The following is a 273,153-nucleotide window of genomic DNA, read 5'->3' as shown; positions in this document are numbered from 1 at the left end:
TGGATCGACCCAGGGCGCGTAATAGATAATGTGTCCACCTTTATGATGAACAAATAGTGTTCGTTATAGTTGGAATGTTAGTTAATTTGTTTGTATAAAAAGAAAGTAACAGAAAGAGCATGCACAAGAACGATTTCTCACTACACTCAAGCACTTCCGGCACAGAGCAAAAATCGTCTGCTTGTGTTACAACGTGCGCCATTTTGACGAGAGCTCCGTGGTCAGAGCACTGTGATTCGACTTGTTGCGTTGTGGACTGCAAACGTAGTAACTGGCAACATGTCAAGCTGCGACATCGTGTCCCTCTTCAAGGCAGCAGACGAGCGGACTGTCTGCAGCGCATCGGACAGCCGCTACCCGATCGGCGCCAGGATTTGTGCGTTTGCGGCCGTCACTTTACAGCGGAAGATAACTAACGCAAGGTATTAGGGTAAAAGCAAGCGCAATAGGACAGGGCCTGGCCGTTTGTCCGTGTCGTTTCACGGGATGAGCAGAAGCGCAAATGTGAATGGTCTGCACGGTGCAGCCACCTGGTGGCACAGAGCTCAACCACACACAGTAGCAGTAACGAAATGTATTCTTTGCAGCTGGTGTAAAATTTTCGCAGGAGTGTAATCGTTAACATGTTGTTTTTGCAAATGTTTAAAAGGTTGTACACTTGGTTAGAGCAATATTAGCTCTTTGTTTGGTTGATTAAGCTCTGCGCCAACGGGTCGCCGGACCGTGGAGACCGATCAGGCAGCTCACGTACGTCTACGCTAAAGTTCCTTCATCGGCTTGAGTTTACGCCTCCACCGTGCCCAGATCGCCTGTGGTTACCGGAATACCAGGCACATTCGACGCTGCGACAGAATGCTCACAACGCACGCTGCTTCGATAGCTCTCGCTTCGCATCGACTGCCAAGCAGCTGGCGGAGAGTTTCGAGAGGCTTCGCGCGCTCGCTCCTAGAGAACTGGAAGTCGACGACACGACCTGTCATCATGACGCAGAGCCAGTGAAGGCGGAGCTTAGCCCCGATCACTCGGCGAACGAGTTGAGGAGAAAATGCATGACTATGGAGGAGGGTAACTTGTAATCGTCCGTAGCTCTCTTAATATGGGACGCATAACACAAATTGTGGTGCGAATGATTACCTGTGCCCTAGCGTCTACAAAATTTGTCCGAACCGCTTCAGGGGTCCTTTAATGCCTGCTTCACCTCCGCCGCGGGTCGGCCACTAAGATATCCAGGTCGGCCCACGTATGGGGACCATGGGTTTTTTCGCTTACCACGCCAACAACGACACGAAAATTTCCTTGGACGGTAGAGGTATACAGCTTCGCTGCAGAAAAGAAAACATAGCGTCTGCACCTCGCATCGGCCACCCAAATAGAATCGACGCGCGACGGAAGCCACAAAGACGCTCTTTCCTAAGTTATCAGAGATGCCGAGGAGGTGCTGACACGCGTGCTCCCTTCCTGAGAAATACCAATGGCTTCCAGGATTTCCCGTTTTGGCTTGTTGCCGTCCTTTCTTTAAAACGGTGGCCTGATAAAAATGGGCTTGACACGCACAGCCTCCGCTGTCAGCCGCTAGGTATCTACAGTGGTCTGTTCCCTAGTCCGCTCATCGAGGCATCGTCCGGTTTATCAGGTATACATTATAGCGAAGTTTTTTTCTTTTTTTGCCTCTTCTACTTTCCTGCTTCTTTCTTGTCTTGAATTATTGTCGTCACGCCGTCATTGTCGTGTTATTGTCACATCCCTGCTGACCCTTGGCTGCAGTCTTGCGTAATTGGCTAGGGCGTTCCGCTGCTGAGCAAGAGGTCGCGGGATCAAATCCCGGCCACGGCGGCCGCATTTCTATGGGGGCTAAATGCCGAAACGCCCGTGTATCGTGCATTGGGTGCAGGTTAAAGAACCCCTGCAGGTGGTCAAACTTGATTCTTAGCCCTCCCCCCCTCCCCTCCTACAACGGCGGGCCTCAATCAGATTGTGATTGTGGCACGTAATTAAGACCCCAGAATTTAATCAATTAAATTTAGTTTTGCACAATTTTCCAATACCGGACACGGTGTAAACACCCGACATAGTTCGAATGGATGCGGCCCGCGGTGGCAGATGATACACTAACTACACTAACACGCGGTCCTTGTCATGCCATAATCGTCAATTCGTCGTCGTCATTACACAGTCATCAGTGCATTGTCGTCATTCCGTCGTTGTCGTGACATTGCCGTTATTGCGTCGTCCTAACACATTCTCTGTGATGCGTTCCATCGTCATGATCACGTTGTCGCTGTAATACCGTTGCCGTCCCTGCTAGCTCCTCTCTACAGTCTTGCACGATTAACCGGTACCAGACATAGTGGGAACATCACAATCTAGTAACGTTGGTGGGAACAAACACCAGAGATGATGAAGACGACGACGACGACGATGATGATGATGATGATGATGATTTACTGGCATCTCCTTCGAAATGGGGCGATGACAAATAGTCACCTATCCTGTTTGATTTAATTAGCTATGCTATATACACGTTTTTTATCTAGCATTTTTGTATACATCTTCTTAACCTTTCTTTCTTCCTCAAAATCTGCCTTGTACCGCTGACTGTAAGAGATCCGGTCGTGTCAATCTCTTCCCCACTTTTGCCACCGATACTCTAACACGTCTCTTTGCTTATCTCGACTGCTGACCGATTGATGCTTCCGTCCACTTTCGTCCGTCCACTTCCGTCCACAAAACCCAAGCGCTTCTGGAAGGGGTTCGACGGTCATCACTGGGTCAATCCCTTCGCATTCCATTAGGACGTGCCGGGAAGTCTGCGGATTTTTGCTTCAGCATATAGACATGCTTATCTAGTTCCGAGTATTTGTTCAGGTATGGTTTTTGTGGAGCCTAGGCGGCGAGTCGAGGCGGCCCGCGGTGGCAGGTGATGCACGTAATCGTGGACGTGAGCTGCAAGACTCCGTCGCCGTCATTCCTTCTTCGTCATGTAGTCGTGGTCGCTCCATCGTGTTCATTTTGCCGTAGTGATTCCAGCGTCGCCATTCCACTGTCGTCGCGTAGTCGCGTCGTCCCACATTCATCTTCACGTCGTCGTAGTTTTTTTTTTTATTGAAGGGAATGTTAGGAGAGGTTGGCGCCTTTATGGTGGCACCGGCTACTCCTTGTCACTTATTGGGCTATCATCTGTCCGTCATCTGTCTGTAATCTGTTCTGTCATCTGGCAAGCGAAACAAATTTGCGTAAAAAGGGAGAATAGCGACACAAAATATAACACTCAGTAGAACACTGGATGAATAAGAAATATACAGTCCAACAGTACATGAGTTGCAAAGTACACATATATAAAGTCAGATGTTTTGAACAGCCAAAACACACATGTAATACACTGCAAGTACAAAACAGAAGTATGCATATCGCGTAAAAGTTGCGATCACCACGTAAACCACTTATGAATTACTGACAACATTTATGCAACTAATTTAGCATATTCGAATCATCGGATACCCAATATTTTCCCAAAATGTTGGTGTCCTCTAAAAACTTTTTCAGAGCAAGAAGTGCTCTTTTTTGAAGGCCCGCAGTAGTTGTTCTGTCATCGTCATTCCTTCGTCGGGGTGGATGATGGAGAGCAACAATTTTATGTTGACTGAGGTGGTTCCCAATGAAAATGCGTCGCACTGGGTCACGTGGTGTCTAATTGAAAATGATCGCTAAGTAGGAACGTCGTTCTTAGCAAACCTCAATGAATGCGCCGCTTAAACCGATTCCCACAGGGCGTGGGATCCGCAGATTGCTTTCTTGCCGTGATCGGTCGATAAGATGGACGCCAATTTGAATATACCCCCTCGCTTCGCCGTGGATGACGAAAAGTAATCATAAAATGCGTTCCCAATGCCGCAAAATTACATGAAAATGTAGGATGCAGCGCATGCATGACCACCCACCACGTGACGTTGCCCCTTAATGTCTGTGTTCATGCAAAAAACAAGTCTTTGTCATTTAAAACTCGAAGAAGCGGTCAATTTGTCCGTGTACACGAATGAAGCTGCTTATGGGGCCTAGCCGGTATACTTAAACAAAAAAAGACTGCTCGTGGTATATAAAGGACAAAACTTTTTTTTTTTTTTATTCGGGGCGTACCAGTTAGGGTCTTTGAAGCGTATTGTGCGTGACGCACTTTGGCGCGGTGTTCTTGCCAAGGTGTTGCAGCTCGCACGGTAAAGGAGGCGGCAACACCGCTCAGGTCGTGCCAGCGACAATCATCACGCGCTGCGACCTAGATTTAAAGGAAAATGGTGCCGGATACGCTGTGGGCGTATTGGAAAGTGCCGTTTTTCTTTCTGTACTTTCTTTTTCGGTTTCCTACCCCCCTCCCCCCCCCCTCCGGTGCAGGGCATGCGATCGAAGGGAGGGGATGGAGGGGGGCTTTATTCGTAGCTCAATGGAAGTGGGGCAACGGGGGGCAAGCCGGGGATGTTACGGGGGAAGCGCGCTGATGCGAGGGGCAAGTCTATGGACCGAGCCAGGGCATGGGGGGGCACCATACATTTAGGACAGGAGGCATAGGGCGGGGGTGGGAAGGGGGGGGGGGGGCATAAGTAGGCCATTGTGATCTCGGTGCACACCAGGCGTGGGGCGTGGAGCTAAGCCTCCAGGAGGATGGTGGGAGGGGGAGGGGGCAAACTTGAGAGAAGGAGCGCATCCGCTGGAAGGATGTATGTGCGGCGAATCACCGGCGGTGCGGCAGCCGCATTACTCTCGTCCTTGGGAAGGCAATCAGCTCATGCAAAAATTAATAGCGAAAATTTTTAGGTTGTTTGTAAATGATGTTACCGCTTGCGGATGACCGGGTTGCCGTAGCCGCTGGCGGCAAATCACTCCTAATGGCATTCCCTTCGAAACGGGGCGGCTACAACCTGACGAAGCCTGCTTTAGCCAATCCGGCTTTACATTCACTGCAGTCTAGCATTTTGTCTAGCTCTCGTTGATCTTTTCTTTCATTAAAACCTCTATATCCATATTGTACAGCTACCTATGCATGTAACGATTCCGGCTCTGTCGATGTCTTTCCTGCTTTGTTTTTCATTTTTTTTTTCACCAATACTCTAACCGTATCACGCTTATCTCGACCGCTGTCCAGCATCAAAGCTTGTGGCGACATCTCGGGACACCGAGCAAGTACAGTGCGTTTGAATAATTTGTGTCGTGCGAGTGTTCTCGCGAAAGGAAAATCGTAAGACGACTGCATGTCATCGATTACGTTGGCATATCAACGCTTTGCACCATCATCCAAGTAGGATACGGCATTTCACCGCAGTATCAGGTTTGCGTGCGCTATGGTTAAACTCTGCGTAGCAAAATGTCAGTACGAGCATTGTACTTGCCGTAGCCCTCTCCACTAATAAGATATTTCGCAAACGGAAACAAGTTCACGAACAAGCCAAATAGAGTCGAACACCTCTACAACGAAATTACCTGTTTAACGAATGAATAACTATGTCCCGGTTCCATTGCGACCTTTACGGCCAAGTGGCCTGACATGCATAATGAATGATTTCGGAGCCCCTAAGCAAACTGTTATAAGTGCGTTCGACGGTACCTCTAACTTTCGGCTCGTCCGCGCAACGCATTATCGTTTACGGTATACCGGGGTTATCTATGACGTAGACGTGATCCAAAGCGTTGGGGGCGTCGACTGGCGGTCCACGCACGCACAAACCCCAGAAGCTGCGAAGCACTCATTAACGGGCGCAAGCTATAGCTGTGACGCCGCTCCGGCAGTATGCATACCTCCGCGCCCAAAAACGAAGCATAGAATCAAACGCGCAACGGCGCCGATGACGTGACTGAGTCAGCTTTACGTTGCCCCGCACATCTCGTTTTTAGCATTTTTTATTGGGCTCCCTGTTTAGGCTGATTCTATCTTTGCGCGATAATTTCATTTTTTTTCCGTTTTTTTTTTGCAAGCTACGTTCGGCCCCTCGCTACTCAGGTACCCATTGTATACTTCTCAGCTTGCGTAACGTGCGATGTGGGGCAGATCAAAGGACGTGCATACACACAAAAACACACACACAAAAAAAAAGCGCTTAAACTTTGCACGTAAATTCCTTTCCCAACTATCAGCGGTGGTTCTCTAAAGAAGCGGACCTGTATGCTGGGAAACGGAGGTGGGCGCACTTAGGGTGCGTGGCTCATCCCTCCTGTCCGCTTCGCCGAACGTTTGCATTGAACGTAGGAGAGAAGGTACAGCCGTTGAGGTGACGCACCAAGTAGGGCATCGGAAAGCGAAGAAGAGGAGAAAAATATAACGGCAAACGTGAAAGACAGTAATAACATTAAAAACGTGACGACGAAAGGTGGCGTGATAAAGCTTGTCCTGCCACCATTTTCGACGCCTCTACGTTGCTCGCGTGTCTGTAAGGATCTGTAAGGACCAATAAATGTAGGAGGGGGGGGGGGGGCTGAGACTTGCAGACTGGCTGTGTAGCGGCTTCTTTCAGGTAACTCTGTCACCATATACGTGCGCGGGTGTGTGTGTGTGCGTGCGTGCGTGCGCGTGTGTGTGTGTGTGTGTGTGTGTGTGTGTGTGTGTGTGTGTGTGTGTGTGTGTGTGTGTGTGTGTGTGTGTGTGTGTGTGTGTGTGTGTGTGTGTGTGTGTGTGTGTGTGTGTGTGTGTGTGTGTACATGGGTCAGATACTTGTGTATGTTATTCAGTAAGATACCCCACCTATCGCAAAAGAAGGTCAAAGCCTGGCCACCGTAAGCACGTATGTACGCTTGTGCGCGTGTGTGCGTATGTGCATACGTACGTCAGCGTGTGTGAGCTTGTGTGTGGAGCGAAGAATAGCGTACCGACTTGCAAGAGGAGGGCGGTGATATATATCTATGAACTTCTCCTTATATATCCCTTTTTTTTTTTTTTTGAAGGAAAGGTGCGAAGGTGCATTAAGGGGAGGAAAGAACGTCTTTGTGAAGTCGGGTTTCTAGCGTCTGTGGTCTTTCGGGGACCGAAGAGTCGGTTCTCCCTCGATACTGCCGGTACCCCGCCGCCATTCACGAGGCTTCGAGTGTGTGACAGACGTGTTGGCGAGCTGCACATTTCCTTTTAAACCTTTGTCCTTTTTTTGTTGCCTGTTTATCGATTTTAGAAAAGAGAACCCCGAAGCAAGTGCTGCTGTGAAGTCACACGCAGAAGAATCCATTCACGCTCTTGACGGGCGTAAATATCGGCCGCAGGTGATCAGTTCCGGACAAGAGAAAGAATGGCGAAGTCGCGGGTGAGGAGTACGGTGTGTTGGGGTTCGTTGCGCCTTGGGGGTCGGTGCCCGGTAGTTCTGACCGCGTGACTGACTCACTCATTTCTTCATTATTTATTTCTCCATACATATTTAAAGCTCAGGTACTGGGATTTCAGTAAGGTGGTTATCTCGGTATATTCTACGAATCATTCTTCAATCTCGAGCTCAGTGGCATCCGGTTAATAATTTTTGTAGTAAGATTTTACTCGGAGTTACTGTTCAACAATCGCCATTAAAGACAGTGTCTTGCCATCATTGTTACCGACTGCGCATGCGTAGACGGGGGAAAGTGCTAACACTAACGGTAAGAGAGAGAGAGAGAGAGGAAAGGGGAAAGGCAGGGAGGTTAACCAGAGGGGAAGATCCGGTTTGCTACCCTGCTTTAGGCAGTGAGGGGAGGGGGGGGTACAGTGATAACAAAGTAGAGATAAAGAAAGGAGCATAGACATACAATCACAGTCGGTCACTGTCGCCGCATACTGTCACCGCACGGCACAGTAGCACTTGCAGCAGTATAAACATCTGTTCAGGCTACAGCCACTTGTGCAATTAGGTTGCTTTTAAGAACTGCTACAGTGCCGGTAACACTAACGGTAAAATGGGTAGAACTATGCATATGCTAAAATACCAACTAGTCATGCGCCAACTAGCTGAGAAAAAGCTGTTAATGACGTTACCTCTTTGGCTGTCCCGTTAGCTATGCCGTCTGTGAACCCGAATAAAAATGAAGCAGCGTGACAAAGGGCTTGGTAACAACGGCCTACGACCTCCGCGATCCCTGCGCGGCGGTCTGGGAGTTTTCTTTCGCCACGTTGACATCCCTCCTCTCCCCTCTTCGCCGTGCCGTCGCCAAAGACCATTTAATCCGGTGTCTGGACACTGCGCCTGCAGGGTCGCGCAGCAGGCGCCCGGGCCAGCCGGTCGTTCCATCGGTCGCGGCCTTCACGAACGCACCACGCAGTCGCGCCCGCGGTGCAGACCCAGGGTTGCTGCCGCGCGAGAAAGACCCGTGTCACGCGACTCGGAAACACACCCGCAGCCATAAATACGGCGCTGCTGCCTTGCTGGCTCAGAGGGGAGCACGAGCGAAGGCGACCCCCACGGCCGCACGATAAAAACGCCGCGTTGTTCGGCCTCTCTCCCTTCCTATGCTCCCGTCCCTCTCTGACACACACACGCACGCTCTCTTTCCATACGGCTTTGCCGGCGTCTGTTCCTTCCTCCTCCCTCGATGAACTTTACACCGCCAGCCGGCTGCACAGACGCGAGCAGATGGTCGAACGCAAAGAGGCGTGCCTGGACCCCGACGGTTCGTGCTCGTGGAGCAGGGGTGGGACAGGCGAAGGTCGGACCCGGCAAAGACCGAACGCACGTGCGTCTATCCGCGGCTTCACGCGGTGACGACTGCTGGCCCAGAAGCTCTAAAGAAGGAGAAGAATAAAAAAAATGTTTATTCGTTCTGGTTACTCGTGACCACGTGCACTTCGGCGCCTGTTGCTGGTTTGCGTGTGAGAAAAACCCACTCTCCCTCACCCAGAGAGACTGACACAGCACCAATGACACCCAGTGTGTTCCAAAGGGTTCGCCCATACGGACGAAAAAGGAAGGCAAGTAGCAGTAGGCAACAAAGCAAAACAGAAGTTGCGGACATGTGAAGTTCCCAGAGTCAGCCACGGCTAGAGCGTCAGCTTGTCCGCAAACTTTTGAAAGATTAGGGATCGCCGGAAAGCTATGGACCATAGAGTTGAAGGCAGAGGACACCCTGATATCGACATCTTGGGGCGCTTTGTTCAACTACGATGTACTTGAAACACTTTACTGCGTGGCGTGAGTGTTCACGTCAGGAAAATGTCATTTAAAATATTGCGGATTAACGATTATGCCGTTACGGACACTTTGCAGTGGCAGTTAAGCATACGGTTTGGTAGCTCACTGAATGCTGCGGTGTGCGCTTTGTGCGCTATCTGGTTGAACCCGGTGCCACAAGATGTCACTACCGGCGTTCTTGTCGCATCCGACCGCTCCGGTAACCCGGCGTTCTCCAAAGGGTAGCACATTTACGCGGACAAGTTAAAAACTCTGATGACGTTTATATCACTCTCAACAACCTGTGAACTCAATACAATCTCCATGCGGTACACGCAGCGAAAGGCATGGGTTGTGTAAGGCAGCCGGAAAACAGCCTCCGGAATCTACACCCTTGCGAAAACGACTTAATTTAAGCTTTCACTGATGCACGAGCCTTCTTCCTTCCTTCTGTGGAAGAAAAAAAATAAGAAAGTACCCGGCTCTCGTTACTGGTTGGGTGGCAGAAGCCCTATAGCCTCCGTTGCACTGCACACAGTCTGCGAGATTGGAGCACATAGATTTAGAACCCCTTCTGGAGCGAGACTATAATCTAGAGCTGACCCGCTGGACGCCCCCCCGGCGCGCACACCACGACTCGCACCGCGCATTGCCACGCCACGGGTGGTACTGTTCCCGCAGAGGCAGCCGAGAAGGCGCCCCACGAAGTAACGCAAGCAAAGGCACTAACGTAACGGGGACGAACTCAAGGTCACTCACTGCATGCTTGCAATGGTTCTCGCTGGCTGGTGCGAGCAAGACCCCCCCCGCCTTTCTCCGTGATACAGGAAAACCAACAGCGGCCCAAAGTGCCGAACGGTTTGCCCCGGATAAACACAAAAGACACGGCGTCGAGCAGTATCGAAATAAGACTAACAAACGAAGAGAACCGAGCCTAGCCGAGACGGGGACAAGGTCATTGCGGGTTTCCGGTGCTTCTTGCTGGTTCGAGCAAAACAACCTTGGTGCTATATAGCTCCACGAGGTGTTGATTTGGGAAGTTTGAACTCCCACGAAACAATCGACCGCCACGGCGGCGGCAACAGCAACTGCGGCACAGAGTGCAGAGGCGATTGCACGACAGGGACCTCTGGCGAACCAGTAGAAAGCGCAGAACCGACATAAAACTAGCATTAGAAAGGAATGCGGTGGACTGATGATGAAAATTTTGCCTAAGAACGCAAGGAACCAAGTTCAGAGCACTCGTGTTTAAGAATTCATAACTACGTTGCTCTATTCCTCCCAACTGAACGTGGAGCTGAGACGAAAGCAAAAACGTAGAAATTTTTTTTTCAACGCTTGCTCAGGTTTCTTTACATTAGGGTAGGATAGACAAGGTTAGGCTAGTTTTCCTTTGGCACACGCCGAAGGCTGACTAGGGCTTCATCTATTGTTCATATTTCGTTTTAGGGTTTGCCCTTGTCCACAGACTGGGCATCTTCCTTGCTCTAAAAATACGTACTAACGTGATCGTGCTTGCAAGCGGCGATGTTCTTTTTTTTTTTTAATAATGGTCTTTCTTTTTCCCACATTTCAATTGAAGCATCTGAAAACTGACCTTTCCAGACTTTTTTCATCTCGTTTTGCAAGTTATAGTTTATCCCACCTCGACAGATATTACGCACCCTACTCTCCGCGAAAAAGACGAGTAGTTTCCCTAAAGCAAACCTGAAGACCTGGACTAAATATTAGCTTCGCTTGAGTCAGCATTGAGCACGAAACAGAAGCTTGCAAACAAGGGTTATGCGCACTCCGGCGTTCCAGGAGGACATAGACATCGTGTCACCGCACAGAATCGAACCGGAGGCAACGGCATCGCAAACAATGCAACAACTATCGCACACCGGGGCAACAACATCGATTTATTTCCTTTTGCGACCATGACCTTCTGTAGCCGCTGCAGCCACAAAAGCACTAGCCAGCGTCGTTCCGAAATGGAAAAGGCGCCTTTTATGTCTCCACCATTCTTCGACAGGAACAGTGTTCTTCACTTACAGTGCAACCATAGAACGCGGCACTTGGATAGTGAGGGAGAAGCGGCCTCCGGGACTTTCAGTGACGCCTGGTTGTTTTCAAGCCACTCTAGCTTTTTTACAGCCGAACGCTTTCTTTTTTATTTTTCCCTTTCTACCTCTATCTTTTTTTCGCGTCGTTAAAGCCCCATCTGAGCTCCACGTGGTGCGATCACAGGCGGCCGTGTAACGACCGAGGCGGCGCAGGATGCTGCGACAGACGCCGCGCCGCCATGTTTTTCTCGGAAACCGAGGAGAACACATCAAGCACTTCGCTTTTCTTCTTTTCCTTCCTGCCGTTTTTGTTGTTTCTTTCGGTTTTAGCTTTCTTACAGCGCTCCGAGGGAGATACGGGTCGCCTAGAAGGTGAAAGAGGCGAGCCGAAACCCCTCGTCTCTGGAGCTCTTCAACATGCAGCGGCAGAAGCCGAGCCGCTGCTGAACTTCTGTACAGCGGCGTGCTGTGAGCGTCCCAGAAGAAGCATGTCTCGGGGATTCTGCTGTCGTCTGCTCGCGTTGCCGCCACCTTATGTTGTCTGCTACCGCCAGACGGCGCCCATAGAATTTATGTAGCAGACGACGCAAGTGTGACGGTGCTCGGCCAAGTGGTTGTGTTCCTTTTTGACGTTGACCAAGAGCTTCCGAAAGTGAAACATCGCCGTAGTGACATCGGCTGAAGCAAGAGCATTATTTACGATACCAGTGTCTGTACTACGTCACCCGGCTGCTTCTTGGGCCGTTGTGATTGATCTCTAGCCTAGATGTGTGGGGAATGAACGTCGTATCTCTCTCCCAAGACGGTACAGAAGCACTCTGCCACCTGCCACTGAGACAATCAATCAGCTAATCACTTTATTCGAGCGCTAGCGATCCTGAATAATAGAACATCATTTGGAGGTTTGAAAGCGACTGTGCCCTATTTGTAAGACGTAGTTAGATATACAGTAGGTAGTGCTGAAAAAAAAGTGAGGGGCATAAACGTGATTCTCCATTATTGAAAGAAATATAGCTATATTGAAAAAAATAAGCAAGATTTTGCGTGCTGCTGTAGAAGATAACCATAATCAAATATGCGTAGCATTTCATGGAATACACAAAGAAACACAAGACATGCAATATCTCTTGGCCCTGCTTTTCGTTCGGAACACTGGAAATGCTGCCACAAATCGCGAGTAAGAATATGCAGCTTCGTCAGTGTTAGACGAGTGGCTTCGCTTCCATTTCTAAGGTAGCGCACAGCGTGACGTCAGAGTAGATTAGCAACACGGGTGCGAAGGTTACGACAAACCGTAGCACTCATCACTTGATCCGAACCACGCAGCCCGTTTGGAACTGCAAGCGGGCACGTTCGGGACATTCCAAAGGATTAGGGAGACCGCTTTCCCGTCTTCCCCATTAAGAGAGCGTTGCGTAAGTGCACTTTCCCGCACTTCCCGAGAACGGCTTAACGCTGCGTCTTACTCAGAAGCGTGCCAGCTTCATGCAGGCTCTCCGAGTGAGATCATTGCGGTGTGTCGCTTTTATTCTGGCGTTTCCGTCCTTTTGCAAAAAAGTGGGCTGAGTGGGATTCAGCGGGATGATGGAATCCAGAGTTTTTTATAGTGTGGAATGATACGTGCATCGTATATAAGAGTCACTCTTTATACAAGACTTTTCATTTCTTGTTTAACAAGTTGAACTGCAAGAAGCGTGGACTTAGCGCGCGCTGTTTTTTCCTCAAAATGGTACCTATACCGGACTGAACGTATGCTGACTGTGAATCTTTTTTTTAAGTTCGGTTTTTCTATACTCGCATTACTCGCTCAGCTATATTCGTTTGTTGCGACGTAAGAGGTACTTGAACTTTCTGTGTATAGTGCTCGAGTGCGGTCCAAGACTTACTTACATTATCTCTTTTTGCTCCTTATGTGAGCCTGCATAACTCTGATATAGGTAGCCCGACTAAGCAAGGGGGAGGGGGGGGGGGGGGTTAGTCGGCATAGCACATGATTTCAAACTTGATTCACACGCATTTTACTAAACAAGCGAATTAAGGACAATTACCCGTAGTAGATAGCACTATCGTTGGGCTGAATCGCTCGAAGAGGCGCAGATTATTTGCGCGTGAACTGGAGATGCATAATTAACTTACAGAATTTCAATAATCGACTATCTAATTCTGGACGCACAGTGTAATTGGCGAAGCCAGCGAGTTCTCGCAGAACATCCACTTCGTACTATTTTTGATATAATTGGATCCGGTTTGTAAGTAAGCGCTGTCAAACTTTCGGCAGAATCAACGCTTGTTGCGCTTTTGCGAACTAAAGGCCTTTTTATGCACTCATGAACAAATTTTGCCGCGACATCAATGCCCTTGCTCGCACAATTTCGGAATGCACATCTCGAAACACTTAATTTAATTTAATTTAATTTAATTTAATAAAAATTCGTGTCAAGTGCGCAATGTGCCCTGCGAGCTCGCCGGATACAATTCGTGAATCGGAATATGCGCCTTAAGATAATTAGCTATAGGGTTAATTTCTCAATTTTCCTAATTATTCACTTGTACGTTTCTTTTTGTTGGGCAAGTAATGTCGGCCCCTTCGAGTAGTCCAGCTCAAGGAGTATAATAACGCCATGTGCCGCAGGCGATTATTAAGATTTCTGTTAGCAATAAAATAAGACAGCGTGGCGAAAATTCAGAAAATTTCTCATAAAGTAGGATACTGAGAAAATATGTGATGGTTCGGGTGGTTGAACACTTTCCTCAATCTTCCTCTTATGTTCTTGAGCGAAGTGAGTTTGTGACTTAGTTAGCTTCTTTTTTTTTTCATAATTTCTTAGGTACAGTTGTCGATACCGCTTTGGATACGAACTACGATGAAATAAACAGGCATATCTCTCCACCTGGTATTTTATTTATTTATTTATTTATTCCAAATACCCGCAGCGCCCAAAGGCATTACTGCAAGGGGGGGGGGGGGGTATACATAACTAAGCAGTAGGCGAGTAAAGCAAAAAACTACAAGGCATGACAAGCAAGTACTAAATAAAGACAACTGCCCTCGTTGATAAATCTGATAACAAGGCCCGAAACATTGGTTCAGATCGGCACTCGACAATTTGTATGGGCAACCGGTTCCATACACGCATTGTAAGTGGAATAATTATGCTTTGATAAGCGTTAGTTTTACATTTAATTTCTCCTATTTTCCATCCGTGATCAAGTATATTCAACATGAAATGCGGTGGAAGCAAAGAAATATCTTTGTCTATTTTTATTTTACCGTGATAAATGTTATACAACATTTCTAACTGAACGCTCTTTCGGCGTGTACATAAAAGCTCCCATCCCAACCTTAGTTTAGTGTTAGTAACACTACTACGGTAGTTATAATCTATTGATACAAATCCGGCGGCACAGCTTCGTACACGTTCAAGCATGTCGGTTAAATATAAAGTTCGCGGGGGCTCCCAAGAACACAAGCCTACTCCAATATAGGCCGAAAATAAGTTAAATATAGAAGCTCATTACTTTTTAGCGGTGCTGTCTTAAAATTTCGTCTGAAAAAATTCAGCATTCCACAAGCTTTAGATGAAACATGCTCAACGGGAGCTTATTCCATGTGAGGACAGGGGAAAAGTAAACGCCAAGGTATTTGTAATCAGATACTCTTGATAGTTGGACAGAATCTTGTCCATATTCGGCCAGCAAAGGATGATGCCTGTCCGTGAAAGAGATAATCTGCCACTTTATGGGATTTAAGTGCATTTTCCACTTCAAACACCATTGTTTGATTTGGTCCAAGTTGCTCTGCAAATGAAATGAATCTGAATTATTGTTTACATTGCGCTAGACAACACAAGCATCTGCATATAAACGTATTTTACAAGTCACATCTTTCACAATGTCATTAATATACACTAGAAACAGCAGGGGCCCTAGAACTGACCCCTGATGCACTCCCGAAAATGCAGCAACATAATCCGACTGGGACCCATTAGTCGGCACACGTTGCTTACGTCCCTGCAGATAACATTGAAGCCAGTTTAGGAGAGAAGTAGGCATGCTAAGTAAAGACAGATTAAATGGTAGCAAGTCATGAGGTACCAAATCAAACGCTTTTTTTTAAATCCAAGAAAATACAATCCGTTTGTGACCCAAGGTCGAATGACGAAAAAAATATCATGGCTAAATTCTATGAGCTGCGTTGTACACGAGTAACCTTCTCTAAAACCACGCTGAGCATGAGTGAAGAAATTATTTTGTTCCGAATACTTCATCATTGCGCTATAGAAATCTAGTGATTCAGAATCCGGAACGCGCTAATAACGCGACACGAGAGCAGGCAATGCGGACAGATACAGAGCTTTTCGACCTTCGTAGGCTATCGAACAAGCTCACTTGAGCACCTGCACAGTGGCCGCTTGACCAAAATTATGATGATAATGACAAGGTGTATTTATTGAGGGATGGCTCGAAGGCCCATAACGTGGAACTAAAACGTTTTATTGTGCGGCCGTCGGATACTTGGGCGCACTCTTTTAATATAGGAGCAGCCCAACAAACGATATTGGGTAAGCTTCGCCTGTTAACGCATTTCTGCGCTTCTCCCATGATCTAACTGTTCTAAGCCTTCAGTGAAGATTTAGCAAATCATCCACATTTGCATTCCTTTAACTGGAATTCTGGGGATTTTGCTCCGTGCATTAAAAAAAAAAAAAAACGCGCGCTGTTGGTGTTTTCGTGTGACTTGCTTCCCTGTCCTCTTAAGCGAACGTTCTTGCGTTGAGCGTCGGCGTCCCTCGACGTAACCGCGCCAGCGCGCTCGTGAAGCCGGCACCGCCATCTTACTAAGGGAATCGATCATTTGGCGGGGAGCAGGACGGCTTTTTTTTTTTTTCTCACTTCCAACGGCATTCACAAGGCCAGTTTGACCGTACAGATACTTCTGGATGGGTCTGCATGTGTAGCTGGTATTAGGATGAAGCTTGAAAGTCTCGGCAACTTGTATAGGAGATCATGATGTCATTGCTCAGCCTATGGCAATATTTTAGAACGAAACAAGATTCTATTATTTTACATTGAGTCTAAAAGTTATATTAACAAATCAAGAGCAGTCGAACTGCGACTGTTCTCCATGACGCAAATCTACTCCATGCAGTTCAGCACGCTTTCAAGGGTGAAGTAGGGGGCAAACGCTGGCTTCACATCTGCTAGTAACAAAATTTTTTTTTTATAATCTCCTTTGATGCCGCTCATCCTGGCGGTGTTCTCATGCTGTCCTTCCCTCTGCGAAGGCGCTGACGGCACTGGCCTCACTGTAAGTCGGTGCGGTGATCTCGGTCTCAAATTCCTTGCGTCAATAGATAGCGAAGTGAAAACACGTGTCGAGCTGCGCTCAAATTTCGCATTAGGCACTATACGTCGCAATCATCGGACACTTCCTTCTTCTTCGTTTACTTTCCCATTTGCAAGCATGATTCAAACTCTAAGATGGTCATGGTCATCATGGTTTATACAACCAATGCATAATGTAGCTGAATTATCGCAACGCCAGAGTTCCCTGATGTAATTTTTGTACGAAACTGCTGGCACCTCGAGTTCGCATGCATTCGTTTGTGGCATTCATTACGCTTAGATTATTGTTTTGTTTATTTGTCTGTTCGTTTTTTATTCTTTTTTTTTTCAGCAGTGGCAGAAGGCACTGCGACCATTCCTCAATGTCGCGGGGAGTGGGGTTCGAAAATAGGAATGAGCCTCAGAGAGGGAAGGGGGGGGGGGGAAGGGGGGGCTGCTTTCAGGAAGCGAGGATGTCGGGCCTACGTGCATATTCTCGTCTGTTTACAGAGGTCACGTGGGAGGATTGCTCTGTGAGACTAGACTGAGGTTGCCAGAAAGGGGGTGGGAATGGTGGGGCGCGGGGGGGGGGGGGAGTTGCGTTTCTGAGGGTTGGGTGTTTTCGTCGGGGGTTCTTTAAAGAGCGAGGTCGTAGCACGACCCCCAGCCCGACCCCGGGTACGTGTGTGTAAGGAAACCGTTCACTATAACCTCGGTCCTATGTTTCTTTGCTTCCTTTTTTCTTTATTTCTTTTCCAAACTCAAAGCTTCTTTCATTTTCTCTCGTCGGCTTCTCGTTTTTCGTTCTCCCGAACCCTGATCGGTTCAACACCCTCGCCCCGAATACAAGCAGTGCGTCCATGAATGACGGCGCGTCAACCGCGCGAAAGTTCTGCTGTACGGAAGAGCCGAACGAAAGATGGAAAGCGGGTGGCACCGGAGAAAAAAGAAAGAAAAGAGAGAGAGAGAAACACCGTAAAACGTGATCTTTGTGGTGCAAGGTTTTCAAGAGGCCACAGGTCCTCTCCGATGTGTTTCTCTTTTTTTTTCTTTTTAAGTCTGTACGGGTACTTTTTTTTCGCTATCTCTGTGTTTTCGGCGTCTGAAATCTTCGGGCTTTCGGGAAGTTGCACTCCGGGTCCCTCCCGCCTGCCACCCGCTCCGCAGCTGTTCTGTCTGCGTGACTGGCATGTTTTTTTGGCCTAACAGGTCCACTTCCGGGTGGCCAGCCACTCTGTCGATTTTTCGTTAATTTCTTTCTTCTTTTTCCTCTCCTCTTTCGGAGCAGGAACCCACGCTGCCTCTCTGCCTTTCATTTCATTTTCTTTCTTTTTTCGTTTTTTGTCCTTGTCGGACTGACATTTTCCAACCTTTGTTTTCCCTACGTTTTTCTTTTTTCGTTATTTTCGTGTTGTAAGGGCCTTCATACTACTCTCTCTTCTCTCCTTTACTTATCGTCTAATGAGTTCCATCTGGAACTGCAGTGCCTGAAAGATGAATAACCTTTAAGCTTAAAATGCTGCCAGTCCTGCGAGTTTGTGCATGCATAATTAGGTGTCAGCTGACGATGACAGGCGGGAAACATGTGACACGCGGGCAAGCGAGGCGTATTCAGTGCCATGCTACATTTCTCTCTCTCCTTCTCTCTTCAGTGTAGTTACAAAAAAAAAATTAGTCTTTATTTCGCGCTGTCTTCATCATAGCGTTCTCAGACGTGATGTTTTATTCGGAGGCGTAGGAGCTGAGAGAATCCACGAAAGGTCATTACAAGGAATATAACTTATTCAACCCATCCACCACGCGCCAACGACACCCCTGGTTGGTGTGAGCGGTCTGCTTATAACTGTCTTGCTGCCTAAATTTTGACTTAAATATATAACGCGTGGGATTGAACTGACGCGAGACGTCATCATAAACGACATAAAAGACGAGAAAATTGGTAATGAACCATGGTTTGTGAAGTTAGGCGTCTGACTAAACAGGGCCAGAAGACGTGTATATGTCTTCTACGCTTAATTTTTCAAACCGTGACGTCACCACAACCACAATATTACATACCCCCGCTTGGTCCCGAATTCATACTGCCGCCTTTCCATCAATCTTAGCGTTGTGCCTATCATTGGAATATTTTAGTACAGTGTTATTTCGTGCCGGCTATCATTGCCGCTGTCACCTTCCCTCAACTGCGCATGCGTGGAATCCGAGGTTAGAACTCTGTGTTCCGGTCCCCCGTACCTTACTACTGGCAGAATACTAATAAGCATCTTACGACATATCAGTGTCACGATAATGGGGTCAACTCAGCTCGAATAGTGTGAATCACGCGGCATGACAAGTACGTTGAAACTTGGTTGCTGCGCGCCACTTTCTACAATAAATTTGACAATGTAACCGCGGGCTCTACACTGACAACTGATTTATTACACTGCCTTAAAATACAATATGTAAAAGCGACAAAATAGTGCGCATGCGCACACGTTCTTTCGTCTGTTCTTGGTATGTGTCTTATTTTCACTACAGTGGCTTCAAGCATCGACCAAATTTCCAAAAAACAAGCGGTTTTGAGTTATCTTGCAAAGGAACGTTTCAAAATTTGGCTACCCTCTGCATGCCGCGAAAATTGGCGCCAGTGGAGTTCGCGAAAGCATTTCCTTTACCGCACCGAATAGGATGGGCAGCGCCGCCACAACTTCGTGACGTCACGCCCTACGCGGCCCGTTTGCGGGAGTTGTGCACGTCCTTGACCGCACACGGTGTCGGGAGGGTTTTGAACCCTGCAGCCGGCCACAATAAGTGCGCGAGTTTCGCATGGATGCCGGACTCGTGTCATCAAGGCCTGCTTTGCGGGCTACCCGAGCGGTGGGAAAAAAATTCCCCTTCGCAGCGCGGACTGCGTCCTTTCCCTCTCCGAGACGCTATACCACCGGCACCCGTTTTCATAAAACGCTCATGGATGCAAGCGCACGCACACACACACACGCACGCACACGCACGCACATGAAGGTCCGGAGGATCTCACCTTAATGGTGCATTGTTTGCCAGCGGGAAGAATTTCGAACAAAACTCGTGAAAGGCAGCGCGATGATGCCTGAGCAGTGCCCCGCGGAGGTTAGCAGAGGGGTGCGGGGCTGTCAGTGACAGGACCATTCAACGTCGAGGCACAAGAAACTGTATCGTACATTTTGTTTTTTGTTTTGCTTTTCGTTCTTTATTTGCTACGCAAGAGTGCGGAGGGGATTGGCAAACTACTGAACACATACACATCCTTCGCCAACATCTGGAATGCGCGGCGCCGGTGGCAGAAGGGAATGCTTTTTTTTTTTCTCGTCATCACGCGGCTCCGGCATCGTGCAAGCGGCACGGAGCCACAGCGAAAGCGCGGGCAGAGGGGGGCGTTGTGCGCCAAAGCGGAGTGGAGTGCTGGGACGGTGGGCGAGACCATTGCCTCCGCGCGTACACTTCGCCGCTTGCGGCAACGTTATCTGTAGAGGAGACATGTGGCGCACATACGACGCGGCCCTTCGGTTGCAGTGCGCGTCGCGTCTGAAATGTGGATGTTGCGAACGTTGCGATTTTCCGCGTGAAATGGCAGGCGTCAAAATCGTCTGATCCATCGGACGAATGATCAGAATGATAGCTAGTAGTCTTGACGCTTCGAACCTGTTGGAAGCTTTTATTTGAAACCTCGTCATCGCATTTTCAATCGCACAAGCCACAGGAAGGCCGTCTACCCTCCCTCTGCCCGCACTTCTGCGCATCTGTCATCATTTTTCCTCCATACAGCAAGGGACTGGAATGACCTGCCAAACGCCATCGTTGATCAGATCGACTCATCGTCATTCAGATCGTCCATAGAAGCAATGTACTGCTGAAATTCCACCCCCTCATGTAATACCCCTTCAATGGGGCCTTTGACGTACTAATAAATAATAATAATTAATATTATTATTATTATTTATTCGCGTCAATGCCCCGTTGGCGGCCGCGCTGCTGCTTCCTCGGTCTCTCGTCGCCGAGGACGTCGGTGGCATGCGGCGTACTTGATTTCTCAGCAACATCGCCCGAATGATTCCGTTCCACAGCCAACAAGCTAAAGCAGAAACTGCATTAAAAAAAAAAAAGATAACTGTAACCCGCAACAACTTAAAAGCAAAACTTCATCACGTACCCCGCAGCAAAACTCGAAAACATTACTATGCGTTCAATTGGCGTTCAAGTGGACATCAATGCTTTCGCATTCACAACTCCCAAGAAGTGCTTGTACTCCGTTCTATACATAGCAGTGAACGCTGTGAAATCTACGCAAGAAGTTCGGTCAAAAAAAATGTTATCCCTCCGCGCGCCCCGTCCATGCTTCGCTGCGCGCCAACAGCATTCGCTGGTGCGACCATGCACATGAGTCTCCTCGCGACGGGTTGCAAATAATAATAATAACAAAAAACCGAAAAGAACAACAAAGAAATGATCTTAAAGAACGCATTAGCAGCTGTATATCACAGTGTGTTTCCTTCTAAAGATTGAAACTTGTTTCATTCACTACTGAGCCAATATAAATAAGTCACGCACAAGTGCAGTAAAAAAATATCGAACTATATCCAAATGCGAACGAATTGGAAGAAGTCTCTATAGCCTCCACAGCGTTGACTGCTATGTATGGAACGGAGTATAGGTGTCAAAGGTTTTTTTTCTTTTTGGGGGGGGAAGGGGGTGGAGGGGGGCTACTGCTTAAGGAGAAAGTTTAATTTGGTGCCAATCTTGATGTGCCTATTCAAATACATGTGTAAAATAGAACGGCTCTCTTAAGCCAACTGCTGAAACGGTTGGAAAGAAAATGCTCCTAAATCGAAGTTCCACACGCTGTTTGAAACTGAATTTGGACTGCAGGTCTCAATTTTCTCAATTAAACAATAAAAAAAACGAAAAGAAGCAACATAAAAGGCGCTAGCGCGCAGACATTGCTCGCTATGATTTAGTCAGTATCGTGTTTTTCTTACTCGTGCTCAAATTTTAACAATGCAAGCCGTCAGTCTTATGAATGGTCATCTAAAAGAAAAACGCTATTCCGTAGAGTGAAAAATAAATAATAGTCGAAATGAATAGGAGCAGTTACGAACACGTTCAACGACCGTGTTTCGCGACATTCCATTACCTCCCTTCTCGGCCGCGTGGCGGCGCCACCTGGAAGCTTCTCTAATTAGGCTTTCTTCTTCTTTGTGTTATCCCGGAACGTCCCTGCTCTAATGCGGGTCTAATGAATTCACCGGGAAAGGTACGGCCCGCTGCTGATGCAGAGACCGCTGTCCCCTCTTTTATCCTCTTCGAACCACCGCCTTTGCATGTACTTTATTGTTTTTATTTCCTTTTTTCTCTTAGTTCGCTTCGCTTTATACCTCCTTAACCCTCGGCGTCTTCAAACGCCTGCTCGTGCACAACTTCGTTCGTTATGTTTATTTCTCTAACGAACCTCCTTGCTCTTTCTTTTGAACCGCCATTCACCGAGACCCCTATCACGCTGCTGCTACAGCTCTTTTACTTAATTTCATGTATGGGGTACGCCTGTACTCCAGCTTACTTGTGTTTTTTTTTCCTTCTTTTCTTCTCTTTATTGCTTCGCATTGGAAGGATCGCACCGGTCATGTCCGTTTCTTTTTATCTGCCTAGCTCCCTACTCATACGCTTCATTATTACCTAGTGGATAAGTGTTTGTCTTTATTACGCGTCTCCTCGCGTCAAACTTCTTTATGGCGCCATTTCGATACGGCCAGCAAAACGCATCTCGTTAAAGAAGTGCTCTCAAGAAAACCAAGAAATGAGAAGAGGGAGGGGTCGATATGAGGGGAGTTAGGAGTTACTCTTAAGTCGCATCTTTTTGTTAGATAAGTATTTGTCGATTCTTTCGTTCAGGCGTGCGAGAGTTTCGTATACGAGAATGAACTTTGCCGACGCAGCCGTTGTGGCGTGAGAGGAGACTCCGTCAAAGAACGAAAAAAGAAAAGAACTAAATAAACTGGAAAATAAAGAGGAAATGAAAAGGGGCCTCTGCACCGCGGGCAGCCTGGTATAGTTAGGGAGGCAGAGAGAGAGAGAGAGAGAGAGAGAGAGAGAGGAGAATGGAGGGGAACAGCGGGCGTGAGATCGTGAGGGATTCGTGAGCCACCCCGCGCAGGCGTAGCTAATCCTCATTCATGAAATCCTGGTTCATGCCACGAGGTGGCGCTCCACTCGCTTCTGCGCCCCTTGCGTATTCGCACGCAACCACGCACGGGGCGGGGGCACCACGTGCGTGCAGCCTTGCCGCGGGCGCGTGGACTACGCTTCTCGGGAACTGCGGTAATTGCGTGCAGCGCAACCAAGGCCGTGTTGAACAAGGCGCGCGCGCGGGGGGGTCTTAACGCTTTGCAAAACGGTAGGGCTGTGGCGTTATCGCACTCTTCTTAAACATTTTGGCCCGTCATTCGTGATAGGCGAAACAGGATCGATCATCAAAACGTGGTGTTGGTAAAAGTGCGCGCGCCACTGTCGAGAGTGTTCGCTTCTCCCACTACGCACGCGTGCACTTGCACATAAGTAAAACGAAACTATAGCCAAAAAGCGCGATAATATGTTGTAGCACACTGATAAATGAGTGATCATGCTCTCCGAATCGCCGAGTTCAAACCCAAGTTAAGGACCTTTGATTGAGGGGAGAGAGGGAGTGAGAGCCGACCAATTTAATGAAAACTTTGTCCTTTGTCCAGGGCCTTTATATATGGTGCAACAGCTTGTACATCGTTTTCCGCGAGCTCAGCAGATGTCTTCTGTTGGTGTTGGCTCGAGAATCGTGTGGAATATCTTTATCGACAAACGAGGGGAGCAGCTGCCGGGCCGGTGGCAATCTTGTCATCCTACTCCAGATAAAGATCTGTTAGGGATGAGACAATGACGGTCTGTGTTAGGCTCACACTCACAACAGACGACCGCTTATGCCATGAGCACTCACAGCTGATTGAGAAATCTCATTAAGTCCTGCAATTATCGCGAACCCCAGTGGCTCTTTCGTAGCATGCCACTCACACACAGCGGCTGTCTGTGAGCCGAAAGTATACGTTGCAATCTGGCGAGACTGTGGCGTCATAGCGGCTGCTTGCGTAACGAACCTGACAAAACCCCTCCGGAACACAGCGTTCTAGCCACAGGCGCAACGCTTGCATAAAACCCGTTTTCTGTAGGAAAGAGCTCAATTTACATCACGAGATCACAGAACTATGCGTGCGGCGGCGGAGCGTTACGAAAGCTGGACCAATCTCTGAAATACTATAGGAACAGGTTTCTATTGAAACATGCAGCGCCCGGCAAAACCCTCAGCTTTCTTTATACTGCCTCAAAGGTATAGTCTCGTATACTGTCAACGAGGCGAGGCAGTCAATTAAATGGGGGATACGAAGACACATTGAGCGTCGCAATCACATATAAGCTGCTCCGAAAGCGTGAAATGAAGCCACCCTGCTCTGCACAAACTCTATAGGCTTGCGCACTTTGACAGCCTCGCGTGAATGTATAAAGAGGGTGACGTGCCGTCTGCTTTTCTGGCTACGCTCACGTGTTCATTTAGGATTTGAATAGTAGTAAACTTGCAGTGGGGTGGACGGTATAGTTTTCTGCTGCGTTGGTCAACCATCTCTTTCTGCTACAATTAAGAACGATCGCTTGTTGCTGGCTGTGGGTGGCGTGAAAGCTTTTATTTATTTTATTTATTTATTCATTTACTCAAAGGTCTCTGTTGAGACATTACATGAGGGAGTGGGGAGTTAGTGACAAAGAGATACTACAAATTACAAAGGGATATTTCCGATGAGTCGCTTGAATGCAAGTGGGTCAACGATAGTGGCAACTTTGGCGGGCAGGCCATTCCAGTCTCGTGTTGTGCGCAGAAAAAATGATTGCTGAAAAGTAACGGTATGGGCTTGTGGGGGATATACTGTATTAGAGTGACTGGTGCGGGCAATGCGATGTGCTCTTTTTATGTACGGGTTGTCAAAAGGCAAGGAGTGAAAGAATTTATGAAAAAGATTAAGACGGGCTATTCTACGGCGTGAGGCAAGAGAGGCGTGAGGCTGTCAGTGCCCGCGTCCGCTTTGTTTGTCTATTGACCCCCGATGAAACTTGTTTGTGCGCAATGTCGACTTCACGTCATAATCCTCGTGACATTTCGCGTCTATATGTTTCGGTACACTAGTTTGTATGTTGTGGGCACTGATTTTCGACAAGTTCATATCTGCCTTGTAGCCGTGCTTCTTTTTGCCATACCGCTATGTAGTAGCCATAGTTTTATCCTTTCTTTTTAGGTTCGTACGTTCTGTTAAACAGTCTGCTCTATGAACTTCTAAGCTTTACCGAGATGTAGCGAGTCCCGCTAAACTAGATCCACGTACAGCTACTACTCTCCTCCTCCTCCTCCTCCTCTATCGGGCGGGCAGCTTTACCTCCAGCAATGCTGCACGTAATTAAGGTTAGTGGCCGCACAATTGCGAGAACAGTGAGCGCGTGGTTGAGTGGGGGCGAATCAGAATAAAAAGCCACGGGCCCGCGCGGCACACGAAACAACAGAACAACGCGCCAGGCTGGCATATGCGTGGGCTCAGAGAGCAAATGCCCCCCGTGCTATCGCGGCGTGGGAATCGAGCGTGAGTCTCGACAGTTTCGCATATTTCATTTCTCGTCGTTTATTTTTTACTTTATTAATTTTTTATGTCGTCGTTACCGTCGATTTGATGCGTTGCGAAGAATTCGCAAGTGAGGCGGCTTAATCAATGCCGTGCCGACCAATATCCGGTCAGGTGCGCGCAGCGAGTGGTTGGTAGGGGAAGGCGTGTGGGGTGGGGGGGTGGGGGGGGGGAGGCTTCCGACAACACAGCAAAGTCACGATCTCGCTACGCGTCGGTAAGCTATGCCTGCAGAGACCAACGCCCTTGCCAGGAGGGGTGCGCTGCTTTTTCTTTCTGTTTTTTCCGATTACGTTTTCATTTTCTCTCGTCGTTGTCCCGTCGCTGTCATTGTCATTGCCGTACGGTCGTCGTACAGCCGTCATCAAGGCACCGTCATCGCCTTTGACGTCATGTTGTCGCTGCGTATACGCAGTTCTGAGTGTATGAGCACGACTGCAAGAGGGGGCTTTGCACAAGGGTGGCGGACGTTCGATGTAGTCTGAGCAGCAAATCCTGTCACGGTAGATGAGTTGAGAGCCACAGGAATGACTGAAGCACCACGGAGCTTGCTAACGTTGAGCATTTGGCGAGTTGGTGTAGCATAAGCTTACCGAGAGAGCAATAATGTATAGAACACAAGAAGGAGGTACAACAAACACACAACGATCTATCTATCTATCTATCTATCTATCTATCTATCTATCTATCTATCTATCTATCTATCTATCTATCTATCTATCTATCTATCTATCTATCTATATATCTATCTATCTATCTATCTATATATCTATCTATCTATCTATCTATCTATCTATCTATCTATCTATCTATCTATCTATCTATGCGTGCGTGCGTGTGCGTGCGTGCGTGTGTGTGTGTGTGTGTGTGTGTGTGTGTGTGTGTGTGTGTGTGTGGGTGTGTGTGTGTGTGTGTGTGTGCGTGCGTGCGTGCGTGCGTGCGTGCGTGCTTTGGAAATGCAACACGTTCAGCAAACTGGAAAATGGCGACCAAGAACTAAGGCAACAACAGCAACGTCCGTTCGACGGCAGTGTGGCTAGCTACCGTGCATTGAGCTTTTACTTTTGGAAGAGTCGGCTCTTGATTTCGAGTGGCGTTAGTTACTATTGCATAGCGCATGCAAATCTGAATGCACTTCTTGTCGAAAGAAGGTGCGCGTTAGAACCGTGCAAATACGGTACTATATAATATGTTACGTACTATAGCACAGCGTACCTTGTGCCTTTTCTGTGTGCGAAACTGACTCCACCACCAGGGCGCACGTTCACGCACACCGGCCCGAGCCGCTAATCTGAGCCCCCAGATGGCGGCTCGGTCGTTCTGTCTCACGACGGTGCACGGTGCTCGCGCATTATAGCGGCGCCGGAGCGTTGAGCCGGGGCGTAGCCGCCGGAATGGATTGGGAGAGGAGGGCAGTATTCCACGGCTCGGCGGCGAGACACAAAGCGAGCGACTGTGGAGCCGGCCACGCGCAGAGAGAGGGGGTGAACCCAGTACCCGGCTGTTATGTTTTCTTTTCTTCGGTAAAATGACGGAGTTTGTCGCATGGCAAAGCCGACATTATTGTGACGCTCGATAACTTCGCCCGACTCCCACTTTCAGTACAGTAGCCGTGGTACCCATCCTGCTTCAGCAACTGTCACGCGCGTTGGACCATGTCCTAGCGCATACTTTAGGTTCTTACTTTGGGCTTAGTTACTTCATTGCTGCGCTCAGGGCAGTCATTCCATTCTTCATTTCAGCTTAGCTGTTATGCTGCTGTCTTTAGTTCTCCATTATATTATCTTCGGACGAAGCCTCTATTCCCGAAAGCTTCCATCAGTTGGTATACTTCAGAACTTCCCCAACGAGGGCACATATATTGAGAAATGGAAAGAGAGGAAGAAATGTGAGGAACCTAATATTTTCTCCAGTTTGCTATCCTACATGAGGGAGAGTGATGGGGGAGGGAAAGAAAGAGAGGCGAAAGACAGGAATTAATCACTTGCGCTGAAGACAAGGAGCAGCGTGTCTACAGTCGAGCACTCAGGTCTTTGTTGCGTGCTGCACCTGATGCAGGGTGAATTCGAATTAACTTGAATTTAATCGAAGCTTATTTTCCTGAAAGTTTTCCATACTGAAACCTGAGTCTCAGTTGTGGTAGATCAGACCCTCTATCTGAACGGGCATGGATTTTATGGTACTTGAATTCGCATTCACTCAACCCTGATCTTGAAGAGCATAAAATGCCCTTATCATGATTGATTTGGCTATCATGCTTATCCTCTCAACACAAGGCGAATGATACTAAAACTGTTTGTCGATGCAGTGAGGCGTTTTCGTATTTCCTTTCTCTCTCTCTCTCCGCGCTTTGGAACAGTCATGCAATGACTCGCAGAGAAACGAAAGTGAACGTTGAGCGACGATTCATTCGCACGCATTTACACTCAGACGCCTCTCAGAGTGCAATCACAAACGCTTTCAATCGCAACCCATCGTTTCGCTCCGGCTCATTTCGCTATAACGAGGTTTCGCTGTACCGGGAAAAAAAAAGGGAACCTATGCGCACGCACGTCTCAAGGCGTGCCTCTGTCGATCGCGCGTCTTCAACTGCCCGCCGTACTACCCCCGGTGCCGCGTAAAGCTGCGCCATTAGGCACGCATGACAAAACAACAGGCACCCCCTCACCGTCATCAGCATGGATCGCGCTGCCATTTTAAGACTTCACGCCGGCCAAACCCCGGAATTATCGCCATTGCCATGCCAGCGGTGTGCGAACGCCCATCGCTTCGCCACTTCCCTGCTAGCAGAAACAGATAAGCTTGAAGATGATGATCGCCCTCCCGTGGTCGAAGCCTCGTGCAGCACGGACATCCTCCTCCGGTCCGGTCAAGCGGGGTGGTGGAGAGGGGGGAGGGGGGGGGGACTCCCACAGTCCTGTGTACACGACGCAGTTGCTCGCTAATTGAACGCAGATCACGGTTCGTGTGTTAGGCAAGGAGGTGGTCTTTTCGCTGTGTAATATACCATCCAGTGCGCGTACGCGCGGGCCCCCAAGCTGCGGAATGTAGACCGCATTCGACTTGAAAGCTCGTGGAGTAGGGGCGACGAGCTGGGAGCGTCCGTGCAGCTCCACCCATGCCCTAATGGTCGTTACCGTGAGCAACTTCCCCTCTGCCCCTGATTCCATTACAATCGATTCTTGGGAACGCTTTTCTGTGGGAGCTCCGTTTTGCTCCCGTCGTGGTGAACGAATGGGCGAGATCTCCTCAGTATCTTAATTCATCGTACAGCGGGCCGCGGTCCCCATGAGCTGTAACGGAAAGGTTGGCAGTGAACAACCGTTACTTATGCACAAGCCAAGTCACATGCACAAGCCTGGTGAAGACTGGTGAAGATAATTTCCCCACTCGCACGCACCATAGTTATGCTTATCATTATGGTGTAAGAAGCCTTGCGTATGCAAAAATTATCGGCTACCTAACCATGGGGCTTATATTGGAATGCTACGAACGGAAGCAATTTCATTATCCTTAAAACGCTAACTCCACAGAGGCGTCACGTTGGCCTTTCCGCGGGGATCATTCACTGAACCACGGCTTTTCCGGGGCAGTCGCTTAACCATCTGAGCCGACCAGGAGAAACCCGGTATTGGTCCATGGCAATTTTAGTGACAGATGCCAAGGTTGGTTTCGCCAGTTATCTGCGACTGGTGAAGTTAATTTCGCCACTCGCTCGTATCATAGCTATGCTTATCATTATGGTGTCCTGCATGAGCAACTTCCAAGAACGTCCTGTTTGATCCATCGCAGGATTTCAAAAAAAAAAATTTAGATTATGCGGATTTACGTGCCAGAACCACAATCTGATTATGAGGCACGCCATAGTGGGCTATTCCGAAAGAATTAAGACCACCTGAAGTTCTTTAACGTGCATCTAAATCTAAGTACACGGGTGCTTTCGCATTTCGCTCCCATCTAAATGCGGCCACCGTGGCCGGGATTCGATTCCGCGACCTCGTGCCTAGCAGCCCAACGCCACTAAGCAATCACGGCGGGTTCGCAGGATTTGATCCTGGGTTCGTGACGTGTCCGCGGCGTGCGAGGTGTCGCGCGTCATCTGCGTTGTTGTGTACGCCATCGCCGTGCTCTTCTCGGTGCGACGTCATCGACGTTGTCATGTCATCGTAATTGTCCTCCTCGGCCTCTTGACGTCATTGGCATTGTCGCGATGCCGTTGTCATCGCAGTGCAGTTGTCACTGTTGCCGTCCTCGTAACCTCCTCGGCGTTGTCGTGCCGTCGATATCACTGTCATCGTGCCGTCATCGTTGTGGCATCATCTGCGCGACGTCATCGACGTTGTCATGCCATCGTAATTGTCCTCCTCGGCCTCTTGACGTCATTGGCATTGTCGCGATGCCGTTGTCATCGCAGTGCAGTTGTCACTGTTGCCGTCCTCGTAACCTCCTCGGCGTTGTCGTGCCGTCGATATCACTGTCATCGTGCCGTCATCGTTGTGGCATCATCTGCGCGACGTCATCGACGTTGTCATGCCATCGTAATTGTCCTCCTCGGCCTCTTGACGTCATTGGCATTGTCGCGATGCCGTTGTCATCGCAGTGCAGTTGTCACTGTTGCCGTCCTCGTAACCTCCTCGGCGTTGTCGTGCCGTCGATATCACTGTCATCGTGCCGTCATCGTTGTGGCATCATCTGCGCGACGTCATCGACGTTGTCATGCCATCGTAATTGTCCTCCTCGGCCTCTTGACGTCATTGGCATTGTCGCGATGCTGTTGTCATCGCAGTGCAGTTGTCACTGTTGCCGTCCTCGTAACCTCCTCGGCGTTGTCGTGCCGTCGATTTCACTGTCATCGTGCCGTCATCGTTGTGGCATCATCTGCGCGACGTCATCGACGTTGTCATGCCATCGTAATTGTCCTCCTCGGCCTCTTGACGTCATTGGCATTGTCGCGATGCCGTTGTCATCGCAGTGCAGTTGTCACTGTTGCCGTCCTCGTAACCTCCTCGGCGTTGTCGTGCCGTCGATATCACTGTCATCGTGCCGTCATCGTTGTGGCATCATCTGCGCGACGTCATCGACGTTGTCATGCCATCGTAATTGTCCTCCTCGGCCTCTTGACGTCATTGGCATTGTCGCGATGCTGTTGTCATCGCAGTGCAGTTGTCACTGTTGCCGTCCTCGTAACCTCCTCGGCGTTGTCGTGCCGTCGATTTCACTGTCATCGTGCCGTCATCGTTGTGGCATCATCTGCGCGACGTCATCGACGTTGTCATGCCATCGTAACTGTCCCCCTCGGCCTCTTGACGTCATTGGCATTGTCGCGATGCCGTTGTTATCGCAGTGCAGCTGTAACTGTTGCCGTCCTCGTAACCTCCTCGGCGTTGTCGTGCCGTCGATGCCACTGTCATCGTGCCGTCATCGTTGCGGCATCATCTGTGCAAGTTGTCGGACCACCGGTGGCGTTTTCATCGTACCGTCGCCATTATCACTATCGCGCGGCCGTCGTCACTGTGAACGTTTTTTTTTTTTTTTTTGATCAGCAACAGATGGTTTGTGGGGCATGCAAATGTTTTGCTTTGAGTGGTCGGCAAAAATTGCATCCTTACATAAATTTTCGATGCAGTGAAGTTGCTTGCATCCTTTTCCTAACTTTCTTTTTAGCGTACCCAGGCCGGCAATAATTAGGAACACTTTACGCTTGGAAGTAGCCCAGGGCCTTCGACAAATGACTGCTGATCAGCGTGAGGCTCGGTAATTTCTCCCTTGTAGCCGCCGGCCTGTTCGTGGCGTCCCCGGAACTCCGCCATGGTTTAACGACAGCTCTTACGCTTACTGCCCTCCGGCCTCTATAATTCTATTACAATCGATCGCTTCGTATGCTTCTGGCGAGACGCGTTTCTCGTTCGCGTGAACTGCACGCTTGCAACGATCGATTCGTTCGGGTCGGACTACGAGCAGCAGCACGAAGATTCGCGCTTCGAAGTGCTCCATTCTTCCTGTGGTTTATCACTTTTGCTACTCACTGCCATGGACCCCTTGTTTCAATTTTTGTTTTTTTCGTGGCACGTGGGATAGAGTAAACCATTGACGCACGCCGCGGGTAACAGGATATGGTTGCACTATCACGTCCATCAAGAAACGATGTACTTCGGATATTTGTTCAGGCCTTCTCGAGAAACTCAACAAAATTTGGCATAGAAGTGAACACTGGCAGTGCACTATAATATGTAGCTATGCCAAAGGTGACCGAATGTCCTTTCTTGATATAGTGAAACTAAGAGGTTATTGTAACTATTGCGGAAAGGGGACGCAATGCTCTCACGAATAAGGAGAATAATTTATTTCGACATGGGTGCCAGCGCTTAAAAAGAAAAAAAATATGTCTCGTGACTGTAGGAGCAAACAAACATCCACGTGTAGTCGTTCCATATGGGCGACGAAACATCACAATGCGATAAAGGAACAAATGATTATCTGGATATGGACGCCCTAAAATTAAAACTTCTTTCTCGGTCATCGCATCGGATGGCTGGCTCATGCATTGACCTGACTGGTGAATGCTTCCATAATTTCTTTTGTGCCTTTATTTTCATTCCTAAACAGGATGCTAGTTTTTTTCAAATTTCACAGTGCACTTAAATGACCTTCGGCGCTAACATAAACGGGAATATTAGAAATGTGTCCTCGCCTCCTTTGCGCATTAGTTCCAACGAATTCATACCGAGTTGCCCAACTTGCCTTAATTCTAAAAGACCATCTGCGTATCTTGCTAGTGTGTAAGTCATAATCTCGCGCGTGACAAATGGAAGAGTATGTATCTCTCTGCCAGGGAACGAGCACGAGTGATGACGTCCTGTTAAGAAAGGTAGCAAGGCCCCTATAGGCGCCGAGTGGCAATATCTTTAAATGCTTTGTAGTCAACATTGAGTAACGCGATTGGTCTCCTTTCCTCTGGACAAACTGATGGTGAACCACGGATGGGCATCAACACAACAACGACCAGGTGAGGTGGGCTTCACCGCGTAACTCGGGAGACAACGACGAAGGCCGACGTCATGGTGACGCAAAACAAGGAAAATATGTTTGCATGTTTGGATGTTGGTGCAGAGTCGTTATCACCTAACTATTGGACCTTCATGATCCTAAATCAAGTCCCGTGCGAAGGGGAAACAATTCGCGGAGAGTTCCGACGAGAGGGTCATCAAGGGGCGGACGCGGTTTTTTGGTGGTCAGCGATGTCGATGGCCGGCTCTTCGTTGGTCATCTCTGTTCGGGCCATCTCATGGCTGTGGCTTGTTTACTACAATCACTGTTTACTACCCTGTGAGTGTCGTGCCGTTGTCCCAGAAGAGCTGCGGTATGATCACTCGTTATCGCTAGGGCCGGAAACACTCAGTCCGTCTTAGGTTCAACAACGGCTCCCAGTGAGTCTGTTTCCAAGACAAAGCTGGCCTTGTTGCTGCGTTGGTAGCTTCGCTGAAAACATTCTTGGAACGTGGCACGCTCCACCTGGCAGTAAGGGTGAGGAGGCTGTCTGGTGGTTTACGGCAATCAGCTTGGAAAGCGAGCTGGTCTCGTTGCACGGACTGGGCCCTGTTGAAATTTAGGCCGATCATAACAGTACGATGCGACCGTCCCGAAAAGAAACCGGAAAGCACAAATGTTTTCCAGCAGAACGTATACTGAAACAGGACCGAAAGGGACGACGACCAGCGTGTGTCATCGTCCCTTTCTGTTCGTGTCAGTACACGTTCTGGTGGAAACCATTTTTGATGTGTGCAACCAACGAGGTCGGGCAAACACTATTCTGAATTAACAGAGATGTCGTAGATTCCGAAGCAACGGCCAATTGCAGAAGGGAGAGTGGCACCAATATCTTCCCAGAATGTTAAATCCCTGGTTCAGCTCCGAATATGGTCCGTTTGGGATTCGACGCTCCGCATGTTCGCGGTGTCTCTTTGCATGTCTAGCACTTGCGCTTTCACTGTGGCACAACAGGCGTCACACCGTCGAACGATGTGTGTGTATACCCAAGCCTCATCACAGTCATGTCTAGCCACCGACCTAGGCACAGCCGTCATACCTGGCTTAACGATGATAGTATACCTAAGTATAATAATTACAGCTAAATCAAAGGTTGACTAAGTGAAACCAAGACTTAATCAGGCTAAACCAAGCTTTCGCTTGGCATAGCCAAGGCTGAGCTAAGCCACAGCCAATATATATATATATATCCTTTCTCTCCCTATTCATTGTTCCCCTTTCCCTTCCCCAAGTGTAGGGTAGCCAACCGGGCACGTTCTTGGTTAGCCTCCCTACCTGTCCCTCCTCGTTTCTCTCTCTATGTATATCATTGACTCACTTTGTCCTACGATACAAGACGTTGCATGGCGCTATCACTTAAACAAGGTGGAGTTTATTGTCCTGTATTCACGCTCCAATACACAGGCTTATACTGCTTGTTCGTATTTCGTTTTCTTTCGTTCTTTTTAAATTTTTGTCTTGAGAATCTTGCGACCGTCGACAGGTTTTGCGTCGTCTACAGTCGCTGCATCAGCTCCATAGCTCGCGTTGCCATGTACTTGTTTACGACTATACGCTGGCTTGTTTTCCTGTCGGAAAACGCTGTTACGCGTAAACTGTGCGGCAAGGCATATAAGTCACGGGAAGCCTCTGCCTGCGTAAGGTACATAGCTCCACTGCTCCAAGCATGTTACAAGAAACATTATTCGCTGTGGAGTCATTCCATAGCTGATACTTACACTGGAATCTTGCGTGGAACACTGCGTCGGTACGAGCTCTTTTTTACTGCTATATGTGTGCTTAATCGCTTTCTGATTTGGCTCCAGCTATATAAGTCGATAATTTCTGCGAATATTTTCCACTTAAATGGGACGACGTTCCACATGAAACCACAAAATAAAGGAAACGGCTTTCGAAATGTTCCAACTCTTTTATGCGAAGCATATTACGAGAGCCCAACCCAGCTCCTCAGGCGCGGCGGTGTCGCCTTGAAACCACGTGACACCGTGACGTCACGACAGAGGAGAAGTGGCTTTGGCTCAACTCTTGCAAGATGGGCTGGGTGGGAATCGAACCAGGGTCTCCGGAGTGTGAGACGGAGACGCTACCACTGAGCCACGAGTACGATGCTTCAAAGGGGTACAAAAGCGCCTCTAGTGAATGCGGTGTTGCCTTAGAAACGAGCTGTTTCTAAGGCTCAGGCGTGCGTCGCTTGCTCAGGCGCACATTTCGTTACCGCGCCGAACGCTGCATTGCTCGACGCTCACCGCGTCCAAGGCGAAGCAGAGTAACGCATGAGTTCTTTCTTCGTCTAGCCGAACCAAATATAGCCAAGCAACAGCAGTTCACCAAGCTAAACAGTGGTTCAACAACTAAAATAAAGGCTAGTATGCTTCGCATCCTGGGCTTAACCTTACCTAAGCCACAGCCATTTTTTTACTTTTCAAATTCACATAATAAATTCGTGCAACTATGTTCTACTGAAATAGCGACTGTTATGCGGAACAGTATTCCACATACCTGTAACTGGAACTGTGGCCAAATATGTGAGCCGATGTTTCCCGTTGGAAGAGGCGCTAGTTGACGAGAACATATTTCTAATATTTATTATGCGACTAAAGAAAAGTAGTAAGAAGTTCTAGGTAACGCCGTTCCTTATATTTTGTGATTTCATGTGGAACTCCGATCCATTTAAGCGAAAAGTATTTGCAAGGACTTACTTCTCCACTTATGTGTGAAACATAAGTGGAACGAGAGCAGAAGTGCACCGGCGAATAATTCGGACAGGTGCGTTAGCAAAACAGGGCGTACACACATAAAATAACTTTTAAAAACACATTATCATCCAGAACCGCGAACCGCAGAGGAGAGAATGAACAGATACAAATGGCATTGGAAGGGAAGAGGGGGAGGAGAATAAATAGAGGAAGGGGAATGAGGTATTGTTACTCTAGGGACGGGAGGGTGCATGCTTGCGATCTGGGCTGCATAACAACTGATTGCCCGTCGCTTGCCGACGGTCAATCACATAGCCTTCCCACATAGTAAATGCTACTGCACTTAAATGCACAAATACAGTGCTTATATCGAATACAGTTACGAATACGTAACTGCAACAAACCCTATGGCTTCAATCATGACGCTTATCAGCCTTGCTGCCTGCCTGCTCAGCCCACTTGCTTGCCCAAAAAGCTATTGCGTAAATCCCCCGATTTGGACATGGAGAATCACAAGATAAGTAAATGTTACCGTCCACTCGTGTGCTAAGTAGAGATGGACGCCGACTTTCTCTTTCCTTGATCTTCACCCATACCTCCTGCGGATTTCCACAGAGCTGATTTGCTTCATCCTGGCATTACCTGTTCGCCGGCATTATTATTTTATTTTACTTTATTTTATTTTATTTTATTCTTGCACAGTGCTCTGGACCTTGCTTTAGGTGCAGACAGGTACGGCAGAAGATATAATCATCAAAATCAACACAGACAGCCAAGCGTCATTAGAACAAACGTAAAACAAAGTTTGCCCAATATACGGAGTGCATTACCTAAAATACGTCACGAAGTGCCTTTTCGAAGTCCAGCTTCTGCCACTCCTCGGCCCTCTGTCATGCGGCGCACCCCTCGGGTGTAAAGCGCTCGCTTCGCGCATGCATCGACTCGGCTTTTGAGCAGTCCTCAGCCGTTCTCTGTCCCTTATCACAATAGAGAGTTTTAGGTTAGGGGACGCAATGTGGCTTGCGTACGCAAGAACTAGGGGCCACGGTACTGCGCATGCGCAGACCCCTACGTCTGGACCTGCGCAAGCGCAGTACCGTCGCGCCTAGTTCTTGCCTACGCAAGCCCCCCTTGCGTCCCCTGACCTAAAGCTGTCCAATACCTGCGGCAAGTCGTCGCGGCCGCCGAAGCTCTGCACCGAACTCTGCGCCGCGTGCCCTTCCCGTTTCCGGGAGTGCTATTACGTGAGCGCGCCAGCTGCCGGGTGAGAGGCCACTCTGTCCGTGCGCTCTGCAGATATAATCCTCCTCTTCGCCTCGTCGTCCTCGTCGGACGAGCGGTGTAATTGCTGCTTCGCTTAACGATCACGGCGCGCTTGAATGGGTCGCCCCGGGCGCGACATCTTCCCTCCCTCACTCCAATTCACCTCCCTCGCTCTCTTTCTCTACCCCGTGTAGCCGTGGCCTCGGAGATGGGGCGCGCACTCTTCTCGGAGGCCACGGTGCAGCTGAGCTAGTGCGCGAGATCCTGCGGAAAGAGAAGGGCGAGCGCAGACGACGGGTCATCAGTGCCTGTCCGTTGCCCCCCTGCTGGAAATCTTTATGAAGCGTCCGCCGGGGCGTGGCAAAGGGTGAAGGCGCGCCCTTGCTTGCGACTCCGAGACGCTGCCGCCGTCACGCTTAAACCAGACGACGGCAGCAAGATGATGAGATTCAGTGCCAGGGTCACCAGCGGTGCTTTAGCCGTCGCAGAGATTCGACGGGTGCACGGTTGTTGACGTGTGGAGGCCGCCCTGTACAGTGGCGACTCATCTTTGACGATGTTTTGCACGGCTACGAATTACAAGTTAGTGCGCCGCCTCTTCGCGTGTATTCGGGCCGTGTGTTCGCTCCGTGACACAATTTGTCGCTTGCACTAGCGTTTACAGAGGTCCGTGACCCTTGGACAATCATTGAATGCTGCTGATGTTCGGTCTGTCCCGCCGCATGGCCGCACTGCGCGCCGCATGAAGAATCATCGTGCTCCTAATGTGTTCTTTCATTTCTATAGTGTAGTTTCGTGTTGTGCACTGTCATCACGCAATGTACTCCCAGAGAAAGGTCCGCTGCAAACTGTGACATTATTTTCACTGATAATCAACCAGTCAATCATGAGGGTTGCTCAGGCATTGTAACTCACTTTTATTAAGTAAGTAAGTAAGTAAGTAAGTAAGTAAGTAAGTAAGTAAGTAAGTAAGTAAGTAAGTAAGTAAGTAAGTAAGTAAGTAAGTGAGTGAGTGAGTGAGTGAGTGAGTGAGTGAGTGAGTGAGTGAGTGAGTGGAGTGAGTGAGTGAGTGGAGTGAGTGGAGTGAGTGGAGTGAGTGAGTGAGTGAGTGAGTGAGTGAGTGAGTGAGTGAGTGAGTGAGTGAGTGAGTGAGTGAGTGAGTGAGTGAGTGAGTGAGTGAGTGAGTGAGTGAGTGAGTGAGTGAGTAAAAGCAAGTAAAGTAAGTAAGTAAGTAAGTAAGTAAGTGCTTTATTTCCCATAAATAAGACACATTTGAATATGGACAGGTCTTGAGGAAGAAGGCTGTGTCAGCAGCCTATGTCCTTTCATCATCGAGCAGGTTAATTCCGTTGAATGTTCTGGTACAAAACACTGTGGCTGTTATGAACATTGACAATAGCTTAAGGGTATCAATAAGTAAATAAATAAATGACATGAAGGTTCCCTGTTGGCCGAGTTCGTTCAAGATTTTAAGCTGAAGGATATCAGCAGACAGAGGCCGTAAGAGCCGAGAGCAAGTGGAAGAGGCCCAACGGCTTCAAGAAGTTCGTTTAAGTCCGGTCGGTCGGCCTGTCGGTAAATCAGTGAATCGATGATCTAATCAATCAATCAATCAATCAATCAATCAATCAATCAATCAATCGATCGATCGATCGATCAATCAATCAATCAATCAATCAATCAATTACTGACATAATCCATAGTGCGACGAAAGAAGCGGCGACACGTGCATATCAGGAAATTCAGAGTCGGCTTCTTTTAGCCGAGTGACAGACGACGTAAAAAAACATTAACGAGCCAACAAGAGCCTCATACGAAGCCATGCGTCCACGGCCATCCCAACTGCGGTGCACGCGCCGCAGCTAGCGACTCCGCGTCGCTCGCACGTTTCGCTTCTTTCGCGAACTGAGCGCGGAGGCGTGTTGTGCTCGACTGCTATGGATAGCGCCTGTCGTCGACAACGCGCCATAGCGTACTCGCACTAGCAGCTATTCTCGGATTGTTTTCGTCGGGAAGGCTAAATTCCGCCGTGCGCAAAACCCACGCGCACCTGGAAACGGCAATGACGTGCGCACGTGCGTACTATACGTATACGTACGTATAGTCTCGTCGCACTTGTTTCGTCGCTCGCGCTGCTTGTCAAAAGAAAAAAAGGAAGCGGGGCACCTGACCTGCATACGTATAAAAATAGCGGCGTTTCCCATAGTTGCGTACCCCTAGCGGACAATACGCGCATGACGTCACACAATGCTGAGGCAGGCCGGCTAAAGCTAGCCGCGCCTCTACGGCGCGGCTAATCTGATTTATTGGTTAAATTATCCAGTCTGTCGTCGTCGTTCTGGCCGTCCTAGTTCGGCGCGTGCGCTGTTCTGCAAGTGTGCGAGAGGTTCAACGCGCTCTGTGGTCGATTGTGGGAGCCGTGGAGCCAGACTGTTGTTGATGCGTGTCTCTCCTTCTTTTTTTTTTTCTTTTTTTTTGCGCCAGGCTTGACAAGTCGCAGAAACTGATGTCAACTGCAAATAAAGCTCACGGCAGTGTACTGAATCGAAAAAAGAAAGCACGCGCGGAGAAAGGAAATTGACATAGAGAGAGAGAGAATGGCAGGAATGAACGATCGGGACGAGAGAAAGGCATTCCAGCCCTAGCTCTCTCAGGCTCTCTTGGGCATTCAAGCAAGCAAGCAGCATAGGAGCAACTGCCGGCGCACGTAGGCGTGAAGCCGACGCCAGCTAGGCGTGACCAGCGGGCGGCCTAGGGCCTCCGCCGTCACACTGGCCTGCACTCTCCGCGGAGCGAATTTCCGATGGACGGGCGAGCGCCCGACGCGTCACGAATTCGCCGCGGCCAGTCATCTACCTTCCTTCCAAGCATCCACTGCGCGTCGGTCGCCGCAGTTCCCGGCTTCGTCTCCTCGTGGCTTCTTCTTCTACTACTATCCTCCCATCCTCGCTCGCCACGGGAGTCCGTCGATGCCTTTGGCCTCTTGGAAGAGAGCAGTTTGCGTTGTTTGCTGCTTTCGTGCTTATCGATTTTGTTTTTTTCTCTCTCGTGCTTTCGGACAGCGCCGACAGCAAACGGGACGATCACGTTGCCAGCGACGATGGCGCCCCGCAGTGGAGGGTACGAACGTGAACGGCATGCGCACGCTAATAAATGCGATCGTCTGCACCCGTGGTCGCACGCAGACGATTGAGGAGCGCATCGGCCGGTTTCGCTTGCGTTTTGGCGGCTCCTTCAGGGGCGTCGCCTTCGTCGTCTGCTACTGCTTCTGCTGTCGGATATTGCAGTCTGTTTGTTTGTTTGTTGTCGCTGCTACCCCGAGGTCTATATATAGCTGGTACCACCTCACCCCCCATCGCCGTCGTGTCGTTTTCCACGTGCATAAATCTGACTGCTAATGGGAGGTCGGTAGCACGTCTTGGCGTGCACGACGGCCGTTGTATACACGAACCTGATATCGGTATGCAAGCTGGCGGCGATCACTGATAGGAACTGGAACATTGCGATTTGACGATTCAGTAACAGCTGAAATATTTGCGCTTGCCGCATCGGCCCGCCAGGTGCGTCGACTTGAATGGACCGGAGGCGACGAAGCAGACGTACTTAGCTTGCGTACGAACTTATCTATGTTAAATTAGCTCGCATAGTTTCAAATGACCTGATAAAAATAGACAGGAGAGAACATACCGTAAAGATGAGCAAATGTCGAAGGTGGCATCGGCTGCGTTGAGGACTGGGGGCTTCTGACATGCAACTCCTGTATTCGCATATTGACCTCTCTACTTCGGAGTAAACGCAGTCACGTGTTTAAACACGCTTGGAGCTATGTCAGCCGTGCAAAATGGAACGGTATAAAAGCGTTTAGAAACAGGCGACGATTTTCGCACCACTTGGTGTTCCTGATGACCGCAACGCCTGATCAGTGAATTTCAGGCTTAATCAGCAGTGTGGTCTTCGATCTATTAATAAATAGATCGATGCACGACTGCCTATTAGACTAGACTTGAATTGCCAGTTTCGTCGTCAGAGGTGTCCACTGCATGTTTAACCAAACTTACGGTGTAGCATAGCTTTCCTCTCAATTCAATCACTACGCACTTTCTTACGTGTCACTGTGAGCATGTGACGCAAACTGCGCAAGATCTTTCGACGAATTAAAAGCGGGCGTAGCCTGAGACTTCTTAGGGCGGGTGCTATTGTGTAGCGTCAGCCACGAAATGAAGGAATATCAACGAACGCCCAACAAAAGCGTGCGATCGAAACAAACAAAATACCCAGTTGAAAATGACAACAGAGGTTGTGTTCAGTACTACAGACATTTCTGTTGTACAACAGGATTTTTCTGTAGTAACTACAGATTCCTGATGGAGCGATAGACTTTTCTGATGTACAACAGACATTTCTTGTTGTGACTACAGAAGTACAGTCAGTCGTATGTCTGTTGTTACAACAGAAAGCTGAAGCTCTACAACAGATTTTTGTAGTACTACAGAAAAATTTGTCATCACTACAGGCACCCTGTTGTCCCAACAGAAATGTTCCTGAAGTAACCCGAAAAACTTCTGTAGTGCTACAGAGAGCTGTTGAAATACTACAGAAACCTATTGTGGCAACAGGCCCCCAATTGTCACAACAGAAGTGTTCCTGAAGTAATGCGACCAACTTCTGTTGTACTACAGAAAAATGTTGTTGTACGACAGAAACCTATCATTGCAACAGGCCCCCAATTGTCATAACAGAAGTGTTCCTGAAGTAATGGACAAACGTCTGTTGTACTACAGAGAACTGTTCCACAACGGAAACCTATCGTCGCAACATGTACCCAATGATGACAACAGAAGTGCACTGAAATTGTGCGATGCGACAAGCTTCTCTAATAATCACATCGAAATACGTTGTCATGTGTGCACAACTTGTGACTGCGCTGTGTTCAAACAGCTCCTCCAACAAGTTGATCAAACGCTCTTGGATTCGTTTTCATGAGATTTCGTTGAATTCAGACGACGCCACGTTTTGTGCTTTTGCAAGAAGATTATAGAACCTGCCTCGTAAGCACGTTGCGCGTACGTATACGGTTTGCCCGAACCGATCGCTATCGATTCCTCGTCCGCGTGCGGCACGACACTTGATGCGACGTTATGAAAACCCAGCCATTACCAGCACCCACGTGCGTTTCGTAAGTTTTCTTCGATTTATAAACCGATACCGGATCTCACCGCTTTGTAACAAGGCCTAATTGCGAAGCTAAGTTTGGTCGTTGCGAAATGGAGTGCTCGGGGAGGCAGAATTTCTTTATTCTTATCATTATTCCCGTCGCATGCACCGATACATGGAAAGATCTCTTACAGGATGGACGACGGCGGATAATGCAGATCGCTGATATGGTTCGAAGACATCCCTTCACGATACATTCTACAGTGTCGCGAAAAGAGTAAGGACGGCAGAGTTCCACATTTTGTTAGCTTTAACAACATGAAGCCCACAGAGAACACGCGATTTGAATGAGGCTGAAGAAAAGACGTAGTAGATCTGCGTTATGCTGCTGCAACATCTTGCGTTTCTGGAAATATCTGCCACAGCCCACAAGGAAGCCCCACGCCTTCTACTCACATCTCTAAGAAGTGCTGAACTATTCGACAGATGGTGACTGTCCCAGACACAATGAGAGAGATGCTCAGGCGGAGCAATCGCCGGCCTCGATCACCAGGCTAGACCAGTCTATAACTACAACACACCACCACGCCACAACACAACTAAAACGCAGCAATAAAAAATATAGAAGGGGGGAGGGGGTGCTACAGAACTGAGTGAGAAGGCAAACTGGCTGACGGCGGGAAACGAACTCACAGTTTTCGCACGACGCCTGCTATGCTCGACCATTTGGGCTGCTGATTAAATAAATATACGTTTGGTTATAAACATAGGTTCACTATACGTCGCCCACTACTGAAGTTGCTTAAAACTGAGCCTTTGCAGCCTACTACAACGCTAATCGTGTCATAGACGTCAAAATAAGGCTATGGCTAAAGACCCACACGTTTCAGCCTCCGGAGATCTCTCGGTAGTTTCTTTATTTTTCTGTGTATGTGGTTGTTAAGAAGTGGTGCTAACAAATAAACGCTCCCCATTCTCCCAATAACAATCAGAAACATCCCTAGCGTAGGAAAAAAAAAAAACGTGGAGGATGCTTAATCTTCGCACCGATACATGAGCGCTTAAACTTCGCTCCTAACAGTGGAACGCAATAGCATTCAAAAATCCCTGACTGCTTCTCACGCTTCCCGGCAATTGCAGCTCTTGTAACCGTAACGTTTACCGGGAAACGCTGGCGGGGAACGCTACCGACGAAGGTGAGCTTTCTGGTAGAAACGCGATCATCTTGCCTGGGCCGATCCCGGAGGTAGCGCACAGCCAGCGCCAAGAAAATGACATCATTTTCAGGTTTCTGTTATTCTATCCCACTTTTATTATTTAAGTCTTAGAAGATTGAACATAAAAGACACGCGCTGTCGGTGTTTTGTTTCGTGACATTTGTTTGTGGGCTGTCATTCTCAATATTCCCAGGGATAACTTTGTCAAGAATGTAAGACAATTAAGGTATGAGCAACTTCAGTGATAGAATGGTGTGTCAATATAACCCGCATATACCGCATGCCATATAGCAGGGCGTGGGATATACGTATACCTAAATACACGCGGCAATTTTCGCTCACGGACAACTCCACCGACGACGCCACCGACACCAGATCTTCTACGCCACCGGCCCTTAACGTAGTCGCGTTAAAAAGAAAAGTAAACGTAACCACAGAGGCGTCGAATTTGCCCTGACATAGAGTACAGAAATTCGTTACACCACGCAACAATAACACTGGTGCCCACGTATATCGAATGCCACATTATTCGAGCAAATCCGAAGCTAACACTGAGCGCAGGACGTCGCTGACAAAGTTTGCTCGTAACAACGTCATGCCGTGTGAACGACCGGACGAGTGCAAAACGCAGCGGAGCGCATCGCGAGAAGTTGATGACATGTGCTTTTGTTTTGCGCGTCCGCCCTACACGACGACTGTAGGTCAGCCTTGGGACGCCGTCCACTTTCCCGTCTCGCGATGATCACGTAAATAGCTGGGTTACCGCGAAGCATATATGCGGGCGATGCACGTGGCCCCTCTGACAAATCGTCGAGGTCCGGCGAGCCGCCGCCGACGATGCCACGTAGGAAAAAAAGAGCGGTATTTAGTCTGGCGCGTATATGTCCCCTAGTCACGCGAACGACAGGCAGCCCAGACAAAAAAGGTACGGCCAGCCCTGCTTGTGGATAAGTATGATGATGCGCTTCAGTTGCCCGTGAGCCGTCTGGACAGTTCGCACGCCGACGTCCGTAGCTCTGTACGCGTGGAGGGTCGTTTTGCTCGCGAAGGCAAATTATACTTAAAAAATCGAATTGTGGGTTTAACGTCCCCAAATTGCACAGCGAGCTGTGAGGAACGCCGGCATGGAGGACGGCGAATCAACTTTGGCCGCCCGGTGTTCTTCAAGGTGCCCACAAAAGCACGGTACATGAGCGCATTTTCATGCCGCTTCTATCGGTAAGCGGCCGCCGGGGCCGGGTATCGAGCCCGCGACCTAGTGCGCGGCACTGCACCATAGCCACCACGGTGCGTAGAAAAACAGACGTAGATGGTTACACTGGTTCGTGAAGATTCCTCTTCCTATGTGAAGCGCGTGCGTCATACGTGCCTCCGAGATATCCGGCCAGCTAGCTTTTCACATGTGACGGCCATTTCTGCTTAGCATTCCCTCTGGTTCGTGTAATATTGTTTCAAGCCTCTTCTGTACCACATATATAATGAAGCGAAGCAAATAAACAAAATAAAAAAAAGCAATAGGTGAAAAGAAGGGAGTCAGACATTAGCGGAAATCTCGGAGGCAACAGCAGTCATTCCCCTAATTAACGCTAGACGGCGCCAGAATGCTGCGCTGCATAAAGCCCCTTGATAATTTGAAAGTAGCGACACTCTCCTCCTCACGGCGCTTTCCTCCTCGATTCTCCTCGCCCGCCGGCTGCGCACGGCACGCTATTCCTCCTGGGCTCCCGCGGACGGGCCGCAGGATTCTATGGAGGCGTGTTATGTTGGGCCTGTTGCGCGCCCCAGTGGGGCTGAAAATTTTGAGAAATGCTAATAACAGCATCGATAATGCTGGAGGCAACGTTTATGAGGAGGTTGGTTTTTTCTTAAAGCCGTATGAACGGGGTATACTGATTTAAAGGGAGCTTTGAGGCGAGTTCTATACTCCAGACAATTTTTCTGCCACATGATCAGATGCTTCACTTCGTGCGTCTGGTCTAGTATTGCTTGTGACACATCCCTTTGTGTGTGGCTTATTAAGCGAAAGCCTTAGACCTCTATTTCAAGGTCCCGTTGTGAGCTACAGAAAATATCACGTGACCGAAGGAAGGCGGGAAGCGAACCAAAGCATGTGCAGCCGCGTATAAGAGATGATTAATGATTACCAAAGTAATGATTGATTAGTGATTGGATTGTTGTTCATGCACCCTAATCCACCTCAATCGGTCTTAATACCCTTTCATCAACACTTCACCTTAATCCACCATAATCCGCCTTAATTCTCCTCCACGCACCTAAATCTTTATTCATGCATCTTAATCCTTCGTAATGCACTCTAATCCACCTTAATCTTCTTTAATACACCCTAATAAACCTTAATCCTCCCTAATCCACCTTATGTCAACCGCTAATGATTCATTAATTAACTTGGGTAATAATTCTCTCATACAGGGGTGGACATGCTTTGGGTCCCCTCTGGCCTTCCTTGGGTCACGTGATACTTCCAGATTAGAACGCGACCTTGAAACATAAAGATCTAAAGGCTTTCGCCTTAAAACTTAAAGAAAAGCTCAATTTTGACTAGTGAACGCTCATCACCTACAATACTACGGGGATACTTGCCACTAATTTTTTCAGGGCGCAAAGCAGAATCAATAATACTGCGCTTCCGACTGAATAACAACTGTTAGCGACGTGCGAAGTGATGGAGCCACCCCAGAAAATTAAGCATACTGAGGACAACCGCAACAAAAAGGCTGGTGAGCAGGCCGGAAGAATGATAAAAAAATGCAGCATTACGGGATACTTTGCTACGAGCTATAAGAAAGACTCCCCAGCTCGCAAACAACGCTGTTCTTTGTCAGAACAAAGTTGCTTCGGCCAATGTCATGCAGCCACTGCTTCCTACGCAAGCTGTTGCGTTTTCGTTGACGGCATAACCATCTTCAGGCTTCTTGCTGCAGTTATATGCACAACAGCCCGGCATAGCGCTAGCACATAGACCAGAAACACTGCGCACAACGTTCGCTACGCCGAGCTAAAGCACCGAGCCAGCCGTGCTCAGGAGGAAAATGGCGCGAACGAAAAAGAAAAACACAAGCAAAACTCAAGGTCCGCGCGTTTCCAAGGGCAACGGCAGGGAGACCAATCGTCGTGCAGAAAAATGGGGGCAAAACTGGTTGCCGCGGGGGAGACACGCAAGGGGAGAGGAGGAGGCGAGGAGGTCGCGCGGCGGCGGCAGAGTTCAAAGAGTGGCGGTACTTTCAAATTATCAAGGGACTTTAGCGCTGCATAGTGTCCCTAGCGCTGCAATGCAAAAGCAGATGTTTCATAGTAGGTTCATCAACGTTCACCTGAAGTGACGATTAAAGTGACGTATCGAGGTCAAGGCACGTAAGGGCGTCTATAACGCGCCCTTGACAGCCATTGCAGCGGCCGTGAGCATGGAGCTAACTGCAGGGCAAGAGGGGACGAAGCATCTCGCGGACGTAGCTGCGCATGGTCACATTCAGCCGGTTTCGTTTCACGTGCTGCCGCTAAAGTTGCCAGCGTGGTCTGGAGAAGGCGGCCCTAGCGTTCTTGACAGTGTCTTTATTTTCGTATACTTCAGCGGTACCGTGTGCAAGAGAGACCGTGAAGGATATATCGCAACTACTATTATTCACAGTGAAATATGAGAACATTTTATTTCCTTCGAAGCAGGTTTAACCCGTAATCTGGTTTTCCGCACGTGGCAAGCGCGTAGTTACTTTGGCCGCAGGGGCCTAGAACTTTCCGTTCTGACCAGGCACGTACACGGGATTTTTTTTTTTTTTTCGGGAGAAGATGGCAGCCCAAAGTAACTCTTCTGTGGAAAATAGGGGAAGGGGGGTTAAACGAAGGTCGAACTAACGAAGCAACAGCGATGCGCGTAACCGTTGGAATAGATGGTGACAATGGAACGCACCTCGAGATAATCGCCCTGGCACCGAATCGATGTGAAAACTGGACTTTACACCCCAGGAAATGCCGATGACTACCGCCATTCAAAAGGAGTGAAAAAGGCAGCAAAGTGTTGACCGCCGAATAGCTGTCAAGTCTCAAGATTGATTTGGCGGTACTTTAGCAATGTGTGTGAGGAGTGGTGGCCGGGTTGGAGGGGGAGGGTATGCTGCTAAGTTTCGGGGGGGGGGGGGATGGAGCCGAAATCCCCAACCCCTGGGCACTGCTTGGTTCTCACTGTGGACGACTGTCCAGTCTCTCAAGCCCCGAGAGCGCGATGGACAAACGGGGAACCATCGAGGCGATCAGGAGGCGCGATTTTTGCTTTGGCCTAACGTAACGTAACTTCCATTTACTATATCTTTCAGATCGCGACAGCGACTGGTGAAGTACGGCGACCCAGCACTTCTCCGAAACGTGCTTGTTGTACCCTGCCGTCGTATGCCTCTGAAAACACATCGCGCCCGAAGCGCTTTCCCAGGTAGCTAGCGAACTGGCACTCCGGTACAGGCTACAAGTTTACGACGTGTGAAGTTCTTCCGCCGTGTCGCATTAACGAATGCAGATAGGCGTCGGAAATGGCGATAGAAAGCAGTAAAGAAGCAGAAAGATAACCCACGCTAATAATAATAAAAAAAGTTTTAAAAAAAGAAAGGAGGAAAGAACGCAAGCTGAGAAACGGAAACTCGTGTCCCGCGTGACAAATTCGTGTTCCGTGGGCGCGCGATAACCCGCGGGGCACACCTTCAGTGCAGAGCGGAGTCCCTTTAATTGGCGTGGGAACCGCTGGGTGTCGCTTGCAGTGCCGCCGTCGACGGGGAGGAGGGCACCGCTCGTTTTGCACACGAAGCAAGGAATTGGGGGGAGGGCAGGAGGGGTTCATCGCCTTCCGTGCCGCTTCTCTTCCCCCTCCTCACAGCTCGCCGTACAGGGGGGCCCGATTGGGAGCGCGCTGCGGCCCTGTCCTTGAATGCAAAAAAAAAAAAAAAAACCAAAGTCAAATGAAAAGACGAACGAGTCATTAAAAAAAAAAAAAAGCGACGTAACCCTTTCCGACCACTTTCCGGTCGCGCGTGCGTGAGTGTGTGCGTGGCCGCGGCAGCAAACGAGATGATGGCGATGATGATGGTGCAGCAGCGGGCGGCCGGTCCGACGAGCGAAAGTCAATCGCCGCTCGGGTTGAACGGTCTGCCGCGTTTTCCGACTCGCAGTGTGCGATGACTTCTAATGTCCTCCAGGGATGCTCGTCTTAATGAAATATGGTGCAACTATACCGTCGCGTGGTCACTGCATTGTGTGCAAATGAGAGACAGACAGACAGACCGGTATCGCATAAAGTTTGCACGACCGTTCTTTCCCTCATTCCGGAGGATACTTTATCTGAAAAGAACTTGTGGGAATGACGTAAACGCAAACCATCGTTGGAGACCCATGGTTTGCTTTGTGTGTGCCTGTGTGTGTCACGTTCCTCATGCAACGCCTATTGCTGTTATTTATTTATACTTAACGAGCAGAAACGGAACTAGTCTCGCCTGTCAGCGTACACCTAGACACTCTCGCGACCAATAAAAGCAGAAAGAAAGCGGAGAACCACATTCAAGTAGGTGGAAAGCGAAGATACACTCAATAAAATAGACCAGCACAGCTCAGAAGCTTCAATCAGAATCCAGAACTGCTTTCACGTACTTTCACGCCGAATGGTACAATGGCATAATCGCTTTCTGAATGCTTAGGATTGTTTAAAATCAAGAGGGTGTGTGTGTGTGTGGGGGGGGGGGGGGGGGGGGAGGACGACAGATGAGATAGCACACTGCAATATAGAAGTTACATAAACAGGGATAAAGCGCCTCAGAAAGGCTGACCTACGTTTGGATAGGTGGACCTATCTTCATCACGAAAATAGGTCCATCTATCCAAACTATGGCCAACTTTTTCGAGGCAGATAGGTACACCTATCGAAACGCCGCCAGCCTTTCTGGCGCATTTTGTCTCTGTTTATATAATTTCAATACTATAGATGGGTTGTTTAAGCGCATTGACAGTCGTCCTTTATTTCCGATCAGTTTGCAAAAGGAAAACCGAAGGAAAACACTAATCCAGCTCAGACTGATAAACTGTTCTTTCAGAATTTCATTGTCATTAATTTCATAGTTTTCTCAGATTTTCTTTCACTGGTTCGAGCCGTTGTCACTTGGCGAAAATTCTCGAAACTTGCTAACTTCGGTCTTTTGGCTGCTGCAGACTGCGATATGTGGTTCGCATTTACGGATAAGCGATCTACCAAGCGTGAGGAGACGCTGTCGTAATCCATGACGTCATGACGGACTGATGCGGGAACTTCAAGACTGCAGAAACAGTAATACCTAGATTACGGCTTGGCACTGCCTTCACGAAGTGCTCCTTACACCCCAAAGGTGCAGGCTATAGTCCAATGTGTTCCTGCGCAGAATCCGATGAAGACAGAACCCCATCTCTTACACACAGTAACAGATGTCCAAGCTGCCGCCGAAAGCTGTCAAGAAGAACGAGCAGAAACTTGACCACCGGATGAATCCGGTGGTGGAGAACCCGGTGGTCAAGAATCCGGTGGTCAAGCCAACGTCGCTGCGCTAACGCTGCTCGCGCTGTTTCAACAGTCGCGTCGGTTGACATGAATCGCAATTAAGTTTGCAAATCATTGATAGAAAGATTGGGTTGGATGAACTCTTCAATGTGTGGCCAACTGCAGAAACATCACAAACACGGGCAGCGCGTGAGCACAGACTTTCTTGAAGAAACGAGAAGCTCGGAAATTTTTCTTTTAAATAATGCGTTCTTTAATAACATTTATTCTCACTTATTCGTACATGCGCCTCGTTGTGCATATGGTGTTTGTCGCGATCTCAATGTCTTTCTTTTTAATTTTAACTTTTTTAAAAATTTTCTTTGTTCGCATGTACCGCGTTGGGTTTGTGTTCTATTTTGTGAACATGGCATGCGAACTTGCGCATTGTGCGTCACGATTTGTGAACTGCTTCCCGGGAACTCGTCCTTGTGCGCGCCTTGTATACCCGCGACTTTATACTGACTGCAAAGCGTTTTCTCTTTATATCGCGAGTAAGGGCAAGAGCGGTGTAGCAGCTGGCACCTCCACGAGGTGTCAACATCACCTTATATAAAATAATTTTCTTTTTAAAGAATTTTAATACTTCCAAGTCGGCGTAACCGCTTGTCTCGTTCTTGCGCATTTTTTTTCTACCTTATATCAAGCGTCAATACTTCGTTTTGGGCGAGTTGGTTCATCTTGAAACATTCTTCATATTAATAAATGTTTTTACTGTGCACGTCATTAGTTCCTGCGTTTTATTCATGCCCTACCATTGTGCGTATTTTAAACGCTGCCAACTGTTGATGCGCCTCGATTCCGCACATTTGTCAGTCTATCTTTGGTTGTAGTTTCTTTTCTTGTTACTGTTGTCATTGTAATCGGTGTACGTTATAGTTCTTGTATCCAGTTTTACCGCATGTATAATGCCAGCCAATATTTTTTATTTTTTTCTCTCTTCGTGTTATCCTTTTTCCCGCCCAACCTTATATTTGCCGTCATACCACATTATCATCGATTCCTCTCTTTTATGTTAAACTGCAAATTTGAGCCGTACGTTGTACACTGACAAGTTACTTTGTACTTTTTATTACCCCCTTACTCGATGCCCTGTCAAGGGGCCTGTAAGGTATGTTCAATAAATAAATGAATATGGGTAACAGCGCGAACAGACGACCCCAAGAACAGACGACCCCAAGTCTGTTTGCGCTGTTACCCATATATATCAAGCGTGCTCTCGTTGCGCTTTTAGAATAAGGGAAGGGGGATTTACCGGCACAGTGCATGTTATTGTTATTTTCCATGTCCGTCTAACTTTACAGCCCTGTCGTTCTTGGTTCCGTCGCCACTCGTTACCCCGGTTTGTTATGATCGCGCAAACACGGTACTCCACTTCGTCTATTCCGGCCAAGCGCGAGGGGAGAGATGCGAGGGCGACACAGAGAGCGAGAGGCCGGTGAGCGAGAGAGAGAGAGGAAGTGAAACGGGAGGTGAATGAGACGAGGAGGAGGGGTACGAACGCAGGACAAGCAAGAAAAAAAACAAGAGAAGCGCGGTGATCGCCCCGCCGATCGTCGATCCCTCGCCGCACCGGGCTCGGCCATTGTTTTTCGGCGGTAGAGGACCGGGGAGAGAAAGAAAAAAATATATACGTGTACAACAACACAGAAACGGAAAGCGTGAATAAAGATGCCGTGATGAGGAAGAAGGTGCCCCGGCCGAAAACAGACTACACTGCCCGGGCTTTCTTTTTCCTTTTCCTTTGTTTCCCTTTATTACTATTATCATTAGTATTATGTCTTTTTTTTTTTCTCGTTGCCTGCCGGCCCTGCCTGACTGCTCGCACTGCTGGGGCGACCACATATTCCGGCGGGCCGCTGCCCTTTAGCATACGATCGCCCATGCTCGGACCGGCCGGTGCGGCCGGACTGCGAAGGTTCCCGTCCGGCGAGATTGGCCGGCCCAGACGATGGCCGAGAAGCGAGAACTTCGCACCGGATGGAGAGCTGGCTTATAAGAGAGCTGGTGAAGTAAGGGAGCGGGAAGGGGGAGGGAGTTGGCGGAGTGCGCCTGCGGTGGTGCTCATAACCAATTGCACCCGGCCCTTCCGTTCGCCCTATCCTTCATCTCGCTCAAGCAGAGTATACGCTGTCTGACCTTTCTCGGTCGTATTCTTATAGAACGGAACGAAGCGAAACTAAAATAACTTTATTTTGCCAGCACACATCTGAATGATGAAAGCTATCGCTAGTAACCTGACAAGCAGCTGGGAGACGTAGAAACACGGTGGCAGAAGCAGTAAAAATGTTATTACATCCATTACTTAGTTAATCATTGTCAGTTTTTCCTTGTTCTTTCAGTTAATTTTCTTCTACTTTTTTTTTCTTTTATGCATGCGTGTGTGTGTATGCGTGTGTGTGTATGCGTGTGCGGGTATGCGCGCAGATGAGGTACAGCGTTCCTGTGCTAACACACCAGACGTTTTTTGGCACACAAACCCCACCACACAGACAGGCACTGTATACAGACAGGCGCACACGCGCGCACGCTTGCACATACACACTCCAAACCATCCGCCGCCCGAGCTGCCGGCTCGTGCTGGATGCAGAGGATCGCTCCGTTGTTTTCCGTGGTTCGTCCTTGACCCCGTGTCAAAGGCGCCGCCGCCGCCGCCGCCGAAAGAGGGCCGTTCTCGCGGGGCCGAGAGGGAGAGCGCCGTATACGGGGGAGGAGGTGGAGCCGACGCTGCAGCTCCGTGTGCTCCGTGCGCCTAGGTTTCACGGCCGAGGCTGCGGACGAAGGCGCAGCACCGCCCTGGGGAGCACGCTTCTGCACTATCCGGCTGCACACGCGCAACACACACACTAGGCCGTGCATCACGTCCGCATCGCTCTTGGCACCGTGCACATTTGGGGAGGCCAGGATCCCGGGCATCTGCCGCCGATTGTATCTTGGCGCTCGACGTGGGGGCCACGGTGTTTGTGTGTGTGTGGTGCACGCTGGGCTCTTTAAACTTGACCCCCCCTCCCGCTCCTGATGATGAGCGCTCGATGCATACGCGCAACTGCTGTGCAGTTGCGCGCAGCGAGTATTCAAGCTCTCGGGGCTCCTCTATTAGTGCAGGAGTATACTTCACGTACTGAATGTATGGTAGGTCCAGGCACAGAGCTCAGTTAGAGTTCCATCCGCAGTATAGAGAGAGCGTAAGTGCGTTATTTCACGCATAACTCTACGGGTGTTACAGCAAACAGTAATGGCCAAACTGTCAAAAGAACAAAAGAAGAAAGCGATTTGAAAAACATGATGCGAGATGCAATTTTAAGACCTGCGCTGTTCGGTCGTCGGACTCATGACAACGGAACACCGTATGTCGTATAATCTTATCTTGTATCGTCATTTTTTAATCTTTTTTCCCCCTTGAACAGCTTGGCCAGCGCCAGTTGGACACACGTTATATTGTTCGGTTAGTGGAATCGACAAACGTCAAGTGAACGCTCTGTCGCGGCGTTATCTTCATCAGTTTCATTGTCATGTTCATTGGTTTTAGTTACGTTATTGTTATTACTTTCTTTTCCTTCCTAATGTTTAATATAGAGAACTGGAGTAGTCGAAGTACTTCCTACTTCAATTTCTCCCCAGCAACTCGTGCGTGTATAACGGAACATGAACAGCCAAGCTTACAGTGCGAGTTGTACGGGCGTTTCCCGTCACGTATACGGATTCGGTGGGGTTAGATTTGCTGCACTTGCAAGGAAAGGCGGAAAATAAAGCTCACTAGAATGGGCAAGAACGACGCTAAGGTTAATTAAAATATGGATGCTCACTGACGTTTGCGTCTAATGTACAAATACGGTGAAGACGCCCGCTTCTTATCATGAACTGTGCCGTTACGTATCAAACCCGTTAGTACGTCAGTATTTTGTTACGGCAGCTGTGAACCAACTAGACTAAATTAGCACCTCCACCGAAGTTGCCCAATGACGAGGTGACAAGGCCCGACAGAAAAAGGCAAAACTGCTTCTTCGGCTGCATATACAGACTACATCAGCCGAGATGCCTGCATCATCCTATCAACAAGCTATCCGCTAAACAGCAGGCTCTAATCTGTTCTTCCCAGCGAAGCGTTCTTTCGAGACTCAGTTCGCATTTATTCGAATGAAAAATGTACGTTGTCAGAAAAATAAATCAAGTAAATGACGAAGCACACTTAAAAATAAAAGCGTTTCGTGCCCTAACCACTGTTGTATGTGACGCGGCGAATTTTAAGGTAACGTTACCGCCAGTTTCTCGCGATTTTTCTGCGGAGGAAGTGCTCAGAACTCGCTACGTTGAGACTTCCGTCGCTCTATAATATAACGCAATGCCTATCTCGTCTCAAGCATAGAGGCTCTCCATATCCATGACGTCATCATCATCATCCTATTTCTTTTTATGTACACTGCAGAACGAAGGCCTCTCCCAGCGACCTCCGATAACTGCCCCTGTCTTGCGCTAGCTGATCTGCCTGCCAATGTACTCATTGCATCACCCCACCTAGTTTGCTGCCGTCCTCCACGGCGCTTACGGTTAACCTCCCTGCCTTTCCTGTCTTCTATTCCTCTCTCTCTCTCTCTCTCTCTCTCTCTCTCTTCGACAGCAGTCCCTTCCCTTGGCATGACATCAAGTGCCACTATAGAGCGGGAAGTTCGAGGTGGCATCGCCATGTGTCCTTCATGTGTTGTTTTTTTTCTGACTTACCCAATCTCCTCTCACTGTAACGATGACGTTGTCGGTAGCCCGGAAGCGGTAATTTGCCGATGAGTCTTAACTTACACGTTACAAGTTATACCACAGCCAGACGCGCAGTATCAAAGAGCGTTGAAACCCGAGATCCGCAGGTCTCGTTATTTGCCTTCCGTGCAATCTCGCACAAAGGAGTCCAATAGAAGCGCGAATTTCAATGGGCTTTGGTTTCAATGGCCATTGAAAGCGGGCGCGCGACTGCGGCGCTAGCATTACTTTTGTCGTTGTCGGTGATAAAATTAAAATGCGCTGTCACGCACACAGGTGTCCAACTCGAAGAGATTGCGCATAAATGCGCCAGCCAATTGCGCTCGATCAATTCTATGACGCCGTGGTATTCAGGCGTATACATCATTTGAATACCTGCGTCTACGGGAAATTTTGTTTTGCAGCGCGGAGACACATTGAGTACAGGTGCTCCCCGTGTTTTTTGTAGGATGGGGCTCGCGCTTATTTCTTAGGTTGAAACCGAGTATATAGTGGTCGTCTTTAAACGCAATCATAGGAGAGTTTTAAGTTTGGGAACGCCAAGCCGCTTGTGTCCGCTAACATAAAGCTAGCTAATAAGTCAACGACAAAAAAAAATGTTGTAGTGACTCAGTGGCTGTGGTGTTATTGCACTGAGTAATAGGTCGAGCGTTCGATGCACGGCAGCCACATTACGAAGCGGCAAAGTGCAAGGCCTCTCGTGTACTTACAGTAGAACGCTAAAAAGAGAGAGAGATAAAGAGACGAGTCGTCGAATTTAATCCGCACTACGAAGTGCCCGTAAAGCCGTGCCGTGCTTTGGCACGCTAAACCCCACAATTTCGTTTTATTTTTCGAAGCGAAGGGGATACATTCCAGTAGCAGACAACACGGTCGTCTGTGGCACCAAAGGCTTTCACCGACGACGAGTGCGAGCGGCTATCGGTACACAATTTTTTATGCGAAGCATACTAGCCGCACAACCACGCTCTTCCTTGCTGCGCCGCGCGCGGCCGCGTAGCTGCCATATGACGTCATAACAGCTGCAAAAGCGGAGGCTCAACTCGTGCGCTCGCTTGCGGCCGCGTAGCTACATAGCCGGGCCTCAGCTCGTGCGCTCGCCTGCATGAGCTGTTTCTTCGTCTAGCCGAACCAAATATAGCCAAGCAACAGCAGTTCACCAGGCTAAAGAGTGGTTCAACAACTAAAATAAAGGCTAGTATGCTTTGCATCCTGGGCTTAACCTTAGCTAAGCCACAGCCATTTTTTTCTGCTCGTCTCTTTCCCTCGCAGTTCTTTCACCTACAGTGCGATTTGAATCGCCGCTTATTTTTTCTCTTTGCCGGCCGCGAGGACTTCCACGTAAGGCGAAGGTCACGTGGCCGTTCTGTCGGTCACGCAGTGTTTTGGTCCAGTCCAGCCGCTGACCAGACAGGCAAGGTCGAGCCGTTGACCACGCTGGCTCTTTGTGGCCGCACGACTCACCTTTCCGTGAACGGACAGCCGCGACCCCGTGGCGCTGAATAAGCTGGCCTTGGAGACGCGCGCTACCGTGACGTGCCGTGCGCGAGGCCCTCTTTATTTTGTTCGATGAGCCGGGCGTCACGGAGGCGATGTCACGCGCGGATTAGCGTTTTCTTTGCCCTGGCGACAGGTGCGGTTCAAGCGAAGGCGGACGGGGTGGACGTCCCCGACCGTGGCCTCAGAGAGCCGCGACACCCGATCTCATTGTGGAGGAGTTTCGTTTGTTTGTTTGCAATGGAATGGATGCGATGGCGGGGATGATCAGTAAGGTTACTGAAAAGTGAGCAAGTTGGTGCGTACTGATAGTTGTGCTCGAGCAACTTGATGGAACACATAGGACGTGAAAATAGTCAAGGAATGCTTCATATTGACGAGGTTATTTTTTTCTTTTTTTTCTTTTTAAAGCCATACGGTTATATACACGGCTAACAGTGGCGTGACGTATAACAGTGAGCTAATTCACAAAAATACTCAGACAAAACCAAGGATTAGCGAATCACTGACTTAGGACTATTCACGCACTTAACTTACAAAACTTACCGTTTTGTTTGTTGTTTTTCTGTTGTTTTTTAATGTATTTGCTTTATTATGCTCCATCATTTATTCGATATCAATTCGATATTGGTTTTCTCAGAGTATCTTTGTGAATTAGCTCGCTGTCGTATGTGTGTCCTTCCAAAACATTTTTGGCTCGTGAATACAGTGCACGTCCGGTCTATCATTTTTTTTTTCTTTTCGAATCTGTTTTCAGTCATGCTTCTGGCTTATCAAGGCAGTGCTGTACAAAAAGTCAAGCATAATATGCGCCACTGTGCATCTCTAAGGGAAGAACAGATTGGACACATTTTGAGAACCGGTGAACTCTCGCATAAATTCATTTATTTATTTATTTATTTATTTATTTATTTATTTATTTATTTATTTATTTATTTATTTATTTATTTATTTACAAATTGTGCGATTTCATAAGTTTCCGCAGGGCGGGGTAACGCAATAGAAAAAGAAAGGTACAGTATTCACCGCATCATTAGAAAAGAAGGGCACGCATCAAGTGTACGTCGTTAGACGAACGAATATAAACGAAAACAATTCCCCGATTGCAGTGCGAAGAAAACACATTCAAGGAGGTCCGTATAACGCGACATCGTTTCTTAGCCAGTTATCGTCCCGGGCAAAAGTATACGGTATTTAAGGCAGTTTATTTGCGACCGGAGAGAAAAAAAGGCGCGACTGCTAGCGCGTGCCTTCCGAAGTATTTCAAGCGCCACGAGAGAGAGAGAGAGAGAGAGAGAGAGAGAATAACTTTATTGAACTGGGGAAATGGGGATAGGGGTTTAGGAGCTTGATGGGTGGTGCCCCAAGTCCAGGGCTCCACTGGCTTCTGCCGCTAGCCGAAGGTGACCAAGAAGAGCCTTCTGCACCTACGGGTCTGAGCTGGCGAGTTGTGCCTCCCATTGCTCCAGTGTGTTGGTTAGATTACACCTAAGTAGGCATTTAAATTCGGTGGTCTATTTTGGCATCCCCATGAGATGTGGTACAAAGACCACGAACAATTTCCGCACGAGCCCAAGTAGCCGCGCCGTGTCCTTGCTGTCCCGTCCTCGGGTGAACCCGTCTCTATACGAAGCTCTTCCCGCCGGCGTTTGCATTGGCTCCAGGTGCACTCTACGCCGGTCCTCTGAGGACGGGCGGGCGGGCATGGAAAAAAGAAGGGGGGGGGGAGGGGGGGGAATGGAGGCAGCGGCGTAGCTGTTCGTCCGGCGACGGCGGTCATGACGGCGACGTCGACCGGCTCGCCGCGCGCGCGTTGGCGATCAGTCGAGGGAAACGGGGGGGGGGGGGGGGGGGGGGGACGTCGACGACGACCTGCACGCTCCGCTGCCGTACGACGCCCGCCGTCGCCGACAGGATGCGACGCGCTGCCGGCCGGGCCTGAGCACGCGGTGCCAGCGACCGACCGACAAACAAACCAGCGGTCGAGGGGCAGCGCTTGCTGGCTCGCTGGGCTTTTATTCTTCTCTCTTTCTTTTCTTCTTTTTTTTCTTTTTATACGCTCGGCCGGAACGCACGGCAGATGCTCTTACTGCTGGCCGCTAACCTGCAACGTGTTCGCCGAAATTATCGTTGGTCCGAGAAGGAACGAACGACCGGGGCGCGGAGCTCACGCGAGGTCGCAGGTTCCAGCTTTCGTCGCGTCGTTTGTGTTAGGCAGATGAGAGCTTGGATAGATGTGCCACCGAAAGGGCCAGCAGCTATGACACACACGCACGCACACACAAATATAAACCCCAGCGAATATAAATTTTCCGAACGAACAAGAAAGGCAACCACGGCAGAAAAAAAATAAAAGGGAAATAACGTGCAGTGTTGAAGGCACAAAACATCGCATCAAGTCAACCATAGCGGGTCCTAATCTATACGTCTATTATGCATATTGCAGATCGTCTCGTCATCCCTAACACAACGCAGCTCGTGGACATTCCCGTCAAGTACGGCAGTGGCTTCAGCAAAATGGTCGTGTGCAGCGTTAAGTACTCAGTACACTTGACTGAAGTGAAGTCGCATTGGGCAGTCAGAAGTTCGCTTTACCCAAAGCTAAATGCATCTGGTGTGTTCCTTGCTACCTCTGCACAAAACTGAGCGAAAAAGGGTCACGCACACGAATGTGTACACGAAGACGGAAAGGGATATCGAGTAAGAATAGGAGGCATGGCTACATTTTACATGAACCCTACGAGAAAGCGGGTCGAGCCAGAAGTCGGGCTCAACCAGCTCCACTCAGTGTTTACCCGGGCTCCTACCTGACAGGTCGAAATTATTGAGACAGCCTGCGTTGTGGTCAGAGATAATTAGGACAACAGGCCCGGTTACTCGCTGCGGACCACCGACTCGACCCCAGGACCCGTCCGCATTCACACATGTGCGCATTTACACCAGGAGCGCATTGACATGCGCGCTTCAAACTAGTCGGTCTGGTTCAACCTACCCTGTGCAGTCGGGCTGGCTCATCTCGACTCTATAGTCTCTCTCAGCCCGACACACTAGCCTTTACACGAGCACGACAGGCTGAACCTCAGTTCGACAAGCCGACTCGATCCGACCCGCTAAGTTTGGCGGGTTCGTGAAACACCGCGTATGACTGAAAAGCTTCGACTTCATCGTCGTCTGATTTCAACAGCGCCGAAAACATTCGAGGCGTGCGACAACGCTGTACTGTATATAGCGTCAGACTAGCGACTTTGCTTTCGTGGGTGTTTTAATCCTACAGGTCATCGTGCGGCTCGACAGTGGTCGCTGCCGCTCGTCGGGATTGCCTTAGGCTGGCGTACAGACAGACGGGCGACCGAGAAGTGATTTACGGACGTTTGCAAACGGTCGTAAAACCACTGCTGACAAGAGACACACACTCTCGCTGCCGTCTCCTAGACTTGCTCTATCTTCTTCGAAATTTTTCTTTTTTTTTTTTCCTTGCCGGGTCTAGCTTCTCTCGTCTCCGGGTGTTGAGCATCCGAGCCGCTCCTTTTAGGAGCACGCCACTCTACCACTCAGAGTCTGAAAGAAAGAAAGAAAGAAAGAAAGAAAGAAAGAAAGAAAGAAAGAAAGAAAGAAAGAAAGAAAGAAAGAAAGAAAGAAAGAAAGAAAGAAAGAAAGAAAGAAAGAAAGAGAAATACAATTCTGGAGACAGCGCCTTTCAGTTCTTGTAAATCACCGGCGACTCCCTGCTTCCAGCTGGATTGTCTATGGCGGCGGGGTTTTTGCGAACGAAACATGACCAGGCGTGGACGGTGTCACGTGGTTCTTTTTATGAACATTCCGTGCCGTCGTCATCGCGGTTGTCATCATCATCAACTTAATTCACGTCCCCAGCAGGGCAAAGGCCTCTCCCAGCCATCTTGCAGTTGCGTGTGTCTTGCGTCAGCAGACTCTACCTGTATATGCCTGCATATTTCCTTATCTCATCACACCACGTAAACCTTACGTCATCCTCGATTGCGATTCCCTTCCCTTGACACCCATTCGGTAACTCTAATAGACCGCAGGTTAACTACCCCACGTATTACATGGCCTGCCCACTTGCATTCATTCCACTTAGTTTTATAACCATAGAATATCAGCTACGATCGTTTACCCTCTAATACACGTAGCCTTCTTCCTGTCTCTCGACGCTACGTGACGTCTTACGTTCCTCGTGACGTCATGATGTTTAACAGCGTCTACCACAGTCTAATTATTTATCGGTAAAGAAATTAGATCGCATTGGGTTTAAAGAAATCTTAGGCAACGTCTAGCAAGTTTCCCGAACATTTCTTGAGCGAGAACAGCCGAAATACGAGAATACACTCAGAAACACGTGACGTACGTCACATTGCAAGTACTGGCGCTGCGGCTTCTGCGTGAAATTAATTCATTCATGCAATCAATCATGCAAAAATTATCCATTAAGGAAAGGGAAATTTCATTACGGTATTAGGAAACATTGACAAACAAATGTTTGGGCCGATAGCCTAAGCGGATAGCGACCGGTGTCACACGACAACCAGCAATACAGTACAAACTATTACTAGCAATACAATATAAACTACTGTTAATATAAGCGATTTTCAATTAGTAGACATTTCATTTACGATCAATTTCTGCACAAGTAATCAGCCCTCTTCCGTTGATTTAACAAATATGGTCGTGAAAGCAGAAATTGAACAACGTAAACAGGTTTGCCGTTAATCTTAACCATTCGTTTATCTGGATGGAGACGTGCCATTTAAATCATTTACAGCACTTATATTGATATATGTAAATATGTGCGATATAATGCTTGCGTTGTGCACGAATGCAAGGAATGTTTTGTGTTATATCTGTTGACGTGTACCTACAGCGATCAATAGCTATGAAGGTGGCATTCCGGCAGAGGCCGGTCATCCCCATAACATACCAATGCATGCTGCCGCGCAGATCTACTACGGTAGCAGCCGAGAAGGGCTAGTAGCCTGCGAGGCCGACGGCTCGTACTACCTCGACGTTCCTTAACCCGCGCAACCATCGAGTTATCAGCGCACGAACGAACGTGCAGTGTTTTTTTCTTGAGAAGCGGCGACCGCCGCAGAGCTCTCCCCGCTCAGGATGCAAGGACCGTGTCGATCTCTACCGGTGGCAGCGACCGACAAAACTTTTTTCTAGACGTGCCTCTCTTCTCGGTTGCTGCTAGCGCCAACGCTCTCGGTTTTCAAACTTTCTTATTTCTCTTCTGTGCTTCGGACACATTTTCCTTTCCACGGCCGCGGTCTGGAGTGCGAGCGAGCGAGCGCCTACTCTGCAGACAAGCCGAGGCCTTTCCCGGCTTGCGCCGCTGCATGCAGCCGGTGCCTGCGGACGAGCCTATAAAGGTGCACTGGCGGCAAATATGTTATTATGCGAAGCATATTACTAGAGCTCAACCCAGCTCCTCAGGCGCAGCGGTGTCGCCTTCAATACCACGTGACACCGTGACGTCACGACAGAGGAGAAACGGGGCTCCAACTCGCGCCGTCGCTCGCGGCGTCGCGGCGGTATATAAGCAGCTGCGCTTGCCTCTGCTAGACACTCACCAGGTGAGATGCCTCCTGGAGACAGAGCTGCTCGTTGGAATGAGAAGCGAAGGTTGCGGCGTGCTACAGAGACTGTTTATAGGTGGCTTTGCTACGGCGCAGCGACTACGCGCCCCGCATCGGACGCGGTGAGCGTCGAGCAACGCAGCGTTCGGCGCGACAACGAAATGTGCGCCTGAGCAAGCGCCGCACGCCTGAGCCGACGCCGACGACACCGGCTTTTCTGCGACACGAGCTCCTTAACGCTGTCGCGTTAAAATAAAGGCTAGTATGCTTCGCATCCTGCGCTTAACCTTAGCTAAGCCACAGCCATTTTTGCTATAGCAACTATATGAAGACTCCAGGCGCATTTATGCCGTCGCCGTCGCCGTGATGTTCCATATGAGTGAAAGCGTGTGAGGGTGAGCCGGCGAACGCGGTTCAATCTCGTGTGCGCGAGCGAGGAACGTGGCCCGGATGCGTGCCCTCTCCTGTGGCGCGCGAGGCGGGGAAGTGAGGCGAGGGAGGAAGGGCGTTCTTCTCTGGCGGCTGCCACGGTGCCTCGATGTCCTCCTCGCCCGCGGTTCCGCACAGAGTGGAGACAACCGCGGCGTCTACTACGGGTTGTAGTGCAGCTCGGAAGAGCAAGAAAGGAAGGAGGTAGGGGTAATCAAAGGGAACGGAAACAGAGTAGCGCTTACTCTGTTTTACGTTCCCTTTGATTACCCCTACCTCCTTCCTTTTTTGCTCTTCCGAGCTGCGCTACAAGCCTAAAACAGTCATAACATACCAACTCGCCCAAACTGCCACGCTTTTGTCTACTACGGGCTTGGCCACGCGAATCGCGGACGCCGTAGTCGTAGAATGCACAAGTGTGGTATTTTGGGAACGCCGGTGGAACAATTCCCGATTCCATGAGAAACAGTTGGCTATTCTGGAGTTATCGAGGCCCCGAAAGTCTGTAGTTGGCCCTTAACAGTCACTTGGGCCGGAGTTAGTTGCCAAAATATACGTATACGTTCATACACAGCGGGAGCTAGAAGGTTTGATCTGCGAGACTCGCTGTCAAGATAGGACCTCTGTACGAGAATTCAATCAACAAGATTATATATACGCTGACCTACCGTGACTGAGATTTCGGCAAGAATAAAATAAGAAAATGAAAAGAAAGAAAGAAAGAAAGCTAGTTTGGTCTTTGTTTTCTGCAGTAATAATACCTTTTTCCCCCCTCCAAATGATTGAAATTGGAGCTTTGAAAGATACTTGGCCAATCTAAACTGATTTAATGCAGGTGTTTACAGTCGCAAAGCATGATCATGAAGCGAGGATCCGTCCAAGCAAAACCTGTCCTCTTCGAAACGGGCTAGGTCGTTGGCTTGAGCTCCCGCATAATGTAATCTATTTTTTGCACCTCCATTTAGTTTTGTTCTTTCGTTCAGCTGCCCCTTCTGTATTTAATAACATGAATTCAAGACAATTATTGTACTATCTGTGCAAGCTGCTACGACTGGCTTCAGCTGATACAACAGCTGCCACGGTGCACTAACCCTTAAACGACCGTACGGAATATGTCCTCTTTATTTGAATGCCCCTAACTCCTGCGGGAATACACGCTTCTGCTAAATATTTCGGGTAAATCTGGAGTTATCCTTTCACAATGAAACGTTGTAAAATGGTACTGATTACATTACAGTTGGTTAGTAGTTGCGGGGACTCTTCTGTACATCGCAGTCACATTTTCTTTGCGCGTGCTTCCGCGCTCGTCGACCACAACGAGAGGACCGAAGGTGTGAATACCTGTCGGAAATGGAAGGATGTCATACTGAGATCATATTTCGAGGCCTCTTCTAACATAGTACTAAACGTTTCAGGTTACGCCAGAGGTGTGCCACCGCTAAGGGCCCACAGGGAGAAGAAATCTTCCCATATATCTAGTTCCCGCTATATAATAGATGGTTTACATCGACGTCATTGCGGCCACCATCTTGGGGTACTAGCACTCCCAGCTGCTGCGTAAGCAAGAAACCAGGCGGCGAGACAGCCCGACAGGACCGTCTTGCGCCGAGCGACAAATCTACAACAGTATTAACCCGGTGTGAAAAACGGTCACCGCCAAAACGCGAAACGATGTACGCGTGATAATATGGCGCGCTGACGTCATAGTGGCCGCCATCTTCGGGTACTAGCACGGTGAGAAGCTGCGTCCGTGACGTCACGATAAAGCTATCTATAAGTTCGTGCAGTTTTTGGCTCTCGAATGCCTTTATTTGGCCGATAAACAGCGTTCATTGAAGGTTAGTTAAGGTTTGATTGATTGCTTTACAGCAGCAACACTGTAAGATTTCAAGCTTTTTTTGAAGGGCTTAACGAACAGCGCTTGTACGGGATATGGCTTCTACATAACTACGTGTGTCCTAGTGAGCACACACTGCTGCCAAGGAAGCGTGCTTTCCCTGCGGAAACCTCGATGCCGAGTCTTGCCTTCTGCAGCAGCCCGCGGCACTGCGTGCAGCAGCAGCTCAACCGAGCGGAGACGAAGAAGAAGAAGAAGCACGTGAGAAAGGAAGGAAGGAGAGAGTGAAGGCGCCCGGCACGCACACATCCGCTTTTCTTTTTCCAGAGAGAGGGAGGGGTGGGGTCTAGCAGCCCCAGTGCCGAGCGACCATCCGGCGGCGGCAACGGCGCACTGCCTCTGCTGACCTTGATTCTCGCTAGAGAGAGAGAGAGAGAGAGAGAACGGCACGCCAGGGCGCCTCTTCTTCTTCTACTTCTTCCATTGCCTCCCTCTCCTCTGGAGCAGAAAATGAAGACCCCCGTCCCGTCCCGCTTTGACGAGGACCCCCCGGCAGCGGGGCCGAAAAAGCCAAAAGCGGAGCCCCCCTCCCCCCCTCCCCGCTACCTCCTCTCCTCCCTTTGGCTCTTGAGCAGCGGAGCCGCACCAGCCAGCCTCACGAACGAGCGGCTCCGTGTACCACAGTTTCACGGTGACGGCTTGTCGTTCGGCTCCTGGATCACCTTGCGCCAACACCTGCGGCGAACGTCTAGGTTAGGTAACCAAATGCAGCGTAGAGGATCATTTAAAGGGACACTAAATAGCGACAATAATGCTGTTTGTAGAAGTAGAGTACTGGAAAACTAATTTTCATTTATTTGCAGCAAGACGGATGGATATAGCAGGGGATTGAAGGAAAGCGAGGAACATTCCCCTTACTTCCTAAAAACGATTCGGGCTGGAAGCACAGCGCCGGCACGCGAGTGTGACGTCATGGATTTCAAAGCAATTGTGCCGTTTTGAACAAGAAAAATGTATCCAAAGTTGTTAGGTTGATAATGCGATTCTTTCAGATGGCAATGTAGTCCTGCTTCACCGATGAGTAATTAACTGGACTCTTAAGAAATCCGTGACCTCACGACGAGTCTGCAGGAAACCTGTACGAGCTGCAGCAGCAGGACAGAAAACGATTTGGCATCTCCGACAAAAGCCTCCGTGCTGGAGTGAATTTTTCGATTATGGCCCATTAGCTTCTGTCGCCGAGACTGCGCGGGTTCATACTTAAGTCAACTTCTTATCGATGAGCTCTTGTCGGGAATTAGGCGAATACATCCAGAAAATAGTGAGAGTTCAAATGAAATCGAGCCAATCCTATTTTATCAATTAAGAATTGCAGAATTACAAGATATGATATACCGGAAGAGGTGCCGTAATCAGGGACTGTGTTGGGGTCTCCTGTCAGAATACACGTACAAGGCTTTAAATAATCGCTCTGTCTAAAGGTATGGCGGACGTCGATAAGGAAGACCGACTCACACCTGCCGCGCTGCTGCTCAGTTAGTCATATCGGATTAACCCTTTCGCGCGCCTTTAAGGGCGCTCTACCTTCAAAATAACATCCCTGATTTGCCTGGGGGAACACTAGAGGCCGTAGTAGAGCCCAGGCCTGCTCTCCTGGAGCAGTATCTTCGTTCGTGTCAGGCTTTTCTCATACTGCTCTCCGTGACTTTTCAAGCGCATTTTTTAATGCTCTCCTTTGATTTAAAGCGTCCTTCTGCAAAAAGAGGTGAAAATATCGACAGGAGTTGAGTCACGGAGCTAGCGAAACGGAAGCTCCCGCTTATCTTTAGCTTCTAGGATTCGAGTACGTCCGACGTACCTTTAAACACTTTGTTAAGTAAGTAAACTGATAGAAACAGGACCTAAACACCGATAAACACATCTTTAAACTGTAGAAGCAACGAAAATAATACTAATACAAAATAATTATTACAATTGACAGAAAAAGAGAAGTACAGAAAAGAAATCTATTAGAAAGACATATTAAGACTGCATATGCATTAAGCGGAAAACAAAACAGGCAAGTACATGTTTCATATAGGAGAACTATAACTACAACGACAAGGACATAAAACAACACCAAGAAACCCGCATACTCTGACAAATGTTCAGGATTATGGGTAGTAAATATAAAGTTTTGAGGTATATTTTTATTGTTGTGCAGTATGACTGAGAAGATCTTAAGAAGTGATATGGTATCCCAAAATGAGATGGCTAGAAAATGGACCGTTTGTTTACTGCAGTCGATTGCAACTTGCAGAAAGGTGAAGTTTTTGGTATGAACGAACCTAGCATTAAATTCAGCCTTCGTCATAATCTGTCGATAAATTGTAAGTTTTTTTTTCTGCGCTGCGGCAAAAGAAGAAAAAAAGAAAGGTGCGGGGGGGAGCTTCTGTTCAATGAGAAAGAGATGGAGAGAGAGAGATACAAGTTTTAATAATATTTTGGAGATGTTAGCCTGGCTGATAGCCTAACATACTACTCCAGTGCAATGAGGTTTCTGCTAGCGCAGTCGGGTTCTGCTAACAGTCTTTCTGTGGGTTGCCACCTAACGACAAAGTTCAGTACATTTGCCAAGTGTCTTATTTATTTATTTATTTATTTATTTATTTATTTATTTATTTATTTATTTATTTATTTATTTATTGTTTCTACAGTCGCCCAAAGGGGCAATCAATATCGTAGAAGGATAGCTTACAAAGAAAGTACACATAAATTTATGCACGAAAGTCTCAATTACAAATCTTATATTACACCACGCGCAAATTTCAATGAACATGCAATATAGCAATCAAAATAGGCTAATCACAACTTCTTACGCAGTACAATATGTACGTAAACTACAGATTGATTACAAAATATAAATAGGTGCAGTGCACTGTATACAAGAACAAGATATAAGAGTTAAAAGCTAATGCACCGTTCTCAAGATGGAATATGATATAGAAAATACAAGATTCGTCAAAGCTAGCGTTCAAGCTGAATCATTTCATGCGGCCGCGCACGCAACTTCATCGAAGGCGTCGTTATTAGACGTGACAATGTCGTTTGGCAACCGGTCTCATTGGGACATAATGCGCGGAAAAAAAAGTCCTAAATAAACGGACGATTTGACGCGAGAACTCTTATTTTTCTCAAGTGATCAATTCTTAAAAATACATAAGCCCGAAGCTGCAGATACAGATTCGCATTGATGCCAACCTGAAATCGCGAAATTTCTTCAAGCAGTGGATAGACGCCAGAAAGGACGAAGTTTCGCGAAGATGTTCGGCGATTAGGAATGTCTCAGCGCAGTAACATTGGTATTACGTTGGCAGGAATCCGTTATGAAGCGAGTAGCTCGATTCCGAAGGCGTTCCTAGGAAATCGACAATTGTCTTGCTTATCCACATCCCCAGCAGCTACTGCATACTCAAGGATAGGCCGGATTTTAGTCTTACAAGACCCTATCGGTATTACACGGACCACTTCTGAAGTTTCTTCACACTAGCCCACACCACTGGGAAAGAAAAATCCACTCACCTGACAATAAAAGTTTTCTCTCTCTCTCTCTCTCTTCTTTTCTGAAAATTCTTAACTCGCCTTTCAGGTAATATATTCAACGTGTTTATTCTAAGTAATGTTAGACCTGAAGAAAGCTCTTAAGTGTTTGACGTCATTGAACATGGTGACTGACTTCGGATCTAAGTAGTGCACTGCCTTTACATTAGAGACACATCTTTTCTCATTTGCCATTTGAGGCAACAACCTGATATGCGGTCAAGGTCCCTCCGCAGGGTAGTAGTTGTATCGTCCAGCTGTGTGTATTTCTCTGTACAAAACACAATATTGAGCGCACAACCTGTTTCTTCTTTATTTTATACCTGTCTTTGTCATTTGGATTTCGCTTGCCTACATTGAGAATCATTGTCGATGGTTTATGCACAGCTTTGAGGGGGTGCGTGAGCCAACGCAGTATTGACTAATGATACAGGGCTCACCACTCAGTGTAGCTTAGTGTCGTCGTCAGCTGGCTTACAACGTGTTCAGCTGGAAATTTCCGCTTAATGTGCCATTTCGTAGGTATTGTTGATCTTAAATTAGCATGCGCACGAGCCGAGTGAAATTCTGCATTTTCTTTGTTCCCTTTTCGTGGCGTAAGGAATACTGCAAGCTGGTTTTGAGAAAGTGCGCTGCAATATGCCAGAGGCACAACGGTGGTCCTCTGAACACATATTGTCTATGATACGCTGATTTTTTTGAAAGCACATTATACTCCTTTTTGATTCATTCCTGGTCGGAACTAGCCATTGTTGGCGGGGTCACTTCGCGGGGCTTCACTTTGTGGCCCACTTGCAAGAAAGTCTATTTCAGAGCAGCCACGTTCTGAGCGCCGATCAGTTTTGCTGGAAAAGCGTTTCTTCCTCGGAAAGGAGTGCGTCGAGCGGCCACTCGAGCGGCAGTATTGCGTGTATTCGCGGGCCTGTGTCAGGCTCGAAAAAACACCTTTAATGTAGGACGCACTGAGCGACAGAAAGCTCTATCGGGAGTTTTTCATGTTGCTCTACAACTTTCTCGTTGACACTGTTTTCGTCTACTGATAATATTAGAGAAGTTAATTAATTAACACTAATTATGTAATTAGGTGGGATGCAAAAAAAAAAACATTTGAGCATCTCCAAGCGAAGGCAAACAACGTACATTACCTTGGTTTCGTCCAGGTGCGTCGCACTTGCACATTTTTATAACTTGGTGCGTGATACTTGGGACATTCTGTATATAGTGCAACCGAAGTTGATCTGCTACGTACCACCGTAAGTTGCCCATATCACTCCTCGAAGAGGCAAGACGTGTGTCGAGTGCGCTCCTGAATGACACTTTGCAATGTGGTGAACGCGGTTTAAGTCATGGATCCGGGACCTCAAAGAGGTGTGACGTAATGCTGACGCATTCCTCTCGCATTTGCCACTGAATCTCCACTGATATATTTAGGTCTTCCTTTCAGACATGTTTCTTAATTCAACATTTTCGTATATCTTAAATCTTTCACATTGATTTCGGCAGGGTGTCAGCGACGGGTTGCCTACAGTTATCTTCACACGAAACTATGAGGCATCGTGCATGTGTGCTTGTACTTGATGTGTGCTTGTACGTTACCAGCAGCGTGCGACGAGCGAGTTTCAAGTTAGGGACTCGTAAGTTACTTCCAAACGCATTCTCAGATCATGAACAGCAGGTTGCCATTATCCATCAAGAGAAAAGTGTATAATAGCTGTGTCTTAACAGTACTCACCTACGGGGCAGAAACCTGGAGGCTTAGGAAAAGGGTTCTACTCAAATTGAGGAAAACGCAACGAGCTATGGAAAGAAGAATGATAGGCGTAACGTTAAGGGATAAGAAAAGAGCAGATTGGGTGAGGGAACAAACGCGAGTTAATGACATCTTAGTTGAAATCAAGAAAAAGAAATGGGCATGGGTAGGACATGTAATGAGGAGGGAGGATGACCGATGGTCATTAAGGGTTACGGACTGGATCCCAAGGGAAGGGAAGCGTAGCAGGGGGCGGCAGAAAGTTAGGTGGGCGGATGAGAGTAAGAAGTTTGCAGGGACGGCATGGCCACAGTTAGTACATGACCGGGGTTGTTGGAGAAGTATGGGAGAGGCCTTTGCCCTGCAGTGGGCGTAACCAGGCTGATGATGATGATGATGATGATGATGATGATGATGAAGTTACTTCCATAATTAGAGAGCTTTAGATTAGGGGACGCAAGCGGCTTGCGTGGGCAAGAACTAGGGGCCACTGTACTTCGCATGCGCAGACCTCTACGTCAGCGTCTGCGCATACACAGTACCGTCACCCCCAGTTCTTGCGTAGGCAAGCCGCCTGCGTCCCCTAATCTAAAACTCTCTATTAATTCCAGCAGAGCTCTGCGTTTCAGAGGTGTACTTTACTGCCTCATGCTCGGAGGACTGTAGAGCGGCCGTATAATCTCCGGAGAGGATTCGACGACGAGTAGAAGTGTCGTCTCTCTCTTGTCAGTTCCGAGGCCAAGATGACATTTGACGGCGAGGTCACGAGTTCTAGTCGTGCACGCTTTATGGGCTGACACGAGACGCGCTTGTAGCGTGAACTGCGAGCCAAGTTTATGAGTGTGTAAATAATACATGGGTGGAGGAGATACAGCGTGCTTGAGAAGATACAGCGCGCTTGTGTGCGCTCGTGTGTGCCTTTGTCAGACAAGAGGAAAGAGCCATTCGAGGAGTTGGCGATGGTTTACTAGGTTTTTACCTTTGTATTTTTTCCTCACTTTTGCTGCTACCCCCTTAAGGCTATTAGTCGGTTTGCTACGTTACCTACTTACAGAAAAATAAAGAAAGGAAACAATTCAGAGTTGAGAAGCTGTTGACTCGCTGCTCACCACAAATGGACAGACAAACCCCTCCCAGTATATGTAGTCTGCCTTATCTAAGTTTTAAAGAAACACTAGCAAAACACTAAATTAGATTAGACTGTTAAAGTGTTCTTTCAGAGCTATACTTTCTTTTATTTAATCAAAGAAAGTTGTTTAATCACTGGTAGAGTAAATGAAGGCCTGACTTCTCTTTACATATTTAAAAGTTTTGTGCCGAAAGCTCAGCGCCGGCGCGTCTCTGTGACGTCACGGATTTCAATAAATTTCTCGTATGTGCGTCGTTTTCACGGAAGGAATGTTCCTGCAACCTACTACGAGGTTGAGATGTTGGTTTGTTCCTTCGAAGGGCAATGCAGTCCTTGTTTACAGCTAAACAGTTCTCACCGCTCCCGAGCAGACTCAAAACCGATGACGTCACTGCAATCCGATGCGGTAACCAGAGTGGCGTCACCATCCACATTTCATTTCTGCACTTATTATTAACGTTTTAAACATGCTGTTTGGTCATACAATGTCCTGTGGGACCACTCGAAGTAGTACCCTGACCAAGGTTCCAGTGGTGGCTGTCACCTGGAACGCCAACAGCTGAAAAGGTCGATGCTCTCTTCGATTTCGGCAGCAGAAGATGACGCGCACGCTTCCAGACGGCTTCAGGGGCTGTCATATTGCGTGTGTGGTCCGGCGAAAGTGGCGATGACCGCGGAGCGAAGAGAAGCAGTGGGCCATGTCAGCCCTCGTTCCGACCGTCCACCCATTTTCGGGCAAACTATAACCTCACGAAACGAAAGTAGTCGGAAAGGGCAACGTCCCTTCCTCTCTTCCACTGGGTGCCCTGAGGCCATGGAGGAAGGAAATAAACAAGGAGGGAACATTAAATGACGCAGCCAACCTTCGCAAGCGAACTCTTCGCGAAGCCATCCCCTTTGCTTTTTCTACCTCAGAGAGTCGGCCCAACAAGTGACGCTTCGATCGGTGGACTCCACCCGGCGTACTTGCTTCCCGGTAGGTTTCAATCAGCGCGCACTCGTTGGGCGGGAGCGTTGCCAAATGCACTATGCACGTTTTCTGCAGATATGCTCGCGCAACTTCTGTCGTTCATTGAAAACGTCTGCAATTATCGTCTGCGTTGCAATGCGTGGGGTACCCGTTGTTGTCGCTTCCGTTGTCTTTTCGGAAGAGCGTACGCTGAGCGCAACTAGCGCAGTGGTAGAAGACACTAAATCGCAACTAGCGCAGTGGTAGAAGACACTAAATGTTTTTTTTTTTTTTGTGCACGGCCTCCGAGATCCGGCGGCACGTGCTATGTACTGCGGACATGATCACGTGCTGGCCCGACATATCTCGGCTTACAGTTTTGTCCTTTCTTTCTGCCGTGCCTCAGGCCATTGCCAGGACTTGTCAGCTGGGCTGTCCACATCAAGGCGCGCCCCCAGAGCTGCCATTGTGAAAGCGTCGCCTCACCCCCCCCCTCTCGTTCCCGCTGGGTACACGAAAAGGAGGAGTGTTTTCAACCGCGACTGGCAGGGGCTGGGGGAGGGGAATGGGTCGGGGGGGTGGGGGGAGGGTTACTGCCGGTCGGTCCCCAGCCGCCGCTCTTTTCCTGTCAAGCTTCTGCTCGTGGCAGCTAGTCTCAAAAGGGACGAGGACTTGCGTGCCACGGCGTTGTGGCTGGCTGACGCAGCGTCCCAGCGGGCGACGGAACCTGTATTTCAGTCGCTGTCACAGCAAATGTGTGCAGCGCAGGCAAAAATGCAGCTGCTGCGAGAGCTTGCTGAGAGAGAGAAAGTGTGAGTTAAAAAGAAAGGAAGAATAACCCGAACAACTAGCTGTACGGTTGACTACACTGTGATCGGGAAAATGGGGGAAGGGATTAGATGAAAGAAAACGAAGGTGTGGAAAAAAAAAAGAAGAAAGCAGTAGTGATTTAGCGGTAAGTGCGAGAGAAATGCGTTAGCATTACGTCGCAGCTCTCTTGAGGTCAAAAATTAAATGTTGGGTTGTACGTGCCAAAACCGCGATCTCATTAGGAGGCACACCGTAGTGGGGGACTCCGGAATTTTGGACCACGTGGGTTTCTTTAACGTGCACCTAAATCTAAGTAGGCGGATGTTTTTTTGCATTTCGCCCACATCGAAATGCCGCCGCCGTGGCCGGGATCCGATCCCGCGACCTCGTGCTTAGCAGCATAACGCCATGTCCACTAGGTAACCACGGCGGGTCTCTTTGAGGTCCCGGATTTGTGATGTAAACCTTGTTCACCACATTGTAAAGTGTTGCTAATTCGACACACACACACACACACACACACACAGAATATATATATATATATATATATATATATATATATATATATATATATATATATATAATCCTGACTCATTAATAAAAATTCGGCCACCGACGAACCATAAGGTGACTGACGACAATCACAGTCTGCGACGCGCAGCATTTCAATGAATACACGGTAACCTGTCCAGCAACAAAGGTAAGAAATTTCCGCAAGTGTCGCTTTTTATCGTTCTACATCTTGCTGTGCTGCAACTGTTGGCACTTGCTCGAAGCTTTTTAAGCCGTACATAAAATTTTATGTAGAGGTAGAAGTGCTCCGTCCAGAACTGTTCTTGTAATGTGAAACGCGAGAGCAGTCCTCTGAGATGGGACACGCCGCGGGACCAGTGTGACCCCTTCGTCTTTCCAAGATGAACCCATGTATAGCCATTTAATGAGAGCCAACGTTGGGGGCTTACATGGGCACTGCTTTCTTTGCTGATAGGGGTTAGTTATAGCCGTACCAAAGTGCTGCCTTCATTCGCACCTCTTCAGCCCAATATTAGTTATTCCGTTGCGCTTGCCACTTGCTGCTCTAGCTATTTTTATCCACAGTCAGTTACGTATATGTCTCCACCACGTCATCTGCATTCGCAGACGTTTTTAGCGGAATCTTGTACAGGGTTTCAACCAGAAGAACGTGATACCACATGCCCTACGCAGTCTTAGAGATTGCCCAGCCTTCTCAAATTCTGCAGTAAGGTTTGGTGGTCTTCTGATAACAAACGCGCACTGTAACAGGTAAGATGTTTTAAATAAATAAATAAATAAATAAATTTGATTTCAGTATCAAGGACACTGGGTAGCTGCAGATAAATAGCCGCCTAAGAGGCTTGACAGGCTCTACAACCTTGGACATTTGGAAAGAAGGGACAAGATAAATGCAGGATGCGGTGAGCAAAGCAAACCTGAATTAAGAGCATCTGACTGTATCTTATCTGTTCCAACGCCTGGCGTACTTTCGTTATACCGCATCTTGTGCCCGCCCCGTGAGTACAATAAATTTTCCCTGAATCCTGGTTAACGGTGATGGTTTGACATTGCACACTTAATGCGTCGTCTGCTTTCCGTTATGTGAAGCAGACGATTCAAAGACGTGCGCTCTACATCTCGAGTTGGTGGCGTCAAATGCAGCCTCTACGCACGCTGCACCGTACTAACGTGACTCCTCCCTACGCACGCCGGATGCGCAGGCAGATGTCGGTGCCGACGCTCACGATCTAATGACACGCCTGAAGAGATGGGGAGAGAAGCGGCATTCGCACATGCGTGGCGAGCTACTGTCAAGAGGACGGGGGCCTGCCGGGGGGTCCCTTATATAACAGCGCGCGATGATCAGCCGAGCTCTTGACATCGAGGAATTTCGACTCTCTTTTACAAGTTGGCGCGCCGCGACGTCACATGCGTACGCCGCCCTCCATGTTAATACGGAAAGGACCGATAATGGCCGCTGTCACAGCCCGCTTGAAATGTGACGATGCGGGATCACGACGACTGAGAAGGTGTGTGGTCTGCGACTTCAAGATTGTGGAGTGCGATCGAGGCTTGCGGGGTTCCATAAGAGCCAGACGTCCAAAGTTGGAGGCAGTGGAGAGGACGTTAGTTGGTACATTTGCTCACACGCCAGTTGACGTCACTCGGGCGGAAGCGTCACTCGAGGTTCGTGAAATTGATAGCGTCTGTTAAGCACGCCACACACATCTGTGTTACACTAGAGACATCCAACACCGATAGAGAGCAGTAGTTCGTCCGTGGACTACTCCAGCTTATGGATGTCCAGAACGTCAGATCGCACCTGTGCTGGAAACGAGATCTCTGGTAACGACAACGTGATAGGAAAGTTCATGCGCTGAATGGAGGAAAAAAAGGTCCCCGTACGTGAATGATTGTTGCTGCCAGCCGTAGAGTTTCCAAATAATATTACTAGAGGGAACTATGGTGCTGCAGATGGGAACGACGATTAATAGATGGATTGATGTGATCGTGATGCTTGTGGCTTCAGACGTTCTTGTGTCTTTACCTACTCTGCTGTATTTGCGTTTAGTGGGCTAAATTTAAAATATATATCCCATTTTTCGAAACGCAGAAGACAATTAGACTCTGCACAGGTGTACATACTAGTGACGTTTATAAAGCATTTCTTTTCTTTAAATCATCAGTTTGCAAAGTCACAAGGACGTCTGAGGTCACGATGACAAAAGCTTAGACAAATCCGTGTACGAACCATCATTCTCACGCTGGCTGAACTGCCACGCTAATTGCGCCTGCCATCAACAATAGCGCCAGAGTTCCGTCTATAGTAATTCTCGTAAGAAACTCCATGCTACTGACCTCTTTCAGCTGCAACATTAAGTAAAACGTGGTGGTAAGAATTCTTATTTTCAGTGCTGTAGTTTAACCGAGCGTCACAAGACGGCGCCACCGGCTTTCCACGTCTGTGCTGTTCCGGTGATGAAGGAAGGAAGGAAGGAAGGAAGGAAGGAAAAAGTGGAAAAGGAATGGCAGGGAGGTTAACCAGTTTAGCTTAACCGGTTTGCTACTCTACACATGGGAGCGGGATGGGGGGGGGGGAATGAAAGATGGGGAGAAGAGATCGGTGATAGTTCACGCACAGGCTTAAACTCTCTAATAGATCACGGCATGGCGTTACCGTTCTAACGTCACCGATACTACCACCTGCCGCCGACTGCTCACATGCATGCGGTGTTCAGTAGCGCATGAGCAGCCTCAGTGGAATCGGTAACTGCGACGATAATTGTAGGGTGGTGACGCTCTGCGGAAATACTTGAATACGAAAGCCCGCCCACTCTGACGTCATAAAGGAGATCTGGAGCTCTCTCTGGAATCTGCGCTTTCGAACAAAAAAACTTAAGTGGACTCAATATCAGTTGACATTTGCGTTACGGGAAGTATCAATGGCTCAGTAGTGGATGGTTTTCACAAATCACGTAACTGTTCTGCAGCGAACGGTCAGTGCTTTTGCGACGTGTTGTGGACTGACGCGGAGTTTAACGCGTGCTGTTGTTTCTTGTTGTTGTTGTTATACCCAGCGACCCAAGTTGACGTCAAAGGGAATTCATTGAAGAGCGGCAATCACACAGTGTCACATGCACACCCAGTGGCCCATATCCATGACAACGGCCCACAGCTTAGACTACACTACCTTCGGGATCAGTCCGCATTTTTGGACTGCACTGTATTAGGGATCGATCCGCGAAAATGACCAGAGTGTCTTGACCACGTAAGCTGCTTACGCGGACAAATTTTGGTTACAATTGGCCGTGAGGGAGACATTAAGCCATAATCGTTGAAGGTAGACCGGTAACCTACGGTTTCGGCATACCAAAAAAGGACAGCCTCATCACGGACGTCATTGTAGGAAGCTCAACGAGACTCTGAAATGTAATGTTAAGCTAACTGGCACTGGTAAACTACACTTCTGCAGTATCAATACCTTCTAAACTACAGTGGGGGGCTTCGCACGGCGGAAAAGACATCATAAACGAAACGCGAATGTCTACGCAGCCTTGAAGCTGTTTGTGGCATAATGGATTTCCATAGTGTCCGCCCAGGACTTTGCAATTGTTTACGTAAAATACGTATAAACAAGGATTACACTATGCATTATAAGGAATCAACGATTGCATCTAGGCAGTTCCAGGAACTCTTGCACCCCTTAACGGAGAAGACACGCGGAAATACTTTTGAATGAGTGATGTCAAGCTTAGTGCAGGAGCGAAATAAATAAATAAATAAATAAATAAATAAATAAATAAATAAATAAATAAATAAATAAGTGAGGGGTACTGGTACCTTCAAATTCCACACTATATCTATCCGCCATTTTCCAAAAGCAAACTGAAAAGTGGGAGTGCAGTTATGAAGCAACGCTGCCCCGGTCAGAAGTCCGCCCGCAAGTTGGCCCGTTTCGATTCGTAGAGTCGAACGCCAAAAATCGGCTCACAGACGAAATACAGTGCTCGTGTCGTGCCTTTTATTCCTCCGTCATTTGTCTACGCGCTAAATTTTTTTTATGTTCGACGATAATCAAAAGTAATTCTTTATTACTCTCTCGCGTCTCTTTAAATACCATGTGATCGTTAAAAAAAATGGCTGTGGCTTAGCTAAGGTTAAGCCCAGGATGCGAAGCATACTAGCCTTTATTTTAGTTGTTGAACCACTGTTTAGCCTGGTGAACTGCTGTTGGCGAACATTGTTTAACTGCGCGAGCAAACGAACCACAAAGACAGCGAGGGACAAGGACGGGCGCAGACTTGCAACTAAAGTTTATTCCACAAGGTACACATATAAATACACACCCGACATACATCACTGCGCGTGCGCGAAAAAAGGGGAAGGTAAAAGAAAAGTAAAACCTTGTATATGCGAAACGCGACCTACCTACGCTCGTCAATAAACCTAATCTCACTGGTATGTAAATAAACTGAGGTGTCACTGACACATTGTTGTCCCTTCTTTCTAATATGGTACGCCTCGAGTAGCTCTCTGGCTCGGCTATCTCGGCAGCGGCACAAAATCTTTGTTTCCTTCATGATCGGCTTGCACGTGCACGCCACGCAGTGGACAGGCAGGTGCCCATTCGTTTTATTTCTAATAGACAATTCGTGCTCACGCAAGCGCACATTCACACACCTTCCTGTTTGGCCAATGTAAACTTTGCCGCATGACAGAGGTATCTGGTATACTACTCCAACACTGCAAGCTACGTGGGAAATGGAGTGCTTAGTTCCGCACCCTTGGAAGTTATTTTTACTTCTTTCTATGCGCGAGCATAGCCCAGCGAGCTTGCCGGGAGCCGAGAACGCGACCTCAACTCCATACCGTTTCACAACCTTCTTTAAGTTGTGGGAAGTCTTGTGAACATAAGGTACAACTGTCCGTTTCTTATTTTTGCGCTCCCCTGTGTCTTGAGCAACATTGCCTTCCGTCTTTGTCTTCTTAAGCACTGCCTCCACTACTGCTGAAATGACTGATTGCGGGAAACCGGCTTCTTCCAGCCTTACAATCTGCTTGTCAAAGCTTTCCTGTATTTTGTGCGTGCAGGACTTCCTTAAGGCTGATAAGATGCACTGGGTGGCTATTGCCACCCAGTGCATCTGTGCACTGAAACGTATCATGAAACGTTTCAGTGCACAAGAAACGGACAGTTGTACCTTATGTTCACAAGACTTCCCACAACTTAAAGAAGGTTGTGAAACGGTATGGAGTTGAGGTCGCGTTCTCGGCTCCCGGCAAGCTCGCTGGGCTATGCTAGCGCATAGAAAGAAGTAAAAATAACTTCCAAGGGTGCGGAACTAAGCACTCCATTTCCCACGTAGCTTGCAGTGTTGGAGTAGTATACCAGATACCTCTGTCATGCGGCAAAGTTTACATTGGCCAAACAGGAAGGTGTGTGAATGTGCGCTTGCGTGAGCACGAATTGTCTATTAGAAATAAAACGAATGGGCACCTGCCTGTCCACTGCCTGGCGTGCACGTGCAAGCCGATCATGAAGGAAACAAAGATTTTGTGCCGCTGCCGAGATAGCCGAGCCAGAGAGCTACTCGAGGCGTACCATATTAGAAAGAAGGGACAACAATGTGTCAGTGACACCTCAGTTTATTTACATACCAGTGAGATTAGGTTTATTGACGAGCGTAGGTAGGTCGCGTTTCGCATATACAAGGTTTTACTTTTCTTTTACCTTCCCCTTTTTTCGCGCACGCGCAGTGATGTATGTCGGGTGTGTATTTATATGTGTACCTTGTGGAATAAACTTTAGTTGCAAGTCTGCGCCCGTCCTTGTCCCTCGCTGTCTTTGTGGTTCGTTTGCTCGCGCAGTTAAACAATGTTCGCTAATACCTACCAACTCGCCCAACAACAAGTTCTACTAAACTGCTGTTGCTTGGCTATATTTGGTTCGGCTAGACGAAGAAACAACTCATGCAGGCGAGCGCACGAGCTGAGACCCGGCTATGTAGCTACGCGTCCGCAAGCGAGCGCACGAGTTGAGCCTCCGTTTTTGCAGCTGTTGTGACGTCATATGGTAGCTACGCGGCCGCGCGCGGTGCAGCAAGGAAGAGCGTGGTTGTGCGGCTAGTATGCTTCGCATAAAAGAAAGAAGAGCGTAGCTGCACGCCGAGTGGCCTTGAGCGCCGAGAATTTCACCGCGAGACCGCCCGCCCTGTTGGATTCGAGCGCACTGGAAACCTCGCCCGCGACGTCTTCGAGGGGGCACAAGAGTCCAGGTGCCGGAGCAGGCGAAAGGCCATAGACACGTACGCATTGTAACGAGCTTCGAGGTGGCGGCAGCGGGGAGGAGATAGGGCCGGCGACTGCGAGGCACGCCGCCTCTCTCGTGCGCGCCCTGCGCACACAGACCGGTCCTTTAACTCCCGGCCCTCGCGGGGGCAAACAGCGCGATCAGGGGCCACCTGCCTTTCACGGTGCCGCTTCGTTCGGGCGGCCGGCCGGCAGGCCTGCGCGCGCGCGTGTGTGTGTGAGAGAGGACGCGAATGCACGGCGTCCGGTCGCCACTATGTACGGTGGATGCCCCCCCGCAGTCTTTGCGAGGCCAGCGGGCAGGCTTGTTTGTGCCCCCGCGTCGCTGTGGCTCGCCCGTTCGCGCAGTTGGGTGCACCGCCGGCAGGGGGCTACGGAAGCGTAGTTCGACTGTGGGGCCAGGAGCCGGGCTTTATTTCACCTACACAACCTTCTTGTGTGTGTGGGTGGGAGGAGAGAGAGAGAGAGAGAGGGAGGAGGCAGGGAGGTTAACCAGCGGGGAAGGTCCGGTTTGCTACCCTACGCTGGCAAAGAGGGGATGGGGAGGTAAAGTGATAACAAAGTAGAGATAAAGAAAGAAATGAGCATAGACATAAAATCCCAGTCGGTCACTGTCGCCGCATACTGTGTTTGTGTGTGTGTGGGGGGGGGGAGTATTATTGTGAAATTAAGGCTGAATTTGCTATGTTAGAGGGGGTATGCAAGCCCTCAGGGCTGGGGTGAGGCGGCGGGGGGGGGGGGGGGGGCAGTGCCCCTCTGCGACGGAACCTGCGGGGGGTCTGTCGCCCCTACTGCGTCCTCCAAAGCACGTCGTCATCCAACGCACTTGCTTCGTGCTGCATTGCAGTTGCCGAAACTGCGCCTTTGCTTTCGGAACATTCCACCAGCTGTGGGCTTTTTCCTGCCGTGCACCCCATTTCTGAACTGACAACAGGCGCCTGGCATGAAGTCTCCGTTCCAGAGAGCCGTCATGGAAAGTTTCCCACTCAGGTGGATGCACTTGCAACGCAGGTTGTAGAGACAAATGGGCGAAGAAAAATTGACGCTTGATTTGGCTTTCAGCGTTTAGGTGCATCTTGAATCTACTCGCATTTAATTGATCACAAGGAGAAGTGTTCAGTTGCAACATGCATGGTTGTAATGTTTGGAGAAAACATCGAAAGAAAATTACGGCAATATTACGTTTCCACCTCCAAACCCCCGCCTCAGCATTTGAATAATAATTTCTTATGTCTTCTCCTCATTGTCTCGCTACTCATAGCCTTCACATTCCCACGTTCCCTCTGGGCAATGTAGCAGGCTGTATGACTTTTACCTCAGGCCGACTTCACTGTTTTTCCTCGAATAAATTTTCCTCTCTCCCTCCCATCTAAAAACTAAAGCCCTACAGAAGAAAGGATGAGTATTTCACTTTCAAAGTGCTTAATAAGGTCAGGCTGGCTTCGAGACATTGCCATAAGAATGCGTCGAAAATAGCTGCTGTCACCGCCTTTCTGGTACAAAAGCCCATGTACACCGCAAAGTTCAACATTCAGTTTTCCATTACGACCGTAATGGAGCCCTCGACAAGATCCCGCATAATCGCACGAAACAGTCGTACGAGGTTTGACGCAGAGAGTACGAGAAACGCATGTTTAATTCTTAAGTAGGTCACGTGCAGGACGATTTCATTACTTTTGAATGTATGGCTATGGATGATACGAGCAGTGTTCAACACGATGAGCGCTCGTGTTGTATCTTCCCCGCAAAAGGCACTTTTCTATCATTGAGAGTAGTATTCATTTCGCATATGTTTGGCCCACTCCCTCATTAGGCTCCGTAATGTCTCGGCAAAGCCTAGTCTTCAGTGCACCGAATTGTGCAAGCACGCCTTAACTTGGTCACTCCACTCGGTCGATCGCTTTTCTTTCTTTATGTTCGAAATATTAGCCCCCTTCTCACTCTCCATCTACGTTACTCCTCGCCGAAGATGCCCTCAGCTAAAACGAACAGGGTCCCCCCCGCGTCGCCCCTCAGCCGAGCTGACTCCCCTCCCTGTGATTACGCGAACGCCGCGCACAGCAAGCAGACAGGATGGATGCCCCCTCTCCCTCCCCCTGCAACGTCGCGGGGGCATTCCTCCAGTGTGGGCATCGCGCCGGCGAAGCTTGTTCCTTGCGCACCACCCGTGCTCCTCTCATCTTTACATCTTCGCCCAATATTACCCCCACCCCCTACTACTCGCCACTTGCGTTCCACGAGCTGCCGGCACCCCTGCTGCGAGTGGCTCTGCATCGATGAGGTGAAAACGCCTAGGCAAGGCAGACGCGTTACGAGGCGCGGCGGAGGAGGTCATAAAAAGTGGGAGGCGGTAAAGCGGGGGGGGGGGGGGGGGGGCACTTGGAATTTCGGGCAAAGCATTTTCCGATTACCGGTCGGATTTCCGGTATCCGTCGGCGGCGCAGCCGCCTGCGCCTTCCCAAGAGTGCGGCGTCCTCTCCGGAAGGCGAGGGGGTGTTGTCTGGAGAACGGGCACTCCGCCATCGTCGTCGTCGTCGTCATCGCCAGTGTTGCAGGAGGAGGCGTCGGAGGTGGCGGTGGCTGTTCACCGCCGGCGCCCGGGCAGGGGGCAAGGGCCACGTTGCTATGCGCGCGCGCGTTCTCGGCTCTTCGGGCGGACGTTGCAACCCGAGTGCGCAGTGCACGTCGCACGCGCCGGTGTTTCCTGCAGAGGGGAGGTCTTTAAACGCCGAACCCTCGAGGGTAGAGGGCAGCGTCTCGTGAGAAATTCGGAGGCTGCGGAGTGAAAGCCGGCATCGATGTGCGCATCCGTTGTCCCTCCAGGACACTTGCGAGGAAAGCCTTGGGTAGCCAGCGCACGTTTGGGCGTTTCCGTTGTTAGGCGGAACACTTGTTTGTTCGTAACGTTACGTAGTTACAGGTTAGCGGGGCACCATTAAGAAACTTCCGACTGAAAACGAATCTTCACATCTTATCATGTACGAAACAGAAAAGGTAGTAACACTTCGGATCTTTAAGTACGTAAGCATTTCTATGCCTACACAACAAGGAAACCCGTCCGTCTGTCCGCCACGCAAAACGATAAGTTGTGAGATAGGGACCATCTTCGTGACAAGATGCGATGAATCCTTCGAAGATGGGAGGTGGCGGGTTCAAACACCTTCTGCTGTATATTGTGAACCGACTGCCGGTGAAGCCGTGAATATGTGCAGCTATACTTAGCGTCTCTGCATGGAGCGCATAATTAGTAATTAGGCGCACGGCGAACTAGCCCAGGACGTGGTTGATGATAGTGGAGGCTGTTCGACGCGGCGTCACTTTAGTTCCGACTGCAGAGTCGAATCTCGGCAGGACAACGTGCGTGGCATTTGGCATTTTTGTGAGATAGGGCCTCTCGCTTCAACGCGAACTAAGCGGCGAGAACACAGCGTACGCGAAGCTATCAGTGCTCGGCACACTGTCCCCATCGCAGATCGCTTTCAAGACAGTGCCCGCGCAGCCGTGGCATACGCAGCTGCCGCCGGAGTACGGTCGATAATGGTTCGCATCAAGAGGAGGCAGTGTCATCGACCACGTCTGCGTGCTAGATTTAGCAAACGTAACACTGTTCAATTATGCCACGTACTACAGCACGCGTCGCCAAGTAATCATCTTCCACGAAGCAACCGCATCATCCAAACGCACCACCATCCAATTTGAATACAAAGAAGAAACGCAACAAGAACCAAACAAGAGACAGTGTACATAATAAATGTTGTATATATTTGCTTCATTTACAAGATATCTCTCGTCATTTCGTCCCACGTCCACATTCTCTGGGAAAGAGAGAGAGAGTGAGAAAGAGGAGCGAGTTATTTATAACATGAGTGACCCTTGCTACTACTCGCCTCTTCATCGTCTCATGTTGGTTGGTCTCAGAAAACATTTTGGTGTTGCAACCACGCTTCTCCGCTCCACAATTCTTTCGCGGTGTTTCTAGTAATTATGCCAAACGCAGCAGCATACGGCGACGAAAAAGCAGGCGATTAGTACCAAATGCTTACACATGAAGGCACCTTTGTCTTTCATGAGTGCGACTGACCAATGTGAACGCCTTTGACTCGCCCAGGCCAGCCGCGTGCATGCGCGAGCTCACCGCGGCTTTCCTCCCCCTCCCCTCCTTCCCTCTGTCTCATCTATTTACTCTTTCCTGTCGCCCAGAGTAGGGTAGCTAACCAGACACATTTCTGGTTAACATCCCTGCCTTCTCTCTCTATTTCCTCCTCCTCCTCCAGCAGGATATTCTGCGTGTAATTTTTTTAGACCGCAGCTAGGCGCCCGTTCCTGCGGTGAGCGTCGGCGTCGGCGGCTCCGGTGGCGTAACCGAGCGAACGAACGTAACGAAAGATGAAAGAGTTAACATGCGAGCCACGAACAGCGGAGACCAATGAGGCCCTGTCAGTGACACGCGGGCGGAAAACTGGTGTCATGCGGATCCACTCAACCACTCAATACGTACTCGTATCTGGTCTGAGCCGGAACGCTCGTTTCGTACTTTTGTCTGCTTGCGTCAGACCTCGCTCGCGTTTTCTTGTTTTGCTCGTTTTGGTCTCGTTCGCGCTTGTTTCGATCGTCATGGTTTGCGATTGTTTTGTAATCTGATTGTATGTGCGACGAGAATTGTGTAGTACTTTCGGGAAGCCACGCGGGGCCAGCGATTAAACTGGAAAATTCGACGAGTCATGTATAAAAGCCGACGCGCTTGACCCGCAGATCAGATTTTCGACGATTGCCGAGTCTGCTACGTGCATCTCATAAGTTCTTTGCCTCAATATATCGCGAAATGTAAACACGTATAGAGCTGCCTCATTTATCTGTCCTCTTTCTAACCTCAATCACCCAACCCCACTGTAGGGTAGCAAATCGGAGACTAATATTTGGTTAACCTCCCTGCCTTTCCGCTTCATCTCTATCTATCTATCTATCTATCTATCTATCTATCTATCTATCTATCTATCTATCTATCTATCTATCTATCTATCTATCTATCTATCTATCTATCTATCTATCTATCTATCTATCTATCTATCTATCTATCTATCTATCTATCTATCTATCTATCTATCTATCTATCTATCTATCTATCTATCTATCTATCTTATTACGGAGTATCGTAATAGTCGGTGAGCTTTTTTTCTTGTGTCAGGATCGATTGCATTCGTAGACATGATTTCCGCCTGCCTTTAACTACAGTTTTAATTGCGCACATGCTGCACGTCTACTGTCACTCTTGGCTATTGAACCGTCACTACGATGTCTACGTTGACACATAGGAATACAGACAGATGAAGGGACATGGAGAGATCACGTAGACTGCAGAACGCTAGGTCGGACTCTTCAGAGGAGCGAAAATGCCACGCGGCGGCAGCTGCTGGGTGGTTTTGCTTCAGGTGGTTTTAAATTGGCAAGCTCGGCCGTAACTTGGTCCGTGTGAGTGGCGTTGACACGGAGAAAATTCACCGAGTATCGAGCAGTTGGTCGTCGCGCGCGAAAATCAGCAGGGGGCGAAGGAGTGTTGTCGCTACGGGACAGCTCCGTGGGAAAACAACATGTTGAACGTTCTCACCTGAAGAAAGTCCCCAGCGCTGTGACGTACATTTCAATCAACGCCTCTACGTGCGCAGCGTAGCACCGCCGCTGCACCATGTGCTCCACGTAGCCACCTCATTGCTTTAAGCGCAATGCGGTAAAGCTTAACGTCTTGGGCAGCATCCGTGCAGGCGCTTATGCGGGTGCACTTATTAGTCTGCGTGAAACGGCGGCCGCTAGGTTAGAAGCTGCTTGTTCGCGTTACGCAATCTGCACCATTAGCGCCTCAGAGAGAACGGAGCTGCTTACTATATAAACGAATACACATGACTGCTTGTGATGCAACCCACTGCTCCTACGCTCTGAACAAGGTTCTGCGCGTAGCACTTGCCAGATGAAAGATATAACTGTACCGTTCTGTTGCCGATTAGCTCCACGAAGCTGAGATTACACACAAAGGCGTCCGTGCTTGTCTTTCGATAAGAGTCACGTGTTTAAGGCGTCACCTGGCTTCCTGCGTGCCGTGACGGCGCTATGCGACTATTTGAATTGTTGGCTACGATGACTGGCTGATCACCCATCGCTGCAGCCAAACGGCGAGAATCGAATTTGTGCGAATGTGCATGGTTAGGGCCGTTCAACCTTCCATGGTTGTTTAGCTCGTGTTGCCAATGCGTCAATATCGGGGAGCAGGCTCCGAGCATCCGCGCCCAAAGGTAGCCTATAAGCAGTGAGCGCGAAACAATAAACATTGCCTTCTGTTTTTCGATATGGGTTTCCACGGCGCTGCATGTAATTGAATATTATATCAGAGCGCGGCTTCTATTTATTATGCAGGTACTGCAGGAGTGCGTTATGAAATGCGTGCTCCGTAAGCGATCGTTTGCGGTCGTCTTGTTGGTCAGTACGTAACCCTACAGCCCTTAGTCATTTTTTTTTTTTTTTCGCGAAGACTCCTTGTCCCACGGCATGCCCAAAGTGGATATTGCGCATCCGGTACAGACATAGTTGCGCGGCATTTAGGTCATTGGTCTTCTGGTAGGATGTCCCAAATCCGACTGACGTCAGGTGTAAGTGCTGCCCTTGCCAGAAGTCTCCCCAGATGTACTTTTGTCAACCCCAGAAAGATTGGCAAGAAGACAGAGCCGACGCTAGGAGGGGGGAGGGAGAGGGGGGGGGGAAGCGAAGCGGCGGGTATTGATAAACGCAATGAAGCGCCCACAGCAAAGTGGATTACCCTGTCTTGTAAAAGTAAGGAACCTGAAGCTACAGCGCTTGTCACAGAATGCGCGGATAAATACCGAACTTTGACCGATGAGCTTTTCGGCGTCTCGGTCGCTCAACAAGCGTGGCACTCACTTCGGCTGAACTCGCTACAGATGCTTCCCGTCTGTACCGTGCTACATGTTTCTTTGTCCTTGCAACGTCGATGCAACGTCGATGCAACGCTACGTTACATACAGCGTTACTGAGGCAACGCAACCAACTATATCGCTCTAACCTCAGTGGTGACCGAGTGCAGGTCATTGCTGTCGTCTCGTTGCATGCGCGACAGTGATGAATGATGCGTACGACGGCGAATTGGGTTGGCCAGACGGCGCCGCTCGAAGGACGTCTAAACTAAGTGGCTCGCTGCGGAGGCAAAGATTGTATCTCTTGTCCCCCTCGCTGCTCGATCATGCGGTTCATCAAGTGGATGTTAGGATTCGCCGTTGCAGCGTTAGGAATTTTTGCTCATGTCGGTTCGACGTTTACAAGACAACATGCAACAGTGAAAAAGAAAAACTAAAGAGAAAGAACCGTAACATGGTCACTTGACTTCAGCCAAGAATTCATTTGCTCCTGGCCCATAAGAAAATTCCGCTAGTAAACAGGGTGTCCCAGCTAACTTTAGCTATAGTTGGAAAATATGCAAATGCCACGTAGCTGGACAGAACAAAGGTAATGTCGTTTGCCGTCGCTTGGAGATACTCAAACTATTTATTTCCATTCCGCCTAGTTAGATAATTAGTCTTAAATACTTAATCAACTTCTCAAATATTATAGTTAGATGAAAAGCGTCAATGAGAAAAGTGTATAGCGACATGAAAAACTCCCCATACAGCTTTCTGTTGCTCAATAAGCGCTACATAAGTGTTTTTCCGAGAGTGAAAGAAGCCCGCGAATGCACGCAAAACTGCCGTGCGATTGGCCGCTCAACGCATTTTGCGTGTATTCGCGGGCTTCTTTCCCGTTCGGAAAAACACTCTTATGTAGTACGTATTAAGCAACAGAAAGCTGTATCGGGAGTTTTTCATGTCTCTCTACAATTTTCTCATTGACACTTTGCATGTAAATATATTATTCGAGAAGTTGATTCATTAATTACGCCTAATTCTCTAATTAGGCGGAATTTTAAAAAAAGTGGTTTGAATATCTGCAAGCGACGGCAAACAACATTACCTGTGTTCTGTGCAGCAACGTGGAATTTTCATATACAGTAAAAGCTCGTTAATTCGAACCGCAAGGGGAAGCCGCTTCAGTTCGAATTAACGAAAGTTCGAACTAACGAAAGTGAAGGAGAGCAACAGTACACTGCAATTTGGAAGCAGTAGGGCATGTCAGAAATTTGGCGTGTCAGAAAGTGATCAAGTCGAAGCTCTGGGTCCGACTGTGCCACACCACCGATGTCCACCGAAACGAACGTTAGCCGAGGCTTAACACCATCACAATGAATCGCGACGGCCGATACCTCCTAAGCTGAAAACAGAGGTGCACAGCTGATGAAGACTGCCGAGACAAAGACGCTGAACATGTGAAGGTGGCGAAAGCCCTGATTCGTTGGTTCTTGATTGCAAGCGCAGCTGCGACGTACTTGATTCGCTGTGTTTTGGCGCTTGCCGTGCCATCTCCGCACAACATTAGCAGCTGTACAAGATTTGCAAAGCCTCCGAGATTCGCAACGGGCTAGAAGTCTCGGAGGTTACGTAGAACGGAGAGGCGGCGGCCGCCGCTTCCTTCTGGCTGACCCCGCGCCGGTTAGATTTTTTTCCGATTTTGCCTTCTCTCGCCGTTCTCTCCGTTTCGGAGGCAATACAGCCTTGTGTGTGGGCAGTAGGCGCGTTTCTCTGGCCGTGTGCCAGGCGAGCGTAGTTCGAATTATCCGTGAGGGAACCTTCTCGCGTTCGAATTAACGAAGTTTTTCATACATAGACTTCTGTGGAGCTTGGCCGGACCAAATCGTGCAGTTCGAATTATCCATAAATTCGAATTATTGAAGTTCGAATTAACGAGCTTTCACTGTATTAAAACTCCGGCTAAATTTAGCTGGATCTTTGTATACACTCAACCTATAATATAGTTCGCAAGTTAACAGTTAGTGCGCGAATAATGATTTGTTTTCACTGGGTACTCTTCTTTTTATTTGTTTCCAATGAACGTTAGACGTGACTCAACCTGTTCGAAGACAAGCAACTGAAATCGCGAATGCGCAATATCTCTTACTTATTTGCCAATTGAAGGAGAAACGTTGACAAGTCTATGCGCTTCGTACGTTCGGTTACGGCTAAACAGATATGTTAAAGTCTGCATTGGGTAAATACACCTACTGTACAAGCATCGTCGAAAAACAAAAATGTGACAGAAATTCTTCATCGCCTAAACCATGCACTGAATGGTGTGCTTATGCCGTTGGTACAATAACCTATGCGTGCTGACACCACCTTAACTGGCGTCGAGTGAAGTTCACTGGACATATATGGGCTAGCGGGGCTAACGCTGTCCATATTTCCTTAAGTAATCCATTTCTCTCAACACCAAGCCATCTGACACACAACGAGCAAAGTTGACCTCCATCAGCGGTTTCCTATACCGCTGGTGATGCCGGTCGTGACATGCTGTCTGATTCGTTGACTCAGGTTGGAAATAACGTATACAGGTAGCTTTTAGTATCGCGTACGTCATTCAGCTATGGCTTGTTGCACGCGCGGTCACTAAGTTGCTAGTAGATCACTTTCTCATAAGCTACCCGAAGTCCATGCATAGAAGCTGCGGTTTGAGGTCAGCAATGAATCGTTTTAATGATCATCGTTTCACAGATACAAATTTGCTTTGGCCATTGTGTAACGCGTCACTACAGCGATTTGCTCTAGAAGCCTTAATAACCTTCTTTGATAAAAGTGATGTTGTAGACACGTGCAAGTCCCCGTGTTTGCATTTGTTTTCCTTTAGTTGTTTCTTTTTTGTTTAATTATTGACTTGATTGACTGATTTGCGCGTACTTAATGGCAGTGGCTACAGAACGTAACGTCTTGTCCTAACTGAGCTCTATAGCTGGAAAGTTTTTAATATCAGCTCATGTTATCATTCTTTAGGGGTTAAAGATTTCGTTGCTTTTCAAGAAGCTGGCAACACTACAGTTGTCCAAATTTGAATTTAATCCAAATAAATGACCGATCTCCACCAAGTGACTTAACTTTGTACGATTCAAGCTGAGTGCCACAAGGCGATGCTAGAACCGAATAGCAGGATTGAGTGGTTAGCGTGGAACAGATGATATGCTAGTATGGTGCACCTTGTCTTGAAGCTACGGCAATCACACGTCATACGATGTTAAGTAGCAAATAAGCAATTAAGCAAGAGATACAACTACAACTAAACATGTAAACACCTGCTAGACGTCACAGCGGTATTCTTTGCCCTTCTGTGACGCATGCAGAATCATAAGCACATTTTTGTTTGCGGTCCATCAGGGCTGGTATTTGGGTTTCTTGGCATATAATCACGAAGGTGTTCAAAAGAAGAAGAAGACCCACACAAAAACAGCGTTTGTTTATTCTTCCTCTAAGCAGGACACACACAGGACAGGACACACAGAGAGTGCTGTGTGTGTGCCCTGTCCTTCCTCTGAATGGGACACACAGAATATGACCGAACAGAAGATGACAAACACACACACACACACACACACACACACACACACACACACACACACACACACACACACACACACACACACACACACACACACGCACACGCACACGCACACGCACGCACGCACACACACGCACACACACACACGCACACACACGCACACGCACGCACACGCACACACACGCACACGCACACGCACACACATGCACGCACGCACGCACACACACACGCACACACACACGCGCGCGCGCGCCTGCGAACGCCTTTGAGGAAACAGTCAAATATCGACCGAAATACAAAAAGGACGAAGGCGTTAAATGCAGCACAGCCATCGTGGACACAGAGGAAGAACAGGTCACATGTCTAGCACTCTGTGTGTGCTCTTCTCGTTGATCACTGTATATATCATAATCATCACCCAGTGCCTGGAGTAGCATGTCAGGCGAACAGCCAGGCTAACATCTCCACCATATCATTAAAGCTTGTATTTCTCTCTCTCTCTCTGTTCTTCTTCGACATCGCTGTACAAGTTGCGCTATGTCGAACGCGTTCATTCTTTCTGCAGTTTTGTCGCGATTTGTGCTAAGCTACTCACTGCAAAATTCGCCTGTTGCTAGGGGCTGCCGCTTTTCTCCTATCATTGCTCGACACATATGTCGCCATCTTTCAAGGCAGACACTGATCTTTCATAATACGTTCTACAAACAAAACAAGATGTAAGAAGGAGTGTTCGGTGATCTTCGATGATCGGATGGGGAGGACGTCGGAGGGAGGCGTGGGGGGGGGGACAGCTTGTCTACCTTACGCGGTCGAGTCGGAGTCCGAGAAAAATTTAACCCGGTCCAGCCTAGTAGAGGCTCGCGGTGTGGAAAAAGCACGTTCGAGAAGACGTGTGCGAAGTGTAAGCGAGCTTTTTTTTTTTTTTTTGGCCCATGTAATGACCGACGTCTACCGCATATCGCAAGCCACAGATCAGAGGAGGAGGCGTCTCCTCTTCAGAGGGAGGAAGGAGATCGAAGTACTCAGTACACGCATCGATTCTTTCGCAATGGTTTTGTGAAGGCCTGTCTCGTTTCACAACCTCATTACTGAGATCTAACGCTTGGGAAAACATAGAGCAACTTTATTCTTGACGCAACGTCAAGAAGGACATGTATTGCGTCGCCTCCCGCTGCTGTTTGTGATCGTGTATCGTCACTAAGAGAGTCCTATCGGGATTATCCTTACGTCTTTGTGCTCATGTTTACAGTACCGATACAAATCCACTTTTTACTGCAGCCATATAGCCAACAAAACATATTTCGATAAGGATGAAGGAGTAGATACGACGGCAATTTTATGTATTATATTTATTATAAGGCAAGTTCTTTTTTTTTTCCTTTTGCTTGCAGGCATATTGTGCCAGGCTCTGTTCCTTCTTTTTTTTATTACGCAACGGGACAACCTCGCTTCCACGGTGAGTTTTTGTAAGTTGACTAGTATCCGCTTTTAAATACGCAGTATGCGATGATTAATGTATGAAATACACGTCACGTGTTTATTACGTTTTTCGTCGATTTCGGAGAAAAGAGTGAAGTATAAGAGAGGAAAGACAGGGAGGTTAACTAGACGCACGTACGGTTTGCTACCCTGCACGGGGAGGGGGTATGGGGACGGGGAGAGAGAGAGAGAGAGAGAGAGAGAGAGAGAGAGAGAGAGAGAGAGAGAGCAGTTTCGCGCACATTTGAAGGTTCGCACCGAGTCTACACACGGCTGCCAAGACCTCTCGACTTGACGTATTTCAACAACGCTTTCGTGGCTTTTTGTGCCATCGAAGCTTACAGCCATGGTGCAAGGATTTTCATTTCCGAAAACGGTCTAGAGTAAAGCTGGTTCAGTAATGTCTGGAGAGCTTCGCGCTCGACGTCGTACTGGGGACAGAGACATAGGACGTGTTCAATCGTTTCTACGGTTCCACAAGAGTCGCACATGGGCGTATCCCCCATTGCAATGCAGAACGAGTAGGCTTTCGGAAATAACACCCCGAGCCAGAGGCGGCACAATAGTGTCACCTCTGGGAACGTATTGGAATAGTAAGGAGGATGGCTGTTTTCATCAAATGAGAATTTCACCTAAAATTTAATAATAGAGAATAAAAAAGGGCAAGCTAATTGAATAAGACAAGAATAAAAATGAAGAGAGTAAGACAGGAAGAATATAATTGTTCTTTCTGCAAGTATGAAGGCCAACATTCCTATGTCTAGAATGAAGTTGGCAAAGTTTCCATTGCTTGGTTTTCTGAAAAGAGAATAGGCTTGTCAAAGTTAACCGGCAACTAGCAGGGACGAATAATGACTAGAGTTCCTCTGTATTCTAAATAATGATTTCTGTATTTTGTGACCGCTTTTACATAGCGCTGTAACATAGTGGTTAAAAAAGGTATTGGTGCATACTTTTTTAAACGAAACGATTCGTCTTTGTCATAGTCATGCACGTAATCCTCACCCAGAACCTGTAGTAGCATGTCAAGCGAACAGCAGGGCTAACATCTCTAGCGTATCATCAAAGGTTGTATACCTTTCTCGTCTTCATCTTATTTGTAGTAGTTTATTTCAATTTCTGTCGCTTTTTCTCCCCGTCGCAAGATTCGCTTTTCGAAAAAAAAAAAAAGTACTCTGTCGACTTTATAGCATTTATTCACACAGTTCGAAAAGTCTCGTAGGCTGTGTTAGCTCTTTACAGTAGCACCACTATCTCTCGTAATGCATATATTTAATACGTAACTACGGCTACGCCTTTGCCGCATCTGTACTGTGGAGCTCTTTCTTGAATTCATGCGAACCAGGTATATACAACAAACACCTCAGTGCGCATTAAACGCAAGGACCTGCAGTGTGACAGACATCTGATGTTGTTTCTGAGCGCATACTTTTTTTAATGCTTTCAGATTCTGTTATTTCTAAAGTAAATATATGGCTGGCCCTCTCTCAATGAAAATGTTACGTGGCAAATTTCCCTATTCTGTACAGCAGCGCCGTAAAAACACAGTATGCGTTTCGTACTGAAATTGGCTTCAGCGAGGAAAGAACGCATAACTCTACCAAAATATAACTTTTTCAGAAAATGTTAAACAGGGCAGAGGGTGTCCTTCATTTGTTTGGTGGTGAGGTGTGAACGTTTCATTATTTATAGATGTGTGTGTGTGCGGGGGGGGGGGGGTGCCCGGCATCAATTTCAGGTGGCATTTTTTTTTCTTTACACCTCCTCCAAACTTTCACGTTTTAATAATCGTTTTTCTGTAGAGCATAGAGAAATTGTGTAATCGGCTGGTGTGCTCACTTCAACTTCAGTGTTAGTTCTCATGTAAGAGGAGGAACAATTCAGTCATAAGATGGGGTGGCAAAATCAGAATAAGGGGTGGGTCATAGGCGACTACCTAGCCCAATCTTTCGCACACTCGGACCGCAGATGCGGCTGTGCGGAACAGCGGACGTCAAATACTGATCGCATATGCCAACACGAACACAAAAGAATAAATGCTTTTAACGTATCGACACGATCTGCGAAGAAATCGGGTTTGCTTCGTTTGACGAGAGAATGCAACTTGCTTGTTGACGAATGCGCAACTCGTCAGCTTATCCTTCTTGGGGAGTTTTGGGGTAGTACTGCAACATCTGAGGATCACAGACAGTGTGTGATTGGAAGATACACTAATGTCCCTAACCGAAGATAGAAACGCGCTCAAGAAAGCAGGACAAAATGTGTTATTAAGGAGCAACCTTTCCGGCCGTCGTTGATACAGACGCATTGCTCAAGCCGAACGTATTTGCAGGGCGAGTGCCGGAGCCACGCTTGGCAACGTTTCTTCGACATCTTTTAAGTTATAGCATTGGGTGAGATACTTCAAGAGAAATCTCGGCAAGGGGGATGTAATTTGTAAATGGGCTTCATTTTACCTTTACTTCGTCAAGTTGAAAACCCTACCGACGCTGCAAGGCATTTCGTAAGCTGGCCTTCCTCTACTTTGACGTGCCTGCTCTTAGGTATCGCCCTCTTCTTACGAAACACGCGCAAGAAAAAAAATCTACAAATTTCCCGGGTCTCGCTACAACTTAGTTGAAACAATACTTCCAGAACTTTCTGCACCGGGTTCAACTAACGAGGCAACTGTGCCCAGATCCAAGTGAAAGAAGAGTGAGGGCAGTGCCTCGGTCTTTCCGAGAATACCGTCTGAAACAGCATGGCGGCCTTTTCTCCCCTTCCGAAGGCGGGCAGACAGGTCGATAAAACGACGACGTTTCGACCCCACCATGTGTCCTTCACCGGAACTTCCGAGCACAGCCGCCAGGGCGGCGCCACCAGCACCCGCTGAAACAAGAGCCGGGCGCATGCGCGCGACTCCGCAGCCGCAGTAAAGAAGCCGCGGAGAACCCCGCCGCGTTGCCACGGGCAACGCGAAGGGTCGGCTTCCCGGCCTAGCAACAGCGTGACCGGCGAACACGGGCTTGGGGACCGAGCGCGCGCCTAAGTTTCGACACAGCGCCGCCGATGCGGGCGCCGCGTAGCGAGAGAGGCGGCAAAATGCGCGGGAGGAGAGGGGAGAATTGATGCCGAAAGGAGGAGGAGAGGAGGGAAGGAGGGTGTCCAGGAAAGCCCGGCGGGAGTAAAGGAACTAGCCGACTCCCTTTTGGGGAGGGCGGGTACTCCGCAAGCCCGGCGCTGCGCTCGCCCGCTTCCCTCCGCTTCTCGGCACTCCTGAGGAAGGAAAACCAGACAAAGCAAACAGCCAGAGCGCGAGAAAGACGCGAAAAGGAGCGAGGATGCAGGGAGCCGGCGGGAGAGACGACCTGGCTGGCTCCCCTGCTCTGCTCCAACGTGCCGCCTCGCCTAGAGTCTGCGGGGTTGCGCTGTCCGCTCCCGTTGCTGGCTGCTTTTCAGCGCCGGCGATGGAGGGCAGTTCTTTTTCGAGGTCACTGCCAACGGCCCTCGAGCTCGACGTGGAGCAGCATATCCGTGCTCATTACGTGAACGGCTAGCGCATAAAGCTTCATTTCGAAGCTCGCTTTACTTGATTTGAACCCCAATCGATGCAGGGTGAGCGCGCTGCTCTATTTTTTATCACGGCCCGAGTTTTCCGAAATAAGTGATATTACTCTCATCGCTTGGGATATAAAAAGACCTCGAGGTGATAGCCTTGCTTGTCATTTGTTTTTGGAATAAATGATAATGCTGAATCTTTTTTTTTATTTCCTCCAATGCAGTACCCAGACATGATTAGTGAAGCCTTTCGAGTTGCGTGAAGTTTCCCGCTGTAGTTAATACCAGAAAAAATATTTACCGTACTAGCTTTCCTTGCGGAAACGCGCTAGGATGTTCGGAGAATATTTTAGTTAAAGATCCTGTGTGGCAAGAAAGAAAAAAAAAAGGAGACAGAAAGAGAGGAGAGAGTGGCTTGTTGATGTTGCCGTTAAAAGTGCGTCCCGTTTCCATGAATGCAACAAAGGAAGAAAAAAAAAACGCATTCTGCTCGTGAAGACATCCAATCATCAAGAAGCGAGAACTTGCCTGTGCGATTGCACAAACGCGCAGTTTCACGCCATCAATTATTGCGAGAAGGCTGCCGTCCCAATGGGAGCTTCTTTGTGGAAACTGGATTAGCAGCAGTATTCCAAAGCCGTGCTCTCGTGTAATACAGGGCTGCCTAGAGTAGCGCGTTTCGCAGGGTTAGCTGGAAGGCTCTTCTTAGAAAACAATTCGCCAACCACCGTATGAATTGATGCATTCTTTTTTTTTTCCTTATGAACGCTCAATGAAGATGGCGTAAGGCTGCAGTCTGTATGTGGATTATACTTTGCGACCTATCGTAAGAGTGTACACAAGAACAGGGACAAAGGAGGACATAAAAACACACCATGAGAAGATACCATGTGGTCCCGTGGTCTGATAGCTTGTTTTAGGAAAATACCGATCGATAGTGATGTATTTAGGCATCTTGTTCTTTCTAAATATTAGAATAATTGTTAGAAAGCTATAACTACCTGTATGTGCATTACCGCGTATATTACGGGGTGATAATTTTTCAGTTTTATGGAATATTTGAAAATCGCCTCTAGTAGCTTGATAGCATAGTTCTTGTCGTTGAGCTGGAAAATTTGAAGAGGAGGAAGTTACTGGCACGAGAAATCGAAACACATGTTCAAATAATTGACAAAAGTTCGCGAATAACTTTTCAATTAATTACTTTACAGCCAGTGAGCTTGCAAGACATATCTTGAAATCAATTTACAGTATGACACCAGTTTCGAGTTGTTATTTCCCAAAGTGTGGGAGGAAATGCATGGGCGTTTCCAGTTACTCTTCTGCTTCAATGCATACAAGAGCGTTTTGCTAAAAAAGTAAGTGGAACAACAGTGCATTTTTACGGCGAGTTTGATGGCGCATATCTTAAGAATGGTGTCATTCTGGAAATTCATTCCAATTAGATACGCCTTGCAAACTCACTGACTAGCACTCATGAATTGCAATGTGTGCCGTAACGTAATTTATTAGTAAGCTAATTACAGAATTCCTGTTAATTATTTTCATATGTGTTTCGTTTGCTCGTGCAAGTAATGTCTGCCTCTTGAACAGTTCAGCCCAAGGGCTAGAAGTATGTTATCTGCAGCAGGCTATCTTTTCTTTTTTAATTCCGTAAAACTTAAATATGATCACCCTGTATATACGCCTTTACGGAGAGCTGGAGCAGGCTTCTGGCCGCAAATTCTTGAGACGCGGGTTGTAGCAGCCGCCACGGTATATTTATTTTACATTGGTTATCCCTCGTTGCAGAGCACAGAGGGACCGCGGTTGAAGGATTCGACAATCTCTGTTCGCAGAATACTGATATTAAAAGACACGAAAATAGCGAACAAAAAAAATTCTTTTCTAGCTGCCCAATTTGGAAGACGAATAACTGACGCAGCCTTCTTTTGCGCCAGCGAAATGCAAGAGGACACCCCACTCGCGTTTATAATATGAGGCGGATCGATTACAACATTGCCGGGGAAAGCAGTTGATTACGGGTAGTGCGCGGCTTGAATCGGCTCACTACCCCTGCTTGGCTGGAGAGCGATGGAGCGGGGGACGTTAGGCGTATACGGCATCGCCCTACGTCTTCGCCTCTTCCTTTTTCTCTTCAAGTTGTCGTACAATACGAGACCGCCGTACTCTCTTCAGTCTGTTTATATGGGCTTTTCTTTGCCTCTCCTCGAAAATGGCGTGCTTCAATTTCGCATGAAATAAAAGCGTTCTCAGCTTCCACTCCACGATCCACGGTCGTCTTCTTCCCCGCGGTGAACACCAGAGGCGGAGGTTTCCGGAGATTGGGGAGGCGGGGGAGAGCTCCAGACGCGGGAGAATTTGGGGATTATTGGGAACTATACGACCTTCCTCTCCTTGTTCGCCCTAACACCACCACCCTCATCTCCCCCGCCCTCTACTGTTTCGGGTTTAAGCTACAGCTTTTTGCCACTTTTCACATCATTTTTTTTTTCGTCTTTGAGGCTGAAGGAGACAAACGACAATATAAGAGGCCCCGCGGCGCCTCAGTGGCGATTTGGTGGACGGAACCACCGCACCCTGTTCCGTCTCGCCATTTCCGTGAGCTACAGCGAAACGAGAAAAAAAGAATGGGGAGACAGGCCACTTCACAGGCCTCCGCTATTTCAAACTTATTGATAATAGACACTGAACGGGAAATAAAGAAAGAAAATAACGCAAAGTATAAAAGCACGCAGACCTTACGTGCATGGTGAATTCTATGGATTGCGAAACTTTAGTGTAGCGCTAAATTAAGTGCTGTACAACTAGCCGTGATGCTTTAGTTGCATAGCATTGTTGCTTGACGAAGAGGTAGAGAAATCTCCCATAGAAAAGCGAAAAACTATTTGCTTAATACTGTGACCGAATGGTCTTACGATGACACGTTCAGAAAAAGTCTCTTGCAAAAGAAAAAGCCTCTGGCATACGCGGTCTTGCTGATCAGTCACCGCGTCATGGGCACAGTGAAGAACCTGAGCTGGCAGGGCACATAATTCCACGCGCCTTGGCATCTACGCTTAGCGCAGCGACGTGTTATGGCACCATCTGGAATCAGCTTCTTTTTGTTGCTTCTTTATTTCACGTGTTTGAACACATGACACATAAGAGGCTTCGGACAAGAAAACACCAACATATGCTAACACAAAATTATAACATGCTGCCGCAATCGCAACTGTGCGCGACTACTACGAGGTGCGTACGACAGGCATCAGACAAGGATCTTCAAAACACATTGCGAACACCAACTGTATATCTTCTATCGCAAGCAAAAAAAAATGATCGTTAAAATCAAATGAGTGACACAACGTCAAAAAGGGAACTATGCGTTGAACACTCGCTCCGCTCCGAGTCGTATATGGTCCACGAGCAGGCGCATTTTCACGCTATAGAGGGAAACGTCTGTCGATCGCAAGCCATCATGGTGCCAGTCGGAGTGCTCCATCGTGACACTGGAATCCGCGCCCCTGCTTTCGCAATCTGCGTAACGTCTGAAAAGTCCGTTTCGACAATTTGCACGAGCACTGAAGTAGTTACCCGACCCCAGGCAAAGCTTCGAACGCTGACGAAATGCGAGTTTCCATTTGAACCTGAGGAGGTAATATTAAAAAAGAAAAACGAAAAGCGACGCTGACGGAGTCGTTTCGAGGGGAGTAGTGCGCGACGTCGTGTGAAGATCGATAAATATCGGAGCGAGTTCACTTCTAAGCGTGCTGCATGCACTTGTCTCAGAAGGCGAGAAGAACGGGAAGAAACGGACGTGCTGCCGTAATCAATCGAATATGCTCAAGTGAATTAAAGGAATTAAGCATCTTTATTTCAACGCGAAATAAACAAAAATAATTTAGAAAAGAGTTATTTAGGAGTGCCCCATGAGCCTGGGGGCCCGATCTATTCATGTAGGCGGTTACTTCATATGAAGCCAAGAACGTTCTAGTGTAGAGGCTTCATGTTCGATAGGCACCATCCTGTATAGAAATGAATGAAATATAAAAGGCATACATATGACGGCGACAGAAAAAGCGACGAAATTATTTGCGAGCAATTTATGCGAGATCACTTATTAGGTCTCGCGCACCCGCCCGTGCTATCGGGGGCTGCGTAGTGCAGTGATTGCGTTTAATTTGGGAGACGCCAGCGTTCCGTGTTGCGTAATGCAATCAAAGCTGCTGCAGCCGCAGCTCGCGGGAAGTTCTCGCTGGTTACCATGGCTGCAGCTGTTCACCTGCTGTCTTGAAGCAACGACTCTGACTACTGCTTGATTGTACGCAGGGTTACCTTACAGTGTTACTTATTATTGAACCAGTGTGAAGATGGTGACGTGGAGAGCGTGTATGCAGTAGAAAGAGAGAGATAAAGTAAACATTTATTGAGTCATAAGGAGCATGTGCGTCTTCCTGAGATTGGAACGTGTTCATTGCCGTCGCCTGCTGTGTACGACTTCAACTTTCAACGTGTGACAGGCCTTCGCCCTGGACGCGCTCGCGACCCATGTTCGCCCACCTTCTTAACGTTTTCTAAAAGGCTTTTCTGCACGAAACGAATCTGTTTGTGTACTAGCGTAAATACTTCTATATTTCGCCTATATAGGTAGCAAGAAGAAATTAAAAATAATTTTTTTATAGACTTACTATATACTAATGTCTACCAGGAGCCAACCGAAGACCCGCCATGGTTGCTCAGTGGCTATGGTGTTGGGCTGCTGAGCACGAGGTCGCGGGATCGAATCCCGGCCACGGCGACCGCATTTCGATGGGGGCGAAATGCGAAAACACCCGTGTACTTGGATTTAGGTGCACGTTAAAGAACCCCAGGTGGTCGAAATTTCCGGAGTCTTCCACTACGGCGTGCCTCATAATCAGAAGGTGGTTTTGGCACGTAAAACCCCATAATTAAATTAATGAACCAACCGAAGAGCACCGCGAAACGTCCGCTTACAATTTGCGCAAGAGTTTTCCGATAATTCCACGTGCCAGCTTTGTTATGAACGCGAGAGAGGAAGAAGACGCTGGCTTGAAAAAAAACTGTCTCGCTGAATTATGATGATGATCTCAAAAAACAGTCGCGGATACATACTAAGGGGGACGGGTTCGTCGGGAATCAGGCATCGTGGGCAAGATGTATTTTATTGGCATAAATTTTAGGAAGCCAAATAAGCGAACCAAGCCGCGTGGCAACGTAAGCAAACTAAAATAAAGGGGTGAGAAAAAAGGAAAAAAGAAAGGTGAGATTCAGCACTCCGACGCGTATCACGTAAGTTGTGTGTGTGTGTGTGTGTGTGAATAAAAAAGAAAACTGATCAGCCTTCCTGCTTCCTCGAACTTCGGTTTCTCTCTGCCCGGCAATGTAGACGGCAGACGAGTCAAATAAAACACAGAAGTCCGGACTCCAAGTTCTCCAAGAACGAAGCATTCTTAACCGGCAAGCCTCCATGAGAGCGTTTCGAAAGAGTAATGTGTACACCCGTTGAAGGTGTCCCTCCGAAGAAGAATAAACGTGTTTTGTCGTACGTTCTTCTATTCCTTCACGCTCTTGCTCTATTGTACTCGGCAGAAAACGCCTTTAAATTCATTAGTCTCGACACTTCAATATTAGAGCCCAGCCGACCTGACGCGCCTTTCTTTTTTTTTTTGTCTTCTAAAGAGTATGGTCATTGAGCAATAAACCTACCCGCTAAGATTTAGGTGCTTCTTGTGAACAACATTTCATTAGACTGTGCCTCCTAGAAGCGTTATATCGCACTTTGCACTGCCTGAATGGACTTCATTAAGAGGACTGCGCAATATAAGTGAATCGTCGAGCGGGATGATGTCATGGAGACGAGGCATCCCTGAGTAGAATTGGCACATCGTTGACACTAGAGAGCATTATTGGATTGAGCTGCATTCGCGATTACGCTTCTGCAATACCGAAACAGTCGCTGTTACCACGAGTAGAAACATGGCAAGCCAAAAAACAAAAAAAAGATGGCGACACTAGCAAAAACTAGACTGGTGGCGGTGTCATCTTGACGTTCTCGCACCAGGTCGCTGTTACGTCAGTGGTTGTGACAGCGTTTATTCGGCTCTGCTTAAGGTGTCCTTGAGTAAAAAAAAAAGACTGCATTGCATTTCAAAGGAGCGAAGTACTAGCACTAACAAGTCTCAGCAACATTATTCCTGCGAAAAAAAAAACGACGCGAATGCTAGAAAAATGCTTTGTCATCTGAGACGTCACACTGAAGGTACCGGCGCCCAGACGGTTTAAGCGCGAAATTCGAAACTGAGAACAATGCTCTTCATTTACTCCAGCAATAATCAAACTTATCCAGCCAGATGCATGAAATCAGAGATTCAGAGGTGTTATTTAGCAACCTAAACTAATTTAGTGCCTTTTAAAGACGACAGACTATTGCGTCATCTGTATAGTATAGCATTCCGGACAGATGGCACAACGTTATATATCTGAACATCGCTACTAAGCGAGAGAACGAAGTCGCATTCTGAAGTTACGAAACGAATGCAAACTACACTGACAAAAAAAAGAAAGAAAAAGAAAAAGAAAAATAGCCTGAAACATCACCGCGATCACGTGGGTATCGTTCGCCCAGACTCGTCATATAAGTCGCCCCTGCTCTCGTTTTACCATATAAACGTTTACTGGTTATGTTAGCCTGCCATGATGTCATCATCGTTGTGATTACCACTACTACCATCAGCTCCCCCCCCCCCCTCCTTCCGGCACAACAAGCAAAAACCAAGGGGCTGTGAGTTCGATTTACCGTCGCATAGAGATGGGGTGTCGGATGCAGAAGTAGCTTGCGCGTGCATGCGTTTTAACCTGAGCTGTCAGTATTAATCCAGAGACCTCCCCTACACAACGTGTCTGCCATAGATGCAGTGTTGCTTTGGATGGTTTAAACGCCACGATTCTCTTGATCCTCACGATTCCCTTGATCTTCTTGCGATTTCTTTTGTTTCAATGATTCTACATATTTTGCTCTTTCACAGCCTTTCAGTCAGGCTTAGCGTCTCTAAGGAGGAAAGAGAAAAGAAGAAGGCAGGGAGGTATGGGTCGTACGTGAGCATACAGCTAAAAGGCCGGCAATATGCGATAGGGGAAATAAAAGAAATAAAAGTAACGGCCGTGATAAAGACATACAAAAGGTCAACGCCTCACTGGGAACCCGTCTCGCGAGCACTTAACGCGTCCCGATTATCGCTCTATATGGCTCGCTACTCGTTAACAGCCCTATTTACCGGGCCTTCGCAGCGTGCGATCGCATTCGATAACGTCTCGCGGGTGAGGCAGCGCGCCTGCGTGTTAAAAACAGAACCGGATGCTGACGCCTGTGTGCGAGGCCCGCGTATATGGTGAACTCATACAGACGGCCCCGTTCGCCGCCGCCGTCGCCGTCGCCGTAGAGGGGCGCTTTAAATTCATTCGCCCTTTCGAGACCCCCTCTTCGGCGTGTTTGCTGATCCTTGTCTGCCCGAGGCGCACTGTCCGAGTGCGTATGTGTGCGCGTGCGTGCGTTAGTGCCTTTTCTTTCCGGGCGACCTATTATCCTCGGGCATCGCCGTTCACTCGAGCAGAAGGCGTTCACTCGAGCAGAAGGCGATCGCTGTTCGCGAGGCGATCGTCTGCAAGCGAAGCGCAGCCTTCTAGGCAGTGGCGTAGCTAGGTCGTCTGGCACCCGGGGCCCATAGGTCTTCTGTCACCCCCCTCTCCGGGTGTAGCCGGCGGAAAGAGGGGTGCCTTCAGACGTATATGACACCCCCCCCCCCCCTCTCACTGGCCCCTTGCACCCGGGGCCCACGGCCCCCCGGCCCCCCCTGTTGCTACGCCACTGCTTCTAGGGCCGTTCTGCTGGCGAGCGCTAGGTCGCGGGCCCGATTCCCGGCAGCGGCGAGCGCTTTTTCGTTGGGGGGAGGGGCGATGGTAGAATTTCAAGAACGCCCGTGCATAGCGGGCTTTGGGTACATCGGCGTGTGGGTCAAAATACGCATAAGGTGGTTCGCCGCAGCTTGGTTTGTCTGCAGTGCTGTATAGCAACGTCGTGGCACTGCCATGTGCAAAGTTTTCTATTTCTTCGCGCAGGCCTACGCGCATGTTGAAGCTTAACACGACGAGGCAACCCGATGAAGACGCGATAACGTCGACAATGACAACGGTCGCGTTCAGCCTAACGGAATGGACGGGCCGACGTGGCAAACCCAGTAAAATCGGCGAGTCTCACTGTTGTACACGAATCGAGTGAGCACGTGAACGCACAGCGCGTTTGCCAACGGTGGGCAGCAAATGAGTTTGCCTCGTCTAAGTAAGCTTCGTACTTCTGGCTTCGTATGCGTGCCACGTCGCACCGGTAAAGTAACAGCCGTGTACCTACAAACGGTCTCTCCGGCTTCCGTTCCGGAAGAAGAGACGTCTCCCTCCGTACACCTCTCCCTCCGTACACCTGCCCGCCGTTCCAGCAGCCAAGCATCCGGCGAAGCGGCGCATAGTAAGAGCTCCCGGCCGAGGCGTCACCGACGAACTTTGCACCGGCCCCCCCTCTCTCTCGCTGCCGTTCGATCGGTGTAGGAACTGTGCGCATTGATGGATGGCGGGCCCTTCGATGGCTGGCTGCTGATAAGGCTCATTGTCCGCCTGTTAGGGGGAGCGAAGGTAAAGGCCTTCGCCGCGGTCTTGTTTATATGCAGCCAAGCGCGTCACTGGTTTTGCTACGCCATGTTAACCCTGCACACTTCGGGTCCGACGCCTCACGGCCGACCACATGCGGGCCGATGAACTGCGGGCTCCACGGATGATCCTCCGCATAATACACACACACACACACACACACACACACACACACACACACACACACACACACACACACACACACACACACACACACACACACATATATATATATATATATATATATATATATATATATATATATATATATATATATAAAGAAAGGTCAGTCGAGAGCCTGGTCTCTGAAGTGACCCCATCCAAGGTAGAAGCCGATTCTTGGCACAGTAGTGTTCAGCCAGAGCTCCTGCTGCGCAGGCGGTGGTAGCAGTAGTGACGGAGAGAAAGACGAACGGAAACGAGGTTAAGCGACATTGTACCCTCCACGTGGGGAGGAGAGCGAGGAAGGTTAAGAGAGGCAGAAAGAGAGCGAGACAGAAGAGCGAAAATAGGCATACTGGAATTTCAGTGGTGAATGCTCAGTGTTATACATTGGGGCGATTAACCTTCAGGAGGTACACAATGTTTATAGTATGGCAGCAGTGCTTGTTAAAGGGGCACTATACAGCAACATCAAATCGGTCAAGACTGGTGAAGTAGGGCTTTTGATACAACTTTTTAAATATTTATTTATGTGTTGGAAAACGCTGGTAACGAGCACAGCGAATGAGAGCCGGTGTTTTCTATTCTGTATTTCGGGCCTCGACCACGACGTTTCTATACCTTAATGATGGCTTCTCGAATTTCGAATCATTCCCGAGCAGTTGGGCCGCTTTTGGGCCGTAAAAGCTTTTCGAAACATGCCAGCTTGAGTGTTAACTCTGCGTACGTAATGCAACGTTATTCTTGTTTGACGATAAGGAACTCCCAATTAGAAGGTGTCGTATATTCATGACGTCCCAGGAAGCAATAATGTAGGAGCTTCGATGTGCCATCACCACGTCTCTCTCGCTATTGCGCTTTTTTTTTTATTCCTAGCCTTCTGTCGCGGTGAGAGTTACCGTTCTGGTATTCCCTAAGCATAGCACTCCATAATACGGCAAACAGCGTGAAACCGGGACTAGCCTCCGTATTCAGAAATGCATTTTAACTTGACGCTGATGCTTGACTTGCTCTAAATGACGCCCGCATGGCGTGAGCGAGACCGAGGTGCTCATTGCGGTTACTATGGCGCGCTCACGGGGACAGGCGAAATCAAGTCAAGCACTGGCTTCAAGTTCAGATACATCTATAAATACGGAGGGATACACATATATGCGAGGCGATCCTCCAGTTTTGAGGACCCTCGTCCCGACGTAGCAGCGTAGGAGGCGACCGAGCGAGCCGGATCGAGTGTCAAAACGTAGCGATGTCCCTGCTCTCACGTGACCACCTTCTGCATCATGACGTCATGACACAATCGGATCCTGGGAAACGCAACCCCAAGCGCTATAGAAAAGCTGTTGTATTAAATTATTTAGGATACCAAGAGGCTCGCCTGCATATCTTATTTGATTTAGAAGCATAGCGCCTTAATATAACCCTCCCCCCCACCCAAAAAAAAAAAAGAATAGATATAGCTGTTGAACTGTCGTCAATATTACGTCAGTAGTTCTTTAAATGCGGGACAATTAGCAAGGTACGTCGGCTTTCAAGTGAGTCACCGCCAAGACCACAGGCCTAATCAATTCAAAGCAGCTGCAGTCGGAAAGAGTGGTAAACGTTAGGCTGAATATAATAAAACATATATATTCGGTGAAAACCTAAACATTCAGTACAAGGGCCGCTCACAAGATCGCATTGCAACTGCCCTTCGTGTTTGCACCCTCCGGAACACCGATGGAAAGGACACCGATGTTTGAAGAAGTTCGCCTCCGCCGTGACGTCACAAAAATGAGCGAATGTAATTCGCTAGCGCACCTATACAAATGCTCTTCGAGTCGGACGGTGGCGCATTTATCACTGCATTCTTTGGATGTCGATTACTCGCTGTAGCTGGGTTGTGCCGGTGCAATTTGTCTAAATTCAAGTGCTCCCCAAACAGAGTGAGTCCACTCTAATGTTTACCGGCCATTCACAATGCTGCTGATGAGAACATTCCTATTCAGCATTGACACGGCCGGCGGTGCTAATCGAACTCATTATACGACGGTTGTTTACGTCGCAAAGTAACCCGAACGAGCCGGAGATTGATTGCCCGCTTTCCGTTTAGCGCACTATTGCAGCAGCTTCGCCACGCTGCTCGGCCGCGTTTGAATGCGTATCAGAATGGCCCGAGCAAGTGGTCGTCGCGTTTCAATTTAGAGTTGCGCCTTTTCAACACTCCTAAGTGCCTCTGAAGTGACTTGAACAAGTTATTCGTGTGTTCTCATTGTCTCACCTGCTCCGTCAATGTACTTGTTCTACCGAGTTGTGAAATATTTCACTGATTATCCCCTTAACTTGGAAATCTTGCTTGAAGGCATATTTAGGAAAGAAAATCAAAGCGTGCAGGCTCTGCATCGCGTAGCAACTGCAGCAATGTCTCTGGCAAACAATGAACTCTTCTCCAGCATTTCCAACTTCATTCGAATCAATCAATCAATCAATCAATCAATCAATCAATCAATCAATCAATCAATCAATCAATCAATCAATCAATCAATCAATCAATCAGTGACGTCACTGCGCAGCAAGACACCCCCCTTATTTCATCGCACGGTGTGTTGTTTTCGGTCGCCAGAAAGTTGGAGAGGATCACCATTCTCGCTCCAATTCCATGTTTAGCATAGACCACGGAAATCGACATCAGAGGCCTGCACGCGAGGGACTTCTAGGGGTTTGTCCTTTTCTCTCTCGGGAACAGATGCCCCCCCCCCCCCCCCCCCCCCCTTTCTTTTTGCCGCTATTTGGTTACAATGATATCGCATTGGATTAGGCGCAGTGCTGGATGAGATTCATCCCGGTCGGAGAGAACGAACCTTTGAGCCTGGCACCGTAGCACCGGGCAGGAAGTTGATCGAATGGCTACCGCGCCAAACGACATTAGCATAGAGACAGCGGTGCACCGCCAATACTGGCTCTCGCAGCCTCTTCAGATTCGCTCGGCTTTCGAAAAACTAAGTATCATCTTTCTTTCTTTCTTTCTTTCTTTCTTTCTTTCTTTCTACTTCCTCGTTTCTTTTTTTCTTTCATTGCTCTATTTTGCTGCTTCCCTTCCTACTTTTTTTTCTGTTATTCTTTCATTACTTCTGTCTGTCTTCCTTCCTTTCTTTCTTTCTTTCTTTCTTTCTTTCTTTCTTTCTTTCTTTCTTTCTTTCTTTCTTTCTTTCTTTCCTTCTTTCTTCGGAAGGGAGGAGGGTGTCCATCCTGTCTTCTTCTATGCGTTCCTGCCAAGTTCTCACTAAATAACATTAGCATTCGCAGAGATGGCCCGGAGACCGTTGCTGCCTGTATGACGACTCCTCCCAGCCGGGGTCAACTAATAAAGGCAAACAAGAACTCGGTTTTCTTTTCTTTTTGCGTTTATTTCAATCTCCGTTCGTAACGAGAAACACAAAACGCGTGGGCCCTGCTCGCGCGAGTCAACTCCTGGCTCCTCCCGTTCACTGGCCCACCGCTTCTGACCAGCGAGCACAGAGATAGAGAGGCTCTCCATCTGCGGTGGACGTTAACAGATTGCAGCTTTTTTTTTGTCTTTTTTCTGAAGCCTGCACAGCCGCTGCTGAGACGCCTGGCAAACGCTCAATGAGCGGCGCTCGGACAATCACGGTAAAACGAGTCAGTCAAAACCGGGAGAAGGAACCTGACGGAGGTCACCGGAGGACAATTACGGCGAAGGCCGCGAACAAAGCGGGCATCGGCTACGGCGTGATGGATCGCCGCCCCTCTCGCATCGCGGGCGGAGTGGACTGCGCGTCATAACCAAACTCGGCACACCCGTACGTTTGTTTCGTTACACCCCTTCGGCGCACCCACGTATAGCTTATAACACCGTCCAAGTAGTCGAAGTGCAGCGCTAAACCTTGCTACCGCATTCAGGCGAAACTGCAAATTGTTTTCAAGCGATGGTTTTCAACCTCAATATGACATTACATTCCTGTGGCTTCTATAAGTAGAACTTTTTCATTTACCTTGACTGTGAAAATGTTAGTTTAACGAATATGAAGGAATCGTCGAAAATTTCATCCTTAGTTCTTTACGTAGTGGTTGCCCATAATTTTAGTTGGATATTTTGATGAAATTAGCAGAATTTTTTTGCTGGTCTAACTGAGATGCCTGTGTTCCAGTCCGTGTTATCACGACCACCACGGTGGTCAGTAAGCGTGCAATAAGGGATATGTGAAATTCCGTAAGCAAGCTTTTCCACACAGCTAACTTCCTCTAAGCAAGGTGGCCGCCTTCCAGCTAGTAACACTGTTAACTATTACTAACTGTTACTGTTAACCTGTTAAACCTGAGACGCGCGCGTATTCAAAGCTTGGATGGTCTGAGAAAGGGAAGGTACCAGGAATGGTGTCAGCAGACCACTCGTTGGTTGTTAATTACAATTCTAGCCCGAGGTCCGCCATCGGGGTTATGCAAGACAACGTGTGTGGGAAAGCCTGTTTACGGAATCTTGCCTATCCCCTATAGTTCTATAGTTATTTTTGACACCACAAAGCCTTACGCATAATGAACTCGAGGAGAGTTTATTGGGAGGCTAGTTGGTAAGACATTTTTTTTTACATGCTCATACTACACACAAAAGTTACAAATACACATACGTATAATTTTTTGCTACTCCAAGTTTATTACCTCAATATACTGATTTGAATTCTCGATCTTTAATTTTTGACGTGCTTTAGCGAGTTCTTGTTTTGGGTACTTCAGGGAACTATGAACTAAATCATTAGTAAGAACACAACAAAGTAATTGCTTTCGTCATTAATATCATTAACATTTCACTTTTTTTTGTATTGATGTACTCTCCGTGACCATAAACTAAAATGAACTCGCTTTCACATTTTTCTTGATGCGCACCGGTGTTTGGACGTTGCGGTGTTAAGGGGACAGAAAATAGCCAGAGTAAATCAGTTCGGATAAGTGTCAATTCATTCAAAACTGTAGGGCTCGCACTATCAAAACAAGGAAAGAAGTTTCTTATGCGCATCTGAGAGTGTAAGTACGCCTCGCGCGTGGGACATCGCGTCCCCATCACCCGCATCCCCCAACTTTGTACGCCTCACTAAACGAAGCCTGTGGCTCCGGTATTATCTCATCGTGACGTCACAATTGTTCCCAGTGTCTGCTCGGGAACCTAGTTAAAATTTATCGATCAACATGGATTACATATCACATTGTAAAGGAAACAAGAGCGTAACTTAGCGAGTCTCTGTAGAACATTTTTTTTTTTTTTTTTCTGAACGAAAACAGGCCCGAACTTGTGAAGGCACACTGGAATCCGTAACGTCACAGTAACGCCCCCTCGCTGCGGCTTGGGCGCGGGATTTGAAAACGGTTAACGTTGTCCTTTATTTTCTGTGCCAGCTAGGGAAAAAAAAAAATGTTTGTCCCAAAAATGAAACTAGATCCTCGATGGAATACGTCACCAAACCAAACTAACTTACTGTCGCTTTTTAGTGGCGCATAATTATCTCACCAACGCTTATGGTGTATGCCTATCAGCGCTATATAACCTGAAACATTAGTACTGGCACAGAGAAGCATTCAAAATTACCGTCAGAGCTTCAGGAATGCGTCTTCCTAATATGCGCAGCAGTCACAAAGAAAGTAAGCAAGCAAGCAAGCAAGCAAGCAAAAAAGAAAGAAAGAAAGAAAGAAAACAAAAGGCATTGGCTACGTAGCACACACTTGCTGCGTTTTTCTCATACCAGACGCAAAAGATAAAAAAATGAATAGATCAAGTGCCATATTAAAAAAAAAAAGGTTATTTTCGCTTTAAACGCGCCTGCGAGAGCGTAGATAAGGCTAGCACGTGGGGAGACCACGGGTCTTTCTGCGCCTCGCAAATCCAATGCCGCGCCGTGCAGGGCAGATATCCAGCGAACCGCAACGAAGCTCCGCTCTGCAGTGATCACCCTCCCCCCCCACCCGTTCCCCGCTTCAGGCACACGTGGCTGAATCTCTCGCAGTGGGTTTGCGTGAATGAGAGTCGCCTCGTTTCCGCACCACTCCCGCCCCCCTCCCCTCCCCCCAGGTCTCCCATCGCGCAACAACTGCGAAACGAAAATGGAATAAGAAGATTACTTCAAAGCGTTTAAAAAGGTACCGCCTAGACCCCGGAGAGAAAGTGGAGAAAAGAGAATGGTTTATACTGTATACCGCATTTTCGCGGTGTTTCTGGTGCTTTCTTTTATCAGCAACTGAAGCTACTAACTGAGGCTAACTGAAGCTGTTTATTACGTAGATGCTTAGTATGATTTATTGCATTGGACGAGCAAACATACAAAGTCCGCTGAAAAGAAACGAATCGAGGGAAAGAGAGGGCTGACATTTGTCACCAGGAGGAACGGAACGCCCACCCGACTTGAATAGGATAGCTATGCGGATCCCACGTGATGTGGGAATCGGGTTAAGCGAAGCTATCATTGACGTTTGTGACGGACGCTGTGCCATTTGCACGTGTAGACGACGCGACCTATAATTGGTTCACTGGGAACTGCCTCGGCTGAACGCAATCTCTTTGCGCTCGATCCTGCACACGTGACGTCACGCACGGCGACAAAGGAATGAGCACGACGGCATGAAGATGACTGCACGACGACGGCGACAACGATGGAAAGGGCACGACGACAGTGCGACGACACTGGAATCACTACTGGTGCTGAGGACCCACCGCGGTTGCTCAGTGGCTATGGTGTTGGGCTGCTGAGCACGAGGTCGCGGGATCGAATCCCGGCCGCGGCGGCCGCATTTCGATGGGGGCGAAATGCGAAAACACCCGTGTACTTAGATTTAGGTGCACGTTAAAGATCCCCAGGTGGCCGAAATTTCCGGAGTCCTCCACTACGGCGTGCCTCATAATCAGAAAGTGGTTTTGGCACGTAAAATCCCATAATTTAATTTACTGGTGCTGTTACTGGAATGATGCCAATGGTACGCGTGACGAATGTGGTACGAAGACGGCACGATGACAAAATGATTACGACAGTATGGCGATGACGGCATCAACGACAATGGAATGCCGAAGGTGGTACGACGACGATGAAACATGAGCGTGGCTTGTTGGGCTAGTTGGTGCATGGTTATACTAAGAGAACGCCAGCAAACTTGAAAGTAGAGAAAAACCGAGAAGCAGACACAGACAAAGCGACAGGAAGGTGGCTGGACTAACAACTGAACTTCATTCATGAAAAAAACGTCCCCCAAACATATGCTATGTTGTGCCTTGCGCATGCTCAGTACGGACTTGGGGGACGTTTTTTCCTGAATCATGTTGTGCCTTGCGCATGTTCACTACTGACTCGGGGGACGTTTTTTCATGAATGAAGTTCAGTTGTTAGTTCAGCCACCTTTCTGTCGCTTTGTCTGTGCCTGCATCTCGTTTTCTACTACTTTCAAGTTTGCTGGAATTCTTCTAGTATGACGATGAAACAACCACGACGGCTTGACGACGATATAATGACGATGACGACGACAGAGTGAGGATGACGGCACGACAAGGACGACGAGTTGGTGCTTGAGCTCACGTATGAGTTTGCGTGCATCGTCTGCTGTCGCGGACCACCTCGATTTGCGCTGTATTCGGTGTTTGTTTGTCCTGTGTCTGGTACGGGTCAATCGTCTAAGACTGTAGCCAGGAGAAAGCAGGGTTGACATTGGTACGATGACGACCGTACTTTCAATGTGACATACGTATTCGGCAAGAGCTATTTGGCAAGACAGCAGAAAGCAGCAGCAGCAGTGAAGTAGAAGGAACAGGCAAATAAAGCTTCGGGCTGTCTTTATAAGGGTGTTCTATGACAACACTCTTAGAAAAATTTACCCCCTTTGGGGCGTATCTTGTCCCACAACAATAATCGTCATCCGTGCTGCCCGCGTTTCCTTTCTTTAACGCTGCGAGCACGGTACTTTCCAGTCACGAACGGCATGCGCCTTATCAGTGTGACGCAGCATTATCGACAGGAAAGTAGCGAGCGCCGAGTTTTCAGGAAAGGAAACGCAAGCAGGGCAGATGACGATTATTGTTGTGGGACAAATATACAACCCAAAGGGTGCAACCATTTTAAGAGTGAATAGTACAGAACAGGCGAATGCCGGAATAGCAGTAACACTCTTAAAACGGTTGCACCCTTTGGGGTGAGTATTTGTCCCACAACAATAATCGTCATCTGCCTTGCTTGCGTTTCCTTTCCTGAAAACTCGGCGCTCGCTACTTTCCTGTGGAGAATGCTGCGTCACACTGATAAGGCGCATGCCGTTCGTGACTGGAAAGTACCGTGCTCGCAGCGTTAAAGAAAGGAAACGCGGGCAGCACGGATGACGATTATTGTTGTGGGACAAGATACGCCCCAAAGGGTGTAAATTTTTCTAAGAGTGAAGCATAGGACGCGAGCAGTGGCGCTGGTGCGGGTTCTGGCGACGTCTTGTGGCGCTGTGTTTAACCAAGTGCTCATCGGATTAATTGCAAGCACCTATAGGGTGTTCCCCTTCTCAGCTGGCGTGAACGTATTGGCAGCTACATATTAATCAGGAAGAAATTCCTGTAGGGTTTATCTTTCAAAGAAAAGTTCTGTGCAATACAATAACTATTCTGGCGCATTATTGGTTGGTCATCGCATCGCAAGGTGGCACACCACCAGTGCTGATGTTCCCATGCACGTATTTCGCTGTTCCATTTTATATCTAGGCCAGTACGTCTCATTGTTTGAAAAATATGAGTCAGCACTCACGGACCAACTTGATAAACTGCGAATAAATATTCTCTGATGAAAATCCAGGTTCCAATTGTAAAGAGTCTGTCAGATATTACACTTGAAATATTTTTGCTCAATTTTGGAATCCTAGTCAAGTTCAACCAAGTGGCACAGCCACGACTATATTCTTTTTAAGGAGGGGGAGGGGGGGACATTTGATTGGGGAAGGTGTGGAAGGCAGGGAGTTGTCGTCAGAAGTACGCAGGAATCTCCGGAACAGGGGAGGGGGGGGGGAGGATCATATGCCCGGTGTGCCACCCCGCTGGCTACGCCCTTGCATGGTTCAAACTCATCAGCCCTCTTGAGTCTATTGGAAACAGCAGTGCCCGCCTCATATTTTCTGATTGCTCTCGTAATATTCAGGTTTCATCAAAGACACAAACTAGCTTGGCCGACATCGCGTAGAACGGAATGCATCTTGAGCTGCGCTCTTTCGGTGAAACCCTTAATGCTAACGAGCTCCTCAAAGACGGGCTTCTGCATGCATCGTACGCTCTAAAAAATGCTGCAGTAAACGACGGGAAATATCTTGGCAGCTCTATTTCCAAGCATTTGACTGTCAATATGATAGCAGGATTTCATTTTGCAAGGTGTACAACACGACGTAGGTATTGCACATGGCAGCCCATCGAATCGCACTATTACCGCGAGCAATCATTTTTTTTGTGTGTGTATTTCTGACTCTCGTTCTCTTCTTCACGGTGATATAAACGTCTTGTCGGAATGACGTCGACGGCTTGTCAAAAATGATTTAAAAGATGACCGTTGAAGTGACGGCTGGTTCTTGCAGACTACGTGCCACCTCTTGCGGATCATCAGAAGTTTGACGCGAACACGATTAGTGCGGGAGCTTCATCATCGTCATCAACATGTGTTATGTCCACTGCGGGATGAAGGCCTCTCCCAGCTATGTCAAGTTACTTTTGTCTTGGGTCAGGTGACTTCATGCTATGCCTGCAAATTTCCTAACCTAATCACGCTACCTAACCCTGCGCCTTCCTCGACAGCACTTTACTTCCTTTGGCACCCATTGTTTTACTCTAAAGGGCCCACCAACAGCTATCCTCCCCACGCATCGCATGACCTGTCCAACTACCCTTCTCCCTCGAATACTCAACCATAAAATAAGCTACGCCCGTTCGCGCAATAGCCCACGCCACCACCTTCTTACCCCTTACCGTTACTCGTGTTACTTTCCTTTCATTCGCGCATTGCGCAGTCCTTAGTTTCCAGCTCAAGTTTCTTAACTATCCACAAAGCTTCGCATCCCTTATTTCATTCCTCACCATCATCTTCCTTGACCGATTTCCTCCGATCCCTGCATAGAGTCGCAGACCAGAACGTGTATACTAGCTGCATTAAAGTCTCTCTCTCTGCAAGTTTCGGCCCCGTACGTTAGTGCTACTAGATTGCATTGATTGTACGCAAGGGCATTGGGGGGGGGGGGGATGCTTAGACGGGCGTAAATTCGGTACACCCTGCACTCAGCGCACTCCCGAAAACAGAGAAAGCTAGAAACGAGGTATAACGGGCAAAAGAAAGAAAGCCCGGAGAGTGACACGGTCTCGCTGCTGTTGCTGCTGGCCCGCTCCACTCACTGCTCCCGCGGTCTCCGCTGCCACGAGAGCGGCGTGGCCATTAGGAACAGATGTCCGAACGGCGGCGCGAGAGGACGTTTCCTGTTATTCTCAGTCTCCGTGTCACGCTTCGGGGGAGCTCCCCCCTTCCCCCCCCCCCCCCCCTGGCGGTTCGGCAGCCCCCCAGCCCTGCCTGTACACCCTCCCCCTCCCTCGCGCACACCTCCTTTCCCTCCACGTTCATCGTCCTCCTGATAACAGCAGTGTGCTTCCATCCGTCCCCGCAATGCCTGCCTGCCACAGCGTGAAGTGCTCCTGGGGCTACCCGTGGATGCAACGGGAGCTCCAGGGAGCGCTTTAGACCCGTAAACGAGACCTTACTGCCGGTCCTCTCGAAGGACTCGCCCAGTAAGGTATGGGGGCATGACCCTCGTTGCTTTGCCTTGGTTTCTGCTGTACGTGCCTGACGAGCAGTGGAAAGTTCGGGTGTATACAGTAAAACCTTGTTGATGGACGGACGGTCACAGACAGACAGACAGACAGACAGACAGACAGACAGACAGACAGACAGACAGACAGACAGACGTACAGACAGACAGACGTACTGACAGACGTACTGACAGACGTACTGACAGACGTACTGACAGACAGACAGACAGACAGACAGACAGACAGACAGACAGACAGACAGACAGACGTACAGACAGACGTACAGACAGACAGACAGACAGACAGACAGACAGACCATCGCACGTATAATGCGAAAACGTGGGATCATTTTCCACCTGCGGAAAGTTGTTTTTTAATCCGCTTTCGTTGCCATTAATTTATCATTTCTTTATTCAATTAGTAAGTACAAGTAATTTCCCCTATGATTTCCTTGGTGTCTTTGTTTGTTGGCCTCTCATGACAGATAATAATAATAATAATAATATATGGGGTTTTAAGTGCCAAAACCACTTTCTGATTATGAGGCACGCCGTAGTGGGGGACTACGGAAATTTTGACCACCTGGGGTTCTTTAACGTGCACCTAAATCTAAGTACACGGGTGTTTTCGCATTTCGCCCCCATCGAAATGCGGCCGCCGTGGCCGGGATTCGATCCCGCGACCTCGTGCTCAGCAGCCTAACACCATAGCCACTGAGCAACCACGGCGCGTCTCTCATGACAGACAGTTTGACATCTATATATATATATATAAAGCAAGGCAAATAGCTATGAGAGAAGTCATAAAGGTAGGGCTGCGGCTTAATCTTGACCACGTGTAGTCTCAAGGCGCGGTACACGAACCTTATTGGTTTCCACACCGGTCTTAATTCGGCAGCCCGAAGCCAAAAATCCGTGATGTCGCGCTAAGCAGTAGAAAGTCGAAAGAAGTGAATGCACTATTGGTTTCCCCTCGTTGGAAGCCTCGTTCAGTACATTCACTCCACGTGTGGTTCGTTGCAGGAAACGTTAAACACGGACTGAGCGAGGATAACTGCTCCGCGACCACCGCACGTAAATTCTGGACACGGTGCGTGGATGCTCACGCTCGACCTCGCGTTAAAGGCTCAACCAGACGTACGCGTTCCAATGCGCCCGCACGCGCTGCACCACGCCTGGGCGCGTACGGCGTCAGGCGCGGAGGCTGTTTCGCGTGTAGGCGCGCGGCGGCGTCGAGACCTACAACCGCTAGGTTTTTCGCGCCCGCGCCGGAAGCTGCCGCTCGCGTCAGTAGCATGACGCACCTCACATGACCACGGCAAGCCAACGTCACTTCTGGAACGACTCATCGCGCGACGTTCAGGCAAGCCCGGGTAGGGTGGCTAGAATGGGAGGTGTCAGCATCGACTGGGCTGCGCCGCGTATGGCGGTGCGGCATTTTGTCATGACAGCGACAGGTGGCGCGCTCGTCGTCTCCGAGATGCCTAGCGTGATGTGTTTGAGCAATCTCTCCGGCTCCACGCGCGCGTCGTGAAGTCTGTGGTGAAGTTAGCTTCGCCTTCCCCGCTTTTATTGTGTTTTCTTGCAATATGTAACACACATGCTTAACATGGCCGTTAAGCGAAGGCTAGACTGCCTTGAACATGGCAAGCTAGCAACACTGCGCCGCCGCGGCGAGACGCGCGGCTACGCGCGGCAACTCGGGCATCGTTTGGGTGCGCGCCCTCTTCCTCCGTCGGGCGCGACGCGACGTCGGGTCAGTGCGGCGTGTGCGGACGCATTGGAACGCGTACGTCTGGTTGAGCCTTAAGGGTTCACATCGAGGCGTCCTGCGGCAGACGTGAGTTGAAAACGGGCACCGTTTCAGTGGGATAACGCCGTTCATCGAGGATATCTAATCGCACAAGCAGCAAAATGGAACTTACTCGAGGAGATAGATTGCACACGCCTCCTATCCGCGCGTGCGTGCGGCGATAATTTTAACTGCAGCCGAATGCTTTTGTGCAAACGGTCGCCCAATTTGAGCTATACGCCAATCTTTAAATATACGCGCACACAGAAAAGGAACAGGTTTTCGGTGTAGATACCGCATCGATAAGGGCCGATTTACGCTCGAGCCGCCCATCGCCGCAAGCCGCACCGCACGCGTGCGGTCGCGCGAAAGATTGCACGTATCAAGCACTTGTGCACAAATTTCGGTTTACAATGTGTAAGGTATACACTGTGCACACAGTGCAAATGGTAATTTGTGCACAAGTGCTGGATACGTGCAATTTTTCGCGCGACCGCAAGCGTGCGGTGCGGTGCGGCTTGCGGCGATGGGCGGCTCGAGCGTTAATCGGCCCTAAGAATTTGGGAGTGGTTGTACATAGCCCCACTGCGACCTGGCTTTCAGTTCCATTGCAAGCGAACGCGTCTCCAAAGTATGCCTGTAATAATCTATCCGGAGCCGCAGTTTTCGAGACCCTGTCACCGAATCGGGTAGCGTATGAAGTTGTGAACCATTTTAGGAAGTGAGCGGAGCGGTTTCGGCGCCAAGACGAATGGGAATCCGGTGGTGCCATACCATGCCCAGGTATGACATATTTATTGCGATAGCAATTTTATATATATACATGGATATATATATATATATATACATATATATATATATATATATATATATATATATATATATATATATATATATATATATATATATATATATATATATATATATATATATATATATATATATATATATATATATATATGGATACTCCAGGTGGACTTTCGCCGTCGCCGTCGCCATGAGGTTCCGTATGAGTGAAAGCGTGTGAGGGTGAGCAGCTGAACGCGGTTCAATCTCGCGTGCGCTAGTGAGGAACGCACCCCATATGGGTGCCCTCTCCTGTGGCGCGCGAAGCAGGGGGGTGAGGCGAGGAAGGAGGGGCGTCCTTCTCCGGCAGCTGCTACAGTGCCTCGACGTCCTCCTCACCCGCCGCTCCGTACAGAGTGGACACAACCGCGGCGTCTACTACGGCGTTGGCCACGCGAATCGCGAACGCCGTAGGGACGCGTCGCCGGCGCTTGTGCGTCTTGAAAGCAATCTTCGACGTGGCCAAAATGCGCGCCCGCGCAGGCCTCGTCTTCATAACGATCTCCGATGTTTGAAGAGTGCGCGTAATGCCGGCACCTTCGTATGCGCTGTGCTTTCGATGTTTCGTACGCGTTGAAGCGACGGATGCACGGAGGACAATTGGCTCACGGCTGCTGCCGCAATCCTAACTCCAGCGTTTTCACAGGTAGTTCCCGCTGTCATCGAGCGATGTGTGTTTACCTGTGCGCGCGTGACACCGTGCTGGCTAACTTAGTTAAAACACGTTGACGGGTTAGTTGGTTTTATTCCATGATAGAATGTGTAAGCGCGACTGAACGAGGACTTATAAAGGAGCAGACACACAAAGACAGCGCTGTTTTCGTGTGTCGGTTTCTTTCTACGTCCTCGTTGAGTCACAGTTACGCATTCTATAATTGTTAATTTAGTTAGTAAGCGAATGTTTACTAGTTTATGCGGCCGATAAAATTACTATTCTTACTTCGTAGAGTTATCTACTAATTTGCTATCGCAATCTGCGCTTCGCCTTTTCGGCTGAACTGCGAATTTCTTTTTTTTTCCTTGCGTCGACAAATATATGTATATAAAGCCCACTGATTCGATCTTCGTCCACGTTCTTGTCATCTGGTTTATATTCCACATATTGGGGAAAAAAAATAGGAGATAAGGAAAGAAGAAAGAGGCAAGAAAATTGCTGTGTACTAACGAAGACATCGCCTTAGGTACTTTGGCTTGAGTTATTAATTTTCATACTCGCCGATTTCTAACTTATGGTGCCTCCACAATAGACATTTGCAGGGCTACGCGGCGGGACAGGATGGATAGAACTTCGCGCTAAGACAAGAAGATGAATGCAATAGTGTCTTCTTTACCGTTTGTCTTCTTGTGGGCGCACAGATATGCACCAAGAAGAGGTGAAGCCGACTTCCGGTAGTTGCACCAATTTTCAGACATGAAAATCAAAACGATACAAAAGCAAATTCCAGTGTAAAACATCTCGCGATGATTGTCGAAGCCTTTAATGCGATTATCATTCAAGCAATTTAGCGATACCCCGTGTTGCCGCAGGCACCTTTATTTACAATATGTGTAGCGGGGAAAGTAGTCGACGAATGCCAATCGCATTAATACACCCATGGGCCACAGTGTTATTAAGGACCATCAGCGTGTGCACCTTCGGACGCTGCGAATAAAATTTCAATGACGAGCGATCTCTTAACATCAGCGAGTTTTGTGCAGCTGGCACTGTATATTTGGGGTTCAGCATGCCTGACTTCCAATGGAGTACAGCGCGTTTGTACAAGCGTTTTTTTTTTTTTTTACAGCGACGTTGTTAAGGGCTAGTTCCTTCAGGATCATGTTCATGTGTAGGCGCCACAATATGTGGGCCGATGCCGAAGACAGTGCAATGCTGGGCCGACCCGCGGTGGAGGTGAAGTAGGCAGTAAGCACTGCCCATCCGTGGGCCGATCCCGAAGATGGTGCAATTGCGGGCCGAGCCGCGGCGGAGGTGCAGTTCTCCATTAAGGGGCCCACATACACAGGTTCGCTGGTCATGCTTCTTCACAGATTTGAATGGCACTGAGTTTTTATTTATTTATTCTATTAAGCGTGAAATCTCAACTTTCATTGTCAGCTAGAAAAGCGCGTGTTCTCGCTTTTCTCAGTCAGACACGTAATTTCCTTTTTTGTTGTCAAAAAGATAACAACAAAAAAATAAACGAACACTTGCCAGAAGCACAAAAATATTTCAGTATTTTAATTTTTTTTCTGCTTTCGAAGAGCGTTCGTTTTTTTTTTTTTCTGACGATGTTTGATCCTCGCCAGACGATCTTAAGTTGAACCCGCGACTAAATTTCCTTTTTCGTTTCACGAGCTATATCGACGTTTAAGGGGCTATATAGATAGCAAGCAACAGCAGCACACCAAGTGGGTGAAGAGAGCTAGGAATGCCGATTGCGTGAAAATGCCACTGACTGCCCCTCAAAGCAACTCAGAACCGCGATGTCGACAACGTCAACGCAACGATATGACAACGAAGACGCAACGATGACGTAGACAAACACGATGACGTAGACAAACACGATGAAATATCTCGGGCCTACACTCTTAGGCAAAGTTACACCCTTTGGCTTGCCCCTTCTGCCACACAACAATAATCGTTATCTGCCTTGATGCGTTGCCTTTCTTTAACGCTGCGAGCCCGGAGCTTTCCAATAACGAACGGCACGCGCGTTATCAGAAGGGGCACTCCAAAGGGTGTAAACTGTTCTATGCTGATAACGCGCGTGCCGTTCGTTACTGGAAAGTTCCGGGCTCGCAGCGTTAAAGAAAGGAAACGCATCAAGGCAGATAACGATTATTGTTGTGTGGCAGAAGGGGCAAGCCAAAGGGTGTAACTTTGCCTAAGAGTGTACTGCATAGTGGTGGTGGTGGTGGTGGTGGTTACAATAATGAAGATGACCATCAAAACGCGGTGCGTAACCGAAATGAGGGATGGATCAAGAATCAGGTGGGTGGAATAAACACAATAAAAAAAATTACAGTTCTGAAAACTGCACAAAAGAAAGGATCGTGCGAGTTGAGTCATCTGACTAGATGAATACGCAACTAAAGAGCTGAAGATAAAAATAAATGTGATTCTATGATTACGATCACTGAATTTGGAAGACGGGCAGTGTGAGAGTAAATAAAATAGAGAAAGAGAAATGAACATGGTAGGCATGTCACAAACATGCTCGTCTGTTTCCGTATGTATATGTTCTTTCTTGTCGTGCTGAAAATTTCCATTACTATCGTTGCATTGCACGTACTCTTGTATTATATAGTGGCTTTTATTCAAATCTTTTGGTGCTGCATACGCTGTAACTATCTTTTTTTTTTATTCTTCCTGTGGTCATGATTTTACCATTATTCACTCCTGCTTGGGCCTGTGTTTCGGCCTGCAGTGCAAGGAAAACAAGAAACAAGTACACTTTGGCCAGTAGGATATTCTTTCCCGGCCACTTTTGCAAAGAAAACATGAAGGTTATCGATATGACGGTGATGACGATAGCTGTGACAAGTGGGCCACGAAAGTTGGCTGGAATGCGTCGTCAACATTCGGTCGCTGTTGAAAGAAAAAGAAAACAAAATTAATTTTAAAAAAGAAGCAAATCGCAAGACGCCCTACAGGGGCCCGACTCCTACACTGGTTCGCCGACTTCTTTATCGGCCGGCAGGCAAGCAGCTGAAAGAGCCGGGCAAACATCTGCCCCCGGTCGTTCTTTTTCTTGGCACGTCGTGCTACAGAGTTCACTGCCTCCCACGGCGAATTAGCGGAGGCCTCGGGCCACACAGCTGTTCTACCGGAACGTTAAAGACACAAAAAAGAAAGAACAAAATGTAGCGCCCCTAGCGGCAGCGGCTGCGAACGTTTTGAGGCGTGCAAAACTGCACGTCTCCGAGAGCGTGCGGGAGGCAGGCGCTTTGGGAGAAGGTCAAGGAAACGTGAGTCCTCTACTCGAGGAGAACCGCGGGGATTTTTGTAATTATCGTCCAAATGCGTGGGTAACGACCGTGTCCCCCTCTCGTTTCCCTGGAAATCGGATTTTAACGCAATAGGTCTCGAGTGCTTCGCGTGGGTCGCAACTTGCGAGTTAATAATCCGACGAATGCGCGTTGAAACCAAAGCCAAGAAAGAAAGTGACAAAATTTTCCTGCATCAGTAAATTAACATTCTACAGTATCAAAAAATAAAGGTCACTGGTGCCTTGAGAACAGGCCCGTTAAGGGAGAGAGAAAAAAGGAAAGAAAAGCAGTATGCGAAGGGTGACGTCCCCCTTCAAGTTCCCGGCTCAGCTCATTGCGATGTCACGAATTTAGACGCCGTCTGCTTCTCACTTTAGTTACTTGTTTACCTGCCACTGAAGGACGCCATTGTAGTTCAAACTCGCCAAGGGATGAACTTAGCAAGTTTTTGAGAACACTCCCAACGGCAGGTCGTCCCGAATAGGATGAAGTACGTTGATTTTCGTGACGTATTATGTACTAAATGCATTATTTTATGCAGCACGTATTGAGCAATAGAAAGCTCTATCGGGAGTTTTCGCGCTCCTACGCAATTTTCTCATCGACACCTCATCTAATTATAATATTTGAGAACCTCGTTAACTGATTAAGACTATGTAATTAGGTAGGATGAAAAAATAATCCGAGTAGCTCCAAGCGATGGCAAACAACATTGCATTTGTTCTGTCATATATATACTAAATCGCCTATGACAGATAACGCTCATCTGTTAAATTATGCATACGAGTTCCAGTTAAGATCCTCCCGAAGTACCAGAGTGAGGCTTTTGGCAAACTGTTCGCCAGAACCATCGTGTATTGTAGCCCTTATTACGGACGGGTGTATACTTCGAAAGTGGTGCTAGGCTTAGGATGTTCGCTAAGCATGCACGACCCCACTGCTGCGTGCGTCGGTTTCAATCTTGAAATATCAACGAATGTCCAAAACGTCATTATTTCAATTGTCAACGAGGGAAATTAGGGAGTTAGCGAAAGTTAGTCAGCACCTTGGATTCGCGGTTCACGTACATTTCGAAAATTGCCCTTTTAGCTAAAAGCTTCAGCCAAATTTCGCTTCGCGATATCGAAATGTATGATTCCTTTTCGCAATCTGGAAGTGTCCTTATCAGGTTTACTCGCACATATTTATGAATACTGCAGACTCTCCACTGAAATCTTTTATCCTCCTGCCACCTCCCTACCTAAATCAGCAAGTCAGCTGTCGCTTGCCCGCCGGCAAGAAAGAAGAAAAAAAAAGAGATATCTGCGTTTCCAATAAAACGCACTTTTCCGTCACTTTTAATCAGTGAATACATTATTTCGCTGCCTGAGTACTCTGATTTGTCGCTCCATTTCAGTTCCTTCAGGTAATCCATCTGGAAAGGTCAAATAGCGCTACATACCGCCTGCAATTTTTGAAACATCTGCTCCAACTATATTCAACAAAATATACATACACAATATAGAGCTTTACGTACGGATGTAACTTGCTTGAATGCGCACACTAACACTCTGAGAAGATGACGGTCGCCCTGACACAGTTCGGTGCACCGGAAGACTATTTGTTATCGCTCGCAGACATTGGTGGTCGACCCATTAAAACAATTTTGGCAGTTTTTATGTCGCCCACACGCGCCGTTATTATAACGGCCGCGCAATGCTAGCACGTGCGTAATTATTAGTTCTGGTTAAGGTTATCTTTTTTCTTTTCGTTTATCGGCCTTAATAACTGACGGTAGCGCTCTGCGTTCGGCGGCTGGTTTCCGTGAAGGCACCCGAAGACCATAACCTAATCTGACAGCTGAACTGTTCGTGCGGCGACTAAGCTCTCTTCTTCAGAAATAAAAAGACGAACCGCCCGCTTAATGTCATTCGCAATTATCGCGCTGTCTTCCATATTCCCGACCCGTACAGACCAAAAGCGGAAGGAAAACGAGGAGAAAACAAGAAAAAAATCCGTCATTTCCGTTCGGAACTCAGCCTATATTTTCACCGCCCACCACTGTAACCCCTCTGGCGTTGCTTCTCAAATCATACTATAACTGCACAAGGCCCCCGTATTTGCGAGTTCGTTCCTGCTCTCGTTCCAAATCCATTGGTTCCTCTTTCTTTTTATTTTTACTGTTTCTTGCACTTCGCGAATAAATCAATTTTCGCCTGCCATCTTTGGCCGTCGTCCCTGCAAGCCATTTTCCTTCATCTTTATTTATTTTTCCTCCTTTCTTTTGGCGCTTACATTGTTTTCTTTTAACCCGCGAGCGAAGTCCTGTGTGCCTCGCGCCGACAGCCAGGGTTTTTTAGAAGCGCCTCGACAGCTATTCCGGGAGGGAAGATATTCATTGCCCCCTGAAAAATCGCGACAGCGTGCCCAAACACACGCACGCAAATTCTAGAAGCGCGGCGTTAAAGAAAGGAAACAGAGGGCAAAAGAAAAAAAGAAAGAAAGAAATTGTATGATCGAGTTCATCGTCGACGGCATGCAGCAAGCGCAGGAGCCGGGTGGGTGAATCCGCATTTTGTTGCGATAAAATTGTGCAGTATGGTATAGAGGATACCATGCGGGTATATAGTGGTTTCGTCACGTAAAATTGCACGATTCTTTTTCTCTTCTTTTGTTTTTTTATTATTATTATTTTTTTTTTTACGAAGCAATGCCACCGAGGCATTCCTTCGTACTGGCAAATAGAGCTGCATTCTCGCCGATGGCTCATGTATACGCGATGTTAACGTCATGCAACTCTGGGTGACGCTGTACCATGACGTTGCGCAATGCGTGTCCGACCATAAAGAATCCGCGATTTCAATGCGAGCCATTCATGCCCGAGTCGAGCCAGCTTTCGTGGTGCATCTTGCCGTTCTTCCGGGGCTATCCCGGATATGATGCGGTGAGAAGTTATGTGCCGCTGGTCGCCGTGACATTTCACATATAATATTAACAAATAAGCTTAACCGAAAACTTGGAGGTGGCTTAAGCTTCGCCTTTTAAGAATGGAAAGCCATAGCATTCGAGGATCCCTGAATGCTTCTCACGGCTCCCCGCAACTACAGTTTATGTAACCGTAATGTCTACCGGGAAACGCTGGCCGCGAACGCTATGCAGGAAGGCGAACTTCCCGCTAGAAACGCGGCCTCTTGCTTGGGCCGATCCCCGAAGGGGTGCACAGCCTCCTCCTCCCCTCCCCCCCCCACACACGGAAAAACCAAACAAAAACAATATTTTCAGGTTCCTGTCATTGCTTAACACTTTCAGTATTTAAGTCTGGGAAGATTTCACATAAAAGACATGCGCCGTCCGTGTTTTGGTTCACGACATTTGTTTCTAGGGCTAATTCCGAGGAATAACTTTGTCAGGAATGTGAGACAAAGTATGAGCACCTTTAGTGATAGAAATAGCGTGGCAATATAACTCGCATATACCTCCTCTCATATAGCAAGGCCTGGCGTACACATATACCTGAACATATGCGGAAATTTTCGCTCGCGGACAATTCCACCGACGCCGGATTTTCTGCGACACGAGGCCCTTGACGCTGTCGCGTTAAAATTGCAGGTTTGCGTTCACATATGTGCGTAGCGATTTTTTGATAATACTAAATAAAAAAGAGAACTCAGTGGAGAGAACTAGGAAACATGGGACAGTGAACCATAGCTGCCGCAGTCTTCACGCATAACGCTAGATGTTATTGAACATAACCACCGCAATCGTTCTGGCAATTTTTCTTAGTTTTGCAGAAATATTTTTTTCGTCGTCTCATTAAGGGGAACAACAAAACAGCCTTCGTGAATTGCTCCTCCACCACATGAAGCGTTTAAGCTCAATACGACCAATTCAAACATGTAAAGAGTGAAAACGCGATATTAAAGGTCCTCTTTTACAATATCACGCTTTTGAGAGCCACTTGAATCACAACAAGGTCCCCGACCTTGGTTTAAAAATTGGAGGACGCTTAAGATTCGCCTTCAAAAGTGGAACGCGACAGCGTTCCCGTCGACCCGCCAAGGGGTGTAAGACAATGGGCTACGGCGCAGCGACTACGCGCCCCGCATCGGACGCGGTGAGCGTCGAGCAGCGCCGCGTTCGGCGCGGCAACGAAATGTGCGCCTGAGCAAGCGACGCACGCCTGAGCCTTAGAAACAGCTCGTTTCTAAGGCAACACCGCATTCACTAGAGACGCTTTTGTACCGCTTTGAAGCATCGAACTCATGGCTGAGTGGTAGAGCCTCCGTCTCACACTCCGGAGACCCTGGTTGGATTCCCCACCCAGCCCATGTTGCAAGTTGTTTTTTATTCATGAAGTGCCTGCTGGGATTTATCGCTCACGGCCAACGTAGACGACGCCGACGCCGACGCCGACGACACCGGCTTTTCTGCGACACGAGCTCCTTAACGCTGTCGCGTTAAAATATAAAGTGGTTGTGTTTGAGTTTCCGCCTAACAGAATTATGTTTTCTGACATGTTCAAATTACAGTCCGACAAGTCGTACTTTACAAATTTTCTGACGTACTTTTCGCTTCGAGTAATTTAATTGGTTCAGTAAGGCCTTTGCGCCACGCGGAGGGCCTGCGTGGATCGGGTTGCGTAGTTCTGGATTGATTTCTCTCATAGGGACAACGACGCCCACTCCAACTCCGGATTTTATGCGACACGCGACCGTTAACGCCATCCCGTTAAACGCGTAGGATGACTCGATTCAAAAAGAGTCCTTCTAGCGCAGAGTTCCTATACTGTAACAGTTACGCCGCGGACGTATACGTTAACAGGCACCATTTCCAGCGCGCAATCCAGGCGCTGAGACGCTTGGCGCTTTTCGATTTGGCCACGGACACATGCGTCGACAGGCAATGTGCAAGCCCCAGTGCTGAGGCACCGTGTTACATTAATTTCGTTAGCAATAGGAGTATAAAAGTGGAAATAAGTGTATGTGTATGTGAAGTGTGGGAAGCTGGTCATGTGGTAGAGGTAGAGAGGAGAGATTAGAAGAGCATGTTTGTGATATATATACTCTAAGAAGAAAACGAGGAAGTAGGTATGAGCTGTATACTTCACTTTAGGGAGAAACTGATCTGCCACAACCATTCCTCCACCTAGAGGCTAAGTGCGAGGGCCCATGAACTGTTTCTACCCATGCGGTTACTCCTTCGAGGACTAACAGTTGCTCTTTTCCGATGCTGCTCAAGGAAGTGTCGGTTGTTCTTTCCATATGCTCCTCAAAGTTGGAATTGGCGAAATTAGATGTTTATACCCTGATTAAAAGAAAACATACATATGAAAAAACAAAGAAAACAAATGCCCAAAAGTAGGAGTCGAAGACAAGTCCTCGCGCTCACAAGGTGATCTAACCTTTTCCCCACGGCAGGTCTGTTTTTTTCTTCTTCTTCTTCTTTATTGTCCTGTTCTGTCAACCGACCTGCCGTGGTGCAGCGTCACCACGGCACGTCGGTTGACAGAACAGGGTACTAAGACGAAGTTATAAGTGTCGGAACTCACGTGCATCAATATAAAAGAGACTCGGCTTCTATGGTGCGAGAGTCTAAAGTCGTGTGTTCTTGCAACTATAAGCGACTGCAATAAAGCAAATCTGCCCGATTATTCTTAGGGTGATTTAAACTGAGACACATGACGTGATGCATAGGTGCAGCGACCGCAACCGGGAGCACGCAAGACGACAGAGAAGGCTCAGCGTGTCCAGTTTGAGCTACACATCGCTTCATTTAAGTGTGCAATCTCCTTGGAACAGCAGGAGCTTAGGTAGTTTTCCTAAAGAAGCACTAAAGACGACGCCGACGGAACACATACGATAGGAGCGGCGCTTGTGTTTCTTCGTATTCTTCTTTAGCGCGTTTTTTATGAAAATTGTCCAGATGAACCAACTCGCCCAAATCAACGTGCTGTTGAACTTAGGTACTACTGAGCAAGAAAATCTAGCGGTCCATCAATGACTTGCGCGTTTAATGTGTATCGTTCACTTATGGTGCGCGCACGAAGTGCATGACACACATTCTCTTCACATTCCATCTTTTAAATTTCACGCAGTTTTCTCACGAAGAGGCAGAGTGCTGCTTTGCATGTAGTTCAATAGACAGTGCACCAACTTCGAACTATTGGAGCGGTACTGTGTATACACCATACCGTTTTCGCCGCATCACACCACGACACGGATGAAAACAGCGGAGTGCATGGGGAGTAACTGTAGCCGTTCGTCCTCCCGTTCCTCTCTTTCCGATCAGGGACTAAACACTTACTCTCCGGAATTTGCACACGGCACGCACATTCCGGCAGTTCGTCCCTTAAGGGACGGTGGCCCTTAAGGGCTCCGGTGGCCGGTCTGGGAGCAGATCGGCGTCAAAGGTGCGCTTCGGACTGGACGGACAGTTGGGAACTGAGACTGCGCGTGGCCCCAATGGGACGTCGGGACAAGGTGTGCGCAAGAGTGGTGTGCTGCAGGGTCTACAAGGCAAGGGCCCTAATGGAGCGGCAAGTGGTACTACCTGGACGGAGCGCACAAGTGCTCGAACGGAGATGCCTAGTTTGGTAAGGCCAGAGCAAAGCAAGAATGAGGCGAGATTCAAGAGGCTAGAAGAGGAAAACGCAGAGTTGAGAGAAATGGTGAGACTGCTTAGGGCAGAAATCTCGGCCCTTAAGGGTTTGGCAGGACCTGCACCGGCAGAGAGGGCAATGCCTGAGCCCATAGAGAGCATGGATTTTGCTGATGTAGGAGAGGCTAGTGGGTCGCGCCCCTCAAAGAGGAAGGCGATGACTCATGAGGCGGAGCCCGCGTCGAGGAAGTTGAGATCTGAGGTGAAGGAGTTGCTGTCGAGTGTTGTAGATAGTGTTAAGCAGATCAATGATGGTCTGGCGCAGCTGAATACGCGTCTCACAGAGTCGCTCGGCTCGATTGATGGAAGGTTCAAGGAGCTGCAATGTAGAATAGAGGTGTTCGAAAACAAATCCAGTCTGAGTGCCTCTCCCCTTCTTAGGTCCGGATCTCAGTCGGCTGGTTCCATGACAGGGAAGTCTCAGGTTCAGCAAGATGGCTCGCAGCAAATGCTTCAACATGGCGCGACAAAATGAGGCTTTTTGTGTGTGGCAATGGAACTGTAGGGGGTATGCTCGTAAACGGGCGCCTCTACAGCAGTATATTGGCGCGTGTAAGCGTAGGCCGCAGGCTATTCTGCTGCAGGAGACCATGACGGAAGAAGTTTCTCTGACGGGCTACCGAACCGTCTTCGGCGGATCCAAAGCTCGGGGGACCTGCATTCTGTTGGATAGCAAACGGACGCATGTGATCCATGATCTTAAGATACCTTTCAGTTCCCTGGAATATGTCATGATTGAGGTGATTCCTAACCGTGTGAACAAGAAAAGCGTGTTTATTCTGAACGTGTATAGTGCCCCGAGGGACAGGGTGCAGAGATTCAAGCTGCTTCTGCAGAAGGCTTCTAAGCTTGCCAGGGACCATCCGCTTATCGTGGCTGGGGATTTTAATGCTCCGTATCACGTGTGGGGTTACCAGCATGACACAGTAAAAGGGAGAGACCTTTGGCAGAACGCTGCAGAGTTTGACCTTACGCTGGTCACTGACCCTGCCTTTCCGACACGTATAGGGACGTCGACGTGTAGGGATACTACCCCAGACCTCTGCTTTGTAAAGAACGCAGCCAAGCCTAGTTGGTGCAATCTTGCCGAAGACCTAGGTAGTGATCATTATATTAACCAAGTCGTTTTTGAGGTTGAGGGTAGGCGCCCTAGGGCGTTAACGTTTATAGACTGGGATAAGTTTCGGATGATCAGGGATGAGAGAGGAGAAAGGGGGAAGGAATTCGAAGGCCTGTACCGGCCATCCCTGGAGGATTGGGTCACCCAGGTGAGGGAGGATGTAAAGGAGGCTACGAAGGAGATCACTACGGATTTGGAGGTGGATAGTGTTGATAGCAGGCTGGCCCATCTGATTGAAGCCAAGCGGTCTATGCTGGCTAGGTGGAAGAAGCAGAGGCTTAATCGCAGGCTGCGTAAAAAGATTTCCGAGCTGAATAAGCTGATTGAGGAGCACTGTAAGCTTTTGTCTAGGCAACAGTGGGATGAGGTATGCAACTCGGTGGACGAGCAAGTGCGCAACGGGAGGTCGTGGGGCTTGCTTAAGCATTTGCTGAACGACTCCAATACGAGGGTTAGTCAGGGGCACGTCCTTGCTAGAGCTGTACACGAAGCAGTGGGGTCTGCCTCGGAGGAAGAGCTGGTTGAAAAGCTGGCCAACAAATACCTTCCTGTTGCGGACCCGGATGCTTTTCTGACGGAGCAGGCCTACACGGGAGAGGACAACTTTTCCCTAGATGAGGACTTTTCTGTGGAAGAGGTACGCACGGTTTTGCATAACCTTAAGAGCAAGTCGGCTCCCGGAGTGGACGGGATTTCGAACAAGCTCTTAAAAAATCTGGACGATAGGTCAATCAAGTACCTTACCGGGGAGGTTAACGCTATGTGGAGAGACGGGGTGGTTCCGGAGCAGTGGAAGACAGCTCTCACGGTGCTGATTCCCAAGGCTGGCAAAGTCCCGAGCATCGATAACTTAAGGCCTATTTCGCTCATTTCGTGTGTGGGCAAGGTAGCCGAGCATGCGGTGCTTAATCGGCTTACAAGGTACCTTGAGGAGAACCAGGTCTACCCCCACACTATGATTGGTTTTAGGGCCGGGCTATCGACTCAAGACGCAATGAAGCTCATCAAGCATCAGGTCATTGATAGAGATGGAAGGGGCGTTAAGGCCATCCTAGGTCTGGACCTGGAGAAGGCTTTTGACAACGTTCGCCACTCTTATATTCTTAAGTCCATTTCGGATCTTGGCCTCGGCGCGCGCTTTCATGACTATGTCAGGTCCTTCCTGTCAGGCAGGAAGGCTACCTTGAAGGTTGCGGAGCTGGAGTCAAAGATGTTCAATCTTGGAGACAGGGGCACTCCTCAAGGGGCCGTCATCTCGCCCACATTGTTCAATCTGGCCATGGTCGGATTGACCAAGAAGCTCTTGGAGATTGAGGGGATTAGGCACACCATGTATGCAGATGACGTGACCATATGGTGTCCCGGTGGTAGTGGGGGCTATATTGAAAGTGTTCTGCAGGAGGCAGTACATGTAATTGAGAATTATTTGGACCCGACGGGGTTAAGGTGCTCCCCCTCCAAGTCGGAGCTGTTGCTGTACAGTCCCACTAGAAGGGGACGCAAGCCAAGAGGATGGATCCCCGTGGACCAGCTGAGCATTCAGCTTCGTACAAGAAATGGTGATCTCATACCTAGGGTTGATAAGATTAGGGTTCTGGATATGATTATTGAGTCGAACGGCGCCAACACGCTGACGATCCAGAAGATCATTGCCAAGACAGAAAATGCGGTACGCCTATATAGTGAAGAGGGTGGCCAACAGGCAGACGGGGTTCAAAGAGGACAGTCTCATTAGACTTATGCACGCATTTGTATTGTGTCACTTCACTTATGTGGCGGCCATGCACAAGTGGAAACCATCGGAGAAGGAGAAGCTTGACACGCAGATTAGGAAGATCACGAAGAAAGTGTTGGGCGTGCCAATGTGCACCAGCACCGACCGACTTCTCCAGCTGGGAATTCATAATACCTTGGATGAGATAGCTGAGGCTCAGGAGAGGACGCAGATGATGCGTCTCTCTACGACTAGCACGGGTCGGCAGATTCTGAGAGAGTTAGGGGTTCCTCAGGAGAAGATTTCGCAGCTTCATGTCGGTATTCCCGTGAAGGTCCGTAATCGGTATCATGTCAAGCCTGTTCCCAGGAACATGCATCCGGAGCGAAATGTTGGTAGAAGAAAGGCAAGGGGAGCTTGCCTACTGAGACTCATTCGTGATGAGAATCAGAAGGTTGGCTTCGTCGATGCTTCTTTCGACGAGGAGAGAAAGGTGTTTACCATAGTTGTCGTAGACAATGAGGGCAGTCTCGTTAACGCTGCTACCGTTCGGACTGATAGGCCAGAGGTCGCAGAGCAAGCGGCTATTGCGCTCGCCTTGGTTGACAGGCGCAGGCCTTTTGTATATAGCGATTCAAAGTCGGCCGTTAGGGCCTTTGAGAAGGGCTCGGTGGCTAAGGTTGCTTTTAAAATTATGCAGACATGTGAGATCTCTCAACACTACTTATGTTGGTTCCCTGCTCACCTTGGGATGATCGAGGGAGCCCCTCCGAATCTCAATGAGTCCGCTCATGAGGCAGCGCGAGATCTTACCCTCCGCTCTGCCCCGCGCAATGGCGTGGCGGTACTCCCCGAGAATAGAGACTCCCCTTCCACATACAATGAAATCACGAAGTATTACCTTCTTTATCGCAGGGTTTACAGTTTGCCGCATCCTAAACTAAACAGGGCTCAGGCACTTACATTACGCTTACTACAGACTGGTACTTATCCTTGCCCACGGAGACTGAACATGTTTTATCCAGAGACGTATACAGAGCCTTATTGCCAAGATTGTGGTGCTTTAGCCACGCTCGAACACATGCTCTGGTCTTGCGAAAGAATTGAAGACTCGGCGATCAAGGATGCGTCCAGGTGGGAGGCTGCACTTCGCAGCCCGGACCTGGATGAACAATTCTGGGCTGTCCAGCAGGCTCACGATGTGGCCGTGAGGCTTGGCCTTCCGGTCCCGACGTGGGAGCGGCCCGCTTAGTGATGAACTATCACTACTTGCAGGACCAAATAAAGTTTTCCTTCCTTCCTTCCTTCCCTTAAGGGACGAAAGCGCCCTTTTTAGGACTAACTGTCCAGTTAGTCCCGTTTCGCCCGGGATTTTTCTTAGAGTATATATATAGTTCATATATGCTCTGCGCTGGACCACTGTCAGTTGCATTTCGCTCCTCAAAGCGGCAGGAAGTTTTTCGAGTGATCTCCTGAACAACACTTTGGAATGTGGTAAACGCGGTTTACATAATGGACCCGGGACCTCAAAGAGGTGCGACGTGAAGCTAACGTATTGCTCTCCCATTTACCGCTAAATTGCCACTGGTTTTAACAGCGAAGCTGTGTATGACTAGGACCGAGGGATTTCTTCGCTTCCGCAACCTAAAACTCAGCCAATCACCGCGGGAGGCGCGCGCTGCTTGTGCCGCTGCGTTCCTTACCGCACCACCAGATGGCGTTCGCATCCGCGGCAGCAGCGGCCGTGGGGGGAAAGAAAAACAAGAACCAGAAAGTTCGCATGCGTGCATAGCGTTCGCCGCAAGCGTTTCCCGGTAACTATTACGGTTGCATAACCTGCAGTAGCCTGTAAGTGGCAACTCTAGTATACGGAGCAGGGAGTGACGTAACTACGCCTTCATATGTAAAAGAAGAACTCTCCTAACAGGCGATTTCATTGTGTCATGATAGGTTTATGGAAAGGCCACATGTAGTTAGGACTGCCGAAGAACAGCGTTAACACGATGAGCGGCTGCGGGAACATCAACGTCACTATGGGCAACGGTGTCGTGTTCATGCTCGGCCGGACTCAGTTCAAGGCTAGGTCACATTGTTATATCGGATCAGGTGATACCACAGCTTCGCTGGCCCACCAGGGGAGGTGGGCCACCTCTCCTGGTGGTGGTGGTGTCCAAGCGTACCTTCCACCGACGATTCTCTTGAAGTAACAAGAGCAGATCTCGAAGGATATGCTATTGTAAGTGCATAGGTGGTCTTGCACCTCAGATAGCTCGTCTGACACCGTACTGCTTTTTAATGGTGGCAAGAAAGAACGACGCAAATTTCTTCGGTTTCAGAGCACATGGAGGCGCACAAAAAATCTAAACAGAGCCTTACAACATGGGTTCTCATATCCAAGCCGCGTCATACGTATATTAATAGCCTTTTTAAATGATGAATTACCCTCAAATTACAGTGTCAAACAGCAGTGCCTTGGAACACGTCTTTACAGCATCCTAAAATAGTCCTCCGATTGTGTACCCAGTATGTTCTTAGTACTTACTTCGTATGGACGAATTAGCCTGATCAGGAGACTTTTAAGATTATTGCAGGACATCCTGAGGATGTACGAATGTCCTGATCCCAACATCCCAGAGACTTGCCGAGGATGCGTTCGCTGCTTCTCGCCACCTGCCGGCGACTGCCGCTTATGCAGCCGTAATCTTTACCGGGAAACGCTTGCTGCGAACGTTATGCGCGTGCTTTCTGGTTCTTTTTTTGTTTCCCCCGCATGGTCGCGGCTGCCGCTGTCACGGATGATGATGATTTATCGGCATCCCCTTTGAAACAAGGCGGTGAAAAATAGTCACTCAGCCTGTATGATTTGCACGCAGCCAGGTATGATTTGCATGATTGGCATTCTAGCAGTTTTGTATAGATATCTTTAATCTTTTTTTTTCTCTTCCTCAGAACTTCTCTGTCTGCCTTGTACCGCTACCTCGATCTCTCCCCTCCTTTCTTATCACCAATACACTAAACGTCTCTTGCTTATTTCGACTGCTGACCGGCTAATGCTTCCTTCCACTTTAAATCCAAGTGTTCCATTGATTGATCGATGTATGTATGTATGTATGTATGTATGTATGTATGTATGTATGTATGTATGTATGTATGTATGTATGTATGTATGTATGTATGTATGTATGTATGTATGTATGTATGTATGTATGTATGTATGTATGTATGTATGTATGTATGTATGTATGTATGTATGTATGTATGTATGTATGTATGTATGTATGTATGTATGTATGTATGTATGTATGTATGTATGTATGTATGTATGTATGTATGTTATGAGCGTCCCAGTCGGAACGGGGCGGTGGGTTGCGCCACCAAGCTTTTGCTATTATACTGTCTGATGTCCTACCTAGTTTAAAAAAGAAAAAAAAAGCCCTATGAACTTCCACAGCCAAATTTTCTCATCCCCTATTGGGAACTTTGCTTGTGTACGTCTCCGTTTTTTGTCGCTTCCCTACTTCCACCACTCTTCTAATCGCCACTTACTACATTATTATTAAGGAAGCGCGAAAGCGAGCGCCGTCGGGTGTTTTCGATGTCAACTACAGTTCAGTCGTTCTTTCTTTTTTTTTTTTTTCAACAAGGATTACTTGTAATAAAACTCGTGCCCTGATACTTAAAGGGACACTAAAGGGAAACAATAAATCAGTTTAGAGTAATGGAGCATTGTTTGAGAACCCTGCAGGCAGTCATTTCAAAAAAATAGTTTGATGATTAAATGAGAAAATGAAGGTCCAAGTATCAGTATTTGAATTTCGCGCCAAAACCCCAGCGCCGGTACGTCAACGTGACGTCAGGGATTCCAAAGTATGTTTTCGCATTTGGGCGGCTTTGGCTGAATAAAGGTTCCCGAAACTTGCCATGTTTAATATTTGGTTCATTTAGAACACAATGTAGTCAACCTGTACCGCTATATATAATTAGCAGGCCCTAGAAGATGCCATCAAAATCCATGACGTCACAGCCCCCAGGTGCGGGAACTCAAGTAGGTGTCGCCACCCGTATTTCGTTCTTGCGCTTTTTCTGGCTTACCAAACGTCTTATCGTTGTAAGAGTGGTGTTTTTTGGTGCTGTAGAACGGTAATTTACTGATGCAGAAGAAATCATTTTTCACTTTAGTGTCCCTTTAAGTAGTGAACCGGCATTGTTTCCCTGTATTCAGTTGTTTAAAATAAGGAACTGTGCTTCCAATGAAACGTAGCCTACTGACTTGTTTTGACCCAGAAATATTTGTAGTTTAGATCAGCAGCTTAGGAAAAGCTTGAAAAGGACCTTGTGTAAGTATCATTGCTGAAATGAAAGTCTACATTGCATTACTTCGTAGTTTCGCTCCGAGCACAATTATTTACTAGAATTTTGGTGGTTTCTCCGCAGTGTAGACATTACAAAACTTAGATCTGCGATCGAAATATGCATGACACGACTGCGAAATAAACGGCAGAACAAATAGCATACGTCGATGGTATAGGTTGTCTGTGCTAAGCGGATACGTCTGCACTAAGCTTACTATGCGAATGCAGGCGTTTGTTGGTGTGTATTTGACTTCAGGGTAACTATCTGTAATTTTATTTTCTTTGAAGATGTATAGACTAAAAAAAAAATCACCACCCCATCCAGACCGTGAAGATGGTCGAACAGTGTAGCTGTTTTAGTTACACTGAGTGTTACACCACGCAAGTCAAACTTTGCAAGCAGTCTATATTGTAACTCTTTTGCTTCACCATTCTATCACTTCATTGTCGCTTTTTGGGTGCCTCGCCTGGTGATCGAGCTTTAGGAGTGCTTTTTTTTTTCTTTCAGTTGTCCCCGTTTTCCTTTTTTTTTTCTGCTCGTGCGGTTTCTGTCCGTGTTACCATTAAATCCTCCGAACCCTTACCCCACTAACGAGCTTTGGGAGAGAGCCTTGGCCAGCTCCGACCTCGAGGATCAGCAACGGCTGATTGCGAGGGCCCAGGACGCGGCCCGAGCTCAAGGCATTCTGGAATGAGGACGCCTCTCCAAAGCTTCATTCACCGAATAAAAATGTTTATTCTCTCTCTCTCTTCTCGTGCTTTTTTTTTTTCGCGTGCAGGTTGCTCCGCCCCCTTTTTGCGCACTAGTAATGAGACGAAGGTTTGGCGTGAAATGAATACCATCTGATTGTCTTTTATTCATTTTGTGTGTAATGTTGTATTTGCTTGGTCTTATGTTGTCGTCTCTTGTGTCTGCACTGCTCGGTGTGCCTCCTCCACCTGCAGTGCTTTGTCTGGAGACGTTGAATCTTGCATTGCTTGCTCTTCAGTTGACAGCAGATGATGGCGTTTATATTTCACTATCACAGCCCTGTACTTCAAAATTAAATCTGCCCGTCACGCAAGACAATGAATGGCTCATAACACACCGTGGTTGCTCAGTGGCTATGGCGTTGGGCTGCTGAGCACAAATGTCGCGGGATCGAATCCCCGCCACAGCGGCCACCTTAAGATGGGGGTGAAATGCGAAAACACCGGTGTATACTTAGATTCAGGTGCACGTTAAAGAACCTCAGGTGGTTAGAATTTCCGGAGTCCACCACAACGGCGTGCCTCATAATCAGATCGTGATTTTGGCAAGTAAAACCCCATAACTTAATTTTATTAATGAATGGCTCATACCCCCTTAAGCAATGATGACAGAAAAAGTATGACATTGTACGCTGGAATGACTAGCGGCAACGGAGCCAGCTGTGGACGACGACACTCGATCCATTGCTGATGATGATAGTTTTAACGAAATCTGACAACGACGGTACAGGGTCCTCATAAACAAGTTGGCTGTAAAAATGTCAGTGGATGCTTTTGGGGAATGGCATGCAGCAGGACACCGGAAGCAATGGCGTAATAACAGCATTTGTATTTTTCTTGGGCGGGGGAAGGGGGAGGCTTGGAAGGCCGCATAATAACACAGAAGGAAATTTGGGGGGCGGGGGGTGGGGGGCACGGTTGCGCTGTGCCACGCACTGGCTGGGTGACATCCAGCAGCACCCCTGAAATTCTGCTCCTTTTTCATAAATGTGGAGCGTTTGTAGTTTAAGTTCTCTTTGCCGCCATGGCTATCACTACGGGCGGCGGTTGTAATCTTCGTATACAGGTCACGCAACCGAATATGATCTATCCGGACCAAGCGTGGTTGTTTAGTGGCTCTGGCGTTGCGCTGCTAAGCAAGAGGTCGCGGGATCGAATCCCGGTCGCAGAGGCCGCATTTCAATGGGGGCGAAAGGAAAAAAAAAAAGCCCTTCTACCACGCATTGGGTGCACATTAAAGAACCCCAGGTGATCCAGTTATTGCGCAATCTGCGACTGCGGCGTGCCTCATAATCATTTCGTGATTTTGGCACGTAAAACCCTAGGGTGAAAAAAAAATTGTTTCGATGTATCCCTTAGTCCCGCAATTTCGAGCTGTCTTGCTGATTCAAAATGCTCTTTCTCGTAGCTACTATCCCCGTGGACAACATCCAATACATCTGGCCGCGTGCTATAACTCAACAGAATCCTTCAGCGGGTTCCTACACCACTCCCAAGAACGTATGCTGCGCGGCGACTACAATCATTTGCACGCCACATAACATTTCTACGATGCAATTCACCGGGTTTCACCAACTCACGCTTGCACTCTCTCGACCCTATAGAGAGAGAGAGAACGAAGAGGAAAGGCACGGAGGTTAACCAGATATGAGTCTCCGGTTTGCTACCCTACACTGGGGATGGGGGATAGGGGTGAGAAAGATGACAGAGAGGAAAAGGCAAAAAAAAGAAAAAAAAAACCGTACGCGCACACATGGAAGCGCACACACAAAAGGCGTTCCAGTTAAAGTCGTTCACACAGGCCGGTAGATCGCAAGAAGCGCAAAAGCGCTTGCACGGCCTTCTTCTCTCGACCCTATAGCTTGCGACTTCGCCTGCCACCTGGCCCTTTCCGTCGCGAAACAACTTTACTGTGTCGCATGTGGTTGGGCGTCGCATGTGCCAATGCCCATTCATTCCTAATGCGGATGGCCAACAGCGTGGCGTGCAATTTGTGCGGCTGCGATGACACCGTGTCACTGCCCATCCTTTGACACATAATGACGTACTTTAAAAGCGAAACTCAACCTGCTAGATAATCCTTGGGTCATGGCCTGTGCATTCTTGCGTGCAAAATATCAAAAAAGCCCTTCTGCACTTCGTGAAGGACACTGGATTGTCTGATACGCTTGTGACAGTCCAGATCCCTCTGCTAGTGACTCTGGATGACCGACTAATATTTTTCTTTTCTCTCCTTATCTGTTCTTCCCTTTTAGCACTTCCCAAGCGTATAGGGTAGCCAACCGGGCAGGTCCTTGACTGATCTCCCTACCTTTCCCTCTTCGTTTCTTTCTTCTACCGACCACGTCGTTACCTGACGTACTGACGACATGCTTACTTTCATAGAGAAAACGCGCCATTTTCGTTGAACGTAGCCGCACCAATGTGCGCTTCTCATTTATCATGCGACGAAATCAGAAAAGCATGTTAGCAACCACGTGTTATCAAGCAAGCTACACGGAAAGGTATTACGGAAGTGTGAATTTTGCGCAGGAACGGGGTGGTGGTTTAGCCAAAATAGTCATTTATACCTTGCTCTCTCATTTTTACGCAACCTAACGCGCATACATGCTGGAACTGACGCGATGTGAGAATACAGAACGCGCTAAGCGAACACCGTACACAGTCACTTGCATCTCTCCCTGCACATAATCTTTTAAAATAATTTTGCGCTTACCGATGCTCTCTCCTTTTCCCTCACATTTCGCATCAAGATCGCAATTTATGACCTGGATTGTTCAGTACTACATTTGGCACTGCAATTATCTTAGTTTTCAAGAAAAAAAAGATACGGTTACTTTCGTCCAGCCCGCCCGCCGTAAGGGTCCAAAATATGGCGGCTATGACTTCGCCCCTGTCGCTTCCGTCGTTTGATATAGGGCAAATCGTGTCCTTCGAGATTGGTTTCCGCAACTTGTTAGTGAAGGTGAGATAACGCGGCGCGCAGACGGATGCAAATTCACACTTCTGTCTTGAAAACCACATGAATTACTGTGCCAACTGTTACATTGAACGATGCTGATCATCAAAAGCGACCTTGCTGCGACATTTAGGGAAGAATTTAGCAGAGGCAAGTGCGAAATATTTTGTTTTTATGGCGTGCTGGGAAAGACGCCGGTCTCTTTACATTCGCCCTGTGTGCCACCGTATCAGTGCGCCGTCTGCCCAGCTTCGAGCAGACTACAGCTCAGTGTCCAGCACTAAGCGCACCTCGGAAGCTTGCACTTAAGCATTACTGCGTAACAGAATGCAGCCTCCAATACAGCTGCGGGGATTTACGAAGGCGCACTGGAAGAAGGTCGGGAAGGAATAAAACCGGGAAGCTTGTCCAGCGTTCCGAGATCGATATTGCCATCGGCAGCATTGTCGTCGCGGCCATCTATCTGTGCGAGAGGAAGCCGCCAAGAGAGCGATGAAAAGAACGTTGATGGAAAACGAAGTGAGGGGAAGAAGAGGAAGACGCGAGGGTGTGGCAAGAGCTTTGCGGAACCGCAAAGGCGAGACACGAGTGAAAGCGGGCTTGCATCCGCGGGCAGTTGGGGGGGGGGGGGGGGGTCCGGAACGAATTGCTCGGCCCCCGCCGTTCGCCGTGGGGCCGTTCTCTTCTCTCGGGGTTGCGCGCAATGATATTGTTACAAATGATCGGAGCTGCATCATGTCGTGCTGCTCGAGGGATCGCGCGGGACCCTGCAGCGCGGACAGGAAGACAGGGAGGAGGATGCTGCAATGACATCGGCGAAGAAAAGGAAGGGCATGAAGCAAAGAGAGCGAAAGAAAGAAATACGATGGGCTGCATGATCGACGAGCTAAATGTTTCGATCGCTTGCGAGCGAGTAAAAGAAAAAAGAAGAAAAAGAACGCGGACGCGAAGTAGATGAGCGAGTATAAATTACCAGCTACTAAAAGATATTGAGCTTATTATACAAGAATTGACTGCCAGGCTGCGTAAACTACTGAGGATGGGAGGAATAAAATGAAAAAGCTGCCAGGCCATAATAACGCGAGGCCAGGTACATGAATTCGGCACCGGTGTAATTCATTCATTCATTCATTCATTCATTCATTCATTCATTCATTCATTCATTCATTTACTTATTTATTTATTTATTCCTTCATTCAATAAAATGACAGTATATATTGACCGCACAGAAAAGTGATTGACGTAGAAGTTCTGCGGAAACCCGCAATGTGGAGAGAAGTGATATGTACCACATTAAAAGGAGGTAATAAGAAAAAAGAAAAGAAATTGTGGTTAAGAAATTCGAAAGCCTGGGCCCGTATTCGCAAAACGCTCTAACGCTAGAATCGTACGTATAAGAGAAAATTCTTGCCAATCCTGATGCTGAACATATTAATAGCGATGGCTGCCAGCTAACGCCAAAAGGACTCACCAACGGAAAAACATTTGTGAATTCGGCCCTGGAAACCTACCTGAGTCATCTGTGCGCCTTAGCGTTCACGTCATACATGACGTCGTACGTAGAGTTGTGAAGTCGGAAGGCAATTTTGAACCTGCTTTGCCGTCGCGAGCTTCAGTATTGCCTTTTTGTTGCAGACTCCGCCGAGTCAGCGGAGCTGACACTGCATTCTGTAAATCTAATGCTTAAAATAGACTGACCTGAAATTGCGCTGTCATATTGATTGATTTGCGACACTGCGCGGTTAGTTGGGAACTTCATCCCGGGCCTTTGGACAGCGCAGACCCATCATCCCACGCTGCCAAACAAATGAATAAAATGTGTCCTCCCTGAGCAACGTATGTGCGTGCCTACTTCATGTGCAACGCGCATTGAACATTTTCATGCTTTAATGACTACTTTATGTATGTCTGACGACAGATGCAATAAGAAAAAAAACAGGTGTGTACCTCTCAGTTAATGGTGTATGCATGCAGGCATGATTTATGGGACCGGTATTGGGAGGATAACAAAGAAGCTTAAGGAGGTCAGCACCGCGCATCAAGCAACGTAACTGCATCCGTGAGGTTAATCAGAAATAGCAAGACATCAGTACCTATTAGAGAGTAGAACTATAGTGTACTTGATATTCTAGTAGGTATAGAGAGGAAGAAGAGAAATAGTGCAGGCTATGTAAGACGCACAGAATATGACCGGTGGTCAAAAATTACCGCAACAGAATTTGTCTTCCAACTACCCAGGAGGGCAACAAACCTCGAGGATCACGTAATATTGGGTGGCGCGATGACGTTAAAGAGTATGCGCATGGCATAGACCTTGTGGGATGACGCAATACAGAGATAAATAGAAATTGATGCGAGAGACACATTCGTTTTGTAGTGAGTATCGAAACAGGTGGCTCACGGTGATTCGATCGTATGCTCTAAGCGTAGCAGGCGATGTGGTAACCCGGGCATGCAACCTTCTGGCATCGCACTTGATACAAACGGAGACGCCTTTCGCTGGGATGTTCTTCCGGGGTATACCTGCAGTCAATCGACCAGTTAAAGCTAGATCACGCGGAAAGGCCGATCATCCACATATCGTGCAATATGTGTCATTCCTGAAAACGTTTCCGTAGCCGCAACCTTGGTCGTGAGCTCTCGTGGGCATTCCACTTTCACTAACCCGGCTACTTGGGTTTGCCGGCGATCCCCATACGAGAAGTAAACGTAGTGCGTTTCGGACGAGGGTGAACACTACTGAAGTCGTGTCCTGCCACTACTTCATTCGCTCAGCCAGGCGCTACGTTCACCGCGCGTAGTGCTTTCTGTATACTTGAGCATGTGTAGCCGTGGCTGTCGCTCTGTAGGAATGAAACGAGGGCACCGCTGTCGCTGATACGACACGCAGGTGCAACCGGTCTTGTTAAACGCACACTTTTTGAAGCCTCGCCGCGTCAACTGCGCAGGCAAAATCTTCGCTCGGCGACGAGCACGGCGTCTTTGCGCCGTCTCTAGTTTCCATGATAAAGGCTTCCGAGAGCCGCAGGTGGTATCCTTTCTCCGAGTCTGCGAGAGAAGGCGCTCTCCCTTGCCGCGTCGTTACACACTAGACTAGACGCGGCCGCTTGACGTTAGCGTGTCAGCTGGGGCGACCGCGGGCTGCTTGTATCAGGCTCGCACGCCGGGAGAGTATCCACGCATCAGGAGTGTCCAATGACGGCCTGGGCGTGCTGCCGTCTGTTACCCGCTTGCGTTTCGTTGCCGAAAAGATACACGGGAGAGGGAGAGAAAACACTTTTAAGCACGCGAACGGCGAGCTGCTTGAATCGACCTGCCTCCCTCCCTCACTCCCTCCGAAACCTCCTCTTTTCGGCCTCTTGGCCCCGACGCGTAAAAAAATAACGCCGGCGTGGTGGTGCAGCTGCATCCTGTTGAAAAGCGGGTTGGAGGACTAGACGAGGCGGCGATCATGCCCGGAGCGTGTTTGGAGTCCCATTACGTTTGGCTGTCGCCCCAAGTAGTTGCCCATAGTGCTTGCCGGCGCGGCGCTTTATAAGTTGAACACGACGTCCCTCTCCACCCCCCCCCCCCACCCCCCTGAGCCGCGCCACTCTCGTTACTAACTTTATTTTCGTGCCATGCTGCGTATTGGACTCAGTGCTCCGGAACTATAGACACACGCACGTAATATCGTGTCCTGCATGAACGCGATGCATCTCTGCGTTATTGGATTCATGCCGGTGTCGCGTACGGCCATGCACCCCGCGTTACTCTCATCAAATCCGTTTCTTATCACTTGGTATCAAAAGACCGTAAGGTGCTTAATGCTACGTCAAAGCGTCAGCGCGGCGAATCAGTGGACCAACGACGAGGCGACTCTCGTGATGGTGACGGAATAAGTCCAAGCGGTGCCTGAGGCCAGCGTGTGAAACTATAATTGTCGCGCCGAAGAGGGTAGGGTCGGAGGCCTTCGGGTGCATCTATATTTATGAGCGTAAGAACGAACCAACACCCATCTGAACTTTATCTCGCCTCCCGAGTACACGAGAGCGACGGCCGTACAACTCCAGAATTCATCCCGCCTGCGTTTTTTCTGGATGAATGGATGGATGGATGGATGGATGGTTAGATAGATGGATGCTATGAGCGTTCCCTCTGGAACGGAGTGGTGGGTCGCGCCATCAAGCTCTTGTTATTATACTGCCTAATGTCCTACCTACGTTAAAAAAAAAAGAAGACAAGAAATTCACGTACACAGAGAGAAATGCCAAGAACTGTCACATCCAAGCAGCGCCGTCTTAAGACAACGACAGGAACCAAAGAACCAAGGGAGCGCTGAAGTGGTTCTTCGCCTTCCGTACTCGAGTGGTGCTGCCCACAATGGGTCACCATCAGCTGGCCCGATCAGCCGTCTTTTGATCGAGTTACGATTGGGTGCAGCCGCTCACATCGGCGCAGCCTGCAGATACAACAGCGTTTAGTGCTGCGCAGGTATGACTCATTGGGGGGGGGGGTGAGGGGGGGAAACCCAGCACGCGGTACTTCCGGATTTCCTGGGCATGCATGCTTTCGATGTTTCCGAGCAGAACGCCGAGCTTGATGGTGGCCTCGCACAACCGAGAGCCGGCAGCTGTGACAAGCTGAGCTTCACGTGACCAAGTATGCATAGAGCATTGTTCCGTTCCGTGCCCTTGCTGACTCACTGCGCACCGCCGTCTGCTGCGCACAAGGCGTGAAAACCTTTCCGATTGCGTGCTCGCTTCTCTCAGCGGGGGGAGACCCATGGAGCCGATGCCGCGATCATAGTTCTCGGAAAAGGTGTGTTCAAACACTGGCAATGCGTTTCGCGGACGCTTTGCCATCGGCGTTAGTAAGCGGTCCGTTACGTGCGGCAACCGCTGCAGCTGAAAACAAAACATTGCAGCTGCTTTGCAGATCTCAATATCCATCATCGTACAGCGACCGTCCGTGCCATTGTTGTCTCGCGTACGCACAGGACTCGAATTTCTTGCGCGTACCGCAAGTTCTAAACGCGAGCTCATTGTGTCGTGCCGATCGATTTCGCTTCAGGAATGTGTCCAGAGGCGCCCCGTTTGCGAACCGCGAACTGGAAGCTCGAAATGCGCACTTGGAGGAGAACAACCCCTTCGCCTCATTTGTGACCCCATGACTCACTGGCGTGGATTCTGCTCGCCATGTAGCTTAATCATTCCCTAAGCGATGATGTTCAAGGGGAAAACGAAATATATATATGCAACATCAGTAATATAAGTTTGTTATGACCGTGCACTGGCGAATTACGTCCGGTGTACATTTTTACGTATATGGCTGACCATTAGCCCCATTATAATATTTTCGTATGCTTCTGCCGTATATTTGGCGACCATTACCACATTTATGCGTGACATATGGGTGTTGTTTTATTTTCTGCAATTATTTCACAAATTCATCATTATATAATAATGTAGCAACATTAATTGAATGGAATGATGCTTTTGAATCGTGTTCTTTTTGCAGCTTTTTGTTTCCTAGTTAATACTAACTTTTTGATGTCAGCACTTTAGGCCAATGCTCCGAAAGAACATCCGCGTTGAAGGCCTTACTCGCGCTGGTAAGGTTCTTGCGGTCTACGGGGCTTCACGACAGACTCTAAGAATGCCGCCCCTTACCGCTCTGTAGTGTACGCGCTTTGTTCGTGCTTGTCTCCCTTTCTATCTCCCCCTTCTACTCTGTTTCTCTTTTTATCCCTCTTAACCCTTCCCCCTGCGCAGGGTAGCCAACCGGAACTACCTCTGGTTAACCTCCCTGCATCATTTTCTCTCTCTCTCTTGATGTCAGCACGACAAAGCAAAGGATACGATAACTTATAGTTTGTGCTGTGGTATATCTTTTACTAAATGAACATAAGAAAATCATTTTCAAAATGTTCACTCAGATGTACACTGAAACGAAATAAATACCAGTTTAAGATATCCTATCCACTGTTGTACATCGACTTTTGAATCTCCGTCGCCGTTGTCCTCATAGTGCTGAAATCTACTGTATTCTCTTTTCAGTTTATTTGTTGCCTTTTCTTGACCACTAGACAAAAGGTTGGAACTGAAGACAGGCAAAGCCTCACAGATTTCAAAACTACCCATGAAAAGAGTGCGCGCAGTTTTTTTGACCCGCGCACACACGTAGTGCGAGCAACTACACTACGTCTGAAAAGCACAGCTTATCAACCACACAATCTTCTGCAGGCGCAAGAAAGACTACCAGCTCCGATATTTCACTCGGCAAAGCATCTGAATTTGATACCAGAACCCAGCGCAGCATTGCGTGCCTCACGTGACAATCGAGACGATGAAGCGATATACACAAATGCTGAAAAAATGGGCGTGCAGAACGGAAATCATAGCCAACAAGAAAGATGATGCACAACGTAAAGCGTATCACGTGGCGCAAGCGCTACTGCGGGACCAGCAAGCGACACCAGAAAGTGATGACACCGGGTCTCATCAAATCATGTCATACGCATCGCAACCATCACGATATCCCTAATGGACGCGACGCTCACGGCGCCTGAGTGGCTGTGGCATTCTGCAGCTGAGCGCGATGTCGTGGGTACGAGTCCTGGTCACGGCATTTAGATGGAGGCGACATGCAAAGTAATAATAATAATAATAATAATAATAATCACTGCTTAGGTTCATGTAGTCTGGGTCCCCAACGTCTCGACAGCTACTGACCGAGGCCATCGTGGTAGAAGAGCCGCTGCATGACGAATCCACGAGCAGGCACAACGCAACTGCTGCAAAGGTAGTGGAGGCCAGTTCACGTGACAGCTAGCACACAAGGATGTCATCGTGTTCAATGCTTCACGAGAAAGCAACGGCACTTGCTCATCGGGGAGACTGCTTCGGACCGCTGTTAAAGCTGCACACGTGTGCCAGCCGTGCATCCGATAGGGAACAGGCATAGCCTGTGAGTGCGTAATATATCGGTACGTCAATTTGTTAAAACCTGTGTTCTTTGGCCACGAATCGCTTTGTACTCAAATACGGTGTAGTTCGCGCCAAGTTTAACAAACCCTATTGTGCATCTTGCGCCGCCCTATTCCAGCTTCTGAGGGACTATACTCACGGACGTCATACACGGAGCAACCTGAGATGGTCAGATGGTCAAAAAATTTATCACACACACACACACACACACACACACACACACACACACACACACACACACACACACACACACACACACACACACACACACACACACACACACGCACGCACGCACGCACGCACGCGCACGCGCACGCGCACGCACGCACGCACGCACGCACTGGTATCTAAGCGTGAATCTATGGAAACTAGATTAATGATGTAGTAAGTTATTGCTAATCGGTTTTCTCCTTATTAGTATGTTATACGCTGCTTCAATATCACACACGCCACTCTTACCGCGAGAAGAGGTTCAGTAAGCCGCAGAAAGCGCAAAGTCATGAGGCGACGCCACCTCGAAGTTCCCCGATCCAGCTCGCTGTGACGTAATGTATTATGACGGCTTCTGCTGGGGGCCTGTAGATAAACATTTACAGTTTAATAAAGACTACATATTGTTCTAAAAGTGCCAAGTATTAAACTTCGCGAGTTTCAGGAACGTCTACCGAGCTACATCCATCCAAACGGGAGAAAATACATTTAAATCCGTGACGTCACACTGATGTACGAGCGCTGGAGTTTCGGCGCGAAGTTAAAGAAACAAAATGAAACCTTGACCTTCGTTGCTACTGTAGTAATAAACGCCTTACCAGGCAGTTAACGAACGCGGGCCTTTGAGGCAATGCTTTATCAGCACACACTGATTTACAGTTTTGTTTTATATCACTTTGAGTAGCGTAACACAATTTTCTGGCCAGATCGGAGCAAGTTACTAACCCTAACCGAGCAGCATTTACCCTCGGCAACACCATTCATCATGACTGGGTCAGCACCTGCGAACGCTACACTCTAAAAATTTTTACACCTTTATGAGTGTATAAAGGGTGTTCGGTTGTCCCATGGCAAACACCCTCACGTTTAAGGGTTAAGATCAAATTGTTGGTGGGAACCAATGATGGTATCTTGTTCGCCGACTTTTCCTTGGAAGTAAAATGGATGACAGCTGTGACAGGTAACATAAAAGTGCATTAAACTAAGTTTCAAATATGCCGCTATCAAATTCTCCTGTCGAGTTTCTCGGTGCGCCCAAGGCTGTAAGAATGCTTACATAGTTTTCAATTGCGTCTTTTCGCGTCGCACGTCTAGCTAGAGTTTATTTGACGTCCTCTATAAATTTTAAACGCCATAGTGGTAGGGGTGTTACTCATGGGACAAGCAAACACCCTTAAGGGTGTAAAACCTTTTACTGTGTAGCAATCTGCTTCGCGTTCTCTTTCTTTTACTCGGGAATTGCGTCAGCTGTGTTGAGGCTGCGAGCCATGAGGCAGGGTCGTTGGACTTCGCGTGCCGTGGAGAAACAATTTCAAAAGATTTGTTAACCCATTAGTCACTCCGATTGTTCCAACCGGGCCTGCTAAGATGCATGTCGCAACGCGAACACGCACTGGCGTTGAGGAGATAAAGCAACAACCTCTCGCAGCGTGATAAAAACTTCGCACCAGCCAGCTCCCTACAATTTAAATACAGGCTATATATTTTTTTAAAGGGCGCAGTTTTTAACGTTTTTACAGATAAGCACCACTGTTTGCTGTTCTTTACGGCAAGAACTGCGCACGCTTAGATGCTTCGGCTATCTTCAGCTAGACGTGAAGGCAGCAACGATGTCGAAATGTGCAGGGGCAGTCTACATTTAACCTCAGTGATGCATGTCAGGTTATAATATGAATTCTGCAGCATATATAAACCTGGTGCCACCGTAAGCTATATGAGTCAGAAGCTGCAGACTTCTGGTTACCTTATTTAGTTGCAGCGCTGCTTATTGAGCGCACTTAAGAAAAATTCACCGATGATTACGATACCCCCTAATGCGATATTCGAGCCCAGCTCTATAAATGTTTTCACTTCACGAATACACTGGCTGGCGCGGAGAATCTATCGCGTGAGGCACGTTGAAAGCGGAGCGAAGTTTGGTGCGCGACTGCCTCGCTAATCGGGAGATCCCGAGAGGCAGCGCATGAGTGACGCGTGAGTGGTATTCACAGCAGCCGCTGCAGACAGACCTCCGCTCAGGCAGCGCTTTGTTTCCATATATAGTATCGGCGGACGCGCTCGCCGCGTGCCTTATCGAACAGACGACGCGCGCTACTGTGGCGCCATCTCGTAGCACTCGTCGCCGCAGAGCCCGTCTTGCGCAGCACTTTTCTTCTCACGCTTTCGCCACACTCTCCTCCTCCGCATTCCTCCTCTCGCTCTCTCTGCTATCGCCGTCGTTCATCCTCCGCTGCACTCCGCCTTCGGTCTTTCATCCTTCGCAGTGCTCGTCGATTCAGTTACGCCGAGAACGCCGAGGCTCAACACAGGAAAGGGCGCCTAAGAGAACTGCTCTAAAAAGATATATAATAAAAAGCTCGAGTCAGACGCGCAGCCATCAGCTGGGTTTATGTGGCATGAGAGGTGAAATGTGTCTCTTATCGTGCTTCGCTCGAAAATGACTCAGTGCTGCCATCATGACTCATCGCAAATGACTGTTCCTCGCTATAAGTGAATTCGCGACGCTAGAGACAAAAGAAACGAAAAGAAAGAAATCACTTTTGATGTGCTCGGCGCATATTTTTTTTAAATGCTGTCGCAGTCACCTACTGTAAAAAAAAAAAAAGCTGTCGCCCATAACTCTAAGCAAAGTAGGCATTTCATTTGGCGTGCTTTATGCCTATAACATTTATTGCAGCTTTCAAAAATGGTCCAGGCCAATTCTTTACCGAATGCGTCACGGCGTGTTATCCAGATCGCACCGCCATCTGTTGGGCCTGCGATCTCTGTCAGAGGACGATGTCAGGCGCGCTTTCATGTAAAAGTAGTGAGATAATAACAAAATCAAACAAACGAAAAAATCTTTACGAACACTTTCATTTGCTTGAGCCAGAACACGAAACTGTAAAAGATGATCGATGTTGCTCTCCCGTCGTGGGCGCATGGGCTGCCTTCGTATCGACTGACGCTGTTTTCTTACGAAAGGCAAGAAATAAATAAGCAGTCATAGTCGGTTTCTGACGCTTGCATTCATTTCAGAAACAACGCTAAGGGCAAGAATTTTTAGGCTCGGATTCTGTCTGTTGCGCTACAGTGTTGTTACTCTGCGTTTGTGCTTCGAGGGTTTCTCTGTAATGTGGCCGGTGTTGCTTTTACTGTTACGTGGTAACGTCGTTGCGCGTGCATTAGCAGTTCTGCTCGTTATTTTGCACAAACCGTGTGCGTAAGCGTGCAAATGTGTATGAAACTGTGCCGCTTATTCAAAGGACAAGGAGTAAACAATGTCGTGTTTGTGCGTCGCCCCCTCCTTCTAGCGTGTCAAACGGACGCTGAAATTGTCCGTCCGTCCGTCCGTCCGTACGTCTGTCTGTCTGTCTGTCCCTCCGTCTGTCTGTCTGTGTCTGTCTGTCTGTCCCTCCGTCTGTCTGTCTGTCTGTCCCTCCGTCTGTCTGTCCCTCCGTCTGTCTGTCTGTCTGTCTGTCTGTCCCTCCGTCTGTCTGTCCCTCCGTCTGTCTGTCCCTCCGTCTGTCTGTCTGTCTGTGTCTGTCTGTCTGTCCCTCCGTCTGTCTGTCTGTCCCTCCGTCTGTCTGTCTGTGTCTGTCTGTCTGTCCCTCCGTCTGTCTGTCTGTGTCTGTCTGTCTGTCTGTCCCTCCGTCTGTCTGTCTGTGTCTGTCTGTCCCTCCGTCTGTCTGTCTGTGTCTGTCTGTCTGTCCCTCCGTCTGTCTGTCCCTCCGTCTGTCTGTCCCTCCGTCTGTCTGTCCCTCCGTCTGTCTGTCTGTCTGTCTGTCGGTCCCTCCGTCTGTCTGTCTGTCTGTCCGTCTGTCCCTCCGTCTGTCCCTCCGTCTGTCTGTCCGTCTGTCTGTCCCTCCGTCTGTCTGTCCCTCCGTCTGTCTGTCCGTCTGTCTGTCCCTCCGTCTGTCTGTCCCTCCGTCTGTCTGTCCGTCTGTCTGTCCCTCCGTCTGTCTGTCCCTCCGTCTGTCTGTCCCTCTGTCCGTCTGTCTGTCCCTCTGTCCGTCCGTCTGTCCGTCTGTCCGTCTGTCCGTCTGTCCCTCTGTCCCTCTGTCCGTCTGTCCGTCCGTCTGTCCGTCCGTCTGTCTGTCTGTCTGTCTGTCTGTCTGTCTGTCTGTCTGTCTGTCTGTCTGTCTGTCTGTCTGTCTGTCTGTCTGTCTGTCTGTCTGTCTGTCTGTCCCTCTGTCCGTCCGTCTGTCCGTCTGTCCGTCTGTCCCTCTGTCCCTCTGTCCGTCTGTCCGTCCGTCTGTCCGTCTGTCTGTCTGTCTGTCTGTCTGTCTGTCTGTCTGTCTGTCTGTCTGTCTGTCTGTCTGTCTGTCTGTCTGGTTCAATGAGAATACCGTTCCACTTTTTCAATTTAGCGCCGGAACCCCAGAACCTGTATTTCAGTGTGACGTCACAAACGCCGAAATGTTCTCTAAACTTTCTAAGTCCCGTCTTTGGCTCTATTTGACTACAATGCAGATAAAAATTATCTAGGCCGTATGTCTAAGTACATGATGTCGCTGCTAGCTGTTGCGGTGACCTCAAGGCGGCACCATGACCCGTTGTCTGTTCTCGCGTCTTTTTCTGGCTTATCAAGCATTCACTTACGGTAAAAGTGGCTTTTGTCGTATTCCGCGATAAAAATTATCTAGGCCGTATGTCTAAGTACATGATGTCGCTGCTAGCTGTTGCGGTGACCTCAAGGCGGCACCATGACCCGTTGTCTGTTCTCGCGTCTTTTTCTGGCTTATCAAGCATTCACTTACGGTAAAAGTGGCTTTTGTCGTATTCCGCGACGGTAACATACTGATACAGTTTCATATGTGTTTCTCTTTACACTAGTGTCCAATTTATTTATTCAGTTATCCGCGATGTTAAAACCCTCAGCGCTTTCCTTATTGCAAAAAAGCGAAGCCACCGAGCTCTCAGTCTGAGCGGTGGTACAGCATAGGCCTGCCGAGAGTGCACCTCGCTCCCAAGACCCACCCACACAGCACAGTCACAGACGCCCGCGACGAGCACAGACCCTGCGCACATGTCGGTTCGCGGTGGTGGTCCCTTCTGATTTTCTTTTTTTTTCTTCCACCGCATTTTGCCGGGGGGCTGAACGAAGCGGTAGCGTGACTCGTGGACCTCAGCTCCTGTAAGCACTGAAGCGGAGAGAGAGAGGGACGCGAAGAAAGAAGTTCGCGAGAGCGTCGAAGTGGTCTGGAAGGGAAGACAGACACTTGACACCAGCGTGCTGCCGGAGGTGGTGGCGGTGGCTTCCAGAAGGTTCCCTGGTGTGCGTGCCTGTTGCCACTTTCATTAAAGGCTGCTTCCGCAGCCCCAGTGTCGTCTGCTAGCTCAATGTGCCTTCTGTACGATCACGTGGCTTAGCTCCCAACAAGTCGTGCTCTTGAGTACTAAATCATAGTGTTGTCTGGTGTTCTATATTTCGAATGATCTATTTCTCTCTCTTTTCAGGCAATGCCTGACAGCGCTCGCTTCCTTCACCACCACCACCAACGTCGTCCACGTCACCATTATCGTCATTCTAATTTATGCCTACTGCAGGACAGAGGTCTGTACGAGCGATCTGCACTTATCGCTTCATGGCTGGCCTTCATGGGGGTCCTTCACAGGTAACCGTTTGTAAAGTTTTTTCGAGTTTCTGCAGTTTAAAATTTACGTCAGCATTTCTCTATCCAGTAAATCACCCGAGAAAAATGGCGCCAGTGGATAAACAATGCTTTTGTATATGAACTCAGTGCCTCGCGCAAACAGATTTGCAACACAGATCAAATAACTTGCCCCAGTGAAACGAACACGCCCCTAGGAGTTCGGGTATTTAATTTTGCGGCACTTAACATCATCCTAGCTAACGTACAAACGCTATTGAGCAAGCAGACAGACGATTGTGGGAGTGGAGTTTGAGTATCAGAAAGGACATAACTGCACGACGATTACAAGTTGAGTGCCTTCCAAAAGCAAATTAGTTTTGGCAGGCCGCTAAAATGGCATCGTTAATTAAAGTGTGAAAAAAGAAAAGCAAACAAAATGGAGCGCTTGAGCTGTGCGTTCTTCATCACGTGCACCCGTCTGTTTTCTTCGCGCTGTGGTTAAACGTGTTCATTTCGAATCTTCTTCCATCTCCTCTTTTGCAAACTGCGCACGTGAACACAATCGGACGCACCATCGCGAAGCAACAAAACTGAAACTATGAAGCAGATAGCGTCCTAGCTGTGGGAAAACGTCTTTAAATTTCGACGCCTGGGTTCATCTTAGCAGACGGCGGAAGGGCGCCTCCCCCCCACTCCACACAGGAAACCGCGTTCTGCCGTTCTGCGTGCGTAAAAAAATAATAATAAAAAAGGCGGCCGCGGGCGCAACTCGAGCAAGGACCGAGCGCTCGCGGAGCCATCCCTACCTCTCGCGAACGGCGCCAAAAAAAGCAATAAACTACAAACACGGCGCGCAGCTTACAAGCGCGATGTGTCTCATTGCCACTTGCGCACGTTCTGGAAGCTCGGGCTGCTGCTTGCCGCCCGAACCCCCGCACAGCTCGTGCTCGCGGCATCACTGCTTTCATCTTCGTGATGCTCGCCATTGGCACCCCTCTTTCTCGTCAGCTTTTGCCCTCCTCTGAGCGTCAGCTGACGCACACGTGCTGCGAGACGCGCGGCTGCAGCGGCAGCTCCGTGCTGCGGCGTCCGGACCCTCCCCCCCCTCCTCCCCTCAACCCCCCGCGTCCCCCCTTGTCCCTTTGCACGCGGTGCTCAAACAACACGATTCGTGGCGCGGTGGCCGAAGCACAGTTGGACGGCGTCTCGTCGGTCTCCATTCGCAGCAGACGAAAACAGCGCGCCGTCCCGGAGTTTTCTGCCGTCTGCTCGTCCGCCTCCGCCTGTTCGCTCGACATCCGACCGTTTGTTCTTGGCTTGGCTCGTGTTGATTTTACAACGCCAGGCCCTGTGTTGACGCCTCGCCCTCGTGCCCTCAAGCCAACCTCCCTCTCTCTCTCTCTCTCTTTTCCACGTCGTCAGAAGCCATCTTCAGCATCCGTCTGTAGCTTCTGTATACGGCTCCTCCACGCATCTTCTGCAAGCTTCTGTATCCGTGCTGTCCTCGCCGTCCGTCTTTTCTCTCTGGAGCAGCATTGTCTCTTCCGCAAATACATATTTTCTTTCCGCGCTTGCGCTCTTTGAGTCGTGACCCTCGTGCCTTGTGGCAGATTCTTTGAATTATACAAAATAAAAATGATAATAACGACCCTGACCTCGCATTCCACACGCCAATCTCTCGCTGACAGCTCACGACGATTGGACAGCGAGTGTTCTGTACACAGTGAGAAGAGCAGACAGGGGGCCGGTGAACATATGCCTTCTGGAACCTCGCACTTGTGAGCAGGCGTCCTCTTTTATCTTCTTTCTTTCTTTCCTTCTTTCTTCCTTTCTTTCTTTCTTTCTTTCGTTATAGGAGGTTGCAGTGTGTTCTAAATAGTCTAAATCGTTTGAGGCATTTTAGAATGTGTTGATTAGGTAGGTAAACCCGTAAAGAGGAACGCAGCAACACATGTAAGGCACACACATAGTCTGGGGTAGGAATAGGACAAGACAAACGAGGAAAATTAGAACCACATGGTGCACTGATTGGAAAGCTCTCAGCAACGATCACAACCGCCTCGTTTATTACTACTGAGGCTATATAGAGGCAGTGAAATTTGTGCGGCAATAAGTTTTATTGCAGCGATAAATTAAGGCGTGATGTTCTGCTAAGGCCGCAAGGCGGAGCAAGGTTAATAATAATAAAGAAAGGAAAGGCCACTTGGTTAACCTTTCCACAAGACCAAAAGAGAAGCCACCATATATCGAAAACCAAATCCTGACCACACGTTACGAACTGCAAAGTGCATCCGAAGCGCTTGTCTTGTTTCTGCCCTCTTTCGTTCCCTATGAGGTGCGCTCTTGCCAAACCTGTAAGCATGAATCAGCTGTAGCCTAGCAACACGTTCTATTAATCAACGGCCGGTGCCTTGCAACACTTTCTTTAATGCCGCCACTTCTTTCTCTACGCCTCTTAGCATGTCAAAGAATGAGAAGCAAAATGCGTTATGGTCATTAACGCAACACAAACCAAAGTTAGCCGAAACTTCAAAATACAAGCAAGATGGGAGTAGCCCTCAACTGGAATTTCCGCGGCTCTAGAGGCCACATGCCATTCTCTAATGCACTCGTAATGAGGCACCCAGTAGCTGCCCAGCATCGATGTGAAGTAAAGGAAATCGGCGCGCCAAGGTTGCCAAGGCTGCCGAACTTGCTGATGGCATTCTTCTGGAAACGCAGCAAGGGTTATCACCCAGAAAAGCCCTGCAACCGAGCCCCCGAGTCGCACCGCTTCCTGCCACCGGCTCTTAACCGGGGCGTCCCTCGATCGCTCCGAAGTACTACTGCACGCAACTAAAGACATACATCTTGCATGTAAGCGAGAGGCGCTCCCTTCGGGAACAGCACGTGTCACCGCGTAGTTGCTGACATAGCATCGACGTGAGCGCCGAGGAACGGGTCGGCGAGTGACGTGTGTTTATGTTTACGTAGGCGGAGCACGCGCATGCGCACTCCCTCGGAGGCTTCTTCGCTCGTTCAGAAAGCGGGGCACTTGCGGCAAGTGTTAGTGGAGCAGCGCTTCCTGTCTCTAAGACCATTTTCTCTCTCTCTCTCTCTCTCTCTCGCTCTCCTTTCCACACTTTAACGTATGCCTCTAAGGCCGTACTAGTGCCTCCAAATGCGCATGGCGATGCGGCACGTGTGGTGTCTACTCATATTCCGTGCCACTCCAACAAGATGTAGACTTCCCGGTATTGCCAGATGGTTCTCTCAAACAAACGCCATGGTCTATGCGCAGCTGAGCTCGACGGGGACTGGCAATGAATACACAGACCGTCGTTTCGTTTTACGGGGCCGGCTGCGCATCTATAAACACAGTTTCCGCTATCGACTCGGCGACAGCGTGGCTTTATGTTACATTGTTCCTGACGGCGCGATCACGCCGCTTCTGTTCGTGTTTACAGGATCCGCTCGTGTTCTACACCGTCACGTGCACACCCTGCAGCTTGTTTAGGTTGAGCGTTATAGATTCGAAAATGCTTGCTTCAAGATGTCATTGCTTGCTCGAAAGGTTCGCGTGCGCCGCGCAGATGGTGTGGCAATACGCAAAATACGAGTTTCCGTTAAATGCGATTTGCGTTCGATGGGGTAGAAGCGATGGCTCGGTATATTGGCGGGATATGGACCAGTGTAAGGACTGCGAAAGTAACGCGATTCATGCTGAAAAGTAAGGGCCCCTACTTCGCATTCGGTCGTTCCGATCCGTAATCATATACAGACTAGCCTCTCAAGATGCTCTTTTCTACTGCAATAACTGTATTTGGTGCCGTGATAGTCCTTTGCGTTGAACAGAACCAGCTTCAGCGCTGCTATTAGTACTATTGTTGTCTTTTTATCTATCGTGATCTTTGTCTGATTGAGTTCTCTTTTTTTCTTTTTTTCTTTTTGCATTCTCCCATTGCGGGTTTAATTCGAGCAAATCGATGACGAGTTTGTGCGGGTTACCAGTAATCGAACCGCGTCAGCCGTCCACCGCCTGTACTTATTCAAACTCTTGCCCTGACGTGCGGAAACCATTTTAGGGTATCTTTGAGCGCACTAAAAGGCGTTCGTGTTGTCCACTTCTCATCTCTTGTGTCCGTGTCTGCGCGCCTTACCCCTTCTTTGCAGCATGAACCCTTACCAACTAGCTCAGCTTTCTGTCGTTCTAAGTGGTGGGTTTGCTAAGCCGTAGCGCTGTCTATCAATAGCTCGAGACAGGCACGTACCCAGGATTTTTTTTCGGGGGGGGCCCAGCACCTCCATCATCATCATCATCGTCGTCATCATCATCATCATGTTTTATGTCCACTGCAGGACGAAGGCCTCTCCCTGCGATCTCCTTCTAGCGCCCGCGAAGTTCCTAATTTCATCGCTCCACTTAGTGTTTTATCGTCCTCGATTGCGTTTTCCTTCTCTTGGCACCCATTCTGTAACCCTAATGGTCCAACGGCTATCTAACCGGCGCATTACATGACCTGCCCAGATACATTTTTTCCTCTTGATGTCAATTAGAATATCGTCTATACCCGTTCGCTCTCCGATCCACACCGCTCTATTTCTCTCTCTTAACGTTATGCCTAGCAGTCTTCGTTCGATCGCTCTTTACGCGGTCCTTAACTCATTCTCAAGTCTGCCCCATATGTCAGCACTGGCAAACTGCACTGATTGCACACCTTACTTTTCAATACTAATGGTAAGCTTCCATTCATGAGCTGGCAATGTCTGCCGTATGCGATCCAACCTATTTTTATTCTTCTGTGAATTTCCTTCTCATGATCAGGGTTCCCTGTGATTAATTGACCTAGGTAAACGTACTCCTTCACAGTCTCTAGTGGCCGACTGGCGATGCTGATCTCTTGTTCCTTTGCCCGGCTACTTATCATTATCGGCATCTTCTGCATATTAATATTTAACCCCACTCTTACACTCTCTCTGTTAAGGTCTCCAATCATTTGTTGTAACTCGTCTGCATTGTTGTTGAATAGAACAATGTCATCGGCAAACCGAAGGTTGCTGAGATATTTGCCGTCGATCTTTACTCGTAAGCCTTCCCAGTTTAATAGCTTGAATTCTTCTAAGCACGCACTGAATAGCTTTGGAGAAATTGTGTCTCCCTGTCTGACCCATTTCCCTATAGGTATCTCCCTGGTTTTCTTGTATAGAATTAAGGTAGCTGTAGAACCTCTGTATATATTCTTACGTGAAGGACGAGCCAGTAAGACGAGTAACTATTTACAGATTATATTTACAACAACGGTTGCAGCGCTGACCGGTTAGATTAACAGCGCGAGCCCAGTTCGTTCTGCCTCCTCTTTTCTAGAGTGATGGCGCCCACGCACCTCGTTCAAACAAACAAATATCATACGCATGTAGCAATATTTTTCAAGCTTTTTACGTAAGCGTTCTGTAATCCTTGATTACGTAGTGCCTCTAGACTGCTGGTATCTCTACTCAATCAAATGCATTTTCGTAATCTATATAATCCACATAGAGAGGCTTATTGTACTCTGCAGATTTCGCGATAACCTGATTGATGACATGGATGTGATCCATTGTAAGGTATCTCTTCCTGAAGCCAGCCTGTTCCCTTTGTTGACAAAATCCAGTGTTGCCCTTATTCTATTGGAAATTATTTTGGTAAATATCTTATATAATACTGGGAGCAAGCTAATGGTCCTATACTTTTTCAATTCTTTAACGTCTCCTTTTTTTGTGGATTAGTATAATGTCTGCATTCTTCCAGTTTTCTGGGACCCTTGCAGCCGATATGCACTTCGTATAAGGAGCCGCCAGTTTTCCAAGCATTATGTCTCCTCCATCTTTGATTAAATGGACTATTATTTCACCTTCTCCTCCCGCTCTTCATCGTTTCATGCCTTGCAGGGCCCTTCTGACCTCATCGCTAGTTATAGGAGAGTTTATGTATCCTGTTCATTACTGTTTCTAAGCGAGGTATCGCGACTCCTCTGGGTACTGTATACAGGTCAGCTTAGAATTTTTCCGCTGCTTTTACTGTATCTTCGAGATTGCTTATGATATTATCCCTCATATCTTTTAGTGCATACATCATGGTTTGTCCTATGCCAGGTTTCTTTTTTACTGATTTCAGGCTGCGGTCATTTTTTTTTACGGCTTCTTCAGTCTTTCTCATGCTATAGTTTCGAATATCAGTTATTTTCTCCTTGTGGATCAGTTTTGACAGTTCCGCGAATTGCGTAACGCTGTGCGGCCGCCAGTACCATACAACCACGTAGAGCGCAGGACTCTGCCATTCTAGACGTACTGCGCTCACCGAGAAAGGTTAGAAAAACACCCACATAAGCACAGCAGAGAAGTGGCTACGTGAGGCGGTTCGACCGATAACTGTAGAAGCGTCATTCAAAGCAAGTAATTATTCTCCACTTACGGCGGCGTTTTCTCTACTTCCTTTTTAAATAAAAAGATGTTGATCCATAAATAATCTCATAAGCAACTGTTAACATTTTTATTATTCGCTTTTGCTTGCAGTTTGGTTGTTGCGTTGGCTCTCTCCCTTAGTAGATCGCTTAATTTCTCAACTCCTTGCGATTTTCGTTTCCAGTTTCCAAGTTTGCACGAAAAGTGCTATACAATTAAGGAAAAACAGACGAGGTAACGGGCGACAGTCATCTTGCTTATGGGTTTAAGGGTTATTGCAGGGTTTCATGAAGGGCGCTCTTTCAAAAATCATTTTATTGCCCACCTTATCTAACCCATGTCACGTGTATATGGTTCCGGGCATCTGCGAGCGTCGCGGCGAGCCGTAACTCAAGGAAATAATGAAGCAAAGGGAAAAGTTAAACGCAATTGGCGTTTTCTCCGGCCGCAACTCGTTCCATGAGAGTACAGACCAGCTGAGTAACAGCCGCAACCCTCTCCTGGTCCCAGGATCAGCCTAAACAAAGAAGGTTGAACTAAAAAAAGCGACAGCTATGCGCGTGGCGGTTGAATAGATGGTGACAACTGAACGCATCTCGAGTTAATCGCGCGGGTGCGGAATCTATGAGAAAACTGTCCTTCACATTACAATAGATGCCGATAACTACCGCCATCTAAAAGGAGTGAAAAGGGCAGCATAAGGCTGACCGATGAACAGCTGCCAAGTGTAAACATTAATGTGGCGGCGCTTGAGGAATGTGTGAGGAGTGGTGGCATGGGTGGGGAGGGGGGGGGGGGGGTATGCCACTTGATTTCGGGGGGGGCCCGGGCCCCCCCGGGCCCCCCCCTGGGTACGTGCCTGGCTCGAGAAACGAAGGTCGAGGCCTCGTCTCCCCTCCGGTAAGCTGTGCGACAGCCGTTGCTCTCAGAGAGCAACGTGCGTGCAACTACAATGAGTGAGCGTTTGTGCAACGGCAACGAGTTGCAGCTACCTTGGACACACGAATGCCTCAAGGCACGGGTCGAGCATATGGCAACAACACCAGCGCCTACGAGGCTGCCTTTCATGGCGTGCTGCCGTCGACTCAGCACACGCTCAAGCTCGGATGACAGAGAGCAGAGAGGTTTAGCGTGTCGGTGTACGTATTAGTACTGCTTACGCAATAAAGAGTTACTGCGGAGCCGTAGACAGGAGCAGCCTCGTTGGTGGCGCCATCTTGTTGTGGAGTGCTTAACCAGAAAGGACACAGAACTATCTGCAGAGACCAACCATGTTATTTATATTCAGATGCTGGTGTAAAGCATCGAGGTCAGCATAATCGATAACATACTTTTTTTTTTTTGCTTTAAGCGAGAACATTCATGTAATACAGGAAGTTTCTAAGGCGCTGTGATTCAACAAAGCGGGTAACGAGGTGCCGCGGACAGCATCGTCGCAACCATTCGCGAATCCGGCAACCTTGTATTCCGTGAAGGGTTTTGTGAGCACAAGCTAAAACTCTCTGTCGACAGCTGTAGAGGCGCTGGTATACAGCGGCATCCTGTGAGGGTTTTTTTTTTTTTCGACTACAAAGCGTTAAAAACGTTTATTGTGCTGCTTCATTTCTCTCGCAGAAGTGAAGCAATGGAAGAGAAGTTCACTATACTCTAATGATAGTTAACGTCAACGAATTTGCTCCAGCAGATAGGACTAACATGGCGCTGTGGTTGGCGTTCCATACAAAGGGAAGAGGACCCTATAATCATAATCACCGTTGTCGTAATGATGATAATAATAATAATAATAATAATAATAATAATAATAATAATAATAATAATAATAATAATAATAATAATAATAACCTGCCATCGATCGACGTCGCCGGTGTTACAGTATTTCGTCAACCGTAATAAAGCAGTGGACAAACAATATCTTCCAACCAAACTGAAACAAACGGTTTCATTAGAACGGTTACAATGCAAAAATATAGGAATTGGAAAATAGCAAGAAAGTTAGATACGAAATGAAACACCGAGCCAGCTGTTAAGGGAGGGAACTCATCAGAGTCACGCATTCGAAAATGTTGTCTTCGTTTTTATCTTCACGATAGCCTACTTTAACGTAGCCTACACCTTCCCGCTTTTTCGCCATTCCCTAAAAAAAAAAAAAAAAGATGCCCTTGATAACTGCGCTAGAGCCGATATGGGATAGATTCGTTGTTGTTGTTGTTCTTGTCACCTTGTTACTATTGTTCGCGGAGTGTGACGTAAGTACAGTACGTATGATATAGGTTAATACTTCCTTGGTAAAAGGAGAGAAAACAATAACAAAGTAAAAATACCACTAATAACGCCAAGGATAGGCGAGAATCCACTGTCATACTACCGCGATTGAAAAGGTAGTAATACGAGAGCGCAGCCTTACGAAAGGGCTCAAAGTTATAATGAGCGACCTGAGGAAAATAAAAAACTAATTAAAAAGATAGCGCTCTGTTGCACTGCGCAGCACTCTTTCTCGCTACTTCATTTTTGATCAGGCTCAAGCAAAGCCGGACTCGCTAGCTTTATCTTCCTTCTGCTCGAAAAGAAGCCCGCCGGGAACGGGCGGTCGAGCATGACAGCGGCAGATACGAGAAATCGCGCGGCAACGCGCACATTTACAGCTGCGCATTCGACAAGCGACCCTGCGTGCTGCCGGCATCTGTCCTTTTTTTAGGACCGACCGTTGCGTTATATTCCGCCGGGGCTCTCCGAGGCTTGCGACATCCACCGCCGGCCGCCACCACCACGCGGCGCCACCGTGCTTCTCTCGCGTACTCTCGCGGAGCACGCGAAGTGCCGTGCCCTTTCCCAACAGGCGAGCGTTTCGCGCGCGGCGACGTTGGTGCCCGTTTGGGAACCGTTACGCGATAAACGAATCCAGACGAACGGTTCGCTGGGTTATAAGCGCACCGAACGAGTGGAGAGCGCGCGCTTTGGCAACACTGCTTGCGAGGCCATTTATCTCTCGGTGCATGTTTGCTTTCTTTGGTCCCCCAAAGAGCGCGTCCTTCCCCCGTAGTTTCCGCCCCCTGCTGCGGTGTTGCCGTTGCTTCCAAGGGCTGGAGCGCGCTTGCCTAGGGAAAGAAGGAAGGAAATACATCCACGAAAGAGAAAACGAAAAAGCGTGCGTCTACTTGGATTTCGAAACTAAACGCCGAAGCGATGCGGACGATGAACGTTCCGTGTTGAATAGAAGACGCAGAAACTGTAGGCATATTTATGCCAAATTCCTTTCGGTTTGAATCGTTGAATGAATCTCATAATTTTTTTTAAATTTGTGACTGCTCATTAACATGGTCGTTTCAACTTTTTTTTTTCGTATTTGGTTCATTCCTGCATAAGTATTAATATCTGTGCTACTCCTACAACCACCTGGTCCTTGGCCCATCTCGCATTGCGGGTATTTGCCATGTTCAATGACCATCGTCGTCGTCGTCATCATCATCATCATCGTCGTCATCGTCATTATTTTTTTTTTCTTTTCTGCTTCGACTCTGATATTCAATAACGACCCAAGGGGTCATGTCCAAAAAAGACAAAGCGATCATACGCAGAGGGAGACGACCACTCATGTTAACAATCACAGCGACGACTGGTTTTCGAAGCCACAGCAACAACTTGAATTGATCAACACCGATCAGCAGTGGATGGACGAAGTAAGCACCATCACCGAGCTAATGTTTCGTCCAGCGGGCTCATCTTCTCCCAATCGAAACCAGGTTCCCTGTCGAAGAGCTTTTGGCTCTGGACTGACGCTTAATTTTTTCATACAAAAAAATTAATGAAGAGGTTTAACTTACGGCTTTGAGCGGGTGCCCTAGTTGGAGGGCTGCGGATATACTTTGACAACCTGACCTTCCTTAACGTGCGCCCATCGCACTGTGCACGAGAATTTCGGCATTCCCCCACCTCTACTACCAGAAACGTGCAAAATTGAACAAGGAGTTTACAGCTGACCTAGGACTGAAGCTTCCTTTTAAGATCTAGTTATCACTTTTTTTTTTTTTTGCGTGCATACAAGTTTGTATACTGGAATTCGTCGCGCTGTTTGGCTGGGGGCGCCTGTCTCCTTCTGACGCGTACCCCAGCCAAGCCAATCAGAATTTCAGCAGCAGACGAAATGACGAAATGGACATGTCCACGAGGTGGACACTTACAGAATACACCCCCTCCCCCCTCCCTGCAGGCACGCCTAGCATGCTACACTCCAATGCGATCATAGACGGACACAGCTAACTCATTCTGCAATTGCAACCACTTTGCACTCCACAGGGCCGCGCCAATGACCGCACTAAGCGTACCTCGGGGTTCGCACTTTGCAACACAACTGCTTGTTGGCCTAGTTGGTGCTTGCTAAAGGAAATGTTTTTGCCGCAATTGAACGCTCACAAAAGGAAGACACATAAAGACAACACGGGCGGCACTTCCAACTGATTTATTTTGGGCTGTGACCCAAGAATATATGTATACACACACGCATGCGCTGGCTGTTCACAGATCTACGTAACCCAGCGGTCAAACAATCTAGTTTCCGATCTATAGAGCACGATATAGAGCACGATTTACAGAGCACGATAGCTTCAACGTGTGCTTGGACCGTGGACTAGTGCCGCTGATACGCATCGGTCTCAACGAGATACTTTAAAATTGTATGTTTTTTGCCTTGCGCGCACTCGTTGGGTGCCGCATGTCCCATGCGCATCCCTTCGCTTACTATTGCTGAGAGAGATTCCAGCGGCAGCATTCGCGTGAGAACACGTGCAGATATACGCAGAGCTTGTTCCTTGTGACAAGCAGCCGCTGAAGCGCACTATGTAAGTTCCATGCGTGCAGGTGTAGCGGTTCAAAGAAACAACCTTAGATGTATCACGAGACGCCAACGAACAAAGACACCAAGGACAACATAGGAGAAATTACTTGTACTTACTAATTTAATTAAAACATTGATAAATTCGCATTACGGGTGCACGCGTAATGCGAAGGCGTGGGATCGTTCGCCACCTGCGGCAAGTTGTTTTTTTCATCCACTTTCATTGCCATTAATTTATCACTTCTTTAATTCAATTAGTAAGTACAAGTACTTTCCCCTACGTTGTCCTTGTTGTCTTTGTTGGCTTCTCATGATACGATTACTAAAAATCGGGCCCTTCGGTTAATCCCCTTTCTTAACGTTATATGCAGTTTAAGTTTCGTTATTACTCCCGCTTGCTTCTTGAGACCCAGGTAGAAAATGCGTATGGTTACTCACCTGCTTTGCTGACACTTTATCCTTTTCGATCACTGACGACGTCTCACTCAATTAATCCCCGCATGAAATATGCCCGTGTAGGCGCGGAAATAGGCACGCGAGTAATAAGTACTCGGACTAGGCCCGTAGATACGCATACTAGCCCTCCGGTAGTCCCCGAGGCGGTGTAAGACATGCGCTCTTTAATCGCAACGCGCGATCTACCAGATAAAGCAGCAATGGTGCGCAACCGTCGGTCCGCTGACGGCAGCGGATTATCTCTCGGCGGGACGCTTCGAGACAGAAAAGGTTTTATCTACCGTTGCTATGGCAACCGGCGCTCGCGGGAAATCCGAATTCTATGACAGACGTGCGCTCTTTCTGCAGCGCCATCTCTCGGATGTTTTGCCGCTGTTGTCGGCAGCGTGCGATAGGTTCCTTTCCGTCTCCTCCGGTGACCTACTTTCGCCGCGTCGCTCAATCATTTTCGAGTTTCCCGCGAAGCGTCGGTTGCTATGCCAACGGGAGATAACATATTTTCTGCGTTGAAGTTGCGTCGTACCCCCGATAGTTAGCCGCTGTCGTCAGTGGACCATCGGTGGCGGGCGACGCGATTAGTTTATCTCGTCGATCCCGCCTCGCAGGCAAACCCAGACATATCCCCACCTAAAGAGTAGACTATATACCTTATATCCTGGCCCCGAGGTGAGTAACCCGTCGACACCTATACGAACCTGGTAGTCGCAGTAGCCGAGGTAAGTACCCAAATAAGATCCGAGTAAGCCCGGAGTTTCTGAAGTGGAGTTTCAGAGTTGGTATGCTTGAAGAACTTTGCTCTTTACTGTGCGCGACAAACACAATCTTGAACTGTTCCGCTTATGTGTGCTGAAAATTCAGTTTTATCAATTGTTATACGGACGCGATAGAAATACTCTACCCCAAATCAGTTAAAGAACTGATATATAGATAGTTTTTTAATGTGCCCCGGGCATCGAGTTACACTCTTGTTTCTTGTGCAGAACTTCCGGTTCACCTCCTGAGACGACCGGAGAGGAAATTCAGAACAAACCAGAAAAAAATGGCTGTGTCTTAGGTAAGGTTAAGCCCAGGATGCGAAGCATACTAGCCTTTATTTTAGTTGTTGAACCACTGTTTAGCCTGGTGAACTGCTGTTGCTTGGCTATATTTGGTTCGGCTAGACGAAGAAACAACTCATGCATTACTGCTTCGCCTTCAAGAGTGGAACGCGACAGCGTTCCCGTCGACCCGCCAAGGGGTGTAAGACAATGGGCTACAGGGCAGCGACTACGCGCCCCGCATTGGACGCGGTGAGCGTCGAGCAAAGCAGCGTTCGGCGCGGCAACGAAATGTGCGCCTGAGCAAGAGACGCACGCCTTAGAAACAGCGCGTTTCTAAGGCAACACCGCATTCACTAGAGGCGCTTTTGTACCGCTTTGAAGCGTTGTACTCGTGGCTCAGTGGTAGCGTCTCCGTCCCACACTCCGGAGACCCTGGTTCGATTCCCACCCAGCCCGTCTTGCAAGAGTTGAGCCAAAGCCACTTCTCCTCTGTCGTGACGTCACGGTGTCACGTGATTTCATGGTCACCGCCGCGCCTGAGGAGCTGGGTTGAGCCCTCGTAATATGCTTCGCATAAAAAAAAATAGCACAGTGCTGCGGGTTAGGGTGGCGTTAAGGCAAAGAATTCACCAAGCCCATCGACGAATACATCAGGTAATAGGAATGAAGGAAAAATGATTTATTGGCTTAGTTAAACGGCTCCGGTTACGGAAGCCCACCCCATGCAGGAGCAAGTTAAACGTCCGAGTTCACATCGGGACCCTCTCTCCTACTGCACGAAAAGTCTACGCTTGTAATACCATTGTACTCCCTAGGCGAGTCGACTAGGGAATCTGATGACTGTCCAGAAGCAAATCACAATCGTCGAATCCGTTGCGATAGCACGCCCATGCTATCGCAATGCTCCGCAGTAACCCCTCCTCCGAAGCCTGATGGGATGTAATATGCGGCAGGATAGCAACGTGCGAATCCAAGGTCGCCGTCGTTGTTCAGTAGTAGCATTTGATGCTACTATTTGAATTTGATTTGAATTAATTAGAAATCACTGTGACGACCGGGGACGACATTCAAAATAAATTAGAAAATATAATAGAAAACAAAATTGTACAGTACAGAGTTCATGGGTTTCCTTATACGTGGTGTCCCAGTTAACCTTAGCCAGAGTTCAAAGATATGCGAATGCCACGTGGTTGGACAGACCCAAGGTAATGTTGTTTGCCGTCGTTTGGAGATATTCAGATTATTTTTTTCAATTCCGCCGAATTAGTTAATTATTCTTAATTAATTAATCAACTCCTCAAATATTATAATACAGATGGAAAGTGTTAATGAGAAAATTGTAGAGCAACATGACAAACTCCCGACACAGCTTTCTGTTGCTCAGTACGTGCTACATAAATGTGTTTTTTCCGAGCGTGAAAGAAGCCCGTGGATACACACGCAAAGTGCCTCGAGCGGCCAGTCGCGCGGCAATTTTGCGTGCATTTGCGGGATTTTGCGGAGGACGATGAGTTGACTTCGCGTGCGCAGAGGAGGAAGGCAGGGAGGAAGCGCGCCGTCTTCAGCCGCGCGCAAGGCACCGGAAAGGGGGGGTGGGGGTTCATTCTACTCCGGCTCCGGCTGCGTATGGCCCGGTTGAGCCGTTGAGCGTGGCCGCGAGAGCCCTGTCTTGAAAGCGATCTGCGACGAGTACAAAGTTTAGGTGCGCGAGGGCTGATAGCTTCGTGTGCGCTGTGTTCGCTCCGCGTTGAAGCTATAGGGCAGCACGATGGTCATTTCGCTCGCTGTTGCTGCCGCTTTCTCACGCCAGAGTTCTGGCAGCGAGTATCCGCGGTCATCGAGTGAGATGTGTTTATGCTTGCCTGTGGAAATGTGACACGATGCTTGTTAATTTAGTTAGTACGCAAATGTTTACGAGTTAATACGACCGATAAAACTACTATCCTTATACTTCGTATAACGGTCTACTGATTCGCTGTCGCAATCGATGTTTCGGCTTTCGGGTGATACTGCGACTTGTCTTCAGATTCGTTGCCTGCAAAATTGTGTACTATACATAAGCGTATATGCTCCGAAATGCTGTGAGCTATACAGGACCCACATCGGCTGCTTCACTTGCAGTGTACTTGGGAACAGCCAGCCAGTCCAGAAATGCATCCACTATAAATATTTACTGTGAAAAACAACAATAACGGAATCCACGATGCCGACTCATACTAACACCACCAGAAACCAGTTAGATGTCTATCTTTCAGCGCTATCTTCTGATAGAACTGATAGCAAGATTGAAGAACGGGCCTAACATAATGAGTAGTATCCTACGACGTATAAAAAATCATTTTAAACAATAATTTGTTTTCTTTATCCGAAAATTAAAGTGTCATCTCGTGTGCAACTTTAGACGCATTGCCGCAAGGGGAGGGGGGGGGAGGGGAGGGACTGTCGGCAGTGATGGAGTGTGCCGAAATTTGGCCTCTTTCGCGGAGCCGGCGCACCGCGAATTCAGTTCGACGCCGGCTGCATGAATCATGATAGCGAGCACAATTGCGTCGCCATCGCCGCCAACCAGCGAACATCTGCCAAACTCGAATACGGTGAGAACGCGGTGTGAGACTGACCCGCGTACGGGGGGGGGGGGGGGGGGAGCTGCAGGAAAATAACAGCTGTTTGTTTCTCGGTCGCGCTGGGCCAGCGGGCGGGCGTGCCGGTGCGTCGCCATGGCCCGGTTATCGTTTTCTTCGTCTTCTTCTTCCGCTCCGAGAAGATAATGAAGAAACGTTGCGTGACCTCAGTTAGGAGAGCCGGGGGGAAGGGGAGGTTATAGCAGGGTCAGGAGATGAAGAAACGAGCACTCCAGTTATAAACGGGAGATTGGAAGAGGAAGAAGGGGGTGGCGTTGTTGGTGCTCTTGACTGGAGCCCCCCCTTCCAGAATGAATTACAGGCGTATTCACCTCGGAGGCAGGAAAGGGTTTTTTTCTCAGCTGAGATGAAGGGGGCGCGTCAGGAGTCTAAATGCACGGCCGGGCCCGGTCGCGCACCCGGGACGAGTTTATGCGGGTGCGTTTGCCAGGTCATTTGTCGTGCAGATAGCGCGTTCGCTTGGTCCGTAATGCGCGAACGTTTTGTCAGCTCGGCGTATGTTTTGCCACCGCCGTGGAGTCGGAGCCTCCTTCCCCTCCCGAGTGCAGGAGCGAGCGCGAAGGCTCGTATGACGGCCGACCGCACGAATGCCGAGTTTCCTTAATGGGAAGCGAGTCGCTTCTGGGCTAGTCGCTTCATTCGTAAAGAAACGTAAAATTAGCGTCGGTAAGGAACAGGCAAGTCGCTTCTGGGCTAGTCGTTTCATTCGTAGAGAAACGTAAAATTATCGTGGATAAGGAACCTCATCGCAGGCGAACAATGAAACGTGCACGCCGTTTTTCTGCAAATGTATACGGCGAGGTTAACTACAGGACCGGATATCCCACGAACTGCCTGTTCGCCGCAACCCCTTCAAAACAAAACCATCAAAACAACAACAACTACTACTACTACTGTAACTATTACAACGAAACAAACATTATCTAAGAGCCAACACGTCAGTCAGGTCAGGCGCGCGAACGTGCCAAGGCTACAGAAACAACAAAAAATGCGAAGCGATCCTAGCTCCAATAAATAAAATGACTTAAGTACACAAAAAGAATAGCTAGATGAAGCAGAGACATATGAGAGTCTCATTTCGTGTATAGACCGCTTAGGGTTGCGAAACATTATCTACACTCGTTAATCGCCATAGCCGTGTCGTATACACGTTGGCACGCACGGAGAAAGAAACATGTCCGTTCTTCTTGTCACTGTTACCGCTGTTTGTGCTGCTTTCTTCGAGGGGCAGGAACGATCACGTGACTACTCGGGGCCCCCCGAATGAGGCTTTTACATCCGGCCCCGCGCGACTGAACTACACCGGCGAGCCTACAGTGTGGGGGCGCTGCGGGAGCACATCATCACGCGATGACCACTAGAAGGCGCGCGCTGCGCCAACGGGGAAAACAATATACACGCACGCGTGCATGCGAGCGCCCCCCCTCCCGCTGTTGCGTAGATCTCGCGATCTCCACGTCGCGTACGCCGCGCAGTGCATTACGCAGTACATCACGTCGTCTGCATCACGTCGTCTGCATGCATAGTATAGTGATGCTCTTGATCACCTCTCGTGCCCGGTCCGCGGGCGTCGAACACTTCGCGTGCCTCGTCGTCCTTTGCGAACTTGACCGGGCGCACGGACGGACATCGTGCGCGATTAGAGATTACGGAGCTTTTAGCTCATAGGGGGCGCGTGCCGCGTGTTCCGCGTGTGTTTAGCAGTGCGAACCGGTTTTTGGTACTGTGCGGCGCCGAGCAGAAGTGCGGAGCAATTCTTCCTGGAGAAGCATACTTAGCGCACGAGCAGTGCTGAAACCGTACGTCATTACTGACGAAGAAAATTAGCGGAACAGAAAGACGGCGCACGTAGGAAGCGAAGACAAAGTTTAACTTATCCCTTTGTCGTTCCTTCCTGTGTGCGCCGTCTTTCTGTAGCGCCAATTTTCCTCATTAGCAACGCAAGAACGACTAGTGGAAGAATTAATTCGTCTTGGCTATACGCCATTCTTTGCAGCGGTAAAAACGTATGGGGAAGAAACCAGAGGGAGTCAAGAAAGACGATGCCCGGTGGCTTTCCTGTAGGCTTGATTGCTTCCGTACGCTTTATTTACCTACGGAAGTCATGGCGTGTTACTCAGTCACCGGTGTCTTTCCTGTTTGTCTCACTCTTCCGTAAACTGTATTGTCACGGTAAAACGTGGACGATTACTCGGTCAATCAACTAGCCCACCTAACCTAACTAACACACACACACACACACACACACACGCGCGCGCGCGCTTGTGTGTGTGTGTGTGTGTGTGTGTGTGTGTGTGTGTGTGCGTGTGTGTGTGTGCGTGTGTGTGTGTGCGTGTGCGTGTGTGTGTGCGTGTGTGTGTGTGTGTGCGCGTGTGCGCGGGCGTGTGTGTGCGTGTGCGTGTGTGTGTGTGAAGAGAGAGAGAGCTAAAACAAAATTATTATTATTTTATTATTATTCTAACGTTACTATTTAACCTCTACATCAACGAACTACCAAGCATTCCTTCCCCACCTAGCATAATCAAGTATACGCCGACAACACAAATCTTGTTGTTTTTTTTTTCGCGACCGCTTCCTCGCAATACCTTGAGAAATAAATTAATGTGTATTTAAATTTATTGGCTGACTGATTGCATATAAACAAGTTGCAACTAAATGTTAATAAAACGAAGTATCGAATATTCATACCAGCAAACAAGAAACTGCTCAATGACATAACTGTTTTAGTTCAAGGGACGGGTCTAGGACAAGTAAAAACACAAAATTTCTGGGGGCCTGGTTCCAGGATAACCTGTCTTCGGACATTCATCTCAAAAGGCTAACCAATGAGTTTAGTGATGCAGTAGGCTATCTGTATAGGATTAATTCTCTTGTTCTATTATGGCTAAAGAAAGCAATGTAATACGCCCCCCCCCCTTTTTTTTTACTCTAAGCTTACTTACTGTGTATTAATTTGGGGAACAACGACTGCAAGAAATTACGAAAAATTGAGACGTTTGCAAAACAGGGTAAGGCGAATGTTCTAGAACTATCATGGCAACCCGCGACACCTACCGACATGCAACCTGTTTGGCAAGCCAGCCAGGTATACCAATAAAGATCAGTTTTAGATATAAAAAGCAATAGTCTTCAAATAGTTAACGCACGTACGCACGGCACGCACGACAAGTGAAATCTACTCTGTATATTTACAGCGTCCTTCGCCTGTGGACCAAAGTTTCCTGACCGCCGAGAACAGCTCCGGCTGCGCTGGTGCAACTGAAAACCGATCGTCGCCCGAAGTTTTTTTCCTTCGCTGTGGAAGCGAGACAGTTCTGGGGAAGGCAAATCGCCACCTGCATCACCGACGCCAGCGACAACTGACGAACAAGCAAGGACCGAGGGGGCGTCTCCCCGCATTTGGCAGCAGCGGCAGCCACCGGCACGCACGACAAGTGAAATCTACTCTGTATATTTACAGCGTCCTTCTCCTGTGGACCAAAGTTTCCTGACCGCCGAGAACAGCTCCGGCTGCGCTGGTGCAACTGAAAACCGATCGTCGCCCGAAGTTTTTTTCCTTCGCTGTGGAAGCGAGACAGTTCTGGGGAAGGCAAATCGCCACCTGCATCACCGACGCCAGCGACAACTGACGAACAAGCAAGGACCGAGGGGGCGTCTCCCCGCATTTGTTGTTGTTGTTGTTGTAGCCTGTGGCCCGCATTTGGCAGCAGCGGCAGCCACCGGCACGCACGACAAGTGAAATCTACTCTGTATATTTACAGGTTGGTCGTCTTTACTAATAAGGATTAGACTCTTTTTTGTTGCCGACCCTGCCGCTGCTGCCACGAGTACATTGTTTTCCTGAAGTGTATTTGCCTTTGCACCGCACGACATGTCGAGATGTTGTACATGCCGCTCGCTCGTGCCTGAAAATGTGCCCTCTGCCAGCTGCTGTGAATGTAAGTTTAGTTTTCATTTTGGCGACTGTTCTGGTATAACCGAAGAGGTGTGGCAAACAAAACGTGTGAAAAAAAACTGGAAGTGCAATACATGCAAACATGGCCACACTGTGGAAGATGGAAGTGAGAAGCTTAGTGCAGAAAAGGAAGTGTTAACACGTTTGCTCAAAATTGAGGCCAAACTTGACGCTCTCCAAACCTTGCCCAAAAGAATTAATGAATTAGAAGCCTCAGTGCAGCTTATCTCAGATAAGTTTGACGAATTTCAAAACCGGCTGACTGATCAAGAAAAAAACGCCAAAGAACTTTGCCAGCGTGTAGACAAACTTGAGAAGGCGGACTCGGCAAATGAAATTGCTCACCTAAAGCGTGAAGTCGAAAGCTTAGAGCGGCGAAGTCGCCGCTTAAATCTTGAAATACATGGCGTCTCTGAGTCCGTCGATGAGGACCTACCAGAAAAGATAAACGAAGTGGCTACCAAACTGAATGTACCGCATGTAACAAGGAAGGATATAGCTGCCGTGCATAGGCTGCCAGCGAAGGCCGACAAAACGCCAGCTATTATCACTCGCTTTTTGAGGCAAGAGGACCGTGACACTTGGCTGGCAAACAGACATTTGCTGCAAAAAGAGAAAAGCTTGTTTATCTGCGAAAATATCACGCGGCTCTCCCGCACATTGCTAACCTCGACAAAAGAATGGGCAAAAAAGAATGGCTACGCATACGTTTGGCATGCTAACGGAAAAGTTCTTCTGCGGAAGCAGACCGGCGACCCCGCTTTCGTCATTCGCAGTGAGCAAGATTTTATCAACTTGCAGTAACGTGCTCTTGTAGCACCCACGATGTGGGCGTTCTTTGTGTTCTTTAGTGCAAGATGATGCACTCATGTTTTGACCTTCCTTGTGAACCTGCTTTCTTAAAAAAAGACACACTTTCTTTGTTTCATCTTAACGCTAGGAGCTTAAAAACTAAACTTGATGAGGTAGACTTATTCCTAAATGACCTTAACTATTCTTTTGACATTCTTTGTTTCACTGAAACGTGGTTTTCCTCTGATGATGAGTGTGCTTTTCTTGATGGTTACGACTGCATATCCGTATGTCGCGCTTTCAAACGTGGTGGTGGTAGTGCGATGTATATTCGCTCACACTTCAAGTACAATGCACTCACAGAATATAATATTATAAATGAAAACATTGAATGTGTCGTTGTACAACTTTATGACATCCTGCTAGGAGTGTTTTATCGCCCGCCATCTGGATCCTTGAACCATTTCTTGAACTGTATGGAAGAACTGTTTGAACTAAGTCTTGAGTTAAAACTACAGTGTGCTTTTGTTGGCGATTTTAATCTCAATGTTTCATCAGATACCTCCGGCTATTCGCGCCTACAAGAGCTGTTTGTGTCATACGCATGCTGTAACTTAATAGATATGCCAACTAGGATTACTCCTACCTCTCAAAGTATTTTAGACCTTTGCATTACAAGCTTTCCGCCTGACGTTGTCAAATCGGGTGTATTGAAGTGCGATTTAAGTGACCATTTGCCAATCTACTGCATTTTACCTCACAAAAGGCCTAATTCAAATAAGCAACCAGTTTTTATCCGCCATTACTCTGAAAAAAATATCAGCAAATTCAAATATCTTCTCTCAAATCAAAGGTGGGACTCCATTTTAATGGAAACAGATGCAAATAAAGCGTACGAGGCTTTTCTTTCCTGCTTTATGGCTGCATACGAGAAGTGTTTTCCCCTCGAGCCATGGGTAAAACGAAAAAAGATAAGGAAGCCTTGGATCACTCATGAACTGCATATGAGAATCAAACAAAAAAACAGGCTGTTTGAAAAATTCCTGAATACCAAGCATGAAAATGACTTTACACTGTTTAAAAAAGTTCGAAACAAATTAAATGCAGATATTAGAAAATCAAGATTTCAATACTACATAACAAAGTTTGCAGACATTACGGGTAACTCACGGCTAATGTGGCAAACCGTGAGGGAGGTACTCTCGAAAAATTTCCAGCACAAAAAGGTTCCGTATCAAAACGACGCTATGACTGACAACGAAGTCGCAAATTTATTTAATGACCATTTCATTGCAGTCGGATCATGCGATGGGAATTCAGTTGATTCACCGTGCGAGCAGTTCATTGCATCAAACGCCGCAAACACATTGTTTTTAGCACCCACTGACGAACGTGAAGTGCTAGATATTATTCTGACACTAAAAAATGGCTGTGCTCCAGGAGCAGATGAAATTAAACCGAAACCTCTAAAGGCTGTAGGTGAAATAATCAGTTGTCCGCTCTCTCACATTTGCAACATTATTTTATCTACAGGCGTTTTTCCGCAGAAAATGAAACTGGCCAAAGTGACTGTTGTGCACAAGGGTGGCCCAGCGAACGAACTAACAAATTATAGGCCTATATCAGTACTACCAGTATTTGCAAAGGTAGCCGAACAGGTTATAAACAAAAGATTCGTCCGTTTTCTCACCGCGCAAAATATTATAGCCGATGAGCAATTTGGCTTTAGGAAAGATAGATCAGCCGAAACCGCACTCCTCGGGATAAAGGAAAAAATTCTAAACAACATTGAAGAAAAGGCACACACCCTGGGAATTTTCCTCGACTTCAGAAAGGCATTCGACTGTGTTCAGCACGATGTTCTAATAAGAAAGCTTCCACCTTACGGATTCCGTGGCGTGTCGTTGACCTTAATTGAGAGCTATTTAACGTCAAGAGAGCAATTTACTGTCATAAATGCTGCAGCCTCACACGTAAAAACAATAAAATATGGTGTGCCTCAGGGATCTATTCTCGGACCTGTACTCTTTATTTTATACCTGAATGATATTGTGAATATACCAGGCAGCGAAAACCTAGTGTTGTACGCTGATGACACTAATGTCTTTTTCTCAGGTATTGACCCCTACGCGCTCGAAAGAAAGGCTAACTATTGGTTGACCGGCTTGAGTACATGGTTAAAACTAAACAAGATGCAATTAAATGCTAGTAAGACCAAATACATTCTCTTCAGAGCAAAAGGTGTAAAAGCTCCTGACAACCTAAACTTAAACTTTGAAAACACTCAGCTGAAACAGTGCTCGCAAATTCGTTTTCTAGGTGTTCTGTTTCAAGAAAATCTCTCTTGGAATTCGCATGTTGATCAGCTTCGAAGTGATCTTTGTCGGGCGGTTGGCATTTTAAACAAATTGAGATATCTCCCGGCGTTCATAAAGCGGCAAATATACTACTCATTAATACATTCCCGTTTAAGCTACTGTTCCCTTGTATGGTTAACGACGACACAAACAAATCGAGATTCCCTCTTTGCAATTCAAAAGCGGGCGTTACGAGCTATTGGGAAAATACAGTTATTGCGCAGCTGCTGGCCCTTGTTTAGGTCTTATGGAATACTAGAAATAAGTAAACTGCACACATACAAATTATGTCTGGAAATATTACGCCAGTACAAACTAGACAAAATAACCTTCGAAACCACCTATCACACTAAACTTAGCACATACGAACTTAGGAAACAATGTATGGAAACACCTCGTGTACGCACTAATTACGGTTTTCAGAGGTTAGGATGGCAAATTCCTGACTTAATTAATCAATACCCTATTATTCTGGATACTGTACGCAGCACTCCCTCTATACGTAAATACAAAATGTTAATTAAAGCAATGCTCATAAATGAACCTTAAAGGTGAAAACTGAACGTATACCTATCACTAGTGTGTTTTGTAAATACTGCTATGGTCGAATTGTGCTTTGAAGTATGCTGTTTTGTTTTTCCGCCGAAAGCCTGTGTTTTGTAAGGATGTCTTATGCATTGTGTAAAAAATATTGAATGTGTGTTCTATTATGTAATGCTCTTTCTTGATTTTTGTAGCCTGTGGTGCCGCCTGTCATCCGGGTGGCGTGGCCTCGTCAGGCAAAGTATGCCTTTTGCCACGTCACCCTGGACAACCTTTTCGTTGTCTTAAATAAATTCTGAATGAATGAAAGATTGTCCTGTATTGTAGTGTATTGTATTGTATTGTACTATATTGTATTGTATTGTATTGTATTGTATTGTATTGTATTGTATTGTATTGTATTACGTTACCCATTGCGCAGACATAAAACACCACTATACACCCGCACAAATCATGGAAGTAAAGACCCAGACTCTATCAAATACCCCCACAATTAAACATTGTTCAGCCGGAAATTCATTTTTATGCGCCCCAATTTAAACATTATACAAACACTTTCTTTTGGAGAATCATGTCATTTCATACAAATAAATATGCTCCCTGTATTGCAATCTCGGTCGAAAAAAGACTGATTTTTATATATGTATCGCTTTTCGTTGCTTTTCAAATTTACTAGATGTATAAATCATGTGAATGATAGTTAGCATACAAGGTGCACGAAGCAAGTATGTCACAACATGTGCGTACAATGCATGTAAACATGCCTGTATGAAATGTTAAATGTACATGTACGCCGGACATCAACAGGAGCAAGAACCTCTGTCTGGCCATATGGCCTTTAGCTCTTGCTCCTCTTTCTTGCGTAACAGGAAAGAGTAACGAACAAACAAGTAACAAACTGAATCGAGAAAAAAATGCATTTTCCTTTATTGAATACGAAAAGTTGGAGTTGGGCATAAAGCTAAAGCCTCCTGTTAAAGCAATCGCAGTTAAAATACGGGCACTAGGCACGCTTTCAACAATATGCAAATCGGCACGGAGAGGCAGGCGCAAGTGCGGTGACGGTGGCAGAGCTAGCAGTGGAATCGTCATTGGCAATATTGACGTGATAATGAGTTTTTCAATTATTATTATTATTATTATTTGTTTTGTGAAGATATATACATGTATACACATGGCAGGAAAGGGAAAGAGACGTGGGGTAAGCTGGCAACTGCCACCGGAAGGGGCACAACGCCTGCCTACACTCGAGAAAGGAGGAGACAGAAACATAGAAATGGAGAATAGGAAGACGGGGAGGAAAGAGGGAAGAAGGAGAAAGATTACAAATCTTTAAAACATGAAAGAGCAAACAAACAGCATAGGTCACACGTGGCACATTAGGTCGGACACAGCTCACTATACAGGTCACGCTGCTAAAGAATGTTAAAACAAAATCGTGCCTGAGGTATTGTCATTCGAAAAATTGTAATAGGCTACAAACGTGAAGCTAAATTAGTTGCTTGTAGAAAGGCAAGGAGGCGTCATTAACGATAAGAGTAATCATAAATGCACCCCTCTAATGCTGCGGCGGAAGTATTAATGTGGTGAAAGAAGCTTTGCCTCGCAGCGCAAGCACTGTTCGATAGTCCTGCTTCACCTACGGCACTTACACGATATATTTACCTCACTTCCTGAAAAAAAAAAATGAAACCTTTATCAATGCCGTTCCTCATTATAGATAGCTCGTCAACGTCATCACGGGGGCATGCGCACATATCGCTCTCTACGTTTCTGCGAAGTGATGCCGGAAAACATCACACGTTTCAAACGTCAGTTCTTATAACTCTATGTAGGAAGCTGTCGGTATCTTCCGGTGTTGCAGCGAAAGAGACGTTACGGCACGTCAGATTAACCACCTACCGCGAGTGTCCGCAGAGATAAAAGCGTGCAACGCTTGCGGGTTCTATTAGTTGTGCTGCCAAGGCAAGCAGTAAATAGTGCCTCGTTTCGACAACTACGTATACCGACAACCCTTCCGCTGGTAACCGGATTTTTTTTTTTAATTTTCAGACCGCGCTTGCGCAAAACGTGGCGGTGAACCGAGTGTGCCGATAAACGAAGACGTGTGTAGGCACGTTTGGAATCGATGAGAGATTAATCTCGGCGCCGAGAAGCGCTATACGTTGAGAAAACGCCCGTAATAAAGGAACATCGAAAAAGAATGTCAAGTATTATAAAGTTACGCTTCCACAATAACAAGATTGCCACTCTAACGATGAAACAGGCTTGGTAAGACGGAAGAGAGACGAAATACGGGAGGTGCCGCGCCGAAGTCTTCGCAAGAACTCAATCGCCATGACGTCATGGATTTTCACAGCGTCTGCTTGCGTTCAGTTTATCGCTCAACGGTAACAGTGATCCACGTGCATTCTAAATAAGCCGAGTACTCGACCTATCAAATTTCGAAAAAAGATATAACTCCCACCCACAGAGAAATGGGAAGGTCCAAATAAGAGAAAATCGCATCAAATTGCATGACTTCGAAGTGTTTAATCGGCGCTGACGTTTTAGCGCGAAAGAAAAAAATAGATATGTATATTCTTTCTTTTTTCTCTTCAGTAATAATCAACCCTTTACCCCCGAATGAATACGAATAGAGTTTTGAAATAATACGTCACCAATTCAAATTAAATTAGTGCTGATGTATACTATGCCTTAAAAACAACTCAAGGGTTCTCATAAACAGCAGCAGCCCCGGTTCGATGTATATAGTAAAACTCTTGCTTGGGCTAATTGGTTCATGCTTGAATTAGTAAAGGCAAGGCGCAGAAGACCAGGACTCAAGAAGACAGGACTCAAGAAGATAGGACTCAAGTCCTGTCGTTTGTGTTCTTCTTCTTCTTGAGTCCTGGTCTTCTGCGCCTTGCCTTTACTAATTCAAGGATGTATATATATGTCCTTGCACCGCTTGTTGACCTTCTGAAAATGTGCAAGTTTCCAGCACTTTGAGCTAACAGTGCTGCAGCGCTCTCGGTGATTTCGTCTGCTATGCTCGATAACAGACGATGACTTCTGGCGCCAAGGCACACACCACGGAGTGCACTATACACTGCAGCGATAGTATAGGATGCGGCCACCTGTCACCCCTTCTGCGGCTTCCGCGAGTACTGCACGGATTTAGTGGTCACGGAGCGCGTCTCTTTGCCGGCCGCATAAACGCACAAACGCGACGACTGCGTCATCACACGTTCGGACAGGGGATCCCGAAGGATTACTGCGAGTCGCAGTTTATATAACGGCCGCGCGACGGAGTGCGTAGAAAGGCGAGGACTTTTCGGGGGCGGTCAGGGGAGGCGCCAAACCTGACTCGAACTGACTAGCGTTGGAGGGGGCTGCCGCGTATAGTGTCGGGTTTGTTGAGCCATCCTGGCCGAGCGCGAGAGTTCAACGGCCGTGCAGCAGCAGCAGCTAGCTTCGCCGTAGAGGCGGAAGTGTTTACGCCGGTCGGTCGTATAAGCGGCCGTCGAGAACGACGGCGTTGCTTGCTTCCTGTTTGGAGCCGCCGCGCTGTTCCTCCCAACCGCAGAGGCGACGACGACGGGCTACGTTTCGATGCGGACCGCGGGAGAGGAACTTGGCACAGCTGAGCATTCGCTGCCGAGCTGGAGTTCGTCTTTCTTTCTTTCTTTCTTTCTTTCTTTCTTTCTTTCTTTCTTTACGATTTCAGAGCCTCGCGTAACGTGATAATAAGGAAATTGCGAGCAGTTAAGGGCTGACTCGGTAAACAGATGTCAACAGCTCACTCGCCGCGCGCTGATCAGTGTGCATTGCTGTGGGAGAGCGCTTGTTGGGTAGTTAGTCACGTTTAGTTAGCGCAGTTGCACCGTAAGAACAAAGGGAGTGCTAGTTCGCCCTCTTTTGCGGGGGTAAGCGGTTTGTCCCGCATTTAGCTACATTTTCGCGAGATGTAGCTCGTATGCCCCGGGAAAGTGTACGCGCTCACTGTTCCTGTGGAGTACATCCTAACTCCGTGGGTTAGTTAGTTAGTCAGTTAGTTAGTCAGTTCTTCAGTGAGTGAGTGAGTGAGTGAGTGAGTGAGTGAGTTAGTTAGTTAGTTAGTTAGTTAGTTAGTTAGATGGTTAGTTAGTTAGTCAGTCAGTCAGTCAGTCAGTCAGTTAGTTAGTTAGTTAGTTAGTTAGTTAGTTAGTTAGTTAGTTAGTTAGTTAGTTAGTTAGTTAGTTAGTTGGCATAAAAGCCACTCACGCAATGCTGCGCCAGACACAAGCTGTTAGCTGGCCCAACAGATACACTGTATTACGAAGGCGAGCGCTCCCAGAGATTCCTGGAAGGGTGCAGTTTTGTACGAAATTGTTGCTTGAAACTTTTATCATCAAATATAAGCTGTCTCCATTTTATATGAACTTATATTGTGATGCTTTCTGTGCCTGCATTTACGTGCTTTCCTGTGACCCGAATTCGTGTTTTGTGATTGTTGTGCACTATATGTTAGCTGTGTACTTTACGTTCCATTATGTTTTATGTGACTGCTGTCCTTAGCGCATTCATATCACCTGACTTCTGTATTGGCTTTTTCATGCTTGTTAACTTCATTTGCGCAATGCCGGCTCGTTCTTTCATTTTTAGTATCTCTACCCATTCTGCGTGAAAAGGAATAACCATTGCCGCTTACATCTTATCTTAAACCTCATATCTTGAATGTCGAAACATATATTAAATGTAGCGCACTAAAAGTTCGCTCTACTTATGGAGTACTCTACATACAGAGCGTCACTTTTCCTATGGATAGTGACTCTTCCTTCGCAGCACGTTCAATGTTCTTGCGGAATGCGTTCGCTCTACCTGTATACAGACTCAATTATGCTGTGGTGGTAAAAGTACTTGTACGAAATCATATCGGACGTTTTGTAGCATTCTTTAAGCTGGCTTTCCATAATTGCAGGAGACGCACTAGTGTGGACGTGTACGTCGCGGAAGAACACGTGGAACCTACAACCTCGCTCTGACATCTCGACCACATAGGTAGCATATACAATCTCTGGCTGACCTGGTCACTGATGGGAGCTCGAGCGTTTCGCAACGATTCGTGCATCGTTTGAGGGAAAGACTGCGACTTTATGTGCGAGCCCATGGGTGATAAGCATGCTGCAGAAAAAGGATAACGGTGGAACGCTATCCCAACTATCACGTTCCCGAGATTTGCCGGGAACAGCTTTCTCTCTTCACACTGTACAGCTGCCGAGAAATGATGACTGTTGCCCATCATCTTTATCTTCGCTTTCTCTTTTCCCTCCTCATCGAACGCCGCCAGTAATCGCAAACCTCCTCTGCCATACAGACACTGCAGGGCGGTCCGGTCTCACCTCATCGCCATGCGGATTTCCGCGATAGCCGCGCTACGGATTATCGAGATTCCTGCGGGGAGAGGATAGCGGCGATTAAGGGAACCGGAGCGAACGAAGTTGATCGAAGGGACCGCGCGCTTCTGCGCTCACGTGTACACGCCTCGTCATAAAGGAAAATAAAATAACAAAACGCTGACTCATTCTCGGCAGCACTCCTGCCGCGATGTCGCTCGTGCCTAAGCGAGCGCAAACAGTTCTCTCACTCTCCCCGCCGCGTACCCCTCCTCTGCAGCGCATTTGCTGTGAGAGTTCGCATATACTACGCTCTCCCTGTATGCAGGGTCCACGCCACTACACACGCATCTATCTCTACATCTCCCTGAAAGTCCCGCGACTGTTCTGTGCCCCCCTACCTCCGCCCCCTTCCAGCATTTCACCCCTGCTCATTGCAGCCCTCGTTCGAGTAACCACTCACTGACAGCTGGCCGGAATGGCCGGTGGTGTGTGTGTCGATTAGGATCGCTTATTAGCCGAGCGGTGCAGCGCCGCAGAATCTATCGACGATTGGGCGGCTGATCGATCGCCGAAGGGCTTTTTTTTTTCACCGTTGGATGCACACCCACACTCCCCCCGTCTTATTGGCGGAGCGCGCGCCATGGCATGGATCTCACATATCACCGCTCCCAGATCGTGTGTGGGCTTCCAAGGAGAATCAGAGCGGGATTGCGCGAATTTCGTTTACTCTCGCGTTTGTTTGCTGTTACTTTATGTTTCGCTTTTCCTTATTCCGCTTCATTCTATTGTGTGTATACCCAGTGTCTATAGGCCGGACCGTGGGTTGTTAGTCGTTCTGCGCCCGAATCACCGCCTTTCACTGTGCGAATCGGGAGAGCGCCCTGTTCTTGCTTCAGGCGCGGCGGCTGTGAATAGTTGGGTGCCTACTGGGAGCCGTCATTCGATGGACCCCAGACCGATTATCATCGTTTCTTTATTTATTTTTTCTCGGAACCTTTATTTTTCGGAACCCTATTTCATGCAAGACAATCTTTGGATGAAAGCCTTTCACGACGGGTAGCGGCTTTTATTATGTTTAACGTACATCAAAAGCAATGTGAAGGCGTATTAGTAAATTAATGCTCCTCCCTCGTGGTCTTCCTTTTTCATGATGACCTCAGTCCTCACGATCTCCTTTAATAGGTATGACATAAAATAAGGGCTTGTAAATGTCCTATAATTGAATATCACAGCTATCGCAGGCGGGGGCGCTATAACGACAGGGCCAAACTTGTCTGCCCGCTGACATGGTGAAATAGAAAATGAGAAAGACAATGAACTGTTCCGCAGTGGGTAAGCGCCGCAAGTGAGGAACAGGCAAGCAAGGAGTGTGCCGCCTTCACATTTGTTGCACAGTAGGAATGATGTAGCGCGACTTCAATTCATAGAGTTTCTTAATTTCGATATCATCCGCATAACTTGTGCGCTATCTTTGCCCCGTCACCCTCTTGAGTCATCCTGTCCTACCAAACACGCCTGATGATATTACTTAGCTGAGCGCCAATTTGCGCGTCTTCTCGCTTTCGCTTCTACGCTGTGGCCTATAGAAGGCTTGCACTGACGTCATCATAAGCGTCATGTTTGTGACCCAGCAGGGTGAACAGCTGCGTGCATGACGTCACGTGAAAGCTATCTATAAAATAGCTTGCACTGACGTCATCATAGGCGCCATGTTTGTGACCCCGCATTATGAAAAGCTGCGTGCTTGTCGTCACGTGCAATATACCTATAATATTGCTTGCACTGACGTCATCATAGGCGTCATGTTTGTCACACAGCACAGTGATATGCTGCGTGTTTGACGTCACGTGCAAGCTATCTATAAGATGGCTTGCACTGGCGTTATCTTAGGCGTCATGTTTCTGACCCAGCACGATGAAAAGCTGCGTGCTTGACGTCACGTTCAAGCTATGTATAAAGGCGAACGAGCATGTTCCCAAGTTTTTCATTTCTTGCAATTTGCATCCGCCATTAGCTACTTCAGAATTTCAGTTCGCGAAGTGAGGGCTGGTTTTCTGGAAAATGGCTTTCCAAAGTGTAGCACTTCGCTGAAACTATTTTATGCGGCCATAGCCGCCATTATGTATAAAGAACTGTTCCTCAAGTAGTCGTGGCTGCATCGCCAGACGGCATCGCTTAGAAGTTTCATCGTCTGCTCGTGAAAGCAGACGATTGCACACACTAGATGGCCGCCATTTAAGTATTCCAAAACCGCTTAGGGGAGCTTCATTCGACGTGCCATGTCTGTCGTGAAGGACAATGTATGCCTCTAGATACATGTAGTACGTACAACTCTCGCCGATAGACATTTCGACGCGCGAAACATCTAGTCCCACGTACACTCACAAAAAAAAGTAAAGTAGAGAGAACTGTGTTGATCCGACTGCATAACCCACTGGTAAAAGCTGCACTCAACAAGACATGTATTGGACAAGCAGACGTGCACGTTTTCCGTTGAGAGGCAAGCAGACGGCCGCCGAAGCTGCAGACGAATCCGTAACTGAAGCCCTGAAAGCCTTGCAGCATTTTTTTTTTTTTTAAGAAAGTAACCGAAAGGCTTTCTTCGGAGTAAACTTAGCGAAACTAACTTACTTTTTTCCCCCTTAAGAGCAGAGACGCACTCTTTTTCAAAGCCCGTTTTCTAGATAGGCTGTGACAAAAATCCGCGAGCTTCTGCGAACGTCGAAAACACGATCCGGCACGAAATAGGTTACCGTGAGGGGCTTTTTTGAAGGCGTCTCGTTCCCGCCAATACAGGATCGTCGAGCACTTTGCGGGGTTACGAAGCACGTTTGAAAGGCTTGACATCTTCCTCGCGTTGCACTGGATGACATTTGAATGGCCAATAACTTTTCTTGTTTTCTTTTTCTTTTTCGATGCGCGTGACACTTCAGGTCGCGCCAGGTGGTTCCTGCTGGTTTATATAACTAATACTCAAATTGGTTTCTGACGTGTTTCCGGGTTCTCCCGTGGGAAATATAGCCTTGGGCGAAGCTTTGAATCTTTATTCACCCCTGCTATCACGATGATCCACCATAAACATCTTCTACGAACCACTTCAAGAGCCGCCGCGCTCATTTTTCGCTATACGCGTTCTTTTGCCGCCGAAAACTTTCGGAGCGCTCGCACCGTTTCTAAGGTCGAGGGAGTAAAGAATCGTGACCAATGTGGTTCAAAGTGCGACGTAGTCAGGCTGTGAGCTAGCATCAACTCGTGTCTGTCTTTTTTCTTCTTTCCGTTTTTTTTTTTTTTACAGCACGCGAAAAAAGTGTCACTCGATATTTTTTCTCTCTCTCTCTCCTCTTACGCCGTTTCGCTTCCAGCGGTCTCGTGCAAACTGCGTATCAACAAGACGCCTGCTCACTCTGCCAGGCAGCAAATCTACACTCGATTCCAATATTCCAATATGGTGATGATACATGAGCGAAATTGGGCTCATTGGTGTTGGTTTATCTTACAGTGCCCTCTGTAGGTAGGTGGGTCAAATTGGGTCTAAGTGGACAGGTTGTAGGTTGTACGCCTCCGTTTACCCTATCTCGCTTAAACCCAACAACAAAGACGACCACTACGACGCCGACAAAGACAACGACAATAATAATAATAATAATAAATTTGCGTTAAAAATGAGTTAAGCAAAGAATCGGCACCACTTTCCTTCAATGTTGCGCTCTGTCCTTCTTGTCTGATGTGCCCTTTCGCGGTTGTTGATCACAATCGGCGTATTATAGCTACAGCAGGAAAAACGATGATCATGACTTTGATAATTGTGTATTGTATTGTATTGTATTGTATTGTATTGTATTGTACTGTATTATATTATATTGCATTGTACATTATTGTCATTTGAAAAGGGGGTGACAGCAAGTCTCACGAAACTCCAGCCTGCTGAAGTATTGAAGTTTCTGTTCAACTTTAATGCGAGTGTGAATTTTTCTAATTTGCACTCCTTATGATCTATAATGAGAGCGCGATCGTACTATCTTGCGACCATGTATAGCAATACACGGTCGGAACTAGATCAGACAACCGTACCGCAAGCTAACTGGAAGAAGTCAGTTACTAACTAACGCAAGCTAATTAGCTAACAACGCTAACCACAGGTCGGCGAACTCCCTCATGAGTCGACTCACTCAGACTCAGACTCTCACCGAGCGGTGAGTAAGTCCGGATGAGTTTGTTTTTGGTGAAATCAAGTCCAAGTGAACCTCGCTGGATCTTACTTCGGCGTGTCTGAGTGAGCCGAAGTTAAGCGTATATTTTGTGAGTGAGTTTCAGTGAGTTCTGCTATCTTGCCGACTTAAGACGCGAACCAACTATCTCAAACTAGTAAGCTTGCCCTCTGGTATAATCTCGACCCGTTTTTCTTCGCCTTCCTCAAGCATCACGTTGGAGGCCACTCTGCTCTATTTTACGGCAATACAGACTCACGTTGCTGCGACATTAACCTTCGCCTGCGAGCATATGACCCCTGATATCATGCGGGCCTGACGCATCACCCGCTGCTCGTCACTCAAAGCGTTACGGGCGGCTGAGTAAGCGCGAACAGCTGTTTCATTGCACTTCCAGGTATCGTAACGGCATTTGCGATTTCTGTTAATTGCATCATCGTTGACAGGAGCCAGTATTTCCTAGAAGGGGAGAAAAAAAAAAGCAAGGTAATGAGGGAGTACAATAAGAGGCGAGACAGATATAATTTAATCATTTGTCAGTATATAAGAAGCTGGGAAGCAACCTTCGAAAGCGAGTGTCGAAGTCAAGCGATAACTCAGCGATAACAGAGATTAAAGAAAAAAAAATATTCTGGAGCTTTACGGGCCAGAACAACGATCTGATTATGAGGCGCGCCGTGTAACGTGGGACTCCGGTTTAATTATGACCACCCGGGGTTCTTTAACGTGTACCTAAATCTAAGTAAACGAGTGTTGTTGCATTATGGCCCCATCGAAGTGCACATTCCTAAGCTGGCACTCGAACCCTCGACCTCACGCTGAGCAGCGTAACGCCATAGAAACAAAGCCACGGTGGTGCCCACTGCGCTGTTCTGCAGGGGAAGTTAATCGGTAAGCTGTACTGGTTAACATATTTGGAACGCGTGGGTGTTGTGACGGCTCACTGTGAGGGTGTACAATGTACAGCGGCCTGAGCCAACACCACCTAGATAGCACAAGGCCTTTTCACTCCGATCCATGACGTCATGTTACCTGGCCCGACTGCCATAGAATCTAATGGAGACGCTCCCGACCAGGCAACAGTGATTTCGACGTCACCGCTTTCATCACGCCAGCCTTGTAAATGGAAATTTGGGGCCAGGTAGCGTGACGTCATGGATCGGAGTAAACAGGCCTTGTGCTATCTAGGTGGTGTTGCCTGAGCGGAACGGACCGTAAACACTTTGATAAACACTCTAAATGCAGCATGCGCACAGCACCCGTGCAAGCAGCGGAAGGCAGAACGCTATACACGGGCTGCAGAGGTGATTAAGCGCATATAGAGCCGATGGTGGGTCGAGTTCGCTTCGTCGCTGTAGTAACCGAATTCACTGCGTTGTCTCTGGAAGCCCCCAACCACCCTTACGTGAACTGCGCATGCGCCGTCGAGCGGGCGGCGCGACTACGGCAGCGATGGTGGCGCCGACGCCGTTTTTGGGAATCGAGCGTCCGTATAGCTGCTACGCATGGCAATAAAAATGACTGCATAAGCTTTCAAACGAACTTGCGAACGTGCAGTCACGCGTACAGTAATGTACTGCGTAGGATACCCACGCCTACAAGGTGTAATATAACCGTAACTATAATATAAGCGTAACTATAATCACAGAGCGATCATATATATAGTTGAGAGAGAAATTTCTTCAGGCCCAGTAGTCAACGTTCAAGTTACTTCAACAGCACAAAGCAGCGCTGAGCCTGTGTGGTGCAGCGCGAAGCGGGACAGGGGACACACGGAAAAACGAGGACGAGCGCTTACTGACAACTGAAATTTTATTGACTGGTACAAGGTGTTATATAGAAAATACGGAAAGAAAAATGGCATCAAAAACAAAGATGACCTCCCTGCTCACTGGTCGCGCGCTACCCTTGTCTAAGGATGCCAACTCCCTTCAAAGAATGCGGATTAGCTCCAACCATCACACTTCTAAGCAGCATTGAACTTGGCGATGCCACGTCATGCGAACTGTTCTAAGGGACACTATGTAAAGAAGATTATTTAAAGAAAAGCATATTTGGCGCCAGCAAACAAGGACGGAAGGGAGACGACAGCACAATGCCCTGACTTCAACAACTTGATCTTCAAGAAATACACCTATATAACCCATGCACAGTGGCACCACCTTTTTGGATGGGTAAGATTTGGATAAGGTGGCGCCACTGTGCATGGGTTATATAGGTGTATTTCCTGAAAATCAAGTTCTTGAAGTTAGCGCATTGTGGTGTCGTCTCCCTTCCATCCTTGTTTGCTGGCGCTAAATATGCTTTCAATTTACCAACACGCCCAACAAATGGCAATGCTGACGATTATTAAGTTGTACTGAAACACAGCTTCTTCGTCCTTATATTAGTGCACGTTGTAAATAATAATAATGCAGATCTACCGACACGTCCAGTTACCGCACTACAGATTATTAAGTTATACTGAAATGGTAGGTTACACATTTGCATATAGCAAACCTGCCACTAGCTGCGAGAAGTGGCTTGGCAAGGCAATAAAGTCACAAGAACGAGCCAGCTGACGACACCGGTGTGAATATCCCACTCCAACTCGTCGTTACGCTGTAAATTTTGATATCGTCTACACGGGGAAGTAGTGCGTTCACAGTTTATGGAAAAAGTGGGACTACATTGCGTTCTAAATGACCCAAAAGGACTCAGTCTATAGCAAGCTTCGATAACTTTCTCTGCGCCAAAACGACCCGAATGCGATGAAAACGCTATAAACTCTGTGCCGTGGCACAGGCTCTGAGGTTTCGGCGCGAAGTTGCTCACAAGAAGACGTAGCTTGACCTTGATTTTGTCCTCTGTTAATCAACCCTCTACCGCTAAACGAACGAAAATAGAGCTCTGGTTGAGCGCTTTACCCGGATTAACGGATTTAGCGTTGCTGTTTGGAATCCCTCTAAGCAGCTTCTGTGAATTTTTTTTTCACTGCCAGAACGTCGGCGCTTATACTATCACGTTAACGAAATAATCTCCCCCCCCCCTCCCCGCTCCCCCTACTATGCGCACCATCTTTTCCTACTTTCACCGAAATCAGTCACGTGTGCTTCACTTGCGTTTACATTCGTTTACGTAGCCGGTTACGGTCGCGATAGCGAGGTGCGGCGGAGATAAGAATCGCACTATAGCGTTTATTGTGTATATGACGCTTCACCACTTTCATATATGCTTCCACGGTCCTGTTAAGCATTCGCCGTGCAAGGATTTAATGTAGAAATACTAACGCTATTTACACAGTGTCATCTTTGTCCGGTGTCTGTCATCGATTTCCGATACGCATCTCTCCCGAACAACAGTGCTCTGTCTCTCTTTTCAGCGCTCACGTATGCGAGCTCACAGCGTTCGCTCCTCAATATTGTCCTGCAGGCGCACCTCCCCGTCCTTCTCGCGGTGCCGAAACACAAGATCACAATTGCCTCCGGCTTCCAAGAGCGTGCACGCTTTTGTACAAGCGACACCACGCGCGCTGCGTGTTTTAGCGCGTGCCTTCGCAAACGTAACGCTAATTACTCCTCCCCCCCCCCCCTTAATGACCGGGTGTAGGTCGCCGTGATTTATGCTGTTTCGGGTAGGGGAAGCTGGGAGGTTGGAAAGGGGGGGGGGGGGGGGGACGGTTTGGCGAATGCTGGGAGGAGACACGGAGCCTCGATCGCGTCCCGGTGGTTGTACTTTCTTTCTTGTTTTCTGCCTCCTTTTGGTTTCTCCGCAACGCTTACCCTCCTTGCCTACTACTACGGTACAGCTCCTTTCCTTTTTACAGACCCACCGTGTGTATATGTTCGTTGTTTGTCTTCGTACGGCGCCGAGGGAGCTCGGATCCCCGTCCCCGCGTTCGATGCATATCGGCCGCCAGCTGCGCAGGCTTTGGAGTGTGAACGAGGTCCTTTGTTGGCGCGCAGTAATTGTTCCCTCCTCACCCACCAGGCAATAAGCGGAGAGAGAGAGAGAGAATACATTCGTTTCTCTTTCTGCTTTTCTTTTTTCTTGATGTAGGCAGCGGAGGAAAAGAAAATGAAAGATATAAAAGATTATTTGGATGTGTATGCGTGAAGGCAGGGGCTGGAGACCGAGCGAGGAGTTCTGGTGTTGATAACCAACAAGAGAAAAATAATTAACAAAACGTAATCGGGCTCGTTCCGCTTTAGAAAGCACCCTAGCTGTAGTGCGCGTATGGTTATCAGCGCTTGGAATGAAGCTCTCCGTGCCTCACTAAAACGGCGCCGCGCTTTGGATGCTGTGTGTATGTCTCACATTAACGAAATCCTGGCTTAGCGAACCCCGTCTAGACATTAGATCGGCCCAAGTAATCCTACTGAACATCAGAGTATAGCGCGTGATGCGACGTCAGGTCGGCTCCTGACGCATATACCTTAGTACTGTCAGAGTGCTTCCAACGTGAAAGAACACTGGTATTGTAAAGGCATCGCTGGGAATTCATGCCGTAGTTAGGTGGCTCGATATAATAGCAGCGTTCACAAAGCAGCGGGCCTTTACAATCGCATCAAATATGGTCCTCTAGTGGCAGGTGCTTTCTACGTGATTTTGCAACATGCGCTGTGTTAATTGAGCGGTAGCTGTGTACTCAAACGCATGCGAAAAGAAGCAGAAACGCTCCGACTCTGCTACCGCTGAGCTGAGTGGAATGACATTTGTTGGGTTTAACACAACGCGTTGTAATCGATAGCTAATGTATAGAGGGCGGCACTTTCTTTGAGGAGAGCAGGTTTTAATACTATTGCAACGTACGGCCACGAGTTAGAGATTTACACGCCGGGGAGTTCCTGCGGCTGTGGCGTTGCTATAAGATCGAGATCGCGGGTGCGAATCGCTCGACCATGGCGAGGGCTGAACGCAAGAACGATCGTGTACTCATATTTGGGTGCACGTTGAATAATTTCATGTGGTGAAAATTAATCCAAAGCCCCTTACTACGGCTTTACTTTGTAATCGGAACAATCGTTTTGGCACGTAAAACACAAACTAGAACGTAACTTAATTAAATACATACGTTTCCGGAAAAGGATGTATAGACGCACAAAATTTAAAAGTGTATTTATCCGCAATTGAAACAGGTATCGTATTTTTGTAAAGCATTACTAATAAGGCATAATATAAGGCGAAAGTGCGTGCTTAAGTGCATATATCTTTACCATATCTCTATAGTCTACAGAAGCTCCCTGCAAGCAAACAGTTTTATGCAAGACCTTTCATTTGTCAAATCACTTTATACGAACAAACGAGACATTTGTATGTCAATAAAATAAATGTCTGCAGGTTGTTTGAATAAACATGACAAATTATGCATTCATTCACCAAGCATATTATTCCATGTACCGATAACTTAAGTAATTTTATTTATTCATCGGTGCTATATGTTTTTCTTGTAGTGGACTTACGGGGTTGTAAATATGACGCTTCAGAGTGTTCCTTCTTTATTTCCTGATTTCAAGCAGTTTTTTTAAGGGGTTCGAGGGCTAGATGACAAACGTTGTCCACATAATCGCAAGACGGCGTTTGTCTTTTTTTTTAATGCGCCAAAGTTCATTCAAGGCGAATGCATGAGCATTTCAAACGAGATATTTTTTTTTTCATTTTACGGGTATTGTACAGAAAAATCGTAGTTTAGTCTTCGGCATGGTATACTTCCTCTGAAAAGTAATACTCTAAAATTATCATTTGTTTCACAAACTCTCGCCATCTGCATTCCATCACCCCTATAGGTTTCAGCGAGACGTGTTCTTACCCGCTGCACGGTGCAGCATTCTTGTGAGCGCAATTTCTATATGCATGCGTACGCATGAATGTTCACGTACGTGGGTGCCCTATGTACTGGCTGTGGCAGATGCTACGCGTTGGTGATTTCTTGCCGCATTGCTTTTGATTCTTGTGCGAGCAAATTTCGTGATCGATGACTGCAAGAGCCTGGTGAGAGACTCCGAAGAGAAATACCGCACGCCACCGCGTCGGGCTGTGCAAAGGGAATGATCTAACTTTGTTTGTTTGTTTTCTTTTCTTTTTTACGCTCGTTTCTCCTAAGGCTGCTTTAGAAGGGCAGGGCATAAGCTCTCGGGGATCGACGTTCCAAATACAATAAGATGCAAATACCGGTTTGAGGCGGACGGCCAATTTCCGGTGGGGAGGCTTTTTGCTATATGTACTGTAGCTCTCCATTTATTATTATTTCATTGCGATATGCCTTGGAGCGCCTGGCAGCATGCAGTTTGAAGAAGGACATTTGGCAGTGAGGATTCTGAAAGCAACTTACGTTGGAAGGCAGCATAGAAAGTGGCAAACGCGTTAACGATTTCGCGTAAACACTGTAAACTCGTGCATTATACTTTGTTCGCATTAAACTCCGCAATCAATGAATGCAGTTCACAGGGTTGAGCTGTCCGAGTCTTTGACATGCCAAGCTGCGGAGTTGGAAAGCTGACTCTTCAATAAATTATTTGACTATGCTTCGGTAATTTATATGCAGAAAAAAATTGAGGATTCAAGTAAAAGAAGATCTAGTCTAACCTGTAGAATATAACTTTTTCAAGTTAAAAACCACCAATTTCACTTAACACGGGTTCCCGCTGTTTCCTAGCAAGACCAGTTCTGCGATTACTGTGTAATGGAAAGATGAAATTGAAGTAAACTTAAAATGCCTCACTTGCAGAACGAACAGAACTATTTATGCAATTTGTCAGTTTGCTCGCAATAGTAAAGGGAGATAAACTTAACTTTTACGAGTTTAAACTCGTAAAATACTACTTCAAAATTGGCTTTTCTTTCATGTGGCCAAAAGAAAGTTAACTGGGGAAAAACAAGGTGAGAGCGAAGCTTCTATTTATCTTAGCGCCGTAGCGTCCGCACCATTGCGTCGGTGTAGCGTCACAGATCTCTACGTACGTATATTTCGAATTTGGGCCGTTTCTTGCTCACTCGCTAGATTGAGCCTCGAGCCCCTTCAAAATGCACTCTACCTTCTCTCTCTCTCTCTCTCTCTCTCTCTCTCTTTCTTTTTTTTGTTGCGATAGACAATCAACTAGACCCGAATAGATGTGCTCCAAATTGATGACGTCATGACGAACTGCAGGGTGCATAACTTTCAGGGCAGTCGTCGCAACCAGTGCTTCGTTCTTCCGCCTTTCATTGCTTTTGCCGAGCGCACCTTCGCAATAAATGTGGTCATATTGCTAATGCAGAAGCGTAATATACAAACAGAGCAGTAACTTAATACTTCCCATTGAGCGTCATTTTAGGACGACGTGGTGCGTGATGTTCGCGTCAAACGCACCCCCCCAACAGTGCACCGAGCATCAAAGCGACCGCAATTTCAGACTGCCAGAAGCAAAGAAGCCCCGAATGGCAGCCAACTTAGCGCCGAACAGCAACAACGTAGCAACACTTGCGATGGCTGTGGATGCGCGATATAAGGAACTGCGGGTGGGTACGTGTGCAGAGAACTGAATTAAGTGCGACGGAAACCCTTGGGGAAACCGCTTTCGTAACTGTTATACTCGCAGATCTTTCAGATAGTGTTTTTTTAAATTTTTTTATGTTCTTTTTTCTTCTTCGCTTTCAAAGCACGTGGTCTGCGTGTGGCAGGTGTTCGGAGCTGCTCCGCTGCGTCCGGCGCGGACTCCGCGTTCAGCATCGCTTAGCACGGCAACCGTTCAGCCTCTATACTTTCTCACATATGTTGTTGCTTTCGTTTTTTGTCTGTGTTTTGTGGTCCTTTCTGTCGCGTTGCAACGACGGCATTCTTCCTTTCTGTGTGCTCGTTCGCTTTCATTATTTGCTTCTTTCCTTCTTGCTTCCTTTCTTGGTTTCTTTTTTTTTATACACTGTGTTTGTACGATTATACCGTGCGCTCGATTGTAACGCGCAGATATATTGCCAGCTAAATGTGTGCATATATATATATATATATATATATATATATATATATATATATATATATATATATATATATATATATATATATATATATATATATATATATATATAAACTTGGTGCCGATTCTACCTCGCAGATCAAGTAATGAAACCTGATCAGGCGCATACCGTGTTGAAACAGTTTTATGGAGCATGCAAATGCACACAGACACGCAACACAGATGAATCTTAGTGGCTAGTCTCTATCGGTGTCCGATGTCACATCCTTTTTCGCTGTATACCGACCACAGAAACTCATTTTCAGTTCCATCGAATGCATTAGAAATGCCACACGTACAGCAAGCTAGAACATGGCGACCGCATACTAAGGCTTAAAAGAACAACGTCTGTTCGATGGCAGAGTGGCTATCTACCTTGCAATGAGCTTTTTTTTTTCTTTTTTTTTTCTTTTTGAATTAAGAAGCGGTTTCATCTTTGAGCAGAATTAATTACGATTGTAACGCGCTTGCAAATTTGCACGCACACTTTATTTTAAATAGGTACGCGTTAGAATCGTGCAAAACGGTCTTTATTTATTTATTTATTTATTTATTTATTTATTTATTTATTTATTTATTTATTTATTTATTTATTTATTTATTGTTGCTGCTGGGATATGAAATTTTGCTGCTGCTTAGTACAAAGTAGCGGGTTCACGCCTCTCCTCGACAGCCTAATTTCGTTGGGATTGACACACAGCCAACTTAGTGAACAAAAACCTTGTTTCATGTTTAAAGGGACACTAAAGTGAAAAATGATTTCTTCTGCATCAGTAACTTACCGCTCTACAAAACCAAAAACACCACTCTTACAACGATAAGAAGTTTGGTAAGCCAGAAAAAGCGCAAGAACGAAATGCGGCTGGCGACGCCTACTTATGTTCCCGCACCTGGGGGTTGTGACGTCTTGAATTTTGATGGCATCTTCTAGGGCCTACTAATTATATATAGCGGTACAGATTGACTACATTGTGTTCTAAGGGAATCAAACACTAAACATGGCAAGTTTCGGGAACCGGTATTGAGCCAACGCGGTCCAAATACGAAAACACACTTTGGAATCCCTGACGTCACACTGACGTACCGGCGCTGGGGTTTCGGCGCGAAATTCAAATACTGATACTTGGACCTTCATTTTCTCATCTGATAACCAAACTATATTTTTTAAATGACTGCCTGGAGGGTTCTCAAACAATGATTCATTAGTCTAAACTGATTTATTGTTTCGCTTTAGCGTCCCTTTAACAATTCCGGTGGTCAAATTTTGTCGGTAGTTTGTAAGCAGGTGAGCTCTTGTAGGTAAGTCAAATCTGGGAGGCATGTGTAGGTCGCAGTGCCTGCTTACACGTGCCCACTTCATTATCTTCTCTGGCTTATTCTGAACTAGGCGCATATTACGTTCTAGTTGACATTCCCGTTGGCATTAGGAGAAAAGAATGGAGCTGGGAGGGCGACGTAATGCATAGGGCATGTCACCGGCGAACCATTAGAGTTACAGAATGGGTGCCAAGGGAAGGTATGCGCAGTCAACGATTGCATAAATTTTAGGTGGGGTAATGAAATCAGGAAATTTGCAGGCGCAAATTGGAATCAGCTAGTGCAAGGTAGGGGTAGAGATAAACTATGATGATGATGAATATAGAGAAACAATGATGATGATGATTATTATGATATTAAGTGAACAGACTAGAAAAAAGAACAGAAGAAATGAAATAACGATGAAACAGAAAAGAAGAAAGAAATTAAAGCACGACTAGTCCATGAGAACGCCCACGTTATCAAGGCTATGGCCAAGGGGATAGAACCGTAAATAAATAAAACGACGCAGAAAGCCGGTAAGACATTCAGAAATGTCTATGAAAGAAACGAAAATTGAAATCGACACATAAATATTAACAAATTATTTTAGCCAAGCCAACAAGGACACGTATCCGAGCCTTGCATGTCCACATGAGGGAAATGATGCAAGGTTTCCGAAAAAACGCGAAAGCAGGAAGGTTTCAGAGGAGAGGTGAACAGCTACTGAACTTTGTTTAAAAAAAATGGCTGTGGCTTAGCTAAGGTTACGCCCAGGATGCGAAGCATACTAGCCTTTATTTTAACGCGACAGCGTTAAGGAGCTCGTGTCGCAGAAAAGCCGGTGTCGTCGGTGTCGGTGTCTGTGGCGTTGCACTTCATGAATAAATCGTTGTCGCGCCGAACGCTGCGTTGCTCGACGCTCACCGCGTCCGATGCGGGGGGCGACGCCGCGAGCGACGGCGCGAGTTGGAGCCTCGTTTCTTCTCTGTCGTGACGTCACGGTGTCACGTGGTATTGAAGGCGACACCGCCGCGCCTGAGGAGCTGGGTTGAGCTCTCGTAATATGCTTCGCATAAAATTTGCTAGGTCACACTGAAGAGTGCAAGATTTCCTTCTCTATTGCAAACGACATCTCTTTTATTCTTATTCTATTGGCATTCCTGAAGCTTGACTGTCGCCTTCTTTTAAAGCGATCCAGTTTTGCAGCTTTGCGTTGCAACAGGCTCGCTGACTCAGACGCATTGCTGAGATGGATGCACTGTAAAGCGAGAGTTATCTGGCTTTGCTTGCTAAATGTACGAAAGCGATCGATAGGGACAACAGCATCGAAACATCCAGATGGCGTTTGAGAATTGAGTTGAAAGGACGGTTGTTTGTGTAAAGCTGCCACTGAAAGGCTGCGGCAGTATAAGATCAGGTGTCTGTTGCACACGACACCGCTGAAGCACCGTCGTACGTGGACAATTGAAACGCGAGCAATAAAGGAGTAACTAGAACGCGCCCACTTTCGCTTTCGTCGATTTGAGCAATATTCGCGTAATTTGGGCGTGTATGCGCTGAGTGTGACGTCTATACCATCTTTGCCGATCGAAAAGTAGGGTTGCGAGAACGTGACCTCGAGTTATAACTCTTGGAATAGGTTCCACTCTGTAACTTCTTGTTCGCATATTATTTGTCCACGATCTGTAGTGCAAGACATCGCTCATAATACGCACACGCCGCATGGTCACGCTAATTTCGGCAGCATTGATCGGTCGTAATGGGGCAAAGAGGAAGTGATATGGCGATAACATTTAGAGGGGAGAGAGTGTAAAATCCCGAAGTGGTCAACAGGAAATCTTATTAGGACGCGAAGCAATCCAATTGGCCAAATTGAGCAATGGGAATGGGAGTTCACAAACGTCGCGTTTATTATTATTATTATTATTATTATTATTATTATTATTATTATTATTATTATTATTATTATTATTATTTTAAACGATACACATGGACGTCATTTACATGTTTCTTCAGATCAAGCAGCCTATGTATATGACCGCCTGTGTCTATAATACAGTGTGCGTGCGTGATCATGAATACGTCCAGTGAACTTTTCTTACCTCCTTTTTTTCCCCCATTGATCCCCTTCCCCAGTGTAGGGTAACCAGCCGGAATTCGCCATGGTTAACCACCCCGCTTTACACTCGTCAATTTTATCTCTCAGAAATCGAAGACACAGCATGGCTCAAGCATGCCTCAGCCGAGAGCTGTAGGGTGCGAAGTGGTCTGTTCTTGGAATAATCATAGCGGTGCTGCCGTGAGTTGCCGTGCTTAGATGTGCAGTGCGATGAAAATTCGCACTCGCTAATTATGGAATTATTATGGAATTATAATTACGCGCTGCACTGCTCACTCCATTCAGGAGAGTATCAACTGAACGAAGCATTTGACTGTGGACCTGTCAGCAGTTTTGTCTGCACAGCACAAGTTCGCGGTATCGGTTGTTTAGTGTCAAACGAAAATTAATTTGTACGCTATAGACTATTGAAAAAGAAGCACTAGGCTCTTCCTGTTCCTGTTGATTGTCTTTCGGGAACAATCACTTGCAGGGGGACTTTCCGCAAGTCAGAGCTTCAGTTTCAATGCAAGCAGATGCGCATAGTTTTCTTTTGTTTCTCTATTTTAATTTTTTCTTTTCATTGTTGTGATGATCCCGGACAATGACAATTACAGGCTATATAGTCCATACGGAGACGACACACGAGAAGACAACTACACAATTTATACGGGTGCACCCACAACTTCCGTGCGGTGTTTCATCCGTACACCGACACAGCAGCGGCTTTCGTGTTTTCAATTTTTCGGCTACTCATCTATTGTGTGCGTGACTTATTCTTCAAAGCGTTAGGGAGAACACAAGAATAGTATTGCGTGAGGTACAGAAGGTTTGTGTTCGCTGACAGAGAAATCAATTTCTCGTGACAAGAGCGCGGGCTTGATTCATTGCGTTCTACAGGCCGCAGGTGTAGTACTATATGCCACACAAATGGCGAGCCGCCTCTCTGCAAGGATCCTCGAACTTGTTACTCTGGCTGGCCTTCCGTGCACCAACCGGATTTTTCTTTTTTTCTCCGGACTGTTTTCCTAGCGTGGCGCTGTGCTGTAACTTTTTTTGTTTTGTTTAAATGTTCTTACGTCATGTTCCGGCTGCGTTGCGGCCATTCGTTCATCACCACGGCCGTGGCCGTCATCGTCGCGTGGGGGGGCCGGCCGGCGGTGCACCGGATGCAGTTAGGCCTAGCGCTAGGCCTAGCTGTCCTCCCCCCCTCTCTACAACCTAGCAGACGCGGATGCGGACGCACCGAAGCGTTAGAGAGGGGGAGAGACCGCAGGTGCGCGACCTTGCGCTGCCCGGCGTCAGTTCACTATACGCGGGACATGCAGTGCATGCCGACCGATCCGGATGCCCGGCTCTCTGAATGCTGCATGGGTGCCCGGTTCTGGAGTTGCGCCGAGTACGCACACACCGGGCTTTTCGTTTGTATTCGCTCGCCCACTTGACTCAGGAGCTGCATTCGTCGTCCCCGCTGTTCATTTTGTACATGTGTACAACGATATGCCCTTCTGTTTTGCTTTCCCACCGCTCCAGCCCGCCTGTCGTCGACCGTCGTCTGCGTAATTGGACGGGGACATTATCCTCTTGTTTATTTCGGTGTCTCCTGGCGTGCGTGTCGTCTGCTAACGAGGGAGCCAGCAGACGATTCGGGAGGACGCGATCACTGGCGGTGTCCCTGCGTGTGTGCACAGAGTGCTTGTTCAGGTTGGCTCCCGGCCCTCTTATAACTACATTAGTTACGACAAAAAGACACGAAAAAGAAAACAGTAACGTGAGTAAGTACAACTGAACAGATTTCTTAACCAAACACTCGACAGATAACCCAAACTGCCGAGGGAAAAGCCACACAGAAGTACGAAAACATGGCGCTCAATAAATGTCTTTGAGAGGAAGCTATAACTCGGGCCCACTATAGCTCCTTATTCAAAGGCACGGAAAGCGCATAAATTTTCTCCTTTGGCGCACATTCAATAATACGAATGAAAATTCAATGGCGCTCTTTCTCGTCCTGCCATTTCTTCATATCCTTTCGCGTCTTTTATGCGTAACTTGAATGAAATTTGCCGCATTTCAAAGAAAAAAGCACAGAGCCAAAAGAGAAGTTTTAGTGTATGTGCCAAACGTTTATTCCAGCCCTCAGTCAAAAATGATTAAACAACTAATATTCTCAAACGCTCATCTTCCTCTCTCAGAGAAAAACATTAGGTAATTGAAGTGTCAGGTTTCCAAATCTGCAACTAAGCAATACAAGAACAGGTATCACATTTCTACAAACTGTGTCTGTATAAGGGCGCCTAAAAGGGACAAAGCTTTCTTGTTATATATTTCTCTCAAATGCACAGCCACCTCGTGAATGAGAAATTCAAGTTAACTAATCTAGAGTTTCCGAAAATTGTAAAGCAACAGAGTAAAAATTTGCGTCCCGTAGACAGTCTAATCAGAACATACTTGTATATTTAAGAGTCGGGTCATCCCTTTCTTGGCGAGGAAGTTCCGAGTAAAAGTAAAATTTGTAATTGTCGATTCATTTAAGTAAAAGTTTACCCAGGCTTTAAAATTTTAAGTTTTCTGCCCATAGGCACTTGAACTTAGCCTTTTATACTGAAATGCAACTAATTTGTTTCGCATTTATTGAGCAGTTTCTTATAATTATAATTATCAGTTAGTGTATCGGGGTCGAATGTTCTATAAAACATTCGACCCCGATATCGTAGTTGGCGCCAACGCTTGCTCTTGAGAAATCCAAATGAAAGTAAGGTACAATTGAGCATTATAAAGTTGATAAATTAGTCAGTATTCAATTTCCCTATTACAAGTGTAGACAAAGAAGTGCCGAGAGGCGGACTTGGCATACTCCGAGGAACAGATGCAGATTCGATCCTTGCAGAGAGAGAGAGAGGAATATAGAAAGGTCTATTTCTTTCCTCCAATAAACAACCTTTGTCATAGAAATAAACGCCAATCAGGTATTGATTAATACTTAATTAATCAGGACAATACATAACTACTGAGTACAAGTAATTTCCCCTGTGCTCTCCTTGGTGTCGGCTTCTTCATTTCTCATGATATGTATGTACATATATATAATCAAGTGAGCTTAGGCAATGACCCTGGATGAGTCGGCAAAGCTTATACTATCGGGAACGATATGGCTCATAACGCTGAAAACGTGTTTGCAGTGGCCGGTAAATCGAAACGTACGGTCGTAGCTATACGCCGGGTCGCTGCACCCAACTCTGGAGACGAGACCGGAGCACTCGGCCCCAGTTATGCCTGGCATCTCTCTCGTTCAGGTGCCCCGGCTGTCCGCCGGTACCTCGACCCTCGCTACCTTCCCCAATCAGTCCGCGGGGGTTTCGGACCCCGAAGCTGGCTTCTATTATAAGCGCTCGCACGTTATACCACCGCTGGCTGACTGGGGGCTCAGACCCGAGCGAGCCGCGGGGTGGCTCGCCTTGGGGGAGGCTTCTCTGCAACGGTGGGGAGGGCGAAAATTATTGGCACACTCCAGCACGCGTCGCCCTCCCTTGCCGGGCTTCCTCAGCGCGGTGGGACGACGCTGGCAGGAGAGAAAACACATTTTATTTTCTCTCTCTCTTTCTCTCGCTCGCTCGCTCTCCGTTTGTGTGTGTCCGTGCGTACGCGTTTGTGTCTGATGGGTTATGTGGCTCTGTTGTGTCTGCGTGTCGTGTGTATGTGCTTGTATTTGTGTGCCTGTGTATCGGGTGCGTGTGCTCTATGTGCATGCATGTGCACCTACGTGTGCTGGTTTGTCTACGTGTGCGTCTGTGTTGTTTGTGAGCGTGTTTTGATATGTGCGTGTGTTTGTGGGTATACGTGTTCATCCGGGCGTGCCCCCCGCCAGGTTTCATTTAACTCCCTTCTGCAAGGAGGCTGCGGGAACGCAAACCTGAAATGAATTCAGGGAGCGTGGGGCCGCATGCGTGCTGTGGCGATTTGTTTTTGATGCTGCGCGCTCTATGAAGAAGATACTTTAGTGGACTGTGATCCGTGATAGGAGCTGCGGGCCAGATACGTGAGCTGCTGCGAGTACCTCAGCGCTATAAATGTGTCCCCGCGTCATGAAACGGTATGTGATGGGATAATCTTGAACTCTGTTCGCAGTACTGCGCAGAATGTGTCTTGCGCTAGATTACACCATTGGAGGCACAACCCGCCGTGGTTGCTCAGTGGCTATGGTGTTAGGCTGCTGAGCACGAGGTCGCGGGATCGAATCCCGGCCACGGCGGCCGCATTTCGATGGGGGCGAAATGCGAAAACACCCGTGTACTTAGATTTAAGTGCACGTTAAAGAACCCCAGGTGGTCGAAATTTCCGGAGTCCTCCACTACGGCGTGCCTCATAATCAGGAAGTGGTTTTGGCACGTAAAGCCCCATAATTTTTTTAATTGGAGGCACAATGACATCGCACCTCTTCCGCATAAGCGTTAATAAAGCCGCCGACGTTTCGCAGCGAGATCGCATATTCGGAGCGACTTATCTACATTCTTTAGAAGTTGTAAACATTCCGCGTCTTAGGCTGTTGCTGCTGCGCTTCGTGGAAGTAATGAGGTAGCACGTGGCTTCTGCGTGATTGGCCTTGCATCCTTTCAGTGTGCCAGACTTTCGAAGCGCCACTTTTTATCTTTTCTTGTTGTTCTACAACTGGAGACAAGTGAGGAGGAATGTTAGGTTGTAGTTGACTATCCCTAGATATGCAGTTAAGAAATTAAGGCTACGTCTTCACCCGTGTAACGCGCTAACTCTATCAGAGACACAATCATAGTAAGCCTACATAAAGACAAGCGTACATATCAACAAAACAAGGAATAAAGCCGACCAACCTTGCACATTTATGCTTGCAGTTGCCTTGCTGTCCGGTTTTCACTTGAGCCGATGTTAACAATAAAGGTGACGACCTATGTAGGTCAGGCTAGGTTTGATAAAGTTTAGCTATTTTCTCCGTTTCGTTTCTGAAGAAAAATGACACCGGGGACTTCCTGTCGTGCCTCGTCCCTGTTACAAAATTCGTTCATACTAACTTTCAAAACCTTGACTCGTAAAAAGTTACGGCAGCACCGATCAATTGGGCGTGCTCGGGGAAGCTATATTACAGCCACGCTGGCTCTGATGGCGTTCATGTATTGAAACACTTCCGGTTTTTTCGACACGTCGCGATATTCGATACGGAACAGTTGCTTCGACACTGCAGTTCCAATAGCAGTGAGCGCAGGCAGTTGTATAGAAGTTTTCTTTCTAAATAGTTGCGCTTAAATTATTTTCTTCTTCTTCTTTCTTTTTTTCGCACACTATATCACTACACGCAACATTGCGCATTGTTCGTTGTCATTAATGTTGCCATACTGACTGTAGCCATTTTGTTCAGTCCAGAGAGAAAGAGAGAGAAAGAAAGAGAAGTGAAGAAAGGTAGAGGGGTCAACCAGACGCACGTCCTATTTGCTGCTTCGTAGTATACAAGGGATACAGGGGTTTGAGCAAGTCTTAAGTTTATTGTAGGCTTTCTTAAACTGTACATATGCACTTGACATACTTCCTGGACCCCAAAAAATGTTTTTACTTGGGTCCCGAACGCTTGTAACAGCATGAAAAAAAAATTGAATGCTAAATATGTGAAACAAGACATTTTTTTTTAACAATTATTCATAAAGATGAGATTATATGGACATGCATGAATATGTAATATAGCTAGATATTAGATATTAAACTGCTACTAACAATTCGGTTTCTGGGTTATAGATGATTTTATGAAAAAAATCGCAAACTACAAGTTATTATGGATTTCATTCTTTATATTTTTCAGGAACAAGTGAACAGTCGGATCAAGCTTTGCAATACTAATAAGGCTGTTCCAAATTGTAGCTCCTGTGAATTCTAAAGCTTGGCGACCGCAAGTAGTCTCGGCTTTAGGTTGCGAAAAGCGATGACCTGAAGTGCGAGGGGGAAAAGAAAGATAGAATGAATGAATTCTGGAGTTTTACGTGCCAAAACCACGATTTCATTATGACGAACGCCGTAGTGGGAGACTTCGGATTATTTTGACCACCAGGGCATCCTTAACGGGCCTCCAATGCACGAGACATGGACGTCTTTGCATTTCGCCCCCATGGAACATCGGCGGTGATTTGATCCCGCCACCTCGTGCTTAACAACACAACACCATAGCCGCTAAACCGCCGCGACGGGTACAAAGAAAAAGAAAAATAGATAGATAGATAGATAGATAGATAGATAGATAGATAGATAGATAGATAGATAGATAGATAGATAGATAGATAGATAGATAGATAGATAGAAAGATAGATAGATAGATAGATAGATAGATAGATAGATAGATAGATAGATAGATAGATAGATAGATAGATAGATAGATAGATAGATAGATAGATAGATAGATAGATAGATAGATAGATAGATAGATAGATAGATAGATAGATAGATAGATAGATAGATAGATAGATAGATAGATAGATAGATAGATAGATAGATAGATAGATAGATAGATAGATAGATAGATAGATAGATAGATAGATAGTGTGCGCGGGAGGCGGTTGAACGTGGGCATTTGCCTACTGCGCCGTTGAATGATGAAACGCGGAACACTATATTTGGCATATGACCACGGAGTGATGCATAGTTCAATAAACGGGATGACAAAAGTCACTAGCTCGGCTGCCTGCTATACATTCATTCAACGAGGGACTAATTTAACATTCCTGCGGTAACGTCGAGTCGCATGCGGACCAGGGTGTATTATACAGATTGGGCGAAAAGTCGTTGGATTGGTATTGGAAATATTGGTAACCGATCATGGACTTCTTCACCACACAAACTGTCATATGAACACACGCACACACCGCGATAAGACATTTTCAAACTTTGCAACATCGTCGTCAAGGTGCTGTGAGACCTCGGCTCCCGTCTAGTAAATTCTGCATTGGCACCAAAAGTGCGAAGGCACGCTCATTTCGTTTTTTTTTTTTCCTTACCAAGTACGTGTACTCTTCCGAGTGTTACCACGCTATGCTTTCCTCATATTGCACAGACTGTCGTGACGAAAACGACAAAAACGCATATTGACTGCCCTCGACTGAACGGAGACCACGATGGGAAAAAAAGCGCGTGAAATTTGAATGACAACCGCCACCCGTCCCCTGCGTCGCATATCGATCACTACCGTGTTCACACCGCCACCTGTGGTCGTCCGTCCCACTGACGAGCTGTCCCAATGGTCGATATGACGTCCGGGTGTCAGGAAATTCCCGTTGCCGTCCACCGCCACCTCGCATAATAGTGCATCCAGCCCTCTACGGGAACCGGCGGGAGGCTAACTACTGACGCATGCGCGCCGTGGTCATTACGGCGGAACAAATTCTATGCTATCTCGGCGTTCGCGTGCACTCAGCTCGCGCATACGGGCGTCCGCGAATTCGCCCCGGGGGTTGGGGAAGATTGGGTGGCTGGGGGAGAGGTGGCGGTTGTCGCGACGCATGCCGGGAAGAAAGGCGAGGGGGAATTGAAAAAGGGGAGGCGAAGAGGAATGAAAAGGGGGTCCGACTGCGCAGCTTTTGAAGAAAACGAAGCAAAGAGCTATAACAAACGCGGGAACCGTGGCCATGCGAGCCCGCGGTTCCCATAATTCGGCTCCCATGCCAAAACGCCCGGCACGCAACATTCATTTCGAGCGAGGGGCCCAGACGCTTTCGACTTCGCCCCCGTAGCACGAAACCCTCGTCTGTCGAGGCGCTTTCAAAAATGCCCCGCGGCGTTTTGTTTTGGCTGTGTGTTGCTGGGGGAGAAGTTGGGGAGGGGGAGGGGGAGGTGCCGATTGCGTGGTGCCTGCTTTTCAGAGATAGCAGCGTTGCACGTAGTGTAGCACGGCTTTACTCCACCGCTGTGGGGCGGCTGTCCTTAATTATTTCCGCGCAGATCGACAACACGAGAACTGACGAATGCATCGTAATCGAAAGCCGCGCAGTTCGTACAAGTGCGATTGTTTCCCTGCCTCCCGTTCAGTCCACTACCCCCCCCCCCCCCCTTCGTCCCTTCTTTCTTCGGCGGCGCCTTTGAGCCCAAGTTGCCCAGACTGCCTTCAGGTCCATCGAGGGAATCTCTGGACCCATGCACGGGCGTAGTTTGCTGCCGCCGTTCACGGGATTACGTAAGGTCTCCTGAGCGCTGCGTTTTGCAGAGGAGCTGTTACGCTCGCCGCATTCCGGTGCTGGTCGTGTCGTAAGCAGGTTCTGAAAAAAACCCGTACGCAGCTATACCGCCCGTCATACGCAAACTCCGTGTGTATAGCGCGTGAGAGTATAAAACAGAAAAGACGCGTGAGGGTGCTTGTGTAAAAAAAAAAAAAAATAATAATAATACTAAATAACCTCGGCACAAATAACAGTGAACCAACGGCTATTTGCCCGGAGTTTCGTTCGCGTTCAACGTCAAGGCAGCCTACGACGTAGGGGAAACCTTGTTTTGGTCACTTGGATCCTAAGACTTCATAAAACTACATTTCATGAAACTTACTTTTTTTTTTTTCGCGTGCGTTGGCCACACCGTTTAATGTGGGAATGAAGTTACGTGCAAGCATGGAGCCGCGTTTCACTAAGATGCTGCAACAGAGCCTTATGCAATGCGTTGTGTATGAGCCATCCTTCATAGTTTTGAAGTTGGTCATTTCTTAACTTCACATCCCTAAGAACATTTTCGCGGACTGTCTTTGCCCCAGGGCATGTCCGACGTAGCTTGCGTGCGCCCTCTGGGTAGGGAGAAAATAAAAATAAAAAAGGAAACAAGTATTGCAACGTTTCTTTTTGGTACGTAGTGGCAGACTTTGAACGTCAAGTTTAATATAATTTTGTTAACATTTGCAGTTCTTGTCAACTCGAGAACTGAAATCTAATATTTGCTCCAAACAGGCACTAGCACTTGACTTCTGTTTGTTTTCAACAAAATGAAATTCATTGAAATTGGTTGGGCATTTGCGTCACCGGAGTGTACCAGCGTTTCGCCAGTGTTTGAATCGGAATTCGCACTTGACCCACTTTCGTAACGATCCCATCATTTCTACGGCTGGGGCGCCTCAATATTCCAGTTTTGTAAGCTGCATATTACGATAGTTTTCGTTGTTGTGGCTTCGTATTCAGTTAGAGAATCTTACGTTCGAAAATTGGGAATATTTCTCGCCACGTATACCGATGGAAGGGGTTATTGGGCCCTGTAGAAAAAAAAAAAACTACATTGCGAGGTCAGGCAGAATTCCCGTTGTTAATCCAACTCAACCAGAAATACTCTTATTCATTTCTGCAACCGCAGCCTCTATAATAGCTATGCATTACAAGAAGCCGTTATTTTATTATTATTACTATAAGGTATTTAGGAGATGTTGTCGCCTTAAATTGGCGTCGGCTGCTCCTTTTATTATACAGCGGCACAACTTCTTTAGCTACTAGCCGCATTTGTAGATAACTTTTGCGCAATATCTGCGAGTTATTTAATCCCAGTTTCTTCCTAATTATGCTGCCTGGGGTGTTTGCTCCTGATCTATATCGAATAAAATATATTTGCACTGATTAAATTCATTTTATCTTTGCTTCAGACGCTGGCATATATCGGTATATTCGATTCGCTCTTCTAAAACGATTTTTTCTCGAACATTCGCGAACGATTAGAATGAGTATGCGAAAGCTACCCATTCCCGAACGTTCGCATGTCCAATTCGACTCGATATTCGACGTCTGTTCCTGTCGAATATTCGAACTAGATTCCACCCTTGTTTTCGGAACCAGTTCTCGTATGTTTTTATTCAGTACGACTCAATTGTCGGAATCAGTAGTTATCGCACTCGATCCGATTCAACGTGCCAGACTGGATTCTTCTCGAACGTGCGTATTCGATTCGACTGTATACGTTCGATGAAAAACGCTTTCGTCATATACATTCCACTCGAAACTAGAGTCGTAAACTGTGAAAACTACGCGAACCCTCTTAAGCGACGTAAGCTACTACAGTTATAGCTGGCATAGTTACACCACAACATTAAAATATCGAATACCAATATTTACAATTTCTGCATGTCCAAAATACGCAGATATAGAAAATACTAAACTAAAAGATATACAAAGAATACTTATATTTGGAGATAGCTTAAGCGACTCTAGGAAAAAGCTTTTAGCAAGCCTTAATATCTGTAATAATGAGAAGTTAGTTTCGTGCCATGATTTTAATGAAGAGTTGCGTGTGCAATATGTCAAGGAGCTCTTTGATGCAGCTAGAACCCTCTTAAGCGACGTAGAGCTAAACCGTCACCGCGTTCGCAGACGGCGTTGCGTACCGGAATCTATAGACATCAGTGCGCGAACACGCACAAATAATCCAACGTTCTCTCCCGCCCTCCTCATTGTTTTCCGCGTGGCCCACGTGACGAACTCTCTCGGGGCGACCATAAATACCCGCACGCACCAGCCCCATAACGAACCGATACAATCACGCCGAGAGCGCATGCGCACCTCCCGCGAACGATGCGGTCCTCGCGCGCGTGACTGCGATAGGATGCATCGCGTACGTGCACGCGCGCCCTCGCTCGGACGTGCGTTGCCGCGTTGAACAATGGCCAGAAGCCTTACGACTTCCTCTACGAGGTGCGGGTCGTGACCGGTCGAAACTATTATGGCGGCAGAAGCAAACGCGAGCTCGCAGCAGCAGCAGCAGCAGTAGTGCGGTGCGAGACCGACCTGCGTGTATACGGTCTGACGGAATCGAGCAACTCGACAAACGCCGCTTTGAACCGCTTCTATATGACGAACGTTGGGACAAAGTGCGGCCACTCTGGAATACTAATATCACTCTGCACGCAATCTCACCTCGATGATGATGATGGTGATGATACGGTAATACCCTCTGTAACAACGGGCGAACGCATTCTTGCCCCGAAATTTGACGGCAGCGCCATCCCTCGTCACCGCGCTTCACTGACGCTATGGCCTCCGAGATTGCGCTTGCTGCTCGCGGCATTTGTTAGCGCGCGCGATCTCAGAGGCCCTGCTGACACTTCGCGCTGATTCATGGCAATTTTGTTGTTGTTGTTATGCGCACGTTCTCTGGGCGTTTACGAGAATGCAGTGGAGGCTGAACGCTAGGCAGCGTATTCTAGAACGTCCCCCAGCTCGACGCTCTATCTCGACTCGGAAAAGCTAAATCAGCACCGTTCCCATATGCAGACCGGCAAGCTCGCTTCTCCGAACACATCATATGCCTAACCAAGACGGCGGGCCTCGGAGTAGAGAGGTAATTAAGGTGTCAGCATGCGGTAACCACTCGTGGATCCTGAGAAAAGGCCCCATGGCTCCCTGAGATGTGCCGAAACTTCAGCTCCGACAATATTGAGCATGCAGCAAGCCCCCCTCCAGCTTTCTGTATGCTTTGATGATATTACCCCCTTCCCCAGTCCCCAATTTTAAGTTAGGGACTGGAGGGGGGGGGGGGGGTCACAGCACTTTCGCCGCATTCCATTCCCTGCCCCATCGGATGGTTCCGAAACGCTTGTCTCAGATTTAACAGTGCTACACCAGCAGGAATGCGGTAAGTTAGATGTTTTGGAAAGCCTGACTACGGCATTTTGAAGACTATCCTGAACTAGGAGAGGGAGGCGGGGAGGGGGAATCCCGCGGCCACTTGCCTGGGTGTCTACGCGAATGCGCTGAAGTGAATGTTTGGTTCTCAAGCAGCTTCCTTTTTCAGGACTTACATTTTGCTCGAAATCATAACTCCATCAAATTACAGTTGATTAGAGGCACGTATAGGACGGAACAAACTTCTAAACTGGTCTGCATACACCATTGATTATTTTTCTGCGAATATCTTAATTTTAGATGCAAGAACGCTTGTAGCATTTTTCTCTCCCCCCCCCCCCCCCCCTCTATCGATCGTGTCAGTTTTAGGCCCGGTGCTTCTTTGTGTGCTTTTTAAACGGTTAAGGCGAGGTGTCCAAGCTGGTCTCGGCGTACCTAGGCGTAATACATTTCACACACGGGAATAAACACCACGTATCGACGAATCTGTCACTGTGGCGAAGTTGTTTACACCGTCATTGCTCTGAAACGATGTTCCCATTAAACAAAAAAAAGAAAAAAAAAGAGTTACGGAACTGGTTGGTGTATTCTTTATTATGTCGTAACCTTTACGACATGATGATTTACTGCGGAGATATATTGACAACGGTGTACTATGCCAACCGCGAACACAGTAGTCTAGCCGCGTTCTATGTGTTATTCAGTGAACACCGTCGATTATTGCTGCGCTAAAATGGCTTGCTGTGACCGCAGCAAGCCCTCACCGCTGCTACCATCATATCCAAAAAAAAAAAAAGCTTCTTTGAGGTGGACCAAACATGCTCGTCAGATTTGCCAAAATACATGCCTATGTATTTGATTTGTATTTATGATTTGCCAAATACATGCCTATTGCTCGTCAGCATTGCCTATTGTGGCCTCCAAAATACATGCGTGGACGCCAACACCCTCAGAGTCTGTACGAGGCCCCAAGTCCCGCACAAAATACAAATACAATCCAAGCGCCAACGCTTGGTAACGACCTCTAGCGTGTGTGTGCCATGGAGTGTGTTTTGCGTGTGTTGTGTATGTTTGGACGTGCACTGTGCGTATCGCTTCATTTTTCACGATACTCATCTTGCTAGGCATGTCGCCAGGGGAATCTCCAGGGTCCATTAAAGATCCCCCTTTTTCTCTCAGCTCCTATCTGTGACGTATTTACTTGGGTAATGTTCGGTGTTATATTTTTAGGGGAGAGAGAGAGAGACAGATAAAAGCAATGAAAGCGAGGTTCACCGAAGGAAAGTTCGGGTTGTATACCGTGTGTCGGGGAAAGGGGGAAACGTGGTGCGAGAGATGCGAAGTCGGGGCGCGCGCTAATTACGCGGGGCAAGTTTGCTGATAGAACATTCGAGGTGCTAAATACAAAAAAAATACAAATAAATAAGGTGGCTGTAAATCAGGGCTTTCACGCCAGCAATCGTTAACGCAAACAAAAAATATTACTTACAAACAGCATATATTTTTTTGTAGTAAGAGCACAGGTTCTACACAGGCATGCACTGCAAAGACCCTTATTTGAAGACACCTAGAGTCACTAAACGTGAAAGTAGAAGTGGCTATGGCGCGACCTATACAGAGTCGTTGTCAACTCCAACGTCGCGATGAGCTTGCGACTGTCACTGCGGTAATTTGAGACTGAGCGATGATTGCTCGAAGGAAAGAAATAAATATATAGGTTCTGTTGGCCATTGCGGGGAGATGGTGCGAGTATTATGCGAGTACATACAGTACGTTAAGTAGGCACACGAGTTCAAATTCCAGTGAGTCATTGGGCAAAAACCTTGTTTAGTGTTTTACCCGTGTGACGAGTATAAAAGTTGAGAACAAGCAGGCGGGCTGCGATAACGTCGGCTTAATTGATGACCGCCAGCGTTAACAGCAAGGACAGATAGACGCAGCAAATCAACGTTACTAGCTTAGAACTTCTGCTGCAGTGGAAGCGCACACCAAGCGCATATCGTGCACGTAAAAAGATGAGAATGTTGAGCAAGAAGCAAGAGAAATATGGAGCGAACGTTCAGAAACCGTGACGTCAGAGGTCGTAAACGCGCGCTAGCCCGTTCGTGCCACCCCATTCTTCGTGTGTACGACCGGCTGTGGACGGCGTTCACCGGTACAGCAGATGGTACTTCGCCGAGTTCCTTTCGAGAACGGATTGTCCTGGAAATAGACCCCCCTCCCTTCCCTTCACCCTCACCCCCCCCCCCTAGCGTTCATGATGCGTACAAAATGGATGACGTACAGGACGGTACAATGACCCTCCCTACAGTATGACGCAATGGCAATTGTGCGGATGCTGGCTCGGAATCCACATGGAAATTAAAATGGTGGGAACTTTTACAACTTGCCTAAGCCCCGCCATGAGCCAGGCGAGAGAGGACGCGGTGTTGTGCAGGGCGACGGATTAATCTCGGCGTACAGCTAGCGGTCTTCATAACGCGAGCCTGAATTTCGGCGCGCTCGGGAAGAAAGTGGGGGGGGGGGGGGGAGAGGGTGCATCTTCAGCGTCATCAAGAATGCCACCGGGTAAGCGATGCGAGGAATATTCATACAGGGGCTTCTGGAATTCATGACGCACAATGGCCTCGACACCGCTCTGACAGCCTCACCGCGTCTTCAATTTGATACTTTTTTTGTGCAACTAAAACGACCGCTGGCTAAAGAAAGAAACATGGACAGATGTTCAATGTGCATGCGTATTTTATTTGATGAACGTCTTCTTGGAAAGTAGTAGTGGCTGGTGCCACCAAACTTCTTTTTACTTTTTTTTTTCGTGCTTATTGACACTGAAAGCCCATGGTTTGCGTTAACAAACCATCGAACCTGCGATAAATTTACTGCCCTATAAAGACTCGCGTCTTTTCATACTGCGTGTTGCCTGGCCCTACGCAACTAATACTCAAGTCGTCTTGTTCATCTGCACTCGACATGCTGTGAGAGGACAATGGCTCGCAGAACATTTGTCCCAGTCTATGAATCAACCTTTGTCTGAAAAGGCTCTATTGGGACCACGGCGGTACACTTGTCTTGGGCGCGATATTTTAGAGGCTTTCGTCAAATTCTTTCAAGAGAACGGTGTGGATATGAGACTTAGTCTCCGCTGTTCAGGTTCATTCACGACAATATTCATAAACAACTTTCCGTCTTTCTCTTTTTACTCCCATTTCACTTCCCCAATTCCGAGTACCAAATCAAAACTGTGATTCGGGCCCACCTCTCAGCTTTTCCATGATTATATATATATATATATATATATATATATATATATATATATATATATATATATATATATATATATATATATATATATATAGGAAGAGGTGCAGGCACACGTAACAAGGCAACAATAAAACGTTTATTTTCAACGTTTCGGCCGAGGTCCAGCCTTCATATATATATTTTTAAAAAATACGTCACGACTTCAATATGACGGAAGTTATGCGCGTACCCGCAGCAAAAACAGGTGGTTAGTACCGTACAGGCGTACAAATTAAATCATGCAGTCGCTAAGACAAACGCTACCTTCACTGCTAAATAAATTTGGGAAAGAAATTGTTATGACAAATACCTTGACTCGAGAACAGCTTAGAGCATATTTTTGTAAAGAAATTTTTGAAATGTGATCTTTGTAATTATTGTAAATGTAACCCATTGTATTTGTAACAATACATTGTATTGTATTTGTATTTGTACTGCTGCCATGTGAGGGCCTTCAGGAACATTCAAGCTGTATGTCTCAGCTTTTCGCCTGGAGGACCCCCAACAAGTTTGTTGGAAATAAAACATTTGATTTGATTTGAATTATCTATTACTATTCTTTGATGCAGAATCACAACCTTTATTCGGTTATCCCGCAAACCCACCACCTCGGACAGGACAGGAGTCTTAGCTCCTAATGTGCTAACAGAACGTGATGTATGCTTTCGGCGCTATTTGCACACGCTACGCATGAGTGGTGGTCGTCAGCAATTCTTTTTCCTATAAGCCCGTGTTCTAAACCCCGTTCTGGCTTCGACCAGTATCGCATCAGTTACCATTTAAAATCGAGAACGCTTGCTTTGATTTCGTAACTTGTTCTATATATAGTTCCCATAGCTGTCTTTCTCTCCAACGAGCCTGCGCTATTAATAAATAACCACTGCCTCCAGCGGCTGCGAACAGAAAACACATGCTAAAACGCCGTTTTCGTGAAAATCTCACAGTAAGCTAACTGTATTAGACAAGGAAAATTGATTATGCGGCAAGCGTAGACCAAGACAGTCGACGCCCACCAATTCAACCCTTGCGGTAACGCAACATTTGATCGAATTATCCTAAAGGTTTAATTAACAAACGCCGGGAAAATGAACCAATACAAATCATTTTTATTGCTTGAAGTAGTCTGCCGCCTTCGACGGACCACTTCCATCCACTATAGCATTAACAATGCATGTCATCTTTGGTCGCTGGCCAACAAACCCGAACATTCGTCGGCATTGACAAAATCCTCAATACGCAAGACGGCATCATCGCTGCAGGGCAGGTTGCTGCCGTCATCGTAATCTCGATGGACGGATGACGTCCCCTTTGGAACGGGGCGGTGGGTTGCACCACCGAGCTCTTCTACCAAACTTCCCGAACCCCTATAATTGAAACGCCTTTTCTGTTACCTGTTTTCTTTTTTTCCTTGTTCCTTTTTTTTTTCTCGTCTCGCTCTTTGTCGTTTTTACAACCCCTATATTTCCCCACCCCAGTGTAGAGTAGCAAACCGGAAACTCACCTCTGGTGGACCTCCATGCCTTTCCTCTCTCTGTACCTCCGTTGTTTGTCGTTTGCCTACTTTTCTTCCGCCAATCTTCGAATCGCCTCTTACTAATCCCTTTTCCGTACATGTTAACTTTCCCACTGCTATCGATAAGCCCAAGGGCTTCAAGGAGGCCAGTGGTGGCTAAATCAACCGCTGCGCGGATATCTTCGCATTCCAATAAACCCCTAGCTTTCCCTAATAAACCTATCCTTTCCCTAGCTTTGCCACACCAGGCACATGCTTCTTCCTTGTTGTATCTCGCTTTATAAGGGCGTGTTCTAAGGCATCCTGACATCGCTTCGAAAAGTAATGAGCTTCCCTTCGAGTTATTATAAATTGTTTCCTTCCCGATTTCGTTTTTTCCTCTGAGGTAGTTACTCATGGCAGGTTTCTCTTCCATTGCCGCGACCCATGATATTACATCAGCCTCTCTGACATTCCGCTTGACGTTCCTCGTTGCCATGTTGCTCACTATGCCGGTCGCATACGTGCTGGTAAGCTTCCTAGTTATTTGCCTACACTGTGAAGCAATGTTTTTCGTGGACAAATATCTGAACACTATTTCAGCCCATTTACCTTCTGCCATTCTCTCAGTCATCCTTCATAATCAATTCTATTGCGAGTTTCGTGCTTTCGCGTTCGAACTAAGCGAGCTTCCCTTCCACAGCAATATACGGTTTCTAGCCGGTACCTCCCAGTGCGTCTGAATTAAGCGAGAAAGTTTAGTTAACTGAGGTCGAATCAACGGCAGTCGACTGTATTGCTATCTGCGGGCGATTTTTCATTTTTTTGTCCACATTTTAATGTATGAGCAAGGGAGCCTATGGAACACGCTTAATTTTACACAGACAAGACGCGTCCGCAAGGATCGTGCTGGCTGCTTAGAATCAGTGTAATTTAAGAAACGCGTGTATACATATTTCAAAGGCTTGGCTTCCACACTATTCAAACAGCGTGCCTCCAAAGCGTAATTTTTTTTCTTTTTCGTGGATAACTGCTTTAAAATAACGGGAAGCTATTAATACTTATCATAACTGACGCGCTTGTTCTGCACTGTCTATGCGTCTTATCACCATTGCCCTAATTAATCTCCGCTACTGGGCGTAGACCTTCCGGCGATTTCCAATCAGCCCCCGTCTTGCGACCGCTGACCTCGCCCTATGCGGTTAAATTTACTATCTTATCTCATCACACTATGTAGTCATTTCCTGTAAACGGCGTTTCCCCCATCATGCAACGCCATCGGTTAATCTAGTAAACCACCGGTTATCCACACTGTACGTTACATAACCTGAGCAATTCCAGTTGTTTGTCGATATACAGTCCTGTTAACAAGGGACTTTTTTTTTCTGCTTCTTTTGAGCAAGTGCAAAAGATCTCCCTTATTTCTGTTGTACTGTGCACTTACTTTGTTTGGAAATTTTTTCTTCGCCAGAAATTTGTGATTGCAGTATTATTAGCTGGCTAACTTGACAGATTTGTGCATCGCATTAATTACTTAACTACATTAAGGTCCCCGTGTAATGAAATTATATGAGGGGTGGGCTCCACGAAGGTGGGTTCCATGAAAGTCAATACGAACACATGCGTACGTGGCGACACTTGGCCAGCGAGTGCTTCCAGAAATTCACCCGCCGTGGTGCCTAAGTGGCTCTGGTGTAGCGTTGCTAAGCAAGAGGTCGCGGGATCAAATCCCGGCCACGGCAACCGCATTTCGGTGGAAGCGAAATGCAAGAACAACCGTGTGCTTGACTCAGGTGCACGTTAAAGAACCCCAAGTGGTCAAATTAATCCGGAGTTCCCCACTACTGCGTGCCTCATAATCAATCAGATCGTGTTTTTGGCACGTGAAACCCCATAATTGTTTTCCAGAAATTCAAACGAAGATGAGATTGCCATCTCCTTGCGAAGAAGGCAATTGCAGTATTTTGCTGTTCGCCAAAAAAGAAGAAAAAGAAAGAATATTAATCAGAAGAAATAGTACTGCAGGCCTGTGGCCGAGCAATCTGAAGAGGGTCAAGTGCCCCGACATAAGCGTGATGGAGTGCTTCCAGAAATTCAGATGTAGATGCAATTACCATGACGTCGTGAAAAAGGCATTCCAGACCAGTTTTGCCTTTAGCAAATAAACGACAAATAAAAACAGCAACACTCGAATATGCTTTATTTCGATGCTACGCGTTAACATTTCTATTATTTCTTTTATATACAAAGATACATCGCAAACTTGTAAAGGAAGTCGAGTTTCGCGAGGCACGTATATTGTATAGGCACGTTGACATCAGCGGCACGAGGAAGCGAGCAGTGATTCGTTGTTTGTAGTTGACGACTTCGACGCGGACATCATTGAAGCGCACACCAGGCCCTCCAAGTCACTAAAATGATCTAGCGTGGAAGCAATAACCCGCTACAGCGAAGAGGAGTATTCCAGAAAAAAAGAACACACAGGTACACATGCTACATATAACAACTGAAATGTCATAGCACTATGACGTCCTGTAATTCGGTTACTCATCGACATCGCTTTATTAGAACCAGCTCCATACAGCGTAACGTGAAGGAGACCGCGTTGCGCAATTCAACTCGCCCGGCACACACACGCCGCTGCTCCTCCGGTCACGTGCCTCTTGCGTCACACCACCCCACTGCTCCTCCTTCCTCGCTCCGTCGCTCCACCGCTGACACGCTTCCACACATCACCAAAGGCCAAGTTTCAATACTTATGCTATCGCATTAAAACCATTGCGAGGACGCACACAGTGCAGTTATCAGACCTGGCCCATTCCGCGCTTTTGATTACGTTGCATCCGGAATCGGGCGGCTCAGTTCCTACAGAATGCCATCAAACAAGGTCGCTAACGGGTGCACTGACGTAATTTGTGGGACTCCACCGGAAAAAAAAATCGCATCGTCTTTGTGATCGCAGAGGCTTATGAAAGTGGAGGGTGCACGGGACAAACGACTCCATGAAACAGATCGCAGGTGTCCCAAGATCTGCCCTTGCAGATTCTTCAATGAGAATGGTTTTTCGCGCTTCCGGGTATGTTAAGTAAACAAATGAAATACATATACCCTGAGAGACCGCGTGGTAAGCACTTCAACATAGTGTTTTCATCGTTAAAGCCTAAAACAATCCGCTATACAATCTAAAGGGCACGGAGGGGAACAGACGATTAACACTATGCTCATGTGTACATATTACCTGCCATATAGATATCGAGACGTGTGAAGTACTTCTTGTTTCTAGACAATTATGCCTCAAAACTAACGCAAGCATGACACAACTGCACTGCACTCGACGCCTACCTGCAGCCTGCGTATGGTCTTGAGAGCTCTTATCAAGCTGTTCATGTTGGATGATAGTAGGACTGACCCCACTAGGCTCAGCCGCACATCTTGATTCACCAACGTAAGAACGCGTGACGTCATTACCCTAAGCACTACATCGACACAAGCGCATGTCTGCGAACACGATTACACCTTGTGTACAGCTGAGACTACAACCACGCTATTATCCACACCTCTAGTTCACACCTCCATGCAATGTTTGAGACACCAGGTGCAGCATACACGTTTCTGTCTTTGCAAGTTTTCGCTATGCACCCGGCACTCTCACATCTCAGGTTGTCCCGACAATGCCTTCATGACATCCACGGTTAGCTGCACAGCAGGGTGCTCTACGCACGCGTACTTAAAACAATGAACACCCCTATGTGCTAGCATATGCCCATATTCGTTCTCGCTGAAACCGGAGCGTTGTCAGAGGAGTGCGAAATGCGTTCAGCTGAAACTCCCTTTCGCTATCATGGGCCGTTAGCGAATCAATAACCTGTAGAACATCGATCACAACAGTGCCCTCACTAGTTTGCAGTCACTTCGAATTTACCTTGTTTCTAAAGCATGAGGTAGCCACTGCTTCCAATTAATGAGGATGCGCTGAGCACAAGCTGATGTGAAAACTAGGGACAAGGTGCTTACACTTTCGCTTCGCACTGCAGGCGGTTAAAATGGACTCCTATTCGTAAGTAATGGCAGTAGAGAGCTTCTTCGAACTAACTGTTTGACAATGCGTTACGCTCACAGACGACAGTAGTAAAGGGACACAAGTACTCGCACAAAAATGGCAGCTAGAAGCTAGGGAGACCGTATAGATTGCACGAGGCTCGATCGACGCCGCCATCTTGAAACGTCGCGCTGCTGGCACGGCTCAAGGCTTGACGTCTACAACCGATAGGCAAAGGATTGATTCTCACATGTGGCAGAGTGTCAGTGTAGACTCGCACAAAAACGAGGGTACTAAGAAACGGTACAGAAAGTGCCGTTTTTCCGTCCCCGTAGTCTTGTATACTTCTACCCTGAAAGCCTGCCGTCAATGCATTCCCTGTTTCCAGCTCGCTCAAATCAGCACACTATCTGTCTGAGTATATCTTTCCGAAGTTGAGCGGGAGGTCTTTAAGGCAGCGCCGTCGAGAGCACAGCAGCGCACTGGATTTACGTGCGAAGAGCTGCACCCGGGTCAGAAATTCAGCGCGATCCATGCAATGCGACATTTCGACAGCACCGCCAGCATTCCAACACGACCTCTGTATCATTGCAACAGCGTACCAAAACAAAACAGCATACCATATCAGTAAAGAAATTGCGCACACTGAATGCGATAGTATAGGCCATGCAGTTTGAGAACTATTTAAAACGGCGGTTAAGTTAATATTCTGGAAGGCATATCATTTGCTGATTCTATAGTTGCTGCTAAACGTTTTGTCTTATTAGTGAGCTGTGGATGAATGATAAAAAAAAAAAGTGGGTCTATGTGGAACCATGACTGTACTTCCCGTTACATCTACTAATATCCGCTCGCTTCCCTCCTAATTTGACTCAGTCACGGCCAACGCTTGCTGCGCCCCAGTGGCCTCTCGAAGCCTTTGCGCGACGCCCACTTCGTTGTTAGTCAAGCATTTTCGCAATATGGCGGCCCCCATTGAGCATTAAGTAATGCACTAGCCTCCGAGACTTCAAACGCGCGCGGGAATCTCGGGGGGCAATCGTAAGGTGACAAGTCGCCATCCTTGCGCCTTCGCAAGCTGGCGGCTCACGCCGAGCGTAAAGACAGGGCCCCGAGATCTCCGACGGGTGCGGGGATCTCGGAGGCCACGACAAAGCGTTGCCTATCTACACTTCTTTTCATGGTAGCGTCATCACAACAACAGGGAGATGGCCAGCACGGCCGACGAGACGCCCAGGACGACCAGGCCGGACGCCGACTGGACGGTGAAGGCCGAGCTGCACTTGCGGCTGTCGAACTTGTGGCAGGTGTTGCGCACGGACTTCTGGGTCGACGACTCGATGAACTTGAGCGCGTACTTGCCGGCCGAGTCGCCGCAGCTGTGCCGCACGTTCTTCATGTAGCAGTCGATGTAACTCGAGAACTTACTGTGAGGGGAGAGGAGAAAGAGCCGGGAACAGGAGGTTGAGGGAGTTTGCGCAGAACAACAGCTCGCGGCACACCTGCCCCGAAGCGCGACGTTACTACCTGAACGAGTGCGAGAAACAAACCCCAGCCGTGCCCCGCGTTAACTTACTAACGACCTGTTGGTTTGCTGATGCACGGGCTTTTATTAGGTCTGTGTGTACATGCAATAGCTGCCAGGCCGGCTGTGCGAAACACAGCTATAACTTCGGAGGGAGCTCCTCTATCAAAATAAACGTAAGGAGTAAGGTGCTCCAACTTGAGCAACGCTGAACCGATTAATGCAGATCGCTGCATTTAAAATTGACTCGTGAGAATTTCCAAAAGATATTGTTTAAAAAATGCAACATACGGAATTTGAAGTTCACAGCCCCAGCTTTGTAACAGCAAGATATTATTTAAAAAATGCAAAATACGGAATTTGAAGTTCACAATCCTAGCTTTGCAACAGCAAAGACAGAGCGAAGACGACGTAAAAGTGGATTCTGTTACAGGCGCGTCTGAAGCTGAAGAAATTGCTACATTATGTGCCGCTCTGAAATACATTATTATAATTTGTGAAAAACACTTTTCGCAAAGTTTAATCAGTATGTTTACGATTTCCTTTAACCCGTGAGCATGTTACATTCGCCCACTTAACACACTCTTAGAGAATGTATTTCTGAGATTTGTTTTCAGAGCGAACTCCTTGGAGATCAAAACTTGTTGCTGCGATTTTTAAGAATAATATCAATTGTCAGCCGTCTTTTTGGAAAGATCTCCCGACGCAAAATCCTGCTTTAAGCCGTAGGTCGCTGGGAATTCAAATTATATCTGAACGCGGGGATGGAAGCGACCAAGGAAGTTTTGGAGCAGCTTTAGAAGCAGCAAATTTGGCACTTGGAGCAGGTTTGGAGCATGAATTGTCCATTCTGGAGCAGGGTATACGCGTTTTGGAGCCGCTTGGTAAAGGTCAATATGAGTGAAATACAGGCATATGAAGAAGAGCTATTACTTATTTGACTTTGCATAACTATATTTGGTTACGGCAGGTCAGTTCTTCGGAAGCCCGCAAAACGAGCAGAATTCATGACAGGGAAAAAGTGTAATCCACCTGACTGTAGAATGAAGCTGCAAATGAAACACACACATGTTTCTCCAAAATCCCCATGAATTTACATACAGGATGCGCCCACTAAATGTGCCCAAGAAAAAGAATAACCGGAGGTTTTCGGTGAACAGCGTCCACTCTATGTTAATAGCCTTGTGTTAATGCTAGTCAATACGTTTTTCTTCATTGTCAACAAGCAAGTAATATTTAATTTTAATGAAATATAACATTTATTACCTTACTTACTCAATAAGTTGTCAATGCAAAAATTGTGGAATGCGTCCAGAAATTAGCGATAACAGTCTATACAGCGACTTAGCTCTTGTGCGGTCCTTTTCTCTTTATTTTTTTCAAGAAAAAAAATATACAAGAAAAGGACTGCCAATTTTTTCTTTTTTTTTTGCAAATGCACGTGACAGCGAGTACCTGCACCAGTAATAATAAGCGCTCTCAGACATAAACGTCGTCATCACTGCATTGTGTGTATTACGAACCTGCAAACGCAGGCCACGGTCTCGTAACCGTTCGCAAGGCGAACCGTTACAAGACGGTGGCCTCGGCAAAGTGAAGCGAACAATGCGTACATTGAGTCACACATACAACCTACAGAACAGCGTTCGTTTCAATGAAGAACAAGCAGAAAACAAGCATTCGAACCATATAATAGATGACAAGGCGCTCCTGATGACAATGCATACGTGCATACGCTGATGACAATCAGGGTATGCATTGATGACAATGCATACGCATACGTTGCCCGGTAAATATTACTGTTGCGCACGGCGACGGCAGCCTACGACGTGGGGAGTGACGTCTATAGCCTTTAGTTTATACTATAACCAGCCTAGTAACTGATTTCAATGTTGTTGCAGCCCCGCTATGGGCGGCGGCGTGATGGCAAAATTACCATTACTTCCATTACTCTAAATTACCATTACTGCCGTTGCTCTCAAGGAGCAGAACATTGTGTACTTCACCCTCAGCCGTTGCGGTGGTGGTTTTCAACAGCTTCGCTGGACATTCAGTTTCGTAGGGCCGAGATGGCGAATCAGACTTTTTTTCTAACGGGCGCGGACACGACAAATGCCGACCACCAAGAGGCTAACAGCTTCGCTGTACTAATATAACGAACGTTTAATAAAGGAACGCACCGTATATAAGGAACTGTATATGAACATGCATGGCACAGCACGAGGGATGCGTTTGCCATGTCTGACCATACTTGAACCTCTATATCGTTGCAATAATCGACACTGTGTCAGGTTTCATATACGTTCATATATGACCATATTTAGAACAGGTACGCGGGCCACATATGGCCCGTACTTGAATTTTCTTTATAGGGGAGCTGCATCGTCGAGGACTCACCAACAGAGTCCTTTCTTCTCTCTGTCCGACTTGTGCTTGTGGTCGACGCCGAACGCATTCTCCAGGACGCTGAACTCTGACTTCTTTTTGCCGCAGGCGCCGCTAGAGTCTGCCAGCTTCTGAAAGCAGCCCAGGTACTTGATGAGGCCTGCGAACATCGTGGCAAGAACAAGGAATGTCGGCACACCTCCAGGCAACTGCGTCCTCTCATCTTTGGGTAATGGACCGACCAACCGAATACATTAAAAAACTTAAGTGGCGATTTGGCGGTAAATGCGAGAGGAAGCCGTGAGCATTTCGTCCCCGAGCCGTGATTTAAACCGCGTTCAGCACATTGCAAAGTGTCGTACAGGAGATCATTCAGCAAAGATTTCCTGCAATTTCCCAGTGGTCCGAAGCAGACTGCCGTCGCTCTGCTCCGGACCACATCCACACATATATGTATATATATATATATATATATATATATATATATATATATATATTGCAAATTACCTATTCACACACTGTAAACGAAAATAAACCCACCTGGGAGTTCTTAACAGGCGATGTGCCCTAAAACCTCAACATCCTTGAACATTTACTCTGATGCATGGGAGCAATACAAAACGCCATTCCCTCGTTTTACTCCGTTGGCTATAGCTGCGGGAGGATTAAGGCGACACGACGCGATTTTATTCCGCTTCAAAATCTTGTTCTGTGAAAACTCCGCACAGAGAGTTTTAGAAAACTCCCCCCCGCCAAAACAGGTTGGTCACGTGGCGCTTCCCATGAGCCTGTGCGTCGTGCCAGCGACCAGCCGCGTTCAGCGGAGTGCTCATGGCAGACGATTTCTTTACATTCGTGAAGTAGCATTCCGTGACAGCTTTTCGACGATTTGTTTCCCGTATTTCCTTACAGAAAGTGTTATAGGCGTGCCTGAAGCCAACTGTATCTCAGTTTCAAGTACGTTAGCTGCAACCCCTTTGCTGACAACGATCAATGGAAGATGAACGTTTTCAAGTGCAGAAAAAGGGTTAGGTGTACCTCGAAACTGTTCATTGACTCGTGATGTCGGCTCAGGTTCCTGACTGTGCCTTCGTGCTGCGTGACTGTGGCTTGTGTTCTTCAGTACGTAAAATGCGACATTTTTGTTCTTGTGAGTACATGCTGACAACGTCCGGCCTAATGTTTGAAAGGACCGCGTAGCAATGGCAACAGCAGCCACTGTTCGAGCGATGAATGGCACATTCAAAGTTCGTTCCGTGCTGTGTTGCCAGTGAGAAAGACCGGAGGTCAAGCAACTGTTTTAATTGTATGTGTGTACGGATATCCCCGCCCAAGAAAAACGGTAGGACATAAGTATATGCGTACGGTAAATGAAGCTTCTTACTGAGCGATGTGAATGGAATTGTTATCGCGAGCCTCTGTTTTGTTCACGTCGTTGCTTCCGATATTGCATTAACGTTATGCTCTATCTTAGACACTGATTTAGAAGCATACCCGCTGGCTCCGAGTGTGAGGATTTGTTCGATAGATCAGCGACGTAGCTCCTTTTCACAACCGAGAGACATTGCTTGGACGCTGAGCAAGTAGTGCGGAAATAAAAAATGCATGACTACGCACTTTTAGATCTTGCGTCAGCTGCTGCGGCTAATGCTCACACGTAATAAACTCTTACTACGCTACCACTATTTCGCATTAATTTTGCCATGAAGCACACGCACTTCCATTTTTCTTGCTTACTGTAACTATCGCACTACTTTTTGATCGCGAACGAGGGCAGTTTGCGAAGTCGCTTCAGCACTCACAGAATGACATGCTAATTTTGAAAAAAGTATGCCATTAACTTTTTTCTCACTATTTTTAATTATCAGTTTCGTTTCGATTAAGGTTTTCTGTTACTTTCAGAGAGGCAGGTCGCGTATGAGCGAGCGTGAGTCGTAGTTCTGAAAACAGTACAGCTGCTCACCAGACGGCTTCGAGGCACACAGTATCATGGCTATATATACTAGCAGCGTTGCTTGTGTGTCGCGTGTACGTTGGATGTTTTTCAAGGTTCTGCATTGAGCGCCTCTCAAATGTTTATCTATGTCATTATATATGTGGTTTCATTGACTTGTTTCGTTGAATGTGACGCGGTCTTGTTTGTGTGTATATTTCTAAATTTGACCAGCAGCCTCTGCATGTAAAAATCTTCGCGCATACTGACGCGATGCCTTTTTTTTATACTCCCGTTGCACCACGAAAAAAGTGCGCCCAGTGCAAAGTAAATAAATTTTAAAAAACTCCCGTGCTTCCAAGCGAAAATTCCACTCGCACGGAGTAAAAGTTCTACTCCGATCATACGGAGCATAATAAACTCTCAACCGGGGGTCGCTGGAGTACAATCGTTATACTCCCTGCCCCCTGGGAGTTATTTCCGCTTACAGTGCATATCAGTGGTATATTTGGGTGTCACGTATAAAAGTGCCTTCTGGGATTTATCACTCACTGCTAACGCCGCCGACGCCGACACTGACGCCGACGACACCGGCTTTTCTGCGACACGAGCTCGTTAACGCTGTCGCGTTAATACGTCAAATTTATCCGCTTTAGATGTACTATTAGACGCAATTGACAGAATTGCCATATCGTTTTCATTGCTGGGTTAGAGAGTTGTAAACTTTCTGTTTGTGTTAAAATATTGACGCCCTAAATAAAGGGTCATCTTCCAGCAGTCACTAGATGTTAACTTTTTCTTTTTATTGCAACGAGCAAGTTTGGTGCAGTGGACGCAGAGAAAAACGATATCTCGTTTACCATGTACACTTAGGTAGGAGCCTCCGAGCTCAAGCTTCCTCTTACTGTCTCATTGAGCACAGCTGCCTTGCGTCAGCCCTTTTCACCCCACGCCTCCAAATTTACTATTTTCATCACACCGCCTAAGCCTCTGCCGTCCCCGACTGCGTTTGTCCTCTGTTCCCGCACTTCACCAGTTGCTCGTACACGCCGTACAAGATACGCAATCATGTCAAACCAAGCTAACCTTCCAGGATATCCTCGCGCGTTTCTTTTTCTTTCTAAAGTTATATAGTTCCTCAACGCAATGAAGAGCTTAAAACAATCGAGCACGGTGAGAATGTGTTGCGTCTCTCAGCTACTGTCTTTGTTAATAAAGGCGACGAATGACGCCAGAAGCCGTCATTTAAAGGCTTGTCCATCCCTCTCCTTTTACAGTGTATACTGCTGTGACAAACCAAACAAACCGACAAACCAATCAATTCCCTTATTGTCCCATTCTGATGCTCTAAATACACCACTTGTTCTTTTCTCTACGCATTACGTGATTCACCCAACTCCACACATTTATCTCAATGAAAACACCGTTTCTCCCCCCTCTCGTGTTTGTTTCCTATTCCCCACTGCCCCCTTGCTGAACATTTCCCGCTTGTTTTTTTCTTCGTCGTTCGCTGCGCGATTATTAGTCTCTTCTCCAGTTTCTGTGTTGTACATCAAGCCATTTAGCTGACTGTTACAACAGTCAGCTAAATTATGAAACTAGGCTACACGGCTATCTGCTGCAGTGACTGCGTTTTCTTTGGGGCTAGCTCGACATACGCTGCTCAACGGAAAGCTGCGGGCGTGAGCTCCATCACGCGCAAGGCTTTCTAACTTCAGGCGCAGCTGAAGGGGGAAAAAGAAAGTCATGCACCCCGGAGCAGAACGAAGCTACAAACGAAAGCCATTTGTGTTTCGCAGAAAGAAGGCGTCGTCGCCGTTGGATTGGATCGGATTGGAACAAACATTATTTGTGCCTGCAGTTCGGTGCTCGCGCGCCCCGACGAGGGCCTACGTAATCTAGGAGGTTGCCGTTAAGAATTTGTCAAGCACAATTTGTTGGTGGGCTATCGGTTCGACACGTTGAAGCAGCGTCGTGTGGAAGGAAAATGACACAAGTACGCAAAACGAACGCTGTGAGCACTTGGCAGATCTTACAAGAACGAACAAAACGATTTTCAACTGCAAAGCATTCTTCCTGAGAAATCTGTCTGGGTTTCTCTGGTATATCGTCGGGTGAACGACTGTCTTTCCGTTTCATTAGCTTTTCTAGGAACGGTTTGCGCATTCAGTTGAAGATGATTGAGATACTAAAGGAGCAAGATTACAACTACCAATAAAGTTACTACTAAGAACAGTAACAATAACAATAGAGAGACAAATTAAGTCCACATGAACAATAGTACACATTGGTGCAAAGTTCCTGGGCCTTTGTATAGTCCGGAAGTATTCTTACTGGGGGCTACTTTCTTGTATTTTGCACTAAAGAAAATAACTTTCCGTGACTCTCAAAATGATATATTTAATAAGCCCTCAAACTTCTTACGAAAATTTCCGAAATTTGCCGAAAATCGCATGGGGAGACGCGGTGAACTTTCTCTTGCGATGCTAAGCTGCATAGTTATACCTGATTATGTTGAGAAACTTCAATGTCTTAAGCAAAGTCGTTTGTCCAAATTATTTTCCCATATTGAAGGAAACTCTTGTAAGCCACACCTGAGCCTTAATTATAGCAGCCAATAAGATGTACCTTGTTATGATTCAAAACTGCGCAAATCGGCCAAATGACTTCACTTTTCTATGCTTCATGTGTACCTGAACATCGACATCGCTCCTTTATTCAGGTTTACGTTTTGCCACTTTAATGGAAAATTACCAAGACCACACACCTTTGGTGGGCGAATTTTTTTCACCCTCTTGAGGGTTTTTTTTGTTATTATTTTTTCTTTTTCGAAATGGCTGCAGACAGGCCAACAGTGATTCGGCGTTTCATTCGACCGATGTCATTTGTCCAAAAAAGCAAACACAGGAGAAACTATATCAAAGGAATGTTGACGCCTACGAAAGTCGTAGAAACTCACATCGCGCGCTTCTTGCACGTAATACAATGATCCACAGCAGGTATGGAGGCTGGGGAACAATTTTAAAGCATCTTAATTTGATAAACTGAAGTTGGTTTCAAAACGTCGCACATAGCATCATCGACATCATTGTGACGTCATTACACAGCAAAATACGCATTAGTTGCACATAAAAAGTATTAACGAAAGGGCCGCACTGATGTATTCTGGCAGTTCTGGTGTGCGGAGCCGTAGCGCAGGCTACGTAAAAGTATCCAGGCTACCGAAACCGAAACTGGCTCGTAGAAGCACGTATTATAGATAATCGTTCGGGGCGTTCCTACGCTTGTCAGTGTTACTTCCAGGATTTAGAGGGTTTGTACTACCTTAATGAAATGCGAAACAGAGAAAAAAAGAAAAGGCTGTCAAGAACGGACCATCCTGGCGTGCGTGATCACAGGCACCATGCATATTATATACTATACGCCAGTTTGTAGGAATGAATGTGTTTTAACTGGCGAAATGCTGTTTGTTGCCGAACCCGCGACCTTGGCGGCTGTGGTGCTCTGGCACCGTTCTCCGCATCGTAGTTACAAGGTCGCGCCAATGAAACAAAATGTTGTGAGCTAATGCCAAATGTGTCCTGGCACTTCGTCTGCGCCTGTACGCAACGCGCAACGTTTATTTATTGCTCAATGAGAAAGTAGCATGCAGGCAAACGCAGCGTTTGTTTTCGCAACAACAACTGACGCACTGTGCGCTGTAAAGTGCTAACATTCATTAACCACTTCCGTTTCCAGTACTGCAGTAATGGCAATTATGTCATTCGTTCATTGGATGCAGTGACACCACTAAACTATCGCAGGCGGTCGCGGGAAATACGACAATCCGATCACGAACGGTGACGTGAAGGGCGACTCAACACTTGGGCGCGGCCTACGACGCAGCGCCAAAAAAAAAACGTAAAAAGACCTGGATGTGCACGGTACTTACCACTGGAGTCAGCTGCTGCGTCACGTGGTGCACACACCAACAACATGGCGGCGACCATAACGAGCGTCACAACAGATACAAGCATCGGTTTCGTAGCCATGGCTTCGCAACACGGGCAGGCGCTCGCACACGAAGACGACGACAGAAGACCGAGCACCACGGCAGCGAACGCCTAGAAATAGAATGCGTCCCGCAAACCTACACCGCTTGCTGCACCGGCTGGCAGACGACACACGCAGGCACGGTGTCGGTAATGGCGGCGGCGGTGGGCAGCAACTTGCGGCGCAGAGCCCGAATGCCTGCACGTTTCACTGGGCGTTGACGCTTTTGGATTCCGTTTCGCAAGCACTGGAGTGGATTACCCGAGCGTCCTTGCTTGACTGGTCGGCGGTGACGCTTCGAACGACGGCTCGCTCGCACCGGGCAGTCTGATCTCAGCGGGCTCAGAAAATACGCCGCTGCGAGGAAGGCGCCAATGACGAAAGTGCTTGGAACCGTGAAGTCTCGTGGGCACGCGCTCCTTGTTGGGAAGCGACGGAGTGCCGGCGGCCGGAGTAGAGTAGGGCACCGGGTTGCGAAGAGAGGCGCGCTTCTTTCATTCTGCGAATCGGTGGGAAGGAAGAACCCTGCACACGGGGAGAGTGCGGTGAACGGAGCTGCCGCTCCGCGGTAGAGGTTTCCTCCGACGGCCGTGCAGAACGGTGGGAAGCCGTCCAAGTTCACGCTCGGCGGTCTCTTCGATTAGAGTTATTCTGCTGTTATTTCGCACACCCTCACTGCTGCGCTGTCGGCGAGCTTTATCCGTGGAGAGGAGAGACCTTGCTCGCCGGTCCGCAACGGAAAAGCGTAGACCGCGTCCCACACGTGACCTGTTGGCGACGCTTGGCCCACTTACCTGCTCGCCTACTTCATATTTTCGTTTTTATTTCTTTTGCCTGTCGAGGCAGAAAGGCATAGCAAGAGGAGAGTGGCGTGAAAATGAGGCTCGCGCAGAGATTTAGAGCGAGAAGTGCAGGGTTAAGTGCCTGTTTCTGTATGTGAATGCACGAAGTGACAAAAATGAAATAACACAAAAAATAAGGAGCTCGGCAGAATGACATTGTAATCAGGTATCGCACTGCGCTGAGACGTGCAGCGATAATGTCCGACCACGGAGCAACAGTTATCATATGCATGCACTATATGCTGTGCCTCTGCCTGCCTGATATCACACTCAGTACAGAGAGTGTGCAATATAGTGGGTGTCGAGGTCGCCAGAGTGCTGTACAGTCAGCACGATGAAAAGTTGCACTTCAGCACTTTATCGCGAGGTCTTTATCCCCAGAGGTGCAATGGTAGCTCCATACATGACCTCACCTGAACGAGCCCTATAATATAAGTTACTGGCATGCTACAGCCAGTGCTGGCATATTTATATTGCGATTGATGTGAAGTGAGGGTTCCTTCAAAAAACGAATTGGAAAACACATAAAGTCGGTTTAAGAGGGACTGGTCACCTATGACCTAAAAATTAACTCAGAGAGCAGTTGTCACATCTTGCAGAATTAGACTGTATTTACTGCAATTGTGGCAGCGTCAGAAGATGGTGAGCCATTGAAGCTGACATCGCTATACTGCGTCAAGCTTGTTCTCGAAAGAAGCTTTCTCAAGTCGGATAAAGCGTAGGATAGATAGGTTTCGGCTAACTCATGCTTTTTTGTTTTTAATCGTGTTAGCCATGTTGCTACGAATTTTTTCTGTTGCCTTGTGTCAATTTGTTACCAAGCGCAGAAATGTTCATGAATTCCTTGCCAGCGAGCATAGACAGACACACTGACGGTGCCATCCGCTTTCCGAAATGCATTGCTAACCTATTCGGGAATAGTTAAAGATCTTTTTTAACGTTAAACGTTTTACGATTTGTTGTATTTGTAATTCAATATCCTTTGAATACAGCTATGTGACGAAGATTTCGTTTTTTTTTTACAAGTTCTTTATCGTTGTTGTTGTTGTTGTTATTTTGCCCTGTGGCGCCTTTATTGGATCTAGATCAAGCACAAAATTTTGATTAAGGAAGAAACAACACAACGGAACCAAAACTACGCCCGGCATCCCAGAAAGCTGTGCTGCTAGCGACAGCAGTTGGAACTAGACTAATCGCAACCCACTAAACGTCTATGCGCAGCTCGGCTTAACGTTTTCCCGGAACGTTCAGACTGCCCTGGTTCACCCACAACGCTGCGTATTGCTACACGCATGTAGTATTCGATTGCTTGAACGAGGCGCGTGGGCGCCATCACTCGAGAAAAGAGGAGGAAGAACGAACTGGGCTGGCGCTGTGAATCTAACCGGACAGCGCTGCAACCGCTGTTGATGGAGCCGTTTGGTTTTATGGAGATAAGGTGTATGATGGGCACTTTGGAACCGTTTATGGTGACGTGGTCACAGATCACAGATCGCTCCGTGATCTACCTTATTATGAAAAAAAAAAAACGCAAGTCGAATACAAAACGTCATGATGACCAGAGGATTAGAGCTCAGCCTTGAAAGGCAGGAAAGAGAATGTCTCTGCCACAGAAATCAGTACAGTATGTGGGTAGTACACTCAATGGAGTAAGTGATGGCAATACCTCGTGGTAGTTGTATTAGAGATAATTTATTTACATTGGTTTTATTTTCATCGTATCACTGATAGGGTATTCCTCACCTATAAATGAGAATGCTACAGCTTTGAAAAAAAAAAAGCCTGGAGAGGAACAAGAGAAGAACAAATTGACTGCTATTCTGTGCGCTTGTCAAGTTCTGCCATCTTTGTGTTTTCATCCAATCGGAGAAAGCGCAGCTACCTTCTGAGCCAATCGGAGCCGACGAGATGGCGATTTGGACAATGTGCTGGTGTTCGACACTGTCTCAAATAGCAGAAGTCCCGATGCACCTTTCATCCGAGCATCTCGATTCACGAGGTGAAGCCGAGAAAGCACGATCGCAACTGGCCAATCTCCATAATTGCGCTGGAGGCTGTCGCCTGCCACTGCCTCTTGCACTTTGGACGAAACTGTTCCCATTTTTTTTTAGACTTTTCAATGTATAGTTCTTTCTTGCCCCCGTCCCCAGCCTCCTTACCCCCGACCCTCCTTTCCCTCTTTATTTATTTTTTTTAGTTCTATTTCTTCGTTCTAGCAACGCTGAAAGCTCCGGAGTGTAGCTGGTTCCATCGAGAATCAGCATATGTAACTTTTAATAACCATTTCTCCGTTTTTACCCAGCGTTACCACAAATAAACCAGGAAGGTTGCAACACACTAGAGAGCAAAAGCAGAGATCCGCAAGCCTCCTGCCACTGCTATTTCTAAACTCTCTGAGGTCTCAAAACAGTGCTCACGATGCCGTTGGAAATGAGCGCTTCAATTTCACCGGCGCCAGCGCACAGCCACTTTCGGATTTCCGTCACGAAGCCAAACAAGCCAGCGTTCGAGGCTATTCGATCGCCGCTGATACGTTCCAAGCCAAACGAGCCCTCGCGGAGGAAGCAATACAAGATCGAGCCGAACAGGCCGAGTGATAGACGTTGTAGCTGAAGAAGAAAATGAGAGAGAGAGAGAGACTAACGAAACGAAACCGCGCGAAGTCTGAGAGAGGGTATAAATGTGAGGGAAAGGAGCATGCGTTCGATGCGACGCATGCGCATTGACGTGCATTGTACTCTCCATTCCCAACCGCCTGCTTTTCGAGGTCACGGCCGCTCCGTCTGTCGTTTGCAGACGGGCGCCATTTTCCGTCCTCCTCCTCCTCCTCCGCGAATTCCCTCGCCCATCGCTTCCTCCCTCTTCCACTTCCTCCGCATTTCGCGTTCGTTTTGTTTTTGCGCGCCTATGTTTCCGCTTCGTGCGATCCCTTCCCTCTTTCGTTCTTTCTTTCTTCCGCTCTTTCAGTTCGTCTTATCCGTGGATTGTGCTGCTCGTGTTTGCTCTTTCCTTTCGGCTCGAAGAAAAAAAAGAAAGACGAGCTATGGATCGATTTCAAGCCGTTTATGGCTTCTTTCTTTCTATATGCACATCTTTTTATTTGTTTATTTCTTTCGCTGCTGTGTAACGCAGAGCCTCCGACTGCTCGGTGCACGCGTTACGCGTTACAGAGTCGAGGTGTCTATTTATAGAAATTCGCGGCAGGCTTCTTTGCGCCCATTTCGACGGCTCTCAGTGGGCACTCCCGACGCAAGGAATCCGTAGACGTTAGGGATACTTTCAGCATGTTTGAAGTGCACCGATAGGAATCCTTGCTCCTGCCACACGTTATTCAAATGACGTTTTAAGCGTGGAGATATTCTATTTGGCCAGAACTGAACTGATATGAATGAAACTAGTTTTGCTGAATAGGCGTTTGATTACAGCCGCAGATAGTAAAGGAAGTAATGAATTAAATTATGTCGATCACTCGTGCTTTGAGAATTCTGAAGAGGTTAACATTATAATGAGTACGTGAGTGGCATGGTGGAAAAAAAAGGAAAAAGAAAAGGGCACACTTTTGATGACACCACATTAAAATTCAATCAAGAAAGATTATGTTGTATCCAATCTTTTATTGACTTATAAGCTGCTTTATCCCACGACAATGTGAAATTCGCAGTGTAATGTCAACGTTATTAACGCTGTAGTATGTAAGGCGCAATACTTGTTAAGCAATCAATCTCGCCCTTTTTACACCCGTCATGATAACGCTTCTCTGCCAAGTGAACGCAAGTAGAGTTTCGGGATATATTCTACCAGGCTATGGTGCTGGGCTTAGCACGAGGTCGCGGGATCGAATCCCGGCCACGGCTGGCGCACTTCGATAGGGGCTAAAATGCGAAAACACCTCTCTACTTAGATTTAGGTGCACGTTAAAGAACTATAGGTGTTCTGAATTTCAGGAGTCCCCGACTACTGCATGCCTCATAATCAAATCGTGGTTTTGGCACGTAAAACTTCATAATATAATCGATATATTCTACTAGTCTACACGCCGTTGCGCATGTTACCTGGACGTTGGTAGGATTCGCGACTTCTAGACACGCATTCCGCAGAATACAGAAAGACCAAATGATCACGTGTGGTGTGCAAATGTTGTAACGATCAATTTCTATCCTTCCCTCTTTTCGTGATTTCATCGGACGCCGTCTCGATGTCGTTATTGCAGGCATCGTCCGCTTGGTGCGAGGGATGAAAACAAAAGGAGCGTTCAACAACTTATATAGGGATCGACCTTAACAAAATACTTGTCAACTTATCCCGGCGTTATAGTGAAGTTCAAATAGTACAGAAGCCCTCGACTGCAGCATATCTCACGTATTCTTTGTGAATACGTTATCTATCTATCTATCTATCTATCTATCTATCTATCTATCTATCTATCTATCTATCTATCTATCTATCTATCTATCTATCTATCTATCTATCTATCTATCTATCTATCTATCTATCTATCTATCTATCTATCTATCTATCTATCTATCTATCTATCTATCTATCTATCTATCTATCTATCTATCTATCTATCTATCTATCTATCTATCTATCTATCTATCTATCTTAAACCGATCCATGCGCCACCTACCAACAAATTGATTTTGCATGCAACGAGCAAAAAAAAACAGCGCTAAACGACGGGACGAGTGAAGGGACACAGACAACGGCGCTGTTTAGTCGTTTAACGTCGTTTAGCGCTGTTTTTTTTGCTCGTAATCATGAACCAACTAGCCCAAATGCGTACTCTTTTGCAGTGATTTTGCATGTTTTCTTGTCTCTTTAGTGTGCCTCTTTGCATGACCAGATTCCTTCTTTTCTCAGGAACAGCAAGCAGAACAGAAGAAACGAAAACGCGAGTGAGAAAAAAAAAACAGAACCGTGTCGAAGCGATAGCCAGAAAAAAATAGGAAGGAGCGAAAGTGATTCATGTCGGCTGCCCGACGGTTTCCGCGGCCACGCAACCGACACGGCATGTTTACTCAAACGCGCCCCCGAAGCAGCAGCAGACGACGACGCCCGCTGGGTGAGGAGTGCAACGGCGCACCGGATGCCGGGTCGCTGTCGTCTGCTTCTTCAGCAGCCGGCACCACCACGCCTTCGAATCGCGAGGAATTGCATTGGTTGCTGCTGCAGTCGCTACTGCAGCTTGTGGATGACTACTGTGCATTCCTTTCGATCATGTGTTTAGACAGGCGCTTTTGCTGTTTCCACAGGGCAATCTCCACTCACTCGACGGCACCAATAATAAATAAATCAACCAATTAATCAATCAATCAATCAATCAATTTATCAACGTTCCGAACAACCCGGTGGTCCATGTTTCGGAAACTAAAAGCGCAAGACAGACGAGGACGAAGGAAAAGAAGAACACGACACTGGCGCTGTATAACCTAGTGGTCTTGGTACTGGTGCACTTGAGAATTGATATCAGATACATGCAGATATACACATGGTGACCCAACTATCATGCACCAAGATTTTAAAATACGAAAATGTGACGTAGCTGGACAGAGCCAAGGTAACGTTGTTTGCCGTCGCTTGGAGATACTAAGAGATATTTTTTTGCATTCCGCCTAGTAATATAATTAGTCTGAATTAATTAATCAACTTCTCAAATATTACAATTAGGTGAAAAGCGCCAATGACAAAATTGTAGACCAACATGAAAAACTCCTGATACAGCTTTCTCTTGCTCAATGCATGCTACAAACAAGTATTTTTCCGAGCGAAAGAAGCCCGCGAATAGAGCAAATTGCCGCGCGCGGCAATGTGAGCACCTAAACCCCATAATGTTTTTTTTTTAATTGCTATACAGGCAAACAAAAACAAATAGGGAAACAGAAAATGGCGAGGTGAACGTAAAAGGAAGATAATCATACAGCACTATCATCTACATACTATATACGAAACACGGGAAATATGAAATATGTCAACGCACGCAGAACTATTAGATGCATTTTGAAGTCGAGCCACAGGACAGTCTCTAATGCAACAAGGCCGCTCAGAAAATGTGGAATGTTGCCTGGTGTACACTTGCAGCGCGAAACATTGCACATGATCAAGGAGCTTTGGACAATGTACAATGCCCTGAACCACCTAACCAAGGACCAAGGAACAGAAGGTCGGACTTAATACGTCTTAATCTTAGAGGTGTGAGTTGAGGTACACTTGAGAGGGCTGGACTGTGTTAGCCCGAACGCCAAAAGCTGCGCTTGAAAATAGATATCAATTTATTTTGGACGCGTTCAATGAGGTCACAATCAGATTTACACGTTGCTTCCCAAGCTATACAGACACATATGCTCTTGTAGTTGAAGGTACACAGTATCATACAATTTCAGAAAGGCAACAGGGGAGTGAAAGTCATGGGACATACGACAAACAATACCAAGAGTGTGACGGGTACGTTGTTTCGCATATTTAGCGTGTAGAGAGAAGCTTTGTTATTTTATTGAAGTACACACGAAGTCCTTTCATTTCATCGACCCTGGGAAATGGACCGTCCCGAAGGGCAAACGGAAATTTCACGTGGTGTGTTTTCCGCGTATAACTTAATACCAGTATTTTAAAATCATTTGAATTGAATTGAATTGAATTTTATTTTTCGTTCATTCAAACGAGGGTAGACTGAGACTAAAGGCATAAAGCCTGACAAATGTCTCAGCCCCCGCGTACGACAGGTTTGACAGCAGGTCACACACATATGCACAATTTTGCGCGTTACAACAGCGTTGGTTACTGTGAAAATTCATGGTGATTCGATTCTTCAAATATAGGGTACAGTGTACAACAACGGCTAAGCGCAAGTAAGTATTTGAGATGCTAATGGTATGATAAAATTGTACAATTATACATGAAATAAACGTCAGCTAAATTATGGAGCAATATGCAGCAACAACATGCGCAAAAAAAGAAAAGAAACATCATAATTGTGTGCCAAAAGTAATAAAACAATGGGAACAATACGTGGATGCAAACATATTTGTGTTAATACAAAAGCCAACAATAGATATTAAATGAAATATGTGAACTGTGAGAGTAGGTTGTTGTCACTGCACCAGTGTCTGCACCATGATAATAATATTAAAGGAACTACATATATGTAACAACAACCACCAGGAACTTTTCACTAGACGTGAATATCCACCGCTGCTTTTCTGCGTATGTTTAGTTCCTCTCCCATCTCTCTGCTCATGTTCGCATGCACATGAATGTGCACACATGCTCGCACATGCACAGTTCCGTGGGTGGTCCTGGGAGATGATGAAAGCGAAGGCATTATATGTCCCATGAGGCAGAACATCCGATCTAATCAAGCGATGGTTGGAAAAAACATGGCCGACGGCGCTAGTAGTGAAAACGCGTCAGAAAATTCTCGGAGTGACATCACATTTCTCAGGGATGTTCGTGCAGACAAGGTAAACTAATGGCTTTGAAAGGAAAATTTGGTACATTTGGGTCTTGGTGAAAATCGGACCTGGGTCTCACGGGTGCCGCACGAGTACGCTTCCCTGACGCCACGTCAGGTTCGTAGTTAAGACTGACTAAAATGTGTGTGCCTTAGTGCTTGCGTCACTGCACATGTCACGTCACAGCCATGTGGCTGCGACGTCAGAGTAAGGTGACTTATGGTTGAGTAAAGCGAATTAAAGTGAATTAAAGTGGATCAAAGTTGATTAAAGCAGATTAAGCTTGGTACAAATTAGAGCAAGTCGGATTAAGGTGGATTAAGGTTGGTACAAATTAGAGCAAGGTGGATTAAGGTAGAGTTGTGATAAACGCGTGACAATGTATGAAGTCACATATCGTGGACGTAACCAGTTAATTAGAGTAGTACAAATGCTCTCCTGTATTTAGCTTTTTTTGTCGCTGTAGTAACGAGCGCGCTGATAGATTTCTGTACCATGCTTGACTAGAATTGAGCACGAAGAATGAATTAACTGTTCGATCAGCGATAATGAAACCACGTGGTATGCACATGCACCACAATCACCGCGCGGGTCTATCGCGAGAAAATGCTCATGCGTCACACATCTATCATGTGTTCGGGATTGCGAGCTTTATACCAAAATGTAGATATTTTCACCACTGTTACTCTCCATTGCCCGTATAGTATTTATGTCGGTTTCAGCAGCAATAGAGTCAGCTAGCAAGCAACCAATTAGGTTTGATACGTCTTAGTTCTTAACTGCCTTACGTAAATTGTCTCCGTAGAAAAGATGTGCGATGTCGGAGGTGTCATTGTGCAATTATTTTGCAGAGACAACCGCGCAGTTCCGCGCGGTTCACCAGGTGAGGTACGAAATGCGTTAGATTGAAATTAGCTCGTTCGACTACCCACGATCAAAACCGACATCCCTGTTTTGTGTTTTGCCGTCGCAGTTTCTAAGCCAGGCAACACACACACACGCACACGCACGCACGCACACTCACTCACTCACTCACTCACTCACTCACTCACTCACTCACTCACTCACTCACTCACTCACTCACTCACTCACTCGCTCGCTCGCTCACTCACTCACTCACTCACTCACTCACTCACTCACTCACTCACTCACTCACTCACTCACTCACTCACTCACTCACTTTTAATGAAGGTCAAAGTTGTTTTATTTGAATTTTCCGAAACCCCAGCGCCAGTATTATTTCGTATTTAGACCGTCGTCCCTCTGTAAACGTTCTTACAGCATGCTAATTTCAGCCTTTAGCTCGTTTAGAATGCAATGCAGTCGATCCTTGCCAATTAAAAAAGAAAGGTTAACTAGGCCCGAGCGCGGATGCAGTCAAAGTCCATGACGGCATGGCATCGACGCGACGTCACTACATCTCTTTCCCGAGCCTTTTATCACGGTAAGAGTCGCTTTGCTGGTACTCTAGACGTTTTGCTGGCACTGTATACAGACGGCAATATACTTAAGAGAACTCAAATACACTTTCTTCATAGTGCCCCTTTAACCCTCACTTCAACCGGACTCGTCTCTACACACGTAGAAGGAGATGCGAAGCGAATGCTGGGAGTCACAGACGCACGCAGAGGTCGTCTGGCTCAATGTCGAGGGAGCGTTACCCTGCAAGCGAGCTTGCGCTGCAAAGCGCATCACGACAAACGGAGAACAACATCTCCGTTTGACGGGTAGGTGTGGCCCAATGGACGCTGATTGCGGTTCGTTCCGCGTTCATCGTTAAACAGAGCTAATCGCAAAAGCGTCGGAACGCGTTCGCCATATCCGTTCGGTGTCGTCTGCCGGACGGACGCGGTAGGCTTAGCTGGAGGGAGGGGCACGCAATACTCCACTCTGTCTGGAGCGTTGAACGAGAGTTTGGGGTCTACAGCGCAGAGGAGCGGCCGTTAAAAGGCGCCCGCGCGGAAGCCACGAATCAATGAAGATCTCCGCGGAGGCCTAATCACCGGCTCTAATGACAGATTATGCAGGGGGGTAGAACGATGCACGCACGTCGTCTGCTAGGACGGCACGCGAGATCGTGTATATACTACGCACACAAGCGCGGCAGCACGCCTATGTAATTGACGGTCTCCGTTTCCGGTGCGGGACTTCTTGGTCAAGTGCTCGTCGAATATGGCCCGGCCCTGGCGGCTAATATGAATGGCGAGCGTCTCGGGTGTATTGGCAGAGTTGATGCACGTTCTGCAACAGCCTCCAGTGCGGCCGTATAGTTGTCTGGCTGTGAGTTCTTTGGGGTGACGTCTGTCGTGTCGTCCTCCATTATGGAAAGCAAGTGGTTTTCGTTGTATGTTCGTGCTCGCCTTTCGTCGATTTATTCCGCTCCGATTGATCGAAGAAATAGGGAGGCCGATTTCTTTTTTTTTTATTGGTGTTTCCTTCGCGTGTATAGTACGTTTCTCTGCGTGCATGCGTGCGTGCGTGCGTGATGGAGAACGTTTATACCGGAGCCTGCAAATTTATATTTTTTGATAAAGTGCGTTTGAAAAGTTCATAACGTCTGTTAATCTTGTCTTTCGGAAATTTTCAACTTATTATGGTTTGTTCAATTATTATTATTATTATTATTATTATTATTATTATTATTATTATTATTATTATTATTATTAAGAATAATTGTTCGTTTGTTTGTTTTTTAAACAGATGCTGACGGCACCGTCGCAGCACTTTCGTGACGTCACTTTTTCTTAATGCTGTCTATATAGGACTAAGTTGGCACGCGCCCAACTATAGCAAAAGTTCGTATATTTGTATTTGCGTTAAACGCGCTCAATATCAGGCCTGAGCGACAAGTTCGCAGGCTAGGACGCCGAGATTACTTCGATTAAACGAAAACAAAGACAACAGCCTGGCGTACGTAATACGTCTAATAGGCATCTTTCATCCTACAATAAAGGAAATGACATACACTGGGTCATCCATTACGCGCTCTTTATACCCTAGAAGCTTCTTGAGTATGTTCGTCTGTGCGTCTGTGAGTGCGCGCTTCTGTCCGGCCACGCTCGGACGTGTGTCCTAGAGGATGAGGGCGGCGGAAATAACACACAAGAGCCGAAAGAGCGCGCTTAAAATAAAAACTGGTCGTTTCGTCCCTCTCGGAGTTAACGGCCTGCTGTTCCGGTTGACGTGACGCGGTGGCCAGATGGGCGGGGCCTAATTGCCGGGGCATCCGTTCTCCGAGTGATTCGTCGCGACCGAAAAACGGTACTAAAGTAATGCGTCTCTGCCTCGACGAGATGGGGACTAAAAAGAGCCTTTTTTTTCGGATGACCCCTCGCGTGCACTCTTTTATTATGGCGCCGCATGTTCCGTTTCGGTTGACGTCTGACCCACATCGCGCTGAGGTTTGCATTCGAAACCTCTTCCGTCGATCCAAACATCGTAACAGGCCAGAAAAGTATATGGCGGTTGGATGATACGCACATTCTGTTTTTTCTATTGTCTGTCTTACTGTATTGATAGCCGGAAGAAAACGATATATATGTGGTCACTCAAAGGTAAGCGTTAAGGTCACCGATAACGGGGCAATTGGAACTGATTACGATGGTTAGTCACTACGACAATGGCGACTTCGCTACGACACAAGCACAATTCCTGCTCTATGCTTCTCAAATTTATGATTGCGGTTATTAACCCCACGTTAGGTTGTGTTGACGAGCAGAGGAGTATATATAGAATGCGCAATGTGGATAATCCACTTCGCCGGCATTTAGGCAGCTCCAACATAAAGCGTGCTTTGCCTCATAGCTTTATTGTACTGCGACGAAGCCATCAAGTAGTCTCGAAGGCAGAGTTTTGCGAGTGCTGATCGGGCTTCCCGACACACAACGACCCAGCTAGCCGACGCATTAATTAACTGGCGCACTAGTGAGGGTCTCGAACGCATCGGCGTCCAAAACCCCCACGTCGATGCGAATGAGAAATAAGAACTTTAGTTAGTGTATAACCACCAATTATAAGAGTAGGTCCCCATTACCAGATCTAGTACACTGTGTTTGGCTACAGCTGTTGCACACCTTGCGCTGTTATTTAACAGTTAGTGCTGATTGTGCGAGAAAGGAAGCGAGCTTAACACGGTATAAGCGTGGCCACAGAGTGGATATCCCACTTCTGGTGGAGGGGAAAAAAAGTATTGTAGAAGGCGACTTCGAGGAACGCTTCAGGCGCACTCACAACACAGGTAGGAAGAGTTCACGTGGAAGCCGAACTAACTGTGCACTCAAACTAAATCAGTCATCACTGGGATCAAAGCTTGGAAGTTTGTTGCACGTCGACGTTTTACTTACTTTCCAAAGCACTTCACCTACAAGAATACCAAAAGAAAGAAGTACTATCGATTACAAAGTCCCAGGCAAATGCACGGGCAGACAAACTTTTTGCAGTGTATTCGTGTTTGTAGCTCGGAGCGAAGCTTCGTGACCCGGCAGACTAGTTTGCGGACATGGAGTGGTGCTAGGGGGGGGGAGGGAGGGTGCAGGCGAGAGCACCCCAGCCCTCTCGTAGTTGACGATCATGTCTATGTCTGTAACCCCTCTTATTTTATCAATTCCTCCCCTGCTTTGTTCCACCAGTACCCTATACATACATTGCTTATCTCTACTGCTGACCAGTTAATGTTTGCATCCTCTTTGAATACCAGTGCTTCTTGAAAGTGGGCGTTCCCTACGAATATTGCTGTGTGAATATCTTGGCAATGCGTTTCAACATGCCGAGCCGTTTCCTGATTTCAGCGACTAGTGCGCTTCTGGCGGTTACCGAGGTCGAAGAGTGTCGGAACGATATGAAACACACTGCGGCGGTTTATAAGTTTAGATAATGATCGATTATTAAAGAAAGACAGAATTCACGCAGAAATCAATGAGCAGTCGCGTTTCCATCCCACATTTTTTTTTTTTATTATTTCCTCTCATGTAAGCTGGCGGCGCGAAAGGTGGCTGACAATAGCTGCTGGTTTTGGCTGCGCTTTTATCGCTTATCTCTGCTCGTCGCCTCGCCACACTCGATCGCCAGTTTCGTGGTACGACGGTATCGTGTATCTGTCTGGGCCTTGTCACTGATTAAAAAAAAAAAAACACGGAGGTGCGAAAAACGTGAAACGGAAAAAGTTTACAATTGAGACGTCTGGGGGAAACGGAACGCCGATGTGCTGCATTGGACGAGTCATAAGTCGGGCTGTCTCATTCCCTATGCCATCGCTGTGCTGCTACAATTCCGGACAAAGCAGTATGCCGCCATGTTCTTTCGCTTCCCCAAAGACGACAGGTAAGCAGATATTAGCAGTACGACGGCATAGCCATCGATGCAACGTTACAAGGGCAACCCATCTGGCATTTCACATTATAAGTTCCAGTGTATCCCTTTCTGTACTGTGTTCCTGGAGTTGCCCTTCTTACTGTTATCGGTACATATACATATAAGTGTTCGTGATATCGTTTGCACAAAGCGGGGTTAACTGCCTTACTGACTCATTTATGTCTGACGATACGCAAAACAACTCGATAGATATACGACATGGGCCGCAGTGCGGTGTTCTGTAATGATCACACTTATACCTGAGATTATTTAAGGCGCGCTTAATCTATCTGCGCAAGCCCTTTTGCATAGGTGATTCGTCTGCCTTTTGAACATCTGTATACGACCATATGAGCACTTCGAAACGTCTTGCCGACAAAAAAAAGTCATGATTTAACATATTGAGGGTAAACGCAATGCTTGTTCAATGCGAAAGAAACGCCAAAATTATAGTCCCACTTCCACATTCCTGAATTCTTTAATTACACCGTGCACGACTTGTTGCTTGTGGTACGCCGTTGAATCAGAACCATGGCCTGTCGTTCACCTTGCTTTTTATCTAGACTGCGTAAATTCAGAAAACAAGTGGTTCACTTATGAGCGAAGTTACCAACTCAATGCTGTTTGCATCTGCGTCTAAACGTGCGATACTAGTAACATGTGATTCTTCTGCTAGTAAGGTTTTCATGTGTTGCACTTGACGAAGTCGCTGTTGTGTGCCGCGTGTCCCATATTGAAGGCAAACGAACAGCCCACTGTGCTTGCTGGTTGGAGCACTTCTGTATTCACTTGTGTACTAATTATGCGCTGTTATAGAACAATGATTATGTATTTTCTTGGTTAAGTGAGATATGTGCCAATAAGAAAACAGGCAGTTGAACTATTACTTGTGCCAAGTTTTGACTGATTGCATGATCAGTGGCTGTCCATCACTTAGTAAGGCTTTGTAGTTCATGGCTTTGCGCGCCTGTGGTTGTATTATTTAAAAGACGTTAGCGCCTGCGAGAGGGTCGGGTTGCTCTGCGGACGCTCTGCAGTCTAGCGTCACCGCACAGCCAGCGTGACTGTCGCCATTGGCCACGCTTTGGCGAGGCTAGAACATGTCCTGTAGTCGTACACAACTTAAGCCTGCAGTGAAGCCCCACCCACGCCCTCATAACCGCCAGCCACTGTTCCTCTGCGAGGCTGCAAATAATTCGTATGTCAAGCTCTCCCTGTTACCTAAATAAGGGAATAACCCCAAAAATTAAATTATTAGCGTATAATTTTATACGTTTTCAGTCGTGCATTATAGTCTAACAGTGAAAGCCTAGATCTTTATTGAAGTGGAATAAAACCTTGGTTCGCTGCAGCTATTTATTGCCAAGTTTCACTTCAGTTGGCGGTGAAGTTTAATTAATAAAACGGGCTCAGCAATGGAATGTGAACTGTGCCGTGGACTTTTGAAGAGTGAAATGCTCAGACTCCATACACTTTGTCCATGTCTGTTGCACACTTCATCGCTTCTGCCGATGAAAAGACTCTCCAAGAACAGCAGACGCTCTGGAGGTATCAAGCACGACCCCATATTGAATATGTCGCGTGACGACGATTTGTTCGCTTCTGTGATTGGCTGGCGGACTAACGCAACTCCGCGCGGTTTGTGTGCCTTGATTGCCAACTGCTTTTTTTTTTTACGTTTGTATCCTACTATAAAGGGAAAATCAGACATCCACCCGTTTGTAGCAATTGCTACAAAGGAAACCCATACGGGCTCCTCGAAAGAAAAGCCTCAGAGTTGAAGAAAAATTCAATCAATCAGACATCCACCCCTTGTAGCAATTGCTACAAACGGGTGTATGTCTGATTTTCCCTTTATCAATTACTTCTCTCCACCTCGCGGGTTACCGCAGAACTACTACGTCAGTATTTTAAGTAGTAGCTTAGCGCAAATAAAACCACGAACACAAGGGAGACAGACAAGGACAAGGACCTTGTGTTCGTGGTTTTATTTGCGCTAAGCTACTACTTCAAATATGGACGACCAACTAGCCCAACAGTCAACTCTACTACGTCAGGCCTACTATAAACATGAACAAGCGGGAGTAGAACACGTCCTACCTTGCGCCAGAGCCGCTAGACCAGAATGCATCGCGCGCCAGCGTGGCTGGCCGGCCCACAGTTCGTGTGCAATGAAGAGATCGCTCCGAGTTCGCGGCTTTGCCCAAACGAAAATGCACTCGCTCGCCGCGCCCAGGTGCGCATGCGCTGCTGCGTCAACAGCACACTACTGAGCTGTTCTGCGGGTGACGTTGAACGCGCTCAACTGTGCAGGAGCTAAATTTCGCAATTCCAACACGAAATTCTAAAGGCCAGTTACCGCCTGACGAAGAAAGATCTCGATTGAAAACACTGCTCCGCAGGTCTCGCACGAACTTTTCTGCGGATTTCCTCCCGTAGCGTGTTAGCCGTCGTCTGCTACGGCATGCCCACCACCGGCGGCGCCACCGTCGAGGCCGCGCCGAGCGGAGGAGGAGGGAAGTGAAGTGAGTGTCCATCTCCGCACTTAGTAAGCACTTTAAGTAAGTTAGCACTTTGGGAGATTGAGGGGCTTTAAATTTTCAGCGATCCTAGCGTCACCGGCGTGACGTATCCGACTTACGCCGGCCGCTGGCCTGGCACGCTGGAGACGCCGGACTGTATCCGCGCCTTATCCGATGCGAAAGCAGTAAACGTAGCAGAATCTAGACGTTATTTTGGTTGAGGACGACAACATGGTTTATAACTGTGCACGTAATCAGTATTGACTATTGAATTGCGGGCGCGCTCTTGGGACGACAATAATTAGCGTTCTTGTTTTCGTTCTGAGCACTGGAACTGTAAAAAAAAGAAAAAAGAATGAAGAGCAGAACTACAAGAATGGGCACAGAGAGCTGTTTCACGGGAATAAATTTATAAACCAGCCAAGCACGTTTCTGAAGCCTCGTAACCTGAACGTATTAGCACAACGTGTACGTTTCAAAAAGACACGTGCAGAAGAAAGAAAGAAAGAAACGTAAAGAAAAGTGGGAGCACAATAAAAAGAAGCCGACGAAACGCAAGATCCAGTTTCAAAATGCTGATCTGTCAACAGCGCTCCAGGGGAACTGCTGTTAGCGAGTTTAAACGAGACCTCGTGTGCCAGAGTGGTTTTCAGTGGTCGCTACCCGCATTCAGTCCGATTACTCGACCAAGATCAAAAGCAGCGAAGCGAACAAAACAAAACAAAAACGCATAAACGTGGGAGCTGGGTTAATGACAGCGTTACGGACAAGAAGCAGCTCTCGCCATCCGCTTCGGAAGCAGGGCTCTCTCTCTCTCTCTCTCTGCACGTGGCCGTGTGCAGAGCCGGTCATAAACCTTGCATACGTTTCACCCTCACCCCTGTCCCTTTAACACTCCCCTTCCCGAAAAACTCTCTCATCTCTCCGAATCTCGTTGCCACCACCGGCATCAAGGTTGATGCATTTCCTATCTCTCCCCCACTTTCGCTCTCTCCCTCCATTGGCAGTGGTTTTCTCCTCTCCAGAGCGCGGGGTTTAAGCAAGGCAAGCTGGCGGGTGCCGAAGCATGCCTGTTCCATTCGCCTGGCGTTCAGCGAAGCCTCTCCGTCAACGGCAACATTCGCGAACCAAAAAAAAAAAAAGAGAAAGAAAAGAAAGGGCTCACGCAACAACCCCCGCCCGTTCCATCGGCACACCGAGCTGCCATCAACGTCGCTTTAAGGCCGGCTAGAGCACGGGTCCTGTCTCTTAACGAACGCTCGCACGACCGATATATCCTCCTCTGCAGCTCCAACACCAGCAACAACAGCGAGAGGGGAAACAAAACGGAAACAAGTGAAGTGCGATGCGATGAAGCAAAAGCAACAAAAGAAAGCCCAGTAAGGACTGGCAGCCCTGTAAATGTCGGAGCTATGAGGGAAAGGGAAAGGAGAAAGGGAGAAGGGCGATTGAAAAGACGGCGCCATAAACATGAGCGTTATAAACGTAAGTCACACATACGCATAAGAACACGGTGGAGGGGCTTGCAGCGGCCGGCGTGAGACGTGCAGGGACGTGTTCGCTCCGTTTGCAGAAGGCTGTTTTGCACGACAGCAGACGACGCAGACGAAGCGGCGTTTGGGAAGGCCGAGCGAAGATGCGGGGCACCAGGATTGAAGGCTCGGAGGGCAGGCGTAATGCGGACGAAGTTTAAATGCATGCAGCGTTCCCAAATCTGCGCGGCTGTGTAGTCGCCTGGTCGACAAACTCGAGTTCGTAAAGACGCGTTGAGCTTTTGAAAGACAGAAAGTCTGAGAAGACTTTGAAATTTCGTTATCTTGATCGGGGGCTTCGAACTCGGCAATTCAAAGTTTGGCTATAGTAGGACTGCGGATCGTTCATAAGCGTATTATAAACTGCACTACAGCAATAGTATTTATCTCTACAAAACTTCCTCGAGGTAACAGTTGATCAAAATGGTTCTAGACACTCCTTAGGCTTGTAACCTTATTGCAGTAGAGCAGAAAGTAGGGCTAGTCGGTGGATGTTCATCTTGTAGAAAGAGGGGTAATTTGCTAAAAACACAAGGGCAACAGAAGTATAAACCTACCTACGTAGGCTCTGTGTTCTCTACTTCGTCCACAAATATTGCCTGTAGGTAGTCCATGCTTCTTATAAAGGTCTATAAGCGCTCTATGAGCCTCCAAAATATTTTTGGACGAGATAGCGTGTATAAAAGCCAACTTGTTTGTGACACTCAAAAGTTGACATCCAGTCGCGGAAGCGAGCTCTGGCCTTCATCTGGCGAGATTTAAACGCTCCTTGATTATCTGGCTTCGTCCACTCAGATGCTGAATTCGCAGAACTGGCCGCGCTGAAGGCACAGACAACCTGCGATATTTTTGGGCAGCTTCGTCCCAAGGGAAACGTAATTCCGTTTAGTGAGCGAAATTCTATGGACTGATGAAATATGGAAATTTCTTTTTAGTTGGTGCGTTCGATACGCGAAAGAACGGAATAGTTTAAGTTATCTTGGAGTGATCTTTTTTTTTTGTCCATCAATGGTCTTGATTAGGCTGATAATGATTATGAGAACGAGGTGCGTGATTCGCCCTTACCTGAAATAATAAGGCTGTACAATTCGCGATCTTCAGTGGGCAGCGAATAGGTGCACGTTTATATGAAAAAGACATTTAGACCCTCCACATGCACTCTCCGTAGACATCGTGCTGGTTCGTTAGGACCTCTATCGATATCTTTTTTAGGTGATCCATGAAGGTGATCCATGAAGAACATATTTGCAATATTTCACCAAAATCACACAACAATAAGTCCATGCAGACAGCATACTGACATGTGATATTATATATATTCAGCACATATATATGCACAGCAACTATAGGATTGAGGCTATGGACAATCAGAATTAAGAGTCTGGACTTTACAGATTAATGCTTACTCTCCCTAGATTAATGCTTACTTTCCCTAGAATAATGCTTACGCTCTCCAGATGCGGCAATCAATTCTGGCACCGGCAGAGCAGTAGTAAGTCCAGAACCCGTTATTACACTCAGCGAGTTCATGTGTATTCAGCTGCTTGCCGGTAGCGGCTCCACACAGCTCTCGCTTGCAGAGCGTTGCATAGATTTAGTGCGACGTACGCGTACACAGGCAACACGAGAGCAGGGAGGCAATGGCGCCGCAGACGTTGTTCAAGGCGCGCACGAAGACGAGGTGGCGCTATCGAGGTTGGCTGGCGCGCTGGTGAGGGGGTGGGGGGGGGGGAGGGCAATGTGGATGGGGCTTTAATCCGGCGGCAACGGCGCGGCAGGCCGCTCCGACACCGGAGACAGGAGCGTTGTTCGAGAAGAACGGCTCGGCGCCGACGGGCACAGCCGAACCCCCCCGCTGCGAACCGGGAGGGTATCGAATATGCTTGCTGCTGCCCTGGTTGGAGAGCTGCTGCCACTGCTGCTCCTGCGGCGATGGCAGCAGAGGCGTGACGTCACCACGTTCCCTACTGCTGCTGCTGCTACTTCTGCTGCTGCTGTTGCTGTCGTCTGCCTCGAGCCGTCGTCTGCTCGACGCTGCTGCCTCCCAGCGCGTTTGGAAGTAGGAGTGCATCCAGTATGAAAGGGAACTCCTGACTTTTTAATTTCTACGCTCTCGAGATGCATGTGTGGGTACGTGCGTGTGTGTGTGTATAGATTGGAAAAGCACGCACCTATATACAAAGTAGTTTTTAGGAAAGAGTAAAATCGTCATAGTCCAGAGCGCAGCGCGTAGCTACAAACACGGAGATGCTGCCGGGTTGTAAGACAGTTTTCCGCTGTCATGAAGACTTCCTCGGCCTTGTGGATTTCCAATGGAACTGGTGTGACGTCACTGTTACAAGTGCCAGAATCGGTCTTTATTCTACCAAGGTTGTTGAAAAACCCCCGGGAAAGAGGTACAGTAAGTAGATCGACTGGGTTTGAGGCCCTTGAGTACATCACATGGCGCATGTCAGCTGGGGAGCAATTATAAGAAACCCACACGATTCCAATAAATAGTGAAGTGAACATGGACACGTAGAGACACTGGTGAAATAATACGTTGCATGAGATGCACCGACAGAAGTCCTAAACATTAAAGAAATATAAACAGACATGTACAATTTAATTTTCAGACGACATAACTCCAAAATATGAGCACTCAAAGAGCAAATATACAAGCCTACAAGTTACATGTTGTTGAAAGCCGCGCGTTATCGTCTGCTACAACCGTCTCCCCCTCCCCTAACACACGGACACACACGCACCCTTTCGTTACGAATGCAAGGGATGTACACAAGTGTGTGGGGGGGGGGGGGGGTGCGGGAGGTTACAATGTACCACCTCAGATCTACCTTCCGGCTATGGCTGGCTTAGCCACTGGTCAGTGAAACAAGCCTTGGGAGCGAGGGCTTCAGTGCAGTGACTCTGCAGCCTCGAAAACGCATAACTGACGCATCTGTGAGGGGTGCGCGACCAAGGCGTCCTCCGCTGGATAGGCAGGGTGCGATTCAGCAGAGTTGAAGTTCCCGTCGGGGGGATGTCCCCCTGTTTGCCGTCAAGACCCGGTTCAGCCTTTTTCCCCCATTCCTTTCATTGTGACGCCAGATGGCGCCGCCTGACATGAAAAGCGGGCGGTGGCGTGACGTCGAAGTGAAACGGGAAGCCCTGCGAACGTTACAACGTCCTTCCTGCCTTTCATATCCTTCCAACTTCCTCTTCCTCCTTTTTTTTCCTTCGCTCCTGCTCGGAACGAGGGCGAAAGTCTGCGAACATGCTGGAAAATGAGATTACGCAACCGGCCCTGCTCCTCTGTTTGTCCGAGAGGAATGCATTACGGAGGTGGAGGGTGTGCGTGTGTGTGACCCACGGGGAGCGAGATGGCGTAGGCGCATTGTAGTGTGTGCGTATTCACGTACGCGCGTGCGTGTATGTGTGTGTGTGTGTGACAGGTTAGCTGGGCAATGAGGGGGGAGGGGGGTTATAGTTAGGGTGCGGGTACAGTGGGAGGGGCAGGGGATGATGCGGGCTGTAGCTGGAATTGCGCGTGCCTTGTCATTCAGCGCGGAGGTTATGGGCGTCCATGTTTGACCAGCTTCCGGTATGGGGGCGTATCTGTACGCTCTGGCCCCTCGGATTGAGTTATAGACGCGCCAACGGAAGAACAACGCTATCGCCGGCGTCGAATGGAGGCAGAATCAGTTTCACGGCCGTGAGTATCCCAAGGGAAATTGGGACGGTACAATGCACGACTAACTGGTGACGCGGCCTCTGTCAGAGGATATCGTAGGGAGACTATCGGCACGGTTTTGATTGTGCTTGCTTTATCCTTCGACGTTGCAAAAAGCAAACGAGGCGGGTGTGCTCTCAGTGTATACTGGTAACTGTCGAGTGGCCGCTTTCTGCTTGTTTTCTTTCTTTTTGTATGCATGTGTGCTTGTTGCCACCAGAAGTGACGCAGTCACAATTACTACCGTCGGATAAGATTTACATGCACGCTCAAGAACCCCAAGTTGTCGAAATTATTCCGAATGGGCGTTCCAAGCAAAGCTATGTCACGCGTAATTCAATCAAGGAAAAAGAGCGAACATGGATAAGCATGCCCCTTAACTCTTTCCCTACCATGGAAAAAAGAGGTCTTTGCAGGTTACTCCAGATTTTTCTTTTTCTGAAGAAACTACTGATGTGAATATTTTGTGTAATTCATAAACAAAAAACAGAATGATTGCACTTTTGACGTATCAAAGCTCTAATCACGAAACATTTGTCATTACAGATTATATATATATATATATATATATATATATATATATATATATATATATATATATATATATATATATATCCAGAATCAAGATTGCAGGATAAACTCGAACAATGTTTCGAAATACACGGTTGTTTCGACTCGGAAATATATGTAAAAAAAGTATTAGATGCGCAGAATGTATTACCCTCTCATAGGCATTATCTCCGACAAAAAAAAAAAATCAGAATTATTTTACAATGAACAGATATACACTGCAAAAATTTAAGTGCAAGCACTACAGTTTGGCATGCGGGGATGCGCCCACTGATCTTCCAGGCCTGGCTTGCGTCGTCGTCGCTCTCAAAGTTCGACTAAAAGGCAGCATCCTCGGACTCGCTGCTGCTGGATCCAACGATAAAATCAGCCGCAGACGCAGCGGAATCGCAAGATCAGCGATCTTTCGAAGCTCGCTCGCCGCTTCCGGTGGCGGCCATTTTTGCTTTCTACTTCGACAATCGCGAAACTTCGGAGTGCGTTCAAAAATTAACGCCTGGCGGGGAAAAAGGGCGAAACTGCTTTGGAAACGAAAAGACAGTTCTCCTCCTGCACGTCCCATGGCATAGGGTGTCCGTTAGCGGCGCGGAAGGTCTCGAACGCGGCGTTTCAAACCATCGATAGCGGGCTAACGATGCCCAATGGGCGCGGTGCCGAAAGAATTATTCGGTTTCCTCTCTCTACGAGTTCAGTGACATCTGAGAGAGATCGTGTTCGGAGGCGGTTTTTGATTTCTATTTCGAAAATATAGTTTCGAAACAGAGAAATATAGGTAAGGCATAGTTACTCCAGCAAGCAGCTGTTGCAAGATCTCTGTACTTAGGGTGTGCCGTTCTCACGCATAAGTTAGATGCAGATATATTTAGAAGAGAAAACCCAAGACGATAATCTCTCTGGTCTGTCTATGATGCGCACAAACGCTCAAGAGCGGCCCTGCAGTCCCTGAACTCGCCACTCATGCAGCAACAACTTGTCACGGAAATGAGACGCCTATGCATCAAAGCCTGCGAACTGCATCACGGCTTTGTCCTGCTGTGGTTACCAGCTAACTGCGATGTACCAGGCAAAGCCCAGGCTGACTGTGCTGCTAAAACTGGGCACGAAACTTCCGAAAGAAATTGTCCACATACCTGTCTCGAGGACAGACGCGGCGACACTGGTACCGTACACGTGCTGGGCGTTTACAGCGATCCTTCTGGACAGATGCGATCGAGCCATCACTACGGACCCCTACGTGTAAATCGATCCATCTCGTGACTTTTGCACACTGAGAGGCGTCAAGAGGCAAAACCAAACATGGCTTCACCGCATGAGACTCAACGTGGCCTACACGAGTTATCACAGACCTGCCGCGATTGCTTAGTGGCCTTGGCGTTGCGCTGGGAAGCGCAAGGTCGCGTGATCGAATCCCTGTCGCGGCGGCCGCATTAGGTGGGAGCGAAATGTGAAAACGCGTCCGTGTACCATGCGTTGGGTCCACGTTAAAGAACCCCAGGCGGTCGAAATTAATCCGGGGTCTCCGCTCTACGGTGTGCCTCATAATCTGATCGTGGTTTTGGCACGTGGTAAAAGGCCTATTGCTAGCTTAGAAAGTGAAGCCGAAAGTCACCAGTTTTCATGAAGTTGGAGCTCGAATCACGATGCTGGTGCATGAGCGTGACGTCATGGATTTAAAAGACAATTATGGCATATTCGAGTCGTTCTATCATGTTTGAGGGCGAAGTATGTTCTCGAAACTTGCTATGTCATGAGTCTTTCGTTTCATTTGAGATGTAATTTTTGTTCATCAATAAGCAATTAACTAGTACCTACCAGGGGATGTAAAAGTCAATGACGTCGCTGGAAACTTAATAACGGCGTCACCACCCGCGTTTTACGTTTGCATCTTTCCTTGCTTACGAAGCATTCATTCACGGCCAGTGTGCCGCTATTAATATTTCACATAAGCCTACATAACAAGCATTAGGTGACATCCTTATTTAGTCTACATTTAACTTAGGAAAGCCCGTAAGCACACGTTACAATTGTTAGGAGACGCAAAGGCTCATAAAAATGACACGCAATCCGACGTACCGAATTACCAACTGCTAATAAACTGGAAGCATCCGATGGATATAGCAGACGTGCATCGTGAATTAAGTTTGGCGGAACGTGTCGTGCTCGCACTAGTGAACTTGCATGCTGGACCATTCTTATCGTTGGTATGTATGTATACATACCAACGATAAGAATGCCCTTGCGTTTGCCCTTGCGCTGCGAAAGGTCGTATGAACGAGTGCCACAGGGAAGGTCGCTGGGCTTTCAGACGATAACCACGCCCCGGCGGATCCCTCTCGAATGCCGGTTTCCTAACGATGATGGCAAAAAAAAAAAGGTGGTCGATATTGCGTTTGCCTCTGTTTGCCACATGGGAGAGATAAGAGACTCGGCAAGGCTCGCGATGCCTCGCAGCGCCGGTTCGTTCCTGTTGTGCGTTATCAGCACGACCTTTCCCGTCAATCGTCAACTTCGATTCGCTGCAGTCTGGCGTTGACGAGATTTGTTTTTTTACCGCTGGATTTCCGCGTTGCGAAAAAGGTCGCGGGATCATTGATCATCAGTCGCAGAGAAGACAGTATTTGAGTAACATCCTGTTTTCCTTTCTTATCGAACCGTTATAATAATAAAGCGAAAATCAGACATCCACCCGTTAGTAGCAATTGCTGCAAAGGAAACCCATACGGGTTCCTCGAAAGAAAAGCCTGGCAGTTGAAGAAAAAATTCGTCCTTCTCCGGGACAAATTTCTCTTCAACTGCGAGGCTCTTCTTTCGAGGTATCCGTATGGGTTTCCTTCGTAGCCATTGATACGAACGAGTGGATGTCTGATTTTCCCTTTATTAATTACTTCTCTCCGCCATGCGGGTTTCCGCAGAACTATTACGTCGAGCCATTATATCTTCGAATTTTGCTTTTCGGGAAGGATATCGGCTTCCATTGTTATCAGCATCGAAGCAGCACCGTGCCAAGCAATGCTGGTTTCTTTAGGCGTTGAACCAACCTTTCTCCGAAACTGCGGTTGCGAATTTCTTCGAGAAGCGGGGGCATTCACAGACACTGCGTTGAGATAAATGTTCTTGTTTTTCTGTCTCAAATAACAGTCCTTTTACGCTCACGTCTCCAGTGAAACGTTAAGGAAGCACTTCAACAGAACATTCGCATGCATGCTGCAAAATCCCTTTCTATGATGAATTTAAGTTATTTTAATTCTGTGGTTTCACGCGCGAAAACCGCGATATATGGTTATGAGGAGCGCCATATGTAGCCGGGGGGACTGCGGATTAATTTTGACCACCTCCGGTTCTTTAACGTGCAGCCAATGCACACCACACGGGCGTTGATCCCATTTCGACCCCATTGAAGTGGGGCCGAAGCAGCCAGGATTCGATCCCGCGACCTCGCGCTTAGCACCGCAACGTCCATAGCCGCTGTGGATGCTGGCCCTCCATTTGCGCAGTCCATCTACCTCGCCGATCGCCGCATAGCTGAGTAAGACCAGGGATAACAAACACTTTTGTAGCCGAACGCTTAGGGAAGAGATCAAATCATTGTAGACCCAGTGCTCGAAGTATTAATTCAAAGCTATATTCCCGGTAAGAGCTTGATTACGAAATACTTTGAAACGAAAACAAATGCTGCCGTTAATTTTCTCTTTTTTTTTTTGCACCGTAACCTCAGAGCTGGCACGTCAGTGTGACGTCACGGATTTCCAAATATTTTATTGTATTTGGGCCATTGTGGCGAAGTAAATTTCTAAAAAAAATTTGGAAGTTCAGTATCTGGATTCTGTAGAACAAACTAGCGCATCCTCCCGCAGAAAAAAAAATAAAAAAATAAGATGCGTGAAGAAGTGGTCAAAATCGATGACATCATTGTGGGCTGTTACGCGAACTTCAAGGCGGCTTCTCCACAGGTCGTTAGCTATACATCGTCTTTTCACGGTAAGAGCGCTTTTTTTTCTTTTTTTCTAAATTTTATTTTCTGTGTTGTAGGACGGTAATTTACTTACACAGTTCCACTTACATATCTCTTTAGTGTCCCTCTTAAGCAACCAGATTTACTTTCGCGGGCAAACATTCATCAAGCTCAGTCAGCCTCCTCCCGTGTTCCAGCTTTAACGACCTTTTCGAATTCCGTGACGGCGAAGGCCCTCCCTGCCTGCGCAGCTCTCGTATTGAGGCGACAGACGAGCGACCACTTCTGCTCGCCGAGCGGCGACCGCGACAGAAACGGGCGGAAAAGCCGCGGAAAAAAATATGGTCGGTGCTCGGCGGTTTGGCTCGCTCCGGCCGAATTCGTTCCGAACAATTTTCGCCGCCCCCGAGTGAGCGAGAGTTCAACGACCTCGCGCGAAGCGATGCGATGTCGGCGGCGTCAGCGGCCACAAGTCAGCGGCATCTACTCGCGCCTGTCAACGAGGGCCGCACCACGAAAGACAAACGTCCCACTCGCCAACTTTCACATCCCCCTTCCCCCACCTCCCTCCCCCAAAGGCACACCCCCCATCACTGTCTACCGTCCCCCTGAAGCATACGAATTCTGCTGAGTTACTCTGCACATCTGGCTGTTGTTGCCTGTTGGTACAACGTGAATTTTTATCTCGCTACCCGACTGCTATGCTCGCAAGGGTTTAACGTACTGAATAAACTTCGGTCTGATGTGATACCCGTCGTCCTGGGAGCCGCCGGTCACAAGGTCCCGGGTTCCATTGGGTGCTTGAAACCTAACCTTCTATGTTGACTTGGTGCCGAAGATCAATATGGTTCTGCCTGATATTACACAAATGTCGATGCTTCGCATCGCGCTGAGGTGTGCTGTATCTTTGGAGACTGCTGCCTAATTCATATCGCTTGCTTTTCGGAGCACGAAAATTAGCCTTCAAATATATTTGCATATGTATTTCGCTATGGTTGCGAAATGATAAGTCTGAAGAGCCAGATGCTGCACAACACCTTCCGCTGTTGGCTGTAGATTAAATTCAGTGCTTTATTTGTCTTTCCGTCAATAAAAGGAGCGTTCACAAGAAGCTACTACAGCGAACAGCTTGACGAGGTGGCTGCCACCTTCAAATGCCAGCAATGGGCAGTTCGCAGGACAAAATTGACTACACGGAGAAGATATTTCAAGTAAGGTTGAAATATTTAAACCGCAGAACTGAGAGGCAACCTTTACCTCTAACAACTTTAGTGGAATAAAATTAATTCTGCAGAAATAGACAACGCGGCAATGTAATATTGTTACGGGGATGTTGCGAGTAAGAAAGCCTAGATTTACAATGTATATACAGGATGAGTCAGAGTATTTCAGATGGCTGGCCACCAACAACACGCAGCAGCCAGCGTCTCCGATCTCCTTCTTCCTCTCTCTTCTTTCATTCTTCCGTAACAATATATTAACATATCAAACAGTTCAACAGCAAAAAAAGAAAGCCTTCGGTTTATTGGCAAAAACTTCGGTGGGATCTTGATCTTTATTCTTCACCGTCTTCTGCAGTTCAGGTGCACATAATAAACATTTTCAGTTTAGTGGAGAAAAAAAAATCATATGTACCAGTCAGTTTTAGGAAGGAAAAAATAAAGAGTGAAAGAAATCGAATAGTGGAGGTCAGCTGCCTGTCGCGTCTGGGCATAAGGACACCACGTGTCACTGGTAGGGACTGGTTTGTGCCACGGTGCGTCAGCTTAACTGCCGAAGATGTCAACGACCTGCGCGTGAGTCACCGTGGCGAGTGTCTGCGGACAATTCGCGTCGCTTGAAGGTGTCGGACGCGCCCTCGGCGAGGCAACAAATCACCTCCATTAGTTTCACCACTTCCCTGGGACGCCGGAGATGCCGTCGTTTTTCGTAAAGCGTGAACGGAGGGGTATTAGTTTTTCGCGGCCACGGCTCTGTGACAGGTATTGTCGAAGCTTTGACCGCACGAGCGAGGCGCTGAATGAGCAGATAAGCCGCAGATCTGGGCCGAATAAAAAAAAAGAGAGAATTGTTTCTACAGTTTCAGTCAGATCACTTAACTTTGACGGCAGGCCCAACATAAATTGAATCAGCCTCCGCTGAGACGTCATGACGCAACACATAAAGAAATAAGACGCGGGATTTGTGTTCTAGTGAGTCAGAAGGACCCAACGCATGGCTCACGAAACCGCTCGAGAACGTTGAAACCCTCGAAAGGACACGCTCAGGGCCTGCAGGCAACCAGGCCGCGAGCGTGTCATCCAAAGCTTGACATTCAGGCAGAGCCGGGTTTGTTGAACTTCCGAAATATAAACAAACGAGTGTTTTCTATTCCCTCTGGCGACGTATGCGAACTGTTTCTCCAGCTAAACCAGAGCACCTAACGATGAGAAGACGCAGAATATGGTAAATTTTATTCTAGACTTTCACGCGCGGCAAACAACAATGTGATTATGAGACATGCGGTAGAGGGGGGCTCCGAATTGATTTCGGAAGCCGCGGGGTCCTTTTAAGCGCAGACAACGGGATGAGCGTTTCTTTTTTAATTTTTATTCTTTGCACTCCACCGCCATTGAAATGCGGCTGCCGCGGCCCTGATAGAACCGGCGACCATGTGCTCAGCAGTGCCGAAGTACACACAGTGAATCGGCTCACAACCTCGCGCGAAGTGTGCTGGTACCCTGCAAAGCTGAGCCGTGCGGGGCTAAACAGATATGGAAGAACTTCAGTTTGGCCTAGTTGGTGTTTACTGCATATCAAATTGACTTCAAATAAAGACGAGGATGGCGGAAGAGAACGCATAAACCGCCCGTGTTGTTTATGTGTTCTCTTCCGCGGTCCCCGTCTTTATTTGCGGCCAGCATGATATGCAGTAAACAGATGCACCACACTATAAAAGAAAGGCGATCCTATCGATACCGGTATTCCGCATGATATCATGCTGGACCTTTCTCTTTGTTATCTGAACAGATTATTAGCGAACCCTGGAACACACACACACACACACACACACACACACACACACACACACATACATACATACATACATACATACATACATATATATATATATATATATATATATATATATATATATATATATATATATATATATAGAGAGAGAGAGAGAGAGAGAGAGAGAGAGAGTATGACGTGCACCACCGAGACTCACCTTTAAAAAAAAAAGAACTTACGGTATTTTACTCAAGTAAACTATTTCTTGAAGCAGCGGTATACATTGCTTGCGCAGACTCAATAAAATATTACTATAACGGATGTTTCTTTTTTCCTGTTCTTTTCTTTTTTTTAACGCATCATACTTAGTTTTTCTCAATCAACTGTGGTAGACATCACAGTTGGAGTGATTCAGCTGAATTACTCGAAGAGGCGGACATGATTTGCGCGAGAAATCTAAATGCGTAGTTAAATAACTAACAATGCATTGCTGTTTTTGTTAATTGTTTGCTCTTGCGTCATTTCGCGACACTGCCCTTACATTATTTACGTTGTTTGTGTTGGGTGCTCTCACTGCTGGTTGCTGTGTGTGCCCTTCCTGCATCGCGAAGGCCGATTGTGACCGTTCGCGGTGTGACGTAGGATGGGACGGTGACGCTGTGTGACGTAGCAACGCCTTCGCAGACCATGTGACAGTGCCCACAGAAACATTCTGTGTATGTGTGTGCCGGCTTTTCTTTTTCTCATTTTATTTAATTCTTTTCTCTCTCTCTCACATATCTCGTCCCTTTGCCCGTCGCCCGGTACAGGGCAACCAACCGCAGATAACTTCTGGTTCTGGTGTACCACCTCTCTCTCTCTCTCTCTCTCTCTCTCTATCGTCCGCTTACTTTATGCCCTACTTGGCCTCTCAATGTATTAAAAGAACTTCTTGCCGGGCAAGATGGTCCCGTTGTGCTCTCTTGTGTGCTGTGGGTTGTTTCTTGGATCCTTCAAGGTAGGTATAATAATGTCTCTGAGGAATGTTTAAAGAAATGAAATAAAAATAATGCAACTAAATTATCAGCTCATAAATAAGCAATTATTCTTCTTTTTTGTCACTGCGGAAGTTAGGGAGAGGAGAATTACGAAAGCGTGGCCTCTGGTGCCGCCGACGCGCTCTCTCTCTACGAGCCTCCAGCGATCTCGGAGGACGGCCGAAACCCGAGAAAGGCTGGAACGAGCGAGAGGGGGAGGTTAACGGCCGGGCAATCGACCTCCCGCCGCGACCCTGTGAGCCGGACGAGTCGACGTGTTTTGTTTACAAGCGCGGCTCTTGAACTCCCCCCGCGCGCTGTCGCTCTGTCCAGGTGACTCAGCGAAACAAACGCACCTGTCCGTGCAGCGTGGACGGAAATGCCTCACCTGTTCGGGGAACGCATCTCTGAAAAGAGAAAAACGTTTCTCTATATTGCCGTATTTGTCTGCGCGACGTTGTTCGACGTTTTATGGCTTCAGCGGGATCTCCCACTGCATTTTGTGTTTCTGATTCCTGCGAATTCTGCTCTCAAATTCTTGGGATGACCGTATATTTCTAATGAAGTGCATTTTATAGCGTTTTTCTTTTCTATTTCTAGTTCAAACAACATTTTCTTTTTTTCTTTTAGTCGCATGGAGCATTAGCTCAGGTTATATCCGAACAGGTGAACGACACTTGCACGACTAATAGCAACGTCCAGATAGGTATTACTAAAACAGATTAATTAGCTTTCAAGTTTTTCACTTTAAGGCACGTGCAGGAATTGCGATATGTTTGTGTGTGTGTGTTTTTCTTTTTTCTGTAACCTTCCTCTCGTTCTATGTATGTGCATTTTTCTTTATCTTCATGTTTCCCCTTACCCCTTCTCCAGTGTTGGGTAGCAAACTGGATATCTACCCTCCGGTTAACCTCGCTACCTTTCGTATGTCATTTATCTCTCTCTCTCTCAAAGCCCAGCAGTCGGAAGACATATTTACTTAGCAGGAATCCCGAGACCAGCGCCACTACCTATGTGGCGCTGGTAAATTAGTAAATCTTTTTTTTATTCTGTTGCCTCGACGTTCCTGTTTGTTTACCTGTGCTGTTTACTTGCCGCCTTTGCTCGTTGACTAAATATGGGTTTGATTTCTAACAGGCGCGGTTGCGAATGTTAGTTGCCGAAGGCCAAAAAACACTAGTTTCGGTTGCTGCTTAGATTCCAATATAGTTCCCGGCACTGCCCTACAGCGCCTCTCCTACTGAGCCCATTGGCTGTTGTAGAACCTGAACTTTTCGAATGAACTCGCCAATCAATCAATCGGCCAATAAATTACCTGCGTTGTTCACTCAATAAGTGAACCATAATCCGTCCGTTCCTCGCTGCTCAATGCGGAAGTGCTCGATGTGCGTTAGCTTATGTACACATTACTATGCCGGCTAGGGTTACTGAACGCAGGGTTGCTCCGTGGCGTTGCCCTCGCTGTCCGCCCTAGGCGTCAGCACGAGCAGGCATTCAAAAATTTCATCTCTAACTGTCCACCAATCACGAGGAAGGGTGCACTCGGGAGTAACGCGCAGAGGTAGGCACCGACAAATCACGATGATGATGATGATGTATGGAGCTTTATAGCGCAAGGGGCCAGTGATGGCCAAAGAGCGCCAACCAACGAATCTTGGCGACCTGAAAGGCAATGTTCAGGTATTGTCGCTTTATTATTATGGAATAGGAATAACGTCATGTACGTACGATTGTCCCTTCCAAAGCCAAAATACGAAGAATTATGAGGCGTCTGCGGATGCTTTTGAATTTTCACCAACGTACCAGGAAAGCACGTTGATCAACTCTGTGCCTCCGAGCCAGCCCCAGCACATATAGTAGCGGTCACGTCATTTGGAATTAGAAAAGATAATGTTCGGCAGTTTCCTGGAACTTTGCTGGTTGTCACCAAGGGCAGCCACTTCAGAAAAACGCGCTGTGGGGGCGTGTAAGGGGAAGCGCTCGTTGCCTCGATATGAGCACGCAGTGTGGCACAACACCTCCTCCTGTGTTTTTTCTTAGGGGAGAGATCAGTTCAACATGTAGCCGAATACCACGGCACGAGTCACTACGAAACAAGAAAGTTGAAGGAATAATAAAGATAAAGGATAACTGAAGAGGCATGCGTGCACCAAATTCCACAACACCGTCTGCGTACAGGGACCCGGAAAATCCTGCAGCAGACGAGGCCTAATCACCGCGTCCGGGGAAGAGCCACCCTCCCTGCTCCCGAAACTTTTCCCTAACAAGTTCATCGCCCTTCGGCCAGTGGCGCAGCTCCGGGCTTCGATCGCTGATGTGAGGAAGAGCGTTAATTTTCATGCCCCCGCCGCCGCTGCTGCCGCCCGGTGCAAAAACGCACGCCACAGCTTGCCTCAGCCGGCGACAGAGGGCGCGCAGTGGTGCTGGGGCGCCCTCCCCCGGCTAAACGCTGCGGCGATCTCTGCAGAGTGCCGAGAATGCCGCACTGGGTATACGCGCAGTTGCATTGCGGACCCGGTCCATATCGACCGCCACCTGTGCGCGCATCGAACGACACACAAAAGTTCGCTAACTTCCAAACGCAACGCTTCGCGTCGTAGACTGATGACAGTTCCTTGACCCTGACGGGGGCGCCGGCCCTAAATTATCCGCGCCGGAGATGGTGTTGAATTTTTTATTTTCAGAGATTGGCTTTTTAATCAGTTGCTTGTTCAAAGCGCTCTGTTCGTCCTTTCCTTTTTCTTTCTTATTTTTTAATCGGAATGCGATGCACTACGGTGGTCGCCGTTTGTGTATCTGAGTTCTGATCGAAGACCGATCTTCAGGATCCCCGCAACGACCAGTCCCAACGAAGCGGTTCGGTACAGCCAGTATAGATTACAGCGCGGATGGCGAGAGATAAATAATGCATGCGGAACCCCGGCGTGCGAGTTGAACCGGACTTTTAGTGAAGTTGCATGACAAGTACGCATGACCGGAAATTGCAAACGAATGATATAAAACAAATGAATGTTATTTCCGCATCACTGCAACATTGCTTTTTTCTTCTTTAGTGACAAGTCATATATATATATATATATATATATATATTATTGTGCGCTACTCGATACTTAAACAACTCTGGCGCAGCAAATGCTAAGTCGCTTTTGCGCCAGTAAACCCAATTGAACTGAGAATTAATTAAATTGCGGGTTTTTACGTGCGAAAACCACAATCTGATTATGATGCACGCCGCAGTGGGGTACTCCGGAGATTTAGACCACCTGGGGTTCGTTAACGTGAACCTAAATCTAAGTATGGACGGGTCTTTTCGCCCCCATCGAAATGCGGCCGCCGTGGCCGGCATTCGATCCCGCGACGTCCGTAGCCGCTAAGCAAACGCGGCGGGTCAATTGAGGTAACTTAAGTAAAACAGAATGAAATGTAGAGGCATAAAACAGTCCGTTGATGACGCAACTTCCTTTCGATAAACTACTGAAAGCAACGCGGCGCCTCAAGCTCGCATGGAGAATGAATAAAAATACACATGACCCTATCTCACGTGGTTTCATAGAATCAGTGTGGACGGAAAAGTGTGCGCAAATCTATACAACCAGTTCACGGTGATGTCGCTTGCGAGAGTTTACTTGGTTTAACGAATCCAAGTATCTATGGATTTATTTGGTTTGCACTCACACACACACACACAACAAAAAATGGCGATAGAAAAGAGGAATAGATCTAGCCATAGCAACAGACCATCGGGAGAAGCACAACGCATGCCGACTCTTGAAGAGAAAAGGTACGTAGAAAGAAAATTGTGAGTGAATAACAGGAGAGAGATATTAAGAGGGAAGAGAGAGCAACTGCTCCACAAATCCGCACATCAAAGATTGAGCAAAATGGTAGACCATAATCGGGGGTCTAGATGTGTCGCACGTATAAAGCAACGGCTATGGTATATAGGGAACGCTATGGGAACGCCTATGGTACGTATGTCATAAGGGAAAGGTAGGGAGATTAACCAGGCTGAGCTCGGTAGCTTACCCGGCATTGGGGAAGGGCAAAAGGGGATTGAAAGAGAAGGAAGAAAGAAGGTCACGCTGTTACGCACACAAGCGTGCATCAATGAGTCAGTCACAGATGTTCGTACAGACTGGTGCATTTCAAGAAACGCAACAGCGCATTTGGGGCCTTGCACATAGCAGACTCACGAGGCCACGGGCCCAAGTTCTCCGTGCAAGCACGGTAGTCTAAGTGCTCCAAAGCTGTACCAAGGGCGCTCCTCTCGTCTTCGTATGCAGGGCAGTCACACGGGATATGTTTGGTCGTTTCTTCGACACCACAGATAAACACGCAGTAGTATTATACATAAAAGAAAGTTATTTCACTAAAATGGATGCGAAGTTTAATTGATCGAACTGTGCATCCGCATATCCCGGAGGCTACATGTGAGAAAGGCAGAGGTCGTCGTCCGTTGAGCAACCTTGTCTCTGGCCTATACAAGCACTCTAAATATACGGAAGTGCTGGAGAATAGGAAAGCAGAGCACTTATGCAAATCCAGTTGCACGTGTTGGAATCCGTGTTAAGAGAAGCTTTCGGGAAGCAGTTTTTAAATGTTCTACATCTAAGTCCTTTGTCCTACATCTAAGTCTTTATTGTCGTCACTGCGCGTTATCCGTGTTATCCCATTCAAGGTTTATACGCCACGGAGATAACAATTTTAACCTCATAGAAGGTTTACGTTCACACCACAAACCATTCACAAACAGCGCCTAAATGGAAACAGCAGTTCCTGCGAACGAACTCCGTGTCACGTCGTCACCGCAGCGAAGTCACGTGGACCAGGGTGACCTCCGATGCCAGTCGGCAATGAAAGCTCCTCTCTAACCGAGCAACGCAGATGACGGCGACGGTGCGCAGCGAACTACGTCACTCGTTCCGTGTGCCTGCGTGTCCCGTACGCAGCACGCCTGACACGCGGCCCCGGGCCCTGCCCGTTCATTACCGAGACCGCTAACGTCCCAATAGCAGTGGGGGGGGGGGGGGGGGGGATTTAGAAAACCGCCTCGCACGTGCGCGCTCGGAAACGCCAGCTGCGCGCGCTTCCGGAGAACGAAAAATCTGAAACTCTCCTCGGCGGCGGCAAGTGTGACAACAACCTCCCCCCGTCGCCGCCGAGTGCGTAGACCCCTCTCGTTCCGCGTTCGCATCGCGGCGGGTGAAAAACTCGAGCACCGACCGCCGCCGCCTCGTCGCTACTGCGCAGCGGGGTTTTTTTGCGTCGGCGTACGCGTCCTCCCCGCGTGTAGTCACGTGCGCGGCGAACGCGCGCGCAATGGAGGTTGCGACGTGTCGTACGTTGATCTCGCCGCGCCGTTCGGTCTGCAGTCGGCGAGCGAGCGGGCGCATGTGGCGGTAGCAGTAGGCGTCAAAGTTCGCGCGCCACGCACAAACAAACAACACTCGGGCGCACACCGCAGACACAGGGACGCGAATTAGCGAACACGTGCAGCCAGGCAACACACGAGACGCGGGAATAGACGCGCATGCACCACTAGCACGACGCATACGCAAGCACGCAGGCGCACAGATGCGCATGCGCACTTAAACAGAAGTAGGCTCCACTAGCACAACGCATACGCAAGCACGCAGGCACACAGATGCGCATGCGCACTTAAACACAAGTAGGCTCCACTAGCACAGCGCATACGTAGGCACGCAGATGCGCATGCGCACTTAAACACAAGTAGGCCCCACTAGCACAACGCAAACGCAAGCACGCCGGTACACAGATGCGCATGCGCATTTACACACAAGTAGGCCCACAGACGCATACACGTCGGTGCACACACACGCACCTACACACACGCACACGCACCTACACACACGCACACGCACACACACACACACACACACTTGCAACAACAGTCGTTGCTTCGAAAATAATAAAAAACCAACAAACACAGGACCCACGATGGGCCAGGTACCGAGAAGGCAACGTAGCAGGCTGTTCCTCTTGCTGCGCAGTTTATCGTTCCGTCGGTATTTGTGCGAGCGGCCTTTTGTCTCTTTATTACCCGATTTAGGAGCGAAGGGCAACGCGTTGGCGTCTCCCGGGCTCTTCCGCGTGCGTTGTGCGCTTCTGTAGTTTATGTATTGCTATGTGCGCGCTGTTGTCGTCGTACACAAGCACAGCCGGACGCGGAATGTCGCATTTCGGAGAAGCAAAACGAGGAAACAGAAAGGGAAAAAAAAGAAAGGTTTAACGGCCTCCAACTCCTCTTGTGGGTTGCGTGATGCACCGCTGTGACGCACTGGGCAATCCGGCCAGGTCCCGCTTATTGCGAGAATTATTTTCCTCCGATTCGATACAGTTCCCAACATCGGTTGCGACGATAGCTCGACATCGCAGCGTTAGTCTAGAAAGGGAGAGGGTTGCTCCGTGTGAGACAGTCGTTACAAATTATGTTGCCTCATCTTTATTTCTATTTCCCCGCTCAGCTCGACTGCGAGTGCTATTGTTAGTATTGCGCCTAAGGAAAAAAAAAAGAAACTTTGTGGGGAAGCAATACGAAACTATAGCTCAGGAAGCAAGAAGCATTGACTTGGTTGCGGAATGCGACTCGTCCATTTCCGAGAAGAGGTCTCCACAATCGAACTGCATGGAGGTCGGGTGTTGACGTAGGGGCCGAACGTTCAATGTTCTTGCTGTTCGCTTGAACGGTTGTATACGGTACCGATCTCAGGACCAGGTGGCTCGGCTGCTACGTTGCAGAATCTGTGGTGCAACTATTACAAGTGGCGCACATTCTCCTTTGCTTTTTTCGCTCTTTCTCTTTTTCTCATGGAGTGCATGGAGTCACAGCAAAGTATTGTGTGTGGGCATATATATATATATATATATATATATATATATATATATATATATATATATATATATATATATATATATATATATATATATATATATATATATATATATATATATATATATATCAAATAGAAGAAAAGGAATCAAAGGGTCTGAATTCTGTTAATCATATCAAAGAAGCCAACAAAGACACCAATGACAATACAATCAATACAATCACTTGTACTTACGAATTGAATTAACCAAATGATAAATAATTGGAAAATGAAAATGAATGAAAAAACAACTGGCCGCACGAACAATCCCACGTATTCGTATTACGCGTGCGATATATATATATATATATATATATATATATATATATATATATATATATATATATATATATATATATATATATATATATATATATATATATTCTATGGCAGCTGCCGCTGATGGGTAGGTCAAAGGCAGGCGCTATATTACGGGCGATGCTATTTCCAATGAAACGTCATGTGAACGTTGCCCCCTTGCAATGCCGTTCGAGCCGGCCAGCTTTGCGAATCCGGGTGCAGCTCCAGGCCTGCTTTGGTTTCTGTTTATCTTCTCTTTAAAGGACAACTCCGGCGATAATTCCATCCCTGCTGGCCTTAACAAAATTTCGAATATACGTTCTCTTTTACACACCGATTGACTTTGTCATATGCTATGAGTGCAAGTCGTTTAGTTTTCTTGAAAATGAATATTAAAGATAGGTTGCGTCTATGCCGACTCATGCCCACGAATGTATGACTTTTTTGCTGGTCGCCCTGTGTTTGTGACGTCAGAGACTACACCGCCACTTCGCTATAGTGAGTGAACTTCGCACAGAAACGCGGAAGCTGGCTCTTATTTTATCATAGTTTTGATAGCCGTGATAAGCGGTGCTTCTCTTCGTCCTACCGCACCACAACGCGTTCAACTTGGGGCGCGTCAGCTGCCTCGTGCGGTAGCGGCGGCGGTCCAAAAGCAAACTATGAACCTTCAGTGCTCATATCGTACCCAAAATATTCGCTGAAATTTCCGCTGTCTAGTTCGAAAGAGCGGAAAAAGCTGCCCGTGTCATCAGAAGACACCGTCCACTTCGCTTTTTTTTGGCGTTATAGCACCACATATTGAAGGGACAACATCATCATCATCATCATCATCAGCCTGGTTACGCCCCCGGCAGGGCAAAGGCCTCTCCCATACTTCTCCAACAACCTACTATTGAAGGGACAAGCTCGCCCAAATGTCGATTCTTTTGTAGCCCCACGTATACTCCGTGTTTAGCACGCGTTCTGCGTATTTACATTACGGTGGTATAGGATATGACGTCAACGGCTCATCGTGACGTCACACGAAGCAGCTAGCCGTTTCGGTTTAGGTACCTCGTTTATTTCTTATTTTAAATTATTGATGAGCTAAGTAAATTGAACCACCCTACCGGTGACAGGACTGTCAATGCCATTTGAATATGACGATGTCCTAATACGGTTTAAAAAATTGGCTGAAGGCTTAGCTTGGTTAAGCCTGGAAGATTGCGAAAGCCAAGCGCAGTCGCTTGGCCGCAGCAGATCGTTCCAGCCTCGCCTTGTACACATCATCCGACATAGCGCAAGGCAGCGCGCCGACCACTGCGAGGAGCCGAGCTGTAGCCCCATTTATCCTCCTAGCGTGACGTCACACCAACGAGCGCCCTCTCTCGGTAGCGCTGCAGCAGCGCCGCGCAAGGCTTCGCCTCCACCATCGATGCCGCGAGCTGGGGCCCCGTCTCTCGGTCTGGCGTGAGGTCACACGGTCACGTTACGCGCAGCTGTGTAAGGAGGCGCCACGACCACCGATGGGCCGAAAGTGCGAGCATTATTGCTATCGCAATAAAAATGTCGAAGTTGCCCTGTAAGGGCTCATTCACACCGGCGACTGACAGCGGTCGCGCGACCACGTTCGTCGCAAAGCGACCAGTTGCAAATGGTCGCAAACGGTCGCTTTTCTCGAAAAGCGACGAGTTTGGGCTAGTCGCTCTCTGCTCGATTTTTCAGTCGCACGACCGTGGTCGCAAAACTGATAAACCAATCAGCGGCGCACCGGAAGTGACCTTTCATGTGCCTGCATCTGGCCTCCCCCGGATCGCGGCAAGTTCGGCGTAGATTCCGAGAGTTCTCGCTGAGAACGATAATCTCCGGGATTGCGACTTGCGGGTCGCGCTCAGCCGGACTTACCGGTGTGAACATCAGCCGCCTTCGGTCGCTTTTTGATCGCGAGTCGCAAATGGTCGCGTGACCTCCTCAAGTCGCCAGTGTGAATGAGCCATAAATGCACCGTCCAACGCTCGGAACGTGTCTTTGGATTGCGGTGGGAATGAAAATGTCGTGTTTCACATCGACGGAAAGGATAATGCTTGCATCCCATGAAGAAGAATTTTATCTTTAATTTGGCCTTCAAAGTGGTGCGAAACTGACGTGTGGCGCCGCTCGACGGTGAAACAGTGCAGTCAATCAGTGCATCGTCACGTAGCTAAAACGTCGCGCAGAGAGAGTTATTTTGCTTGCGTACAGTAATGTATTGCCAGATTTCGTGCCTCATTAGCTTCCGCTGACTTCTCTTCACTCGAGAGCGCAATTCATTTTTCACTTCCGGTAAGCGCTTGCTGGAAAGTTGCGTTGCGTTCGCTCAGACGAAAGGAGTGGTGTATCGATGGGTCCTCAAGTGTGCATGCCCTCTTGACGTGCCGACACGCAACACCTCCTGTAGCGTTCTGGGGGAAATGCTAAGGCAGCTCTGCATTTTTTGGGAATGTCGAGCGTTTACATGCAATGACCGGCCCAACTGCGCGTCACCTGTACTGTGTGTGTGTTCTGCTTGATTCTTCGAGATTTGCCCATCTTGCTCTTTCTTTCGTCCCCTTTCTTCCTATCTTCCATTTCCACGCTTCTGTATCCTCCACCTTTCTGAAGTGTTGGCAGGCGTTGTGCCACCCTTCCGGTGGTAGTTGCCAGCCTGCTCCTCTCCGCTTTCCCTTTCTTGTAAAGTGCATGTATGCTTTCAAATCAAATAATAATAATGCTCTGCCCTTTTAAGGCGTACCGCCATCGTCTCAAAACCAGTATAGGCACTTTTTGCCCCGATGTGCCTGCTTGACCATAGCACAAAAGGCTTGGATTTACTACACAGACTGCGACTGTAGGAAACAAGTGAGATTATATATAGCCGACCGCCCCATTCCCGCCCCCTTAGAAAAGAAAGAAAGAAAGAAAGAAAGAAAGAAAGAAAGAAAGAAAGAAAGAAAGAAAGAAAGAAAGAAAGAAAGAAAGAAAGAAAGAAAGAAAGAAAGAAAGAAAGAAAGAAAGAAAGAGAACTTATGACTCGTACAGCGATTTACGTGCTGATGGGGGGCATCATAATTTCAATGCCCTGCACAGAGTAACTATTCGTGCAGAAACCAGATGCTCGTTCAGTTTCTCACTTTTGCCGGCATGGCATTTCCATCGCGTCCAGTAATCAGTGTTGTGGGCGTCCGTACACAGTTCTAAGAGGGGTGTGCGCAGATCGAGGAATTCTGTTTAAATATGTTCCGCTCAATTCCCAGGGAAATAACTGCCCTTCTAGACACTTCGAATGGTATAGGCTTTCTATTGCGCTACAAAAATAGGAGGTCACTTACTAGACGTCACTTTGATAAACGCCAACACTAACGATATCGCGATTTTTTTTTCTTTCACGAACGCGAAGTAGCGCTGCATAGTCCACCTTACAAAAGTCATCCATGATATTCCATCGCCTCTATTCGGAAATTCTATTGAGAAGGTGAAATGTCACTATTAACACACCAGAATCTCTACACGTGCATTTGTACGTGTTTATAAACCACATACGCGCACACAACATGCGATGTACGAGCGCGAGAACTCTGGATCGGCACCCTGCTTCGGCGATGAAGCGAACAAACACATAAAAACGCGTGGTGTTCTCATGTGTTTGTGTCTCATTATACAGAACTGCACATCCATGATCACGAAGCCAATAGCCTAGAGGCAGTCGTTTATTCTTCATTCACCTCGAGTGGAGTATTTGGTGCGTCGCGGAAAAAGGAGACGCAAATGCGAAAGCTGGACTTAGCGCTGCTGCGCCAGCTTATTTTGACGTGATGGGATTTGGACAGAGACTGCTTGGGATTAGGTAACAGGTTGCGAATAAACAGAGATTATTCATTGCGTTGTAAACGAACCAAGGACAAAACGCCAGTAAGTTTTGAAAGCTCCTTCTCAAAAAAAGAGAACTACAAGTCCAGACCATGCGAAAATACTTTAATTGAAATCTGTGACGTCATACAAATGCGACAGCACTGCGCTTTGTGAGCGCATTTCAAAGAAAGAATAACCCTACTCTTAATTTTTCCCGCTACCGATTAACCAACGCTTTCCCGCCAATAAATAGAGGGGATATCTTGAAATAATACTTTGCAGTTTGTCGCTAGCGTCATTTAAAGGTCCCTCTTAAGCGGAACTTCACTCTGATTACGGAGGTTGTAGCTAACTAGCATATGTACCATCTAAGTGAATCTGCAGGCGGTGCTGATCATTGTCTAGTTTTCTGATTAAGAGCCATTGCATACCGCCTTTCCAGATGACGCTTTCACCTGGTGGTTAGCAGATGCAGAAGCAAATCCCAGCACGTCGGCTCCCAGAGGCCGCGGGCACCGCACGATCTCCGAGTTCCATGGCGACGAGTTGCGCTGGTTCTCAACGGGCTAAATTCTGCGTCATATCCGGTAAGAAGTTATGGCGGCTGTCTTTCTTATTTTCTCATTTTTTTTCTTATTTAGTTTTGCTTGTTTGTTTCAGGAACGTTCATTTTCTTTCCTTTTCTTTTGCGAGCTTTAGGGGCGAATCCATCAGCATCTCAAGCAAAAACGTTGCACCCGAGGCTGCTACGTATATACACTACCTGAACCTAGAACGTGGTCCAAAATGTCGCTGCAGTTGACCTTTAACAACACGGGGGATCTTAGATTTTAAAAAAAGATGTTTCCGCGGAATCGACGTGCCAACTTTTTGTTCTTCCTTTCTCTGTTTGGTATGGGCTTCACCGCGGAGTCTCATGTGACGCCATACAAGAAGTCGATTTTCATGATTTCGTATCCCTTTTGAAAAAAAAAAGAAAAAGGAAATGAAATAAAGAAAAACGACGAACCGAGCAAAGAACGGTACATGTATACCGAGCCAGACGAAGCGCTGTCTCAGTCTTCACGTCCCGCTCTTCTTGCTGTTGCTCTTTCTTTTTTTAGAAATGTACCAACTGACCCAAGTTAGCGCCTATTAGTATTACTCAACTCGAAGAGACGTATAATAAAGCAACACTAAAGAGAAACGCTCAATCAATTACGACTGATGAAATATTCTTTGGAAGTGGCAGTTACGTTAATTTCGCCGTAATCGGGTCATTAGTAGACAACGCGTGCAGGAGGACCGTGGTTCGAATCCCTGTGCCACGCACTTTCCCGCTGGAGTAAAATAAAAAAGAAGAAAAAATCCGCGTCTTGATAAAATTGCGTAAACAGGCCTGGAGTGTGTCCTGATCCCGGCGACCAGACCCGGTAACGCACTCCCTCACCAGAGCAGGATTGGCCGTCCTGGTGCAGTGCTTGGCCACAACCTCCTATATGAATACAACAATAGACAACAAAAGTATTGTAAATTTCTATTTAATATCGCTCCTCATAACCACAGCGCGAGCACGTCAGTACTACGCAAACAGGTTTCGAAGCATCTTTTTTCTTATTTCGGCCGTTGTGTCTCAGTCAGTGTTCTTGAACCTTGCTAAGTTCAGTCTTTGGTTCTTTTAAAATCCAATGTAGTCCATGTTTACCTGTAAAAAGAAAAAGAAAGACAAAGAACAAGTCCCGAGCAGACGTCGTCAAAGCCTCGTTGAGCTGATGCAGGAACCTCGAAGTGGCGTTGACGTCTGTTTGTCGTTTCTTGCGTCTTGCCTGAATTATCAAGCTGCTTATAAAGCTAGGAGTTACTTTTCTTGTTTTTTTGTACATGAATAGCCTGCTAATACAGCTGAAAATATTTTTCTCTTCAGTTTTCTTATAATGCTCCCAATAGACATTGTTGTATTGGTGCATTTTAACTAGAAAAAAAGGTATCTGGCTTTTTCTTTGACCAATAAAGTTGAGTTACACGTCCAGCTTTCCTCCCATCGACTCCTTATCGATATCTTCGCTTCGTCTTCAGCGCTAGCTTCATATTCCGATCGCTTCTATGTTTACTTCGTCAGTGTCGTGTGGACATGGCGCAATTATAACAAAAATGAAAGATCAGTGAAAGAAGAAGATTCGGATAGTCATGCTATACCATAGATCATGTTTTTTTTTTCTTCCCCTTCCTTTCGTCATTCAGCTCCCCTGCACCAGAGTCCTCCACCGGAACGTTACTATAGAAATGTTGATAAGAATCAGCCGACAGGCGGACAAAATACGTACAAGCAAGAGAGAAACGCAGACAGAAAAAGATACGAAACCACCAATTGTACCTGAAACAGATAAACAGCTTTACAGGATGACAGTTTCATTCTGGACGAAGCGCTCAACCACAGCTTCCTTGCAACCATGGCCCCACCATCACCCACCCGGCACCCCCAAAAAGCCCCCTCTCGTACGCCCAGCCCATGCCAGTTCCCGAGCTATGCTACGGTTGCCCGGAGTAAACCCCCTTCTACTCCGTCACGAACACCCGGTTCGGCAGAGCCCCTTCGACAAAGCACGCTAAGCTCCGCTATAGTGTCCTTTTAAAAAGGGGGCCCGCAGAAGGTCATCCCTTCGAACCCCCTTTCAAAAGAAAGAAAAGGAACAAGGAAATAATCCCCAAAAGCAGCTCTTCCCCACCGGCTTTCCTTGCATTCAGACCGGCCTAGCCCCCAACCCCCCCTCCCCCCGTTCTACTGCCTCGCAAGCAAGCGCTCGCATGGCCGTTTCTGTGCTTCTGGACGCCGCCGGCTGAGCTGAAAATGGCGACCGGAGAAGAGGCCTCCGTGTACTACCCGCACACCAGCCCTCCCCTTTTCCATTCGGCTCCTCTCTTCCTCCTTTTCCCCAGGCTCGAGGGAAAGGAGGAGCGCCGGTAATGGAAGCCCGAGGTGGGGAAGCGCGAGCGCACGCTGTTCGAAAGCTAACGTGCGGCGAGCGAGGCGAGGGCCAAGCCGAGCCCAGCCAGCGCTGAACAAGAGGAAGGGAAGCGGTGGAAAGCTGCGTTTCGCCTTTGCTCGAGGGCCTTTCCCTCCCTTTCCCGTCGGTCTTTAATCTTCGCTGCTTCCGCCTCGCCCGTGTGTTTTTATTTTCCATTCTTGCCCGCAGCTTCTCCCGCAAGTTGCACAGAGAACTCGCACACGTTCAGGAACTGCCTGCATGGACTCGACTATTGTGAACGCTTTTCCCGTTTTTCTTTTGCTTTTGCTTTCTTTTTTTTAATTTCTTGTCGAAGTTGAGCAGCGTGCACTACAGCGGAAGGTATTCTCGGTTGCAACTGGGAAGGCTCCGAACGACTCGCAGGTTACTCTTCCCGCTGGAAACAGGTTCCTTCGCTGCCCATTTTCGTCGTCTCCCCGGCATTCATCCCCCCTCCCCCTCTCCCGTCATCTTCACCATGTCCTCGCTTCCTCCGAAACGCCGCATATGGTCACACGGTGCGTTTGCCTTTTTCTCCCTGTCACCCGCTTTCAGCCGTTTCGAGGAGATTGAAGATGGTGACGATGGTGATAATGGCTGCGTGCTTTTGGCTGGTCTAGGCATGGGGGGTGTCGGATAAGGCACCTTGAAGTTTAGACGAGGTCCCCGTCACCTTCCCGCAATGAGCGCGACTTGTATTATCTCGACCAACGAGGTGTAGAGTTGGTGAACGTGCTGGCGAGTTAACAGCACACGTCTTCAGTCGCTTCGCTGGAGCCTCGGGTAAAGCAAACGAGTCGCAGATGCGGTCACAGCGATTGCGCCGAAGAAAGGTGGGACTGATAGCAAGCAGCGCGTGTGTCGGAAGGCTTATCGTTCCGTCGCTGTGGTTGGTCTTGCCCGGAAGGAGCGGCAAGGAGCGCTTCACAGTGGTGAGCGCGACTCGTAGGGCGTGAACCTGCGACACGTAAGTTTACAGGTGATAACCCTGCTCTGTGATCTGACTTGCAGTTTCGTGGTCACTCTCTTCCTTCTTCATAAAGTTCTGTTAGGAAATAAAACGTTTTATTGCGAGGCTGCTGGGCAAGCGCAACTTGATCGATTCAGGAGCCAGCAAAGGATATATATATATATATATATATATATATATATATATATATATATATATATATATATATATATATATATATATATATATATATATATATATATATATATGTATAAATATATATGAAATGTATGCAAACGCAGTAACACAGTATCAGGCATTTTACGGACACAGTAAGAATTTCGGTTTCGACGTGCTTTAATCGATAACAGATAAAAGATATGGTGAAATTAAGGCAATTAGCACAATGTGGCTTATACATGTACAATGGAAGAAGAACGTAACTATAAACACCGCAACATAAAAGCAAAAGCTCAACGAAATTGTATTTCACTGACACAGACCATGAATCAGATGGCAAGTTTTTGGCAGCGCTTCCTGTCGCTTCGCTTGCTTGCCTGCGTCCTTCCAAGTGGGCGCTGCTCTACCAAAAGGAGACCTTCATTCATTTATTTCAAACGTATCTATCCGTCTGCGTCATGTGTTCTAGGTGGAGCGTTAGCTACATGGAGGTTCATCTGGCAATGAGCACGGCTAAGTACACAGCAGCCATGATTGCGGTTGCACAGCGCTGGCTGTCACCCTCTCCATATTACCGCGCTGGTTTAGTCGTCGACGGGAGAAAGAAACAAAACAAGGACCTGTCGTGCAAAGAAGCCATTTGCGTCTGACTGATCTTCCTTCTAGACGTGCTTCGGAACTCTGCGTTGTATACAGCGCCGGATACAGCGACTTCGGGGATTCCCCCGACGACGGGTCACCGATCGCAGTGACTGACGTCGATGACACGAACCTAAAGCCAACTAGACGGGAATAGACGAGCCGGGAAGTGCATAAAAAAAGTAGCGAAAAATAACCAGCCTCGCTGGCGTCAAGCAAGAAGAACGCTGCGGTCCGCTAAAACGCTGCAGTGTGGTCTACTATATGTGTTACAGACAGATTGCGAGCCATCTCCAATGCAGTCGCACCAGGAAAGGTCCCTAACGTCCGGAAATTAGCAGCACAGCTTTACCGCATTGCTTCTGAACCCCATTGCACTGAGATTGAGCATGCGGAGAAACCAAATACTCGAGAACAATTTCTGGCACGTGCTTAGTGGTTTTTAACAAACTGAGCCTTTTTCCGGGGACGCAAATGGCGTCTTCATGCGCGGAGGAAGGCGGTCGACTGACGCGGAGAATTAACACGGCTGTATGCACCTGCTCCAAATGGTAGATAACGAAACTGGAGTCTTATCCCATCATCTTCCGTCATTTGCCAGCGCTAACATTAACTGTCTCACTTGGAGAACTTTATTGTGTCCCACTGGATGCAGTGTGTGTAAAAAAAAGACCTGAATGTTGATTAGCGTTCTGACAAGTTCACGGAGACATTCGTTCCAGCGACACGGCGGTTGCGGGAGTTCTCGTGAGAGTCTAGCTGGTTCTCTCTTATGTTTTACGCCTTGAAATTCGGTCGGCAGCAGTAGCTTCCGCTTACCGGACTTATAACGTTCCTGGACTATGTACACAAAAATGCATTGAGTGTTGGAAGGAGGAAGGAAAGGCAGGGAGGTTAACCAGTTTAGCTCAACCGGTTTGCTACCCTGCACATGGGAGCGGGATGGGAGGATGAAAGATGGGGAAGGGAAAAAGAGAAAGCCCATAACACAGCACACACACCATCAGTTACAGTCCATCACTCTTGCCTGGTACGTGACATCCCCGTCACAGCCGCTTGCCCAATCCCGTTTCTTTCAAAAACCGAAGTAGTCCCTTCGTCGCCTTCAGCTGCGATGTCTTCTGTCGGCGCCATGTGAAAATCGTTTCAAGTGAGAATGGTCTACTGTCAACGTGCGCTAGAACTGACGCCAGGGACTGTCGCTGAACATTATATTCAGGACATTGAGTGTTGGAAGCACGAATACAAGTTATGGTAATGCCGATACCGCAGTACATGTGTCATATATTATAAGATTTCGATTGTACGCGGCTGGAAGCGAATGATACTTTCGAAAAGCAGCGAAAATGTGCGATTCGCATTTTTTTTTCTTCGTTATTGCATGCCAAAGCACCTCAATGTCTACTATACCCGTAGCTATTTGTATAACTACGTTTTAACCTTTTTATTTCTGTATGGTCACCGATGCCCATGAAGCTTAATGAAACACAGGAGGACATAGAACAAAACGCAACGTCAGAGTATGTGAAGGTCGAGTGTATGAAGTGAGGCCACTGGGCAAGTGTAAGCCACGAGGGGCTGCCTGGAGTTACACATCCGAATACTCCGCCAATGCTTTACTACTGCAGCACCAATGGCAGCAGCCCGGGGGCTTCTTTACGGAGGCAGAACCAGGCATGGGATGCTTGAGAGAGGGGGAAAGAAAAAATAGCAGTGCCCAGCTGCTCCCGCTGTTGTTGCTGATGCCTGCTGGCTGGTCTGGTCCCCACCGCTGGCTGCCTTCTCGTCTGACGCTACAGAGCGTGCAGCCGCGGCTGCATAGGGGGTAAGGTGGGGGGGGGGGGAGGGCAAGGCGTAGATTCTAGGAAAAGAGGAACACATACACCCCCTATTTTACTCTCTCTCGCATCCGCTGTGTAGCTTTCACCCTCCCTCTCTCCTCGTACACACTCCCTTTCTCGAAGCAACTCCCACTGTGCCTCACGAGCATGGTGGCACCTTTTGTGTTTGGTTCTCGGTTGGGGCCTCGTAGCTGCAGACGTCGTTCATCTTTCTGTGCTTTACTTCGTTCTCTCTCTCTCCATCTCTCCATCCACGTGCTCTTTCAGGCACGGTTCTATTGCTTCTTCCTCTTCTTCATCCGTACTTTTGCCGCTCACTGCCTTTGCCGAGTCCCGGAGCTGCTGCTGCGGCCTCGCCGTGAAGGTTTTGTCGCTTCGGCCATCTACGAACACCCTCCTTCCCACTTCCTTCATCTCCCTCATCCGAACAGCCCTGTAAGCCGTCCCTCTCTGCCCATCCCCCTCGTAACGTCCTTTGAAAAGGAGCCCATCCCAGAAATACAGTGCCGCCTTGAATGTAGGCTTCTTTTGCGCCCCCCAGCTTCATCGTCGGTCCGTCGGGCCTTCCTCTGAGAGAGCCGAGTTGCCTTGACCTCCAATGTGGCCCGGGCTCCCCCCCCCCCTCACCGCACCCCCCCCCCTTCCTATGTTCTTTCTTTATGGGGGGGGGGAGGCAGTAGTGTTGCGCGCGAGGGGGTTCGGGGGGCATGGGGGGTGTCGTTCAGAGGCTGATGAGCGGGTACAGCGGTAGAGAGCGAGGAGGTGGCCGGAACCTGCGACCTTCTCTGCCCTTGAAGCTTTTCTGTAGCTTTGCTTTCTCTCTGCATTTTCTTCATTTTCTTTACCTTTGCGTTTTTCTTCTGCCCGAATATGCGAGGGACCCTTCAAACGGTTGCTCCGCTGCCATTTCGAGCACGACTGGCCCGCTGCTGTTGATGTCGTTCCGTCGGCTCTGCAAGACACAAGCGCGTTGTGCATATTTTTTTACATATGTAAGTAAAGAAATATGAAGAGAATTGCGGTACGGTCCGAAT

At 47.7% G+C, this 273,153-nt stretch overlaps 1 protein-coding gene and 1 long non-coding RNA gene across 4 annotated transcripts; one reads left to right on the top strand and one right to left on the bottom strand.

Annotated features, from left to right (window-relative positions):
• The first annotated feature begins 115,742 nt into the window (after positions 1-115,742).
• Positions 115,743-266,685, top strand: LOC135896317 (uncharacterized). Of its 2 annotated transcripts, XR_011515057.1 has the most exons (5): positions 115,743-115,974; positions 150,155-150,312; positions 218,697-218,817; positions 265,969-266,113; positions 266,187-266,685. It is a non-coding gene; the product is annotated as an uncharacterized lncRNA (long non-coding RNA). The 2 variants fall into 2 exon arrangements; XR_010562667.1 differs by lacking the exons at positions 115,743-115,974; positions 150,155-150,312; positions 218,697-218,817 and adding an exon at positions 237,927-238,162.
• LOC135896316 (uncharacterized) lies at positions 212,815-247,786 on the bottom strand. 2 transcript variants are annotated; one of them, XM_065424683.1, is made up of 3 exons: positions 247,656-247,786; positions 218,601-218,748; positions 212,815-216,105 (listed from the first exon to the last, which is right to left on the bottom strand). In XM_065424683.1, exons 1-3 carry the CDS (start codon positions 247,741-247,743, stop codon positions 215,871-215,873), a joined length of 471 nt encoding a protein of 156 aa, XP_065280755.1. In that variant the 5' UTR covers positions 247,744-247,786; the 3' UTR covers positions 212,815-215,870. The 2 variants fall into 2 exon arrangements, with proteins under 2 accessions (XP_065280755.1, XP_065280753.1); XM_065424681.1 differs by lacking the exon at positions 247,656-247,786 and adding an exon at positions 224,453-225,235.
• Positions 266,686-273,153: the final 6,468 nt, after the last annotated feature.

This window comes from Dermacentor albipictus, chromosome 6 (assembly GCF_038994185.2).
Source record: "Dermacentor albipictus isolate Rhodes 1998 colony chromosome 6, USDA_Dalb.pri_finalv2, whole genome shotgun sequence".
NCBI classification, from domain to species: Eukaryota; Metazoa; Arthropoda; class Arachnida; order Ixodida; family Ixodidae; genus Dermacentor; species Dermacentor albipictus.
Note: the sequence above shows the minus strand (reverse complement) of the source record. Positions and strands in the feature narration are given on the sequence as shown.

Coding starts and splice junctions, on each gene's coding strand:
- LOC135896316 (XM_065424681.1), bottom strand. CDS start 224,552: ATGGCTACGAAACCGATGCTTGTATCTGTTGTGACGCTCGTTATGGTC. Junction 218,749..224,452: donor CGCAGCAGCTGACTCCAGTG/GTAAGTACCGTG, acceptor CGATGTTCGCAG/GCCTCATCAAGTACCTGGGC. Junction 216,106..218,600: donor GAGAAGAAAGGACTCTGTTG/GTGAGTCCTCGA, acceptor CTCCCCTCACAG/TAAGTTCTCGAGTTACATCG.